Raw genomic sequence first — 237520 nt, 5'->3', positions numbered from 1 at the left:
CTTCGATTCAATCAGGCGAGAATGAGAAAGAGATCGATTTGACATGTTAAGAGGTTATTATAGCTGAAGACACGTCATGAGTCACGAGGTGATAACTTTGTTATTCGATTCTCGGTCAAGCGCGAGTGATTTTCCACTAGTGCTTTCAGCACTGCCTCTGGCGGTCTGGAGCGAAAGGAAATAGAACTTGATAATTTTCCCAGTACCTGTATACAATGCAACCCATAGCAACTTAAAAGCTACATGACATTCCTCACTAGTGAGGTAATAATGCTGCTGTTCTTGAAACAGATAAATAGTTTCGTTATTAGAAGAGACCCTGCTGCCGAACACTGTTGAGAGATACACAGACTCAGGTCATTTACACACGCTTAATCTTAATCTCTCTCTCTCTCTCTCTCTCTCTCTCTCTCTCTCTCTCAGCTTTATATATAAAGTTGAACATATATAAGTATAGCAAAGCTTTATAAAGTTGTATATATGTGTGTGTGTGTATATGTTCAACTTTATTTATAGAGCTGAGCGATATATATAACTTTATATAAAGAGCTGGAATCAAGTATTCAGACAGACCATGGTAGAACAAACAATATTGATAATAATAATAAAAGATCAATTGAGTAGTATTCAGAATGTCATTTGATCTCAACATAGCAGCCCCCATGAGGTGACCCGCTCCACAAGAAAGTCAAGCTGGATAACATGATCATCAGGTTGTTGTTGTTTTTACAAACCTGTGGAGCTTATGCAGCTCAAGTGCTGCTGCTATTAAAGTGTAAGGGAGATAAACTAAAAGTGCATTTCAGATTAAATTAGAAAGGAATGCTAAATAATATAAGCTATTTCAGACTTTTGGACTCCATTAAACACTTATAGAAGAAAATATTCTATATAGAACCTTATAGGGTTTCTGTCAGGTCTCTGTCAGGGTTTCTGTGCATCACTGAACATTTTAGGGGTTCCCATCATGAGTTAATTTTATGAATTTAGTTTTAATTAGAACAACCTCATTGGTTCTTGTGGAAGCTCACACGTGCTGCAAAACACACGAAAATGAACCTCATTGGTTCTTGCAGAAGCTCAAACGCGCTGCATAACACAAGAATGAACCTCATTGGTTCTTGCAGAAGCTCAAACGTGCTGCATAACACGAGAATGAACCTCCTTGGTTTTTGCTGAAGATCAAACGCGCTGCATAACACAAGAATGAACCTCATTGGTTCTTGCAGAAGCTCAAACGTGCTGCATAACACACGAGAATGAACCTCATTGGTTCTTGCTGAAGATCAAACGCGCTGCATAACACAAGAATGAACCTCATTGGTTTTTGCTGAAGATCAAACGCGCTGCATAACACAAGAATGAACCTCATTGGTTCTTGCAGAAGCTCAAACGCGCTGCATAACACAAGAATGAACCTCATTGGTTCTTGCTGAAGATCAAACGTGCTGCGTAACACGAGAATAAACCTCATTGGTTCTTGCTGAAGATCAAACGCGCTGCATAACACAAGAATGAACCTCATTGGTTCTTGCAGAAGCTCAAACGCGCTGCATAACACAAGAATGAACCTCATTGGTTCTTGCTGAAGATCAAACGTGCTGCGTAACATGAGAATGAACCTCATTGGTTCTTGCTGAAGATCAAACGTGCTGCATAACACGAGAATAAACCTCATTGGTTCTTGCTGAAGATCAAACGTGCTGCGTAACACGAGAATAAACCTCATTGGTTCTTGCTGAAGATCGAACGTGCTGTGTAACACGAGAATAAACGTCATTGGTTCTTGCTGAAGATCGAACGTGCTGTGTAACACGAGAATAAACGTCATTGGTTCTTGCTGAAGATCAAACGCGCTGCATAACACAAGAATGAACCTCATTGGTTCTTGCAGAAGCTCAAACGCGCTGCATAACACAAGAATGAACCTCATTGGTTCTTGCTGAAGATCAAACGTGCTGCATAACACGAGAATAAACCTCATTGGTTCTTGCTGAAGATCAAACGTGCTGCGTAACACGAGAATAAACCTAATTGGTTCTTGCTGAAGATCGAACGTGCTGCGTAACACAAGAATGAACCTTATTGGTTCTCGCACGTCAAGTGAACAAGCTTGAGCTTCCATTTTTGTGAATAAGAGCCTAAATTCAGTCTGTTTCAGCATATAAAGCGATCGTCTCTTTAGAAAATTTGGACTAAACAACTCAATTCATATGGATTAGTTTTACGTTCTCTTTATGAACTTTTTGAAGCGTCCAAGTGGTAGTTGTAGCTGTCAATGGAGGGTCCATATTAAAAAATATCTTCATTTGTGTTCCAAAGATGAACGAAAGCCTTACAGGTTTGTAATGACATGAGGGTGAGTAAATGATCTTTTTGCCAAGGGTTCTTTAAAGAACACTAGTCAAGAACATTAGAGTTCTATATTGAACCCAACTGAACCTTTTTTTCTAAGGGTGTAAACTATAAACCATACTTCAGATTCAACTACTTTATAAGCCACTTTCTGTGCAGTTTGAGTGTCCTTTTTTCTTTGTCTGAATATATAAATCCTTCCTCACCCCCTTTCCTGCCATCCTCTCTTTTGGATAAGCCACCATATGTCTCAGAGGATCAACTTTGAAAGTTTTCTGAGAGCGCGGTGTATGATTACATGAGAATTTCTCACAGACAGGGATCTCCACAGAAGAAGGAAAATGCTAAATACTATTTTAGAAATGAAATCCTCTTTCATGCATCTGCACCTGTCTCCCTCCGAGAACCCAGAGAGCAGATGCCTGATGGGGGAGTTTCGCCCGTGCGCACACCTCATTCTGAAATATTTATACGCTTTTGACACTCTCCGATAGGGGGTGAGACAAAGGGTGCTCTGTGCCCCGTGCATTTGGTCTTGTATACTAATCTCTCATTTGACGTGGAGCTGTTTCAGCTGTTTATCTCTTCACTGAATCATTAGCCACATTCAGAGTTTTGTCCAATCAAACTCCCATCGAGCTCCCAATGTAATAATTCATAACACACTTCAATCAAATAATATTATGCACCCTTAAATTAATTAAATGCAAACTTCATTTATTTACTGCTAATATTACTGTATAAAGGAAGTACCAAGATTAGACAGACATGGCTCTGATCCGTTTCCTGATGGAAGGGGGCTAGCAAAACACATTGAGTGCACTAGCAACTCCAAGGTCATGGGTTCATTTTCCAGGAAACACATGCACTGATAAAATGTATAGGTTGAATGCACTAGATAAACACATCTGCCTAAATGCATAAATGATCATAGATTTTTCACAAGCTATAGTTGTGTGCTCACAGCTTTACATACCCCATGTTTACCCTATGTAAAAAAAAAACTTTAAACTGCACAAATGTCTACGTACCCTTGATTCTTAATATCCTGTGTTGCTTCCTTGGATCTTAGTATCATTGAGCCACTTTGAGGTGAAAAGCATGCTGGGAACCAAAGATCTGACAGGACTTGGAAACTCAAGAGCAGCTCATGACAAACCAGGGACTGCAAAACTAAAAGGCAATACTAAAATGAAATTAATGCTTGAGGATGCAGCACACACACACACACACACTTTATATGTAAACTTATAAGCAGAACTGTATCCTTATGACAAAGTTTCCTGGAATTGCTTGCAGGTTGTGTAAATGTATCATGTGGAGTGTAGTTGCTCAAGTTCATGCCAGTCATTCAGGGTAAGTTATGAAAGCTCAGTGGGTCTGACCGTAGCATACCGAGTCATTACGGGCAGAATGGGAGGCATCTGAATAATTAATCAAAATAATGTAAAATAATCCAACAACCTTCCCCCTCTCGCTCACCTGTTTGCTGTCCTCAGACTGCTGTGAGGGGTAAAGGAGGTGCCCTTCAGGTTAAATATATAAAACAAAAAATCCCTGTGTACTTGGGACAAGCCCTTTGACACCTCTTTACTGTCTGCAGGGGTTACCGCTACCCAGCTTTTGTCACTTTGTTAATACAATGACAGATGAGGTACTACACTCAAAAAAGCAACTTGAAAACTGCTCTATTGGAAATATTGAGCGTTTACTTGCTGCGTAAAATGGAAAAATGTAATCAGAATGCAGAGAAATCATGTGCTTTGAGCGTACACCGCATAAAAGCATATGTGCCTGTTCTGCAAATGATGCAAACATCATAATGTGGTCCGTGGTGAGCTTTAAAGGAGCTGCTCGTATAGCACTTACTGTCCATCTGCCATGGGCATTAGACTCCTATTGAACAGTCCACGAGTCTGTTAAGAGAAAAGGCAATCATTTTCCTCTAGTCCGTAGATGGGAATGTATATGAGTGCTCGTATGGGAGGAGGCTTGCATTTCGTCATGGAACATATGGTTTAAGCGCAAGTGTGTATCCGCTACAAGAGAAGGTCTTCACTGATCCCAGAGCTTTTCTCTGGCAGAATCTGCAAATTCTGTTTATTAATCACGGCTACGGTTGCTGCATTCGATACCGTGTCCAACTTTAATGGGCCGATTAGAAGCGTGATGTGCGAGTAAGAAGAAGCAAGGGCAAGCGTGTTTTGTGTAAAACAAACTAAGGCCAGGAGTCATGCACCGCTTTGGAAGGTAATAGTCAGTGGTTGATGAAGGTCTCTATTTTAGATAGCAGTAAATCCCCACTCTTCTGCTCCCAACCCCCTCTTTTCAGATATCAGCCCTTGAAAGTGTTCAGTTTTAGGACACAGGGAGGTCACACCTGTTGTGGAACTTGATAGAAGGCTTATTTATAAACTTTCAGCCCTCCAGATTCTTCCTACAGAGAAAATGCTGACATACACAGGGGAGGCCAGAGGGGGTGTGTGGGGTGAAAAGCGTGTTTATGAAAAGTGCACCAACTGGAAAATCCATAAAACTTTGAAATGATGAAATTAACGAGCAATCTGATCGGGTTTCCTCAGGACTGGCGAGGGAAAATGTGGCTTTTTAGTCTCCCGTTGAAAGGAGAATGACGGAGAGAATACTGGAAGTTCCTCTTCGTTTTAATTTAGTTAAGACATCGGATTACTATTAACCTTTTTAAAAGAACACACAGAGTTATACAAGGGACGCCTCATAACCGTCGGTCGAATAAAGCCAGTCAGTAAAAACTTTCTGAGACAAATTCACTATTCAGTCACTATAAAGAAGAACTTCAATAGAATCAGCTAATTTGCCCATTTCTTTGCCAGTGTTAAATGTCCCAGCAAACAAAAAAGCAATGCCAGTTGGGGCCAGTTAAAGGTTCTCTTAATATATTGCCTAAATTTAGGCTCTGAGTTATGTCCTATGGGGCATTTGGGTGGGATCGTTTGACGTATGAAAAGTTCTGCAAATGCTGAGTGGATTTGCAGTATAAGGGGTAATATTATGGTGGTGGAGAAGACCTCCAACCCGTGACAGATAGCCTGACAGGTGGTAGAGGAGGCAACACAGTGTCAAATGAACCTCTCATTTAGAAATGTGAAAGTTGCTGACTTTTTTAATCCTCAAGTAACATGTTTTCTATATGAGCAAGATCCAATAGTGACTAAAAACTTTCATGGCTTCCTTTTTCCGTGATCTGTTACCCCCAAAGAAAGACAGATGGAAACACTTCCAGACATGCAATCACAAAGTTTTCCTTTTCCTTCCCATATGAGACAGAAAAAGAGGCATAGATGTCTGACATTGATACATCCAACTGCGTAATCAAGCTCGGTCGGAGCTGATCTGATTGCACCTGTGCAGCCATTTTTAACCAGCTTGATCGACTTTGGTGGATTAGTGTCTGATTGACTTGCAATATGTTGCGATCACATTCATGGAAAAGAGCAGACTCTGGGAATTTTAAATGGAAAATATGCAGCATTTTTGTGCATCTGAAAGTGTGAAGGATTGATAAACGCAATGCAACTTTCACATTTCGCAATAAGACAAAAAGCATCTCGGATATGTTCTCTTTTCTGCTATGCTATGCAAACATTAAAAAACTTCCAATCGGTTAAACTGAGCACAACATAAAGCACTAGTAAGAAGACACCCCGACTTTATTATGGACATCTGGATATAAAATTACTCACCTGTGCCAATACCACTCAATAAAATAGTTATTCCACACGACAGGACATGATACTACACAAATTGATGGCAAAAAACCCAGACTGCATTGCAAAGATTTCTCTGCTGACAGCATGCAGGATAGTCATGGGTTTTAAAAAATGGTGACACCATTTAAGGTGACCCCCCAGAATGCATCTTATGAAATTACAACAGACAGAAATCCATTTGCAACTGTGCTCTAACACCAAGATTACATTGTTACCATAGAGTCTTCCTGCAAATTAATTTGGAGGTTCATTTCATATATTATTCGAATGGAGAGTGGTAGGAAAATTAAATCTCTGCATCAAACATTGCTGTGTATGTTATGTTATTTCTGCAGGGGCTTCTGGGAAGAAAACCATCGTCGCTCACTTATACTGCAAACCTGCGGCAGTTATGACTACTTTTGAATCGCAGTTGCCTGGGATTCAAGAACAGTGATTGCAGTACGATTCAAAATTATTTCTCACAAGATCCTAATGTTTCATTCCAGTGGATGTGCAATCTCACTGCCGGGGATCACTCAAATGATGTGATGACATTACATGATTTAGGTGAGCGTGAACTAGTACACACTGCACGTGAAGAAAACAGCTCATTTGCCTCAAGGGCTATTTGACCTTGGATAAAAGTGCTATCATTTTTACATGAACCTTAATTACTCTTTCATCGACCAGCATCTCCTTTTCATCACCAGATTTGAATGTCAAAGTGAAAAGTTAAATGCTTTTAAAGAACAACATGGTGAAAAGATTTTACACATTTACAAAAAGAAGAGAGCGAGCATGTTAACACATTAATGGTCATCTGACATGTATATACTGTAGATTCCGTGCATATTTTTGGAATATCATAAAGGTACGCTGTAAAAAAAAAAGATTGTTGGTTGAACTTAAAACAAGTAACCTGGTTGCCTTAAAATTTTAAGTTAATTGAAATGTAAAAAAATTAGGTAATACAATGGAGATTGGTTTAATCAACAGAAACTCGAAATATGTTATCTGAACCACATAAATTAAGTTGATTTGACAAAAGAAAAAAAGATATAATGATATAATGATAACAATTCATGAAAATAATTTTGTAAAGTGTAGAAATATGAAATCTCCAGTATCAGAATTTGGTCCTGCTTCACAAAAGTTAATAGATAGACAGATATGTTGTTTTACCATTAGCCCAGATTGTAAAGTCTGGCTAATTTGAACATAAAAAAGTACATCATTTATGTGTCAAATTATAATTAGTTTGAGATCATTGGCAACACTAAACTGATGTTCAATTCAATAACTTCTAGGTTACTGTTAATTTATAAATATTCTATTGTTTATGGCTAATTCATATTCTAAATACATATTTACATCTTTAAATGTTAAAAATATATTAGTAACGTTTTTTTATGAATACTTGAAAAAATTGATACTTTTATTCAGCAAGGATGCATTAAATTGATCATTAGTGACAGTAAAGACATTTAAAAACAATAGATTTCTGTTTGAAATAAAATGCTCTTCTTTTGAACCTTCTATTCATCAAAGAATCCTGAAAAATACGTTTTCCCACTAAAATATTTAGCAGTTTTCAAAATTTATCATATTAAAAAAAAACTTTCTTGAGCAGCAAATCAGCATATTAGAATGATTTCTGAAGAATCATATGACCCTGGAGACGGGAGTAATTCAGCTTTGCATCACATGAATAAATTACATGTTAAAATATATTAACAGTTCATTTAAATTACAATATTACTGTTTTTACAGTATATTTGATCAAATAAACAGCCTTGGTGAACGTAAGAGACTTTTTTCAAAAACATATCTAACAAATCTCACTGACCCCAAACGTTTGAACAATAGTGCATGTAAAATTAGCATTATGATACCTATTTCATTAACTAATATTAACAAATTGATCCTTAGCGGAAAGTGTTAACCATTCATTAAAGAACTGAGTTAGTTTAATAAGCTACAACCAAAGAAAATATCTCTATATAATCAAACTTCTTGAGCCCCCCCGCCCCTTGACACAGACTGTGTGAGAGAGTTTGGATGCGGAGGCACTCTGTACCCTGTGGGGGGACTTGGGAGCCATGTGTCGACATGCACCATACTGTTCACTACATTGCCTGGTCTTACCGGGAACAGGAAAAAAGGGGCGGAACAGAGGCTCTCCAGATGTTCTCCATCACAGGGCCACGGGGGAGAACTGCACCGAGCTGTAACACCTGCTTCTGCGAGAACCACCGCAACCGGGCCAAACACATGCAGCGGTGCTGCGGATGACAGGAAAACACACACTAATGTCAGAACGGCTTTCCTGGCAGCAATTCTACTGTCCTAAGCTTCAGAAAACATATCTGCCGTTTACATGATCACACAACCGGTGCCAGACACTAAAACTTGCTCACGAACAGCTTCCAGCTGAGATCTGAGTAGGTGATGAGGGGGAAAGGCGAAGGGCATTTTTGGGGACTGAGGGGCTGCTGTTGGATAGTATAATCTTTAATTTCCTAAAATAGTACGTTCACTTGTGGGCAATGCAGCACTGTGTCCTATGTACCCATAAAAGGATTCTTTGCAGACTGACTGCCTGAAAGATTTTTGGTTTATGCATACAATGAAAAATGGATAAATGACACCAGGATTATGATTTAAATACAATATGTGTGCATTATGAGGGGATAAAAAAATGCTTGAAAAGAGGCACGTGAGAGGAAAGTGATAAATAATATCATAGTTTCCGACTAAAAACACTGGCTTGAAAAGTCCTCAAGAGGTGTAGGCTAAGTCCATGATTACTTAGAGTCTCAAATCGCATTCCGGTAATCTGTTCGTCGTGCACGCACACAAAATGCAAATGAGCAGAAACAAAAGGGAGCACAAGAACCGCGGCAGGTGAGAGCGCGCAACGCTCAATAACACCAATGTTAAATTCTCCTTGACCTGAGGGTCACCAAACACCGACCCCAAATCGTTTAATATTTTCCCTTCGAGATCAATGGCGGCATAAATTTGGATTCAATGACAAGAATAATTTAAAACAGATCTATAAATGATAAGATGCAATTCCCAGAAGTGCTGCATGCATACTATTAAACTGACAGTATTGTTTTGGAAGCTTTAAACAGAAAGCAAGTTTGTGTAACGGATAAAAGTGTTTTCACAGGTATGAAAACAGTTAAACGAGCCTTAGGACGGCATTCAAATATTAAACAGAACAATTTAGTTGATTTGATTTACAGTATTCATTACAGGTAAAAGCTGAAAAAAGAGCAATCCCAGAATGCAATAAACACACTTTCATGTGTAATTTACTCATTTTGCGTGGGTAAGGAGGCATATTGTAATAGACATCTTTTGTATTCTCCAGTTGCGTGCATCCACCACATGTGGTCTCGGGGATACAGGTTAAAAATATCCTTTCATCTGAAGGTAATCTACAATAACTGCGATCTCACCACGTGTTTAATTTGAGTTCAGTGCTAATACTGTTTTGCAAATCAAAAAAAAGGCTCTCGCTGATAAATATTAATTTGAGCCTTCATGATGTATTTGAAAATTCCAGCTAAAATGTCACCACATGGAACATTAATGTAATATTTCAAGGCCTGAGAGCAATGCTCATATTGATTGCATTTATTTGACTCAAGGGATGAGGAATAATTCTTCAGCCTGGGACACATCTGGCAGCCAAAGATGCGAGGCAGGGAATGAGAAAATGCAAAATAACAATAAAAATAATAGGGCTCGGATTTAAATATATCACCTCGACATTGTTTTAATGTGAATGGCTTAATACAGAGGAGATGCACCTCCTGCAGTTATACATCTATTTCTGAAAGGCTTATTTCTGCATAGTACATGATAGGCTACAGATTAGAAACTAAGAAGCGTTTTCATCTCCTCGCGGGGAAAAGCAATTGCACCCTTCTAGATGACACAGGTAAACGGTGCGAGTCCTTGAAACCTCACCTTTTCCTTATATTGACAGTGCTCTTCAGTTGCAAATCAGGAGACTGTTCTTGAAAATAAAGCCTGTCTCCTTCTGGCAAGTTTAAGCAGAGACAGACGAGTTTGAGTATGCCTACGTCCTAAAAGTCATTCATACTATTGACTATCATTAGGGGAAGGGCGTCTCTCTGTCCTAGTGCAAATGAAACGAAATTTGAGACACAACTTGACCCACAACTGAACCACTAGGAAATTTATCAAGTATATCTGAGAACACAACAACAGAATGTTGTAAACATCCATTCAGTGAAGCATTAGGAAATATTGAAATCGACAAGAAGTTTGTGTACTCGCATTCAAATCAATATTTGATTTTATTCAACAATACTTAATACTTTATTTAAATAGTAAACTAGAAAGTATTTGCAATTGTATAGTAGAATTATAAATGATGTGTAAATTAAAATATATATATTTTTTTTTAAATCTTCTGAAATAATTTGATGCAAGTACACTGAACACTAGTCAATGAGCTTAAACATGCTATTTCTATATTGAAAGAAAAATACATCTTTTTGAAATTTCATCCATTTATGTTCTAATGAAAAAAAAAGGTTAAACACTTTCTCTCCTATCCAGTTTTGCATAGTATAGACTTGCCAAAGTATTGTGATGACTCGGACAAGATCTGTTTGGTACAAGTTTCCTTTCTGGAATTAGAGGACATTCCTCTCTGCTGAATGGGATATCAATTATGTATAGCAAAAGCGCCACCTACTGGCAGGAATAATTCAGTCAGCACAGCATGTAGCAGTGTGATAACCTCACTGAACTGCTCCAGTCATTTTATCAGATACTAAACACTAAAGTATATATTTCATTATTGGACATTTTTGTGTAGTAACAGTAACATTATTGCATTGTATTATTACTGATGATAAATTTGTTTTGAAAAATGTATATAATTTAGCCAAAATAATCACCAAATATATCAAATATGCTATATATATATAAAATTATGAAATATAATTTTTTGAGAAATTCAAAAAGTAATAAAAATGTCCTTTTAAAAATGTGTTGATCATATGTGTATACACTGTCATATAAATATATAATTGGAATGAATGAAATATGAACTATGGAAGTTTAAAAAAAAATAGAAACGGCCGAGTGACATGAAATAGGCCTACTACAGTTTTTACATTTATCAGTCAGCATCTGTGACAAGTTTTTGGCTGGTGATCTTAGCACACAGTCTTGAGAGGCTAGGCGGACTTGACTGTCATAAACAATATACTTGAGGCTAACATAAAACAACAATAGGGTTTTTTTTTCCCCCACCACAATACGTTGCACACATGTGCACACAAACTCGCATGCAAAAATTCAAGACAAATAGCTACGGCATGATATTGATAATGTATATTATAAGATGAGCTAAAGAGATTTTAAAACAGTTTTCTCTTTTCTATTATAATCTTTCATGGCATTCAAAACGGCTCACTTTACTACACACAAATATTTAAGATTATATTTAAAAAAGATAAAAAAATTCTCTCAGGCATTAGAAAGTGTAGAATTAAATGGATTGCGTTATTCTTCAAAGGTCACCCTTTATTTCTATGTTTCCCAACAAGCCACTCCAGTCTTCAAAACTTTGCGTGTCTGAATATTGAAGTTGAAGGCAAACGGAACGTTTTGAAACGTACTGCATCACTCAGCTCAAAAAATGGATATTGAGCTTATCATATTTCAGCTCTGATGCCATTGCTTGTTCACCACAGTGTCATTAAAATTGACGAACCACAAAAAAGAGAGTCAATGATTTCACAATTACTTAGTCTCTTGGCCATCCATCCACCCAAGCTTTGAAGTATCCTGTGAACTGGTGGAGGCCCTCTCCACTTCATTAGACAGCGTCAAGACCACATGATGTAACTCAATCCATTGAGCAGTCTCAATTACAATGTGGTCCATTACGTTGCTGGAAGCCGATTCAAAACCTATCAAAATCTGAAAGACTCATTTAGTCTGGGGGTCTCTCGCGGTCCTGGATGTCCGACTGCAACGTGCCCGACACGTACACCCCCTGTCTATATTGCTTGTTCAACTTGACACGTAATTACAGAGGAAATATTTGTGTATTTTGTACGGGTGCCACAAAACTGCAGTCGACTCACTGCCAAGGGTTCACAGCTCTCGAAGCTGCTGCTGCTGCTGCTCCAGCCAGAATCCCTGATTAAAACAAGATGCTTTCATTTGGGCCAGCTTTTCAAGGAATCACTCCCAGAGATCTGGTGCGCGCTGCCAAATCTACTACCGCGAGGAGCCTGAGACGCTGCAGTGAGAGCACCGCGTATTAAAACACTACAGGGTTCTGGCTTCACATTCGGTTCACTACACTTGCAAATACACACACGGCCACTGCCTGCCTGTGATATTCAATATCTAGATAAAAGCCTAGCATTGCTTCATTGAAATCCGACTATATTTCTAAGGTGAGGAGACACCTGAGCAAACATACAAATAATAATGAGATTATTAATAATAATAATCATCTTTTTTTTTTTTGCTGTATCAAAATCAAAGCTCAAATTCTTGCTAGGTTCATCCAAATTATATGATCAATAACATATGTTTTTACAGTGCTTTAACTCTAATTTTCTACTTTTTTTTATGTTAAAAGCAACTCATAATTTAAAGGCAGTTTAATGCAATTTAAGTTGAAATGACTTGTATTTAAAAATGTATGGCAGTAACAAGTTATAGAAAGAAGTCTAAAATAAACTTACTTAACCTGAAACTACCAGGATATTGTACAGAGGCTTTCATGAATATAAAGAGACCAGATGCATGTACGACGGCTCACCAAACCACAAAAGCATCTCCAAGGACTTCCCAAGACATGAATATTAACATAATGCAGAATAAAGAATCTACCCTGTTCCATTATATATGTTAAAATTAATTAATGTCTCAGATTATACTCAGGAAATCTGTGGAGGATAGATGTTAATAGCACTGTGCAACTTTGAAGTGCTCAGTGAGTTTTCATGCTTCAAACATTGCATTTATGATACGAATGTATATCTACAGAATACAATTATGCCCAGCAAAAAAAAAAAAAAAAAAAAGTATGTCCATATATATTTGTTATATCAAGTGTTAATTGTTTTGTGGAAAGAAAAAAATCCCAAGCTATATCAAAGAGTGTATTTCGCTGTGCACTAAAGATGACCAAAATCTATGTGCAGCAGTTCCCTAAAAGAGGCACAGTGTTTTTTTTAAATCATAATATTGATTGTGAAGGACTGTAGACAACCCTCTGTCAATAAACTGTGCCATAATGCTAGGCTCGCACATAAACGTAATAATGATAATAATTATGAAATTAAATCTCAATTACATCGATATGACCTAGTTTTCTATAAACTTCTTGGACACTGTCGAACTCATTAAGCTGTCAAGGTGAAGTTTATGAGATGAGGGAAGAACAATGTTAGCCAGTCCGGTCAAAATATTCCTAGAGGATTATTTCATGGTGTAAATATTAACTTCACCATTACCCTATATAAGCAAATAGACTGTAAATTCATAACATACCTCTTAAAATTAATAAGCATACAAATCATTAGACACACTTATCGGCTTCACACTGAATATTAAGCCGTGTGAGGATGCAAAACTATGAAGATGTTATTCTTGGAGTGCGCGGTGTTAAATACAGCACAGAGAAGACCCAATATCGAGATAAGCTGTCAGACGGCTCTGTGTGAAGGAAAGCGCCCTGTCTAATCTAACCACTCCGCTCCCAGCACTTAGGGTAACGTGCCATACTGGAAATCCTCAGACAAATAAAACAAAGTGGGGCCACATTGATGCTCTGTCTTGTTTTATATGATGGCTTGAAATAAATGAACTTTAAATGGAACCTTGGCAGCAACGTGCGCTATTGATCGATCTGGACAGAAGCTGAAGTTTAAGGGCATAGCTTTCCCCGAGCTGGGCTGTAACTGGAGTAATGAAATTGATTGGGCACAGAGAGGTGACAAGCCAGTAGAGTCAAGCCCTTGATGTAGGGAAACAAGAGTGGCATCTAATTGGGGTGTAATATAGGTCTTTAGAGGACATTAAGCACTCAAGTGGAGGGAACCAAAAGGCTCCTTAGCAAGCTTAAGAGTGAAGACTTTAAGCCCTTTCTATCACGCCGGCAGAACACCCACGAGATGTTTATTCAATAGAGAAAAACCCAAACCATCTCAACAACGCCACTGCATGGGGGAGCATTCCTTCAATTCAAAATCAAAAGGGATATTGACTTCCTTTTTCTTAAAAAAAAGCAAAAACCTGAGTCACAACGAAATGTGGCCATATAACTTAAAAGTTGAACATCAAAAATACTCACTGTTTCAATAGTACTGGCCTGGGTAAATAAAAAATGGCCCCATCTTCTTCCATTGTAAGTTTTTTTTTCTTCAGAAAACCAAATAATAAAATATTCCTTTATATTTTGGTTTGCACTGCTGTTTTGATCCTCCACTGCAATGGCGAACTAGAGAGAAAAAAGACATTTGTCACCTATGCAAAATGGCCTTAGTGGCCACACTGAGGAAAAAGTTACAGCACATTACAAGCACTTAGTGCAGTGATATCAAGGTTCACCTCTGATTTCCAATCTTAGGCCAGGAAGGGGGTGGGGAGAGGGTCATTAAAACGCCATTACAAGCCCATATTTCATATTCCAGCCTTGCGTATGTTTCAAGGTGTTAAAAGCTCAATGTATATTCCACTATATTTAAGCACCGGTACAGCAAAGCCGCACAGACACCTCACCGGCAGCCATTGACCTTGGCCTATCCAGCCTTCATTAGCTTTTAGACACTTATCACTCATAACTGGGTTTGTCCTCGTTGCCTCACTTCCTCCTTCACTTCACTTAGGCCAGCAAATAATGGCTGGAATCCATTTATCTGCCATTTCCAACAAGTGCGTGACATTAACGAATTATCTGCTTTTCTCTAAGTATGGCCAAGGTACCCTCCGAAGAATTCCCTCGCTCCTGGGTCAGCCTTTTAGAACTGCCTTTCTTCATTAGTGCCATTTTCTTTCCGCCGTCTTTAAATATTCATTCTGTTTTTTTTTTGCACACGCCGATTTCGGTTTATGAGCACTATTGGGCGCAAGCTCTTTTTTTTTTTTTCCCAAACACATATTTATTTAGTTATGAGTTTTTAATGCTCTCTTCTACTTTATAACCGTCATCCTCAGGAAAACATTGATCTGAGTTGCAAATGAATCTAATTATGGCTTTCCATTCTCTGTGTGAGATATTGACTTCTGGTTAACGGTGTTCCTCTTGCAGCGCAGTGATCTGCAAACTGTTGGCATAAAAAGTATGTAATCTTTATCAGATTAAATGCAAAGAGCTGCATCTCTAAAATGCTTAACAGATTTTTTAGCAGAACGTACAATTGTTTTGAGCACGCTTAACGCTGTTATGATCATACAACCACTGTATTCAGAGGGCAGGAACAAGAAATGTGCTTTTGTTCAGTCTTTATCTATTAAGGTTAAATATCACACTGACTACAAAGGACCAGACAGTGATGTACCATTAGGAAGATAACTCAAGCAAGAAAAAAAATCATTGCTTTTAACACGGAAAAAATCCCTGTTTCGTCTCCACTGGTGAGGATGCATATGTCGTTTTGCATTTGTTTAAAGCGTGCAGTACCGGCCTTTGGTGCAAAGCCTCGACTTTCAACCATTTCCAACGAAGCCGATTTTAAATATTCCATTGCATCGCATGTCGTCGATCTCTATGTAAAATGGTCATGATTATTTTATTTTGTAACATTAATGGAAGAACATGGGCGGGTGGGGGGGCGGCTCGTGCATTTGCAATTCATATTCCCTTGCATGATTACATTAAGAGAGTGTTCTGTCATATTTGATTAATGTATCTTGTTTTCCTTAAAACCAGATTAAAATATGAAAACTGACAGAAATGAGGCCATTACAAAGAATTATCAATTTTTAATAATCTACTCAAGAGAGGAAAAATGAAGTGCCGTACACAAAGGAGCTGCTCAGAAATTCAGTAATCAGGATTTTGCTACATTCGCAATCAGTGTTATGTGGCAGATGGGGACTAGGCGTCTGTGTTTTAAGGGCCTTAGCTGGAACACAGACACAATTAACATGAAAGGTTCCCGCGCTAAGTGTGTTCATGTGTCAGAGCGCGAATGAAAAGTGTTATTGACTGTGTAAAAGCACCAGAAGAGAATTTCATATTTCCATATGTACATAACAGAGGGTGACAAGAATGGACGTGAAAATATTAAAAGGACAGTTCACCTAAAAAATGAACATCTTCTGTCAATATTTACTCACACTCATGTGGTTTCAGACTTGTAAGCCTTGCTTTCTTCCAGAGAAAGAAAAACACAAAAAGAAGTGTACAGGTCACTCTTTTCCATGCATGAGGACTGAGGCTTTCAAGCTTCAAAAACATGCTTTAAAACTTTACACACATGCCAGCATGACAAAACTTAGTCTATTTACTAATTGCCATATCAACACTATATAGAGAAGAAAAAAAATGCACCAAAATTAAAACATCTTTGGAAGACATCTCTGAAAATGTATTTAATCATAGCAAAAGTTAATTTCTTACTGAAGGTAATTTTTCATCTCAGTGTTTTGGGTTTATTTAAAATTAGACAAATCTGATCTTATTTTAATCTTATATCTGTTCTTTAACAGGTGAGATAGTCCTTTAAAGGTAGGGTAGGTAGGATTTTTCTAAATAACTTTTTTTCAAATTTGTTTAAACTGTCTTTATATACCAAGACATAATTAAAATGTAAGTGCTCTGAAAAAGAGAGCATAAAAATCGAGTGACTGTAGACCTTTTAATCTGCAATAAACACAGCTCATTATTTCCATCCGGGACGAAACAATTGATTGGTTTGGGCGACTGTCACTCTCTCTCGCAACCATGGCTACCACCCCTGTTGCTACAAGATCTGCCCATATGCGCGCACTCCTCTGCTTCGCCCTCGACCCCGGACCTGTCCTCGAACCGACGATGCGGTACTTGTCTCCGGAGTGTAGTCCTCATCAGTGTCAACAATGTTTTCATCATGGAAACTCTTACATGCAAAACACCGTATATGTTATGAATCTTACACGAAATTCACCTTCATCACAGTGTAACTGATGGTAATGGAAAAAGGTGTATCAATGCAACCTGTTTTTAGCTTTGCCTTATAAATATAGCTTGTTACCTATAAATATAGCTTGTTACCGAATCAAACAAAATATATTTTAAACTTTACCAGTATCGATATGCTAGCTTATAGTGAGTACTAAAAGCCATCTTATTTGTTTATATTCATAGTGATAAAGTTAGGTATTTTATTACATGTGATTCTGACATGATGTCACTGCATGCACTCCTCTCCACTCGTCTCAGGTAAATAAATGCGTCTTCCAGCTGAGCCTGAGCGTTTGGCGTCGCGCGTTCATGTGTTTTGGGGGCGTGGCTTTGGAAGGAGCTCAGAAGGGAGGGGGTGGAGTGAATGGAAATAATTAGCTGTGTTTACAACAGTCGTGAGAGGTCTACAGACACTCGATTTTTATACTCTCTTTTTCAGAGTACTTACATTTTAATTATGTATTGGTATATAAAGACAGTTTAAACAAATTTGGAATGTTTTTTGTTTTGTTTTTTTCTTTAATGCTGATCTAACCAGCAGAAGACACTAGCCGGGTTTAAATCCCAGTTGCGCAGGTGGGGCATGTTGTCACACTGCGTTACAATGAGCCCCTATTAGAACTATGCTATTCTACTCTATACTTTTATGAAATCTATTGAGAAACCATAAGAAAAAGGTGAATTAAGACTGAGAGTCAATGTTCAGAAACTATTAATTATTATTATGTTTTGAACTATATGCTATATAGCTGTGTTTTGCGGTGTGTGTTGTCAAACTCAACAAAAATGCCATTATTTTATATGAAAAAGTTATATTTTAATTTGTCTTGTATATTATTTATATTAGATCAGATAACATTTTTAGCTGTCATATGGTGATGTTACAGTGTACTATGGGGCATATTGTCACATTTCACTTCCATTCTTTCGGGGTATATTGGGGAAAAAACACTGAATGAATGAAACAAAGCCACTTAACTGTACTACACATGTGGGAAATTAATGTGGGGAAAAAATAAATTCTCTGAACCCCAAGTGGATTTACACAAACTGAGAAGGTCAAAAAGTTTTAGGTTGTGCCCCGCTCTCCCCATACCATTAAAAAGTATCGTAAAATAAAAAATATAGTTCAATTGTTCTGAAATCAGATGATGGATACAATTTATATTTGAATTCACTTCTAATCTGACTTTCAAGTGAACTGAATCATTGAGTCAGTGAGTTACAGAAATTCATTTAAAGGGATAGTTCGCCCAAAAATGAAAATTCTGTCATCATTTACTCACCTTCAAGTTGTTCCAAACCTGTATGAGTTTCTTTCTTCTGTTGAACACAAAAATAGAAAAGTTTGAAGAATTTTTGTAACCAGACAGTTGACGGTAGCCATCAACTTCCACTGTATATATTTCCCTACTATGGACGTCAATGGCTCCCGTCAACCTTAAACTATACCTTTAAGAATGAATCATTCTAATGCATGATTCAAATGAACACATAAACGCACCAACAACCATGTTTATCGCACAGCTATCATATGACTTTAGAAAACATGGAATATAATGCATAGGACATATAAATAGCTTTCATGATACTTTTATGGTGTGTTTGAGTCCTTTTTTCCCTTGAAAGCCCCAGAACTCAGTTTAACTGCTGGAACACAAAAGGATGCATTTTAAAGCATTCCCATGCAATGCAAAGCAAATAATGACAGCTTTACATGTCACCATGATATACTAATTGTGTACACCATTTACACAATTGATATAAAAGTGGTATATTCATAAGGCACAGACTAGAGCCGACATAGAAAATGTTTAACCTTGTGAAACGAAGAGGGTAGAAAATGTGCCTCTTTTCAGCCATCAAAGTTAATGGCTATATTTGGAACAAAGAGTGTGTGTATGGGTATAAACTAGGATTTCAATTCCAGTATCAGCCATTTAGCATGACCGTGGGTGACTGTGAATTAAAAAGGTGGTCCTTTATGTGCGACCCCTCTGCTCAAAAGGGTACATCCATAACTTATGTAGACAGCCAGGCCATTAGCCACCAGAGCCGGGCCACCTTTACATAATACACTCTATACTAATCACTGACCACCCCAGTCACACAGCTAATACATCACACAGACCCCAGAACATATATTTTAGGATAAACGCAGTATATCATGCTCCTTTAAATAAAATCACCAGTTATATGATCCCAAATGTGAAAACTGTATGAAATCAAACGCACCAGAAATACTATACTGACATTTTCAATTCTGTTGTAGCAGAACTACAGCATTAAAGGGAAAGTTAGCATGAAACTTTTAATTCTATCATGATTTATTCACCCTTGAGTGTTATTATTATTATTATTATTATTAATATTACAAGACATTTTAAAAGTGGCAGAAATGCACAAGTTCATACTTTTGCAATACATGCGTGACAGTCATCGCAGTGGCATAAGATGATATGACCGCATGCTGAGAATATGACAGCTGTCATTCATTCCCGTTTGATGTCCTTATTTCACATTGACATTGAGAATGTAAATATGTTGGCAAAATGTCTCTCAGCAGTGCTGAGGCAGTCTCTTTTGTTATTAGACAACAAGCGAGAATGACAATGTGTGATTTTGTGAATTGAAACCATATGGGTTATAAATGTACACAAAGGCTTTTTCCAAAACTGAAGCAGAATCAGCTGTTTCAACCGAGATGGTGTAAAACACAGAGTCATTGAGGTCTGGATGGAGCCAGTGGTACGACTGCACATACTGAACTGTTTAAAATCCTGTAGTGTTTGGTGCACTAAAGAGCATTTGGTTCACATAAAGGCTGCATGTGCTTAAAGGATGCACTGATGCTATATACACATCAACATGTGGTGACATTACAGACAAGTGGACAAATGAGGATGCTTTCCTTAAGATGACCTTTTGAAAGTGTCATCTAAGATTGTTACTTGAGCAATTGTGTGAGCCGTTCCTTAGCCTCAATACTCACTGATGAAGCATTCAAACCACTCATTAGTTTCACCTCATCCCCATTCGTATCCACTAGACACCACAACATCTCTCAAGACACCCAGCTTGGCAATATTACAAACCATTTTAGAGACTATATGGGAGAGATTCTAATTAAGGACTAAATGGACATATTCTGACAACGAGGCAGCTTGTGAAAATTGAACATTTTTGGATGGATGGATGGATTCTCAACAAGATACTTGACAAGGGTTTAATATAAAATTCAAAATATAAAACAAAAATAAATTGAAATTTTAATGAATCCTTAAAACAAAACATTTACTTGAGAAATGTTAAATAAATAAATATTAATAAATCTGAGTCCATAAAATATCCTTAAACCAAGATACATTTACTTGAGAAATGTTAAATAAATAAATATGAATAAATCTGAGGTTTTATAAATGCGGTTTATGCTCAAACATGCTAAGGGATTTACAAAAATAAACATAAACTAACAGATACTCTCTGTTTTATTATTTTACTATTATTTTAGTAAAATACACTGATTAAGAAAACTATTTTTGCTTATGGAAATGCCATTTTCTCTCCAGAAATGCACACAGGCACAATATCCTCCCCCCTCAACTCCCTTGCCACCCCTTCCATTTTTTTAATACCAAACCATTGTGTTGTTTCTATAAGCTAAATGCTTTAAAAGGTATAGAAGTCCCTTGAAATGAGAGAAGGAGGATAATTGAGCAGCTTAAAAACAGGAATCTAATTGTGCGGGCCCCTCTGGGGGCCAATATTGAACTACCTTATAATAGGCCTGAGATATTCTCTTCATGATTTATTGCCAAATCCCTGTATTTTTCAATACATTATAGTTTCTAAATTGTGTTTAAATTGAGTGTGGAAGAGCTCAGGCCATTAGGAGATGCAGAAATGAAGATCATATTTAAATATTCATGCACCCTTTACCTTATTACTGAATCTGAACACTAACAAAATCAATATTAAGTGCAGTTTGACATAAATTTATTTATGAATTTCGACTTTCTAAGTAGTGTATTTTTTCGCTCAAAAATTGCCAGTATAATGTAGTAATAATATCAAAACAGAGTGTCAGGGTGCATTAGGCCACCAGACTCATGAAGAGCCACATAAAATCTCCAGAGCATCCACGTAAATTTGCTTACTGGGCACAACTGTCCCGTTCTACAAACATCACTCATTTTACTGCCCCGTATCGCACGCCGCTGCTTCGCTGGATGTGAAACTGAGGCAAAGATACAGTTGTCTTGTTTGTTCAAACGATAAGCTCGCGTTAGGCCCGGTTGTATTAGAGCCTTAATGCGATGCGGCGTAACAACCGATCAAAACGGATGCCCTTCCGTTGCTTCACCTGTCCTTATAACTCACCTTCCTTTGCTCTCAGCCAGCATTCTCATTTACATAGCAATACCATGAATTAAAATGAACCTGGAGAAAGAGGGGGGAGGAATGCTCACAAAAGCAAACTGCACAATTGCTTTTACATCTCACACTTGCTTACGTTCTAAGATTTCATTTGTGAGCGCTTCTCCTCGCACAAATAACACGTCAATGACGTATGGAAGACAACAAATGTTCTTTAACTAAAGCGAAATTGGATTTTTTATCGTTTTTCTTTTTGTCCTAAACATTGAGTATTGAACATTACACAGGCCTTTACTGGGCTGATGCCATGTCTCTGGATACAAGATGCTGTAAAAGCAAAAAGGGCCGGAAAAAGCTCAGCATCAATCCAGAGAAAGACAGCGAAGCCATAAATCTCAGAGTCGTAGCCTACCCTCTCCTTTTAAAATCATCTAAACGGATTCAAAGAGCTTGATTCTGTTTGAGGCTGTCTATGAGAATCTCTTATAAAATCTTTGAGCATTGGAAACACAAGGAGCAAAAGACAAAAATAACCTCAATCAAAGGTTTCAAAACTCTGTGTATGAAAAAAAAAGACTGTTCAAAGTCTTACGTGATTCAAGCGGGCATTTTAGAGTTTAATAGTTTTTCCTCACAGAATCTTTCGACTTCTTTTGGTAATTTCAAAGCCATCCTAAACAATTACTAAAAAAAAGTTAACTGCAAATTTGCTTATGTCTGGTAACAGACTGCCACTTCCGACAGCTTGTCAAGATTCACAGCTTTCACTGGGCCTGCTTCTGTCCTCTTGTGTACAGTAATGTTGAGGTCAGGACGGTGATGTGAACAGCCTTGTCAGCTGAGACAGTAACTCACAAGGTGAGGTGGACGAAGACCGAGACAGGTCACAGACACTCAAGATCCAACTGAAGACCAAGACGGACAACAAAAACAAACTGCAATTGTCCACTCAGTTCAGGTCCAAGTTGCTATTAGTTGACCATATAAAATGACCTGCCTTAATGAAAGACACATGATGTTAATATATGAAGAAAGGACTTAAAGCATTTGTAAATGTCTTATCAGGAAAAATATAGAAAAAAGCAATTTTATTATTAAGGTTTGTTTCGGTTACACTGTTTACACTGTTACAGTGTAATTACACATTTAAGTACTGAGTAATGTAAATGTACTTACTATAGGGTTTGGTTTAGGGTTAGTTGCATGTAATTATGCATAATTTATAGTTATCACTACAGTATACATGAACCGTGTAACAAGGACACTAACAGAAATTAACACATAAAAAAAAAAAACATTGCAATGTTGCATTTTATTGACTTGCTATCACATATTCCCCCTTTTTTAAATCTCATTTAAAATTTTTTTTTTTTTTTTTTTGAGTGATATTTTTGTGATATTCACCCTGTAGTACACATTTTTATAATACTGCGGTAACTGCTGTCATTTCCAATATACGAGAAAAAAACAACAGTATGGAGTTTTGCATCAGCATGTCTTGTGTGAAAAGTATTCATTTTTCATGCCAAACTCAAATGTATTTTTACCAACAACAAAAAATGAATTCTACAAAAATATTTTGCATAATATTGAGATTTTATCACATTTTCTCCCCTGTTAATTTTGATTCTTAGAAATCTTTTTTTATTACAATTTTTTTTTTTTTTTTTTTTTTAAAAAGTACAAATAATATATTCCAGATTCCAATACAGTAATTATGATTTTTTTTTTTTTTTTTTTTTTTTATATATTACCTGGACGTTTCTTATATATATATTTTAAAAATTCAACAGTATGGAGTCTGTTTTGAGATTTTTTTCCGCCCAGTTAGTTTGTCTTTGTATTTATTTTCTCATGAATACAAAAATTGCATAAAAGGTGTGCCAACCCGATGAAATAGTGACATCATAAAGCTAAAGCCATTATAGAAAGATTACCCACCCCATTCCGAAATATCAAGATAGAACTAGCTCCCTTTTCATCATGTTGCTGCCTCCCCCCCCCCCCCCCCCCTCATTGCTTTATACGCATTAGAGAGAGGAGCCATATGTCATTACTGTAATACAAGATAAAAGTCAAAAGTTGGACTCTTTAAAGCTGCTTGCTGGGATTAGCAATAAAGAACTGTATATAAGTCTCAGAAGAGCTTAGCGAGCAGAAACCAGCCCTCTAAACATCAGTCAATTTATATTAGAATTTCCATACATGCATTTGCTTGTTACTGTCAATATGCAAAAATGGTGCTTACCAACAAATAAAGCATAATGTACTCAAGCCGGCGCATCAATAACTGCATCTGAGCTTTAAAAGAAAATGCAAAAAGGGGAGAGAGCACAAAGATGGCTCACATGAAATATATATCGCATTAAACACGAAAACGTCAGAAAAATAAAGCTGGCTCTTCGCTCGCACGACAGTCCCTCCATTCATCTTAGTGGAGACTGTGGCTCAACAGGAAATAAATAGCATCCTGTCACCTCCCGTATTTCATTGAGTTACACAGTCAGGTTTTCGTGTTATGGACGACTCTCATAGCAGAGACCTCCAAGAAGACGCATAAGCACAAGAGGGCCTGTGAGAGAGACGGAGAGAGAGAGAGAGAGAGAGAGAGAGAGAGAGAGTGCGTTATGAAAAATGGAGTCGGAGACTACAAGAACAGAGCATTTCAAGCTTCGCGCAAGATCAATGAAATCAGACTGCAGGCAAACAGAAACTAGTGAAAAGCGACAGTCTCTGACTTTATCATGATTTCACATGGTCATATATAATGCATGAAATGAAAGTAGGCAAGGTAGACAGATGTGGCGTGTTAACCACAAGGGAGAGGCTAGAACTGAAAGATGATTGACCGCGGTCCTGGACATGAACTACTGGAAAACAGAGGTCAGCTGAGTTGAAGGAGTGATGCCAGAGGAACTGTCAGCCGTGTATATCGTGTTGTGACTGGCAAGAAAATGAGAAGAATGCTCCTCCCAGTCGTTCACTATTGCCAATGCTCATGTAAAAACGTAGAACTCCCTTTGAAATCTCATCCTAAAAGCAAACTGAAAAGGTATCACTTCCCATTTGAAATAAGGATACATTAAATTGATCAAAAAAGTTGAATCCACAAAAATATTAAGCAGTACAACAGTTTTAACACTGATGATAATAATAATAAGCACGGAAATATTAGAAAATATAAACAGAATATTAGAACAATTTCTGAAGGATCATGTGACACTGAAGCTTTGCCATCACAGGAATAGATTACATTTTAAAATACAGAAAACAGTTATTTTAAATTTTAATAATATTTCATATAACCGGTTTTACTGTATGTTTGTCTTGGTGAACCAGAATATATAAAAAAAATTTACTAACCCCAAACTTTTGAACAGTGTTTCAAAGACCATGGCTTTTCAAAATTTTATGGGGAAAATTTTTTAATAAAATATTATTAAATAGAATTTAATAAATAAATGTGGTAACACTTTACAATAAGGTTTTAGTTCATGTATTAATGTATTAACTAACATGAACTAACCATGAGCAATACATGTGTTACTGTATTTGTTAATATGTTAATAAAGCTGTTCAATAAAGTAAATACAGCGGTTCATTGTTTGTTCATGTTAGTTCACAGGGCATTAACTAATGTAAACAAATACAACTTTGGTTTTAATAATGTATTAGTAAATATTTAAATTAATATGAACTAAGATAAATAAATGCTGTAGAAGTTCATTATTAGTTCACGTTAACTAATGTAGTTAACTAATGTTAACTAATGAAACCTTATTGTAAAGTGTTACCATAAATGTAATTAAAAAATATAGTTTACTTTAGTAAATAAAATTTAAATGTTAACATGTAACAAATTTCACAATACTACCATTTCATTCTGTAACTGGTCGAAACTCATGACAATAATCAATCAGTCTTTATCTTGCTCACTTGCGCACAAAATTTCCTTTAAAGTTATGAAACAATCAAAACTTTTACTCGCACAGTAAATCGACAATGGATGGTAAAAGGGCATTTATACAGTAGTACAATGACTGCTAACAGTGTATTTATATAATCGATAGCTAAAAGCTATTTCAATTGAATCTTTGAGCAATAAAGTTTTCCTTTGGGTTTATAAGCAAAAGTATAAGGCAATAATGAACACACATCCCTTGTGATTTGAGCCACCATATAGTTCATCTATGACATATGTCCCTCCAGTACAGATATTCAGCGTGCAGCGGTTGCCATGCGCCTGATGTCTGTGAACTCCAGTGCTTTTTCCGGCATTTGCTCCCGCAGGTCTGACATTCAAGATCTCTCAATTATGTATGAACAGCAAGCAATATCCTTTACCGTCATGCCCACACAACATATTTCATCTTCCTGGGCACAGATGCCCAATCAAATCATCCACGTAATTATGATGACTTATTAAAAATGAGCCCAAACACATTATTAGTAAGACTGCAGTTAGTCTCAGTGGCCAAAATTATTTCATTCATTAAAACGGCCTCTATTTTTAAGCTGCGCACAATAGACGAGACCTCACTGGAAACCCACGGCAAACAGGTAGAATCCTGAGAGACTTAGGGCAACTTCTCTGGAAGGCCGGAAAACAAGGCGAAGTGACTAGATTACAGCAGATATTGGTTTCGGCGTCTTAAGCTTTGTTCCTGTGATATGAAGTGATACATTTCATGTCTTTTTTCAGACGTGACTTACAGAAACTGAAAAAGTCATTTTTTTATTGGTCGTATAAACGGCCTTTTTGTGGCTGAGGTTTACCGGTGTATAGAGCACAGCCACATCTTGGGAATACACAGCTCAGCGGAGAGAAAACATCTCAAACACCATGTTTATCTGCCACACAACATGCAGCCATTAAAAATACATGAGGCCACCATCCATTATTCCGTCTCCGAATGGCAAAATCTACATTAAGCTTGAAGAATCCTTCTGTTTTAGGATAAATAAATAAAACAGGCACTTAGAGATTCCTCTTGCTTTATTATAGAAAGAGGAAATGCGTGTGTTTGCAGAGGAGCAGGAAATGTGCTGCGCTTTCTAAATACGAATGAATAAATCAAAACGTTTGCAATTAGGGGCTCGCGTCTTTTCTGCTAATTCAAAAGATTTTGCCACTTTTCTGAGAAAGTGCATTTAATATTTAAATGACTTGTTACTTTTTCAATGCCCAGGTGATTTCTGCAGTAATGTGCCGACCAAGTCTTGTCAGTTGCGATTCGGGTGTAAATTCTGTAATCAGAAGTGGCATCAATCTGAGAAAAAAAACTGAAAAATTTAGCAACACGAGACAAATGGACAAATGCATGCCGAAACAACGAAAAGCAGTGCCACGTACACAGTTGTTAATTAAATAATTCATTTCTCTCACATCTAACAACTTCTGTCCTGTTTTCCAGCCTCTCTCGTGTAATTTATGTCTCTCAACATTGTTCGTCTTAAAGGGATAGTTCACTTTGAAATTAAATTTTGGTATGTTTTAGCTTACCTGAAGGGCATCCAAGATGTAGGTGTCTTTTTTTCCTCAGTAGTTTCAATTTTGATATTTTAGGTCAAACCGTTCTTGTCTGTCAGTCATATAATGCAGGTCTGCGGTCACTGTCTCAAAACAGCATGCACAAGTCCAAATTAAAACAATTCCCCATCGTCCAAATGAAACAATTCCCCATCGTAAGTACACTTTGATGGCCTAAGACACGAAACGAGCGGTTTGTGTGAGAAAACGAACCGTATTTATATAGTTTTTGCCTCTTGAACAAAGCCGCGTCCAACTGATCTGACGGCGCGGGCGGGTATAGATATATACACTGATGTCGCCTTGGCTAATGAACTGCAATAGCGAAGGCGACATCTAGTGTTTCTATATCTATATCCGCCCGCGTGCGGGTATAGAAACACTAGCACTAGATGTCGCCTTCGCTATTGCAGTTCATTAGCCAAGGCGACATCAGTGTATATATCTATACCCGCCCGCGCCGTCAGATCAGTTGGACGCGGCTTTGTTCAAGAGGCAAAAACTATATAAATACGGTTCGTTTTCTCACACAAACCACTCGTTTCGGGTCTTAGGCCATCAAAGTGTACTTACGATGGGGAATTGTTTCATTTGGACGATGGGGAATTGTTTTAATTTGGACTTGTGCATGCTCTTTGAGACAGTGACCATAGACCTGCATTATATGACTGACAGACAAGAACGGTTTGACCTAAAAATATCAAAATTGAAACTACTGCGGAAACAAAGACACCTACATCTTGGATGCCCTTCAGGTAAGCTAAAACATACCAAAATTTAATTTCAAAGTGAACTATCCCTTTAAAGGGATGGTTCAGAGTAAAATCAGCCTAGGGTCCTTTGCACCATGACCTCGAGCCAAACACCCCCCCCCCCCAGAAGCTTTTTTTCCCTTGGTTGAACATTATTAAAGTTAGAGCTTATTTAGAGATATCAACCAAAAGGCTTAGTGCAGGCGCTAATGGATCCAAGGTTATATCTCGTAAATTACCCCACTAAAAATGCCCGGAATGGTACCAAACTTCTACAGTAGTACAAGTAGGTTCTGCATCAGGAGTTTATTTAAATAACACTTGCCTGACGGCTCATGCTACCGCTAACCCGAACGTCGAGGTCACTTCCGTGATTTGGGAAAAGTCACCGCCTTGAAACCGTTGGATAAAAAGTTAAATTCATATCACCATTGTAAAATCTTAATTAAAGGGATACTCCACTTTTTTTGGAAATAGGCTCATTTTACAACTCCCCCAGAGTTAAACAGTTGAGTTTTACCGTTTTCGAATCCATTCAGCCGATCTCCGTGTCTGGCAGTACCACTTTTAGCATAGCTTAGCATAGATCATTGAATCGGACAGGACCATTAGCATCTCTCTCAAAAAAATGACCAAAGAGTTTCGATATTTTTCCTATTTAAAACTTGACTCTTCTGTAGTTACATCGTGTACTAAGACCGACGGAAAATGTAAAGTTGCGATTTTCTAGGCTGATATGGCTAGGAACTATACTCTCATTCCTGCGTAATAATCAAGAAACTTTGCTGCTGTACCATGAGTGCAGCAGGCGTAATGATATGATGCAGCACCTGAAAATAGTCCCCAGCTCGGTAACTTCCAACGTGACCGGGACTAAGTTTGTCTAACCTATTAGACCTATTTTTAGGTGCTGCGTCATATCATCACGCCTGCTGCACTCAAGGTACGGCAGCAAAGTTTCTTGATTATTATGCAGGAATGAGAGTATAGTTCCTAGCCATATCAGCCTAGAAAATCGCAACTTTACATTTTCCGTCGGTCTTAGTACACGATGTAACTACAGAAGAGTCAAGTTTTAAATAGGAAAAATATCGAAACTCTTTGGTCATTTTTTTGAGAGAGATGCTAATGGTCCTGTCCGATTCAATGATCTATGCTAAGCTATGCTAAAAGTGGTACTGCCAGACACGGAGATCGGCTGAATGGATTCGAAAACGGTAAAACTCAACTGTTTAACTCTGGGGGAGTTGTAAAATGAGCCTATTTCCAAAAAAAGTGGAGTATCCCTTTAAATATGATCAGTTAAATTGGGAAAACATGATTAAGTTTGCAGATATCTTACTTGTATATACAATTTTTCATGGTATGGCTCCCCCTCCGCTCAATAAATTCGTCCAACAATATCTAAACTCATCCACCAGAGCATCTACAAGAGGGGATTGTAAAATACCATGTAGAAAAAGTAGTTTTGGACAGTCAGCTTTCTCTTTTCGAGCAGCTCACACATGGAATTCCATACCCACAGAACTAAGGAACATCACATCTATCAAATCATTCTCCAAATCCATAAAACATTGGTTATTGACAAATCAAATATGCTGCCATAATACAGAATAATGTGTTTGTATTCATTGCTATAGTGGTGTCTCTGTGTGTGCTTATGTGTTGTTGATGCATTCAAATGTGTGTTTCTATACACTTTTACCTGTGTCTACTGTGTGTGATACTTGTGTTATGTTTTTTTTTTTTTCATGCCATCAACCTGCCAGTTGTCCTGATCGGGAATAGTGGTTGTGTTATTCTTACTTATCTATATCTAAGGCGTTTTTATTGATATGTATTTATTGTATTGTTGTAGTGTATTTATTGTTTTTTTAACCATCAACCTGCTAGGGACTGCAGATGAAAATTAGCCTGTATGGCTAAATCTGGCACATTTACATGTTGGACTTTGTACTCATGTTGATTAATGTGCATTGTCCCTTTTAAATAAAGAAATCAAAAAAAAAAAAAAAATTATATATATATATATATATTATTTTTTTCAGTGTTATATCCGATTTTGTAACTGTGCCATGACAGCAGTATCATAAAACCTAAAACCCTAAAAGGACTGTAAAAATTATGATTTAAACTGGCACACCAAAGACAAAAACTAAGTTTTAATAATCTTTCTAATTCTATGAGAATAGGGAAATCCATGGCACAACTTAACGATTACAATTACAGAAGAGCGATCCAGCTGGAATTACTTTCATAAAGTTTTTTTTTCTAGCTGATGAAAGATAAAAACATTGACAGCCAATCAGAATCCACCCAACTTTCAAAAGCAATTAAATGGCAGAAGACACAACTGTAGCGTGTGCTTATAACAAACATAACGTTATCGTGCGTTGGACGCTATATCACTACATTTATCGTTCTTTGCGTGAATGGGCCTTAAAGCTGAAAGTTTTAACATAAGAACTAATGTAAGACCTTTTAAAAATGCTCCATAAATTCCACTTCCACTGTAAGTGCCTCACCATTGCATTTTGGGAAACAAGATTCCAAAAAATGTTTGTGATAAATCAACATTAAGCCACAAATTCTGTCATTTGGTCCTGACTTGTATTGAACCCATCATTTTCCTTTAATGTTAATTTTACTATTAAAACTGCAAATCATTTCTAGACATCCCGCTCCTCATAAAACGCTTGTGATGAAAATTTCAGACAGACTCAACAAAGCTGTACAGGATGCAAAATACTGCATTAGTGAGATCAGAGGTGCTGCTTGAATTAATGGTGAAACTTTAAGCGTCCTAACAAGCATACTTCAAATGATTAGCTTGCCAAATCTGAATCAGGAATGGGGGTCTTCCTCTTTGACACGGCTGCCCTGCTCTTGTCATTACTGGGCACACTGTAACCCACAAACAACAACTTTCCATCCACTGTAATTGCTACATAATTCAACAGATGCAGTGGAATGACCTCCAGGTAAACTTAGATTTACTTTGCAGCTGTTAATGACTAAAGCTTTGATTAGCTCCTCTCTTAGAGGATGAGGATCCCAGACCTCACGCTTTGTTTTGTTCTCGAGTCAAAGGAGAGATACATACCCATTGATGCAAAAATGTAAAAAAAATAAAAATAAAATTGACGATCTTCTAATTAAGATGGCCCATTTAACCAAAGTGAAGCAATTTACTGAACTAGTGCCTTCAAAATCACAGTGTCTCTCTCTGTCCTCTAGCTTGTTTAAAATAATCTTTGACAAGGTTTCTGTATTAAGTGCATTAGCACAGAAATGTGAAGTAACATTGAAATGCATGTGAATAAACATAGAATGTAGTAAATTAATGGGCAGTTTTGCCTTAGGGCATAATGGAGGACGGACCCCCCATGAGTTAATTTTTCACGGCTTTGGTTATGCTTTCAACACTCTAATTGAATTTCAATGTACATTTAAAAAAAAAAAAAGTCTTATTAAAGTAACTTTTGATGTAAATTGTACATGATCTATTGGGGGACTTTCACCCATTAAGTACCTTCACGACATGCTCTTTCTGGTTTTATCTTGTCTGTGTCATTATAAATTTTGCTCATGACCAAAATGTTATCATGTGAATTAGGAACAGAGTAATTCTGAATTTAAATATATATATAAAAATAAATGTTCTAATATTTAAAACTGAATTAACAATTCATATGTTTATACATTTTAAAACTAAATCCAGTTCTTCTGAATTTAGTCGGTCTCAGTTTTTTCCTGTTTCTTCATGTAATCCCAGATGGACTCGATGATGGTGAGATCAGATCATACCGTCTGTTGTCAGACTCCTTGTGCATACAAAAATCTCACTGGATGATTTCAATTAATGGCAAAATTAATGTTTGAATATGTAAACTGATATTTCCTACTGACACTCTACAGCAAAATATAAAAATAACTGGCTTAAAAAAAAAAAGAGTGTGTGTGTGAAAATACTCACGTGCCCAAGACTTTTGCACAGTAGCCTATATATACACTGTGTTTTTTTTTTTTTACTGTATCTTTTATTATATTAAATTCAAATCAATTTTCAATAGTGGTCTCAGACCTATGAATCCTACAGTGTGTATATGTATTCGCACACAATGTGTGACACTAACAAGCAAGCAAATCCTATTTTCGAGACCTCACTAAGATTTAGACAGCAAATCACTCAGTATTTACAAGATCACCTAGTGCTTTCACTGGTATCCAAACTCTTCAGGCACTGATCTGTCTAAAGAAACAAAACAATTTTCCGTTTGCTCTGAATCTCTGCTCCTGAGGCTACGGGACCCTTTGGGTGGCTGTCAGACGTCCACGCGGCATCACACGGACTCATCTCATGTCAGAGAGGGGCATCTCCAGCCATTAGAATATATCAGCACATACTGTCCCCTGGAACATCATGCCCATCCCCCATAAGCCCACAAAACAACCAGCCTGCCTCTTGGTCACCATGCCACATCTATTCAAATCAGCCCTTCATACACAAGACTGCAGCGGAAATTGGTCTTTTGTCACTCAAGATTAACAATCTCTTCCCAAATCCCCATGGAAAATTCCATAGTCCCAATCACTGACAACTAACTGACTCACTGTGACGCAAATGTGCGCCTCATGTCCTGATTTGGATGCTGAGTGTACTTTTAAATAGAAGTGTTTTAGTAAAATCTATATTCACCGTTTCCACTAAACTCCAGAAGGTGGGCAAAACAGGATGGCTGCTCGGATAGGTTCAAGAGTTTCATCAGCTCGAGCTCAAAAATAGACCCTCAAATGCATCATTATCGGGATTTGTGTATAAACACTGAAAGTGACACAGAATCTGCAAGATGAAGTTAGCAGGGAGACGCCTGTACCGATATTTCCTTTGTTGTTTAGTCAGGAAAGGGAAGGTTATTGTAAACCGACTCGAGGGTAAATAATGCCTACGTTTCCATAGCAAAGTCACAAACACCCTGCAGAAACAAAGGATGAAAAGACAATAAATCTAATGATGGACAATTTTGTTTAGTTTCCAAAGTGTTTTGAGGGAAATTCTATTTCAAAACAAAGAGGCAACTATATTTTTCCATGGAGAAGGGGAAATCAGATTGCTTCTTTTCTTATTTCTTGAAGTGAATAGCCAGTATATCTTTCCTGGCAGACTCGCGCTGTGTTGTGACAGATATATACGAACACTGTTTTGTTATTCTTTCGAGAAACTTCCAGTATAGCAAAACCTGTTTTTAGGGCTCTGTAGCAAGGAAGTTTCAAAGTTCAAGATGTTTGGCCCATGCTCAAAATGTGAGAGCCATTCAGAGCATTTCATTTGTGATCTATAGGACAAGGGTTGAAGCATCATGTTGAAATCGTGAACTTCAAAACGCACTACATTTAAACAGTAACACTGTTAAAAAAGTAACTAATCCTAGACCCGATGGCCAACAAAAGTGTAAAGTGTGATAAATAAATGAAAGACATTTGACTTTACATGAAAACATTGCTGTGTTTGTTTGCGCCTGACACATGAAGCAAGTTAAACGAAATCAGATACAAAATTGGTTTTATGTTGACAAAACCAAACAAATCCAACCTCGTCTGGTGACCTGGTTCAGCGATCACGCAATGCTTGTAACAGTGAAAATGTTAGTTAAAAAGCTTATTTGTATTATATTTTATATTTTTATTATTTAAATCAAAAGTTTATTATCAATTGTCAAAATATACGTAATTGCAGGTTATGCATTAAAGTGAACTAACCAAGTTTTTTTTTAAATCACATTCAAAGCAAAAAAGTTCAAAATACAATCAGAAACTTATATTAACAGTAATACTTGAATAAATATATTTTTCAAAAATCTATCTTTTTTTTAATGTTTTCAAAAGTCTCTTGCATTTATTTGATCAAAAATATAGTAAAAACAGCAATATTGTAAAATATTATTACAATTTAAAATAACTGTTGTAAAAATGATGATCAATATGGCAACACATGTTTTCACATTACTTTAACTCATAAAAACAATTCTTTTTAATTTATACGAGATTCAACTTATCTTTTTTTTTTTTTTTTATATATATAATTTAAGATGAAATTACTTATACAGCCAAGTTGATTATACTTAAAAGCCCGGTTTCACAGACAGGGCTTAGATTAAGCCAGGATTAGGCCTTAGTTAAATTGAGACATTTAAGTAGCTTTTAAAAATGAGCCCTAGAAAAAAAAAAAAAAACATTGCTGATGTGCATCTAGAGACAGAACAGTGGCACTGACATATTTTAAGATATACCAGTGCAAGTTGTTTTGAGTTAAAACATGCATTTTAGTCTGGGACTAGCTTAAGCCTTGTCTGTGAAAACAGCCAAATGGGCAGCAACTGAACTTAAGTTTCTTTTTTTAATAAACATATTTATACACTTTAAAATGCAATTGATTCCTGTGATGACAAATCTGAATTTTCAGTAGCCTTTATAGTCTTCAGTGTCACACGATCCTTCAGAAATCATTCTAATATGATGATTTGCTGCTCAAGAAACATTTCTTATTATTATCATCAATGTTGAAAACAGTGGCTGTTTAATATTTTTGTGGAAACAGTAAGACATTTTTTTAGGAATCTATGATGAATAGAAAGATAAAAGCATTTTGAAACAGAAATATTTTGTACAATTATAAATGTCTTTACTGTCAATTTCTATGAGGTAATGTATCTTTGCTGAATAAAAGTATTCATTTCTTTCAAATAAAATCTGACCCACACTTTTGAACGGTAGTGTATATATAAAGTTCAGTTTGCTGATGCTAATGGCTCAGAAATCACACAGTCCACCTTTAACCTCTTTTCCAGGAAGAGATGGCTAGTAAAGCGCAGCAAGACCGTCATACCGCTCTAATACATGAGCAAACAGAGGAGTCTTTACCGGCGTGTCGTATGTGCGCCGCTGTACAGCTTACGTGGCTTTTGGTAGCTGAGAGACATGATTATTCAGAGGTAATATTTTATCTTAGCAGTTTGCAGAGCTTTGTTTGCCATTCTTTCAAGCAGGGGATAAAAGAGCAGCCTTGGCGTGCTGGCTCTGATTATGATCTAATTGTTAACATTCAGTGTGCCTTATTATCAATCTGGTGCCTTACAATGAGCAGTTAGAGCTTTGTTAGTGTTGGCAGAAGGCTCTGAGAGAGCGGTTCTGCTACCGGTGGTGCATTACAGAAGTATAGTTAGCACTAAGGTGGCATGAGAGGAGCCCCTGCCGCCAACGACAACAACAACAACAAACAAACAGGAATTGATGGCAAGCGTTTATTATCTGGTTTAATTGCTCATCATCTGGAGGATCTGACAGTTGTGGTTAATGAGAGAGAGAGGAGAGGCGCAGGCTGTTGGCAGAGGGCTTCACAGCAAAAGAGGATGCTGGGAGAAGGGGAGGGAGAGTGGGGGAGTTTGACACCGAGATCTGGAGCAACTCATTCCAGTCGAACAGAAGCAGTGGATGCAAGCGAAATCATTTTCTAATCAAAATATCAGTCAGAAAAAGCTTTCGCTTTATTTCCGCTGAGCTCTTTGCGAGTCTATTTAACCTGGATGTCATTAGCGCACACTCGAAAGGGGGAATTAGGCCTTGTGTGTAATCAGATGGTGAACACACACAGGATATCACAAAAACTCAACCCCTTCCTAAAGATCTCATCTGGGCTACAGGCCTGGACACGGTTCAAAAGGGGACCTCCCAGAGGCTGCGGCATCAGGCACGTACCAAACCAGTTCAAACTGACAATCGCCAGATCAAGGCCTAAAGAGATATAACGCTGCAGCAAATGCAAACATCAACTGCTTAATGGACTTTAGCTTACAAGATCAGGACAAGACAGTTTAATATGTTACAATCTCAATCTTCAAACTAAACCTGTCAGGTGGGCAAGTCTGTCTGTCCCGCTGTCATAGTTAGTGAAGATAATGAAAAACTGTGAATAGATGGAAAAACACGTTGCACAGGAAATTGAGAACTGTATTGTCATTGAATTACACCTGAACGAATATAACCTTTGACCTTTGATAAATCAACATAGCTGCATTTAAAAAAATATATATATATTTTGCAGTTGTGTTTGCTGTTCCTACACTGAGAAAAGCATCCTATGGATTGAAAAATTAAAAACGAGAGAAAAAAAAAAAGGTTATGTGACACTGAAAACTGGAGTAAAGATGCTGAAAATCCACAGGAATATATCGCATTTTTAAAATAATTTTTTCAAAATATGTTTTTACTGTAATTTTATCAAATAAATGCAGCCTTGATGAGCAGAAGATCAAAAAACATTCCAAAAATGTTACCAATCTGAAACCTTTGAGCGGTAATTCATACGGTAACTATTCATACGGAAAGCATTTTTCTATTTTTAATATTGTTTATTATAAATTATATCATAAATGTTCTTTGTTTTTCATCAAATCTGCTTTTAATTGTTAATAACCCTTTTTTTTCTGGGTTTAAATTAGATTTGTAATCGCAAATGTTCAATTTGGTCTCAGACTTTTAGGACCCCACAACGATGTGATAAAATAACATGTCATGAAGTACCCATTATATGTCTTGGACTATTTTTGGAATTGCTTTGATACACAAATGGGAAGTTTAAAATTAGGCCTAATGCACAATTGTAAACAGTTATCTTTATTATACAATGATAAAAGAAAAATATGTGATACCACTCACGAGGCACACTAAGAAAAAAAAAAAAAGAAAAAAAGGCTTTTCCATTCATTTCCAAACATTATAATCAATGGTAAATTGAAGACATGAAGAAAACTGCTTCATCAGCTTTAACTTACTAGGAGGGGCACGATGCCAATGGGAAACACACCTCCCAAAAACCACTGCTGCTAAACTCATTCACAAATCTCCCATTGAGAAACTCTGGCACGGCTGAAACACAGCGTATGCCTGCATTCTGCCCACTGCTGCAGATATGCACCCGCACACATGGGAATCATTAGGGCACGCAAGTTGGCGAGTGTCCCTAGCAACCAGCTGCATCTGTTTATGTTTACCTTCACGCTCCTACCAGCTAATGCCATGAGTACATCTGCTACTGTGCAACGAAGCTGTGGTTACATGCATGGTTGACCCATGATTCTGTAATTGCCCAGCAAGTAAGATAAAGAGTCAGAGCGTAACCACCAAAGCCTTGCCTTCCCTTCCAAGAGCCTCTTTCCTCTGCCAGCTTTTGTCCTGTTGTGGAAAGCCCATTGCTGAATCAGTTCAACAAATTGAGCCGCAATTGTAAGCCTGCTATTACAAACCCTGAGCAAGAAATACTAACACTAACGGATGACATATAGCAGGTTCCAAGTCATCTGAACCGCATTTAAAAAGATTATATATATAGTTTCATACATTTAATTTAAATGTGGTTCAAAAGTCTATTTTGCATTTTTCTATTTTAATAAGAGAATCTCGCATTTAAGTCAAGTCAATTGAGACATAATAAATGTTTGTTACTGTATTTGTTATTATACAAACATTTTTATCATTATAAGAATAAAGTAAAACATTTTCACTAGCAGACTGAGACTTTTGGATCCCACTGTACACTGTAAAATGTGAAAAAAATATATGATCAATAAGTTATTTCAACATGTGTTTTTACGTTGCTTTAACTTACCAAAATAAGTTAAGTCAACTAATTTAGTTTAATGTAATTTAAGTTGACTTAAACATCCAAGTTGATTGTACTTAAATTTTTTATTTTTTTACAGTGTATATACGTTTTAACACTGATGGTTTTTACACTGATGTGATTTTGATTATTATTATTTTATTTTTTAAATGAACAAATTGTGATATACGTTTCAACCAAAGGAGGGCTGTAATAAATCTTCAATAAAAAAAAAATAAATACGAGAACAAAGTTTTGGTAATGTGTGACTGTTTAACTCATATCGTTATCAATTATGACAATTAAAAACATCTCTGAAAGTAATGCAGAATTTAACCAGTGTGTGGTTTCAAACATCTCGCAGATGTGCAACTCATATGAAAAAGAAAAGGAGGAGGACATGAAAGGAATTTTTAAGCCTACACTAATAACATAATGGCTCAAAACAGCCACATGAAAGACTTGAGATGTTGGTGTACTTTGTGCTGTTATTGTGTTTCCTGTTCACAAGTTCATGCAACAGATGCCAAAGAAAACCCTGGCGGCGTGGCCCCCCTCTGACCCCCTGGGTGAGAACTGCACTGTGCCGGAGTGCAAAGATCTAGAGGACACATTATCCAACGCATACAAATGCGCTCTTGTTTTGTCATTTAACATAGAACACATTCTTTCAGACACAAACACAATTAGGATGAGAAAGGGTGTTCTTTGGTTTGCTCAAATATCAAGACTGTAATCACAATAAATTTTATGAGTCTCAGTGGTCTTTTTTTCTTTTTTTCTCCAGATGCTCAGAATTTAGAAGAATATCTTGCCTGGGTTACATTAAAATGGCCTGCCCTTTCAAAAGTCTAATTGAATTCATTCAAGCGTGGGAAATTGCGTAGTAAAGGCAAATTAACTAACCTCACATTTGAGGTTGTTTTTCCACTGGATCTGAGCATGTACATCAATGTTTTATGAGTAAAATAAATTACAGCCATAAAGCATCATTCATGCATATAAAGAATATATATATATATATTTATATATGTGTGTGCATTTTAGAGCAACTGACACTGACCTCAAAATTTAGCAAAGTTTTACACACAGTGATGATCATTGCCTTGAAGTGAGCTGGAATGTTTTGCACTGAACAACACTGACCTCTTCTGGCTGTTCAACATACTGCCACTGAGAGCTTGCTAGCCATCATCAAAGTGTTAACTAAAAGGACAAAATAGTACAGTAAAAATGACAGTTTTACAACAGAGATCACAACCTTGAAGGAAAACGCTGTTATGTTTACGCCAGACACCAGGCTTCAGCAAGAAAACATCTCTGGTGTGTGTCCAGGTCATAAACATCCAGACCACAAACACATCATCGGTTTTAGTAAAAAACACAACGTGTATTAATCCAGATCATGTGTCAGTCGTAAGATTATATGTTAATCGTTTTATATACTTTACGTAAGGTATAATGCACAGAAAATAGTTCATAACAATGTACTAGCAACAATTATCACAGTAATATTAATACAGAGGTCATTTTTACTAGAATCAATAACTGAGTTACGTTAGATAACACCAGTTGCGTTTGTAAGAAACAAGGGAGAGCGAGTCTGCGGTGTGATACGAGAGACATGAAAATAATGCCAGTACGTAAGTGTTAAATGAACAAATATTTCACTTATTAAAAGAACTAAGTAATTATGTTGAATTATTGTTTATTAAAAGTTCATCAAGTGAAAGAAATTACATTATGTCCATTTTATTACACAGCATATAGTATATCAACATACTGTACATATTTTAAATGAATGTGGCTTTTGTGTACATAGTGTAACTATTGATTGAAAACCGATTTCGAGGGAGGACCCGAGTTCTCATGACACTGGTATCAGTTACCCAGATAATCAGACCGATATGCAGCAATATATGGCCGACCGTGAGAATTAGGACATTTTAGACCGATGAATTAGAATGAAGTATTCCAGAGAGCCACGTTATAAATAAACAATCTATATAGATCTAAACACACCTAAATAATCATATAATACAAAAACTGTACTTAAGATACTACATTATGGCATTATGGCTACTTTCTGTCTTTCAGGGAAGCGACTGGGATAGTTTTTTTGCTATATAAAACGTATTACTGTTCCACATTTACTCCTGAGAGGAAACACACAGCTGAGAGAGTTCTAAGACAGTAGCTTGTTTTTAACTGGCATGACCAACACAGTCTTAGATGTAATCATTCCCCGCATGTGATTCCAATGGCACTTTGCTTGTCAACGGAAAAGATGCATGGGTCCACTTGACTGTTGTGTTGTAAATCCCAGTCTGAGTGAAAATGCCGCTTAAATGTGTAGCTGTATTTCAAATTGTGATTACATCTGCTGTGATTAATGGACTACCAATTGTAATAGTGTAGTATGGAAAATCACTGACACGTGCAGTTGGTACCTGCATTTCCATCCGTTGTGCATTACGGCCCCTCACAGTTAATGATGCGCAGGTGAACTTCTGGAGGGATCTCTGTTGTTCTTTAGGACGTAAAGTATAGCTGCAGTCACTTTTTTTTCCCATCATCTCCATTTATGGTGAAAGACGAGATGATGTTCTAAGAGCCTCGGTGGTTTGGATTTGTTGGGTTGGTACGGAGGTTAAGCTGGTTGCTGTCTGTGATGCTGTAGACGTAGTCTTTAGTGGCACGGAAGGAGTAAACTCCTTGTTGGAATCAACAGGAGCTTCTGGCTCACCTGTAATCCCCTCAGGAGCATGTGTTGTGAAATTGGCTTCTTTTGGTTCATCATGCATCAAATGTGATTTTAATATCTCTGAAATACATTTGTATCAATTTTTAGGATTCAATCAATTGAGGATTCAAACGGTCTAACCTGAACCGACACTAACCTGAACATGGTGAGGTGTTTTCCATGGTCCAGTGCATTTTGTGATTTGTCTCTTTAAAGGTGAGAACCGCGTCTATCTTGTAGAAATTTTGCTGAAGTGTCTCACCTTCCTGACCACTGCACTCCTAAAAAATACATAAAAAAATTACAGTACTCTCCCAATTACAAATGATAAATTAAAAATAATTTTCAAATAAATTAAATTAAAATTGTAGAGATCCTTATTTCAAATCTTCAAAACTCTTTAATTCATTTTTTTTTTATGTATTTTAAAATGTTATTTATTCTTGTGATGGCAAAGCTGAATTTTCAGCATCATTACTCCAGTCTTCAGTGTCACATGATCCTTCAGAAATCATAATAATATGCTGATTTGCTGCTCAAAAAACATTTATTATTATCAGAGTTGAAAACTGATGTTTTGCTTAATATGTAAACCATTTAATTAAAGGAACAATGTGTAACTTTTTAGGTATTTTATTATCTAAAATGAATATTTTTATTCATAAATATGTCCTCAATGGTGTACAAATACCTCTGCTAATTATATGACTTATCCTCGTAAACAAAGAATTTATTATCTTTATATACATGGGACAGGTAGGTCCACGGAGGCTTCCATGTAGTTCCGCCATCTTGAAAAACTATAATAGCAGAGAGGGACAAAAAGTACTAGGCCAACGCGTTTCCACTACGCGTTTTCGTTCAGAGCCAGCCGCGTTTTAAAAACTATGCGTTTTCGTTCATTTCAGTCACGTGACTGAAACCAGCAGAAGCAGAGGAGCAGAGCAGTGAGAGACGCTTGTCACTGCCCTGGCAAGTTTAAAAGGCTGCACTGTACAGTTATTTATAATGGAGGAGTCCATACATATATAGGAGTCCTCGTCGTCGAAAAAGTCCAAAATAGATCGTAAATGGAAACGTGAACGGAGATTACAAAAAACAAGGGTTAATGTCGGGATAGCTAATGCAGGAGAAAGCTTCCAAAAGAGACGCTGAAGTTGCCTGCTTTCTTCTCGACAGGCAAGTCAATGTTACGTTCTTAATTACAAGCTTTTTTTCATTGCTTGGTTGTGTACTTTATTATATACAAAAATATAACGAATAAAGAAGGCATCACTACTAATTACCATAGATCATGTTTTTCACAGTCAGTAATTCATACTGTAACATTGGTTTGTTCGTTGTGTCAAGTTGCAGTTTGTTTCAAATAACAAACCTGTTCACCCGAAGGAAAACTCAAAGTGCTATTAGAACATCCTGTCATAGCTTTTTGGTACATAATGGCTACCGTAGATGCAACACGCATTTGAAAAAGCGAGGCGCTTTGGAGAGCACTATTTTTTTAATGCAAAATACATTATCACCACTAGATGGGAGAAATTCTTACACAATGTCCCTTTAAGTTTAAAAGAACACAATTTATTTGAAATAGAAAACTTTTGTGACATTTAAGATATTTTAATATACAGTACTTTGTTGATCAATTTAATGTAACATTGCTGAAAAGAGGTATTCCTTTCTTTAAAAAAAAAAACTTTAATGGTAGTGTGTATGTATAGTTATTCACTACTGACCTTTTTCTGTTGAATGTGGGATGTGGGAATGACAAGCTGCACAAAGTCACTCGTCTCTGACCAGGTGAATGTGTCAGTCTGTTCCACAATCACATTGCTAACTGACAGGGTCTCATTTTGATATCCACCTCTCTTGGTCAAGCCCATGCGCCGTTTATAGACATGCAGCACCGTGTCCTCAGATGGCAACTGGTTCACTGAAAGAAACATGAAGAATGACTGTTCAATTATGACAGAAATATTGCAAAATAAAGAAGCTAAATGCTAAGATATGACCATAGTAACAAACCATTTGGGCAGGTCGCCTCCATGCTGTAGGCATAATGGCCACTGACCAGTTTGAGAGGTAAGAAATGTCCTTCAGATTTGAAAACCTAAAAGATTAGAATACTTTTAATGCAAAAAAAAAAAAAAACCCTGCCGTTGAATTGTTTGAAGCACGCGGTGGATTAAATAAGAGGTTTATAGTCAATTCTTTAGCCAGTTTGGCTACTTTTGACCAGTGGTTGAAATGCTGAAAATCACACTATATTTATGAATGAACTTTGCGTAGCATTTTTGCTTTTACGTGGATAATAGACATTTTGAACTTTGGAATTTAGTCCCCCTTGAAATTCACTCCCACTTTGATTTCCAGAATTCCAGCCCTGCTTTTGACTCAACTAAAGCACAAAGGATCAAAATAAGCATTCAAGTACCAAAAATATGCCATTCACTTACAAACCACTAGGCGGCACACTTTAGTAAATAACTAGTTCAAGCAAGGTCGGAAAGTTACAAGGGCTGGGGGCAACAACAAAAAAGAAAACGAAAGTGAGTTTTTGGAATGCCTGATATATATATATATATATATATATATATATATATATATATATATATATATATATATATATATATATAAATAGATAGATAGATAGATAGATAGATAGATATACACACAAAAAACTTTGTGATCTGTAATTTTTTTATTCAGTAAGAATGCAATGCATTGATCAAAATTGAGAGTAAAGACTTTTAAATTAAAATTAAATATATTTAAAATAGAATATATTAAGTAGCACAACAGTTTTCAACATTGATTTGAAAAGAAATGTTTATTGAGCAGCAAATCAGCATATTAAAATGATTTCTGAAGAATCATGTGACACTGAAGACTGGAGTAATGATGCTGAAAATTCAGCTTTGCATCACATGAATAAATTACATAAAAAGATATTCAAATAGAAAATAGTTATTTTAAACTGTAATAATATTTCACAAAGTTTTTACTGTATTTTGATCAAATAAATGCAGACATGTGAGCATAAAAGACTTCTTTCAACAAAAAACGTGTGCATGGTAGTGTATATTTTCCCTAATGTTTTATTGTAGGCCTAGTTATACATATTATGACATAAAATTGATAATACAGAATTTATTTAAATTTACAGGTAACAGCCTAATCAAATTTTATTTTAATGAATTGATTAAATTTACCATTTGTCAAAAACAGACACATTAGACACAGTATCAATTTATATTAGAATATGCACTCGTCTCACACTAAGATTTTTAAAAATCAACTTTTGAAGGGTATACGAATATTGTTACTTAAAGGAAAAAATATTTACAATAAATTGTATTCAAAAAAGATTGCTTCATTACTAAGCTCTTACAAATTCTCACAGCCACAATCTGTCAGCACAGTCTTACCTGCACAGGACTTAAGACGGTACCCCTCCTCCCTTGAACTGTTATGTTTGGTTTGTGCATTTCAACATTTACTTGAATAAGACTGGAATCCTCCAAAGCCACCACCAGACTCCCTCTCAAGGCCAGAGACCAGTCGAGCTGAGTGGAAAAATCACATCAGAAATATTTCACATTAGACCTGTTCATCTCTTCGTGACATCACATATCAACTTTTATTATAAATTACCTCATTATTCCAGTTATCCACAGGGATCTCTCTGGTAACCTTGAACACAAAAAAAAAAGAGCTTTGAAAAAATGAAGAGAGAGAGATCAAGAGAGGAAATTGAATTTTCTTACCTGAATGAAGTCTGAATCACACTGGATGTACTCTCTGTTAGGAGGCGCTAACACCGCTGGACACTTCATCATAAACTTTTGAGTCCTGCCTCCAAAACGACTTACTCTCTTCAGCAGATTCAGCACAATCACATAACTGCCATGCTAAAATATCACCACCAAATGTTATTCTGTGATGCAGTGATAAAAAAGGGACAGATTTTTATCTGCAACACAATATGTTTTAGTGACAGGGACATTTTCTGACCTCTAACTGGACAAAACATCCACTATACATGACTCTGAAGATATAGTTCTTGTCTAGATCTCGGTGTAGGGCAAAACCACATGAAGACAGCTGATGGTTTAGATATTCCATGGACACCAGACCCACTGGAAAGAGCAAGAGATTTATAAAACTAGTACACAGAACATATTTTGAAATACATTTAGAGCAATTAAATGCAATTGACATTTTTCATTAATTGTTTGTATTGCTGTTTCAAATGGTGGTCATACTCACACCTTACACTGTCTGTGTTACTGTGTGACATGGAACTCTTAAAGTAACTTTATATCATTATATTAAGTATACAAAGTAGTATATTTATGTAAAGTCTATAATATTTCTAAAGTTTTAGTTAACATATAAGCTTGTTTTTATATAATATTATTACTTTAATATATTTTTATATATCATATTATTAGATTAGATAAACTTCATTTATCCCCCAAGTGAGAAATTCACATTTCATTATATCAATTTTTTTTTTGTCATTATATATATTTGAGTGTCCTATCCAACATCAAGTATAAATGACAAAATAATTATATCAAAGTGTAAAATATGTAATGTGGATACCATAATGTTTTTTCCCGGAAACCTTTATATTACAGGAAAAAAAAATTCATTAATGATCAGTTTAACTTCTTCTCTTATGTTAAAGGGATTGTTCACCCAAAAATGTTAATTCTGTCATAATTTACTCACCCTCATGTTGTTCCAAACCTGTATGAGTTCTGTTGAACACAAAAGAAGATATTTGGTAACCGAACAGTTGACGGCACCCATTGACTTCCATAGTATTTTTTTCCTAATATGGAAGTCAATGGGTGCCGTCAACTGTTCGGTTCCCAAATATCTTCTTTTGTGTTCAACAGAAGAAATAAATGTATACAGGTTTGGAACAACTTGAGGGTGAGTTAAGTTATGACAAAAGGTTCATTTTTGGGTGAACTATCCCTCTAAATTCAGTAATTCAATGTCCATATATCTCACCTTGAATCCTTAATATTCTAGAAAGCCAAAGCCTCAATCCCTCAATTCTCATTCTATGGATCCAAAGTTCCATGTACTCAGAGAAACATTCCACATCACCCTCTAGGAAAATGAAAATCAGTCATTTCTACTTAATGATTTTACTTCAGTGCAAAGACTATAACATACTACAAATAATTACCTGTCATGCTTGCAGATGGACTGCCTACCCAGTCTCTCTTCTGAAGTCGCAAAACATTTCCCCATATGGGCAAAATGAAGAGTCTGTGTGAAGCAAAAAGGCAACAATAACAATTTTAGTAATATTACAGGAGAAAATACTTCAAGCATAAGCATACAGCTACTTACACTGTAATAAGTAAAACCCTTGTGAGCATCATGGTTCATTGTGTGTTGGTTCATGAGGACAGAGTATTTTATACTGCTTACAAGTCAGCTGTGTTTGGCTTTTTAGGTTACAAGTGAGTGAGAGCAAGGAAGGCTGATCCATTTCATCATAAAATTATACAACACGCACAAGAGTGAGAGAAGCCATGGAAGGAGGGAAACCTGCACCTGCACAGCAATAAAAATCTTTCTTCCTTCCTTTTATTCACATTATGCCTAACATGAGGCTTTATATTTTCCAAATAAAATGTCTTGGCCACTTCATGAGTTAAGAACTTTGCAAGATTGGGGCACAGTAATCACTGAGTAGCCTAATGGAGTATTTTGCTATAAAATTGCATGTTTGTCTGTAAACTGAATATTGATTATATCGTTGTTGGCAGTATAGCATAAATATGGTCCTGTCATTCTTAGCAATTACAGAACTATAAAAAACAATTGTAGCTCCTAAATACACCCATGAGAAGAAGGCTGACCAAACCATCACACATCCCTCAAGTGAAAGTACACATTGTGTGAGGAATCCTGTCCACTATGTGATAGTTTTACAATACAGACAAAATAACCACACATTATAATAACATTATAAATACAACATACATATATATGTCCCTAAACACATTAGTTGCACACTGTCCTGTTAATATTACAGGTCTTTGTCTTTAAATCTATTGTTTTACAGTGCTTTTGTCTGTTCTAGGTCTGATGTAACGAACCTGTAAGATAAGAAATGAGAAGCTTTCAACATTACAGTGGATTCTTGCATATTTTACATTATTTCTGTCATTTTAAATGGAAATTACAACCCCACCGGCCCATCATAATCATAAACAGACAAGACAGAATCACGCCGTCTGACACAGTATATCACAAATTATATTATGCGGTGAAAAAAGTTAACATCTTACATTTACAAACCCCTCCATGTGCTGTGATGAGACGGCCCAAACTGATGATGTCATTCCTTCAGTGACGCATCTTGGGTGGCCATTTTATCAGTTTTGGGGGTCGGAACAGCAACTGGATGCATTGATCCACTCGTTTTCTTTATTTTTATTACTTTAAATCGCTTGTTTTAATCGCAATCTGCAGATAAGCACGTACAGTCGATGAGTAGGTATTTGCAAATCGTTGAAGAAGGCGGAAACAGGGTGCGGCGCGCCATTCATTTCTAACGTGCGCGCGGTTAGCAAATAGCTTAGCTTAGCTAATGGCACCCCGCATTCATTGACTACAGTCGCACGCAAACAATAGACATAACACTTGTTGCCAACAAATTTGTGGTTGTGTTCACTTTTGAAGTCTTTCCGGTTTACTAGTTTCGGTTTCAGCTCGGATAACTTAGTTGCCTTATAGCTGAATTATTGATCTGGTCGGAAGCTCTTAGCCTAGCTCTAATCATGACTGAGTGTTATATTCGCGTCGCGGAGGATGAGAACGAGGAGCCGATGGAGATCCCGTCCGAGGAGGACGGCACCGTGCTGCTCTCAACCGTTGCCGCGCAGTTTCCCGGTGCTTGCGGCCTTAGATACCGTAGCCCCGTGTCTCAGTGCATGAGAGGGGTCCGACTAGTGGAGGGGATTCTTCATGCACCCGAATCAGACTGGGGCAATCTGGTGTACGTGGTTAATTATCCAAAAGGTATGATCAGATCTTGTTAATATTGTGCTTATTTGATTGCAAGGACATCATATAATTTTGGAATTGTTGATGCACAGAAAATATGGATTATGTCATCCATTGCATATCCCTGTCTTAATGCATTTTGATGTGCATGTTAATTCAATCTATTTGATTTTCATTAAACGAATGCACTTTTCAGATAACAAGAGGAAGATGGATGAAATGGATGCTGCATCGGCTGTGAAGATCAAGAGAGGTGTGCAGAAGACATCAGATTTGATTGTGCTTGGGTTGCCGTGGAAAACAACAGAGCAAGACCTGAAAGATTACTTCGGCACTTTTGGAGAGGTGATCATGGTGCAGGTTAGTATGAGCAAACCTAAAAGGATAGTTCACCCTAAACAAACAAACAAAAAAACTTACGTTTACCGTCATGTCGTTCCAAACCTTTATGATGGTTTTTCATCTGTGGAGCAGAAAGTAGAAGTTGGAGGATGGTGACTGCCAAGTTTTTAGGCAGTTTTACAAAAACATAATGAAAATAGGCAAAACTACTTGTGCACAATTTTGTCAACATAGTCCATTTCAACTGCTGAGGAATACCAGAGGGTTAAGAAGAATAGTTACCATTCACTTTCATTGTATGGAAAAAGCTGCTCAGAATTTGACGATAAATAACTCCTTGGAGTTCAATGAAAGGAAGAGAGACCATGAAAGTTTTGAAAGACATGAGAGTGAGCAATTAATGACATGTAGTCATGCATCATACATTCTGTATTGTTAGCTGTGACACTGAGCATTACCTTTTCCCTCAGGTGAAGAGAGATACAAAAACTGGAAATTCCAAAGGATTTGGCTTTGTGAGATTTACAGAATACGAAACACAAGTAAAAGCCATGTCCCAACGGCATATGATCGATGGAAGATGGTGCGACTGCAAACTCCCCAACTCAAAGGTATGTCTACAACACTTAAGTCACGTAATACCACACATAGTTCAAATTATTTGATTTTAAAAGTATTAATCTGTTTCAGATTTAAATTTGAACATACACATTTCATCTTTCAAATGTATTGTGATGCCCTTGTCGTTCTGAACACTGCATGAATATTCCCTGTTTTCTATTAAATGATTTAGTATTTCCTGGAACAGGCTGGCCCTGATGAGCCTATGAGAAGCAGGAAAGTGTTTGTGGGCCGCTGCACAGAGGACATGACAACCGATGAGCTTAGACAGTTTTTTATGCAGTATGGCGAAGTCACAGACGTGTTCATCCCCAAACCTTTCCGTGCTTTCGCCTTCGTCACCTTTGCAGATGATCAGGTCAGTCTCGTATCTGTTTCAGTCTCGTGATTTTGGCTTGCTCTCGTTCTCCGCTCATTTTAACGGATTCTCCCCTCCTCCAGGTTGCCCAGTCTCTGTGCGGTGAGGACCTGATCATCAAAGGAACCAGTGTGCACATCTCCAACGCTGAGCCTAAGCACAATAATAGTAGGCAAATGATGGATCGTGGGCGATTCGGGGGGTTTGGGGGGCAGGGCTTTGGCAGTAGTCGCAGTCCAAACAGCAATGTGAATTTTGGGGCCCTTAGCCTGAATCCAGCCATGATGGCAGCTGCTCAGGCAGCCCTGCAGAGTAGCTGGGGCATGATGGGAATGCTGGCCAATCAGCAGAATCAGACAGCCGCCTCCGGCACCACTCCTAGCGGGCAGAACAGTGCTAGTAGAGATCAGAATCAGAGTTACAACCCAAGCAGCAACTACAACACTGGCAGCTCAGCTAGTCTCGGGTGGGGGGCGGGTACCAATACAGGCACAGGCAGTGGGTTCAACTCCGGCTTTGGATCTAGCATGGAGACAAAGTCCAGCTGGGGAATGTAGAGGGATTTGAATTCAGTCATGAAGTATCCTAATATCTAGGTTGTATGGTAAGTATTTTGAGAGAAGAAAGTTTAGTCAGATATTACGTCCCTTACATATTTGCCTTTGATTTTGTAAAACTCTGAATGTTCTTCGTATACATATGATGATTGCTCTTTAAGATTCATTTAGTGGTTGGAATTGTTAGGAGTGAAATGAACACTATGAGATTTTTTTCCCTTATGGATAAAATGTATCTTATTTTCAGTAAGCCCACATATCTGAGCATCCAGTACATTTAAATATGCTCCATGTGGAAAGCAATTTGAGTTGTTCTCTGCAGTTTTTTTTCCCTCAACGTTTTTTATGGTCAAGCCTTCATAAATCTCTTCTACAGTTCATCACCTCTTTTCCAATTTCCCGGGAAGAAGCCCCTCGTTGGCCGCAATGTTCGAGAGATCTCAGTATCAGTTCCCTTCTTCCCATGTGTAAATGCTTTGCCATCAAAGAGCACAGCTTCACTCTGCATATACTGTGTTAGACGGTGGGTGTTGTCTTTTTTTCCCCCTTTTCATGGATGAAATCTGTCCGCTTTTTTGAGAGCTGAGAGTGAAATGGTGATGGATTGTTGGTGCGCCACGAGTGAGAGACTGAATGAGCGAACGCACTGAGAGAGAGAGAACTTGAACGCAAGTGTGCGATGCCGAAAAGGGACGTGATGGCTGTGAGAAGAACCTGTGTGAGCGAGTGTGAACAGAGGCAGCGAGTGTTTTTTTTTTTTTTTCTGTAGGACCATCAGAAGGACATTCATTTACATTCTTCCGTCCCTCTTGTTCTGTCTACCTTCCTCCCTTTCTTATATTGCAATCATATTTAAAGAGCTGCATTTAAAAAAAAAATAACCCCAAAAAAAGCTATATGTAGTGGAATGTTTAAGTGATCTACTAAGTATGTGTTCTTGCTTAATTTGATGTGAATGCTGTGTATGGTGTGTGTTCTATCTCGCTGTTACTGAACTCATATGTGTGAGCGTGATGTGATGCTGTCTGTGGGCGGGGCTTTGGGAGTGGGCGGTGAATGAGGGTGAGCGTGAGCTCTGAGTGGCTTAACTGGGGTGATGTATTGATGATGAAAGCGAAGAATGCTTCAAGAAGAGGTTTCTTTTGTTATGTGTTTTGAATGCTTTTTATATGTTTTGTGAATCTAAGGGAACTCAAATAAAAAAAAAGAATAATTTGACTAGTTATTTTGATAGTGGCTTATTTGTTTGAAGACATTAATTGAATTGCAAACACTTATTTAATTCGCATGTATAGGAACGTTGGACTCGGCGGGCCCAGGTTTACCTCAGAACCCTGAGTGAAGTCTATAATGGGAGATCTGAAGACTGAAGTTCACACAGTCCATCTGTGGAGACTGCTGCTGTATGCCTTTAACCTGAAAAGGGACTACGTCACTTCACTGTAACCATATTTCCCTGGAATCCTTATTGAAATTTCAATGGACAATTCCCAATTGGCTGGAGTGCATGACTAAAGACAGTACAAGGCAATCTAAAAGCAGAGTTAAACCAATGCGTTCAAGGATCAGTCCCATCACAAATGACTTGACATCCATGCTTGTGTATTTCCAGCGCTTGTACGCAAAGGCGTCAATGCAGTCATTGATCTTCGAGTCCTTCTGTTTGATTGCTTTCACGTGATCTGTCCCACTGTAAATATATTTTACTTAGTTGAAAAGGCCTATTTTCCATACAGTGACCTGTTGTGGTTGAACAGATAGAATTTTGTGAATGGGGTTTGTGTTATCAATGACTTGAATCACTGGCAGGATTTCCATTTTTTTCAAAATACATAATAAACATACACAGAGGAATTGTCTCTGTTTTTATTTTTTTTACCTGAAAAGTTGTGTAATTGTAAATATTCCATGTAAGTTTTGAAGTGTAAAACTACTTTAATTGAATCTACTGTTTTAGTACATTGCAAACATACTAAGTAGTTTTGCTGTTTGTGGATACATCACAGTGAGAAAAATTGCAGGTAGTTTCTCCTCAAAGTGAATAACTGCTGAATATATGTATATAAAAAACAATGCATTTGCTTACTATACATTTTAATTCATGATTTAAAGAAATACACTAAAGAAAGTGTCCTAATTGGTTTGACAGCTAATGTTGCGGCCATGTTTTTAAAGCTACAATGTAAACGTCTCTGTGTCAAACGACTTAAAATCTTAAGTTAACATGTATTTTTTAAGTTATAAAGTTGAAAACAAGCCATTTTTGATGGGACTACTGTCCTAGGCGGATGTTCATAGTCATGCAGCCTACAGGTGAGTCCTGTTTTGGGCTTTGTTTACTACTATTGTAAGTGTCTTTCTATTTTTAAACTGAGGCGACGATATTTGTGAATAATCGAGTGTTAATGCTGTCGATTGAACTTAACCTGTCCTGTCTAATATCACAGTTTGCTTTTTGATACCACATACCTGTCAGATGATGTCTTTGTCAGAGTGACTGGGTTACCAGATCAGTCGGCCACATCTCCTTACAAGAAGTTTCCTCAAGTTTACATTAGGTGGTGCCAAAACTACACTTGATTGTCGTAAGCTAAGCTATAATGGCGTAGCATAACAATGCTAGTCATGATTTTGAAGGTGTTAGTTATAGGATTGACATGAAGAGATTTGTAGAACTTTTATTACACGTTTCTTTGGACTTGGATGGAGTATAAAGTGTACATGCAAAAGACTACTGTATTATTTGAATATTGCTGTTAATTCATACAGCAGATTATACTGTAAATGTCTTCAGGCATAAAATACAATACAGGAACAGCAAGCCAAGGGATACATATTGATTTAAATACAATGTATGATTGTAAAGGCAGGACTGTAGATTTCAACAGACGTATCACATCAGTGTCTGTTCTGTTTTCCAGTTTTAACATGAGGAGAAGGTCTTCCAGAAAAAGAGCTTGCATGGAGATTTATCTTTAGGGATTGGCTGTTCAACAACAGAATTCTCTCCCAGAGTGCCATTGAGAAAATCAGGGCCAAGATCAGCTAGTTCTTTACTAGTGAGGTTCAGCTCTGCCATATCTGTCATCATCATCTTCAACAAGTCCTTTTGGTCTTTGGTAAGTATCTAGAAAATAAGAGACATTTCTGAGGGCTTGAGTATTAGACCACTGCTATATTGATTTTTACAGTATTAAAACACTGCAGTACAGTTATTTTTAGCTTATGATATAGATCTTAGGAAATACTAACAAATATGACCACATGAATTTGATTTACACCCCAAAATCACCACAGGTGAATAGGGTAAAATTGTAACTAATAGCTACCAACCTTATTTCTCCAGATGATTAATCACAGTATATATTTAAAGAGAATTGTTTCGTATTGCAGGTTTTCTGAAATGTTGTTTAAATACGCAAATGATGCATTATCTAATTAAATATGCACGGATTTGCATTAAATTATCATTGGATGACAGGATCAGAATTCATTTCATTTTGTTGACATATTAGAGTTAAATGTTTATACAGAGAGGATTTCAGATATCTCTTTTATCACTCCATGAATCAGAAAATACTGTCAGCAGCCAGAAAGAAAAAAAAGAAGGAAAAAAATCAAAATGTTTATATAAATCAGGTGAATGAAATATGAACAAACCTCTGTAAAAAACCCTCAAGATATAAAAATAGGCCTGGAAAGTTTGTAGTTTGCTTGAGAAAAAAAAAAAAGGCCTTTAAAAATAACATGCATTGTAATTGAAATCTACAGATACAAATGCAACAATAGTTCTGCCTGTAGTGTCTTGCTTAAAATTAGAGACTCACCTCATTGGTTTGTGATAGTTTGTCTGGTACAGGTAACGCCTCACCATTCCAGACCACAAGGACCAGAGGAAACAGGCTCAGCAGCATCCGCATAATGAACATGCTTCTCTCATCCGCTCCACGATTGTCCCATCCAGCTCCCATTGTCATGTTTTACAAAGGTACCCTCAAAAAAAGATACTGATACAGTACAGTATAGGAAAGCCATTAGGAAAAACTTAATTTAGTCTAAATGAGGTTATTGTTAATTTAGAGGGCAAATTAGCATGGTTTAAGTAAACTAATTACTGGACTATTTTGTTTACATTTTATTTATTTACATAATTCCTGTATGATATACAATCATCACATGCTCTAAAAGGCACCCTGAAGTCACCTTAACACAACCGTAATCATGCATAAAGATGAATCATGCTACATACATCAGCTCTTAAAGGAAGTGTTGATCTTTGGTATTTGTCAGTTCAAACTGCGGCATCTCGTGTTTGTGTCGGACTTAATGCGTAGTCGGACTCCTCCCCACTGCTGCTGATGCATAATTAATCAGCAGACGGGTCAAAAAATGGTGTCCACTTCCTGTCCCTGCTCTCCATGTGCTGAATCACCTCGTTCACCATGATGAGTCAGCATCATTTGCCTGCGATTTATTCGTTCTGCCGTTTTTGTAGCATTTTAAACAATACATTAAGATGTTGCACGTTTCTCCAGTACTTTGTAGAGTAGAGCTATATTACAAGCTTTCTCAAATAGCTGGACCATTGGAAAAACTTCATATAGGAGTGACGTCATTGGTCACACATATCTGATAGGAGCTGCTCTGTTCAGCTCTCTAATCTTTAAACAGGGTGGAGATGAATTAAGAACAAACAGCCTTTATAATCCCATGTATTAATCTTTCTTTGCTTCAACAATAAACATCTTACATATCAGAAAGCATATCAGAAATATTTGTGCTACATAACTGTTAGATTTCACAAGAACCAGACAATCTATAATTGTGTACTCACAACCAGTATAATATGCTGTAATGTAAATCTGAACAGTTTCAGTGTTGTTGTTATTATTATTATGAACAAAAACTAAATGATTTATTTTTTTTGAAATATAACTAAAAGATTTGAAACCTTTACAACCTGCCTGCAGTAAACATGAAAAGCAATAACACTAGACTGTGCTGAGAAATTTAACAGTGTTAAATGTTTTTAAATGATACCAGTTAGTGCATTAACTTTGGCAGCCCTAAAATATATATATATTTTTTTTTTGCATAATGGTCTAACTATCTTGGCTTTAATGTTAAATGTCATATTTAGTAGACAAGAAAAATATGAGATAAAATACGACGTGAGACCATTTTACACTTAGGAATTTATAAATATTAAAGGGGTGGTTGATTATGATTTCACTTTTCTAACTTTAGTTATTGTATAATGTTGCTGTTTGAGCATAAACAAGATCTGCAAAGTTACAATGCTCAAAGTTCAAAGCAAAGGGAGATGTTTGCTTTTAAAGAAATTGCTTACACGACATTCCTCCCGGGTTAGTGACATCCGCAACCCTAGAATTTACATAAACCCCGCCCCCTGAACACAATTTATAGATTATCATGACAGAATATGCTAATCAATGACTAGAAGATAACTACACATAAGCTACATAAGCCCCTAGAGATTCCGGAAAATACACGGATAAAGTGACCCGGGATTTGACCCGGGTTCATTTGATTTTGGTTCATTCACACTGCCAGTGATTTTCCGGAATCAGAGAGCGCGTTCACACACAACCCATGTATGTCCCGGAAAGACACGTGACATCGATGTGACTTGTAATGTCTCAGCAGTGTCTTCAGTTTGCTTATGAGCTGCGAAACCACGCTTGTGCATTTATTTCTCTGATTCGATCATAAAATTGCGCATTTCGTACCGTTTCACAGCTGGTGAACGATCCCGGCTTCAGCGTCATCACTACGACACGGCATTATTACGGCTTTTGTTCACACAGCGCGCGTTCCGGCAATTTGCCGGCAATTTCCCGGGTTCAATGCGCTGTGTGAAAGGGGCTATAAATTCATCAACTAAACATTCAGAAATGTCCTGTTGCATTCTACATGTTGTCACTTCTTCTGGAGTCTCTCCATCATTGTCTGAATCCGGTTTGAACATTAAAGGCTAAATGTTTTTGAAATTTTCAGTGCATGTCTGTGTGAGTGCAATCTGTTGAAGCTCCGCCCTCTGTGCCGGGAGCAGCAGCTCATTTGCATTTAAAGGAACAGACACAAAACGGTGTGTTTTTGCTCACCCTCAAAAAGTGACAATTTTAACATGCTAGATAAAAATATCTGTGGGGTATTTTGCGCTAAAACTTCACATACACACTTGGGGACATCAAATACTTATTTTACATCTTGTGAAAAGGGCATTATACCACCCCTTTAATTTCAACTGTCTGTTAGCAGGTAAAAACATTGTAGGTTGTGTATATTATATGTGGGCTGTTATCATAATCACTCATCTGAGCCCATTACTAACGTAAACAAGCTCACTACTGCAAAAGAAATCCCTGCCCTCTCCTGGTGACGAATTGAAAGTACATACAAATAAACAAGTTACAAATCTAGTATTTACAGTCACAAATAGCAAGAGTAAATCTTGTTTGCGGGAGACAGCATGTGAGTGAAGAAGAAGACAAAAGCTAATTAAAAAGGGATTGAAATCTTTATTTAGCCTAATGCAGTGCAATAGTTACCCATAATCCAGGGTTAACGCTGTGAACTCTGGGGGCGAAGCATGACTGGTCTACAGCAGGAAGAATCTCAGAAACGACAAACTGACTCAAATGTTGTGTTTGCGACAGTGGACATTAAAACTACAAGAAAAAAGCTTACAAATAGTGTATTCACTGATTTAATATAAATAGAAAATGTGTATTTGAACTCTACTGAGGGCTGAACGTCAGCTCTTAAGGAGGAATGTGATCAGCTGCTCTGGTCCTTCATCAAGAGGAGATGATGTTCTTTGCTGTTTAACCTATCACGACTCGTCATTAGGCGTTATAGGATGATGAGGACACTTTCCCTCCGTGGCCAGTCCAGTTAGTGTGGATGAACTTCCCAGGGTTTGATAGCAGCTCATACGTATGCGCACCGAAGTAGTCTCTCTGTGCCTGAATAGGGACACAATGTTGGAGGTGATATTAGCTCATCCAATGATAAATACTGAGAGAGAACAAATGCTTAAGCATTCAAATAAAAAAAAGAGACTCAGAAAGATTCAGAGTCTAATGCATTAAATACTTATTTAAAAAGAATAATAAATTAAAAAAATGTACCCCACCATATGAATACTAAGGGCTTCAAATGGCTATTACCATAAATGTCCATGAGTTATCCCTGTGATCTCCCATATGGCTAGTTAGAGAGTGGTTGTTTGTGTTGGAGAGAGGTTTACCTGCAGCAGGTTTGCTGGGAGCATGTTGTGCCTGTAACCGTCGTAGAAGGACAGGGCGGTGGTGAAACACGGCATTGGGATCCCCTGCTGCACACCTGTACTTACTACCCTACGCCATGAGTCCTGCAAAACACAGCCCACGTTTACACACTAAAAAAACACATTCTACATGGTTGAAGTACCAGCTAGTCTTTAGATTCGTTCTCAAGGTAAACCAGGATTTCTATACATTTACCATTTCAAATGGTTCTTTGTAGATTTTTAAGACCATATTTAACATGTATGTTACATGTTGACTATGTATGCTGTTATGTTGCCAAATAATAGTTGGAATATTGTAGCTGTAGCTCAAACAAATCAATTAGCACCAAACCCTGACAAGTTCAAGAGCAGCATTTTATTAAAGGGGTCATATAATGGTACATGCACTTTTACAAGTTGATTGTACTGAAATGTGTGTTGGCAGTGCCTGTACACAACCATCATAAAATGATAAAAATCCATCCAGTGGTTTTTTTTAAATCTCCTTATATGTTTTCCGTCTCAAATTGAGCCGTTCGATTTTGTGACGTCACAAGATCGGACGCCCCTCCCACGATTGTTGATTGACAGCAGCTTTCAACACAGACCCGCCCTCGCTCGTGAGCGAGCTGTCATCATAGTCCGCCATTGTTGTTAATACGCTGGAGCACTGTCTATGAGCAGAATGGCGTCTAAGTGATTGTGGTGTTCTGTTCTTGGGTGTAATAAGGAACACAGCAGTCATTTTGATGTTCCTAAATCCGAACCGCTGAAGACGCAGTGGCTGAGTTTGTTTTCGAAGGGAATATTCCCCACGATCAACGTCAATGCTTTCATGTTTGCGCGAATCATTTCACACACTAGACTGCTTTATAAACGAGGGTCAGTATAAAGCTGGTTTTGCTAAGAAGCTGCTCCTGAAAAAAGGATCGATACCAACTATACGTGTTCCTGCTGCACCTCCAGAAGAAGTGAGTAACGTTTTATTAACCTTTATATTAATATTTATATGAATCTTTGCAAATCGCTTGCACGCTTCACGATGAATGCGGCTAAGGTTTACACTCAGGGTACATTACGGCATGTTTTCTATGTACGACGTTCTCAATATAATTCATAATCCCACGTTTATAATGAACAACGCGTTATGATTATTGTGTTATTGTGTACGCACAGAACAGAGGGGCGGGGTGAGCAAAGCTCATTATCATTTAAAGACACATGCACTTAAACGGCGTGCTGAAAACAGAGCTGTTTTTGACCAGGTAAAATGAGTGTTTTCTTACAATACTAATGAGAATTTTTAATTAAAGTATATTACAAACTTATAATTTAGACCCTAAAGAATCATATTAGCTTGTACAAAAATGGCAGTATATGACCCCTTTAAAACTACGCTAAACTACAGGATTACGTTTGATTTGCTTTTACACTTTCGCTGACTGCATACATTTTAAATATTTTAAACTCATATTATAAGTTTTAAAATAATATTGTCACTGAATACATTCATTTAGAAAATTTGATTTTCAAAATAATTGCAGGATCTGCTATCTAGTATCCTAATGTTTGCTATACTTTAAATTTACTGATAAAATTCCATGCTGCATTGAAACCCTGGTAAACACACACACACACACACACACAAATGGTTTGTATTTGTCTTTCATGTAGTAATAGCATGCAGTATTAAAATAAATATGCTGTATGATTATAGCACGCATGTGCCCGTATGAATAAATGAATGAAATAATTTGTCAGTCCAGGTGGAGTAAAAGTGTCAGATCCATTTGGACTGTGTTCATGGTGTATATATTTGGAGGGCACTAAGTGGACATTAGTTTTTAGGGACACTTTTCATATATCCATTAATGCAAGCAGTCTGGCTAATTAAATGTCACTGATTTCTCTTCCACGCCTTTAACGACACTATTACAGGAAATGGAGTAATCTGTGGTCACTTTCTGTACCTGACAGTCCTGCACAGCCTTACTGAAGAAGTTATCCAGCAGCAAACTCTGCAGCTCTGAGTTCCGGTCAAACGCTTCCTTGATCTCTCCCAAGAAAACACTGCCAATGTAAGATTCATAACCGTTACTCATAGCTAATCTAACAGTTAAGATATTGTAAAATCAAACAGTTTCCTCAATTCTGTGCATGTGGGATTTTTTACATGAAACATTATCACCACTTCCTAGTATTTACAGAGTTGCAACATTCAATGGGTGAAGAAAAGATGAAGTTTCATAATGATTACATCGTTGAGTTTTTCAGCAGACACTGCCTTTCTTAAAGGAGAACTCCGGTCAATTTTAACATTGAGCTAATTTTTTTGTACATTTGGAGTGCTGTCAATACAGAGAACAACGACAAAAATCTGTGTTGCCTACACCGTGTTATCCTCTTTTTAAAATTTGCACCCTGTTGACTTCAATGGGGCAATGTTTAAACCTGCTTTTAGGCTCTTAATATCCTTGATGTGTCATTACAAGTGCACAGCCAATGTGAGTGATTCCTTCAGAGTGAACACGGGTGAATCTGACTGCAGTAGATGTGAAAGATATGAATAAAAATGATGTTATTTAAGCCAGCGCAAATACCTGTATTTACATCCTGTTTTCGGTCGAAGTCCAAAGTAGTCGATTGTCGAGTTCACACGCGTGATCATAGGTAACTAAACCTATGGGCGTGAACTCGGCAATCGACTACTTTGGACTTCATTTTTATTCTTCTACCGATTTATTCTTTATTCGACTACCGATTTTTGTCGTTGTTCTCTGTATTGACAGCACTCCAAATGTACAAAAAAAATGAGCTCAATGTTAAAATTGACCGGAGTTCTCCTTTAATAGGCAGTCTGAATATAGCATATAATCTTATGAATGTTTTTTTTTTAAATCATAGTGAGCAAAGCCTGCTGACCTGCGGATGATGCAACCGCCTCTCCACATCAGGGCAATAGCACCGTAGTTAAGAGACCAGCCAAACTCTAAAGCAGCCTGTCGTAGCAGCATGAAGCCTTGAGCGTACGAAATTATCTTTGAGGCGTACAAAGCCTGAAAAAGAAACAATAAATACCCAGCAAATTAAAACAACCCTCCACTAAAAACACATTATAATAACTATAATTACAAGAACAACAAAAAAATATCAACTTATTTACATTTAAAAAACTTGGATATAAATAATCTATATTTTAAGTCTATCCCACCTTTCTAATATCTTCCAGAAACTGTGTCTTGTTTCCAGTGAACTTGACACCCTGGGGGCCGTAGAGGCTCTTACTGGCCAGAACCCTCTCATCCTTCAGAGAGGACAGACATCTGGCAAAGACAGCTTCCCCTGTGAGTGAAAGACACATTCAAACAATCAGCTCCAGTGACACACTGCATCTCTGCTCACATCATTCAATTACAATCACCATTAGACCATGTCAGAGAACACATGAGGAAACTTAGCAATACATACATAGTATATCCATATACACAGAATTATCTCTCTCTATTTTACTGTCTATCGATAAAATGTATCAAAAACCTAATACAATTTTTTTATATAAATATAATCTTATTATGAATAAAATACAAATTTTGTATATAATAACTTTTTCTGTTTTAATATCGTGTTCTTGTCATGGCAAAGCTGAATTTTCAGCATCATTAATGTTCAGGGTCACATGATCCTGAAATCATTCCAATATGTTGATTTGCTGCTCAAGAAATATAAAAAATACTTATGTATATATATTTGTGTTGAGGCAGGATCTTTTTCATTACTCCGTTACAATAATGTGAATGCAAACATTTTTTTTAAAGGTCTTAAAAACGTTTTTATTTTTATTTTCAATATGCTAACTCCATATATTTATAAAAATATATTTCTTTGTCAGGTAAGGTTCACCTATGACTATATGGAGCAGGTATAATAAGCCATTATTTAGCATGCCTTCAGGAAACACCAGTCTTCATACAGTATCTGGTACCAGGCCCTGGCACTGTTGACACTGGTAATGCAATCCTCAATGGTGTACTGAGTAATAGGCAGATCTTACCACATCTACAAATACAAGAGACTGGAAGCAGCATGACTTTGCATTATATATCACCCAACCCAAGGCCAACAAGTGGGGGAAGAGGTGAGTGGAGGAAGAGAAAAAAATCAAGTGGAAAACAGCCAGTCATGGTGAACTCAGCACTGGAATGCAGCCTATTGAGACGAAAACCCTTCTCTACAAGCATACAAATCATATCTACTCTCTCACGCTTCAGTGCTGCACAAACAGCCTTTTGTTGGCCACACACACATCCATTTAACTGACACTAATGTCCTGATCTTACAAATACATGTCAAGTCAGGTCAAGTTTATTTAAATAGTTTATTACTTTTCAAAACAGCTTTATAAAAACATAATGCATCAATGTTGACAAGTATTGTTCAACTGTTATTGCTCAATCCTAAAGTAACATCATGTTTCAAATTTTTCAAACCATCAATCCACCACAGATCTCCATGATAAGAAAAAATCTGCTGGTCCAGGCCAATATTTCAAAATTTTAAATGGATTTGTAATGGTTTAGGATACTTTTTAGGAATGCATTTTTATATCTGCTGGAAATATATATATATTTTTAAATGTTACGTTTATTATTAAGAACGCATTTTTATATATGCTAATACACACACACATACATATATATATATATATATATTTTTTTTTTAATGTTAAATTTACTTTTTAAAGGCGCTATAGAAAACATTATTACTGATCTAAACCTGCTGACCTTTGTGTAAAGCTGCTTTGAAACAATGTGCACTATGAAATGTGCTACTACATAAATAAATGAGACTTGACTTGACTATTACAAATCATTCCTGCTAATTCAAAATATATTCACATGCTAGATAACCAAATGATTACGTTTGTAAGGCGTAAAAATGTATGGAAAAGAAATATTTATGAATGTTACATTTTCAGTGGCAATGCACACTGGCACACTTATTACTGAGTGAGCCCTACACCAAAAGCCACAGCACAGGAGAACAGAAAATCCCACTTATGTCACATCAGCTGAAGAGGTGAACAGCAAAGCTGCTTATAGAGACGCTTCATTCAACATGTTCTTATAAGGCCAACACTCTCTCCCTCTGTATGTAAATAACAGCAGCACACCCATACCTGTGGAAATTACGCAAGAGTTCATCTTACCGATCAATGTGACAGGCGTGCCGTATTCCAAAGCTGAGATGGCCGTCCATTTCCCTGTGCCTTTCTGCCCGGCGCTGTCTCTGATTTTGGGCAGCAGGTGAGTGCCATCTGCATCCTTAAATTTCAGGATGTTGGCAGTGATTTCAATGAGGAAAGAGTCAAGCTCTGTCTTATTCCACTGATCGAAGGCCTGATGGGCAAACCAGACACAAAACAATGTAATCTCAAGAGGAAGTAGGCAATAATAGCCTTTTAGAAGGAACAGGGTGAGGTGTATTTCAAAATACAAGCGAAACAAGGAAGGGGGAAATAGAAAAATGACAATAGAGAGGGGGATTAAAGAATTACAACATCAGGGACTGTTCTTCTACATTACAAAAAGTGTAGTAATTAAAGGAGGGTGATGACTAACCTGAGCCATTTCGTCATGGTCCATACACAGCACGTCCTTCATCAGATGATAAGCCTCACAGATCAGCTGCATATCACCGTATTCAATACCATTATGGACCATCTTAACGAAATGTCCCGCTCCTTCATCTCCAACCTACAGGAATATCAGAAGACAGAGAATTTGGAAAAAGTGCATTCACAGCTTATATAAATGCATGCACATCAACTGATAACTAATACTCACCCAGTCGCAGCACGGTTCTCCTGTGCCCACCTTGGCGGCAATGCTCTGAAAGATCTCTTTTATGTGTGGCCTGAAGGAATCAAATAAAAATTTGATTACATAAATGTCAACCAGCACATATACAATACTATTATGTATTTTTTGTATGTTTTATAGTTTGTATTAGGTACATTTTTTTATTTAAGAAATTATTTTATTCAGCAAGGATGCGTTAAATTGACCAAGTGACATGAACTGGATATTTTTTGTAAATATTTTTTTTATAATAAGAAGAAATGTGTCTTGAGCACCAGATGAGCATATTAGAATAATTTCTGAAGGATCATGTGACACTGAAGACTGGAGAAAATTCAGCTTTGCCATCACAGGAATAAATAATATGTCATTTTAAATTGTAACAATATTTCACAATATTACTGTTTTTATTGTATTTTTTGTCAGCATAATTCCCCAAACCGTAGAGTATATGTTATCATGATTATTAGTTATTTTTAGGAGAACTTATTTAATACATGCTTGTCCTCACCAGGCATCCTTATGTCCTCCAGGCATCAGTGAGGGTCCATAACGCGCCCCTTCTTCTCCCCCACTCACTCCACTACCCACAAACAGAAGATTCTTCTCCTTCAAGCTCTTACAACGTCTCTGTATGTGAGGAGCATGAACATTTCGATCAAATACTGCATCACCTCATACAATCACAAACACTAATCGGTCTCGTTTTGGATTGACAAACTCACCGTTGTATCTCTGTACTCTGAATTTCCACCATCAATAATGATGTCACCAGGTTCAAGAAGAGGAACCTACAATATAAAGAAAAAAAGTGGGTTACTTGATCACTTTGGCAGGGTGATAAAGCGAACTAGGACTGTCGATTCATGGTGACATTTACCAGTTTATCGATGAAGTCATCGACAGCCTGTCCTGCCTTGACGAGGAGGATGATGCGACGAGGTTTTTTGAGTTTAGACACCATGTCTTCAAGGGACTCGGCACCGATCACCTTAGTGCCTTTGGCTTCATTGTTTAAAAAGTCATGGACCTTGGAGACGGTCCTGTTGAACGCACAGACCTGAGGAACGACAATAGTTATAATACACAATGTATTAAACACGCTGTGGACCATAGGTTATGCAAGAAAATGGAGAAATGTAACTGCACTGGTGACTTACCACAAATCCATGGTCATTCATGTTCAGGACCAGATTCTGACCCATCACAGCCAGACCAATGAGAGCAATATCTGCTCTGTGGAGGCAATAATATAGGGATTATGAGAAGAAGAAAAAACAATAATATTTGATTACAGACTGCAAACTTCTTTAAATTAGTGATTATGACAAATGTCAGTCTGGTTGGATGACCATATAGGAGATTTCAACATTAAGTCTGTGTCTGAAAAAGTGCTAGATAGATTAGTATAGATCGAATGAATGCTGAAAACTTACACAAATCACATTATATCACATATAATTGTAATATAAACAGGCTAAGGTGCTACAGAAATGCAATATAATATTACTAATTGTTTTAAACGCAAAATTCATACTTACTGAGCCATGGTTGAAGGTTGGTTCTGTCTTAAAATTACACTTTCGATCTGGGTTTTCACGACTGCAGCTCGGTCTCTGATGAACTTCCTCATTCAGAAGCACTACACCAACTCCCAATGAACACGCCTGACAGATGACAGTGGCCGTGGCGTCATCCGTATGTCCATCTGTGATTGGCGGAGGCTCTCTGAGCAGAGATTAGAGGCTGTTCATTGGCTGTCTGGTTCTGTCCCTCCTCCCCGTCTGTGTCAAACGAAGCTGACAAGCTGTACGTGTACGAACCTTTTTTTTTTTTTACAGTCTATGGTACGATCAATTGGCATGAGAGTAAATGGAGAAATATATTATCTGTGATGAACTCTGAGGCTGACGTTTAACCTGCCCTACAAAAGTTGCATCACTATGATGTGTGTAACGTGTAGCAAATAAATTTCATCAAATTGATTAATTATTAAGTAGATTACTACACTTAAACATATCGACTTCTGAATTGCTAAACTTTAAATGCGTTTAATTGGTTTAAAAGTTTAATTGTGAATATACTGCATATTAAACCGCTAAATGACATAATTGTTCATTTTTATGGTTAATGACTAATATGCTAATAGCTATAATGAGTCACATTTTTGAGAAGCTTGTAGATAAACTTTATTAAATAGCTAAGATGTTTCGGTTATTTATTATTAATAAATAAAACAGTTAAATAGGCGTTTTTCTTCCTTTTATAAAAATTGCCATATTAAACATTTTCCAATGTTACTTTATTTATGCAAATAAATGCATGATTTTGCATTTTATGTATGATACAATCAGACTTCACAGAACGTGTCACATTTTTTTGTTTTGATGTGCTCAACTCCTGGGTTAGTATTTGTTAGATGCTTTTGTCAATTATTGAATAAAACAAGCTTTTTTGCATCTTAAAGGAATATTTCACTCAAAAATGAAAATTCTGTCATCAGTTACTCACTTTCATGTTGTTCCAAACCCGTAAGACATTCGTTCATCTTCGGAACGCAAATGAAGATATTTTTAACGAAATCTTGAGTGATTTCTGTCCCTCCATTGACAGCTACGCAACTACCACTTTAACAGTTCAAAAAGTTCACAATTGTAAAACTATTTCATACAAATTGAGTGGTTTAGTCAACATTTTCTGAAGAGACACAATCGCTTTAAATGGTGAACAGATTTAATTTAGGATTTTATTCATATATAAACATTCATCAACTCATAGTTGTGGTAAATGGAAGGTCAAGCATGTTTGTTTGTTTGATGTGCGAGAACCAATGAGGTTCATTCTCATGTTACGCAGCACATTTGAGTTTCTGCAAGAACCAATGAGGTTCATTCTCATGTTACGCAGCACGTTTGATCTTCCGCAAGAACCAATGAGGTTCATTCTCGTGTTACGCAGCACGTTTGATCTTCCGCAAGAACCAATGAGGTTCATTCTCGTGTTACGCAGCACGTTTGAGCTTCCGCAAGAACCAATGAAGTTTGTTCTCGCATGTCAAGCAGGATCAGTTGAGCTTCTGTTTATGTTCGCTGATCAGTGTTTATATGTGAATAAAAGCCTAAATTCAATCTGTTCATCATATAAAGTGATCAAGTCTCTTCAGAAAATTACAGAACTAAACTGCTCAATTCATATGGATTATTTTTATGATCTCTTTATGAACTTTATGAAGCGGGAAAGTTTCAGTTGCTCTCAGATCTCATTAAAAACATCTTAATTTGAGTAGAAATCTAATGTTAAATATTGTGAAACATGTGAAATGTTACTTTAACTAAACAATGGCCTTTGAAATTAAGACACTAATGTAGACAAGATAATATTTAATGCATAGTATTCATGCTAAGTATTGTGGATAGACACAAAACAAGATCCATTCTTCGTCTAATGCACTGGTTGTAATTTTATTTTTCTATCTCATTCACTAAACAGGTCAATGGTGCAAGATTACCATACACAGAATTAAGATATATGCATTACACGTCTAGGCTATACAGCGAATGGATTATAATTATTACAAATACAGAAGACATATTTACATTTTAATCCAAGTTCCATACAACATTAAATATTTACAAAATAAGTATGAAAATGAAGCCAATCTGACAAATAATGTACAGTGTTAATGAAAATGGCTGAACTGTTTTCTGTCGTTTCATCACAATGAGAGGGAATGATGTTCATCTGGAAACATTAGGCTTCTGATAAGGGTGATACAGTAAAGCCAGGGTTGCTTCAAAGGCAGCATGGGAAAAATGCATGAGTGAATGCATCAGGAAAAGCCAAACATAATGTTATATTTCTAGAAAATATATTCCCTGATGTTAGAAATGAAAATGAACAGGCCTCGTCACAACTCTGCCCTCCGTGTCTAAACTAAACGTGAAAAAGTGCCCTTATAACATGGTCAAATTCCTATTTCAAGAACTAAGAAGCACAGCAACATGTCAGTCCCTAATTAAGATATTTTTCTTCTTTCATCAGATAATTCATGCATTTTCTTGTGAAACTCGTACATTCAAAGTCCACTTCAATGAGTAAAACACCACAACCTAAAATCATTTGGTTTCCATTTGAGAAAACAACAACATAGTTCAAGCTTTATTTGTTCTGTTGTTAGTTGTATAAACACATTATGTGCAAAGAGCTGCAAACTAATATATACATTGCAAAACAATAAATACAGTTAATGAAATTCATTATGAATATCAACATTAGTCAACCAAGCCACTCAACAAAGATGGTAAAAAAAAAAAAAAAAAAACCTTTGCCCTGGCAAATATCACCTCATGTAATTATATAAAAGCTATCCTTCAGTGCTCATTATGCACTATGTGCCAGATCTGAATATTCAATTTCGATATTTTCACAGATGCCGTAACAATCCAACAGCTCGGATGAGGCCAACGGGCTGGCTGACCCAAGGACTTGACTTTCCGAGCAATTTTCATGCGTTTCCTGTGAAAATATGAGCAGCAAGAATATTGACTTCCTAAGGAATGACAGTGATCAGTCTTCCTGTGACAAGAATTCCTGCTGGTTGTCTGACCAGAGGACTGTCGTGTCGCCTGAAACTTCCATCAAACTGAATCACTGGTAACTTCAGCACTTGTGCTTTGACCGCAAGTCTTCAAACATACAGAGCAAAGATTTTCGAAACAAAAACAGTTAAGCAGAACACATACCATCCCTTTTCTCTCACTGCAACTGCACACTGCACTGCAGTGAACTGCATAAATGGCCCACTTTCTACTGACAGTGATGAAACTGTTTTAGTGTCAAACTTGGTCTGTTTCACTGCAAGTAAATGAGAACAGCTGAATAAAAATGAGGAAAAGTGCCTTTCTTGCCTTTCATTGTATAATGTAAAACACTGATCACATGTTAATAAAAAATAAGTTAAGATAATCAGTAGAGATACATGGTAAATGTTCAATAATATTAAAAAGTGATGCTTAATTCTCAAGAAGAAAAAAGACTGGTTTAACGATCCTGCTGACTTGAGATTTCTCTAGAAACAGCGAAAAATAATTGAATCCATCATCTGGAAACCGTAACCAATTAAATCAGTACCTCACTCAACCGTTTGGTCTTTAGAAGAGGCCAAACCATCAGATCTTTCATGCTAAAACAGCCCTGAAAATGGTGTTTTAGTAATACAGTAAGGAGAGAAACCCATGAATAGCGTTATGCACAGTAATCCTGAACGTTATGTACAAATGGATTCATTCGGTCAGGTGTTCTGTGTCTAAGGTAATTCTTTTGCACCATTTTTTTTTAGCCTAATCTACTGAAGAAATCGTTTAAATCGAGCAGAATACTCCTGTAGGCTACCGATATGTGAGAGATCATCTTTCCTTGGTATTATATGTCTTATGATTACATACTGTACTTCATTAATGGTATGTTTTACGTCCTTGACGTGTGGAATTAAATGTCAAGCAAATACATTACAACAGGCTGGGCGAGTAAACGGCTGTATGTACATGGTCAACATCTCGACTATCACGGCTTGCTTTGATTCAGCAAAATCCAATAAGCCAATACTGCAATAACATTCAGTTTAGGGGTCCGTTTTGAAAATTAAGCGTCTTCAAGAAGTGCGTTGGTCCATCTAAAAATCTTTTCTTTTTTTCAGCAATATCTGGAGCGAAGCTATTTGTTTTTGTTTTGTATATCTTCTATCAGAGAAAGTTGATCATTAAATATGGAATATTTTATATTATAATACATTATAATATTATATTTTATCATTGTTTTTTTAAGCAAGCCAACTTTCTCCTGAGGGTTGTGGCTGTTGCCACATGGGTACGATTTTCCTGGCAGACAACACTGTAAGAATGATCTTCACAGACGAGAGTAACTCAAGTGAAAGCAGAACCTGCCCTGAAGATTCGTGCACACACAAATAGACTATTACAACATGCTACTTGAAGGAGGTTCAGTTATGACAAAGAACAAAAACTGAAGACAGAATTAATCCAATCAATAACACAATAGAGAGGGGGGAGGAGAGGGAGTTGGTGTTCAGGAACTCAAAGTTCATTTGCTGGAGAGGAGAACAGAGCCACAGGTCTACATACAAGAGGAAACCGTCAAGAACCACAAAGATTTAGAAGTGTTAACACACTTGGTACGCTGTAAAGGTAGACAGAGAGGAAAAGAGCACTATCTCTGCACGTATGCGCGCTCGTTCAGTTCTTCATCAGGCCGGACCGTCTCCTCGCCAGCTTTGACCTGTAGGAGAACATGGAAAGAGTCAGGTGGACGACTAACGTTTTGAGCTTGTCCACTTGCGACCACATTTCTAGAGGTAGTCGAAAACGCATTAGACCGGATTGCTCTCGTAATGTAGACGCTCATGTGGTCGAATATGCTCAAACAAACACCAAAGGACCACCTACTCTCCTCCTCCTGACCTAATGCGTAAACATTATGGGAAGCGCGCTAGCCAGACAGGACTTAAAGAAGAGCCAAGTTTGGTTTGAAGACACAAAAAGAAAACGTACCAAGCACAATTTTCTTCACACCATTCCTGATTTCACAGCGTTTGGCCTGGCCTTGCTGCTTTCAGAGCAGAAACAAAAGCTTCTGCTCTCTGTATGTTTTTCCATCATCTACGGTCACATTCATATAAATTGCGTGAGCAAATTTCATCCATTAGATCGTAAGATCTGGAAAAGCCCAGACATTTACCCGCCCATAGACCCTCCCCTTAAAGAAATCAGGACAGAAGTGGTCGAAAGTGGACAAAAGAGACTTGGAAATGGAAATGTGTCTCCCTCGATTACTTGTGATCTAATTGACCAAAACACATCTTAATACCAGGTGTAAACAGGGCCTTAGTTTGATATTGATATTTTGTTACCCAATGCAAAGAATGTTTGCTAAATAAAGGTGGAGAGGACACGCTAGACTGGGTTAACTATAGGTAATCGTACCAAAAATATTGTATAAAACCTTTTTTTTTTTCTGGCAAAGGTTGGGATGTGTACCTTATCGTTCCTGCTAGGAGTGGGTTAAAGGCGTATAGCCAGTCATTCATGTCTTTGTCATTGTTGGCCTGGAGGAGGATCCCTCTGTGCTTGGTGCACACGGCGAATGTATTGGGTGTCTGCAAGCCATCAAAAAGCAATAATTAAGCATTCAGATGACATATATCACATGACAACAGTTGGTTTCCAAATAGTGAATGAGGCTTTACCTTGAGCATGGCTTGCTGGTCTTCGCTGTACTCCACCTGGGCAGTGGATAAATTCAGCACTCCTCTCTCCACCGGGTCCTTGTCGTTGTTGTAGATGAACACGTATGGCCGACGTACCACCACAAAGTGCTTCACCCAAGAGTTGGAGCGGGGCTCCATGAAACTGAGGAATCCCTTCTTTGATACCACAGACCTTAGTGAACACAGAAGGGCACGTCAGACCAGCATATTTATTTACAGCAACGTCTCTGCATAACACAGCCTGAATGATTTAAGTGCACAAATTCACCTTGATCCTTGCGGGAATGGACTAAACGCAAAAATAAATGTGTCAGGTATGTCAAAACTCTCACCCAGGTCTCATTTCCTCAATATCAGGCAGGAGGTTGAGGAATTCGTGTTTGCCGGCACGGGCCAGGTAGGATGTTTCCAGAATGGGCACCATGGGGAAGTTCTCATAGTCTGAGCATGAGGGGCTGGTGGCACGAGAATTAGCTTCAGGGGTCCTGGACAAGACAGATGTTTTTTAGGATACTTCACTTTTAGACTGTATTTGGAATGTATCGTTTGTGCTTTAACATCTGAACTGTACCGAGAGTCTGACAGAGAGGGGCAGGTGGAGGAGGGTGTGAGGGTAGCACTGCTGAAACTAGTGACGGATGGATCACGGCCCATAGGAGAGATATCTGACAACTGAAAGAGACAGAAAACAGTGAAAAACAACCAGTTTTGTATGAACTGGAACAAATCAAATTGAATGAGCTGTCTAAGTCCAGGTTACCTTGCAGTCACTGATGCTGTTGCACATCTGGTATTCACTATTGAAAGTGTGTGTCAGGAGACGGAGGCACTGCAAATGAAATCAAAAGACATAAACACACCTTCCTTTTTTTTTTTATTACCAACCCCACATTTTTGAATGGTTGAATTGTAGGTCTATATAAGTGCCAAAGATTAAGTTGGAATTTCCAAGCTTCTACTTGGAAAAGTGCAATAGAAAGTCACATGAAGTGGGAACTCTAATGGCAGCTATATGATGTCACATAAGCATGGCGCAATCCAGACAGCACACACGTAGGGAACACATATACCTATAAAATGCACCTAAAATGCAACAGATTTGAATGAAAATAGTCATATAATGTATGGTAAACCAGACACATCTCTTATATCTGACTTCAAATGGAACACAGTATTTAAGGATTTAATAAAGAGAATCATATATTAAAATCACAACAAATATTATTCAAGTAGTACTTGTAGGGTCTTTTACCTTAGTGGCCAGCTCCTTCTCACGGTCTACCAAGCTCTCGATGTCTGTAGAGTCGTATCCGCTGCTCTCACTGGGTGTGATGGCGCTCTCATAGGTGGTGGAGGAGATCTGGGAGGAGATGCTGGTGGACGTGCTGAGGGTGCCGCTGCTCAGACTGGGAGACAGAGACTCGCTCAGGGATTTAGGAGGAGGCGTCTCACTCAGTTTCTCACGGAGCAGCAGCAGGTGACGGGTCTTCTCCACCTGACAAAGACAGAAATGGACATCAGGGTCTGGAGATCACGACTGCCTGTGGGATATTACAGATAAACACAGGCAGCATAGAGTGTGAAAGTCTTCTATTCTCACCTCATGCAACTGCTCGAGTTTCTCCAGCTCCCACTGGTGCTCCAGGATCAGACTGTCTCCTCTGGGTCTCCAGCCTGCCAGGTTTTCCTCTCCACGCACATACGCCACAGATGTGTCCAGAACCTTCCGCCTCCGCCGCTGCATACCTGAAAAACAACAATGAAATTGATTAATACAGCAGGCCTATTATATCAATATGCAGAATCATTAATGCTAAATAGAAAAAATATTCTTGCAAAATCTTTTTACAAAACTGTGGAAGTTGAAATCATATTTGTAATATCCATTTTATTAATATTCTTTATAAATTTACAATACCATTCAAAGGTTTGGGGTCAGTAAGATTTTTCTAATTCTTTCGAAAGAACTCTCTTCATCTCACCAAGTCTGCATTTAAAATACAGTAAAAACTACTATTGTGAAATATTATCACAATTAAAAACAACTGTTTTCTATTTCAATATATTTTTAAATGGCATTTATTCCAGTGATGCAAAGCTGAATATTCAGCATCATTACTCCAGTCTTCAGTTCGGTTCAAAAGAACAGCATTTATTTTAAATAGAAATCTTTAGTAACATTATAAATGGCTTTCTTGTCACTTTTGATTAATTTAATGCAAATGTTTTTTTGTTTTTTTATGTTTTTTTTGTAAAAAAAATAAAATAATAATTTAGGAAAATCTTACCTGGGCTTCCTGTGTCAGCTATTTTGCACAAGCTAAGCTCATAGATTCCTGTCACCTTATTACTGTAATGGAAACACATCAGAAAACAGTGTTAGCAAAGTTTCTAAACACATAGCAAATGTACGGACACACATTTCAAGACTTTAATGATAGTTGATGTTTAAGATGTCCATCAATATTTTCTTTGATCAAAAATCACGATTCCCGTTTAACGTTTATATGAATGTGTAAGGGAGTGTTGTCTATTAACATTCCTTGTAGTCTTTCAGAAATTAGGTAAAATTTGACAATTTACAGTACAGCATGTCGCAATGCAGAATATCTCCTAAATGTATTTTAAGCCAACTAACCATCAGAAACATTTGAGTTTTTTTGTGGTTAAAGAAATAGAATAAACATTTTTTTATACCAGTCGGGGGTTTTGGAGTAACCACTGCCGAACAGGTTCCTCAGGGAGCGTGGAGGAGAGATCTTAGCATCTCTGGAGTAGAAGACCATGCAGATGTCCTTGGTAATGATGGCAGGCTGGATGCAGTGATCAAGCTGCAGGGAAGTGGTTAGCACACGTTAATGCTGTAAAACCTGCTTCTAAAGAACTAGTCCTTTAAAAAGAGTCAAGGCTGACCTCCAGATAGGCTGACAGGGTCATGTAAATCTTCTCTCCGTAGGGAGTGACACGGTTCAGCAGGAGAGAGTTGTGCAGGGAACTGTCCCAGACAGCCTCGAACCGGTAGAACGTCCTGAGAAAGGAGAAATGCATTCGATTTAAGGATATAGACACAATATGAATCCATGGAAGGATGTCTACTGGTGCTTAAGTGATTAATTATGCGATTCACTATTTTTTTGGAGAGTGTGGATGTGCTTAAAGACAACATGAAATGTCATTCACAACCCATTTTACACGTGAAACAAAAAATTGAATTGACAGGATCATGAAAAGTTATTACATTTACTCTACCATACAAAACGTTTGAGGCCAGTATTTTTTTTAGAATAGAAAATTATACTTTTATTCAGCAAGGATAAAAAAGAATCAAAAGTGACATTTAGGACTTTGTTACAAACTATTTCTATTTTAAATAAATGTTGTTCTTTCGATCTTTCTATTCATCGAAGAATCATGGGGAAAAAATGTATCATTTTACACAAAAATATTAATAAGCTGTTTTCAACATTGATGATAATAATAATAATAATAATAATAAATGTTAAGCACCAAATCAGCATATTAGCAGATTTCTTGACTTGAGTAATGATAATAAGAAGTTATAATTTAAAATATATTACAATAGAAAAAAGTTATTTTAAATTGTAATAATATTTCACAATATTTTAGTTTTTACTGTATTTTTGATCAAATAAATGCAGCCTTGGTGAACATAGACTTCTTTGAAAAAAAAAAAAAAATCTTACTGACCCCAAACTTTTGAAGAGTATCGTACCTGAATGATTATCAAAATAAAAATGTGTCTCTCTTTATTTAACATGCACTAATGAATTATTCCCAATAAGGCCAAAAATGTGTATTAACAGTAAAATGTCCATTTTGATTTCATGTTGACTTTTAACTGTGCATATGACAGTGAAGCATCAGGCTTCTACAATAAATATATTAGCTATGCTGCCTGCAAACTTTCAGCTCACAGATGGTGCTAAAAGACAGACAATCTCACTGTGAAAAACATGAGGTGTAATGACAGCTGTATCACGCGCTGTTGGGAGATCTCTGTGCCCAAATACTTTGTTGATGCGTTCGAGTCGCATAGTGATCAACACAACACAGTCAACAGTGTTGACAGGTGCTACATTAATAGTGATCTGGTGTGAGCTTGAAGTAGACTGTAAGGAAGCAGTGTGCGTGTGTGTGACTCAGAGCTACAGCGCCGTGAAGACTATAAGCAAAGGCACACCATTTATATGAACGGACACATGGAGACAGAGAATGAGATTCACACAGGTGACTCATCCTCAAATATCCATGTGTCTTTTTCTCCCCTCCCCTCCCCTTCTCGTTCTTATTTCATTGTTTAAATGGCACATAGATGCACAAAGGCTTGCCTGCGTCTGTATCTAGACTCATCATTTCAGATTCAGCTGCTAACAAGCCAAATGTAATTATACAGTGAATGTAGAGTATAATCAAATGAAATGTCAGATCTACATTCATTCAGATGTTTGTTTGTTTTTTTAAAGACATGTGGTGGCAAAAGCTCATCTATTTAATAGTTTTAAGGTGAGATACTACATGCAAAAGCAATGAAAAAAAAAAACATATATACACATTTTATATTATATTTAAATATATATATATATAATACGTTTTATTAAATAAAGGTTTATTTTCTTAGAATGACAAAGAAAACATAATACATCTCATATTATATTATATTATATATAAATTGCCAATTTAATGAGCCATTTTATCTTAAAAAAGGGGAAATGTATGTTCATTTACAGTACATGCACATATAAGCAAATATTACATTAAATAACCATATGACAAAAGGGTTTGAGTTTTGGTCTGTTGTTGATTACATTTAAACAGATGTGGAGTCTAAATCACTTAATATGCAAATGTGTTTACATTTAATAATGTGATGTCTAATTTCCATATTTCAAATTGAAATGGGGAAGGCGCAATAAAATAAAATTTTGATTCGATTTTTCATTAAATATAGCACATTTTTAGAATAGTTTTTTTTTTTCTTTGCCCATTCAACAATAATACTTCACCTTAATTCATACTATTATGTAGAATGAGTTAAGAGAGAAACACTGACACAGATGCAGTACATAGGTCTGCTACTGTTACGCCTACAGATCACAAACATCTCATAAAGCACTTTGATGGTAAAAATGCTTTATGATCAGGTGGTTCTGATACCTAGCAATATCGCTATCAATACAAAGGCTGAGCAAAACCAAGAATCCAACCGCAGCAGGAAAAGGACGAGAACAAAAAGAGAGACAAAACAAGCAGAAACAGTCAAATCAAAAGACAAAAAGCAGCATTCAGATTAAACAGGCAAAGGAAATAAATGAGCAAACGAGAGAATAAAGCAAACTGGCATCATTAAAAGAACACAACATGCAGATGTTCTAAATAAATAGAGCTGTACAGGGCACTGTGCTTATTGGATAAATTGCTGTTTTTCTTTTGGTCCACTAGATGGCTCTCTTGATCCCTGCAGGATTTTTCCCAGCGATGACTCATGTTCAACATGCTCTCCTGAATTCTAAGCAGTTAGGTAGATGCATTTTCATTAGGTGAGTAGAGCATTTGCAGACCTTTTGCACACCTGCCACTGACTGCAGACAGATAAATGAGCTTAATACTTGATTTAATAGGCCCTTTACTGGGAAAAGGTCCTTAGGTTGTCAAATGTGGAGAGCGAACATGGCATACCTGCTGGAGTTGTGGGAAGATTTCAAGTTTTTAGCTGAGATAATGTTGAGAGACAGGACTGCGTCTGCAGCTGAATCATCCACTTCTGGCTTATTCCTGATTCGACCTGCAAACAGGCACAATGATCCGATGTCAGATGGCTGTAGCCTTTACAATACACTTCATAAAACTGATGTTTTACAGTCCTGGCTGCTGATTGGTCAATACAGCATTACAGCTGTGCAAATAACAATTATATGTTCTATTTAAGATTTCAGAAACAAAATTTGTACTGACCAACAACCAGCTCTCTGACGTCCTTCCAGTGCAGCTCACTGCCCTTCTCATGGATCAGAGTGACTGTTATTCTACGTTGGATGCCCTGAAAACACAAGCAACACAGGTTACTAAAAGCAATCTCAATTTGAATCATTTATATGTCCTTGGCTAAGGACAATGAACATGATCCTTAGGCTAAACTGCAGATTTCCTGACTGCAAATGCAGAAAGAATTTAATATTAATAGAGCGTAGAGACAGAAGAACACAAGAACAGAGTGCATTGCAATGCAGACATCTATGAAAATGTAATTCATTGATAACAGTATTTAAAGTTCAATCATAATTGATATAATAATATTCAATATTCAGTTGTTGTTGTTTTTCTGGCCTATTTTTTGTCATTATTCCAGTACAACATTGTCCATCCAGTTGCATATTTGTATGTATAACAAATGTTTTGAATTATCTTACTTATATAATATATAGGGCCCAAAACTAACTTTTGACTTAAGAACATTTACCGAGCATAAATATTTTTTACCAGCCATGAAACTATTTTTGCAAAAACAGACAGTTATGACACCATAATTTTAGATACCAGTGAAAATGTACATTTCAGATAGAGATATTGTCAAGTTTACTTTTCTGGGAGCACGCTTTCACAGAAATCTTCCTACACGGCATGCGAGTAATGCGCTTAAATATTTATATTGGAAAGGCTTAAACTTTCGTGACGATGCAGCACTGGCCCGGTAACTGTCGTGATTCATGTTCTTTGAATATTGCTGTTAGAATTCTAAAAAATGTTTCCAGCTAACTGGCGATTGACACCGTTTCATATACTCGCCAATGACAATTTTTACAACCACTTGGTGAGTGTTCATTTTTGGCCCTGTATATATATACATGTATAAAACTAATCAAACTAAAGCAAACTGCCACCAAAAGAAGAATTGTGAACCGAATCATTGTAAGAGCAAATATTTACACTCATATTAGTGAAAGCCAGAATAAATACCTGGTGCAAAAGGTACGTGCCATGACAGGGAAGACCTCCTGAGTGATCAACTACTGCTGGGATATACCTACAATAAACAACACATCAGTTATATGTGCAAACAGCCTTTAGAGCAACATTTTTAATTATACAAATTCTCTATAAATGCTGCTTATTGAGACAACCCAGTAAAACCATTTTAACCAGAAAGTTTGGGCCTGTATGTAAATGTCAGAAGTGTTCACTTACTCTCCAGTGGGCTCCAGTTCACTGATCTCGAACCAAGCCACAAGGTCATACTTGCTCACACACTGACCCAGGTTGGACTTAGTAATGGTGTTCAGTTTGGTGGCTGGCACTGCAAGGTGAGTGAAATATTAATAGGGCAGGAATATGGTGCACCATATGGCTGATGTATTTAAACTTCACTAAAAAGGCCAAGTTCTATAAAAAAAAAAAAAAAAAATGCTGAACATGACAGATAAACAATATGAGCATGAGTCACGTAATGTGAGAAAACACAAAGCATCCACAAGAAACTCTATACTACATCGAGAAAATCAATACAGCTGATGTGCTCCTAAAACTTCAACTAAGGGGTGGTACTCCATTTCCTTCAGCGCTCTGTATTTTTTGGTGGGAGTCAATCGCGCTGGGGAAAAGCTACAGGAAATCTTATGCACAGAGATGGAGGAAAAACACTTGTGTAACTTGATGTGAGCTTTTCGTCATTTGTGAAAAAAAAAAAAAATTCTTGAGGGAAGCTAGCAAGAGAATATGGAAAACACCTAACAAGATTTAATTAGCACTACAGCTTTAAAGTAACACAAGAGGAAACACGAAGCAGCTGTCACTGGAGTCTAGATCAACCAGGGAGAAAAATAAGAGAGAGTGACACTTAAAAACACAGCAGCTCAAGGAAAAGCCTTTATAGCTTATCTTCGGCATTAGGAATATCTACATTTAAAAGAACATCTACTGGGATTCTGTCATTGGGTAGGGATGATGGGCTACACTAGGGTCACAGTACATTAAAGCACAGCACAGACCCAAACTCTATCGATCTAAACTACTCTGCGCCTCTGAGGCTCTGTACCAACCGTCGTGTTTGGGCACTCTGAGAATGGGGCTGTTGGGTGTAGGGAGGAAGGGGAAGTGGGACAGCTCATCTACCCCTTCCTCTAGACTGGCGACGGCCGTGGAAGCCAATGCGTTTGCATGCTCCGAGATTGTGTCCAACACTTGGCCGTGCACGTACCCGCTCATCAGGTACCTGATCAACTCAATCTTACGTGCATGGTCTGGGCGGACAGCCCAGGAGAGAGTGGTGAGGATGTGGATTGAAATGACAAAGATAAAGATGGAGTTACATGTGAGAAATGGACATTCTAGAGAATGTAGGGGCCTCAAAAACTATTTGGACAATTAAGCCACATTTAAATTCATGAATATCTTTGCATCAAACTTAATTCTAAATAAAGAAAAAAAAAATCATTTTAAATATTCAAAAATATTCTTGTGTAATATCAAAAATATTCGAGTGAGAAGCAGAATCCCTCCTTCAAACATCTTATGAAGCAATCGACAAATGTCATGATATTCAAAAGTTGTATGAATCAATTCTAAGAAGGTTGGAAGCTTTTTTTTAAAGGCAGATGCTGATGAAATATCACCCATTTCCCAGGTGTTCATATTTGTTTTGTCCAATCCCTATATGTACCTTGTATCTGTATAAGAACTGTAGAAGGTATTTAAAAATGCCTGAATGGCACCTGGAGATTTGAAACAATCTTAACAGTTCTTTGAACGAGATTGTATATGTATGACTTATTTTTTACATATCGGTTTACATACATTTAGGTTTTTAAACACACTACATCTACAATCTATAAATCACAAAGGGCAACACAGCTTTTCCAATTATCTCCAGCTGAGCTGTAGTACCTCTAGATTCATATTGCGATATAAAAGACTGACAGCTCGAGGTGAAGATAAAAACGCCGCCAGGATGGATGACACTTCAAGGCTGCAGCCTTTGTTTTATTTTAGGTCGCAGAGGGAGATTTGCTATTTATCAAAAAAATGTAATAAATAACATCAGTCTGGACAGGAACGGCTGACAGCTTCGTCTTTCAAACTGACTTGCCGCATAAATGGGATCCAGAGCCCTTTTGAGAGGAGATAACCGTATCAAACGAAAGAGCCAGAGATTACAGCATCATTGTGAACTGAGGTAGCTCCTTGTTTAATGAATCTTGTAATGAATTACACTAATAATTAGAGGGGAGATAGAGGAGCATACACGCTCTGGGCGAGGATTATTTAAGGAATTGCTTTATTGTTACTTATGCAAATTTAAGACCCTTCAAGCTGACTTAATGAATAATGTAATGTTCATCATGAAGACAAATGAAGATGTCATTTTTGAGTTATATAGCAGTTGCCGTCATACCTGGTTTAGACAGAGGCATAGGTGGAGGGTAGTACTTTCTGGAAGGCTGAGAAGGGCTACAAGAGAAGCAGAAAATTAAATCAGACATGCAAAAGAAAAACTATAATAAATCTGAATGCTTTAATCAATGCACCAAGGGCATAACCACACAGTTAGGATTGCAGGAACATTTATTTCCTGCTACTATATGCTGTATAAACAAATATACAATATTTGTAATTATTACAATGAACATGCGGATAAAATAAGTAAAGGAATATTCTAGGTTAAACAAAAATCAAACTCCATCAACAGCATGCTGTCAATGACAAAGGGAAATAATATCGACTTGAGGCAAAATTTGTTAGATTAAAAATAAATGTGTTACAATACAGAAATATTATGAATAAAAAAAATGCTAATAAAAAAACGTAAACAACTACTAAAATGTAAACTAAAAATAAGATAAAAATAAAAGTGAATTCAACATATTAATAAATACAATAATTTTATATAACTAATGTTAATATAACACTAATATGACACTCTTACAGCACTGAAAAAACTATAGAAGATAAAATAATTTTTTTATTTAATATTTAACAATTCTAAAATGTCATTCCTTTAAAAATCAGACAAATGTGAAGTCACCATCAATGTGTTTACGTCCCTGAAATGGACTCAAATATTTATCAAATATGTAAAACTGGACAACAGGTTGTTACCTGACAAGTTCCTGTCCATGAATGTGCAGTGGGTGCTGTTGGTAATGGCCAAACACTTCAAACACAACTGGCTTGGTCTTTATGTACTCAATAAAGGACTCCGTCACCTCCACTGAGATCTGGATGTGAAAACCGCATAAATAAGTTGGCAACACATTCATATTTGCCTAAAGATAGTAGGCAAATAGATAATATGCTTAAATAATGAAGCATAATTCATTATACGCATCTAGCCTGATGGAATATTTGAATGAGTACTCTCTATTAACAAGTAACTCTGGGGTGTTTATACCATCACAATTTTCATTTTCCTCCTTAAAACCTCATCTCTCTCGCTGCATTCAACACTTACATTCTGTACGTGGTAAAAGCCCAGCGGGGCACCTTTGCCTGTGTTCTTCAGTGGCTCTGTGCTGAAAGCCTCATCGTGACGATGGAGGAAGCTGTTGGCAGCATGAGACAGGATTACTGTGAGAAGCGTGACTGTGTGTTTGCGTGATTTATGTGAAGGTGTGCGCTCTGTCTGAATAAAGACCAATGAGACGGGAAAGAAGGGTTGCTATGGAGACAGGCTGACTCACTTGAACTGGCAGAAGATGTCTGCGTACTCGGGCGGGATGCTGCTCGCCTGCAGAACGGTGACGCGGAAAGTGAAAATACTACCCACTTCCAGATGCTCTGCCAAACCATCACCCAGTTTTGTGTCCACGTTCCCAAGCTTCAGGTCTTTTAGACACAAAACACATGTGTAAATATACATAATATTAGACTGTTTTATGTAAATGGATCTATACACAGTTAATGTGAAATTGTAGATGTTGGCTGATTTTCTTGGGTATTCCCTGTAATTATATTTTACTGTGTAGAACCATCTACCGTAATTCTATTTAAGAAATATATCTACAAATCTTAGATGTTGAATTAAATTGTAGATTTAGTTTTTCTTGGTCAACAACTGTATGTTTTTTTACTACTACTATTTCTACAGTGCAGAATCATCTAATTCTATCAAAATAAATATATACACTGCAAAAAATGCAGGTTGATAGTTATTTGATATTATGTGATGTTTTAAAGGGTTAGTTCACCCAAAAATGAAAATTAGCCCATGATTTACTCACCCTGAAGCCATCCTAGGTGTATATGACATTCTTCTTTCAGAAGAAATACAATTGGAGTTATATTAAAAAAAATGTCCTGGCTCTTCCAAGTTTTATTATGGGAGTGAATGGCTGGAGAAAATTTGAAGGCCAAAAAAGTGCTTCCATCCATTATAAAAGTAATCCATTTGGCTCCAGGGGGTTAATAAAGGCCTTCTGAAGTGAAGCCATGGGTTTGTGTAAGGTAAATACCCATATTTAAAAATGTATAAACTATAATCACTATAACTCCCGATTTAATAAACAACATCTGTAAATCTTTTTCCATGGTCTTTGTATCACTTATATTGACCTGTTAAAACCTGCTAGAAGAATCTATTTGGTCCAAATGCTTTCTGAACACTGATGCAGTGTAAATCAAATGTGACATACCAGAAAACAACAGCATCGTCTGGATGTGTAAGCATTTCTTTTCACTCAGACTGAACGGTTTTGTTTAGAGCTCAGGGGTTGCCAGCTGGCCTGTGCATCCACACTCACCCATGTCATTTATTCTGTTCATCTCTTCTGAAGGGGTGATGACCTCTGAACTTTGACCTTGACCTTCCACAATACGCAGCTCTTCCAAAGAGAGGCCAGAGCGGGTCATCACCACAGGGGAGAAATCACTCTGGATGGTGGAATGAGAGAGAGAGAGAGAGAGAGAGAGAGAGAGAGAGAGAGAGAGAGAGAGAGAGAGAGAGGGAGAGAGAGAGAGAGGAAATTTAAAAAAAGGCAGCAATCATCAAAATGTCTCTCAGTATAAGCATAAGCAACTCAAACCTTATACAAACTAGTACAAATGTCAATCTAGAGACAAGATCAAAACTGGGTATCTGTTTGAAATTCAATCTCTTAGTATCAATCTTTACATGAAGTCTTTTTGTGAAAAACAGGCCTTAAAATATCCGTATCACTTCGCCAAATGATTTTGTCATTTCAAAAGGTCCTTACAGCCTACAACAGCAAAAGAACCAAAACCCACAACGACACTGACCAAGCAAATAAATTTAGTAAACAGTAAGATAAAAATTACAAAATATGCCACGTTTTATTATGCATGGAAAGCACATACTCCCTTTCTCCCACTCTCTCCAACTCAAATGCACACATGCAGTATGGACACACACTCGCACAGAAATGCGGTGCTGCTTTGACGATTTTATCATTAAAATATTTTAGCAACTTAAAAGCTACATGACATTTATCACTAGCAATTTCATAACGGCGCTGTTCTTGAAGCAGATAAACGTACAGTTTCGCTATTAGAGACGGTGCTGCTGAATACTGTTGAGAGACGCACAGACTGAGGTAATTCACACACGCTTAATCTCTCTATCTCTATAATAACTGCATTAATAACTGCATTAGTCTGCTATCAATGGCTCAAGCCACCGTTAAGAGCTCTAAAATTATGTTTTGGAATTAGCCATGGAGGCTTGGGATGAGATGTGTAAGAGATTAGTACCACACACAAGAGTGTTTTAAGGTAAGTGTTACATTCTAGAATAAACAGACCAGATGATTGATTTGTCAATATAGTGACTTTCTTTCCTGCAGCCACCATATTGGGTCTATATCCTCCTCTGTATGGGTATTTGACATTTGTGGGGAGATATTTAGACAAATAATTGATATTTTCTTGTATACATCCAGTCATGTTAAAATAACAGGAAAGCTTAACTGCTGGATTAAGTTTTTAATCCTTGTACCTTTTTAAAATGTGGTTGTACCTTTTTAAAATACTCGTTGTCAAAGGAAATTTTAGCAGTCCCCGACTGACGCACACCGGATCCATAATCAGGAGCCTCTTCGTCTGCTACAAAAACACAAATACCAAAGAACAAGGACACACACGTGTCATAAATCTGTTGAAAAACTTACCGTAATCAAGTAAATGAATGTTTATAAAGCACATCAGATTGATATCAACTGTGCTTAATTCAATCTGAGCAGAATCTTAATTAATTCATTAATATAGAGCAGTGCTCACCAGCGATGGCTTGGACCCCCACTCGCAGGAATCCTCGCACATCTCCCTTCTCTGTTACTATAGCAACACGATGCACCAGAGGAACAGGGTACAGCAGGTTGCTCAGGTACACGAAGGCTCTGGAGGAAAAAGAACAGCAATTATAGTACCGCCCTGAGAGCTGTCGTTGCCTGACTGTCTTATTCACACACACGTTCAGATCCTTAAAAAACAAATGTATTAGTATGGAGGGTACAGGAGATGCACAGCTTAGCAGTGTTACGCACAGTGATTTCCTTTCACTGCAGGGCCACAGGTTCATCTCCATTACCCTGATTAACACCATTGAAGAACAATGGATATGATGTGTCAGACACTTTTACTAAGAGCTGACACTGAATATGACACTAAATAACATAAGACAGAAAACAAACCATGAAATTAAATGCCAAAAAAAAAAAAAGGGCAAACAAATAATTCATACATTATGTACATAAAACAAAAAATATGCATTGGCTTATTGCAAGAGAGATTGTTTCAGAATATTTTATATTTTCAGAGGCTAGGGGGCACACATAGTCTGAATTTCAGGAGTTGTTTGCAGTCAGAGAGCTCCTCCTCCCCCCGTGGGCAGCCTCAAGGCCAAGATGGAGGAGAGCTATCGCTGTAGCGCATCAGTGAAGTCACGATGACGCAGGTCCATTGGCGCCTCTGCATCCATCCAGACTATGTTGCCATCCTCCTCTATCCTTCTCTCTTGTACAGTTCTTACTTCAGTACACTGAATGAATTTTAAAATTAAAGAAAAAAATAATACAGATAAAAATGAAATAAAAAAGGTATATATATATATATATATATATATAAACATTATATATAAGTTACAAAAAATGAAGAAATTAGGGCTGTAAATCAAAAAGGTTAATGTGTTAAAGGGTGTGATTAATAAAAATGTGTTTTAATGTAGTTATTTTTAAAGCCATTAGCACATTTCTTTAATTTGACATGATAACGTTTTACAGTTTTTGTGTGACTTCTAAAAACTGATCTGAACATTCAGTGTTCAAGTGTCTCACAGTCAATGGAGAAAGACATTCTTTACGGATAATTTATTTATAAACCCAGACGGGATGTTTAACAATGTTCATTTGCATTCTTGTAGGGTGAAATTTAAGAGCAATATTAACCACAAGTAAAACACGTCATTCATAAAAATGTTAATGTGAACCCCAACAAAATACAAATGCAGCAGGAAGAAACTGCATATGTAGGATTATTAAAGTGCTGGGAAAGTGGCTGTATTATTGAATTATCGTACATTTGCGTTTCGTCGCTTGTATTAGCAGTGCATTTTGAAGCAGTTTGATCAGTTTTCTTGCCTTAAAAAAGAAACTGAATACTTTAACACATAATTTAATTCGATTGACAGCCCGATAAAAATAAATACAATGGATGAAAACAAACAAATGTGTGCTAATGTTTAGAGCACTAATGTTAAACCAAACCAGACAGATGGAGGTTAAATGTAGGCTGTGGAGAACTGGAGGAGGTATCTGGTATAGCCGTGTGAGCCGTTTCTCAGATCAGATCTGCTCTCGCACAACTAGATAATTCGGTTTATTTCATTTTAAATGTTTATAAATTATCTTTAGATCATGGACCCCAATTAACAGCTGCACACTGAGCCACACAACTCTCTCCGTCTCTGTCACTCATTCATTCACTCCAGCTCTCATTTGTCAGACTTTCCCCGAGCAGTGGTCACCACCAACCTGCCCACCAGGATGAACCATGGGGAACGGTCATAGAAGGGGTCCTGCCCATCACTGAAGATGTCAGAGCCCTCCTCGGTCCCAGCATCTGAGCTGGTGTCATCCACGAAAGCCTCATCATCCATTAAGTCCTCCATCTCGCTCTGCCGTTCATCAGCCAGCTCGGTAATCTCAGAATCGCTGGTGGAGAAGGTGGGAGAGGGCGTGCGGTCGGCCAGATGCTCGTTCACACAGCCGTGGAAAATAGGTGAGCTAAAAAAAGGTGCGTGGGTAGGATGCAGGCACAACAACAGTTTATGACCTACATTTAAGGGCCGTGACTTTAGACAGGAAATAGAAAACAATACACATTGCAGGTACATGGATAATTAATTGCACGAATAAGCATTTAAATCTTAAAAAGAGATCATAGAAACTGTTCTAATCTTAATTATGGAAATAAAACATGGAAAAATGAAAAACAAAATCACAAATGAATTTCTACAATGGTGCAAAAAAACAATCTGCATATGAAATGAAGGTGTTGAACAATAATAATAAATGGATGAAAACAGTACATTTAGAAAATAAAACACTACACCAGCACACAGCAAAACAAGCACATAATGATTAGGAAAATAAATGCAAATAAAAAGGATGATTTAAATATGAAGAGAAAATTAACAGTGTAAATGACTAAACAAAGATGTCAAATGATTTATGGGCTCCTTATTTCACCAAGAGAACAGCTCTTTACAAACAAACACATTCCTAGAAGAATTCAACTAGGCACATTCTGTAGGCACATTTGCAGGACATAATATACAAAGAATTAGGGGTGCAACGGATCACAAAACTCAGGGTTCGGATCATATGGTTTTTGAATCATGGATCAGATCATTTTTCGGATCAGCAAAAAAAAAAAAAAAAAGTGTGTATCAATTGTAACCTTGCTATAAATCAAATATAGATTAATCTTTGAGTTGAAGTTTTATTTGCCATTTGTACCAGTACAGCTAGTACAAGTACATAGGAATTTTTGTAGCAAAGCTCATTGATTTAACATTAAAAAGTCAACATAAAAGAAGAACTAACAAAACTACACACAAGAAATAGACATTGAGAAGGTACAGTAAACGAAGAACAGTATAAGCCTACAACAAACAAACACAATAAAGACAATTACCTCCATATAGGAGTATTGCACTGTTCTGAGATAATACATAATATAAATATTTTTTTTAAAATACGGTAATAAAACATTCTCTGTTTAACAGAGACAGACACATAAACGTCACAGGCATAAACTACCCTTTCCAAGAACACTTGTCATCTTACAAAAATGACCGTGGCTGAAAAAAACTGTTATAAAACCGTACCCTTTGTGAAACAATACTGTCCGGTCTGAACCGTAGGGCCAGGTCCGTACGGATCACGGATCAACTAAGATCCGTTACACCCCTACAAAGAATTGATCTCTGTTAACATGCTCTATCATATCTCAAGTCACAGGAACAAGGTTAAGTGATTAGCATACCTCCCAACCAGCTTGAACCAATGGAAGCGGTCATAGAACGGGTCACTGCCGGTCAAAGCACCCTCCCCATCCTCTCCCTGATTGGATGAGGCCATCTCGCCCGCACGGTCATACATCTCTCGCATCTGGTCCAGCCTCTGCCTGGAAGATCATGACAAATCAACACCAAATACAAGCGAATCGTGTTCACACAACTATACTACACTTTCTACATTGAAGCCTTTTTGACTGGATAATTGGTTTACATTGGAACATTAGGTAATGTCAACATGTAGAGGTGCTAGTGTCATCTACAAAGAAAATGTGTTTTTGTCCGACTACCTAAGAGAATTTTTCTCTCAAACAGAATCATCATCTTGACATGAGGGAATTGGCCCAAAAGTCATTTGGGATCCTCTTATTTGATGTATGGCACAGTAATGAGAATTTGGCACAATAGAGACTAATTTCAGAGAATTAAACTTAAAATAAACTACATAAATAAAAAAAAGGCCATTATGCAAATAACATTGGATGTCATGATGCAATATGGTCATGTGACTGGCCACATGAGAAGCAAACAGAGTTCTTTGAATGACAGAACTCCTTTGTTCCCAGTGAATTAATTTCTATTCGAACATACATTTTGTGAGGAGCCATGCAAATGTTCTGTTATAAATATCATGCTGAGAAGCAATTACAGTCTAAATATAAAAAAAATATATATATATAAAAAAATAAGTTCTAAAAACAGAGCTTTGGGATTTCTAAATGGATTGGTTCCAAATAATAATTGCACAAGAAATAAAAGACTTCTATTAGCAAAACTTTGCATTTCACAGGCTGGTTGGCAGCCTGAAGCTTACTTGAGCTTCTCCAGGGACCAGTAGTGAGTGGCTCCATTCTTCAAGTCCTGAACCTCCACAGCCACCACCGTTCGAGGGAAAGGCCTAGTGTCGTGCTCTTTCTCCGGTTCAGGAGGCAGCAGCTCCGGGGGCAGCGGAGAGTAGAGGGTGTCCGTGAGCAAGACAAACTGGAACTGGACCTACAAATAGATAGAAGAAAGGTCATCAACAAGGATGAAAGATGTGAGTTGATGACTGTAAGATTGAAGGTTCAGACTTCATTTTTGACATCTGCTAAGTGGAGAGTGAAGTAATGCAAGAAAGATTTACAATCGCTAATTTAAAAAAAATAAAAAAAATACCCCTGTCCCCACTGAAGCTATAAATACAAAGAGCGCATGATAAACCAGTAGAGAAATGTTTCTACACAGCAGGGGTCTTTATGAGGTTATACATATAAAAAAAAAAAAAGAGACATAAACAAACAAAAGTAGAGCAGGCGACAGAAAAAGAACAGATGAAACTAAGTGTGTGCTCTTTTTAGAATTAATGAGCCAATTGTTGAACGCTGGCACATGGGTAATAAGTAAAGCAACAGAGATCTGTCTGCAAATATGTAAATATAGCAGAATGGACTGGTAAACTGCCACCACAATGACAAGATAATTTTTATGAACAGTTTTATGTCATGTTGTGTGTCAGGAGCGTTAGTCTGGTCTGTTTTAGGGGCCATTCACACAGGAAGCAGTAATATATACACATGCAATAACCCAGTGTTTCTCAACCTTTTTGCATCTGAACTCTTCATATATATAAATATATATAATCATTAAAAAAATCATAAAAATTATTATTTTCCATGACTTTTCCACATCTAGGAATCACACTTTTAAAATTACCCTTAAACAGTATATTACCAGGTTGTCCAAGATCATAAGAACCCTGGTTTTAAAAAAAATGACAGTTATTATTATTGAACAAAATAAAATAACAAATATATGATTTCAGCTTAATTTTTTAACCGTTTAGCTAAAAATCGTATCTTGCGGAAGTGTGGTAAGACCCGCTGGCTGAGAAACACTGCAATAGACAGACCTTTTAGCTGCTACGCCGAGTCTTGCTGTTTTTTCATTGTTTCACGCCATGCCAAGTTAAAAATAGTTCAATGTTTTAAAGATTGGCACGTTTTCACATGACACCTGTCATCTATGTGCTGTACCTTTTTCTTGAGCTCCACACTGATAGCATTGGCTTCTTTGAGGTATACAGCATTGCCCCACAGCTGGTCTCTGAGGGAGGTGAATTGGTGGTATCTCCACTTCCTGAAAGCCCACTGGGCCAGTTCGTACTCATGCTGGGTCCAGGGCACTGCAATACAGGAACAATAGTCAAACATGGCACAGCATACAGTAGGTGGATGTGATTTTGCCAAGCAGGATATCCTTATTGTTCCTGGAACAACATTCAATACATCAGACAATAGGGATTGGGAAGGGTGTAGCCTATGCAACCTATCATATATTTTCCTCTGATTGTAGTGGTACTTTTGGTTGGGTTGAGGTTATAGATAGAGTTAGGACTCTGACAGAAATGTGATACAAATGGTGTTGATCTAGGAACTTATCCTACACACACAGCGTCCTAGTACACTGCAGATTAACATCTTTTGACAATGGGGTGCATGTCATGCCATAAAGTAGCTGAACACTAATATTAAAATAGTCAAAATTCTGATTTCTCAAAATACACTACCTTCATCCTCTTCCTCCTCCTCTTCCTCCTCATCAGGTGTCTCCGCAGCCAATGAGCGGGTCTCCACTTGTTTCTGCAGCTCTTGCAATTTACTCTCATATACCTTTGAGAAAATGTGATGAAGAGAGAGGACAGCAGACACGATCGTATCAGCACTACAGACACTTACTGAACCTTGGAGAGATAAAAGTTACACAGTTACGCTGTTGATTTAACAACTCTGTGCCATTTGGCTTGTTCATGACAGTGGAATAGTTAAAAAAACGTAACATTTTAATGGCTTAAGCCGAAGTTAAACTAAACAGCACTAATATTGCACACAGAAATAGACAATGAAGACCCATCCATTTATATTTAAATGGATATAGCATGTTCTGAAAATATAAGTGATGCTTCCCTGTGCAAAAGTCGCCACCATTGTGAGGTGGCTCAAGTAGAAAAAGCCTTAATATATGCAAACTGTATATGTAACTAAAAACTGAAAGCAATTTTAATGTCTAGACGTTTTACTACTGAAATGCAACTAACATTATAATATATTTAATTAGTAATGAAAAAGGCATCAGGTAGAACCAACTAAAGGGAGGTATTGTATATGCGGTTTCACTAAAATGTGATTATATGTAACATTTTCCTGACATTTAAGCAGGATTTAGTTATCCAACATAGTTTTATAACAAATGAGAATGTTCTATCTGAAAAGGCAGTGTCAAACAGCTGAAAATGTATTTACACCAGGTGGATAAAATAATTGATCAGGAGATTAAGTCAAACTCTTTTTATATTTCACTTTAGACACAGGACTGACTAAAATTTACTAGGGCTGGGTATCGTAAAAAAAAAAAAATTGATACCGATACCTTGACTTCGATACCAGTTCCTGAACGATACTTTTTTCGATACCAATTTTATGAAATCAGTTTTAACATGACCAACAAAAAACATTGGTTTTATTTTTTTCGTTTTTTTACACTAATATTTTGAGTCTGTAAAAAAGCACCAGTTCTGAAGTTTTCTATGTATCCTAATCATTTAGCAACATGTATTCTAATGAGCTTGTTGTTTCTGCCTTAACTTAATGCATTGTTTAACAATAAAACTGAATGAAAATTGTATTGAAATGCATTCCTTGCACACAGTCACCTCTGATAACAGATCACTCTAAATCGTAATTTAGACGCATGCATTTTCTGTAAAGCTGCTTTGAAACGATATGTATTGTGAAAAATGCTACACAAATAAATCTGAATTGAATTAAATATAGGCTACTGGGGGGGCGGGATAGGCTATATGCCTCATGCTCAGCACACACAAAGCTTGGCGCAAAGCACTGGCAAAAATAGCCCAATGGTTATGAAGGTGTCGGGAAAATATAGCCAGGAGACATTTTAATTGTTTAATTGTCTGCTCTCATGTTTATTCTGTGCGCTGTTAAGTAAGTGCTTCATCATATTTGTCATGTTGCCGGGGTAGTGGCGAATTTCGACTCAGAATTCGGCACAACTTCGGTCTTGGCAGCAATCATCTTGACGCAAATATTGCATCGCGAGCGGCTAGCACTGAGTCTGGTGAAACGTAACTACACTTTTGATCTTTTCCACATATTTTCCATATATGTGGGTTGGGACGCTTACACACTACAGCCTAGTGTGCGAGCCACGTCTCTTTGGGCAAACGCGTAAACTAGTGTTTTTCCGCCACAGCCAATCATGCTGCATGCTTATTGGCTCAATGACATTGACGAGATTAACCCCTTAGGTATTAAAATTTGGTATCGAAAGACAAGACATGTTTCGATACTCAATAGTATCGAGGCAATTCGGTCAGAACATAAAAAGTAAATTGTAAATAAAGTAACTGATCAGGACATTAAGTCAAACTCATTTTATATTTTACTTTAGACCCAGGACTGACTAATGGCTGACTGCTGTCATATCTCCTAAGAGCTGTAATATAATGAGATGATCATGATAAATACACATCTAAATGTGATTGCTATATAAAGCATATGCTGTAATGTTTGTATAGATGAAAACATTTAGGTCAGAGCAACAGTCACTGAATTTCAAACTTGTTCGCTTTATTTCAGTCATTGTTTGAAATCTTGATATTCAGCACAGTTCAAAGTAATAGCAATATTAGTAAACCATCAACACATCTTAGAGTACACCCCCCCCCCCCCCCCCATACATATTAGTAAACCCCCCTCCAAAAAAGAACACATTACAATACACATTTATAGGCACTCCCCATTGTATATAGATAAACACTGAACAGACAAGTGACATACCTTTAAAAAGGGTCAAATACATTGTCCGTTTGAATGTATACTTTTTCTTAGCTCCTCTTGTGGTAGTTAAGAGTAGCTGGCAGCACCGTACATTAATGTAAGCCTAACATTCTTTACTGGAGCAAGGAATTGGCATGTCTTGATAGTCATTCAAATAGAAGATTTTCGAGAAGTGACTTATACTTTCATTGCTGTGCTACACTGAGAGGTGAAGTGTGTCATTTCTGCTGCACTATACAGATAAAATAAAATTAAAATTAAAAAAAATATTATGACGGTTTTCAAACACCTATCTGTCACTGGACAGCAAAACAGATATCCCCACCCCAAGCTGACAACATTAGTTGTGCCAATGTCAACAGTGTCTGGATACTCAAACAGCAGAGAGCACCACACTTTTCAGAATAAAAATGACATTTTACCTTTAAACTAGAGTCTTGCTTCTTTAATTAACCAGTTGCATGATTTGAGAAACCAGTTGTGTTTTATACAATATGCATTACTTACTATACCAAAACCAAGGGGTTTCAATAGAAATAAGGCAGTAATTCTGGCAACAAAAGCATTCAAGTCCTTCATTCTTATGAAGCAATGCTGAAGCATGGACTTCTGAGCTAGTTGGCTAACTCTTTGCTCTGGCCAGAGGAGATGACATGAAGAGGATTTCAGAACATGTGCTTTGGTAATACGCAGCTGGTAATGGGATGCACTTGGGTGCTGAGGCACACCAGTGCATAATTATATCAAGGCTTAAGCAGGGAAATCGCAGTGGCTTAAGTGCAAGGGTGTACAACTACATTAACCCTACGTGAAAGTAATTACTATTTAGTTAGAAAGAAAAAAAAATCAGTGGTAAATTTAATAAAAGTGAGAAGTGTTCAGTGGCATTACATATATAAGCTGTAAAATTAAGCGAGAACATTTTACAAAAAGCAGTGCATTATACACCTGTCCGGCTAATTTTATTTGGCTTTTAATGGTTTCCCCATCGCTAAAAACATGCTACTAGTTTCAAAATGAGCCTCGGAAACCATGGAAACCGTCCTGTTAGAGGTCCTTTCCATGGCATGTCTCTGGTGCTTTCTGTGGGCTCGCTTACCACACAGCAGACACCCGAAAATAAATGTGATTCTAATTATGTTGAGATTGAGGAGAAAAGCTGAGTGTTCTACACTGACTCTATCCCGTGGGAACAGACTGTCCCCCCTATTGAGGATCAGAGTGCAGCAGACAGTTAGAGGAACAATAGATGCAAAGCACGCTCTTACACAAAAACATTACCTCTGTGGATATGGATGTTTAGCGCAGAGTGGTTTGTACTCAAAATAAGGCAGAACCAAACTTTATAAAATCAGAGTGGCAGTGGTTTTTTTATGTACGGGGCAGCGGCTTTATCTTTCACAATAAGAGTGATAGGAAATTCAGTCAAAATGATTCAGTTCTCTTCATATATTGCTATTACAGTACTTACTTTCAGGTGCCAAGTACAAGGAGATAAATGCAATCTGTTAATGATGCATCAGTGAGTTAATAAGGCACTTAAAAACTTTAAAAGCACTCCTTCTTAATCTTTTACTCATGCATAAGGCAGCTAGAGAATGGCCTTTGTTGCCTCCTTTCATATTTAAACTATTTAATGGGGAATATCAACCCAGGGACCCGAAACTTCATGAAATAAAACAACTTGCATAATATGCAACAGTAAAAACATAATCTCCAACGTGTTTATAAACATTCAAGAGGATTAAAAAGTTGGCTATTAACCTTCCAGCATTTACTGAACATGTTACCTATGCACCTTCAATGCACAAATATGACTGAATTGTAAATTCAAAAACTCAAAATTCAAGTATTGGTTCAAGGTTCTCATTGGACAGTATGAAATGTTGCAGTGTAGTGGTTGTGTGTTCATGTGTTCAATGCTAAGATCTATTCAGACGGTCACCAGCAGCAAAACAGAGGTAAACTGAGGCAAATCAGTGTTAAAGTACTTCTCAAAAAGATGATGACATCTCCAAAATATACTTAAAAAAAAGTTAATACTAAAGCCAAGAACTAAAGAACTAAAGGGTGACTCTCCTAAAACTTTTTTTTCTTTTTCTTTTGTTGTTGCAATAATCGAGGCTCAAGAACATTGTTCTGAGATCTTTTTGTGACTTGGACACTTTTAACCAGCACTCTTATTGCTAGACTTTTAACATCTATATGCATAGTTAACATAGATGGGGGATCAAATTGTTGATGCAAGGTGTTCATGTGGTTTTCTCCAGGGAGATCATTGCAATTTGGATCCACAAATGACAATAACATTCAATTCTTTAAAACAAGTGCCATAAAACAGTTTAGGGACAAGCTGTCCAATGCTTTGATGAGTCTGTGATGTGTGGTTTGTAGTGTCAACTAGTTCTGTACATGAACCTATGCCCTGCTCCCAATATCACACTGTGGTTTCTCGACTGCCCTTCAAATTGGGGGCAGACATTTGCCTACGCATACGGGGTGGGGTGCAAAAATTGTTGTGGTGGCTCGGCTGCTGATTGGGTGGGTACTGCTGGTAGTTGTTGCTGGCATCAGTATTGTAATGACAGAACTGTGGATGCTGATGTTGTGGATAATTATGCTGGTTTTGGTTGTAGCGTGGCTGGTAAAAGGCCAGTTGGGGGTGAGGCGGCTTCCTGTTACCAGAATTGAGGGCCTCCGTAGAGTCCGAGGCTCGCTGGCTGCTGTTGAAGGAATTACTACGGCCTCGTTCATAGAGTTTGTGGCTTTGATTATGTCTATGACTCAGGCCCTGCTCTAGATCTTTGTTTCTACGTTGACCCATGGGACTAGGAAGAGTAGGATACGTCTGGATGGTTGGTCCGACTTGTTCTCTGGGCTCTGCGACCTCCTGGGAGTCGTCCTCCTCCTGGACCACTTCTTTGGGTACTTTCATCTCAATCACCTGTTCATCTGTTATAATGATATGAGTGCCAGGGGTCCAGGAGTTGCGATGCTTGGGGTTACTCTTGAAGGGGAAGCGCAGCTTGCGGTCTTCGGGTGGGATGAAGCGGTGGGGTCCATTCTGCCGTCGGAGCTGCTTGGAAATCTCCTGTTGCTGGAGGTTCTTGAGGCGTACCTGCTCTTGTCGCATCCACCTCATACGTCCACGTCGGAATGAAGAATCATCATCCGTCATCCTAGGCACCTGCTCGTCTGACTGTTCACAGTTGGGCCTCTCCTCAGGAGATTTACCCTCGCTGGAACTGCGGGCCCTCATGGGTCCAAGGCGAGAGGTTTTCTCCGGTGACTCATTGGAAATCAGCGGGATCACTTGCTCCATCTTCAACATCTTATTCCGGAGAGCTTGAATCTCTTCATCCTTCATGTTGTTCTGCTTTTTTACCTCTTGCAAGATGTCTTCGAGTTTGTCAATGTGCACCTTTAGGTCATCCATGTCAGTCACGCCTCGTCCATTGGTTATGACATCTTCAATTCGTTCATCCCCAACCCCTACAGTGTCCCAAACATCTCGAGCTACTGCTCTCCAAGAATCTCGTTCGTTCGGGTCTTTCTTGTTGTAGGTGGCACAAAGCTCCTTCATTTTTACTATGGCTAGAGCCTCAATCTCTTGACGGGTGTGACGGAAATCATTCAGCGCCACCTCGTAGCAAATTTCTTTGACTGCCTGGATCTTCAGGTCAGAGATGGTCACCCATTTGGAGTCCTTTGTAAGACGACGACGCTGAGGGATCTGGTACATTTTGATAGGCTCTCGTCTTTTACCGCTGCTGGGTAAGCCACACTTTTTGACTATGGTTTGGAGCTTGCTGGGAGGAAGTTTCTCCCGTAGAGAAGTGATGAGTCTCCAGCTCTCCTCGCATGACCTCTTATCAGAGTCATCACCACTATCAGAGTCTCCATCCTTAAGAGAACAAAACAGGAAACAAACCAAAGAGTGCGAAAAACAAAATGGGAAAATTAAAATGGGGTATCGAAAATAAAAGGAATGTTTTCTGTAAAGAATGGACAGTGTTGTGATATGCAAAAGGGGAACAGCTAAATGGGTGCAGAGAAATTTACAACTTAAGTCATTAAGCTGAGAAAACTTATCAACCTACTTGACGATTTCTAACTAACACAATCATTAAACTGCAAGACAAAGCATCTTTTTGTAGACTGCAAGTTGACAACAGATATGAATATTTTAGAGGGCATTTTGTGTACTTGCAGAGGCATTTGACTCAAGCTTTCTGAGAATGGTGTGCCACTGTTATTTTTTAGAAGTACAGTGTGTAGATACAAATTCAAGTCACAGTTATTCCCAAGTTGCATATCACTATATAAAAATCAAATGCAAGTCATGACTGTCATGATTATGAGAAAAATGTCAACAAAAAGGAATAGATGTTGTGTGATCTGTTTTTTTGTTTTTGTTTTTTTTTGCGCTGGTTTCTTTCTTTTTGTCAAGTTAGAATTTATGTAATCCTCTTCAATTAGAGCTCTTGATAGTTGCACCCCAAACATGCTTCAGTGGCATGCAGCAAAGCCAGATGAGTTTTGTTTCATTCCCTCATATGAAGTCCTTGATAGAGAAGATTTGGTTTTAGAGTTTTTCTAGCTCTAGCGGTTGGTTAGACTCTTGCGTGTTTATTACAGGTCAGTACAGAGAAGGAAAAAGAGAAAGGACAGGCTCGGAGGAAGTTAAAAGCATAGATTTCATCCACTACAGTTAAGAGGTTAGTTGAGAGAAAATGCAGTTTCTCATTTTTACAGGTCAAGTAAAACAAAGACAATACAAAAATCACAGTCAAATAACAGAGGAGGCAGCTGGCGACCATGTAATCGTGATTGTGTAATCAGTGCAGTGTGGGATATCTGTGTCATTCTGTATATAAGATTATATGGATGAGACCATCAGAGCATTGGAGAGCTTGTCATCATTAAGACCCCCAACATGGATAGCGGTGTTATAGCATGCCCTCTGTGTCTGGCCAGACACAGACGTGTAGAACTCAAGGCTACAGATGTAATGAGAAACCACATTGTCACTAGCCTTCATCAACTACAGCAGAAATCTTGGGTTATGGCAACAATGCATTGGAAACATCAGCAATTGCATTGAGAAAACCAACAAACTCAGACAAAACTAAATCTATTTTGGTAAATCAAATGCTGACTCAAGCTCGAACAGCTTAAAAACACTGCCCAGCAAACAAATACTAAATGAGGTACTAAGTACCCTGTAAATTAATCTGTTAAACATGCTACAAAAAAAAAAAAAAAACATGCAAAAGCAGCATATTTACAATAAACCAAAGAAAGGGATTTTTTTTTTTTTATACACCAATTTAACTTAAAGACCCCATGAAAAGGCTCGAAATACATAGTTTGATGTCAACTCTATGGTGGCAAGGACTTTAGACAAATCATTTATTTTCTCTTTGATTTCATGGGGTCTTTAACTGGTGCATGGCAAACCAATGCCTTATATAACAAATTAAACTAATAAAATACTAAATACTAATTAAAAGCCAAATTGGTATTCTTCTGTTGATGACGTTTTGCAAAGTTACATCTCAAATCTATGAGAGAGAAGTGAATTTTTGAATAAGAAATTCTTGCTGTATCAAACTGAATATGTAAATCAGTCCATATCAGCAATGGGCCATCTGCTATTTCAATCCAGACAGAGTGGATTCAGTTACCATGCAAAGAGGTTCAGCCATGCACTGGGAAAAGTGTTTCTCTCTCACACACATACACACAAAAGTCTCAAGTTGTCAGAGCTAAGAGTGCAGAATTAGTGCTGTTTGGACTTCAGCAGAGCAAGTAGAAATGTAGGGGCCCGTTTTACTCGGTTCATCAAATAGCACATCTCTCCCCACAGTCTAAAGAAAGTTCCTGACAAAATTTGGAAGGAAAATAAAGGTCTAATTGGAATGAAAGTAAGGGTTCTCTGATAAACAACAGAAGAAACAAGAATTATCAAAGAGATTCAGCCTTACCAGTCTCTGTTGCTCAAGTAGCTGGTCCGCTTCCTCCTTCTCTTTTTTGTACAGGATCTCCATTTCTGTAAGCCTGATATAATACAGTGCAAGACCACTGCATCAAAAAGCTGCTCTTTCTTACGCTCAGTGCATTTCCTTTCCGCAACATAATCCTAAAAATCCTTCTTACAATAATCCAATTCATATGTGCTCACATTCCATGCCAAGAGCTTAAACTTCACAAAATGTAGATTTTGTCTTCTGTAGCTGCTGGGTGGCCCCCGGCTTTGGTTGGCTAGATCCAACCCTAAACTATGCATAAGCTGGAATCCACATTTCCCTCAAAGGAATTTTGCGAGCTTGAATACAAGTTCAATCGACAGCAAATTATTTCAACTCATCTTTAACATCTTTAACTCAAACTTCATTTAATATACTAATATATATATATATATATATATATATATATTACAGTAAGGCACTTACAATGGAAGTACAAGGGCAAGGCAATAAACATTCAAAATGTGTTTCCACACATGTGTTAACTAGAAACTAGAATGAATGTTTAGTATTTGCTATTACTTAAACTTTTTATCTGTGTATTTTCATTGTAAGTGCCTGAAGGGTTGAGTCAAAATTATTTCATATAACCAATATAATTCTTAATTCTCAACTTGGAGTTGTCTTTAATAACATCCCATGATTATTATTGCTTACGTACCTCTTCTCCATCTCTTGCTTCATGTCAATACCCTGTTTCTCCAGCAGTTCTCTTTGGGCAAAGGTCCAGTCCACTGGCTCTACGGGGGTCTCCGCTGTCGGGGTTTTCTCACGCTCAGCGCGGGCCTGCTCAGGGTGGTTAAACCGGAAAACGTGGTTCTTTCCCATGATAATGCGGTTACCTGAGGAATGAGCAAGTATGTGCACATTGAAACAATATAATGGCCTATAAACTAATTTTGTGCATGTATTAGCCTCAGCCACCTTTTTCAAATTGAATGTGCAAGGCTTTCGGTGTTAGCCACTTCTAGTTATTTGAGCAGCATAAAAACAGTTCGTTCTGCTGCTTGATGTTGCAAATTGGTATTTGCTATCAGATTATTTTAATGTATTATCATAATCATAAACACACTAGTTTCAACGTTTTCACTGCATTTTGTTATTATTCTAGTTATTTACTTACAGTGGCTAATAAACTCGCACATTCACAAATAATTAAAAAACATTTTCACATTAGTTTTCATATGACTACAAACAATCAGATTAAACCAGAACTTAAGAACTGTACTGTGCAGGGCTGCAGGCAACTGTCAGTGGCTCACCTGAGCGCAGCTGGACTGCAGAATTCACACGTTTTCCGTTCACATACGTTTCAGAACCCTCACATGGCTCCAAAGTGACAATCACTGTAAGAACAGAAGACAATTCACTACCTCCAGCAGCAATTTCAGATTTCTATTGAGTAAAAGCGTAATAAACAAAGTGCTCAGATATACAGGAGAGGAAATATCTTTGACAAAAGTTAATTTGCACTGAGCTGATCAAGTCCGATGTAAAAGTGTTTTACTGTTGGCATGTGAATTGAACACAGATAAATGGATCTAAAGATGTAAGTGAACACTTACCATTTCCGTTGCCATTCCTCTCACTGCGGAAGATACAGTGCTCCTCCTTGATGTGCGCTCCGCTCAGAACGATATCCTGTCTTCTTTCTGCGTCTGCCTGGCCCACCCTGTCAAAACAAAGACATTCATTTTAATTACCACAGGGATACTCCAACATTACATTACAGCATTGTAACAAGGTGCGATGCAACAAGTTTTTAGCGACAAGCAAATAGTCTCACAGTAAACATGAAACTGCTGCAAGATGTGACACATTTCTAGTCAATTAAAACATTGCATGTTTAATGTACAGGATTTTGGAACAATGAGATTCCCTCTCAAAAAATTATTCTATATAAATGTAAAATATTGTTTGTCACTGAGTAGCCTGCCCACTGTGAGATAGATAGATTTTGCATGTATAAGAACGTGATCATATAATGTAACGCTAGCCAAAGGATTGCGGAAATAACGGATGCTGAGATAATTGCGTAAAATATTTTTGAAGCGGTGATCTGAAAAAAAATGTAATCGCATGCATCAACGTTGACAGCACTTATTTATATATACTGTGTGTGTGTGTGTGTACGTACATGTGTGTTTATACAACTGGAGAAGTACACGAACTCATGAGAAAATCCTAACATCAAAGCAGTAAACAACATTGTGTCCTCTGTAGGACCCTCGACTGGTTGGATATGTAGCAATCATAAGATGCCTCAGTGCAACATCCAGACAGCTAAGAAACTTCTGACAGTTATGGAAGTGATTTCATACCTTGTTATTCCATCTTTGATATAATAGAGCAGACATTCTGACATCAAAGGATCCTCATTCAGGTTCACTAGGTGAGGGGTCTGTAGGGAAACGGGGTCAATGAGAATGGCAGACAGGTCAAACAGACAGGAGTGCCTGATGTCACTACAGCTACAGTTACATTCACAGGCCAATTAAACAGTGAAATAATGAGATTAAATGCCATCTCAATAATTATAATGAATCAGAAAGTCATACAATTTGGCTTCTTCAAAGGCTGATAATATACTACATTAGCCTCTATGAACTAAATAACTAAAAACTACTGCACAACATTATCTACTGCTATACAACCAACCTTTTGGGGTGAAAACACCCCATTAAAGTCAGTATAGAGTTCACATGGCCTTTCAACGAAAAGCTATTGGATAGCCAAAATGACAGAGAGATGTCATAGAGGGAGAAAAGGAGAGAAATTGAATGAAAACATGAATAAGTAGACAAATAAAAAAATGACAGAGGCATTGTTCTAGAGGCAGGCTAACTGTGTTGATGTGTTTCAGGCAGGAACACTAAAAAGACAATGAGATTGTGGTAAACGGTGCTTTCTGGAAGTACTTTTTGCAAGTGAAAACATCCGGTCTAACTTTAAATCAATAACAGCTCTTAAGTATTCGACTACCAAATCCGAAAACCAAAAACTTATTGTCCTATTTATGAAAAGAACTGATTTGATTAGACTCATGAGAGTCATTTGTTCTTGAAAACACTACAGCATGCTGATGGATGTACATCCATTTCTATTTCCTACGGTCACTAAAATTAAGTGTGATGTGGGAAAATATAAACTATTCAGTGATCCACAATTATGGCTTGCTACAGGAACTCAGTAGGCTACAGTAGGGATTTCACAGATATAAAATGGGGGTAAAAAGTTAACATAAAAAAACTTGAATTCTACAAACCTGATTAGAAGAATAAACACTAAAGTCTTCAATAGACAGTGACGTTGGTCTATCAGGACCAAACTAATAGGATTCCATTGCAAGAGGCAAGCAAACCAAAAGATAAAAGAAAAAAAAAGAATGGAAGGAGAACGATGGATGATGAAATACGAAGAAAGAAAAGCCCAGACATGAGGACATGAGAAGGAGCTGACTGGTGCAGACAGTAATGGTGATTAATGAAAAGGAGTTCATGTGTTGTACCTTTTTAGGAGAGAAGACACCCAGGGTTCCCCCATCCTCCCGTATGGCCACTCCCATCTCTGCCAGCAGCGCCTCTCTGAGGGGAGGGCAGGAAAACATCATAGACATTACAAATCAACACATTTTTATAACCTTTTAGTTTTTAGCAACAAAGACATCTGGAACATGTATCGTTAATACTTGAATGCATATGTTAGTGTTGAGGTCAGTGTGCGATTTGACAGCTACTTGAGTCTGGTACAGACTTGCACCAGCTGAGCACGCGGGCACATAGCAGACACTCCTCACGGGCTTAAAGGGTATGGGCACAGGGACAATAGGAAGGGAGCCAGATGGCACCCAAGCCCTCACTGACCTCTCCATACGGATGGCCTCAGTCTTCCTCAGCTTCTCCTCCCAGGTCTCATTCAGCTCGGCTATGATCTTCTCCGACTCCTACAGGACAGCAGACAAAGAAGGTCAGCGTATTTTAAAGGATCATTTGGAAGTTTATGCTGGGAAGTAAATGACAGGGTCTGAAATGGCTAAATATTGCTGGCATGAAAATATCTTTTTACTGTTTTTGAAAGAAGTATTTTATGACCACCAAGGCAACCAAAATAGCAATATTGGAAATATTAGTACACTTTTAAATAATAGCTTTCTATTTAAAAAATCTATTTATTTCTGCGATGTCAAAGCTGAATTTTCAGCAGCGATTACTCCAGTCTTCAGCGTCACATGATCCTTCAGAAATCATTCTAATACTAAACTGATTTGGTGTTCAAGAAACATTTGTTTTTATTATATTTAAATATTGCATAATACTTTTATTTATTAATCATAGTTAATATTAATCTCAACATATACTAAAACTTTATTAAAATCTAAAGTTGTATCTATTAACATTAGGTAATGCACTGTGAACTAACATGAACATTATTATTAACTGACATTAACAAAGGTTAATAAATGCTGCACAAATATATTGATCATTATTAGTTTATGTTAGCTAATGCATTAACTAATATTAACAAATGAGACCTTATTGTAAAGTGTTACTGTTTTTTCTTTTTTCTTTCTATGTATATAATTTATATCATCTATAATTATTTAATATATAATCTATAATTAGCACCAGGTCACCATTTCCACACATTTGCCATTATGACCTGTCTGACCTGTGCATCATACTAAGAAGCTTAAAGCTTATTCTGCTATTCAGCGCAGTGAGCACATCTTGTTGTATGTTAAATCAGAGATAAGATGTGGGAAGTCCATCAAATTCAGGGTCCTATGGCTAAAAGGGGAAATCTAGGCAATAAGTCTGTGTACAAAGGGTCAAGAGCAGTAAAGACAGTTAAATACGGGAAGCCCAACTACACACATTTTTGTTCTATTGTGTCTGTCCCTTATTGTCCTTGGCTGGAGGGAAGACAAGAACCATCTGGCCTGAGGTACAGGAAGCTCCCCTAGATCCTTCCTAAAGGGTTAACACCCCTGCCATCTGTTCAGAAAGTAACACTGTGGCTTCTTCAAACCTGTGATCTGACGCTTCTTCAAACCCAGATCACTACAGAGGACTAGGAAAACTGGACTATCATTATATTAGATTATATTAGTTTGGAATAATTACGATTTTTTGTTTTTGAAAGAAGTCTCACAAAGGCTGCATTACTTAATCAGAAATGAAGTAAAACAGTAATATTGTGAAATATATAATTTATTCCAATAAAAAAGTGATTTTAAATTGTAACATTTTAAAACGTATTCCTGTGTTGAAAAAGCTACATTTTCAGCAGTCATTGTCTCAGAAATCATTTTCAGAAGTCATTCTAATATTTCACAACATAAAAAAAAATCATAAATATTCCAAAATTATGTACATTTCAAGTAATGGGTTGTATGCAGGGCACATCACAGACATCATGAAGTGATGAGCTCCAAACTGACTTCTATCTGATTGTGTTAATGATTGAGGGCAAGGATGCTCTCACTTTTTATTATAGATCAATATTTTTGGCTAATACAAAAGAACAGGTCTATTTCTGTCTGATTTCCTGACGAACTGCGTCGGAGGTTGACGTCACTATTGCGAGCCACTTGCCGTAACCATGGAAACTATTGCCTGGAAGCTGTAGCCACGTATACTTTCCCTCTCTTTTCCTCCCTTACTGTCTCGCACATTCACAGAGTCTCAGTGAATGGTTTCAAACCACTTGTGGGTGGGAAAGTATGACAAGACAATCTTTTCATTCCCTCAAATAATATAATATAATATAATATAAAGTAGTAATAATAATATACTAATAATAATAATAATAATAATAATAATAATAATAATAATAGAGTAGTTTTGTTTTAGATGTAATCTTAATCTACATCTCATCTTTTTTTATATATTTAATATTGATATTAATATTTATCTTTTTTATATATTTAATATTTATATTAATATTTCACTTTTTAAATAAAATTTGAAAGGGGACATATTATGCAAAATTCACTTTTACATGGTGTTTGAACATAAATGTGTGTCGGCAGTGTGTGTTCACAACCACCCCTTAATGATAAAAAAAATCCATTTAAAATTTTTTTCTTTTTTTTTCACCATTATAAATCATAATTAGTGTCTTAGAACAAGCGAATTCTGTTCACAGAATCTGGGCAAAGTGACGTCACTTAGTACAGGCCCCGCCCACGACTGCTGACGGACTCTTCCGTATTAGCATAGTTTCCGCCCTGAGCGAGTTGTACACTGTCCGCCATTTTCTCCAGGCCGGAGCAGCTGTAGCGACAAGAATGTACTCCCGACATCAGAGCCGCTAAAGACACAGTGAATTAGTTTTATTTTTGAAGGGAATACCCTTATACCTAAATTGATTTATGTCTGTGCGAATCATTTTAAACCAGACAGCTTTGTGAACAAGGGTCAATACAAAGAACATATAAGGCTAAACACCGCTACTGACAGTTTCTGACATTTTCGGTGCGTAAGCTTGTCCCGTTTAGTTTTTTTGCCAGTATGCAACTGAAACAACCCACATGTCATAGCTGTTTACAGACAGCTGGCATGTCAGATATCATTCATTAAGACACAATCTGTCAGAATGAAAGCAGGACAACACAAATAAAGTCCTTGAAATACCTCTCAGGTTACCATGGTGATCCAGAGTAGAGTATGCATATGTATGAGAATCATCATGAGTAGAGCATTTTGAATATAAAAGGTCACCAGGTGCCTGAAGCACCCCCATTATCCTATTACACATTGTTACCTAATTAGTTGTGATTAATTTAAGAGGAAACCTCTTTGACGCCAGGAAATGGTTATAACTTAAGCCCTTGACCCTTCTTTTGTTTCGAAAATGCTTGTCTGTGTACCTTCAGCCTCTCGATGGCCTCTTCTCCGCCCGGCGTGGACATGATGCGCTCCTGGATGCTTGAAACGGACTGCAACCCTGCCTGGCTGCACAGAGAGCCTGAGGACGGAGAGGCTGTCAGGCAGCCCATAGGTGCTGTGGAGAAATGGCCAGGCCGTTGGTTCTCTGAGGCAAGCAAGTATCTATGCTTATTGTTGTGTATATCTTTCAGGTCTGAGCCACAGAGGAGAGACAGACGACGCAAAGAGGAAGAAGCAAAAGTGGTGGAGACAGAAATGTACGAGAGAGTACAAGAGACAGACAGACAAAGAAAGGAAGAAAAAGGACAAAGAGGAGGAAAGACCAATGTGAGACACACAGTTCACATCAAAGGATTACAACAAACACGCCCGTCAGATGCACAGTTTTCACCTCAGGTTGTTCAATAGAAAGTATAACACAATAACACATTTAGATACCCAATACTTCCAATTCCAAAAAATCCAATATATGTCCAGCAATAACGTCCTTAAAACAAGATATTAAAACCTGTTTTAGAGAATGTATCTTGAATTTAACTGTATTTTGTCTTGTTCCATTGGCAATTTTTTTCTTCACTTGTTTTAAGCGCAAACCTCACTAAATTTAGCTTAAAAAGAAATGAAACACATTTTAACACAATGGAACAAGACAAAATACACTTCAATCCAACATTCATCATTCATGATTTCCTTTTATACATTTTCTTTTATATACTTTTATTATATTTTATTTGAAAAGCATCAGATTACAGAGAAAATTGTGATGCAGTTTCAGGCTGATTTTCAATTCAAGATACATTCTTGGGAAATAAGTCTTAATTTTATATACAATTTTGCTAAGGTAAATTTGTCCTGTTTTAAGAATATTAATTTTGACTACAGTATATAATATTTGTATATTTTGAAGTATAAACTAAAAATCTAAAATTTGTATCAGTATATAATATTTTAATATGAGTATATTAATATTTTATAAAAATTTGCTTCTTAAGTTAAAGAAACAACTTAAATTTAAATTATAAATTTACAATGAGACAATCATTTCAAAAATAAATTTAACAATAAGAATAATTTCATTTTTAATAATAATAATAATAATAATACATTTAAACAATAATTTAAATAATAATAAAGATTTCATAATAATAAAGTTTTATAATTAAAAGGAAGGTACTGATTATAAAAATGTTGTTAAAATTCTGTCATCATTTACTCACCCTCAAGTTGTTCCCAAACAGTTGATGGGCCCAACTGACTATGGTATGGAAAATAAATACAGGTTTGGAACAACTTGAGGGTGAATAAATTATGACAATTTTGAATATTTATTTATTTATTTATTATTTTTTGCACTGTATGCACTTATTTTAAGTGTTAATATGATTAATGTTAATATGACTTCCTTTGAGGAGTAACATGCAATATATGTATAATATAAAAAACAAACAACAACAACAACATGTGACTTTAGAACAGTGCAGCCGATCTTACAAGCACATTTAATGTGATAAATCTCTCTCTCTTTTTTTTAATTTGACTTGATTTTGACCTGGGTGAAAACTGACACTTCTCAGATAGGAGAGAAGAGTTATGGGGTGGGGTGGGGGGGTTGCATAAAGGTCACAAACCAGGAGAGGGGGGGGCTTGGGGTGGTAGAAGAGTTTTATCATCACATGCAGCTATACAAGCTATACAATTTTCCACGCGGCACATCATTCTTAAAGTCATGATGCTGTCAATGTTTGGCAGCCACAAAGCTCTTCAAAACTAAATTTTGGTACATCTACTGTGACTGGGAGGGGAGTGTGCATTTTAAAAACCTCAGTCGAGCTTTCTGCTGTATATTCACGCTATTGGATTTTTTTCCCCACTTCATTTATCTGAAAAGACTCTCCTGAAGCAACTAGGCCAACATGGCGGAGTAGCAGCACTGCATTACATTACATTACCGTTCATGCGTTCAGATGATGCGATTGAGGCCGCTAGCACACAGACCACGGCAAGCATTTCAGTCAAGTTAAAATGTTCACTTTCCCAACACCATATGGTTGTAGAGGTAGAAAGCACAGTGTGCGTTCATCTCTCTGCGTATATCAAGAACTCCCAGACAGATAGAAAAGCAAATAGCCACCGGAGCTCTGATTCGGTTCTGCAGCTTTTTAAAAGGTATGCAGAGCTTGCGTAAGAGGATACAGAGAACAGGGATGGGAGAGGGCACAGACGCACTTGAACTAAAGCGATACGGGAGTACTGAGGCTACATAATGCTATGGTATTCTTACACTACCACTGCAACTGCTATTCTGCAAATGTAAAATGATCAAACATGCACCTTTTCTCTGATACATCATTGCTTCAGCTTGTGAACTTAGTAGTATTCTAACATCGTCAATATTGTGACCTGCAATGAAAAGTTAAATCACAATAAAACCTCACTAGGGAAAAAACAAAAGACATAAAAAAGGACACGATTCCAATGAAAACCAATGATCAGATTAAAGGATTGACATTAAAGAGATATTTCACCTAAAAATAAATTCTGTATCTTCTCATTTATTCACCCATATCATTTAAAACCGTATGATTTTCAGCTTTAACGTCAAGCAGAATGCCATACAATAGATTTTTTCAGGAAGTCCAAAAAAAGTCTCTTTAAACGAGAATAACCATTAATCTGTTTATCACACAAAGCTATTGACTTTAAAGCTGTATTTTGTCTTATTTCATTGGCAAATTTTGCTATAAGCCTAAACCTCAATAAGTTAAAATTAAAACCGGTGGAAAACCGCAATGGAACAAAACAAAATTAATTTTATTTCAACATTCATCATTCATTTATTACTTGTTGATTACTTCATTAGAAAATTTGTCAGATTATGGAAATATAAAGAGTTGAGAAGCAGTTTCATGTTGATTTTCAATTGAAGATATACCCTGAAAGCATCCAAATATTATATACAATTCTACTTCTTAGTTAAATTTGTCTATTAATTTAACAATATATACTGTATATAATATTTCATTATGTGGATATTCACTTTATATACAATTTTGCTTATGTAAATTTAAATGCAAAAAAAACTACTGGTCGGTTTATCACACAAAGTATAGTTGTATGGCCCATATAGACTACTTTTATGATTCGTTATGCTGCCTTTTGATATTATAATTAGCATAAATAAGTATAATTCACCTTTCCTTATATGGAAACGAAATCTAGGACATTCTTGTGTTTCACAAAAGAAAATAGAGATTTTATGATAACAAAATGTTCATTTTGGGGTGAACTATCCCTTTAAGTGCTTCCAGATGCAGTCTATCAGATCTATCGTGCTGTGGGTGGGGTTTGGGCTTATTTGGAGGAAAGCCTGCCATTAAGACTGCATCATGCCAGACAGTCTATCAAATTAGGCTAAGAGCAAGCATAAAGCCTGCTAGTGGAACGTTAACCCATCCATCCCATATTTATCTCGTTTGTCTGGGATTCCTTGTGGTAAAAAAAAAAAACGGAGGCATGCAAAGCCGATAGGTTTGTATTCCAGAAGCGATGAATAAGCTATTAGTAGCGAGAGGGGAGAGCGAAAGGATGTGGCCCCGTCACGTGTATACACACATTTGATTCCACTTCCAAGGCAATCATCCCCCATTGGCTCGACTGAAGGGAAGCAGGAAGAACAGGAGAAGGTTGAGAAGTCAGAGTTGAGAGGACTAGTAGAGGAATGACTGACGGAGGCAGTTAGATTTGACAAGACAAAATATTGTGGAGACAAACATGAGAGGGAAACACTTGACTTTACATAATTGGCATGTTGTGTGTGGTTAAACTGGAAAACAGTATTGTCTGTTTCTAACCATCATATGTCCATACTAATGCTAATCTCCATCGTATGTTGATGAATGGTTAAATGAAGACATAGAAGGAACAACAAGAAGACAATGCAAGCTTGTCAAGACTGCGGCATTAGATCAGAGCTAAAGAATTTGCCACTTGTGAGTACAGTAAGTGACCTCCCATTTGTCTGGCAATTGGGCATGTATGTCAGTGGCCATTGGGGTGCGCTGTGCCTCGACTTACTGTCCAGGATGTCCCCGAGGCCCTGAGCACGGAGCAGGTCCTTCAGCCGTGTCACCTCGTCCTTAAGCTCCCGCACCAGTTTCGCGTTGGGGTCCTCATTGATGACGGCGTTGCACTTGATTTGCTTGGCTCTGTCCGCATATCTTTGAATGAGCAAACAAAGACAATGATCCAAACAGCCATTGATATCACAAGAGTGTTTTTATCTAGAGCAAAAAAGCCCTCTTATAACAATCAGGATCTAAGGGTGGAAGTCACATTGTTTGATGGTAAGTATGAGTGAATTCTTACCGGAGTGTGCTGAGAGTTTCATCATAGTTAATGTCAGCAGGGCTCAGGGCGGCCACCATAGCAGTCCTTGAGTTCCCTCCTGGTAAATGAGCACAATTATGCAAACAATTAGAAACATTAAGTAATGCAATTTTGACTTTGAGCTAAGATGGGCTAACGAGTTCCACAGACTATACAAAAATATATAAAAAAAGAGCCTAAGAAAAGACGTGATTGTAAATAGTAAGCGTTTTCTTTTTCTGTTAAATTATTAATTAGTTAGATTTAAAAATGGTTATAACACTGCATTACATTTGACCTTGGAGAGAAACTCTATAGAGTGGGTTAAAATCTCTGCAATAATTTTAATACAACGTAACAGCAAAACACCTGGAGTTGAAAGGGTTTTATTTGATAGCTATTGGTTGGCAACATGGCATCTTATGAGAAAACTTTAGTTCAATCAGTTGAATATAGATAACAATATTTAGTGGAATAAAAAACAAAACAAAAAAACAAATAAAATAAACACATATCTATTTTTTTTAAATGCCTGTTACCAGTGTTACGCCTACTCTGAAATAGGAGTCCCCACAAAGGGCCTTCCTAGAACTAAATTTTTCCCAGTTTCCTGTGGCGCGAACATGCCAAAAAGTGGGTACTTCTGCCATTAGTTACAGGAAATATGAAAAGATTCCTCCGGTGTGAAATCCCCAATACATACCTAAATTCTCTCTTAGCAGCCAAGTCAACACTGAGTCTCGGTAAGGAATGAAGTCGGTCTTCTTTTTTTTCTTGCTCTGTTTCAAAACAGCCAGTAAAACGTGTTGGAATGTAGCCCATATATACAGTAACTGCTATAATAATAAAGGGCTTCAGGAAATTACTTGATGTATGAGACATCAAGACAGGACACTATTAAGACAAAAGGTTACATGGATAAAGGTGGATAGGTTTAGATAGAAATGGTTCAGTGGTTAGTGACCACAGGGAAAGATTACCTTGCTGGTACAGTTATCCTGAGAAGGGAAGCATTGCCAGGAGAGAGACATACACAGCAAACAGAGTTACAGCACTGAAAACAGGCAGGCAAACAGGCAGAGAGAGAGACAAGAATTTATGAATACTACTCACCACCTCAGCCAGGGCCGAAATAACCTTTCCTAGTGTAGTTAGAGATTTATTGATGTTTGCTCCCTCCTAAGAAAGCACAAACAGGTATTTTAATAATAATAATAATAATAATAATAAACAACTATGATTAAATCAAATTTAATACATTGCCCTTAAAACAAACAAGACCTTAAATGCACTGTGACCTTAGCCTTTGTTAATTAAAATCATAAAAATAGCTGATGCATAAGTGTTTTGTGTTCAGTAACGCATGTTACATTCCTGGAATATTTGAGGAGTGTGGAGGAGAGCACAGTCATTTTTCATATGGCAGGTGGTGGTGGAACTCTATAGAGGCTGTAAAATGAGTCTGTACCTTCAGTCTGGTTCCTTTGGCCCCTGTTGAGTCAGCACGCTCACTTCCTGCCAGATCCACCAGGCTGATTTTGCTGACCTGAAACAAGACAAAACAGATACTTTCAGACTGATCAACACACACTAAAATAAAACACAAAGGAAATTTCTTCAGTCTGGCATACTACTGTATGTGGGAGTCTTTTTTTTAATGCTGTCCAAAGATTTTTGTCTATTGGGAATAGAATTATATACATATTTCTGATATAGCGACGTCCAAATGAATCAATCTAATGATTCAAATCAAACTGATTCAGAAAGCATTTGTAAATCATGTGTTCCATTAATCATTGCTAAACAGTTCAATCATCCAATCGTGTTAGGGTACTGTAGTAAAAACATTGGTGCATGCATGCAAAACTAATTGTACTAATGAATGCTTGGGTCATCTTTTCATTTTGTCGTGCTTGAGTTTGGGCCAGCAGTGCCACTGCCAAACTGGATGAGTAATATTAGGGTGAGGGCTAGGGTGAGACCTGTGTAGTGAATCTAATGTAGTAGCTCTGTACAATAGCTATTGTGTCCGTGGACCTCATAGAGCTGTCTTTGTGTCTGCAGCAATTACACAATGAGCCCCACAAATAGGACGAGTGGGAGGGGTCTCTTTCTCTTAGTTTTCCTTTCTGCTTGGTTCAGGATTTGCTGACTTTGTGTTGCAGGACTATTCTGAGCTCTGTGAAATGTCACAATGGCTGTGAATGGGTGTAAAGTATCCAACCTTCTCTGTGGACAGGTCGGTCTCGCTGTCGTACTTCCTCTGGGTGAAAACGATAGTGAAGACGGCGTGAGACCGGCTGCTCGTCTCGTTCATGTTTGTGGCGGCAACAGTTCTGAGGACACAGAGGGTCAAAATTAGTGCCGTAAGTGTCACATACTAAATATGTATATAAATAGAAGTATAAAATAGATATACATATGAATATTAGAGTGAAACAAATAGTAAAGCTACATCAGAAATGTGTATTAATGGATATTAAATAATGTTATGGTATTTTCCCAATCAATTTATTAGTAAGTGACTTTTCCAAGGTGAATTTAAGTATTTAAGGTGATGGTCTATTGAATCGTACATTTCTTTACCTTAATTTTAACAACTGTGTCAAGCTGCATTTCACATCAAAACTAGAGTAAATCCTGAACTCAAAGTAATTTTGTGGGAAAAAAAATGTAAATTCAATTAATAAAAGTAAAGTATAACAAATAATAAAGAATAATTATTTTTTTAATTGGATCCCTCAATTCATTTTTTTTTATTCATTATTATTATTTAGCAATGTATTATTATTTTACATTTATTACAAAAATACAATAATAAAGTTTGAACCCTGATCTTAAAGAAAACAAACAAAATATGCACTACACAAAAATACAATAAAAATCATTATAAAAGTTAATAGGCTATTTTCCATTGTCTCTCCCACTGTAAAAGTACAATTGAAATATAGTATATTAATATGGCACTAACCACATTAGGTGTTGCACAGACTTTTTGACTTTAATTTTCTGCCATGATGCTTTAAGCTTGATGTCGACTATTCGCTGATCATGGCCTATAGAGGGCGCAACAGGATAATAAATCTTTGAAGTCCACTTTAGGCTCCATTTCCAACAGTTAAAATGTCAAATAAATGCATACTCCGAGAGCGCTCCACAAGATATGTTTATACCATCTAGATGCTCAAAATTGATCGGGTGAATGCACGTTTTAAACAGCCATTGTAAACTAATGCGCAGCTACATTGTAACGCACACACATACAGGCAGTAGCTCGCACATCTGTGCGCACACAGAATCATTCAATAGCACAGAAATGTATTGCCAACACTGTTCTTTGATTTATCAATAAAATAACTTAGAATCTGAAAAGGTCTAACTTCTAGCATATATTTCTTAGTAACTAAAACCCACAGCTTCACTATTAGTAAAGAATTAATTCCCATGCAATCTCTCTCTCAATCATGCATTCATATGTAATCTTTACTGTGCAACTTCATCTGTATCTGATTTAGAACAAGCAGAAATCTGTGAGAAATATAACACCACAAAAGAACTGATAAAAAGCTGTTATGTAGGAGCAATAGCCTTGTGGGCAGCGCTGTGTCATATGCCATAGCTGTGCACAAGGCAACCTGCATCTGTTCATTAATGACATCATCAGCAATTAGTCGACGTCATCTCAACTTTAATCACATAAATGTTGATACTTGATATCAGAAAATCTGAAATCGTTCAACCCCTAATCCGCATTGTATTATAGGCAAGGCTTTGTCTCTTTATCTCTTTATCTTTGGCCTGAAGAAGGTGGAAGTTCATATACAGCTCTGTATGCTTATCACCAGAGTGTGAGAGCATAATCCTGGAAAGTGCTAGTAAGTGCAGGAATTAGACATCAGCACATCTAATGTGCCGAATATGGCGCAGGGTGGGGATGCTCTCGTGAGAAACAGGCTTTACATGTCACTTTATCCACAAATAAACCTTGGTAATCAGCATGGGAGGATTAGAAGCGTGTTACTCCTTCCCAAGAGTCACATTTTACACATGACTGTCAGTCAGAGTATCACTGGAGGAAACATTACAACAACAGTTTTCCCATTTCCCCCTGGACAAAAAGGTCCAACCTCTATCCTTCAAATCATCCAAAATAAAAAATAACCTTATAAGTACCTGATTTGAAATGTTCTACATTGTCTACACAAAATCGTGATTTATATGAGTTAACAACATATAGGATACACTTTATTTTAAGGTGTCGTTGTTACAATGTAATTTTATATTTAAGTACTGAGTAATATTAAGCAACTACATGTACTTACTATAGGGTTAGGGTAGGATTAGGATTTGGTTGAGGGTTAGTTGCATGTAATACTACAGTTAATACTATGGTAAGTACATATTACATATATAACAAGGACACTGTAAAATGAAGTGTTACCGGATTTTTCTCTCACCTAGCTTTGTTACCAGCATCCATGAGGTCAGCTATGTCTGTATAAGAGGTCACGGCCAGTTTCGAGAGGTCTTCCACATAAGGCCCAAGTAGAGGATGTTCCCGGACACGTAGGTTCCCTTTGTTCTTGGGGTTTAGCAGGTCCCTCACTCGCTCACAGTATATTTCCATATAAGCCACCTACAATGAGCATATAACAATTAGATAAAATATATAACCTGAGATAAAAGAACATATATATTTCTGTATTAATCTACTCTGTAAAATTCCACACATTACCTTAAAAATAATAATTGTCTTCAGTATATTTTTTTGGCAAACAATTATGAATCATACCAAAATTAAAAAGCTTCAGAGCAAATATTTTACAGCATATTTAATACCACTGCCAATTTGTTTGTAGCTGAACATGTTTTATTCTTAGTTACTGAATACTTGAGTGGGCTCTCTCTCAACCCATCACCCCCAAGCATTTCAACAGATTAAGGAGAGCATGTGAAGTGAGTCCCAGGAATGGACTAAGGAGTCATGGTGTGTCTGCTGCTCACCTCCACCGAGTACGAGATCTCCTCATTGTTATTGTCATTGATTTTCTCAAAGAGATCTTCACAGAGCTGGGAGGGGGACAAAAGAGCACATTAGGGAGGAAAGAGAGAGCGATCGATACAGAGCACAAATAACTGCTGGACGTGCTAGACGGAGAGCTAATGCCTTAATGTCTTCTGGCAATGTCTGCTTTGAGATAAGAAACATCTCAGTTGCTGCTGAGCTCTTAAGCATGTCTTTTACTCTGGATCCATTAAGGTGATACATATGCTGTGATATTACATACGTACCAGAGGAATAATGCCTTCCTGTCCTTCCTCTTGCTTTCCCATCATGGTGTAGGACTTGCCAGCTCCGGTCTGGCCATAGGCGAAAATGCAGACGTTATATCCCTCAAAAGCATGCTGCAACATCTCTTTTCCGATGTCATTGTACACAAGGTTCTGTGACGCAAAGCTGGGGTCGTCCGGCTAACACAGAAATGCAGAAAAGGGAACAAAAGACATTAATACAGACTTTTTTGGAGGATGATTAATTACAGCAGTAAATCTGACCACATGCACATTTTACTGTCCACTGAGCCAGCTCAGCAGAAAAAGCAGAAAGAGCAGGAAAAGGACAGAAGGAGAAAGAGGGAGAAAATGAGACTTACCGAGGTGTGAGACCAGTACGAGTAGTCGAAGCTGAAAGATTTGGGTGCTTCCTTTGGGTTCTTGGGGTTCAAAATAGCTGGAAAAGACAGGGAAATTCAGTATATATATATCAGTATTCAGTTTTTCACACAAAACACCTAGTGGTTGACCAATATGGGTTGTTTCAATACCCAATGATGACACCAATATCTAGAGTGAAAGGTGACAAGATGGCTGTTTGATATACTTTTCATTTATTTTAATAGTTATGGCGATAATATCATTTGTAATGTAAAAATTTAAATAAATGTATAACTCATTAAAATAAAAATGTTGAATTGAATAATTTTTGCATGATAGAAATGTATTGACAATATAAAAACGTCTACTAATTCACAGAAAACAGCCTGTGAACTGTAAACATTAAAATATGCCATGGACAAATTAACACAGTTAACTACAGTTAACACAACTGTAACAGACTGCACAATAACAGACCATTAAATAAAAAAAATAATTCAAATAAATTGATAAAAATATCAATTATAAAAATATATAAATATTAGATTAAAAACTTAAAATAAAAAATTAAACAAAATTTTGAAATATTGCAATACAAGTAAATTAAATAAGTTTTATTACTAAAACTGAACCAAAATTAAAATGTAACCTGAACATAAAGTCATTTATGGTTTACAGTGGTTGTGGAGTAGTAGATAGATATAGAGATGTGTTTGGGAGGAATTTTTGTTTTCTACAATTGAGAGAGGACACATTCAATCCAGTGGGGCCTGTGTAAAAAAACTGATGACTCAAAAATGTCTTTGTGTGGGATCAGCAGGTCCACCTGTTGCATGTGACTACCCACAATTCTTCTCATTTCTCACAGTTGAAATACAATTGAACTTTTCCTGTTTTCTTTGACAGATCTCTCACATACTATCCATTCGCTCTCAGCAGGTTGCTACATATCCTTGCAGTCTTAATAAACAGGAATCCACAGGCTCGTTTGGTATTTGGCGTGTCCCAAATATTCAGCCAGACCCTCATCTCAACAACTCCACACCATCAGAACGCTAAGCCTGGGAGTGAGCAGCTCAAAAGTCTGCAGGGCCACAGGAATCTACTGTAGGATATTTATAGGTATCAGAGAGCCAGCTGCTGCAGTCCCCTCGACTGACTCGAAGAACCCGGCATGGCCCCCCCGAGCGAGTTCAAGCCTTGATTCGATCCAGACAAACACATTCCACCAGCAGAGCGCAGGGTGGCGAGGTCAGTTGGCTAGGTGGGCGGAAAAAAAAGGGTGACTGACGAATGGGATGCATATGCTGCTGTCATAGCAACAATCCAAACAACAACATTACAACAACCTTTCCTGCTCCTGCTGTAACAAAAGTGACGGATCAGCCCAGAAATAGAGAAATGTGGTGTTTTTTCCACTTCAAAGTGCGCATGGATAGAAGAGAGAAGGGAAAGAGGTGCGGATTATACATAAATAGTCAATGGTTTAATTAAGCACAAGGTTCTCTGCAGATGAGGACGTTTGAGCCCCCTGCAATGAGTAAATCACCAGAAGCACCTATGGGACACTGGCTAATCTCACAGTCTTCATCTATTATTCAGTGGAAATGAGAGGGGAGGGCTGAGTACTGAGTCTCTTCTCTCTGCAAGATATCAGTTGAAAACTAGACTAGAAAGTGTATAATGAATATTCAATATACAGCACTATCTGTAAGGATTTTGCTGGTGAGTATCTGAAAAATCACCATAATTACGTGTCATTCCTTAGCTGTGTCCGAAATCACATACTGCCAGAGTAGGTAGTTCATCTGATTAAAGTGCCCGCTCTCTAAACCCCTCCTTTCCGAGAGCTTCCTCTGCTCTGATTGGTCAGATGGCCCATCTGTTGTGATTGGTCTACCACTTACAGCGTGTGTTGGAAACGAAACGGCAATTACCATAGCTGAATTTCAGCTCCGGAGGTTTCTTCCAAAGCCACTTCAATCAGACCATCTCGGCTTCCTCAGCACTCAGTGATACGAACACTTTTGACATATTATATTTCTTGCAATAAACTATTTGAATTTAATTCAAACGCAACCATGCTGCGTGTCGAAGTGCTGCCCACAATCAGCTTCAACAAAACTCTAATTCAAATTTAATCTTTAATCCATTTTAGAAAAAAATATATAAATCTTGGTATATGAAATATTGTCAAAAAGCTAATAACAAATCTATTTTAATTTTAGCTTTACTAGTAAAAGGGGAGGACAAATCCACAGGACCATCCTGGTCTCAAGAGTTTTCATGAAGGCATCTTTCTCAGAAAGCTAGTTACTTATGTGCCTCTTCGGAAAGATAACTGATACGTTCCCAGGTTGCTCCTTTTCTCGTGCCCTGCATCCTCGCATGGTCAAAGTGTCGAGGACAGGCCTGTGTCATTCAGAAGAAAGAGAGGCTAAATAAAGAGTGATTACACTTCTGACCTAAGGCCAACTGGAAACTGGAGCAGTGGACACACAGGGATTTACATTACCACAGTCTTTCTGCGCCTCTTTCCTGGAACAAAACACACAGAGGGACTATAAATGCCTCTCCCATCATACACTGTGCTGTTCACCCATCATATCAGAACACTGATGAGATAGGAAGATCAGCACAGGGGCCGAAAGACCGGCAAGCCGGGCCTTGCTCACATCCGCACATGTGTGGGTCACTCACAGTCACACCTGTTTGTATCATTCTTAGAGCCTCTACTATGTTTTGTGAGACATATTCATTCTGATATTTTCAATTGAAAGCATACAGTGCTATGCATAAGTTTAGACACCCATGCTAAAGTTGACTAAAAAGAGGAATAAAAAATCATCTTTTGGAAATTGAACTTAATGCCTTAATTTAAAAAATTAGGAAAAATCCAACCTTTAAGGACACCAATTTTCTTTGTGAATGAATAATGTATCGTAAATAAATAAATGTTCTTCCTTAAAATACAGGGTGCATAAGTTTGGACACCCCTATGTTAAATTCCCATAGAGGCAGGCAGATTTTTATTTTTAAGTATAAAAAAAAAAAAATTTTTTAGGATACTATGCATCCTGATAAAGTTCCCTTGGCCTTTGGAATTAAAATAGCCCCACATCATCACATAGCCTTCACCATACCTAGAGATTGGCATGGGGTACTTTCCATGAGATCATCTCTCAATGCAAATCAAACTAGCTATTAGGCTAACTGAAATAAAACCATGCCAATCTCTAGGTATGGTGAAGGCTATGTGATGATGTGGGGCTATTTTAATTCCAAAGGCCAAGGGAACTTTATCAGGATGCATAGTATCCTAAAAAAATACTTAAAAAAATACTTAAAAATAAAAATCTGCCTGCCTCTATGGGAATTTAACATAGGGGTGTCCAAACTTATGCACCCTGTATTTTAAGGAAGAACATTTATGTATTTACGATACATTATTCATTCACAAAGAAAATTGGTGTCCTTAAAGGTTGGATTTTTCCTAATTTTTTAAATTAAGGCATTAAGTTCAATTTCCAAAAGATGATTTTTTTATTTTTATATACTAAACTTATGCATAGCACTGTAAATGCCCATTTTCAAAGCCCATATAAACACTTCCTGTTACGTATTAAAGTCCCTAAAATTTAATTGGGAAATGAAAACACAAAGAGTTCAAATTATCTCTTGCCATTCATGTCTCCTACGTCAAAACTGCTCACGCAAGCCATAGCAAAAGTTAAGGCCTGTTACCATGACGACCACCACACTGATCAGTGGGATACAGAATCATCATCTGCGTTATACAATTTAATTTTGTACCTCCCCCTCAAAGACGTGTGCTGTTTTCAATTTTCAAGCTTGAAACATCAAACCCAAATTAAGTGACAATTGTAATGCCATTAGACTGTTAAAAATTCACATATTCATGTTTGAAAATCCCTTAAATCTGGCTGAACATGTAAAAAGCTTCAAATGAAAGCATTAGGATTTGTAAATTAGACATTAAGCCACACATTAGGCCTGAGAAGATTCAATACATATGAACAGTGAACTGAGCAAGCTGTTGGCATTGGCATTCCACCACTGACGACTTGGAAAAAACAGCCCTCTATTTAATAGTTTCAATCTGTAAAAGTAAAGTCGGTCGCAACTTCTGGTTTATGCGGCCATATTTAAAATGTGTATGTTTAAGTTTTAAAGTCAAGACTGGAGAAAAACATGATCATTGACTAAATAATTATCTAAAAGGGAGAAACACTTCGCTGTGGGAATTACCTCCCTGTAAGTGTGCCCTGGGATAGAGCTGTCAGAGTGAATATTTTATTACATTACTGAAAGCAGCTGACAATCTTCTTGTTTGTATCAGGGATTCAGTATACTATATTCAAAATGTATCCTACTGTTGAATAGGGTATACCATACTACCTTAAAAGTTATAATTATTTTTAACCCAAAATAGCCAATTTTTTGTTCGAATATGAAAATGAACAGCATTCACTGGCCAAGGGTAGTGTAGCTAGCCAGGCCCATCTCCTCAAAGCTGTCTGTGAATGACAGTTTGAAGCTAACATGAGGCTAATTGCTACTGAGGTGGCTGAACTGAGTGAATAACCTCTCAAAACAGCCTCTCAACTCACACAATTATGTTTAGATAAAACGCTTGAGCAGACCACAAACCATCAGCCAACGGAGAGCCGGTCATTATGCAAATACAAAACTAAACGTGCTATTCACTCCTCCCAAACAATGTCCTGACCCCAATCCCCAGTCCTCTTCAGCTGAGACCAGCTTAATGTCATGTGATCATCAAAAACGAAGTCTGATTGGACGTTTAACTCACTTGCACACACAAATACAACAGTGGTTCGGCAAGATATTCCAGAGAGAAACAATTATGCAAATGCTCACTTTCTGCAGCCAATTGACAAACCAACTCAGGGGTGAATTGGCACAATGACACAAAAACACACACACACACGTTTGTCTTCCTGCTAGGAAGCCTGGGTACAGATGCACGAAGAAGGCTAATGGCTTTCATCACTGTAGGAAACTCAAGCAGGAGGGATTTTAAATGAGTTAGCAGACTACACCAGCTGACCTGCATGTGCACAGGAAAAGCTTAGAGGAAAGAATGAAAAACCCATCTGTCTGCTCAAAGCGCATCAACTTTCAGACTGTGATGATAAACCTGGGCTTATTTCAGATAGTGTGAGATGACCTGAGAATCGCAGGCATGCCCGGCCTAATGCGGTGGAATATGTGTCTCCTGCTCCGGACCCCATGAGACTTTGCTCTTTAGTCCAGAGGCAAATCAATATCCACTGCTAACAGCCTGCAGTGGTTTTAAGGCATTATTATACGACAAACAAAAAAACAGGCATTAAACATCTGAAATATATCCTCAGGAGTACCTTAAGTTGCAGAGGAAAGTACATTTTAGCTGCTTACAGAAAACTTTTGGTTCCAGAAAAAGTTTCTGTACTATTGATTAACCATTGGATTTAAAATCCACTGCCAGGATTTTACAATTAGCCACTTTTTGTTATACAGTGCACAACAGAAAATACCCAAGAAGACCAACATATAGCAAAACAAATATCCACCTGCCAAGATTTACACCCAGAATGGCATCTGCGAACACAGATCTACTGTATACTGCCGTTTCCTTAAGAGGAAAGCTTAAACTGGACAGAGTGTGTTCCCATCTGGAATGATCTGTGGACTGAACACCCATCTGCCTGTTGAGGCAGTAGAGAGCAACACACAGGCTCCACTTTCTTCTCACAGGTGCTGAAGATCAAAAGCAACCACAAATCATCATGAAACTAGCAAATGCCAAGGGTGTATAGCAGCTTGAACCACACGGGCTGTGCCCACAAACCCTTGAGGAGTTTGTCACTCTTCTCTTTTCACCATTACTAGCAAAGTGATACTGTTATTATGTACTACAACATGTGGATTAGAAGGTTAAACCAATGACTCTTTCGAAACAGCAAGAGAACAGAGTATTAATATATCAATGCAATATTGCACTGAGCAATGGAAAACACCAGTGCAGAGATGTTGTGGTGCACAAAAAGAAGTGCGACTTCCTCCCATCACTGCAAGTTCCTCATAAACATCGTACTGCTGTTTGACATCATAACAATATCTGATTGTTTATGGAAGGGCATTTCAGGATACAGACAGAGCTTTAAGCTCATCCACTTGCTTCTGAGCAGTGTTGGGCTCAGTTACTGCTTTTGAGAAGTCTCAGTGAAGCCTCAGCATGCCGTCCACGCAGATTTCATGTCGGCTACTGAAAGAGAATGAAAACAGGAAGGCTGAAGAACAATACTGAGCTCAAGCACCGCCGCCAGAGAATGCCAGGCCCTGTACAAAACATGAGGTCATCTGTTATGACTTTATAGAGGCCTATGAAGTTATTCAGAGACCTACCACAATGAAACTCTTGAAAAAGACATTTTATATTTTTTTAGGTAGAGAAGGTGAGTATAGGGCTGGATGGTATGACTCTACATACACCATGCTACAGATTTGTACAACTGTCAGATTTAACAGGACTGCTTTTCTTGACTCGAAAAGTTTGATTTATGAGATTCGATCATGTTTGATTAAAGCAGACAGGAGAGAGGTGGTTCGGTGGGGACTGAATGAGAGCACTGAATGATTGAATGATTATCTCCAGCACTGGATATAAGTGAAATAAGGGAGATGCGAGATAGAAATCACTAGAAAAGCGAAGCTCTACCCAGCTGTCAAGATGTCATCCGGAGTGCCCTGTCTATTTCTGTAGCACCAGATGGCAAGTGCTGCCTCACATACTGACAGCACCTCAGCGAAAGGAAGGAATGGGCAGATTTCTGAACTCAGACCTTCCTGACACACTACACTCTGCAAATTGTCATGGGACACGTGCTAGCCTACAGTATATACACAAACACAAACGTATATACGTACGTGTATGTGTCAAGAACATGCCAGCAATAAAGAAGGTAAATTGAAAGTTGAAAATGCTGAATTTCTTGCATCCAGTAGATTGTGTATGGTGGATACTTCTGTGATTTGCAAACTATTCTTATTCTGAATTCCTGAAGCACAGCCAAGTTCATGTCAGCACCGTACATACAGTGTGACGATAATGTGCCTACATACATACACAAACATACTGTACACCAGAGAAAACAGCATCAGGTTCAGAGCAGCATATTATTTGTCAGTGCCAGAGAGAGAGTATGACACCTCTTCAGTTTCAGTCAAGACCAGCAGACACGTTCCACTCCTTATAAAACCACCACGCCAGTGGAAACGGGAAAGTCCAGGAAGCTGAACTCGTTTTACAGATCACCCAGCTAAACATAGGCTGACGAATAAAGACTGCAGAGTTTGATAGTACCTCATCTTATTGAATGACTCAACAATATTGTTATATAAACATTAAATTAAATAAATAAATAACAATTTAATTAATAATTTAAAAATTGTTATTATCACTACTGCTAATAGGAAGAACATTAACTTCACATTCTTGAATGGCCCAAAACATTTTTTAAATAATAGTTAAAATTATTAAATAAATAAAAATTAACCTATTAATAATTTTATATTTTCAATAAATTATTATTGGTACATTATTATTATAAGTTACATTATTGAAAAATGTATGTATTTTGTTGCTGCCTCTTCATAAAAGCAATAGGCTAATACCCTGGTAATCCAGAGTTCTCGCGAGAGCACAAGTTGAATTTGCTCAGCGAGTTACTCTGGTGTCGAGTAATGATGCTCATTAAATATGCCCCTCGATCTGAGCTGCACCAATCACATCGGGTTATCTGATATAGGCGGGCCAGAGGCGAGCTAAACAGATGATGACAGCGCTGTGACGTCGAAGTCATTAGTAAACATTGCAAGATGGCTATGGATGAACACCAGTTGTTTGAAACGGCTTTGGCCGCTACAATGAACGAGTTAGACTTGGCTTTTTATCTAAGACAGGAACAGAAGACGCCGCTCGAATCGTTCCTTTGCAAGAAGGACGTTTTTGCTGTTTTGCCGACCGGATACGGTAAGAGTATAATCTACCAGTTAGCTCCGCTGGTAGCTGGGGTTTATTGTTGTGATTGGTCGTAGTGTTATCCAATTGCGTGCAGTGAGATTTTCAAATGCACGCTCGGTGCCGCCCCTTGAGCTGGGCGATTTTCATTAGTCGACGCCAGACCATTAATCTTTTAGATTTAGGTCTGGATTTCCAAGCTAATAGGCTAACTAAGTTACAGAAGGATGTGCACTACTATAAACTGTTATAACCACTCACATTGTAGTTAACAAGACCCTGACTATGGTAAAATCATTGCCATGCACAGCCTCTTGATTGCTTCATTTCAGAACATGAATTCCACTCACAATAATGATCAATATTTAGGCCAAGAGAAAGACAAGGAGCAAAGACAGAGAAACAGAATAACTCTGAGCCCACATGTTTTTGTTCATTGGGCTTTGGGTTTGCTCGTCTCTTTGTGTCTACACCAACACCATGATGACTTCGGCCTGATGTGAACTGAGAGATCCTTAAACTCCTCCCACCACAAAAATGAAGTGAACTTTAAAAGAGCTGTTCATCATCCTGCCCACTATACAGCTTCAGCATTTGGACGACAACACTGTTAGATGCATTGGTCTTTGGTCTGTGGGATTCAATGGACGGCGAGTTTGAGTCAGCACTCTTCGCACCATGAGTTAACGCTACCAAGAGACCTGATGCCTAATCCTAGATGACTAATAACACCATTCTAACATCTAAGGAACAGCAGAAGTGATTAATTAAACTCCTTTCTTTGTAAACTCAAGGTTAGCTGAAGGGCATTGAAAGCATGTGATACCGCAATTTTCGACGCGAGTGCAGATCAGGCGTCCATCTCCAGACAGAGTCCAGACTACAGGTACACCATGCCAAATGACTGGCGGCCAGGACAGACTCAATGTTTTTCTACTACATTCTGCTTTTCATTGCCATGAATAATACAGAATGAATAAAAGTAGTGGCCACGATTAGCCGTGCCTGGACTACAAAGCTCTATCTGCTGCCACTCTCACATTCAGTTCCCAGTTCACTAGGATTCTAAGACAGAAACCAGCATTGGAGAGAGAGACAGAGAGAGATGGTAGTGAACGATAGTTGGAAAGTGAGAGAATCAATGGGTAAAGCAAAGGAGACAAAGAAAGGTATTAGAGCAGGGACTCACAAATGTTTTGTCAGTCGAACCCCTTTGACCTAAAATATTTACTAGAATTACGCCCCGAGATTTTAAAATGAATATTTAAAAAAGAAAAATGAACAAAACATTTGCATGTTCACGGTTCTCTGATGACGGTTAAGGTTATTGGTCATTTTATTAATGACCAATAATGATTAATTATTATGATTAATTATTACATTACAAAGCAGAGGGTTCCAACTATGAATAGTTTTTATAATTTATTTTAAAAAAAACAAATGTTATGAGTCACTGTTGTTTTGTATTTTGTTGTGCTTTGTAATAAACCTTTCAAAAATCTGAGGTCAGAAAGATTTTTTTATGTTTTTGAAAGAAGCATTTTATGCTCATCAAGACTGCATTTATTTAATCAAAAACACAGTAAAAAAAAACAGCAATATTATTAAATACTATTAATTTACAACTAAAATACTTTTATCTGTTTTGATATTTTAAAATGTAATTTATCCTGTGATGTCAAAGCTGAACTTCCAGCATCATTACTCCAGTCTTCAGTGTCACATGATCTGAAATCATGAAATCATTCTAATATGCTGCTTTGGTGCTCAAGAAACGTTTCTTACTATTCAATGTGGTGAAAAGAGTGATATTTTTTATAAGTATAAAGTTGAAAAAAACAGCATTTATTTGAAATATAATTTTTTTGTAACAGTGTAAAAGTCTATTATTGATAGTTTTAATCAATTTAATGCATCCCTCCCTGTTGCATAAAACAATATGAATTTCTTTCACACACAAAAATAACAAATAACTGACCCCAATTTTCTAAACGGTAGTGTACAATAATTTAAGTAGCACTTTTCACAATCTAATCAATCCTTTTCTCACTGAATATCACATTTCATTCAGAAATGTGTCACATTAAATAAGTAAAAAGGAGTAGTGATTGTAGTTTCATGATGACTTTAAGATTCACTGGAGCAGAATAACAAGTAATAACTGCTGTTTTTCTAACTCACTGCAGACAGTCCAGGAAGTGGAATGTCATTTTACATCAATAAGATTAATTGTGAACATGAGGTGATATAACCGCTTGTCCTTAACTTCCACAAGGAGGAGGTGAAAACATGACTCTCAGTCTGACGTGGATGGAGAACTGTTGTGGCCTAATTTCATCCGCTTTGCAGTTGCTGTCTATGCATCCATGTCTTTATAGCAGAAAGAAAATACCACCATTCCAAGCACGACCCTGTGATGCTCTCTCACATTCTCGTGCACGTGACGAAGGCCGGACCTCCCACCCGCCCTCCGGCTCATCTCATCCTGCACCACTCCAGTAGATCAACCCCGCTATATGGGTAATTACAGACCAGACTGGCACAGCAAACAGCCGGCTTCCCTGTACAAGGAAATGTCCTGTGTAAATAGATTATCTTTGGATGATAAGAAAACTGCATTTACATAGAAATTCATCTGCAAGATTTATGAAATCTATCAAATTTACCATAATAACCATGGTTTCTGGATACTAAAGCTGCCCCCAACCCTAACCCTAAAGCTGACCCTGTTAAAAATCAGCATTTTAAACCCATGACACACCAACAGACACAGCGACAGTCGGGCAATGTCTGGCCTTCTTTGAACGTCGGTTGCCTCTAGTTGGACGCCATCTGGGTTTTTTGGCCCGATTCAGCATGTTGAATCGGCGGCGGTGAGAGAGAGAACTCTGATTGGCTGTTCAGCTTAGCGTCAGTGCACAAGAATAAAAGTGAAAGCGATGAAAGCGAGCAAAGAAGCCCAGACAGCACAGGCTGTTATAATTTCACGTCATCTTGCCTGAGCATTCCAATGCGTAAATATTTTCATAAAATTCCAACTGGAATTAAGAAAGTGATCAGCATGACTGACATTCAAAATGGTCACCAAGCCCTGACTTGTTCACAGTTTGTATATCTGTAGTTCTAGTTTCAGTTTCCCTTTTTGAATGACGAAAATACCTATTGATATCTGCTGATGTAGACACTGATATTCTTAAACGCAGGCAGAGAACACACGTGCTAGTTGACAGTGGCAAGTAGTCCTTTTGGTGTGTTTAAGCGCAGATTTTTGGCCGACTCACAGCCGACGAGAGGCAACACGGTCAGCTTTCGCCACCGCTAGTTCTTTGACATCAGCTTGGCATGTCCCAGGCTTTAGAGCAAAAACATCAAGGACAGACTGAAGTTCTGCAGGAAGTACAAGAATTGGACAGGAGAAAATGGTGCAAAGTTATTTTCTCTGATGAAGGCCCCTTCTGACTGTTTGGGACATCTGGAAAATCAATTGTCCAGAGAAGAAAAGGTGAACGCTACCAAGAGTCCTGTGTCGTGCCAGCAGTGAAGCATCCTGAGACAATACATGTGTGGGGTTGCTTTTCAGTCCCATGCATAAACAATGGTATCAAAACATCCTGCAAGAGCAACTTCTCCCAATGATCCAGGAGCAATTCTGTGATGATCTGTGCATTTTCTAGCATGATGGAGCACCTTGTCATAAGGCAAGAATCAAGTGGCTCTGAGATCATTTCATTAAAAATTTGGATCCATGGTCCAGGCAACCTCCTGGATCTTAATCCTGTAGAGAACCTGTGGTCAATCCTCAAGAGGCGAGTGGACAAACAAAAGTCCACAACTCTGAGCACTAATAAGGAAAGAATGGATCGACATCAGTCAGGATTTGGCCCAGATGCTGATGCATGCCAGAGCGAATTGCAGAGGTTATGAAGGACATATTGTTTACCAGTATACCATAGAAATAGCCTGGGTGCCAGCCCGAACCCCGCCCACAACATTTTTTGGTCGGGAAGTTCGGTCTGGACTCGATCCGTTGAGGAGTAATTATGCTCGGCTCCCAGAAGGCCGAGCCAATCAAATTGCCAGGGCGGGCTTTAATCGATGATGGACAGATGATCTGCGGTTTCGTAATCACCCACGTCACCAAAGAGCGCTTGGGTTGAATTGGTTTTCAACAAAGACGACTGCAGCAGGAGAATTGAGATGTTTAGATTCCGCTATGTTTAGGAGAATTGAGGTGTTTAGATCGCGTCTGTTATAAAAGAAATCGACAGCGCATTAATTTTAAAAGACGAACAACAGAGAACCGCAATCAAGGCATTTGTCGATCGGAAAGATGTGTTTGCCGTCCTTCCTACGGGATTCGGCAAAAGTTTCATTTATCAGCTGACTCCGATGGTCGCTAAGAAGATGGGACGAAATGAAGAATGAAAACCCTGTGGTCATTGTGGTTTCTCCTTTGGTCGCACTCATGGAGTGCTTTATTATTACTTTACTCATTACTTTACTACTTCTTCCTGCGTGTGTGCAGTTGAGCTCGGTCCACAACGGTGTTGCTTCGCTCTACATACGTCACTTACTGCGTTGCTCTGATTGGTTGTAGGTCTATCCAATTGAGTGCAGAGTTTTGTTTTTTTCCTGGTTCGGTTAAGACACGCCTCAAAGCCCTATGGAGCAGTATCAGACTCACATTCTGCCTAGAATATAAGTATGACGAAGTCAGGCTACCATAGAAACGTGAAAAAAGCAAACTTTGCGAAGCTCAAAATTTATGTCACTGTTAAAACTTTTGGCCACGGCTATACACTGCAACAAGCTCAGGGAAGGGAAATGATTATAAATAATTATACTTCATTCACTGAAAAGTATAGATTAATAGTTAGTGTAATCTAAAATACCCAATATTTACGTGTGCTATTTTTATGCTTATCAGAGTTTTGCAGCATTAGTATAGCAACATGATAATGTCAAACTCTTTGTAAATATATTGCAAACCAGTGTACTTTAGAAATACAAGAGTTCATGAGAAACTGCAAATCTGTGATGACAATTATATGTGTGTTTTAAATGAATATGAATGTAGGGCGACTTCGGATCATCACTCATATTTCATATATTCACAAGCTGCTGTGGTCTTTAAGTGTTTATGAGCCTGTTCGTTTCTACAGCTGGTCAGAGAGCCCCAACTTATGCTATTAGCGAGGTTTTATTTTTGGCCTGCAGTAAATCAGAAACACAGTTCATCACAGTACATCAGTTGAAAAAATAACTTGAGAGTATTTCTCACACACACACACACTGCATCCCAAGCCAGTTTCTTCAGATGTTCAATTTTAATTCTTTGTACATGGACAAGCTGCTCAGATAAGACACAGAGAGCAAGACAACGCACTAGGTTTGAGACGCAGCCGGTGTTTAAGAGTTACAGATGGGGAGTGATAAAGGGAACAAATGTAATAAGACATTGCCAGCAACTTGACTGCTGGTCAAAGATTGAGGTATACCGGTGATGGTCTGCAACAGCTGTTCTACATCGAACCTTTTTTTGTTTTTTTTCAAGCATCACAGTGTGAGGAACCAAAAAAGGAAGCTAAATGGAAAACAGCTGACAAGAAGGGCAGAAATGAGGCATCACAGAAAAAGCAGAACTGCCAAGTACTAAGAGAGAAAAACTGAAGCCACATTCCTGGGTTAAACTACTTATTACAAAATCAAACCTCAGATTAGAGCATAGAGCTGTCATGATCATGACATATTGGCTGACAAAAGGGGGCAGATTGACATGTAGGCTATAAAATATTTTAAATATTAATAAAATATTCACACATTTTAGAATCAACTACATGTTAGAAAACCTATATAATAATTATTATAATAATTATTATTATTATTATTATTATTATTATTAATAGTAGTAGTAGCAGTAGAATGAAAATTAGAATATCCGACCATAATACATTTATGTCTTGACTTGTAATGGCAAAAAAAATTTTTTTAAACTTAAGTGCTAATACGTTAATTAGGAGCACAAATAAAGGCATAAAATGCACATTAAATGTGTTTATATTTTCATCATTTCAATATTTGCTTAAAATTCCCTTATTTTGGAAGGCATTCAAGGCAATATATGATTGTAATTTAAAGTGCATATAATAATCATGGTAATTTCAAATCATGGTGATTAGAAGGGTTGAGAAGGGCAATTATGTAATAATGGCAACAGGCCTACCTTACATCATCACACAGTCCTAAAGGAAAGATGATATACTTAGATGATTTAAAGATGAAAAAAAAAAACCTTAAAACCAATTCTTAATATAGACAATATCTTAAAATGAAATGTAAGTAGATCATCTTGAATTGGGATTTTAATTAGAGTCACCAAATTTCTCCAAACTGAGAAGTCCATCTACCGGGTTGAGTGGCAGGTGCAGCTGTAATCTGCAAGGTGAGAAGTGGCATTTTGAGTTTACACCCATGCACCTGCAATGGTCACTGGGATTAATGCAGGAGTCTGGTGACCTCAGGTACGCTCACGGGATTACATCCGTAATCAGGTCAATCGTTTCTGTCTGCACTTAAAGCCCAAGAGCAAGATGACCTTCCAAGTGTCCGAACCACATCAATCTATGAATTCCTTTCACCTTTTTCTCTCTCTCTCTCTCTCTCTCAATCAATAAAAGCTTTTCTGTCTCTCAATTTCAGTGTGCAAAGCTTTTACAGACAACTCTTCCCCTCCTGTGTCTGTGATGGCGGTCCCCAAGGGCCTGCTGTCAGGATGACTCCATCCACCATCTCATTAGCAGAGATGAAACAGTCTAAAATAAGAGGTCAGAGTAGTATTAGCTACAGGAACACCATTTTATATACTAACAGAATTTCCAAAGTATGCAGCTAGTACTGTTGCTAATGTGGTTGCTAGACCATTATGGTTGGTTACTTATTGGTCAAATGATCCCATCCACAAGCCTCTAAGGCTACGTTCACACTGTCAGATTTTGGGATTGACATCCGCATTTACTTACAGGTGTGAATCTCGAAATGCTCACAGCAACTCACAGTAGCGTCTCGAATAACTGTCTGTATGAACGTGCAATGGGAGTCAAGCCTGTATTCTCGATCAGTCAGCATAGCGCCAGAGACCAAAGTAATATCAAAGATGGCAACGTCCATAAAACTGAAGTGTCTTATCACTTTTGACACGAAAAGATTCCAATCTAGCAGCGAGTTCATACATCAAACCTTCATGAACCGACAGCAGTTTTTATATCTGGCTGGAGAGTGGAGCATTTGAGTCGCAAATAGAACACAAGACTGACGGGAGCAGCTCCGGTGGAGAACAGTGACTGTAAGTTACCGAAAGCGAAACCACAAACGAAAACCTGCAACACACGATGTTGAAACGAGAAACGAGTTTGTGCAGTGCAGAGCATCTCTCTCAGACTGCATTACGTGACGTGACAGACAACTAATTGTCCAGTCCGGTTCCGTTCACACAGCACAGGTTTTCTGAGAAAGCGGTTGTGAGTCCTGAAAATGTGAGTTTGGTTATAGAATGCATTTTTCACAACTTGCAGATATGAGTTGTAATGTTTTTTCGATAGACATATAGACCCCTTTTCAGTTGGTAAACATGGTGATGTTTTTTTGTGGGCGGAGCTTAGGCGGAGGCAGAACGATCCCTCTGGCCGCTTCACTAACGTTAGTGTGCAAGTTTTGTTAGCTTGTTTTTTAACAATGACTGGAGAAAATCCGATTTTATCTTTATGTGCAAGGTCACTCACTGTCCAGGACCGCGATTGTTATTTGCAAAAGTTAATTTTAACGGACATCCCAGATTGGCGGACCCGGCATACACGCTCAGTCAACGGATGGACGATCTGACAGGATTAATGTTAACGCTACCTCCGGTTGAGTGGCCTGACTTCTACACCTACCCAATAGAGAAACTGAGGGCATATACATATTTAGATGCCTATAACTGTACTAAATGGTCACGTACACGACTTGTGTTGTAGCCTACGATCCGCAGTTCTGCCTAGCCAGCGCCACGGCCAGACAGAAGACGACAATGTAAAGAGTGACATTACAGTGCAATTTTAATGATGTGAATATTTTCTAGAAATAAAAATTCCAGATACTATGTGATTTGATTACACTTTCTTACTAGGTTCTTCAAAAAGTCTATTCACAATCAATCAAAACAATGTATACAATCATAGATGATTCACAAATAATCACAATAATTTAGAAATTTCAAATTGGAGCCTGTACTACGTCGATTCTTGCACCCAACAACACAACAAGATGACATTTAATAACAATAATAATAATTTAAGCTCCTTATTATGTAGCCGAATCTGTGCTGGTTTGTATTGGCGGCCTCCAGTTTTCCGTTTGTTTTGCCTCCAGCTAACGCCGTGAAGTAATTGTGACGTCGGCGCAAAAGGGGTCTATTCATGTCATATTTATTTTTATTTGTCAACATTTTCATAACAGTGTTTTAATTAAAGTATTTTCATTATCGCCATGATGGACACGCCCTCCCCCCCACTTATTTTTGATACCAAACAATACTCGAAAGTCGAAATGATATATTGACAAAAATGTCCATGATCCCTATTGTGAACCAAACAACACTGGAGCCCATTGACTTCCATTGTATGAACAAAAAAATATTTCTCAAAATATAATTTATGTTCCACAGTACAAAAAAGTATTTTATTTAAATAATAAAAAATAAAAAAAGTTGAAAGATATTTTAAAGAATGTTGGTAACGGTAGCCTTTGATTTCCATAGTAGGAAAAAAAGTCAATGGTTACTCTCAACTGTCTGGTTACCAGTACCAAAATTCTTTAAAATATCTTATTTTGTGTTCAACAGAAGAATTAAACTCATACAGGTTTGGAACAACTTGAGAGTGAGTAAGTTATGACAAAATGTACATTTTTGGGTGAACTAGGCTATCCCTTTAAATCCCCCACTCAATAATCTTTGCTGATATTTGTTCACGACACCACTGCTGAAGATGAAAAGAGAGATGAGTTTTCATTCCCTCAACAGTTTTCCCTTCATAAAGGAAAAGGTCACAATAACAATAGATTCAGTGCAAGAGGCCAAGATCTCTCAAGAGAGATGTGAGAGAGAAAGTTTTACAGGTTTAATCTCCATACAACCCAATGCTTATTAATATCTCTTCTTTCAGATACACCACACAAAAAACACACACGCATGAATAGCAACATTCAACTTCCAAAGACGATATTTATACTTCACTCAAGCAAAAGCCCACATATTCCTCTAGAAACAGACATTTTGCAGCAGATACAGTGATAAGAAGAAGAATATCTGCTTTAATCTGAATGGAGAGAGCATCTTCACAGGAACACACCATAGTACAAGGTAAACAAACGGTCCAGACAAACATTTATCTCAAAGATGCAGTCTAAGCAGTGGACATCACCATGGTTACCACATCTCAGAGCTAACGAATCACTAGAGACCAAACATTAAGGTCGTTCTGCTTTTTGCTGTGTGTATCTGCCACGAGCATCCTTGACCCTGACGGCTCAGCACTGTATAAGACAACATTCCCAGCATACCATCTGCAGTAGTGTCCTAATGAAGAGGGTGGGCCGAAAGCTAACCTCACGCTCCGGTTTCAGTACGCAGTCTGCGCATATGTGCTAGAGTGCACTGTGACTGCAGTCTCTGAGCTCTACTTCCTGTGCAACTCAGCCTTTCTCTCAAGTGACCTTGTACCTCCTATGGACCCCTTTGTTTATGGGGTTTAGGCCAATAATAATTATGTAAATGAAGAAAATGTTTGATATGACAAAAGCGTCTCTCTCACAGCCTAACTATTAAGGATGACAAAAATGTGGCTGAATAATTAAAGCCAATAGATGACTAGTGTACAGTCAAGCTCGATTGTGATTGTTGAGTTAAATAAGCCTCTAGCAAAGGTCTTCAGTTTACCAGTGTTTATTCAGCTCTTCAGCTTCAGCACACGCAGCTCAAACAGCAATGCACAACATTAATCACTATGATTGGGTCTGTCATATAGGCTACATAACATTATAAAGAGAACACTATTGTAATAAAACATTATGAACTCTTTGGGTTTAGTTGCCGTGTTTCAGCGCGTTTACGGGAAGAGCGATCCACAACAGGAGTTACATATTCTGACTAGCACATAACTTAGCTTAAAGTGTAAGTTGCAGGTAAAATTTTTCACGAAGTAATGCAATGTGTTTATTAAACATAAAGATAAGAACCGCCCACCATTGTTTTTTATACCAAAATGCTGATATAATATGAAAAGTTGGCACTTTTAACAGTGGTTTTAACCGCTCCCGCTCCCTTCCACTAGATGGGGCATGACGTCATAAGAGGAACTCACTAGTAGAGTCACCGTACGCTAGCAGCTATATTTGCCTTACATAACTTCAGAAAAGTTGGTTGTATGTTTTATTTGATAAAAAAAATTATTATTATTATAACTCCATTGTAAACATGCTCGTGTGTGCTGACTTAAAGGGGAACGTGATCCAGCCTGAAATGAGAGTAAGCTAATCGCAAAACAAACGGGTTCAAGCACGTCAGATCAGCCGGTCGCAGGTCAAGCTGTTCGCGTTCACCTCACGGCAGCACATACTCTCCACTGCTGATTCGCCCACACAAACACAATGATGGGGACATCGATCTCTCTTTTTCTTTTCTGACAATAAACATCGCTAATTAAATCGTGAGAAATTGATAACGCGTGGATTGAGGAAGGGTATTAATAAAGTTAACTTACATGACATTTGAGGCGTCGATGAGACTCGCGATTGATGCCTGTGCAGTGTGTGCATCTCTACAGCTCTGATTTTGACTGACACCATGTACTGTAAGTAAATAATGTCTTCAGTCGTTGTCCCTCCTTGCTATTCTACATGACGGCAATATTTTGAAAAGTAGATAGCTCTAACGTAGCTAACGTTACTCACCTGGACACCAAGCCAACCCACTAATTAATTCTCCTCACACCAAGCATTAATAACTCTTTGAGTGCCATGGCTCCCCTCTCTCACGCCTGACCGGTTAAAAATTGTAGGGCTGTGGTCCATAACGAATTTGATGGTTTCCCACATCCTCAGTCGTTCTCCAAACAGCCATAATATAGTAAGAATCTAGCAGAGTATGGGTTGCGAGTTCCTCTTATGACGTCATCACCCAGTAACTGAAAAAACACGCTACCTTTGAAGAAACCCCAAAAAATGTTATTTTAACGCATTTTAAGACCGAAATAATTAAATATATACATATAGAGCACTTTAATTTACACATTTATTGGCTGTGGTGGTTAACCTGCAACTTACACTTTAAGTTCACTTGTGCATTTGTGTCATTTTGTGCATAAGTTGTAATATTGTTTATGTATATTCAAAAACATTGATGCATCATTAATAATAATTAGCACTTTTATTTTTCATTTTCATCCACAATATGGTTTAATTAAAATGGTGAGACTTTTGTTTTTGTAATCAGGATCTCAAAATTTATATAAATTTAGATTTAGATTTATCGGCCAATATATCGGTTATCGGCTTTCAAATATAAAGTAGTATCGGCTATCTATCGGTATCATCCAAAATTAAACAATTTCATAACGGTTTGTCTGTAAATTAGGGTTTTATGTGGATAATGTTTTCAAAACACTCACTTGCAATAGAATAATACTTTTTCTGCATACACATCTTTGTTTTTTTGTGCAAAAAACTTAACATTATAAGTGAACCTCAGGGAACGTAGCAAAATATTAATAAAAAAATCCATGACATGACCCCTTTAACTTAGTCCAATGCATCCTCCTTCATGAGATTTGAAGCCTCATGAAGTTAAAACTATGGCTGGGTAAATATTGATTTTCCAATTAATCTCAATCTTATTTTGAACACATTTAATTGATTCTACAAAACCCAAGAGCCAGTGTTTATTACACCTCGATGACCAAATGACTCATGAACCAGTTCATTTGTATGAATATAAAGTGCAGGCTATATAAACTTGAATATACACAAAGTGTAGACCTGGATTATTTATTACTGACCTTAATTATTACTGAAATAGACAAATTAATCATAATCAAATCAAATCGAAATCAGAACCAAAAGCTAGTGAATTGAATTGAAAAACGTGTAAGGATATCCATCCATCCATCCTATAAAACCAATACAAGTGTCAATTTACATCTTGCTTTCGCTGGGTAATTTATCACTGACATGCTGTCATTGCAATTGAAAAGGTTACATACAGTAGGTCCATATTTTCTTTCTTAATGCATCTTAAGAATTAGCACACCACCATTTCTGTGTTCAATGTTACCTTGTTCAAAGCAGCTCGATGAATCACATCTCAGTGAGCACAATGACTCACTGCACGCAAATGGACGTTAACAACCCATACGTTGTCCAAAAAACAGCTAATACAGTATGCCGAGTTACACTCACAATGCACAAGGACTGATTTCTTTTGCCGAGTTACACTCACAATGCACAAGGACTGATTTTTTTTTCATCTTCTACAAATGAGTCAGTCAAATAGTATTATCATAATGGTATATAAAACTCTTAAGTTCAAAAATTTGACTGAAACTATTTTTATATCAAAGGGTCCATAAATTCTTAATGTGTGGTCAGGCGTTCTTCTTCATTAGGGTGTAATAACGATAACACCCGAAACACGGACGATAACATCAACTCATTTCCTTTCACTGGCTCTCTCTTCCTCTAACACTAAACTAATGCAAAACTGATGAACAAGAGACCCGAGCGGCAGGTTCAAGCCACACAGTATCTTCACACTCAGCACCTCAACACACTAAAGTCCCTCAGGCAGAAATTCTTTGAGTCCTCTCATTTTTCCAAAGGAAGGGGATTTCACACAGAGAGGCTCTTCTTCCCTTCAAGATCAAACAGAATATCATTTCCACTTCTATTCTTTCTTTTCAGTCACTCAAGTTGCAGATTTCCAATAAAACTTGAACGCTATCTAACTCTGAACATCTCATAGGCTAAAGCCAAAAGCATATACTAGAGCCACCTTGTCTGGAGGCATGTGACCAAAAACGAGAAGCTTACAATACAAACAAAGCCATAGAGACAAGTATATACTTACTGGTGGAGTTCCCTTGCATTTGTATAATGCATTTTGATTCCTTGTTGGTCTCCCTTGAATTGAAGGGTCGCACTCTGACAGCCACTTTCACTGAGCCAGACATGGTTGAAGTTGTTGTGATTCAATCCCACAAAATGTTCTCCTACAAAAAGAAACAAAATAATGTTGTTTCTTCCATTGCCACAGATATTAGGCTAAAGGTAAAAGAACACATTTCACAGACTTTATCCAGAATTATCTCATCAGATTGCATTGAGTAAACAAAACTTCCAAATAGATCAGAAGGCACCATAACATAATTTATGCAATGAAAGAAAAAGATGATAAATGGTTCCACAGATTCTGACTAGTGATTTTCCATGACTTTTTAATTAACTTCTGTTTACTTGATATTAGATTAGGGATTATTTTTATTTTCACAATAAGCAGTATAAAATATAAATGTCAATGACTTTAACTCTATAACTCCATTGACCTTTTAGTATAATTCTAAAAATGTCTACATTTAGGCTGTGGTACACATATTTTTGAGTTTTATATTTTATAAAGTAAACTTAAGCGTAACTTTTATATTCATATTTTAAAATTTTGTACTTGCAAATTATCTCGCAATCATTATTGTATTGCATTGCATTATGTTTTTCCCCACATATTACCTTATTAAGAGATATATTTGGGAGATATAGAGTGACGACTGATAGATACCTTTATGCAGTTTATGCAAGTAGTCTGCTATACTGTTTTCACTGAAAATTTGACTGATTTACATTACAAGCAATCAGAATTTCATCGTACTTTTTTGCCATATAAATAAATAAACACATTCTGCACCAAAAAGCATATTTTTGCTCGGTATGGACTGGTATGGAAATGAAAAATTGAGGTGTGTTTCTCCTCTCAGTGTGAGCTTGATATTCTCATTATATCATACTATATATGGGCCATAAAAGGCCAAAAAAGAAAATATACAAAACGGTTTTAGATTTTCTTTTGTATAATGTCAAAAAGGTTCAAGAAACTGTTCTGTTTAAAAAAATGTCAGGCTTTAAGGGGTAAACCATGGAATTAACTTTTTAAAAATTCCTAATATTTTTAGAATTTTTTCATGGCTGTGGGAATGCTTATGATAATTCCAATGATGAAAAAGTACCAAGACATAAACTTTCCCTTATGTAAATTTTTACCTAAAATCTTAAATCTGAATATAAAAATGTGCATAGAGCTGCCTGTTATATGTCAACAACCCATTTATCCTATTAAACATCCGGTGGGCAAAGGTGATACCATAGTATGCAGGAAGATATCCAGCACACACACACACAGAGAGAGAGAGAGAGAGAGAGAGAGATGTAGTTTATCAGGAATATTAGATGGTTCCTTCACGGACTCATAAACATGGCGCCCGCTCGCCTGCAGCAGCAGCAGGGCTGGGCCTGTGTGTTCACACGCTCACTACACAAGTAAACACATCTGAATACCGTCATGACATATCGAAACAACATGCACCGACACATAACAACGCCAGTCTATTTCCTTTCAAAATGCATGTATCACTTATGGGCGTGACATTTGTTATTTAGTACTGGTTTTATCGACCGGCTGTGGATTACGACGAATCTGACAATGCAGCAATTATTTTTGAAGTTCAAATCTCTTGAGTGTGACTGAAAAAATGAACAGTCCGCTGTTCAAGCACATGACACCAAAAAGAGGATGTTTTCATCCTTGCCCTTGTAGTCATCCACTGAATTAAAGGCATACGCCCATGAAAATCAATCTGCCGGAGAAAACACAAGTGTGTCTAACAGTTACATCAGGGACGAATAATAAGACAAACTAATTCTCTTTCGATCCACTCTTATAGAATTGTGTGGTACTAAAACAACACATTAAAAACGTTATCGTTCAAGGATAAAGCGACTTCACTCTGTGATTGATAACGGAGACTAGATATTGATGGGCGACTAGCAACAACATATCCGGCGATGGCATAGTTGCACTAAGTCAGAACGATCCACCACAGATATAAATTTGATCAAACCGTTAAATTATTCTAAAAAGCACTAAATCGAGTATGACATTGTAACATTATGAATTGGCTTCCTTGAGGATCGCACGGTAACAAATTTGAGAACAAATCGTTCTTTTGATTCGGATCCTTGCTGGGAACCGGTTCCCCAGCCGGAATGAACTGCTGTCACGAATACAATAGGTCCGAGAGGTTCTGGAGTCAACAACTCACGGACTGACTTATTCAACGGAGAATCGTTTTTTACCCACCTAATCCGCGATGCTGATAACCGACGATTGAGGTGACAGTACGAGATTTTGGAGAGAAACAATGATACGGATCACTGAATCAGTTTTGAGCCGGTACTGTTCGAAAGAACCGATTCGTGGAAATGTGCCGAACTTCCCATCACTAATCGGACTTCTTCTCTATGAACTCGGTGACTTTCTTTGCATAACCCTCAGATGGGTTTGTCATTTGAACATTTATTTTCATGTATAAATATAAATAAACAGTAAGAGTATAATACCACTATTAAGTTGCGCTAAAGCAATCAACTGCAACAAAAAAAAGCAAAACACTCATTCGCATTCCTAAACGCAACTCGGGCAATGTATACTCAAACTCAAATGTATAAGTATTATAATCATCTTAGAGAAAAGACGAGACTTACCGCTTTATATCCACACGTAGAGACGACTAGAACACCATAGAAATCCTGCACGGTGCCAATTCTCCAATGACGTCTACAACCAGCAGCAAAAATCAAAAAAGACTGACGGTTAAGTTCTTAATACCTCCTTTATTGTTATATACACCCATTATAGCTCCGTTTCATTCTCCAGCACCGCGCAAGATGATGTTTTTATTATGCTGATGCTGGTGTCGTTGGACCGTTCCTCTAGCAGGCTTAGGATATGGATGAATGCCTTGATTTACTGAAATGATTACGTCAACTGCCGCGTCAACATCGTGAATGACAGACAGTCTGGCCAATAAGAACTGAGTATTGTGTGAGCAATGCGTCGTGTAGCCAATGACAACGCAGGAAAAACTAAGGTGGGCTGGGCAGCTGTGACGCAATACTGCAGGGTCGCTTACGATCCGCTGTGGCGTGGCATCATACTACACAAAAGTGAAGGGCGCCGCCTAGCAGAAACACGGATAAAACAGGGATAGCTATACATTAGAAATTAATTAAAAGAGCAGTTTAGAATCCTATATTGCTCCCCTATTTTGTGATGGAGCCAATGTTCTTCCAAAAAATAATAACACCCATTATTTTTATAAAATAGTCATGAGACTTGAATCCTCTCAAAACAATACATAAAGGTGAGCAATTAATCAAAATTGAAGCTGCTTCCTCATATACCACGCTTAAAATGTTTTCTCCCACTGATTGACAATCATGTATTTTTTTATTTTATAATGTGGCCAGACTAAATTGTGCCCCGGGTTATTCCTGTTAACTAAAACTACCATAAAACACATTTTTCTACTTGAAATAAATATTAACTGAAATAAAATGTAAAAAATATAAACTTTTAGTTGGTTTTCTTTATTTCAAGCAACAAAAATTTAGTTTTTCAGCATTTCTCATTTAAATTTGATGTACTAAAATAACTGAAGATTGCAGGGAGAACAAAAACTATAACAGTATCTCAATTATACTAAATCAACGGCCAGTGTCATCCATGAAACAATTTAATATTTAATAACTTAATTTCAAATGTTTTGTAAAAAAAGAAGAAAAAAGTGGATGATGAATTTAAGAGGACAAGTAAAAAAAAAACGTGCAATGGCTATCATTGTGTGTGCATTACCATTTATTACAGTTCAAAAGAATTTTGTAACAAAGGAAGCAAATTCCTGTACAGATAAACCCTTTTAAGTCACTGGAAAAACTCTTTAATTTATGCTGAAATCCAACAACTGGGGTTAACATTAATAACAAGAGATGATGACCCTTTATGATCCAAAACAAATGTTGTTGAACAGAACAAAACAAAAAAAACATGATATACTGGCATTTTTATGATGATCATGCTACAACACAGCTTCACATTCTCTTATTTGATCCAGGGTTTCAGCTCTGCTTCAGCTTTGAGTCAAATTGTTGTACACATGAGATTTGTGTGCAAACCAACCAACAAAATTCAAATACAGAGTCAGTCACCATCTGATGCTTAATCAATTTACACCAACATCTATTGTATTTTCTACAAGACAGTCTAGAGCTTGTTAATTTATTTAAAATATGCTGTACTTCTCCAACCATATCAAATAAACGGCAGGTTAGGGACCGAACTGTAAACTGTATGTCTACAGCCAATGTTTATTGAGTGTAAAAATGGAAATACTGGTGTTACTTGACAACATTCTTCCAAATATCTCATAAACATGAACCCTCAGTGTTTACTGTCAGAACCATTAAAATGTCTTATATATCCATAAGAATATATATAAGAATGTCTTTATATATCCGGTTTTGAGTGAGAATGTGTGCCCTTTCAGCTTGGTATGTATGCAGACATACAAATTCGAAATCAAAATGTTTCAAAAGTCTAAACTTTATTATGTTTCAATTTAGAATCATGAGCCTTTCAGACAGTGGCTCCATAAAGCGGATAAAGGGAGGCAAAAACAATTTGGGTACTGTCATCTTTTTTTTTTTTTTCTGTTTCTCTTCAGTTTACTTCCAGCGTGATTAAAAACATTTAAACTGAGGGGCAAGCTTGGCTCACTGAGAAAACTCAAAAGCGACCACTCTGCTTCTCTCTCATCCAGGCCTGGATACGCTCCTTCAGCTCTGGGACTGTGGAGAGAGGGGGAAAATACAGAGTCAGCATTATAAAGTCTAACAAATAAAAAAAAAAGTCAAGCCACAGAGTTCACTCTGGGCTGAAAGAAGCAATCTTTGAAAAGCGGTGTGTGGTTAGTACCTGGTTCCAGCATGCTCTCTGTGAGAGGCTGTCTGTTAAAGGGGTCGGTGGGAGAGTTCAGGAGGTGTCGCAGAATGATGGATCGGTCCATGATGTTGCCAGAGGGAAGTTGCACGGGATCAGTCATAAGAGTGTCCATCAGCGGGTCTGTTCAGGTAGGAGCACACTGTTATTTACTAACTCCAATCGACTAGTAAATCTGTTGCTATTCAAATGTTTGGGGTCAGTATCTATTAAGCAAGGATTCATTGCAATTGATCAAGAGTGACAGTAAATACATTTATAATGTAGAAGGTAACACTTTACTATAAGGTTGCATTACATTAGTTATCATGAACTAATAATGAATTGCACTTCTTCAGCATTTATTAATCTTAGTTAATGTTAATTAGTTAATGCAGTGTGAACTAACATGAACAGCGTTTTTTTTATTAACTAACATTAACAAATATATTGCTCATGGTTATTTCATGTTAGTTAATACATTAACTAATGAACCTTATTGTAAAGTGTTACCAAAGAAACACTTTAAATCAGAATGATTTCTGAAGGATCATGTGACACTGAAGACTGAAGAGTAATGATGCTGAAAAGGTGCATTTCAAAACATTTAAATAGAAAATATAATGTAATATTTCATAATATTACCGTTTTACTGTATTTTGATCAAATAAATGCAGTCTGGTGAGCCTAAGATACTTCTTTCAAAAACATTTACAACTGACCCCAAACTTTTAAACAGTAGTGAATGATTCAAAGTATGACGTAGCTAAAGACTCGATGACCCTTCACCTTTAAACTCATCTGGGGCGTCGCTGTAATCCATCTCAGACTGAGAATTGCGAGCTACTATCTCCTCCACCTTCTCCAACAGAAGTTTGAATTTCTCAATAGCAATGGTGGATTTTATGCCCGCCTTTCTCATTTTGGAAATGACCTCCTCAAAGAGCTCTCTGCTGTATGAACGCTGAAAATGAGCAAAAAATAAATACATTTGAGTTAAACACTATTTGTCTCGCAATACAGTTAAAATCATTTTGGTGAGTAAATACAGACCTGGTCATCTGCAATGGCTTTAGCAAATCGAGCACAGTCCAGCTGCAGGTAGATATCAGTGAGCTGATCCAAGAGCTTCTTTGGCTCAAAACCGTATTTCTCTGGGTTTTCCACTTTTAGGTCTCGACATTTAGGTCCACATAGCTGCTGCAGGTTATAATTCAACATGGCAGCCAGACGAGGACCCAGTTCCTGTTCAATACAATATAATATACATCAGTCATCCCAACAAGAAATGTTATCATTTTTGTGCATTGTAAACAGAACCTATGATGCAGTATTTATTTATTAGCGTCATTAGAAGTGCCCTTTCTCAAATCTCCTGAATAAACTCAATGTTTTGACCCTGGCAGCAGCTCAATTTTCCCTGAAGACTATAAATACCTGCAGAGAGCAGAGCGCAGGAGATTCATTTACAGGCAAGCAGCAGATTACAATCCTCATGCTTTTTCCTAACAAGCAAACCTAAATAGATTTTGTTATGCTCTACTACCATTTTTTAGGAGCTTCCAAATGCAAATCTGTTTGTTGTCTGCTTAAACATGTTTCTTCAACTGTCCTGCTTAGATGCGTTTATTAAACTGCTTCTACTCATTTAATAAGCTGTTTAGCTGTTCATATACTTCCATTTAAAAGTTTGGGGTAAGAAAGTTTTTTGTTTTTTTTTCTGAAAGAAATTAATACTTTTACTCAGCAAAAACACATTAAATTGATCAAAAGGTGAAATTAAAGACATTTAAAATGTTACAAAGATCTCAATTTTAAATAATTACTGTTCTTTTAAACTTTCTATTAATCAAACATGTATCAAAGTTTCCATAAAAACATAAAGCAGCACAACTGTTTTGGTCATTTGGTGATTTTGCCATGACAGACATGTTTCTGGGTCATTTTTGTAGATCCTGCAACAACATTCCTGTCCGAAAATTAAGTCCAACCCATAAGTTATCACTATATTCAGAGGGAAATGATGGGTAAATAATACCAGAGCCCGTCTACGGAGAGCCTGTCCACTCCCTATTAAGCCCTATTGTACCGAATTTTGGTTGTAGTACCACCAGAGTTCCACTGGGGGGCGCTCGCCATGAGTGCAAAATGAATGGGAGTCAATGGGGCTAGACGGCTAAATTTGTCTCCCTCACCCGATTGCCATTGAGAAATCTCAGATTTGATTGTAGGTTTTGCAAGTTCAACATGGGTTTTAGGTCGAAAGTTGAATGAACGAGTACTTATGTCCTTTCGATTTCTTACAGGTTGAGTTGTTGTTGCCCATAACACGCTAGCATTCTGCTAATGACGTCAGCATTCTGACGTCATTGACATTTTGAAAGACTTTTTTAAAGCAAATAAGTGACTCTAAAAAATCTAACACCCAGCAATGTGTCATTTCTTTGCATCGCCTTTCGAATACAACATTCAAATTACTAGACAAAAAATTATATCCTGAGAAAAGTGGATTTTGAGGGGTATACCGCCATTGACCTCCATTCATTCTGCACTCGTCCTGTGAGCGCCCTCATATGGAATCAGAGTGGAACTGCAACCAGTTCAGAAGCCGGAAGTGTAGTGAGAGTGAAACTTCTCGCCATATTAGACATTCTCTGATAATACTGATGTAGAAGCACCTAACCCTGGTTGTAAGCCTAAACGACATAAACTGTCAAATTGTCCCTCAAATCTGATTGGTTGATTGGAATGTTGTTCCAGAATCAACAAAGATTTTGATGTACTTGGTGAAATCCCGTTCACCCAAATTGTTTTCCACATTGATAATAATACGAAATCTTTAAAGGAGCCGTATGTAAGATTGTGGCCAAAACTGGTACTGCAATCACTTTTAAATTACTGTAGAGCGGTGTATCCCCTCCCCCTTCCCCCCTGACTCGAGGTTGCCAGATAGGCTGCAGGATCCAGCGTGAACGTTTGTAGCTGCAGCTGTGGTAACTAGAGCTGAGCTGGCAACCCGGATGCTGAAACACTACTGACTTCCTGATTGGTAGATAGGTGGAGGGTGGCGCTTCAGGCCAAAACACAACATGACAACATCAACATCAGTTGAGGGCTGCAACTTCACTTTTTAAATGACAATATCCTGGCCGGACTATCGTTGTCAGTGATATAAGTATTTGAAATGGACATGATTTCTTAATGTCTAGTGACATATCAGGGCCATTTTATGATTAATTGAAATACATTTCTTACATACAGCTCCTTTAAGCACAAAATCGGCATATTAGAAGAATGTTTTCTGAAGGATCATGTGACACTGAAGACTGGAGTAATGATGCTGAAAATTCAGCTTTGACATCACAGGAATAAACTGCATTCTAAAATTTAAATAGTAATAATATTATATAAATATATTGATCAAATAAATATACAAATTGATCAAATAAACCATGAAGAGCATAAAAATCTTACCGACCCCAAACATTTTAATGTTTAGTGTATATGCCATGATAATAACAATGTCACAGAGTGTGTTTTTACAGCGCTACATATTTCTTTACTTACAGGCCTGAGGAAGGGCTTTTGGACCTGTTTGGTGAGGATATGGAACATATCCACAGTCTCTGTGGCTAAAGCCAGGTAGGATCGTGATACTCTCTCATCCTGAGTCAGCTGGGACTGACGGCTCTGCTGCTGCTCCTGAGGATCAGAACATTTCACATTCAATTAGACCTGATTGGAACTGCAGAACAAAACATGTTAATGAAAGCAGAAACACTTCAGAACATCCATTCACTTTAAAACCCACTCCTCATCCTTTTATCCTTAAAGCTAATGTTTGTTTGTTTTTCCGTGACACAATAGTGCATTATATCCACTACGCATAATGCATTCAAAAGGGTGGGTAACTGAATTATTGGTCAAGTTGTGATATGTGCTGACCCTGGGCAGCTGGTCCCATTGCTCTTTATTCTTCATCTCCTCCTGAATCTCATGGATGCGTTTCAAAGACTCCAAACTCTCGTCCAGCAGAAAAGTTGTATCGTTAATTAGCATGTTGATGTAGCGTACAAACTGTTTACCAGAGCTGTAGAATGAATGAGAGAGGAAAAATGTATAAAATAATAAATATTTACCAAAAATAATTGTAATGCAACAAATTTGAAAAATAATAATTACATAAATAATTTGATATCTGGATAGATAGATCTAATTTTACACTATTTTTTATTTTTATTTTACAAAATATGAACTTTTTTTCCCCATTACCAAATTTCTCAATCAGCCTGGGGTGCGTTTCCCGAAAGCATCGTTGGCCAACTATGGTCGCAAGTTCATCGCAATGTCCATTGAACTCTATTGGTAACGACGGAACTTGCGACCATAGTTGGCCAACGATGCTTTCGGGAAACGCACCCCTGGATGATATATCGGTTTATTACCATTTCAAATTTCACTCAAAACTAAACACTGAACTCACTTGAACTCCTCCAGGAAGGTGCCTTGGTGGTTAATGTTTTGCCACAGGCTTTTGAATATGGTGCTGATGTGGTAACGGATGGTGAACTTGTCATAGAACTCGCTTGTGGCTCCAGTGTGTTCCACATCTGGGGAGAAACAATCAATTAGCACAAAATCAAAATGCTCAGAATAGACCTGAAGACGAATTTCAGACACCCTTTCACCTGTGTAGAACTTCATGAGGGCGGGCACAAGCTGATTGACAGACAGTGGGTGGCTCTCCATCATCTCAAAGAAACGCTGAGTGCGCGGCTGCACCGCTGGGTTGGTAACGAACAGCACCTCCACCAGTTTGGCAATCAAGTATGGGTTCTTTATGTAATTCTGACTGCAAAGGAAGACCACCAGGAAGGTCACAATGTCTTCAGTGCACGGCTCATAGAGAACCTGTGGAAAGTACCTGAGAAACAAAAGGAGAGAAAAGTTAAATTTCACTAAAATAATAAATGTAACTAAATTTGGGATTCTAATACTATGATGTGCACATTGCATTGCACTCGCATAAGACTTACTGCACAATAAAAAGCAAGAACTCAGCCACATCTTCAATGTAAAACTCTGGCAGTGCTGCAAAGTTTTTGGGGATATCTGGGTTCAGAGGCAGGGTTACGCTGTAAGGTTATAAAACAACGAGAAGATCAGAACACAACATCTCGACTACAACTTTGATGAAAGAATGCAAGCGGTCAACTGACTGTGGGTAGGCAGGCTCCACCATACGCAAGATGAGCTGGATGACCATACTGAAGAACTGAAGACATCTGCGCAGCAGGTTCTCGTCCAGCAGCCCTGCGTCTGCGCAGGCTTTAGAGCGCACCAGTTTCTGTCAACAAAGACAATGAGACAACCGATTCAAACATTTACGCTTCAAGCTATCTACTTACTACTCTAGTACATATTTCAAGTCTGTACAAGTTATATTAAGTATTCACAGTTTAACTTGCTTGTTTCCTTTTAGAACATGCCAACATTTGCTAAATGGAAATGTTTGAATTCTGAGAATGTAACAGTAAAAGTTCAAAATTGAGGTTTTGAAGATTGTTTTAATGTTTTTGGACACCAAGGCTGCATTTATTTGATCAAAAATGCAGTAAAACAGCAATATTGTGAAATATGATAACAACTTAAGATAAATTGTCTATTTTAAAATGTTATTCATTCCTGTGTTGGCAAAGCTGAAATTTCAGCAGCCATTACTTCAGTCTTCAGTGTCACATGATCCTTCAGAAATCATTCTGATATGCTGATTTGGTGTTTACGAAACATTGCTTATTATTATCAATGTTAAAAACTACTGCTTAAAATTTTTGTGGAAACAGTGATCATTTTTTTCCAGGATTCTTTGATGAATAGAAAGTTCAAAAGAACGTTTTCATTTACTTGAAAAAGAGACGTTTTGTAACAATAGAAAAGTCTTTACTGTCACTTTTGATCAGTTTAATGTGACCTTGCTGAAGAAAGATATTCATTTCTTTGGGGGGAAAAACATACTGACCCAAAACTTGTGAAAGGTAGAGTAGGTAAATGTTTTATTATAACATTATTTATCCTGTTCATAATATGCCACAGGACAGAGATCTTACTAATAAGCAATAATGGAATCGTAAATTATTTTCATCATCAATTATAATCCGTTTAATCAATTAGCTGTTGATGCCCTAACCTCATTAATACTACAAAAGCTTTCTCAAGATGGGTTTTCCACCGGGAATCAGAGATTGGACACTTTCTGCACCAATGAATTTATGACCTTTTGCTCCCAAGCGTTTTAAAAAACTATTTTATAAATGTATTTTTTTGTTGTTAATAAAGACAACAGACCTTCAGTTGTGTTTTACATCTCTTCAGCATCTCCCGATGACGACTAGCCAATGGGGAATCCTTCCACTGGTTCTCACTGTTCTTCAGCTCTTCCACAGTTCTTTAAAACACACACACACATATTCAGCCTTGTGTAAATTACCTTGTCTGACAGCTTAAAGAAAAAAAGAAAAACTCCACAGAGAGTATTATTGGCCATCTAAGTGTTGTACCTGCTGCTGACAGCAGGGGTCACCGTGGTTCTGATCTGCCAGGCATCATGAGGCCAATACACACTGTGAGCAGCCTACTCCAGAGAGCTTTATATCTAAAATGTGAAGGACTTGAAACACTGCCACTGCTGCAGCACTAGCACAGGAGCTGATATTTTTGACATTGTGGGCATAAGATGACTTTAGATCTGCTCTACAATAGGACTGCAAGAACACACCTTCTGCAAGAGGCATCGGGACAGGACAGGATTAGCCCGTCTCATCAGAGAGAGATTAAGGGCTTTTTCACAAAGTATGACAACAAAGAGTCACATACATGACAGGCTATCTGACATAAGCAACATGTTCCACTTAGAGAATCACCTTATTCACATCAATCTTTTAGATTAAAACTTAAAGAGGCCATAATATGCCCTTTAACAAAGTCTTGGTTTTATTTTATTTTTATCTACTATAATAGGTTTTAATGCTTCAAAGTTAAGCAATGTTCATGCATACACTGTTGCAGCACTTCTCTTCCTATTTTGTCAGTAACTCCGTTTAGTCGCTGTCCTTTTTAAGCCCCTCCTTCCGAAAAGCACAGTGAGCTCTGATTGGTCAGACTGGTCAACCGCTTCAAGCGCGTTTCAGAAATGTTACAATAACCACGAGTTTTGACACACTACTAGCGGAAACTCAACCAGGCCTTACCCCATTTTTTGCATATGCCTTGGGCGTTAATTATTTAAATGAGGAATATTATGACGTGTACGTTCCTGGAAGAAAACTCAAGACTACAGATGGAGTCGTTTCAGGGAGTTCAGAAATAGTGCGCACTGCTATAGAGAATAAGTCCCTTTGGAGTAGACTTTGTGCTTTGTAACTTTGCAGACCTCAAACAGCAACATTACACACTTGAAAATGAAAAAAGCACTAATAAGACCAAAGTGATGCAATATAACAAAACTTGTGGTCTCTTGGCCGCGAAGTTTACGAGGCTGAGGCCCATCCGCCCTTTTATAATTAAGAGCTCATAAATACCCATTCCGCAGCCTTAATGTGCCCTTCACGTACCCTTTTGCACTAGTGCGCACTTCACAGTGGACTATTAACCTAAATGATTTTAGTAACAAATAGTTTGTTTTTAGGACTGAATCTGTGCAAAGCACCTGTTCAGATCCCTGATGGCCCTCAGTCTCCGTATGTAGCGCCGGCAGCACGGGAGGATGGACAGATGATGTGCGTGTAGCGTTAAGAAGAAGCACTCTGTAGGGAACTTGGGCTCTGAAAACTTGGATTGGTCTTCATCTGTGGAGGAATTGGAGGAACGGTAAATGGGTTGTCTGAATTCAAACTGAGCGTCTAAAGCGATTTGTCAGTTCCAGAAGAGAGCCCACACTCACGCAGCTCGGTGAGCCAGCTCTTCAGGTCCTCCATCGTGGCATTGAGCCGGGTCTCTTCACGGCCGAGGTTCAGCCGACACTTGGGGTGGAAGATGTAGAGAGAATCCACTGTGTCCAGCTTGATCTTCATACTGAGCTGCTGCAGCACCCACAGGAAGTTCATCATGAAGCCGTCTGTGGACACCAGTTTGTCATCGGTCTAAAGAAAGAAAGGGGGAGAGAATAAACATATAATGTGGTATTAATGTGTTAAAGATGAATGTTTTGAAAGAAAGACATTTGAGCAGACATACCTGCATCTGAGCCTTTTTCACATTACGATTCACCAGAGCTGCCATGTAGCTCAAAGCCGCTTCCCTTGTCTCTCCATTCAATAAGATGTTGTGCAGGATTTTAAACAGATCTCCCTGGAAAACCAACATCAGCGCACAGAATTACAAAATATATCTTTTTTCTTCCCTTTCAAAGATGTCACTAAATATAATTTCAGCTTCACATTTGAACATTTCATCTGGACGTCAAATTTAAGAAGTGTATTACATCAGAAGTTTAAAATAAATGATAACAGTGATCAACAGTGATTTATGTTCAATGTGCATTTATGTTGAATGTTCAAATGTTTAATGTCAATGTAATATTATTATTATTTGGAGGGAATAATTACTGAACAATTTAATATTTAATTACAAAATTATCCCATGAATTAGATACATGACTCACCACTCAATAAGTGGATTTTTGTTTTATACTTATATTTTTCATTCCTGTTCTGTTTTGAACACCGTTAAATTGCTGTGGAAAGAAAGGACCTAAAATACACGTTTATAATGTTTGTAAATGTTTTGTTTTATTTACCGGTATTTTACATTATTTGCTGAAAGAAACAAGTTGCAATTTATACAACAATGCAACTTTTCTGGGGTTTCTTTTCTTTCAACGATCCAATTTTTAACCTGGTGCACATTATTGTCTGGCGAAAACAGTATGTAATATTGTAATGGAAATATTCCAAACGAATTCTAAATATTTCATTATAAATTCTGTGAAAATCTAATTGAAGGGAGTGGATTGGAATCCACTGCTGCTTCAATGTATATGTAATGAGTGATTATAATCAAGGTATTAATCAATATTTTTCCTTCTAAATATCAAATGAGTTGAATGACTTCTCTGGAGATTTTACTTTGTTATAGAAGTTACCAGTGTGATTACTGAAATGTTCTTTTCATGTATTCACTAATGTCAGTATTTGATATTTGAATGCAGTAACAGTGCTTGCCTATTTATCCCGGCTTCCAGAAATTAAATAGGGACTTGTTTTGTGTTTGAGAAAGGTCTTCAACATGTTAAAACACATAGGGGTCATTTAAGTCTATAGTTTAAGGTACCCTTTGTCAGTTAAAGCCTATAGTTTCCATTTAGAATAAAGTGTCCTATCCTGAGAGAAAGAACTTGTTATCTTGATGTTTTGAGCACGACTCCTGTTTATAGTTAGAGCCTGGCCAAATCCAACCTTGGAAAAGCTGTGTGTCGGGTGTGTGTGTTAGTCTTCTTGCTTACAGGTTAAGGAACCACTGGCATTGTTGGAGATTGACTGAGTTGTTGTTCGAGACATGCTGGCACCCAGCAACCCAAATTTGCAGGGTCCGAGTGTCAGCGGCATAATCTATGGAGATATGCTTCTGTCTATCTGTATATGTGTGGAAAATTACTATGTTTATCAATTTCTTGGCCAATAAGAATCATTCAGCCTGTAAGCAATGACGTAGCTTAGACCTTGGAAATGGTATAACTGCTGTGATCTTTGTAACTGTAAGGGGGGCGGCCTACGAACTCCTGTGTGAGTCTTGAAGCTGACTTCTGCTGATGAAACTGCAAACTATCTTCATTAAAACTTTTCTTCAATTTTTTATAATTCTGACTCCGGGTCTTCTTTCAAACATCTGGTCCTTGGGTCCTAAACTGTTAACCCCTAACATAATGTCAGCTGGGGAAAGTTTCCTTGGAGCGGGCTTCTTGCTCCAGATATGAGGGTCATGTTACCCCATGCTAACAATTACAACTTAACAATAAATGCACATTCTTAATCTCACCTCATTCATATGAAATTATACTTTTTATAATTCTATAATAAAGACCAAAAACTGAAGCTTCCACTTTCACCTCTGCTCTATAAAAAGAATATCCCCCCAATATTATAGCAGCTCATTAAAATTCCATGAGTATGTGATATGATGGTCATTCACCCTGGCAGACTCCAGATAATGCTGCAGTGACTGGCTGACCACACGGGTGTTCTCTACAGTGATGGCAGGGCCAGAGAAGAACTTGTCTCCCACTTTAGTCTAAAGAACAGCAAAACAGACATAAAAAATAAACAACTTTCCTCCCATCATTATTCATCAACGCTGCACATTGTATTCTTATTTGTTTTAAATAACTGAGTGAAACGACTTACGTCATCCTCAGCAAACACAGAAAGACTGAAGAACGCTCCGAGGAAGGATAGTCTTTGAATTTCTCTTCCTGTCCCAGGACTGAGAGGGTCAGGACACCACAATGGCAGAGAGGTGATCTAAAAATACACACAGACAGACAATATTAAGAGTGAACTGCATAACCTGACTGACTTGAGTTCATAAGCTCCTACAAAACCTACCAAATTGCATATAGGGTGAGTCTTCCCGAACTTGATTTCACAGAGCTCAGCCAAAGCCTGTAAAACAATATAATATCATAATAACGTCATAGACAAGAAGCACAGATTCAGCAGAGGAGTTTACTGTGTGAAGAGATATCTAACAGTGTTAATATATAAATCAAGGGAGCTTGTTTGGCCCTCATATGCCTGATAATACAGTCTTATTATGCTTTTAAAAGAACAAGTACTCTCTTACCATCAGAGGAAACTTGAAGTTGTCACTGTCAAAAGAACACTCTTTTAAAGCTAAAGCAAGCCCTTGAAGAATGGGAACAAAGATCTGAAAGAACAACAACATTGATCATTCAAGACAAAAGTGCCATATCTTTTCTTTGAGCTAAATTGACTTCCTAGCCATTTAAGAAAAACTTTCAACCAGCTGAAAACAAGGTGATTTTTAGGCGATGCATGAAGTCAGCTCCCCTCAAGTTCAGGTGCCCTTGCATTTGACAAGCACAAAGAATTCATTTAGAAAGTATACACTACTTTTTTCTTTTAATGTTTTTGAAGGAAAGTCTCTTATGCTTACCAAGGCTGCATTAATTTGACCGTTTATTGTGAAATATTACCACAATTTCAAATAACCGGTTTCTATTTTTATATATTTTAAAATGTGATTTATTCCTGTGATGTCAAAGCTGAATTTTTAGCAGTCTTAAAGCAACACTAAATAACTTTTCCTCTTCGGTCGCCCTACAGGTTGGAAGCAGAATTGTCCATTACCACTGTCGTAAATAATTTAGCCTACTGTCGCACGCACAGCACCGGCTTTGGAATGAATGATGTCCACAGACAAGGTAGAGTATGTTGCATGATTTTATGAAAGTATGATGTACTGCGACATCAGAAACAAAGAAAAACAAAATAATGACTATTGTAACGCTTGCCGTAAAGCAAGTCAAATTTGTAGTTTCTTATGTCTCATTCGAACTACAGAAACACTACCCAACCTGGCAAACTTGCATAGTGTGGTTATAGCAGATATAGGGCTGCAAAGCGAATGCAGAAGTGCCTTTCACCCAGTTACGACTTGATGAACCACTGAAATGATTTTGGAAACATTATTTTAAGGTAAAAAAAGTTCTTTAGAAAAAAAGTTCCTTTGGAAATCAATCTAATATGCCGATTTAGTGCTCGTGAAACATTTATTTTTCAAAAGAACAGCATTTATTTAAAATAAAAATCTTTTTTTATTTTTGTATAATAAATGTATTGTCTTTACTGTCACTTTTGTCAAATGTAATGAATCCTAGCTGCATTAAAGGACAATTCCGGTATTTAACACTTTGAGTCTGTTTTGTAGTTTGTTTTGGATGAACAAGAGTGGTGGACAAAGAAATTTTGACAATGGTTCCTGTCTCGACTTTTTGACTATTTTAGAATTGCCCATGACCGCTTTAGAATGGGAGTCTATGGCCATGCACAAACATGTCCTTAAAACAACCCTTAACGTTCGTTTTCAAAACTGTTCAACTCACCGAGTGGTTAGTGGTGTTCGTTGATGATTAAAAACAAATATATCGGCGCAATGTATGATTTCAATCTGTTTATTTTTCTATAGTGGAACTATTTTTTCAGATACCTCACAACCGCGTATAAACTTCCGCTCTTCCGCAACTTCCGTTGCTCTGCTCACACTAGCCTTCTGAGAGACAGAGAACCGAGCGAAAAGACCTAAAAGACTAGCCTGGTAATACCAAACTCTGCTACTGCGCTTTGCTTCGTAGACAGAGTCTGGCATGGCATAATTGAAAAGCGTTTTCTTTCTCGTGGGGAGGCGCTTGTCTGAAGTTTAAAATCATTGGTTCCCGTAAGCCAATCACATAACGTTTGGTTATGGCGTGTGATGCGCATGCTCAGCCGCATCTAACTTCCACTGTAAACACATGTAGTATGATGCGAAAACAAAACCATCGAGCGAAATACCGGAGTGAACATGGCTGTGAACGATTTTTGCAGATTATGTGAAGTAAATCTACGCATCCACGGTACAATCAGCGTCTACGTCACGGCTCTCAGCCCGCCCTCTGTTCGTTGATTGGCCGGCTGTTTTCAGGCCGGAGGAAAACGGAAAGCTATTACGCTGTCTCAGACTGAGTACAGAAGCGAAATGAAATTGAGCGGAAGTAAGAAGTCTGACGTAGTCAGGCTACTAAAAGACTACAACCAAATGTAAACAGTCCCCTTTCCGTTCCCGGTAGCGCAGTAATATCAACGAGCAATGAGTCCTCCAACGGAAATCAATGGGATTTTACAAAATGCCAAATAAAACACGACAGAAACTGTATTTCGCTACGCTACTTGTTTTGGAACATCAACGAACACCACTAACCACTCGGTGAGTTGCACAGTTTTGAAAACGAACGTTAAGGGTTGTTTTAAGGGCATGTTTGTGCATGGCCATAGACTCCCATTCTAAAGCGGTCAAGGGCAATTCTAAAATAGTCAAAAAGTCGAGACAGGAACCATTGTCAAAATGTCTTTGTCCACCACTCTTGTTCATCCAAAAACTACAAAATAGACTCAAAGTGTTAAATACCAGAATTGTCCTTTAAAAAAGAAAATTGTTAAAATAAATTATTACTGGCCCCAAACTTTTGAATAGTAGTGAGACAATATTCTATCATTCAAAAACGAAACCGTGCATTTTCATTAATTAAAATAAATGCAAGTTGGTTTGATGTTTTTTAATCTAATGCAGTGTCTAAAGTGTGCACACAGGAATCACTAAACCTAATGTGAATTAAAAAAACATTATATTTTTAAATACTTAGCTGTTTTCACTAAAAACAAACAGATGAAACATTTGAAAATATGTTTAATATCACTAAGAGTTTGCCATCAATAATAAAGGCCTCTTAAGCTTCAAAAGTAAAATGATGCAGCATGCGGCCTGTCTCCATAATCTGCTGCAACACCCACCTGTTTGAACACCTCCTCCTCCTGGTGAGTCATGCGCACCAACTCCTGGATGAAGCCGTACGGAAGGTTCCGGCACAGCATGTAGGGAACCAGTAGGGAGGGCTGTAGAGGGGCCCTATTTGAGAGCAAAGAGATGGGAGGAGACGGCAATCTCATTTAAAATGTATTATGCTTGTGTGAATTAAAACTGACAGACCACATCATGCAACAAACTCATTTTCACACTTGGTTTAAACTGGAATATAATTCTGCTCTCCTACTCCCCAGGTCTCTTTTCACACTATGTTTGCTTCATCAGCATTGTAATAGCAGCAGTTGACATTTACTACAGCAGTTAAACAATGAATTTGGAGGAGAAAGCACCAGAAATCAGTCTTACTTCCAAAGGTTAACACATACAAAATGAAACCGTGCATAGACAGGAAGCTATTAAAAACGTTTTATGAGCCAAATTATGTCATTGGTAGAGGTTCACGGTTCAAGTCCATGACACATTTTTTTTAAAGAGGTGAGCTACAACAAACTGAATTCCAAAGGTCAAATCCACACCAACAGCTCTAGTGTGAAAACACCATCAAGAAACAAGAGTGCATTGAAAAAGGCTGCTGTTACTGACCTGGGCTGTGTCAGGGCACCTTGAAGCACAAGTGCAGCATGGGAAATGCACTGGGAACGAATGTTGCTAAGCAGCTGACTGACAGCTGGTTGGCTGCAGATCTGAAACAGAAGAGCATATGAAACACACTGTGTCTACACAGGAAATGACCCATGATGTGTTTGTGATTCAACGACGCGAGTCTGTCGCTGATGCACATCATCTCAGAATGTTTACTAGTAGAAACTAATCACCTGAGCTTCCTGAAATTTTTTTTACTTGCTATAAAATTATTCTTATTTTGTTACAAAACTGTAAATATATATACGATTAGAAACAAAAGATTAATAAATTAGTAGGGGTGAAACAATATATCATGTATTGCAATACAAAAATGCAACAATATGGATAGTTCACCCAAAATGTGAAGAAAAAAAAAATCTAGTTTTCAGAGTTTTAATGTCAGTACTACATTAAACAACTACATATAATGTTGAATATAATGTATAATGATGCAATGGGGGAATATTTGTGTCAAAAGTGGCCTACATTATTTTAAATATATCAGGTCAGTGACAGACTGCAAGCATATTCGTCTAAAATAATATGTTTTTTCAGCTTCAGAATCATGAATATTTTTATTCTGGTGTCACCATTGTCCTGTACATTGGGTTATCAGCACCAAGTCCAAGCCTATTCATTTACATTTTAATCAACAGTTTAATCAACCTTTTATCATATGGTTTCTTTTTATTTTCAAATGTGCCTACTTCGAATGTCCTCCATATCTGAGAGAACTCTTGGTCCCACGTAGTTCTTTGTATCCTCTTAGAGATATGCAATCTCTCGTCTTTACTGTACCGGGAATCTTTTCAGCCACTGGTCGTAAAACTTTTCATTACAAAGCTACTAGTGATTGGAATAATCTTCCTCTTTCCTTGAGGTCCACCTTATCTTTTCGTAGATTCAAGTTAATTTTATTCCAATATCTAAATAATGTGTGTGCATGCTATTGATGTTGGACTGAATAGTAATGCTTGTAATTGTCTCTTGTTTCATGTAACTGTTTAATTGATTTACCTCCTGTGGATTTAACCTCGGTCCTTCTTATGTGACACCCTTTTGTTCACTGAATTTCTTGCATTATGGTTCCAATTGTATAATGAGGTAAATGTGATGTGCTTTTTGAGACAGTTATAACATGTCAGAGCTGTGATGTGCCTTTTACTTGTGTCTAAGCTGCCTAGTAGCTCAATGGTTTTGAGCATTTGTTTTTTGCTTGTTTGTGTGTTTTTTTGTTGTTTTGTTTTGTTGTTTTATGTCTATGTGTACTTGGACCCTCTTGAAAATGAGATGTTGCATCTCAAGGGGCTATCCATTAATAAATCGAAATATGTCTTGGAGTATCGCAATAATATCGTATCGTGAGTTCAGTATAGTGATATTTATCGAATCGTGACATGAGGGTATCGTTACACCCCTAAAAATTAGTGGAGCATAGATGAGACACCTCACTCAAGCACGTTTTGATATAAAAGTCTTAAATAAAATAAAAATATTCGTCAGTACATTTAATTTCAGACAGACGGATAGTGAGACGGATAGAAACTGAAACAGCTGGTTTGTGAAGCAAAGTGCTGCAACGCTTTTAGTGAAGACAGTTAAATTGATCAAAATAGGAGCAAATTACTTTTGACACGCATGTCTAGTGTAGACGGTGATACAACGACAGAACACAACATGAAAGACTCACGCCAAAGAGGGAATTACCCTAGGCTTGACAAGACATGTTTTGCCTTTCGCTTTCACATTTTCAACACCTCCACCTCTCCTCTGACCTAATGACAAATGTGTTCTGATGAGGCACTAAATGCTGGCGTATTTCCTTGTAACACTTGTTATACCAGAAAATAATTCTGATGTCTGATGCCTGATGCCTGTGTCCTGATGCGACACCTGGGAACTGAATTTAGAAATAATGCTGTAAAAATGTGTGCATAACATTTATCAGCAGCAGCTACCTTTGGGGCCTTCCTCTCTTCCATTCCCACACTGTCAAAACGCTCGATGAGGTAGTTGAGCATCTCCGTCTCTTTACAGGACTCTATGGTAAAGCGGTCACTACCTGAGTCACTAGTCATCCCCCCTCCGGATGCACCCAGGCTAGAGAGAGAAAGAGAACGTTATGAGAAATAAACACTCCCTTCAATAAAAGAGCTGTAGATGAACCTTCTGGGAAAAACCCAAACTGAGTAAATAACCAAAACCACATTGCTTTAGCCACCCAGAGAGATGTCTTTCATAATTAAATGTTTCCCTTTTTCTCTAGCCACCAACCTTTCAAAATGAGTATCTTATAACAGCTATGACATCAGATATAAATGAAGGTTTATTTCTATTTCAAGCAATGGTTAGAACAAACTTTACCCCACAAAGCAAGCAGTGTTTGGTCATCAGAGCCTGATAAATCATATCTTACCCCGGTTTACCCTACAATTCAATAGTTTCAATACATTTATTCAGCAATGACACCTTAAATTGATCAAAAGTGATAGTAAAGACTTTCACATTGTGACTAACGCTTTCGATTTCAAATAAATGCTATTATTTTAAACTTTCTAATTATCAAAGAGTCATTAAAAAAATGTGTCACCTTTCCTCAAAAATATTAAGCAGCTAAACTGTTTCCACATTGATAATAAGAAATTGAGGACCAAATCAGCATATCAGAATGATTTTTGAAGTACCATGTGACACTGAAGACAAAAAAGATGCTGAAAATTCAGCTTTGCATCACAGGAATAAATTAAAATTTAAAGTACATTAAAATAGAAAACATTTACAATACAATTTTTTTTTTATGTACATTATTTTTGATCCAATAAATGATGCCTCCGTGAGAATAAGAGAAAAAAAAATTGACCCCAAAATTTTCACCAGTAGTTTATGTAGTACTACATGTACAAAAGTCTCCATAAGGACAAGAAAAAATTGTCTACAATTTAAATGCAAACCTACATGTATTTTAAATTTACTATAGCTATTTCCAAAAAAACAAACCAAAAACTACTTTTCCTGGTTTAAGAGGGAAAAAAAGAAAGAAAAAACCCTGATATTTCAAGGTTTCCCATGAATGTAGAAATGTACAAATATTATGTGGTCACATGCATTTCGAACTACCTACCAATGTGATTTGAGTAATTGGAGCAAAATGTTTTGGACTCAGTTTACACCTATATTTAGCGCTGATCATTTGTCATTGGATCCCTTCAGATGGATGTTAATACCATGTGTAAATGACACTAAAAACGAATGACATGAGATCAACAAAAGCAGGCCTCTGATATCTGTGCTCCCCCCGCAGGTCTTTGGTCATGAGACGGCATGCTTTAGTGAACGCTAGGGTGAGACAACACTCCACAGCAGGCATTTGGCTCTCATTAGTTCTGTTATACAGTCAGCTAGCATAATCTGAATGCCCGACAATCAGTCCTCCAGCACCACCGTTATTCAGCACACACGTCCTGTGTGGAAATTTAAAGGTCTTCTGGCATTCTTTAAAGGTATTCTCACATTTCTGCTGTGAGCTGAATGGGCCTAAAAAATTCTTGTGCAATGGACACAATTTGAGCTGACAGCAAAGAAAAGCGAGAGAAATGCTGATTTTGTCAACCTGATGACATCAATCATCACATGTTTCAACTCCACTATTTGGTGTGTCTCTCTTTTTGCCCTTGCAGTGCCAACATTGGGCACAGCGGGCTGTTGTTAGTGGCCAGGCAGCACGCTGAAGCATGCAACACACTTTGGCACTGATACCTGGACCCAAACTGAACCCCTGAAAAATCCTCCTCTTCCTCTGGCTCTTCATCACTGCTGTCCTGAGGCAAGTCGGACAGGGGGAAGAAGAGGAGGGAGAAAGGGCTGGTGCGGCCACAGAGTGTGAATGAAAGCAGACAGATAGACTGTATGAAAACACAAAGTCGATGCAACTTCACATCTAATAGGGTGCCATAATAGCGTGGATATTTACATGCTAATTTTCTCTACATGTAGATTACCTGTTAAACAAGTTATAAAGTACATTTTATGAAATACCTGTAATTTAATAAAACTGTTAAATGTCATTTTTAGCAAGTCTTTAAATCTCGATTTTCATATTAAACATTAAAATGTGATGCATTTTTTTACTATTCATTTATTTTGACAAACGTTTTAATATCTGCCACTTATCTGTTATTGCTCATAAAATGAAAATAATTATCGACTTATTGGTGCTTTGGTTACCTGGTGTGTGAAAAAGCAGACAGAATGTTTCCAAAATGTTTAATTTATTGCTATCAGCCGATATTGGATATTTAATTGTGCATGCTCATTTTCTCTATTTTTACACATAGATTACCTGTTATACAAGCTTATAAAGTACATTTTAAAAAACACCTATAATTTAATTACACCGTTAAAAGTAATTTTTAGCAAATCTTAAAATGAATATTGATTTTTCATATTGTATAAAAAAAATATATAATAATTGTGATGCCTTCATTCACTTATGGCATTTAAAATGATGATTTTACTTTAGTTTTTATTATTAGTTTATTTTAGCAAAATAGTATAACATTTTAATATCTGCCACTTGGTTACCTGGTGTCTGAAAAAGCAGACTAATAGGCTAAATCAAAACAAAGACTACAAAGTCAATGTAACTTCACATCTAACAGGGTGAAAAAGGTACCTAGAGGGCATCCGGGCGGCAAGTGCAGTCCGTCTGGCCACAGTGTTGGGGGAGCCAGGGGGGAAGGGTAAAGGCATGGAGCTTTGGGTGTTATGGTGTCTGGGAGAAGGGCTGGAGGGGATACCTGAAGTTGAAGGGGGCGTAAGTGTTCCAGATGGAGTAGATCTGGGGCTTGGGCTTATGGGGATGGATGAGCTAAGGGAGTAGGGCCTGTATCTCAGGGAGGTGGGCAGAGGGACGGATGGAGAGGGAGACGGAAGGCTGGCAGGAGGGCGAGAGACCGGAGGACTGGGGGGAACTGAGAGGGCGGTTGCAGAAGCCAGTGGGACAGATGGAGCACCCAATCTGGCAGAGCTCAGAGCTAGTGGGTTTGGGCTACAACCGTAAAGACTGAAAACAACAAAGACATGGATGAAAATGAAGGAGGAAACACAGAAAATAGTAGGAAATTTAAAGAGAAATCAAGGATGCGAGACAAAGGGGTGTAGGTGGATATGTAGGGGGGTATATTATTCATTTTAAAAGAGATGTTGCCAGCTATCACACTTGCCTGGAAAGAGAGCTGGCACCAAATGAACCAGCACAGGGCATCATGGGACTGCCGCTCTGGCTGGAGGGTGGGATGAGAGTCAGGTGACGGTCTGGGGATCTGGCAGTGGTAATTGGCTGAGATGTGGCGGTCAAGCTGGCGAATGGGTTACAGTCACGTGAACGGGTGGACATCATGAGAGCTTCCATTAAAATCTGTCCGATCAGGTCTTTGAAGTCAGAGTAAACTAGAAGAAAGCACGGAAATGCAATTCAATTAGGGGAAAAGAAGCAGAACTCTCTGTCTTACACCCTCCGTCAATCTCGGCTCATACCATCCATAGGGTTCTTCTGGAATTCAGCAGCAAGTGAAGGGAGGAAGATGACATCACGGTCCTGGTCCTTCCAGGAAACGCGCAAGATCTTACAGATGAGCTGCAAAGCCTGCTCTTCAGAGACATCAGGATTGGATGAGGAATCCTGCAAGTATTAATTCAGCACAACATGTTAGTTACAAACACATCAGATCAGTGGTTCTCAACCCTTTTGACTTGGGGCATTGTCCAACACGATATTTGAATATTTCCTGTATTTCCAGAAACTTGAAGTACTGGTATATTAAATTAACCATGATTCATTTTGTGATTCATGAAGTATCAAGAACTGTATGTTCTTCAATAAAAACACCTTATAAAAATAAGGTGTAGTAATAAGGGGGTAATAAAAATATAGTAATATTTTTACTCATTTAAATACTTTTAAGTCATCGTGCAACCCCCTTGAAAGTTTGTCCTCTAGTTGAGGCATGCACTGGTATCATATAATTTGTCATACAATATTACAGAATTTTAAATTAAATGGTAACAGCCAATATTGGATATTCAATTATATTTTACTCACAATTTGCTGTCAACTATCATTGAATTGAAGTACATTTTAAAAAACACCGTTAATGTAACTTTTAGCAAATCTCAAAATGAGATAAATATCCATAATGAGAAAATATAAATTTGTCCTATTGTACATTAAAATAAATGTTGTGATGACTTAATTCACTTATGGCATTTAAAATTATGCTTTTAGATTTTAACTAGGGATGGGACTTTTTCTCGACAAAACGACCGACATTCGACACATGCTCCACTCGACAAAAAAAATAGAGTGTCGACCAAGGGGCAACATTCTGATCTGAAAAATGAAGCCTACCCGGAAGTGCGAAAAACTGCAATACATCGAAAATCCGCTAGGGGAAGGTCCCAAAAGGGAGCAAATGTCCATAGCCCCCATGTTAAAATGTCCGTTTTCACAGCATAAATTCATGTTTTTACAGGTTGGTCCCATGGACTTTTATTGGATTTTTCGATAGGTTCCGAGTGCCTGACAACGGCGAGGGTAGTGAATTTTTTTCTAACTCGTTAGTTTAGATAGTATTTAGATATAAAATGTATGACAATAAGGGCGTGGTTAACTTTGATTGACAGCTTGATTGACAGCTGAAAGGCAGCGCCACGGAGAATGACAACATAAGAAGCGCCATTTTTTAATACAGTTGACATATAATACTACTGTTTCTGTATCATGAAATGTAGTTTTAAGAGTTTTTCAGGCGAGAATGTAGTTGTTTAAAGCTCAAATCTGTGGTTTGTTTATAAAGATTTATGAAAATTGTATCCAGTTGTGAGATCCAGCGATGACCGGGCGCTCGGCGCTCATGTACCCCGCCTGCAACAGCTTTTCATCGGCTAGACGTTCTGAGGTTTGGCGCGGACTCTGGCGTCTCTGTAGTGGTTAAACATGAGATATAATTCGTCTTGTCTATATCTAACGGGCGATTTTTGGTCTCGTCACTCTCGTGAATCTATAATTTGTTCCCTGGGCAATCGTTTTGGCTGAGGGGAAGTTTCATAACTTTATAAGCTATATTTAACTTGTACCGTTGTATGGTTAGACTAGATCGCGCGCATGACTTTTTATGTTTGACTGAATTGTTTGCTTTATTTGTATAGCTTCTTGTAACTTAACCTTTTACTTATACTTTTATAATAGCTAATATTGATAAAACTGAAATTTAACAAAAAGAGACTGGGTTGAGTTTTGTCATTTTAAATTTTAATACAACGAATATGATCTGTAATGTTGATTACTGCAACATCTGTTGTTTAGTACAAATGCACATATTGCCTGGACCATATTAAAATGTTTAATATTTTTATATTATATTTTAAACGAAAAGAGGCAGGTTTGTGTTTTATATTTCGTTTTGTTATAAATAGGCAAACGTTATGTGCAGTGAATATAATCAATACGCGTTGCCTGAACCACATTTGTGTGGCTATAATGTTTAAGATTTCTTTAAATGAAAACGAAAAGAGTTAGTATGGTGTTTTATAACATATTTCGTTGCCTAAAATATACACAGAGATAACCGGAGTAGCACAGCGAGCTGAGTGACGCGCGCTGCGTCAGAAGGTGGGCGGGGTTAGGGTTTCCCAAGATGGCGCCGCCCATACCCCCCATAAACGGCTTCAAACCCGTTCTTCAGAAAGTCTATGGGTGACGTCACAGACGCTTTGTCCATATTTTTTACAGTCTATGGCAGGGATAGGCAACTCCGGTCCTGGAGGGCCACTGTCCTGCAGAGTTTAGCTTCAGCCCTGATAAAAACTCACCTGCCTGTATCTATCTAGTAATCCTGAAAACACTGATTGCCTTGTTCAGGTGTGTTTAATTAGGGTTGGAGCTAAACTCTGCAGGACAGTGGCCCTCCAGGACCGGAGTTGCCTTTCCATGGTCTATGGTGTCGACATGTCGAGGGGGCGGGGCTTGTGGGATTTCCAAATTGCTTTTTTTTTTTTTTTTGGCTTTTAATTTATTACATTTCCTCGGTTACTTTAACCTCGGTTCCCTGAGAGATAAGGGAACGAGTATTGCGTTGCAAACGCTATGAGAAAACTCCTTTTCTCGAGAAAAGAACGACCATGGTGTGTAAACAGAAGCAGCAGCGGAAATATGCACGATCCGCGAGTGCTGAAGACGTTCTGCACGGCTTTGATGGGTGCGCAGGAGGACACAAATGGGCGGCGACAGCTTCTTACAGTGGCGGGAGCTTTTTCCTCAGCGCCGTCAACAGAAAGAGCGTTAACTGTAGGTACGTACACACCGCCGCCGACTTGAGCTGCAAAGAAGCTCTGGCCGCCCTGTCAAGGACGCTTGTCAAAAAGTACGGGGAAGCTTGACCGCTCTGAATGGTGAGTGCGCGCGCGCGCGGCCGGGACTCGCTCTCTCTCTCTCTGCTCGTGCGTGCGCGCTTAAAATTTCATATTTTGTTATGAACATTCACCCGCCAGTGTGGCGGATAGCCTTTTGAGATTTACTCGCCAAACAGAAAATCTACCCGCATTTGGCGCTTGGCGGGTGTTAATTTCGGACCCTGATGTAGAATATTTTCCACCCTCCGCATTGCTGCTGCTCTTTAAAAAGAAAAAGAAAAAAAAGGCCGACAATCCGACAAAAAGTCGACACATGGGCCTCGACAGTCGATTTCCCAAATCCCGTGTCGTTCCCATCCCTAATTTTAACTACTAATTTATTTAGACGAAATAGTTTAACATTTTAATATCTGCCACTTATCAGTTATTGGCCATTGCATGCTAGTAAGTAATGGCTTACTGGTTACCTTTTCAGCCAGGTTCCTTTTCTCTCTGCGATCACTGTCTTCCACCTCCATATTCTCAATTCCTGAGTCCACATCTACTTGGGACATGCTGAAGACCACAAAGATTAAATCTAGCTCAAGTAGCAGTTCAAATCCTCAAATGCCAAACAATATTAACTTAAGCACTGCATGTTACAAAATGGAAGACACAAAAACTATGCAACTAATGATATCAAAAGGGTTTACTTAATGGGTAAATTTCCAGCTGTATGTATTCATCTTTATATGCACTTGAGGGATTATGTGGCTGAAGTACAAAAGAGAAACAGAGCATTTGCAATCCAACAGTAGAGAGATTCTGCAGTTTGAAAAGGTCTCGGGCATTCAGCAAGTGAGATACAATACTTCATCTCCAGTACAATCTCTGTTTGAGCTCTTACGTCATGCTCCATCTTTGATTAGGAGTTCAGAGAGGACAAAGGTTTAAGACTGTCTCTCACCTCTTCTCACAGGAGGTTGTGTCAATGTCCATGCTCTGAGAGCGGGACAGGGATTGGGACTGCGTCTCCAGGCTGTTAGATGGAGAGCTGGAGAGAGAGCTGACGCCTTCGCTGCTCTGGCTGCGGTAAGCAACCCCTATAGTAATGGAGAGCACAAAAGGAAGCACTGTGTTTGAGTACAAACCTGCTGATTGTGTCATGAAAAAAAAAAAAAAATTGCTAAGCTGCAATCAAGCTCAAAAACTTTCTAAAACTTTCATGGCTGGAATACAAACCGCATAGTTGAAGTTCAACCAAGAAGCATTATCTTGAACAGTTAAATTTTATACAATGAAAATGGCTCTCCACAAATCACTAGGCCTATATCTTCCATGCTTTTGAAACACTGTTTTGGACCTCTTTTACCCAGAAAACAAGTATAGAGTCAGAGAACAAAGACAAGAACTATATTTGCAATTCTTGAAGCATATACCAGTGCAGCACAGTGTATCAATGTACATTTTAAAACAATGGACCAATTAAATGAATCTGGGGGTGTGGTTAGGATCTCAAGAGTATTATGTGAGTAACCATGTGATCAGATTTGCAATTTTTTGGTGAATTTTCACTGGCAAAATCCAGTCATTTCACAGGAATTTCAAAAAGATCTCCTCACAAAGACTTTGCATCAGGTTCAAGTTGGTCAAGCGAATTTGCCGCGTTAACCAACAGAAAGCTGCTTGGTTTGAAAGTGACTTCTGTGTGAGCTTTGCTTCCTACATTGCTAAACTGACTGATTGCTATAAATGTGCCTTCTGTTTAATCAAGCTTTAAGGCAAGAACTCTACCTTGTGTAAATGGACTAACACCACTTTGTGATGTCTCTGTGGTTTTAATGAGAGTAAAAATGCATAAAGAGATGCAGGAAGGCACAATCAGTCATATTTGAATATGTGAATAAATGTTTTTTTAAAAAAGAAATAAAAAAGAACCAGTTACAATTAAAGGGACACTTCACCGATTAGCATTAGCATTAAGTATTTTCGAATGACCGTGCTTCCCTCCCTCATGTCCCCCTGAGACGAGAGATTTCTGTATTGTGTGTCTGGAAAAAAAACTCAGATGATGCAAAAATCGTCATTTTGCGTCATCGGAGGCTTTTTTGGCCAGAGGCGAGAGACTACAGCCAGTAGTAGGAGCTCGTTCCGCATGTTTTCAACCCGCCCATAGGGGGTGGGATCTCACGATAAAACGGCGTCTTTTCAGTTTCGAGTCAACTAGTAGCCTAGTTGTATCATTTCTTCCGATACTGCCCTCTGTAACCGGTAGGCGTGGCTTGGGAGTGGCCTCGTAGGGCAGCGAAGCAAGTGCATTCTGGGAGTTGTTGTCTTTCATCCACATGAGCCAAAATTACATTTTATGGCTTTTCTCAGTCTTGAAGGCACCAACTTCTAAAATAATGTCACATTTCTACTACATAAATGACCCAATTTACATGCACATTCATCTTTCCAGCGGTGAAATATCCCTTTAAAAATGCTATTATTACAATGGAATCATTCATGTTGGTTACATTTTGAATGCTGGACATTGTCAGAAATATAATATTTACAAAACACCAAATAATGAAATAATTACCAAAAACAAATTAAAATGGAGTCTGTACATCAACCGATTTGGTATGAATTAACTGCAGTCATTTAATATTTGTGGTTAGAGGTAAACGACAAACCTAACCAGAATGTTTAAAGTATATTAATGGAGCAGCAGATGCAATGGACCTGGTTTCTGTCTTATGATTGATTACATCTCTATGCTGTACATTCCAAAAAGAAGCTGCAACAGAGAGCCGGCTTGTGCTAGAACAGCTTTTCATGCAACTCTGAATAACGTGTGGTAGTGGACACAAGACAGCTGTTTCCAATGACAACACACACCAGCACAAAACACATTCACTTTCCTATTTCTGTCCAGCGAGGCTCCATGTTAATTAAACATGAAAACATAAAGGCTTTAACTAAAATACATTTTAATTGAACAGTAGATCAATGAACAGTGAAAAAACACAATCACGTTTTGATCTGCTGTGTGATAAACAAAAATGAATCTATGGAAAAATGAGAAACAAATTAGCATAATCCAATACCTGTACAGCTCAATTTGCATGTGACATTGACGTTTTGTGTCTAAATACAGAAATATAACCCAGACTGAATTTACAGAAGTCCGTGCTAGCAGCGTAGACACTAAGGGTGTGTTCACACTTGAAGTTTGGTTCTCTTGGTTCTTTTAGTCCGGACCAAAAAAGAAAATTATACATTTAGTCCTGGATCGCTTAGCGTTCACGCTGTCATTTTTAACACCAAACCTAAAGATATTTAAAAAAAAACTGCTTTTATGACAAATATTTTGCAAGGGAACTTGTCGAACATCCAAAACAATGATGTGTGCTGGGCTAAATGCACTCGCTGTATGTGCATACATATGATGGAACTGACAACTTGTGAAGAGCTTATAAAATATGTATAGGAGTCAAAACCGCGTCAGGAATCCCTCCGTCACACACAAATGAAGATCTGCTGCGGTTCTGATGCCTGTACCAAACTGTGATGAGCAACATTCGTGACTATGGCGAGAAAAAACAGGTATGCTTGAGCATTCTGTCCTTTATAGGGTCTCATCTTGTGACATCGTGTCCTGTTTTCGGTTCGTTTACATGTCTACATGGTGCTTTCATATTTCAGTATAACCGCACTGGAAGCAGACTGAGATCGCTTGTTTGGTGCGCACCAGGGTTCGAATGGCAGCGTTCACACTTATTCAAATTAACCACACTAACAGAGAAATCGCACCAGAGTTTGTTTTAATCTAACCAAACCTGCCAGATGTGAACACACCCTAACAGACCAAAGGTCTTTACTCTGTAAAAAATGAAACTAAAGAGGAACATAACCACTGGTAACATGGTACGCTGACACTTAAAAAAATGTATCATGGCACCATGAGAACTAAAAGCCACCATCAGCCTTGCCTGATGTGCCCTCAGTTAAACCCTGGCCAAGGCTGTGCCCACCTCCATGACTGTGCAATTTCTCCACAGCAAGACACAGTAGGCAGAAATCACTGACCTTGATATTATCAACAGTGATCAAAAAAATCTTTTAAAAAAGGCCATTGATTAAATCACTAGTGTACGAACAACTAATGCTATATAACTTGAGCATTAAAGCTTAATCCACACAGGATTACAAATAGGCCACTTAGATCCTCTATACTATTACATTGGTCATTTTACACTAAGACAAGATTACAGTCTCAGTAAAATTTAAGTACAATGAATCTGCACAGGGGCTTCAGATACAACTCATGTCAGCTCAAAAGCACTGTGTCCATAAAACACCCAAAATGTACCATTAATAATATTGAGAAGAATGACATTAGATGCTGCAGAGCTGAAACCTAGTTTTGTGGATAATTCTGTATAAAATTGCATTTACTGATCCATTTATTGTAAGATGCACCACAAAATTGTAATTTATGCCTTGAAAATTCCTCTTAACTGAAAAGCTGTATCTGAAAGTAAACAATCTGCTTTGCCTTTTTTTAAATGAAAATAATGGAAATATAGCAAGTCTATAAACTTTTTGTTTCCCTCAAATATACACTACTATTCAAAAGTTTGGTGTCTGTCTTTTAAAGAAGTCTTGTATGCTCACCAAGGTTGCATTTATTTAAACAAAAATACAGGTTTCACTTTTGATCAATATTTAATGCAACCTTGCTGAATAAGTTTTCATTTCTTTAAAAAAGAATTACTATTTTGGATGGATCTTTATCCACAGTCCTCTTCAAATGATAAAGTCTCCATAGCACTTACCAGAGGCCCCCATAGGAGAAGTGGCAGGGGTGACCATTTGGGCATTTAAGCCGAGAGAGTGAGATGGAGCTGGTGGGACAGGCTGCGATGAAGCCCCAGATGGCCCTGGCAAGGGTCCTGGAGGAGTTTCTCTCTGTGGGGATGTCAAGGGGGTGCTCAGGGGGGTGCTGGGCTGTGATGTCGGTCCTCCGGCTAACCGAGCCAGCCGCCTTCTACGGATCTAAACAAGACAGCGTAATTACAATTTAATGTAATTACAGATCAATAATGAGCAAACGTTTGAAATCTGACCTCAACTGCTTTTAGTTTGTAAACAACACAAGGGCATATCTTTAAAAGCAAAGAGGGAATTTCGATATCTTACACACATGCTTTTGAGGCAAACAGCAGTATGTTTTTAACGTGCTAAAGCATCGCTAGTATTTTCAGCAGTGAGGAATCATCACTACACCGTGGAGTGAGTCATACGAGCTGGAGAAGGCAAACTGAAGGCCTCGGCTTCTACAGCAAATAGTCAGTGAAATGGCAAAGACATATACATAACTGAATGGATCAAGATTGAAAAAAGGTAAGACCCAGCCAAAGATGATGCATCTCAGTTCACAGACATACTGCTTTTGCAAATTACATTGAATTGTCTACCATTTCATATTTATGTGAGCTAAAATACAGAATAAATGCAATTATTAATCAATATAGCAACTTATTTTGAAAATGAAAAGTTCCAAGGTAAATGGTTGACATCTATTAATTAAATTCAGTTCACACATATAGGCTTACTGTTTTTGCAAATTACATTGAATTGTATACTATTTCATATTTATGTGAGCTAAAATACAGAATAAATGCAATTATTAATCAATACAGCAACTTATTTTGAAAATTAATGGTAAATGGTCGACATCTATTTTAGTATGATTTTAACAATTATTACTTAAGCTAACTCCAAGCTACTCCCAGCATGACCAGTTCAAAAGTGCCTAAAACCCTTGAAAACCAGTCTGACCTGACTGGGAGACCAGCAAACCTGCTTTCAGGTCATAGCTGGGCAGAGTTTGGTCTTAATTTACAGCAGAACAACAAAACACAAAGCACTGACTGAAATGCACACCAGTGTCATACAGTAACAACAACCAATGCAAAATGGCAATATCCAAACCCTGAAACAAAGAGCTCTATTGGTTAAAATGCACTTAAAATACCAAATTATCCTAAAATACTAGGTTTTTCTTCAAGTTAAACCAAAGGTTTTATGCTTCAATAGTTCCCCCCATTATAAATATACCGACCTGACGCCTGACAATAGCTTGTTGCGCATGATTTCAGTTTCTAAACCAGATACCATTTAACCAAATGCATACCTTTGGCAAAGTTAACCTCTATAATTACATATTTTATCACGACTTTAAATTTAAAAACTTAAATTGATCAAATATCTGGTACAAAATGATTTTATTTCTTCACACGACATTCTTTCAGCCATTTTGGATTCCCAGTGAAGAAAAGCTTCACAAAAGAAATCTTAACTTGTCAACTGGTTACAAGCTCCCCAGCGACTAAAAACGATAAGGATGATATTTTAATTGTCAAATAAAAAAATAAGAAGAAAAAAGCAGATTGTCTAAGCTTGTGTCAGATCTAGTTTATTACATTTATCACCAGCTAGCGAGCTGACTGGAAATAACCTTATTCTCGTTTAATTCCACGTCTATACCGGCACTTAAGTGGCTAGAAATTACGATTTAACATCTAGCCTTATATTTCTGTGCGAAATACGTTTGATCTGGATATACTGAGCTGTTGATTAGCCTGTATCCTGTTAGCTTATCCCATCATTACTGCGATTGAAAAGGTGACAATGACAAGTCAATAAGCCTTTAATAAAACACAAAAACATAACAGTCCTGACATCACATGAGCGGTTTCGACTGGAATTACACTAAACTGTGTGAAAAATAACCTTACCTCTTCAGGACTGAGCTGCTCCATTGCCTTTCTTTTAATTTTCACCTTAATTATGTTGCTAGCCAGTCAGCTAGCTTCCTTATAAACACCAAAAGTGCATAGTCTGAACCATAAAACAAATATCAATAAGCTGTGATTGTCTTATTCAGATCTTTATATTAAAAATTCAAGCGCGCGTGGCTGATTTTTTATGATCGGGAAGCGTTATCTTCGGTTTCTTTTAAGAATGAAACAAACACAAAAGTATTATTCGTCAAAACACCGACGCGGCCATTTTGGATCTGGAATCACGTGACGTGAGATCGACACATTCCAGGCTGCGGCAGTTCAGGAAACTGATTTCACTGCTAAGGCGACCTCAAGAGACTGGTTTTCTTCAAAACCAATCTCAAGAGACTTGTTTTCTTCAATATCAAGTCTAATTGGTTTAAAATGGATGGAAACGCACATAGTAATTAAATATCTTAAAATGATTAATCATGACAGCTTCTATTCACATTTGAACAAATAATAAATAAATAATATATATATATATATATATATATATATATATATATATATATATATATATATATATATATATATATATTGCATCATTTGGACTTACGAGATGTAGCCTAATTATTATTCTCTATTATCTGTTTCTTTACAAACTTACAAAGTTTATCATCATTCTGATTAGTTTGTTGACTGATCATCCCCAAGATGAGACGCCATAAACCAGAAAGGTTACAAATCAGCATTGTGTACACAAAGTACCTATTATAATCTGTTACTGAATAATAATATTTTCCGTTGATTGAATTGATGATGATTATTATTATTAGTTGTTGTTGATTGCAATTTTTCATGATAGATACATTACAACCTATAGTGGAAAATAACACACAAAGTATATTATAACTTGTTTCAATTTTTATTGCACAATAAGTGACTTTCAAGTAACAGAATTGAACAAGGTGTTACATTTAAGTAATTTAATTAACAAAAGTGTGTATATTTAGGTGTCATAAAATATACATGAACAAAAAATAAAGCTTAACAAGCTTTTATAATAAAAAAAAAAATCAGTTTTACAAAACGTTTTTCAAAATGTTTTCAAAATGAAGCATGGCCCTTGATTAGTCATATTCTTGTGAAACAATGATTCTGGCTTGCAAGAAAAACAGAAGTGCATTACACATTGCTAAATGTTTGTGAATGTGTCTCTTGTATTACATGTAAACATGATTAGGCAATGACAACATGCAGCGAGTGTCTCCAGTGCCTAAACTACTGTTGACCCGAGTTCGTTCTGTTCGTGGTCTTATTGCGCCCTCTAGTGACACTATACATAATGCTCCTAGACATCCTGCCTCAGTCTGCAAGCCTCTCGCTGCTTGTAATTGATCAGTCAGGTTTTGAGGCACAAGTTGAAACTCTTGGTTCTTGTTCTCGCCTCATACTCCTCTGACTTAGAAGGGGTGGTGTGGCGCAATGGATAAGACACATGCCTTTGGTGTGAGAGACCCGGGTTCGAATCCACTGTGTGACACCAATGTGTCCCTGAGCAAGACACTTAACCCCTAGTTGCTCCAGAGGCGTGCGACCTCTGACATATATATAGCAATTGTAAGTCGCTTTGGATAAAAGCGTCAGCTAAATGAATAAATGTAAATGTAAATGTAGAAGCGTGAACAACTTTGTGTACAGCATTGCGCCTTTTCAAGTAGTAAACAAACGTCACAGCAGGGCCTCAGATAACCCGTTTGAAAACTTGCTTGCAGATTTGATCTTCACAGTGCAACTCCTGTAAAAGGTTGAGAGGTCTGATTATTAATGGGTTACTAAATGAAATCAGCTCATAAATGTTTATTGCAGAAGTTTATAATGTAAGATGCTTAATTTCACACTTACCAAATGGAGTTTGTCATCCTCGATCCAGTGTCTCCAACCTCTGTTCTTCTTCTCACCCTTTTGAATGCACACCAACTTGTTCCCCTCCCAGTCCACCAGAGACTAGACAAACAGATGTTTCATTTTTAAACAGTGCATTAAGTGTTTCCCCCATATTGTGTGCTGACTCTGAGCAAATATTTGTGTTCAAACAGACTAAAAATAATGATGAAAGTGGGATGTCGGTGTTAGTGCTGTAAGAATGTACATTTTCTTCTACAATGAAATGTCATAAAAATAAAAATAAAGACAATAAATAAACTACTACGCTACTTACTAGTAAAAAAAAAAGTGAAACCAGTAAATTATGCATAATTCCAAGCAACTATCCCTAAACCAAACCCTAATCCTAAACATGACCCTAAGTACATGTTAAAGTACTTATTTGTGTAATTACACTGTGACAAGGACACCTTAAAATAAAGTGTGATAGATAGATAGATAGATAGATAGATAGATAGATAGATAGATAGATAGATAGATAGATAGATATTCGTTTTAATATAATAATACAACTTTGTAATACCTTGCAGTGTCTGTCATCCAACCCCTTGGTGAACTCTTGAAACTCCTCATTGACTCTGAATGAGAAAGTGTAGTTTCTGAAAGTGCTGATAGTCTTCACAACATATCGATCCCCCACCTGCTCGATTACTTTGCGAAGTTTTAGCTTAAGGGCGATCTTACGGGTGTACAGGCCGATCCCTGTGAGAGGACAAAGTTTAGGATCTATTACTCCTTACATACATTAAATACAAATGGGAATGCTTTACACACTGTATAATAAATATAATATAATATAATATAATATAATATAATATAATATAATATAATATAATATAATATAATATAATATAATATAATTGTTGGGGGAAAAAATGATATTAGCTATGTCAATTTAAGGAATAGACATAAGAGCAATCATCAATTTTAACAGGAAAAAGAATCCAATCTTACCTAAAGCAATCATGAATCCCTCAAAGTTGACATTGCTGACCATGTCCCATGTACCACAGAGGCTTACAGGCATTTTGTTAACCGTCTGCAAACTATCCCAGTAGAAATCAAGGTGCAAGGTATAAGATTCACAAAGTTATTTATGTGTTGTGAGCTGAGTGGGCAGTCCTTCTTTCTAATTTGCATGTCTTTGTTTCTTCACAGTTCAGGCTGTACCTCATCATGCCTTACATAAAGAAAAACGTGTCTGGCCGGTGTTTGTGTGCTAATAGTTTGCCCAAAAAAAAAAAAAAAAACATGATCACAATAATACCTGTTCAGACGCTTATATAAAAATGCAACTCTTGACATAGCCATGTTTGAAAAATTTTCATTTTTTAACATTACAAATATTAATGTTAACAATGCAATCAACTTTACTCTCGTTAAGGTCACTTGCATTGTCTTCCTTGTATCTTGCGGAAAATATTTCTTAGCACATTTGTTTTTTTTTCCATTTCTGATGACTTCATAATCACATGAGCGCCAGAAAACAAAACATCAAGTACGCACGTCAAGTTACTGTGAATTTCGATAAATAGGCTTTAGAGACAGAAACTTTTTTGAGCATGTGATGATGAATAGGTGTTAATTAAAATTGAATCAAGCGACATTGTGGATGAGATGCATTTAAAAAGTAGCCTATTATTTATTATTGTTCACAATCATTTTAGACCTCATTTAAAAACCACGACTGATTGAACAAATCTGATCACAATAAACAAAACTACAAGGTATCAAATGTGACTTGAAAGGGAATGGTACATAGCCTATGCTAAGCTGTTTTGATTATATGCAAATGTCCCTAATCAATCAACGTGAGAGACACAATCAGTGAAAGAACCAGAGAAACTCAAGTCTTTTTAGTGTTTACTATTTTTAAATCTTACCGGGTCACGAGGACAAGACAAGTGCCTGAGGGCGAATGTAGATGCGGGTATGATCTTATTCTTAACAGAAAACAAACAACTTCACTATGCATGACCGAAAATCAACTCAAAGGAATTTCTGTAGTAATCACGTTATTCCTGGCTGGGAATTCCCACATTTCTGCAGTATATGTGTGGTATAAGATAGGGTTTACATATATTAGCACTGACGTAAAAAAGGTCTAAGAAAGGTCATACTTGTTCAGTAACTAAAAAAAAAAAAAAAACACCTTGCAAGAACAACAAGGTTCAATTTGACACTGTCAAATTGCTGTACTCTACATGTCAAGATCTCAACACAAATACTCTCAAAAAAAAAAAAAAAAAAAAAAAAACCTTGCAAGAACAACAAGGTTCAATTTGACACTGTCAAATTGCTGTACTCTACATGTCAAGATCTCAACACAAATACTCTCAGAAAAAAAGAAAAAAAAGAAAAAAGAAAAAAAGAGTCTGATGTTTAAACGCTTCGGGAAATGTTCTCACTTGTCAAATAAATGTCACTAAGCAAATGTGGCATTGCTTGAATTCTAGAGCAACCTTCTCTAATGACCCTCAACACTTGTTATGCAATCATTTTTTCCCCCTTTTTTAATTATAGATATGTATTATTAAAAAAAAAAAAGAGCAAATGACAATTATAAACAGGTTTTACATTTATTAGCACCCATATGGCAGAGCATTTATTGTTCTAAATATTGAAATCATTTTTTGGATACTCTATATAACTGGTCAAAACCTACACAGTTCCTGTTCTAAAAAAAAAAAAAAAAATCTCTTTATTTAAAAAAAAATCTAAACATATTCAAATCAAACAATATTTCACAAAATTCATCAAACATTATTGACCATACTGAATAATTCCCGATCAAATGCAAATTGCTCATTAGCCAAATGTGTTCAAGAAAGCAAAAACCACTATGAATCAAGTGTCCATCACGCCTGTTATGGGTAACAGACCAGCCTTCCATCAAAGACCAAGAGTCTTGCTCAAAAGCAGCAGAACATCAGTCTAGTTAGTGCTGGTGTATCTCTGAAGAGGGGCGAGGATGACATCAGCATTCTTCTGCTCGCTCTCAGCGCTATACAGACTGTGATCCTGAATATAGCGCACCACAGGGTCGGGCAGCAAGTAGCGCACGCTCTGTCCTCTGCGCAGGGCACGGCGCACATGTGTAGCTGAGATCTCGTTCGTCACCCATTCTCGCACAATATGGATGTTCTTTCGGTGTTCGTACAGCACATCAGACTGATTGATAAACTTCTCAGCGTCACTGCCACATCTTGTGATGCACACCACACCGTACTTTCCCACAATCTCCTCAATGTCCTCTGGCTTCCAAAGTTTGGGGACACCAAAGGACTCCAGCACATCAGCACCACATAGCAGCTTCAGATGAGGGGTGTCTAAAATATACATTTATGAGAATAATACACATCATTAGTGATTTTGACAGCTGTAATTATAACAGATCTTAAAAGTCATGATTCATTTGAAATATGTGCTCCTTTCAGCCAGCATTTTAGCCAATGCTATAATATGGTTTCTGCAAGTATCTTCAAATTAAATGTAATGCTTTTTAATGCCATTTTTTTTATTTGTAATGCCATACATGACACTAACCACAATTAAAAACACTTACATTTTTGTAGGTTTATATCTAGTTTATATATTTTGTAATGTAATAAAAAAAAAAATTGTGGCTACTGTCCCTTTAAGACCAGCCGCTACTGACAGAGACGCGGATCTCACACGCGCCTCATCAACTCTTCACGTTCATTTAAGACTTTATTTAACTCAAGACTGGGTACTATCAGAGCCCGTCTACGGAGAGCCTTGGCACTTCCTATTAGCCCCATTGTATAGATCTTGGTTGCAGTTCCATTAGAATTCCACTGGAGGTGATCGCGGGCGAGTGCAGACTGAATGGGAGTCTATGGGGCTAGACGGCTAAATGTATCTCTTTCACCCGATTGCCGTTGAGAAATCTCAGATTTGAGTGTAGATTTTGTAAGTTCAACATGGGTTATAGGTCGAAAGTTGAATGAACGAGTACTTATGTCCTTTCGATTTCTTACAGGTTGAGTTGTTGTTGCCCATAACATGCTAGCATTCTGCTAATGAACGCTGATTGGTCAGTGAAGGACTGATTACGACCAGAGATACCGCTTGATGGCATTGTGGCATCCGAAGCGGGACCAGAAACAAACAAAACAAAAACTCTTCTAGCACGTGTATTTACCTGTGTCAGCTGTGTTGTCGATGCCTCGAGAGAAAAGAAAGTGCAGAGCGCGAAAGCACCAAAGTGACTGAAGGATTGCCGTAAAGCAGTATCTCTGGTCGTACGATGTGTATGACGTCATTGACACTTTAAAAGACTTTTTAAAGCAAATAAGTGACTCTAAAAAATCTAACACCCAGCAATGCCTAATTTCTTTGCATCTCCTTTCGAATACAACATTCAAATTACTAGAAAAATATTTATATCCTGAGAAGAGTGGATTTTGATGGGTATAGCGTCATAGACCTCCATTCATTCTGCACTCGCCTGCGAGCGCCCCCGCATGGACAGAGACGTGTTACTGCAGCCAATCCAGAAACCGGAAGTAACCAGGAGTGCCAATTCTCTTCCTATTAGACTGGTCTTATGTTATGAAGATACTCGACAAAACGGACATTTTGACATAATTGTGCGTGTTACTGTTTGTTCAAGCCAAGTTCAGGTTCAAAGCATTTGCACGAATAAGAGCGGGATCATATAATGTAAAGCTAGCCAAAGGGTGACAAAAATTAACGGATGCTGCGTTAATTGCGTTAAATATCCACTTCTATTGGAATTTGGGGGGGGGGGGTCTAGTTTTATTCCTGTTATTCCTGCTGTACAGAAGTACAGGTCATCTCCGCATCACGGCAATTTTGCTCCGGCCGGAAGCAATTACCAAACTGGTTCCGCGTGTTTATTACACTAGCGTCAGAGCCAGAGCCCGTCTACTGCTAGCGTTAACACACAACCCGTAAAGACACGTGACATCGATGTGACTTGAAATGTCTCAGCAGCGTCTTAAGTTTGCTTATGAGCTGCGATTTCTCTCTCGAGAAACCACGCTTGTGCATTTTTTTCTCTGATTCGATCAAACTTGCGCATTACATACCGTTTCACTAGCTGGCGAACAATACCGGCTTCAGCGTCACTACGACACGGCATTATTAATAATATATAATATCAAATAAACTGATAGTATACATTTTTATTCAAAACTATATCTAAATTTTTAATGCATGTAGGATTAAAATCCATTTAATGACTTTTAATGCTTTTTAATGCCCCGCGGAAACCCTGAATAAGTTAAATATGGTACGGTTAGGCTGTTGATCTGCAACTAAATATAAAGACAAGACAAGAATTCTGAAAAAAATGTGCCATGGTTTCCACAAAAATATTTCAATGATAATAATTAAGGTGAAAATTCAGATTTGCCATATTAAAATAGAATAAACAATTAAAATGAAATTGTAATAATACAGTTTTACTGTATTTTATTATCAAAAAAGAGAAAACATGGATTTTCATACGTTTACTTATGTCTATAGTATATCTCTATAAATATACTATAGACATAAGATTTATGATAAATAAATCTTATCTCATTCATAAATGTCTCATTTATAAGACATCTCTATGAATGTCTATAGTATAGAGAGTTTTATTTTTCATATTTTTACCCTAAATAGGGTGTTGTGAGCATTATTGTAATGTCTGTTTCATTCATACTCGTAGCCAGAGGGCGCCCTCACGCAGAATGCCAACAAGTGAGACCCATAGAAGTCATAAAACTTATGATGTTTCAGGAAATCCCTTAAATGGACAAAGTCATAAAATCGCATACTTCCCTACTATATAGTAGGTGAAAAACAGTATGTGACAAAAGAAGTATGTCCGAATTCACAGTACTCATAAAAGAGTATACAAAAGTACCCCGATGACCTACTACTTCCGACGAGATTCTGAAGTGTGCATATGATGGACACTTTACAATCCCATGAGGCCACGGGAGAGGATTTATGAATGCCAGTGAAGCGAACATAACTGACGCTGATAGGTCACACGATAATGACAACGTGGCGAATATAGTACGCCTGGATTACATTCATACTACAAAAACTTGTACTATATAGAACATACTTTTTTAGTGGTCGTGAAGTAATTACTTATTCAAAATAAGTACCTACTCAAGAGAGTATGCGATTTCAGACACAGCCATCCAGATATCTCTGCAGCAGAATAAAAAAATGCAGATAAAGATGTATCGACTGATGAAACATAAAGACAACAAACATGTGACAGCGACAATATATGGTTTATCTGTGTTCTTCACGCCACCTGGGTTATTTTCATAATAAGTATATTTATAAAGCAATGCTAATCGACATTGCCTTTTTTCACTATATAGAATACTAAAAAAGTATATATTTTATGAAGCCATGTCAGATCACAAAAGGAAGTTATTTCAGTTACTAAAGTTTGGAGTAAAAACATGTCATTAAATGTTTTCTTTTGTTGGACAACAGGTTTGGAAACAAAGTTTGGATAGATGTTCGGCGCATGTTCCTTTTGCAAAAAATTCGGTGCCCACTTCAAAACTAAAATCTAGAAGGAAACACGGGGCTGCCCTCAACAAGCATTTCACCTGTTTCTCTTCACAAGTTGCTTCAATTCTCACTTATTACACCTTTACATTTGTTCACAGTGTTCCACTTGGAGAGGAATGCTTTGGGATAGGGTGACCAGACGTCCCGAAAAATTCGGGACAGTCCCGAAAACTAAACTGTTGTCCCGAATCCCGAATCTGGCCCTAATTTGCCGAAAATTATACTAAAGCAAAATTTTGAGTAGCCTAGTTATTGTCTGATAAACATTAAAAACTGTCTGCGGAGGTTGAGTCGTTCTGCAACCAGCCCCCGCCGGCTTTTTTTGTGGCAGACTAAAGACTAATGACAGACTGTTGATCTTTGAATAAAAATATGTTTGGTTCAGGTTTGAAATTCATTATCTTTTATTATAGGCTACGCAGTCTAATATCATAGAAGCCCCCCATCCCGTCACCCCAGACCGCAGACCCCCCCCCGTCCCGTCCCGTCCCGTCCCGTCCCGAATTTCAGCCAATCTCATCTGGTCACCCTACTTTGGGACAGTGCTGAGAGATGCAGATTGTGTTCAATAGTGTAAACACTATTATATAACTTGCTGTACCCTTTTCTCTACTGTCCTGAGGGTACATCAGCAATTCAATGTATTGCCGTTTGTCAAGTATAGTGACAGGGTGACATTCTAAGGTACACACCCTTTTAAGTGCACTGAGCAGTAGGAACATTTATCCTTTGAAAGATTTCTGTGGATTATTTTCCATACCTGCATTTGTGTTAATATAAGAACTCTGACAGATGCTTTTATTTTGCTCCAGCTTTCTCCTCTTCCCACACCTCACTGTGTCCACATCATCATTGCTGTTGTCCTCGCTAGAAATGAGTCCTGCATGATGGTGCCTAAAAAAAGATCAGAATGATCTGATTTAATGTCAACAGACTGCATAAAACGTTGATCATTTTGACGTAGCAGCACATCATATATGACGTCCAACCACACAAGATGACATTATCAGATGTGGCATGGAACTCACGCAAAGATAGACAGCACTACAGTAGGTGCAAAACAGAAAGGGTGTGACAGATTTATCTTTTACGTCAACCAAAATGAAATGTTCTCTAAAAGCACATGATCTTAAGATGTTCCCACCGAACTACTTTGGCTGTCTCCACCCACTCCGACTGCTGACTCTCCCAGTCACTCACTGTGATCCAATCAGAGTTCTCCGTGGCCAGTCTTGCCATCTCTAACCGATGACAGGCTCCAATCAAACCTTTCTTTTTATAGCTATCTCCAACTGGAGAGATTATGCCTTTCACCACTCTGTATCTTCCTGAGTCAACATAGAAATAGAAAAATAATAAGATGTATGCTAATTATGTATAATGTTTATCACAAAAAATGCGATGAGTGATAACAAAAACAGATGAATTTTAAAATAATATACATTCACATTAATACATTTTTTATTTAAAATGTACCAGTGTCTTCAAGGTGATCCCGAGCCAGTTCGAACATACGCAGGTGCATGTTTGTGATGGGGTTGAAGGACCCGCATGCCAGCAGCACCAGTTTGGTTTTCTCTTGTGATGCCATTGATTATTTGGAAGATGCTGTCTGCCGAAAAAGAAATCCACTGTAGATAGAAATATATTCTGAAATCAGACAATGCTCTATATCTCACAATTAATTATTTACACAAAATGATATTAATTCATATATCATTTTGTATATATAATCTTATATATTAATATAACTATAAATATATATATATATATATATATATATATATATATATAAATATATATATATATAATTCATTACAATTATTTACTAAAGTAATAAACGTTAAACGACTGCAGGACAACAAAACAACCAAATATTTCTCTAAAGGCAAATCACAACCAAATTTCCTGTTTCAAAAGTGTATGTAGTAAGAGGTAGTAGCATTATAGCTATAGTAATTTCTGCACCAGGGAACACGTAAAGAGGAAACATTAAAAAGGACCCTCGCCTTAGGATTTAAGAATGAAACCACCATTCCACAAATATGCGTAATAATATGCCACCATACTTGTGTTTAACGTTACTTCTTACCAATTCAACACACTAGTCTCGTGCTTCCTAGTTAGCTGAGTGCAGTGGTTGTGCTCCTGTACCGACAGATACAGCTCTAGACAAACAGCAAGACCTACAAACAGAACGTTGTTAAAAATAATCGAACATTCCCATTGTTTTGACAACTGAAACTGCAGTGTGGGACATTTTTTTTTACAGTCTACTATGGTGCAGACAGACATGCGCAATTGCTACGAGTTAGTAGTGTGTTCGTGATAATCAACTCTGCGCGGCGTTTACGCAGAAAAGATAATAGTGCTAGCAAACCACACCTTAGCAACTGAACTGGATTTAGGAACTTAAATCCTATTGTAATTTTGTCTTTATCAGTAGGACTTTTATTGGGGGAAAAAGCACGGGTGAGAATTACTACTTTATTAATGTAAAACCACGCCGTTTAGGACTCACAGGTCGTATTTTTTTTGTTTATATATATTTAAGTCCAAGCTAAGCTAACTGCGCAGAGAGAGAGAGAGAATAAAGCAGGGTGACAAAATAATGTGATATATTTCATGAATGGGATACTAGACCTGTCAAGATGGTAAACCAAGCTGAAATAACCATATTTACCTTGCTACAGCCAACACTGTATATACTAATACTGATCAGATCAGAACTATTTTGATAGCAGATCATAACAGGTGTGACATTCTCATATGTAGTAACAGAAGGACATTTGTTAATAGATGGTGCTGAAAATGTGATATTTGCCTGTTATTTATTTAAAAAGATAAAGAATGGCTTCTCGGGGGAAATCAGAAACAACCAAACTGAGACAAAACATGGAAGAACAGTTGGACCGGTTAATGCAACAGCTCCAGGATTTAGAGGAGTGCAGGTAATGACATCCCATCAGTTCTCTACAGCACATTCAGTTTCATGCAAAGAAAAAAAGGATTTTTTTTATTGCAGAGAAGAGCTGGAAGAAGAGGAATATGAAGAAACCAAAAAAGAGACACTAGAACAGTTGAGCGAGTTCAATGAGTCATTGAAGAAGTTGATGTCTGGGAATATGACACTAGTTGATGAATTGGGGGGAATGCAGCTGGTAAGAAATTAGATTTGATTGTATTAACATACTGTATATGTTAATATATTAAACTGCTCTGAACCATTAGGCAGAATTGAAAGGTATGAATATTTTACAGTTTTTATTACTGTAAAAAGACATTTAGACTGACTACTAGTATGATTATGTATGCTGAGATCATTTACGGCTGCAAATATTTATCAGGCGATCCAAGCTGCCATCAGTCAGGCATTCAAGACACCTGAAGTTATTCGGCTGTTTGCTAAAAAGCAGCCAGGGCAACTGAGAACGAGACTGGCTGAGGTGATTAACATTTTTAATGCTGACATTTTCAAATATATAAATACCTATACAAAGACTTGTGTTAATATGTTGACGTGACACTGTATGAATTCAGATGGACCGTGATGTGATGGTTGGAAAGCTCCCTCGAGATGTGTACACTCAGCAGAAAGTGGAGATCCTCACGGCTCTGAGAAAACTTGGCGAGAAGGTGAGAGGGTTATTATTGACACACAAATGCTTCCCTGCAGACATGCATCTATTTCAAGCCTCGCGTGTTAAACCGTTTCTTGTACCTGTAACTTGTTTGAATGTGCAGCTCACAACAGAGGATGAAGCATTTCTTGCTGCAAATGCTAGTGCCACTCTGAGCCACTTTGAGAAGGTGACTGCAAGCCTGGGTAAGATGAGAATCAACCAACTATTACTATTAAAGCAACTTATGCTTAAGAATGTCCTTTTTTTTTTTTTTTTTTTTACAAACAAATGCATCTTTCCTTTCCAGGATCCGAAGATAAGATAATGGCATTGGCCAGTTCTGGAGTTGGGAAGACCCATACATAAGTCTGGTTTACTAGGATTTTTTGTTTGTTTTGTGAGCGTGGCCTAAATGCTGTCTGTGAGTTTTACAGTTTTTGTGTGTTTTTATTTGTTTTTAAGACTGGTTGCAATTCTACACTTAGGAACAGAATTTGTGACATGACATCATCTGGTCACTCAACCTAAAGTATCCATGTTGGGAGTCATCACGAGAGTTATTTGTATTGTATACACCGTATACATTTTATGTTTGATCGTACATTGTTATTTGGGTAGCCTACAGTGAAAAAAGTGTTTACATTTTCAGTGAAATGTCTCAAACATTTACACATGAAAGCGCATTTTAGAATAGCTCTTATTTTCTGAACACCGAGAGGTAAGTTTGCCTTTATTCAAAATGGTCTTGATTCATTTTTAACCCTCTGTATTGTAATTTATTAACCTTATCAAATTGTCTGCCAATAAGCCTTTTGGTACTAGTATTTGATAGTAACACTGTAATTACTATGCATTTTAATTTTCGTTTGTCATTTACTTTTTTTAACCAGTGTGATATTTGTAAATATTTTGTATTTTGAATATATTTGGTGATCAAGATCTGAAAAGTTGTCAGTGTTTTCCCTTTTCTGTATTTACAATAAGTGTCTCACTCTTACCGTCTTATTTTATTGCACTGCATATTGTAGTGGGTTGGAAAACGAGTCAAAAAACGGCTTTGAATTCCATTACAGAATGGATTGCGATCTTTGGAAAATCATTTAATATGTAAATATTTATAGACTTTATATAAAATTCCACACTGCCCATTTAACATCAAATAAAAACACAGACTGTCAAACTTTTAATTTTTATTATTCAGCTATATTATTTAATTTTATAAACCCGCTTCTGTTCGGGTTTGGCAAAAGTGTGCATCAAGGGTGTGTATGAGCACCCTTCTGAAACCTATGATGACAATTAGGACACCCTATGGCAAGGTTCCTCAAATCCTGCCCTGAAGGGCTACTGCACTGCAGAGTTGAACTCAAACCATGTTTGAAACTCACTTACAATTTTCTAGTTACTCTGAAGACGGTGACTGCATACGAAATCACATAATCTCTTGAGTAGCGACTTATTTTGAAAGAGTGATCACTTAACGACAGCTAAATAAGCATGTTCTATATAGTATGAATGTAATATGGACGTACTACATTCGCCATGTTGTCATTATCATGCGACCTACCAGTGTCAGTTACATCGCTTCACTGGCATTCATAAATCCTCTCCCGTGGCCTCATGGGATTGTAAAGTGTCCATCGTATGCTCGCTTCAGAATCTCGCCGGAAGTAGTAGGTTATCGGGTACTTTTTGCCTACTCTTTTATGAGTACTGTGAATTCTTTTGTCTAATGCTGTTTTGCCTACTATATACTAGGGAAGCATGCGATTTTGGATGCGTCCCTTTACTAGCTTGTTCAGGTGTGTTTGATTAGGGTTGGAACTAAACTCTGCAGGGCAGTGGCCCTCCAGGACCGGATTTGAGGAACCCTGCCCTACGGTCTTATGGACTTCAGAGTCATTTACATTTACATTTATGCATTTGGCAGACGCTTTTATCCAAAGCGACTTACATTGCATTTCAAGGTACACATTTACATTCTTATCAGTTCTTGCTTTCCCTGGGAATTGAACCCATGACCCTTGGCACTGCAAGCGCCAACACTCTACTGCAGGGGTGCCCAATCCTGCTCCTGCCGATCGACTGTCCTGCACAGTTCATCTCCAACCCTAATCAAACACACCTGCCTTTCATTTTCAAGTGATCCTGAAGACGTTAATTGGTTGCTTCAGGTGTGTTTGATTAGGGTTGGAGATGAACTGTGGACAGTCGATCGGCAGGAGCAGGATTGGGCACCCCTGCTCTACTGTTTGAGCTACAGGAACGTGAACATGGCAGCCATTGTATGTCCAAAAGACTGTAAGTGCATATGAAGTGAGCTATTTGGGACTGGGCCTTCTGCTCTCGACCTTTATGCAGCATTGAAAAGTTTTATAAATGGTAGTAGATATGAATATTTTTCAGTTTTCAAGCACTAGGTGGCACCATTACTGTGGTCTGTAATTCACCTTCATCTTGAAAGATGAAATGCCTGAGGAAACATCATGGTGAATGATTAAACACCCTTTGGGTAAAGAAACATATTTATTTATATTTTCTTAAAACTTTAAAGTATGAAGATGGTAGAGGGTTAATATGATGTATTTTTTAATGCTGCTTTTAAACTCTGTAACACGGATGACTAAAAGTTACTGAATGCTATACTGTGTAAATAATATATAAAGATTACTTTATCAAATTAAATTGTATATTATATATATATATATATGATTTATTTTTGTGCTAAGGTAAAAGTGGGCATAGACAGAAATTGTGTGTAGCATATAATTATCGAATGAAATAATCTGAACTCCAACACAACTTTATTCCCATCTCATCCTTTATTTTGTTCATGAGCAAGCATCAACTTCACTATAATTATTCCTCTGAATAATAGAAAAGTGAATGAGCTGGAAGGCAGCATCCAACAGTTCTACAACATCCCCAATTTTTCATTTCTAGAGCAAAAAAATAAAAGTAATTCAAAATGTGAACAACGACCACTGAAGGCTGCAAATCTGTGACAGATAATCTTTGATTCAGTAGTATTACCAGTCTCCTGACCCCTCTAACACCAGTATCATGTGCCAGTTACAGGAAATGTTTATATCTGTGTTATACATGCAAAGACAATGCTTCTGTTACATACTCACCATCTGCAGCCATTCACACTCAGCACAGACTCAGGTTATTGATTATGGAAAGTTTCTGTCGCCAGTGTCTTAAAATCGTCAAAACCACATGACAAAAATCACATCGTTTGAAACACATTTCACATGATTTTTTCCCTTGAGAAACTGCGGATGAATATTTGCATCAGGGGAAAGGAGGGAAGATACAAACAATTGTGCGATTTTCAGTAAAAACATTGATTATACTAAATTTGGTCTCATGGAATGGTCTACATCGATCAAACATCTTCAAAATGATTGTATGTTGAGAATACACTGTGAGAGACTATTACATTGGTGTGAGAAATCATTATGTATCGGATTCTTGTGAATTTCATGCTGCCCTCATCAGGAGATCACCTTTCACTATACACACATTGTTAAACTTATACCCACATATGCTGCCTATAATAATGTACATCTTTTCGAAGTGGAAGTTCCTCAAACATTATTTAGTACAATATTCATTGATGATACAGTATGGACCTATTTTCTCTACACATCAACATGAACACAAGACATCTATGCTGGACAATTAAAACGCCCACTCTTGATAAAACTAGCTGTTGATCCCTATCATAACAGAAAATGAAATAAAACCAAGTTAAAATCACTTCCCCATACCTGTACGAAATCTAATATTAAATAATTATAAAATGAGAAAATTGCAACAACTAAAAATGGCATGGATGAGTGTTTGGTTAGTTGTGTTATTTATGCGCTGTGATAGGCAAAAGGCACTCCCAACTCCACCAGCTGAAATCTGGACCTCTCTTTAAAGGTCCTGTCAATTTTGAGGGGGACCTGATGACCAAAACATTTAACAAAAACTAAAAAAAAAAAAAAAATTCTCCCATCGCCCTTTCATGGGTCACAAAAATAGACCTTCTTGACAACTTCCCGCATTTGTACCTTTTCTGACATAACATAAAATTATATTCATACCACCAATCACAACAAAGCCTTGTAGCTTAGGCCTTAAACTGAGAATAGTCATGCATGTAAACGAAAAAAAAAAAAAAAAAAAAGAGGTCTGAATGAAGTACCCTAAAGCTTCACGTCCGTCTTTACTAAACAATATACAATCTCCTAAATAATTAACATTCTTTTTCAAGCCCGACGGGAACAGAATATTATTTCCCCCCCCCGATAACTGACCATTTTCGAAGGTGCATCCCGAAATGTCCAATCACAGTAAGAAAAGTAAGAAAACGAAACTATGAAATGGATCTGAGAGCAACTACGAGGAGAAATGACCTGCAAATCTGGAGTAGATTGATAGCGTCACCAAAAAGGAATAAAAGTTTACCAAATGTAAACAAATATCTTTACACAACTCTACAGTACAGTTCCATGTACAATAAAATCTACCGACCATACTGCAAAAATATTTTACGCTTCAAGAGTTGAAATGCGTCGTGATAGGCAAATTAGCCCTTTCAATGCTTTTAGGGGCCTCAAAATGACGAGAATAATGTAGGGTAACCCTGATTTTGCAACAAAAAGAAAATTACGCCAGTGTTTTAGCAACAGAGGTCTGTTAAAACAGTACGCAATAGACGTAGCAATGCTCACATTGTCGATAATCACCAGCGCACCCATTTTCCATGTCATTTCACTCATTAATGTTATTCAGACTGGGTCATTAGAGTGCATACTGTGATTCCAATTGGTCTCTATTTATTACAGAAAATACAAGCACTATCACTGAAGAATGGCTTAAATAACTGCAGCGTGCCTAAACTGTACAACATACAGTACCACGCGGAAAAAAAACAACTGTATCACCTGAATGTGATTATTAGTCCCCATTTAAAAACATTGAAGCCTTGGTGCAGCATTTGTACCATTGCAAGCCCAGCTAGAATTAGCATATGTAAAGCCGAAGCGCTGAACCAACTCCACGCCCAACCTACAGTACGAAACGAAACGAAACGGAACGGAACGAAACGAGAAGATGCACACCCACCTCCAAGAGAAAAGACAAAATGAACGACACTTTGCCACAGAAACCTCGGCCTCTGTCATGGGTTTCTCTCTATGAAGCGGACGTCTTTTGTACGAGCATGAGATTTACCAAAAGTTTCGGAAACATGCTAAGAGCATCTGACAAATATTCTACAGCGGGTACTGTGTCTGACCGTTGGTTAGGCTTTTCACTAACACATTGACTAATTACATGGTTTCATCTTATTTACAAAATATCAAAAAGCAGTTGTATTCTTCCATACCAATGATTGCAAATCTTGCCATGCAATATAAAGAGGAAGAAAAAGAAAAAGAAAAAGTGATTCGGAAAGCATCAAAGAGTTTTTCCTCTAAATTTCCCGAGCAAATACCCCTAAAACGTCAGGTGCGAGGAATATACATTAAATCATTCTCGGAGCTCAACTTGAAAGTAAAAGTGCAGGGATGTGTCCGAACACAAACGCAAACGTATGCCGGGATTCCCCTCGGAAAGGACAGAAAAAGATTCAATAAATTAGGAACTTGTGTCGAGATACCTGTGATACTATACTACACTGAATACCACCACGATAAGATGTCGGTAGGGAAGCCTCGGCGGGTGGAAATGAAGCGGACTGCAACACCTGTCACGACAGACACCGGATATATTTGCATCTATATTGTACATATATCGTATAATCGTTTAGTTTTCAGCGTTTTTACGCATGGCTCCTTAGGTAAGGGGAACATGGGCATCCCTATTGGCAGAGGGATGTGACTGTGCAGGGGTGGATTTGTCATTGTGTGTGAGTGTGTGTGATCTTAAAGTAGTGTGTACTGTGTGTTTGGGAGGATCAGTAGTTGAGGGTCGAGTCGTCCCACTCCAGCTGCTGCTGTCTGCTCGAACCCTGCTGGTCTTCCTGTTCGCCTCCCTCATCTTCACTGCTGTCTGACTCCGCGCTGGTGATGTCGTCTTCCTCCTCTCCGTCCTCGCTCTCTTCCTCTTCCTCATCTCCTTCCTCTTCGCTGCTGTGCTGGTCCTCGTAAGTCTACAAAAGACAACTGGAGGTTCTTTAAACTGTATAATAGATGTCTGTAGATTTATTCAAATTAATTGATTCATGAGGAATCAAATTCTTTTTTTTTTTTTTTTAGAGCATGGGTTGCCAAACGTTTATTGTCGGCGGAACCCCCTAGACATAAAATATTTACCCCCTGAGATTTTAATGTCATATTTTAATAATTTAACAACACATTTGCATGTTCACAGTTCTCTGATGTTGGCTGATGGTCACATGACATGCAAATAAACAGATAAAATATATAATCCTTTTTAGTGAGTGAAATAATATTATTTTAAAATATGAATTATGTGAATACAAATTAAGTAGATCTAGCACACGCTGCATTCCTGAACTGCATGTGTATGTCAAGTAATTCTATTTTTATATATTTGTGTGTGTGTGTGTGTGTGTGTGTGTGTGTGTGTGTGTGTGTGTGTGTGTATGTATGTATGTATGTATGCATGTATGTATGTATGCATGTATGTATGTATGCATGTATATGTATATGTATATATATATATATATATATATATATATATATATATATATATATATATACACATTATATATATATGATATATCCTATATATATATAGGAGTTTAATATCTATGAAATGGTCTGGTTTACCATACTGCAAATAGTTCAGTAAATAGAAAATCCATATTAGTGGACAAGTGTACAGGAGGAGGAGGAGGAGGAGGAGGAGGAGGGATGGTTATAACAGTGTATTTTTACAACAGTGCAATGAGTTTTTGATGGGTTCAGCCCTCTGCTGCATTAACTATGTATGAGTGCTCTAAGAGCGCTGAGCGAGCTCTGTTTTAAGAACTCACCTCCATTGGGTTGACGGTGATGGTGAGGGCCGAGTCATCCCAGTCCATCTCATTCTCTTTGCCATTTTCCTGGTCCCTCATTGTGCTCTGGTGGGCAGCACGGATACGGAACACTCCCAGGATGATCATAAACACCAGGAAGCTCACACATACAACAATAACGATGGTGGCAGCACTGGGGACAACTGTGAAGAGTGGAGGGACATTAGCATTAGGTATTTAGGGTAAAAAAAAAAAGGTTGTCTGAGGTGCACCTCGCCAGCTGTCCAGATGTTGTAGATGACCTCGTATATAATCCCTAAAAGCGCACCATTAAAACGGGCTAAGTACACAGCGCCCCATAACCGTCCTACTTTTTAAATTTACTTTAAGCTGAGGAAACACTCGCGGAAAGAAACTGAATTCAGTTTTGAGCTTGACATTAAACAGATTATTCGTTTGATTACCAAATCTGGATTATCTTTAATGAGAGATTAGTGCAGTAATCTAGGAGAGATACTGTGAGAGATGAGGCAGCCAATGAAACGTCTTTATCTCCGAGAGAAGCTGAACAGATGGATCAGAGGAGGGAAGGAGAAGGTATACCTGAGGCCTGATGCGTGTTCACCAGGTTGTGTCCAGACAGGTCCACTGAAGCGTGCTGTACTTGGTTGATGAACTGAGGTTGCACCATAGCATTGTTAGCATGATCCATTGGGTTTGCTGTATGGATCACGTTGACCTGATTACATAAAAGATTAAGACGGTCACATAACTGCCATCTGCACAGTACAGTACAGTACAATACAACTTGCTACAGAATAGGTCTTATATATATATAGGTCTTATATATTTGTATATATACATGTAATAAAAATGTGTATAGTGAAAACTATATATAAAATAAAAACTAAAAGCTCTCTTAAAAATGATATTAATTATATTTAATTCATTAAATATATACACTACCGTTCAAAAGTTTGGAGTTGGTAAGATTTTTAAAATGTTTTTTTTTTTTTAAAGAAGTCTCATTTATTTGATCAAAAAATACAGAAAAACAGAAATATTTTGCCGAGTTTTTGGCAACTTTTATTATTCCAGTCTTCAGTGTCACATGATCCTTCAGAAATCATTCTTAGATTTTGATATGGTGCTCAAGTAACATTTATTATTATTATTATCAATGTTGAAAAGCCTGTGCCTTTTTAATATTGTTGTGGAACCTGAATTTTTTTTTCAATATTCTTTGATGAATAGTATGTTTCATAAAAATGTTAATGTCTTTTTAAATTAAAATGTAAAAAATCTTACTCACCCCAAATTTCTATAAGGTTGTGTGTGTGTGTGTGTGTGTGTGTGTGTGTGTGTGTGTGTGTGTTTGTGGTTGTGTGTGTCTTAGATATAACTGTACGTACTGTAGTATTTTGGATGTAATAAATTATAACAGGAGGACAGTGTGCGGTCAGCCATACCTCGACTTTAAATTCATTGCTGATGTAGCGGCCATTGAGTTCAGAGCAGACAAGTTTAAACTTCCTGTCAAACAGAGCTTCTGTGTGCCAGTTCCTGTAGCGGATCAGGTGCAGGACCTGTTCATAGTTCGCCATGGTGTTAACCCCTGTGGACAGAGTCAAACTTTAACCATGTGTTGTTAAGATTACAGTATAGAAGCTTTCATTGCTGTAAGAATTGATAAATTAGGAGATTCCAGACAGTCTGTTTTGGGGGTGACCAGGCCCTGAGAGGACAAAAGGACCTCTCTGGAGATTAGCATTTGAACTGGCTCTCATGCACCATCGAGACGAAAGTCTCACCTCCGAGTCATCTAATCTACATCTCTTTCCCTCTCCCCTCACCCCCTCCCTCTCATGCTCAGATGATCACCTGAAGATCACCCAAGAAAATGTATAGTTTAATGTGAATGATTATCACAGAGTATTTTCATGTTTGGTATCATTTAAAATGTCACAGTGCGACTGGTACAAATGTCCTATTTCCAGAATAAGTAAAACACAAGGTAATAAGGTTTTTGAAGGTTTATGGATAACTAGCATACAAGGAGGGGTCGGTCTCTCAAGCAAATGGTCACACACCCCCATGAGGTGTTACAGTGTACCTCTGAATGCAAATTTCTATTGTTAGCACATGCTTCCAGGTGAAAGGTTTGTCTATTTAAGGAGGTGCAGCAGGGAGATCGGGGCCTTTTCTGTACTTCAGATCGGTCCGTTAGGCTGGGAGATATAGATCTCTCAGCCTAACGTATTTCTTAATGTTGGGTTTGCATCTTCTCTCTATTCCAGAGCATTTGATGTTTTGTATCGATTATCTTTGAATTGATTATGAAATTGGCATGATACATTTACCTGACATAATAAATTGTTACATTTGATTATTCTCACTGACTTTGATATTATTTTCATTGAAGAGTTAAACGGAATAGTCAAACACTCACTCACTTTTAGTGAGGCACAAATATTATTCAAACCTTTCATTTATGGAGTCAGATGAATTAACGAGTAAATACATATGATTAATATATTACAAATTTAACCACCAATACTTCGCATGAGGAAAGGACAGTAACATGTGATAACCTTCCGCGCTGGTCGGACGCCGGACTTTGGGCCGATTTAGCGGGTTTACATTGCCATTAGATCAGCCAGATACTGAATATAAACTACCGTGAACGAAACTCACAAATATAATCCATAGAATGCAACTAAATAGCAGTTGTTTGTTGATGTAGATGGATGAGTACCTGTGATGACCATGCCCACGTTAGAAGAGCTCATCTCCAGAGTTCTCTGCTGGATTTGGGCCAGATCCACCTCTAAACTCTCATGATCTCCATTCAGATCATCTCCCACTACAGTCACCTCACACGTGTCCAAGTTATGCATGATCTCCTCAGATACCACCGTCTCTTGCACTGCCAAAAATAAAAAGCCATCCGTCAGTAAGTTAGATCAGAGCCTCTCCATTTGATTGAATTTAATCTTGGAAAGACTTGAATGTTCAGAATAAGTCCACCATGCAATTCTATGGCAAATATTGATTAGGAGGAATAAAGTAACCAGTAAGAAATACTTACAATGCACTAAAATGTCAAATAAAAACGTGAGCCAAGAGAAAACCTCTTAGGGACTGTCTTTTCCTAAAGCATAAGCTATACAGTTCATCCGAGAATCAGAATTAGTTCTCCAAGAAACAGGTTAACCATTTGCATTTCCATTTAATATGTTATTCCGAGTTAGTATAGCATTCTTTCTTCCTTAGATCACAAATGTCATACAGGTTTGGAATATTATATGGGTGAACTGTCCCTGTAAGTAATTTCTCTTGCAGTCAATGGGGATTTTATTGTGCTTACTCAACAACTTTCTTTCTCTTTCATTATCCATTTCCCTTCTCTCCATACTTGCAATGCACTAAATCTTAAAATAAAAATCATGAGCTAAGAGGAAACATCTTAGACTTTCTTTTCCTAAAGCATAAGCTATACATTTTATCCCAGAATCCATTATATAGACTCCTACAGGTGACAACATCAGTATGCCTAGCACAAATTTAAGCATTAACTTCCAAAATGTTATTCCAAGAAACACTTTAATCACTTTTCCATGTCCATTTAATCATGTAATTGAAGCCCATTTTACTTTGACTTACATTTTAAGTTGAACTGTCCTTTCAAGTAATACCTCTTGCAATGAAGAAACTATTCCCGTTCAATCTGTTTTCTTATAGTTATCCTACAACCCTTTATGATCCATTTCCTCTCTCTCCAGCTTTCTCAGCAAAATATGTGAATCTCACATTCCCAGCATACCTGTGGGATCATCCTCGCCCTCGGCTTCGGTCTCAGCTTCCACCTCCACCTCGCGAGTGATGGTACTGACTATACGCAGCTCAGGGAAGAGCGTAACACCCTCCGTGCTCTCAAATTCGGCTGCTCCACGGGCAAAGTGATCAATCCCACTGAGGCTGATCTTTGGCTCCTCTGGCTGGAGAACCATCACGTAGCCTTCAGAGTCAGGCACGGAGATGCACGTCTCCTCATTGAAGCATCTAGAATGACGAAGTAAATCAATCATAATACATTCACCTTTATGACTGCACTAAAAGTATGACAAGATCACTTCTCCTTTATTATGAGCTTTTCTGTTTTGTTAGTTATTTTGGAACAATAATGTTTCAAAGTGGGTGGGGCTAGCTAGCATGATGCAGCTGAATTGAAATATCGGAAACTAACTTGACAGTGGTGGTGACACGCAGATGGCGGATTCCTGGTGTGGGGAACTGCCGGGAGTTCAGGTACGAGATGTGTTGCATGACCTTCTCAAAGCTCTCAATGTCATCTCCCTCCAGGCTCAGAGAGGACTGGTTGGGGTTAAACTCCACCTAGAGAGGGACAGAGAAACATATATCCATCAGAGCACCAGTGCTGTCATTGTTAACTAAAATTAAAGCTCTTAAAATTAATTTACAGTCATTGAAATTAAGTTGAAATAAAATTAAATATATAAGATGGAAAAGCGTAAACTTAAAAATCGTAAGTTTAAGTACTTTAATGACTAAATCTAAAATAAAAAGAAACACAAACACACACATATGTATACATACATACATACATACACACATATACACATATATATATATATATACACACATACATGTATATGTATATATGTGTGTGTGTATGTATGTATGTATGTAGGTGTGTGTGTGTGTGTGTGTGTGTGTGTGTGTGTGTGTGTGTGTGTGTGTGTGTGTGTGTGTGTGTGTGTATATATATATATAAATATGGGTTTATAACCATGTCCAACTTTATCCATATACATACAGTACACAACTATATAACGATATATATACTATATAGCACATCTTAACTGCTTGATTGCTTGTATTGCCACAAAATGTAAATTATATTATCGACAAGCTTTAATCTGCTAAATGCAAATATAAGGCATGAAGATATTAAGATAAAAAAAATGGACTTGACAAAAATTAAAATTAAAATCTATATAGCAATAAAAAAAACACACACACAAAAAAGACAAAAGCATATAAAATTACTAAAACTGAAAATAAGCTAATTCAAAACAGCAATAAATGCTATAATAGTATGTAAATAATATACTTGAATAACACTACAGAACACCCATGAGTCACTAGAGTAATTTCACAAAGATCATAAATGCACAAAGTGTCATAATCATCAGACCTTCATCTAAACAGCCTAAAAGAAGCAAACAATTCTTTGAATTGATGTTCAAAGTTCACATCCACTCACCTTCACAGCAGAGGCCACTTCCTCTGGAAGCTGCACATCAAGACCTTCCTTGCAGGTGTACAGGCAGTCAATAACCTTCTTGTTTTCCAGTTTGCCGGAGCGGATCATGAGTCCCGCCAGGTTGCCCCGGAAGTACTGAGTCATGCGGGCGCTGCCACCTATACAAACCCGGAGGGGGACAGAACCTGTTAGATACCAAACAAATGCTCTGCTAGACTCAAGCATGCTTGGTGTGCACAGGCCGTGTGACTGATGCTCATGCATGTTATGTGTTCTGTGCCGGTACCGCCCAGTGTGTCACACAGGATGATGGATGACCTAATTTAGGCCTGTGGCCTCATGCAACTCTTGGTGGGAGAAAAAAAGGCAAATGAATGGGAATGAGCACAAAGAGGCACATCAAAAATGAGGCACATGTTTGAATAAATCTACACATATTTGCATATTTCTAAATGGTTTCGGCAGGGAATGTGTGTTTTGAACTACCTTCTTGTTATCAACATTTAAGGAATAGGTGACCCAAAAGAACATTTAGTCATTGTGTTGTTCCAAATGCGGTATGCGATTATTATTTCCATGGAACATACAGGAAGAATTTATTGAAAAACCTTACGCTGCTACTTCTAGAGAATGACAGTTAATGGTGAGCACATCTGTTAAGCTCCAAAAAGACAAAAACTCAACATAAAAGTAACATTTCGTATTATCATCAATGTTGAAAAGTTGTTCAGCATCATTTTTAGTGGAAACAGTAAAAAAAAGAAGAAATTCAGGATTCTTTAATGAATAGAAAGTTCAAAAGAACAGCATTTATTTGGAATAGAGTTTTTTGGTTAAATTATGTCTTTGCTGTAAAGTATTAATATCATTAAAAAAAAATACTGACCTTTTTTTAACTATAGTGTATATTAATATTTTTTTATAATCAATTTTAAAATAAATTAATAAAATAAAATAAAAATTCATATTATAATATTATCTTCAAAGTTCACAATTAGCTCTCAATTCATATCCAAAATTAAAAATGCTGTGACGAGCTTAGTTACTACCCAACACAATAACTAATAATGAAAATGCATTGTTTTTTTTATTTAAATGAGCCACTTTTCCTAGTTAGAGCTTGACAGATGTTGTTGTATGCGTAAAAATTATTTAAAATGTTACTTTTGTGTTCTACAAAATAAATCTATATTTGTTTGATATACGTTTGAAACAACATTTTCAGTTTGAAATTTTTGGGTGAACTGTCCCTTTAAGATGAAAATGACACTAGTATGTTTCTAGCTGCACATAATGTCCTCTTATACTATGTCTGAAGGACACAGAGATGCGGGAGCAATAATATGACTGAGTAATGCTGTAAAGCAGAGGCAGCAAGGTCACGCAGTGAGAAATGAGACACTGTCTGCTGCACTGATACCACTGGCATAAATAACACTGCAAACCGCAGCAAGGAATGCAGCCAAACCCTCTGGTTTATCATAAAAACATGCAGATCCCTAAGGTCAGTCGGACTTGTTTTGCTTGTAATATATTGCGTGTCTGCTGCTGTGTGTACTTCTCCAGATCTGCAGGCAAACTGAAATGAGATGGAGCTGGGTTGATGAATTAAGAAAACAAAATGAAGAACAAGACAGAGGCAGGGTTTATGACATGGCGTCTCTCGACTCAGTCGCATCATGCTACATATGTTATGCCGTTGCAGACTGAAGCTGTGCACGTACGGTCCTCCCGCAGGCATATGTCACGCTGCAGAAGAACCGTATATGCACAGGCCGTTATTAGACGTGCGTATTGATATATTGGGGTGATCAGGAAAGACTTGGGCAACCTGTCAAAGGCTCTGAGAGTGTCTCAGTATCATTGTCATGTCCTGAGAGGTCTGTGGAGGCAAGACAGAAGAGCAGGGAAAGACCAGGGCTCAATATAGTCAAGGGAAAGAAAGTCACTTGATACATATTGTCATGCATTAAAGACCCCATGAAATGGTTCGTATTCTAGAGTGCATTTTATTGCAATTACAATTACAATTGTAAAGTATTTTAAAATAAATAAATTGTATGTTATAATTACATATTATACACACACACACACACACACACACACATACATACATATATCTGTTATAATGATTACTGTCCATTTTCCAGAAAGAGAAAATATTTATATAACTTAAGTATTATTATAATTATAATAAATATTTACTTAATTAAATTGATTAAATGTCATTTATTTAAAAAAAAAATCTATAATTTTACTACTACAAATTATTTTTATGATGATGATGATGATGATTGAATAACAGCAACGATAATACTAATCATGGTTTAATAATTATTATCTTTATTATTAAATCATGATGATGATGATTGTTGTTATTAAATCATGATAATAATAATAATAATGATTAATAATAATAATAATGATTATTATCATACCAATAAAAATTAAATTACTATTATTAATATCAATAATAATATTAGTAGTATATAATAATGGATTCATATAATTAGTAGTATATAATATTAATACTACAATTATTGTTGTTATTATCAACAATAATGATTATTATTATTATTTTATTTATTATTATTATTATTATTATTATTATTATTCAATAGAATTTGATTTTATTATACAGCATCAAAACTCAGTTTGATTTAATGAGGTCTTTAAGATCATCTAATTCAGGCATTTGTAAAAAGATTTAAAACTACATCTATGACTGAGATTATAAAATAGGCAACTCTACAAATTGCAAAACTACTTACTAATATAAAGTCTGCTTACATTTCAACTGCAGCTGGCGATAAAGAGGTGTCAAGTCTAAACCTAAGGTTACATCATTGTGTGTGGGGAGAATCAATAGATCATTAGCGAGTGTACCTTGCCAGCAGGCGCCGATGGTGAGCTGGGTTTCGATCTTGGAGGCATGCAGAGGATAATCCTCCGTGACCAGGAAGGGCTCAAAGGTGGCACCATCCACAAACAAAATCACTGCTGGGAACTCGATGTTCAACACGTAGTGATGCCATTCTTTATCACACACCTGGGAGGAGAGAGACTGGATCAGGGATTGATTCAACTACAGATTGCATCAGTGCAAAAGAATTCAGAAGAACTTGATATGGTTATTTAGATTGAGAGAAGAAACCCTAAGTTAACCTTGCTAAAGCCACAAACAGGATGTTTAGGCCTGGTTTCACAGACAGGGCTTAGATTAAGCCAGGATTAGGCCTTAGTTCAATTAGGGCATTTAAGTAGCTTTATTAATCATGCCTTAGAAAAAAAACATTACTGGTGTGCATCTTGAGACAAAACAATGACAATGACATATTTTAAGATATATCAGTGCAAGTTGCTTTCAGTTTCAACAGCTCAAACATGCATTTTAGTCTGGGACTAGGCTTAAGTCATTAAGGTTTTTAATGCTAAGGACCTTCAGTTATGATGATGCTCTAGCAAGGGACCCCCTTTGTAAAATATAACTGGCCAGGTATATTTTCAAGATGCACTTTTACCAAGTAAGAAAATGAAATATTACATTATACAATTATAATATATGTTATACCTCCCAAAAATAACTGAATTTGTCCTAACTCTTTGAAACAAATCCTAATCTAAAGTATTCAACATTAAGTAGACAATCCTGAAAGCTATGAAATGTTGACAATGGTTGATAAAAGCTAAATCTTTTGGTTTAAAATGCATGCTTCTACATCTATATCCTCTGAGGTCACTACGACCTCTATTCAAATACGGAGGTTTATATTTAATTCTGTGTAAGCCAGAAGTTTTACTATTTTTATGCCACATGGACCATTTGGATAGAGAATTTTATGGAGCAACAGTTTTATTTAAGTATGTTTATGCCCTAATTTAACACACGAGCTGATCTGAGCAGGCTAAACATAGCGTTTAGAAACACAAGGGCGTCTTTCAAAACTAAGTGCTTCTGAAAGGACTCAAGTTGACTCACTTGATCGAGTTTCCAGTGGAATTCAGCCGGTTTGTAGTTCTCAGACTCGGTGGGCTCCTGACGCAGCAGAAGCACAAGACGACAGTTGTGTACGTACAGCGAATAGTGGTGCCTATTCATTTCTGCAGAAGACACATATACAGGAATGAAAATCACACTTCTGTCAATGATAATTCATGTTAATATGCTTGTTTATCACATGACAGATTGCACGTTACAATATTTGTGAGTTTCACATACAGACGTAAATGAAAGGATTTAATTTGAACTGTGCTGCACTGTACACGGATTGCTGCAGCCTCACTCTCCCGGCAAACAATAAAGCAACTTCCCATAAACGGGGGCATAACTGTGATGTAATCAGCCTTACATAAGTCCCAGCAGATGAGCTTTTTCTAGCGCAGGCAATTTTGCTTCAATGACCAGAGAGAGAGATCATAGTGTGAGATTCCCAATTCACACACCTACTATAAGCAACCCTCAAAAATGTTATGAGATGCTACTCTGGTGATATTTTTCCAAGGACACTACCATAAAACCAGTTAATATAATTACATATTTCTAAATAAGATGTTTTTTTTTTGTACTTAATGCAATAAATTAATTTTAAAGGAAGGAAAACAAAATAATACATATGATTATTGTGTTCAGCAATTTGTGTGGATGATACTTGTGGATGATACTTGTGTGGATAATAATATGTGTGAACATAAATTACACCATATGGAGTGTCGAATACCACACATAAAATAAAATAAAATAAAATAAAATAAAATAAAATAAAATAAAATAAAATAAAATAAAATAAAATAAAATAAAATAAAATAAAATAAAATAAAATAAAATAAAATATTTTTTTAATAATAAATTATAACAACAACAATAAGCTACTACTGCTACTAATAATAATAAAGAATTTTTAAAACAATAATAATAAAAACTAAAAGCCGCAAATAGAGCAGACTGCATAATTCTATCAGTTATAATGTCCAAATAACTCTTTACCCGCCAGCATTTTTGAAAAAAGTTGCCAGCCACAGCCAGTATTTTTGATTATTTTCACAAAAGTTTCATGGCCCCCAGAATATTTTGTTGTATGAATATCTGAACATGCAATATGTCAAAAGAAAGAACAGACCCTCTGCTTTTAACCCTCATGTGGTGTTCAAAACCCTATAACACCTGTGGTGTTCCCGGTCAAAAATGACAGGCCCATAAAAAAAAGCTTATAAATCACTCATTATACCATATTTTCACCCAATCTTGGATTCAATCTTTTTGTCAACTTGTTCTCTTTCAATTAGGACTGGTTTTATATTTCTGTTTGCATCTGATTAATCATGGGCCTCATTTATCTGAGAGTAGGCATCTCATTTTTTGAGTAAAAACAAATAATTTATGAGTAAATTTGGAAATATGAAAAAAAAAAATGAAAAAAAATGGCTACTGTTGATCACACTAGTCTACTCTAATATTTCACCAGGAATTTTGTTTTGAAACTTTTGTTTTGTAAAAAATATGGCACATAGTCACACTTGTGGTGTTCCCGGTCAAAAATGACCGGCCTATAAAAAATAGCTTATAAATCACGCATTATACCATATTTTTCACCCAATCTTGGATTCAATCTTTTTGTCCACTTGTTCTCTTTCAATTAGGACTGGTTTTATATTTATATTTGCATCTGATTATTCATAGGCCTCATTTATTTGATAGTAGGCATTTTTCTCAATATTGCCAAAATTATTAACAAATAATGCTTTTTTCACTCAAAAACTGAGGTGCATAAGCTCGGATAAATGACTCCTACAATTAAACTATTTGAAAATTGAATACAAGTCCAGTCCTAATTGAAAGGAAACAAGTTGATAAAAAGATTGAATCCAATTTTTGGGGATAATATAGCATAACAAGGGATTTATAAGCTATTTTGTGTAGGCCTGTCATTTTTGACCGGGAACACCATAAGTGTAACAAGGTGAAAAAAACAACACAAAAAAAGTAAAAAAAAAAAAAAAAAAAAATTGGACAAGTTGTTATAGTCTCTGTGAACAAAGTCACTAAGTTTCAGTTCAATGCGATAACATTAACTAGTATTTTCAGGAAAAAGAAAATCTTCTCCAGTCAAAAATGACATGAACACCACATGAGGGTTAAAAAAAAAAAAAAATCTAGCTTTATGTATTCCTTTTTTTTTTTAGCAACATTTGAATATAGGCAAGCTTCATCAAAAAAGCAACATTTTGAGCAAAAAGCGTCTGGAACGGATTCAGAACGATGATCAAAACATAGCCTAGATGGAGTAGATCGAGTCCATCAACACCCCCAAAGCTTCACAGTCCTATAGCTCGTCCTGGGTCGACATTTCATTAAGTTTCATTAAGATTTATATGCTGTTTAATATTGATGATCGTGTTATTTTACATATGCATCTGCTTACATGTGATATCACATGTGTCTGCTTCTTTTTCTCCTGTGTTTTGATCAGAAGATTCAGTACTCTTTCAGAAGATGCGTAATAGCGCCTCCTATCGTATAACAGTGAAACACGGAAAGCTAGAAATTTCAGTCAATGACGGGGAAGCGTTTTCTCACAAATGGCAGGAAAAGAGTTAAATAAATGTGTTAACAGCTTTACTAACACAGTGAATTAATTGCATGTGTTAACATGATGATTTTGACAGGCCTACTGAAGATGATGAGGACACAAAAACATTAAAGCCATCATCACCCTCTCAGTCCTGTGAGGGTTTTTTTTCTGTGTGAATGTCATTACCGGTTTTGTCAGAGTTGCAGAGGATGGTCTCTTTCTCCCTGCTTCCAGGTCCATGTCTCATCCACACAGAGATGGTGAAGGGCTCCTTCAGGGTGGTGCTCACCACACCCTCCGGGACCTTGATGGCCTGGGTGCCGTTGAACTCAAACACCTGGTCGCTGTCGTGCCCGTTGTCAGTGGGCAAGCCTACGGTCCAGTTGGCAGAGGTGCTGGGAGCAGGAAGCAGCTCCACAGTGCCAGTGCTGGCACCTGGATAAACACATACAGTTACTCAGAGGATTCCAAATCATTGCTTGGCTATGGTTCAGCATGTGCCTATGGGATTATGCAGGGAATATGATTATGTAAATTAGTTTAAAACAGTTTACAATTGAGTTGCTTAATTCAAAATTCTATAAAGTAATAAGCACATTTAATGATCTTGATGTCAATGTAACTCTATTATAATAAGTATGTCTGGACTCACCGCAGAGCTTATGTAAAGATTTTTCGGAGTAAGTGTCCCGGTCGCAGCCCTTGCCGATGTGATTAGTCTCCAGCATGATGCTGGCCTGAATGGAGGTGATTGGCTCCTCACAGGTTTCCAGGTGCATGCTGGGGAACAGGGCTAGACTTCCTGTGCCGGGCTCATATTCAATCCTTTTATTAAATCCTATCAGAATCGGACAGACAGAAAATGTGCCATTCAAAAAACAGACTCAAAGAGTCTCAACGAATACAAAGACTCAATGAATACAAAGAGTATTCGGTAACCCTTTGCAATAAGGCTGTACATGCTAAAATTAGTTAACACAAAACTAAAAATGAAAATAATATTTTGTACATATATTAAACAGTTTTAACATTAAAAGGTGTATAAGTTTACATTAGTTAATGCATTAGTAAACATAAAACAACTTTAAACAGCAAAAAAAAAAACTTAATTATAGCATTTATTATTGTTAATTTATAACATTACATATACTAGGGCTGTCAATTTAGACACTAATTTAACGTGATTAATAGGACTATAAAACATAATAAATCCCATGGCCCATCCATAAGTTGACTTTTTAGCTTGACACACCATCTTTGAATCATTGTGGGCTTATCTCAGCAAATACTGATAAAATGCAATTATTTATATTTTTCATATCATTTATAATTAATTAAATAATTATTTTTTGTGATTGACAGCCCTAATATACACTTCTGTTCAAAAGTTTGAAGTGGTAGGATTATTTAATGTTTAGAAAGACGTTACGTTCATCAAAAGTACAGTAAAATGGTAAGATTATCAAATATCATTGCAATCTAAAATAACTTGTATATTTTAATATATTTTGTAAAATGTAATTTATTCCTGTGATGCAAGGCTGAATTTTCAGCAGTCTTCAGTGTCACATGATCCTTCAGAAATCATTCAAATATGCTAATTTGGTGCTCAAGAAACACAAAGCACAAAGTTGTGTACTTGCATCTGCTCCAAAATTGAACTTCATAGCCGAGTTTTCTAGCTTTAAACAACAAAATACAGCTGTGTTTGAGGGACAAAAGATCCCAGAGATCTTTGATACCTTGCCAGCTTGGTTTGCAGGTGGGCTTGATGTTGATTTTGACAAGGACGTCCTCAGATGCCCGGTTTTTACCACAGTCGTACGCAGTCACTGTGAGTTTGTACATGCGGTCCTTGCTGTAGTTCAGCTTCTCTGTGTTCTTGATGTTGCCTGTTTATAAGAAACAAAGTGCTAGGTAAGACAAACCGAAATGATCATGCTTTAGTTCTGGGTACATCTCAAGGTGACAGTTGGCTGACATCAGATACTAAAATGCCTGCTTTGCACAAATCAATTTTTATAGGCACATGAATAACAATGACTTAGAAGTCAATATCACTGTAGGGTCTATAAGCTGGAGTTTTGGCAGGAGATTTGGACTGGCAGCACTTACCATCCTTGTCAATGGAAAAGGGCACATCGGGGGTGACAATTTCATAGCTGCAGATCTGACTGAACTGGAAAGAGCAGTCAGCATCCACGGCCTCCACCTTCAGGATGCTGTCGTACTTCTTGCCCTCGATCACTGTGGTTTTGTAGGACTTCTCTTTGAACACTGGAGAGTACTCGTTTACGTCATTCACTCGGATGTGGACGGTAGCCCTGGGGGACATCAAAGCGTGATTAATAAACTAGAATCGGACAAGAGGGAACAGGCACGACAGTGATGCAGCCAGGTCTTGTTTGTAAGCAGATGGACGATTCATTTAGGAATGATCTGATGGGATGCAGTCATCCACAGTGCTGTTGTAATATCGCAAACATGATATCCTAAGAATGTGACATTTCAAATGGGGTCTCTGACTACTAAAAGCCGAAAGTAAAAAAATAAATAAAATGAAAAGCAAGATAAAATAAAACGCATGGGTCTAATTCATTCTAGGTAAGTGCTCGATCTAAAGACAAATAAATAAATAAACAGTTTCTAGCCTTTAATTAATTTGGATTTTTTTATTTTTTTATTTAATAATTTTGATTAATTGTTTCATTTTTCAGTGCTGAATTTTATTAATATTAAGTTGTTGTGTATGGCAAATTTTGTAGGCAACTTATGTAAAAATGTACTTATAGCTGACCACAGTGTTTTGATTTATGAAAATTCATTAATTATTTGTTCATTTTCATGTATAAAGCATACACTACCATTCAAAATTTAGAGTCGTTAATTCTATTTTATATTTATATATATATATATATATATATATATATATATATATACACTTTTATTTAGCAAGGATGCATTAAATTTATCAAAAGTGTCAGTAAAGACATTTATAATGTTACAAAATATTTCAGAAATGCTGTTCTTTTTATTTTTCCTCACAAAAATATTAAGCAGCACAACTGTTTTAAAGCACTAAATCATCATATTAAAAGATTTCTGAAGGATCATAAACTACACGTGAAAATATTCAAATAGAAAACAGTTATTTTAAATTATAATAATGTCACAATATTGCTGTTTTACAGTATTTTTCATCAAATAACGGCAGCCTTGGCGAGCAAAATAGAATCAAAAGCACTGAATAAATCTTACCCATTCATAACTTTGGAAAAGTAGTGTAAGCTTAGTGGTTAGAATACGTTTAGACACGTTGAAACGTTTAGACACGTTGAAAAGATGCTTATATGGAACATTCTGACTTAATTCTGGCTCATTCCCCCATCATTTTATTAATGAGCGTAACCAAACAATATACGCACTTGTGAGATTTCTTCATGTTGTCGCCCTCAGGTCCTTCTCCACAGTCGTAGGCCTGGATGGTGAAGGTGTGCTCCTTTTGTAGCTCACAATCCAGTTTATCCTTGGCCCGGATCACGCCCTCTCCGGTGGATTTATCCAACACCATCGCCTCGAACGGCACGTTCTGCCCGTGAATCCTGAAGCCACAGATCTCCCCTGCAAAGGGCACACGTGTGTTTAGTCAAGCCCACCCGTGAGCCGAAGCGCCAGCTGCCGTTCATGAGATAAAAGAAACCCACAACGAAACTAATAACACGCCACACTCAAATAAGAACAGCCAAAGTTGGTTTGGCAGCCAAAAGGATCTAAACACTGAGGGGAGGTGGGAGGTGAAGGTGTCTGTGGAGGAAGCCAGAAGCACTGTGGGATGGGGTGAGTTTTTAGGAGGTGGAAGGGAGAGTTAAAAGATGTCTGGTCCAAGCCATTTGATCACATTGCATCCAGTCATGCAGTAAGAAACCCAGAATGTGGACAGGCATTTCACAGGAATACTTAAATACAAGGACAGGAAGGAAATGATATGAACCAATAAACAGATATCGGTTGTATTTAATACATTCAAATAACATAACATATTTTAAAAAGTACTTAAAAGGTGTTTAACACTAATTTTTGGTTAAAAGTAACACATTTAAACAAGAAAACAAGGTTAAAATGTTAAGTTAATCATGGGGCGATGAGGAGGATTTATGACAGATCCAGCATTCGATCAGAAGTTCACAAATCAAAGCAAATATACAAACAAACAAACAAAAGAACCCTCGTTTGGAGTTTAAATTCCCCTTAAAACTAGATTTTGGTGAGAAGGAAGTCTTCCTGTGCAATGTTGTCTCTCTCAAACCTTAACTGAAAGAATGAAACAATAAAACAAAAGAGAGTAGCAGAGGCAGTGAAACTTAAAGGCTGGATGAGAGCTGGGGTTAGAAATATCCATTTGCTTGACATCCACATCAACCAGCAGTAGTTGCCATGCTGTGTATTTCAAATTAGAGGAGGAGAGGGTGAAGAGGCTCAGACTAGAGGTCAAACCACACCACAGACCGGACAGCAGAGAGTTTGCATCTTTTAACAATCTCAGCAGGAACTAACCTGTATAGCATCAGTCTCTTTGATTTATGATCTGTTGTGCTTAAAGTGAACCCTTAAAAGCTACTTTACAAACAGGATATCTAAAAAAAAAACACTTTTAAGATGTTCCCCCCCCCCGAGAATCTGGTGTGCGAGCATTATTTCCCTTTATTTATTCAGTTTTTTTTTAGCTGAAGCACTGTTAGGATCTGCAAACTTCAATGGATGTCTCATGCATAGATATTTCTAGATTTTGTTATCCCCGCATCACACTTGTCATCCAGTTGCTAAAATTTCATTTCCAACAAATTCAAAGGTGAGAGAAAACTGAAAAACAAAAATCAAAAGAAGAAGAACTGGGAAGAGATTAAAAGAGCATGACAGGAGTTTCCGTGTGAAGTGCCGATTTATTTTGTATTTGCGTTAGTGGGTTAATAAAACGGATTACAAGGCAGTAGAAAGAGCCCGTCATCACCTTCTTTGGTGAAGGTCACCTCAAAACTTTCTACAAGAAGGGAGAAAAGATAAACCCAGGTCAGTCAGAGAAAGAATGAGATGCACAGAAACACAGAGACAAGAAAAAGAATACAGATGTTACAGAAGCAGTCGAGGACTCAAAATACCTCATTTGACTTTTTGCGCTGGTACAGATTAGGGCATATATTGAATATTTATGATCATTTTGCTAGGATTTAAAATTAAGCAGCACTGGAATATATAAATGACTTTAATGTGCTTTTTACTTGGCTATTAAGTTTCCTGAAGAGCGTCGTAACCTCTATATGAGAGCATTAGGACAGATATGGTTTAATAACATCTCTGATTTTAAACTGAAATGGCATTAGAGTTGGTATTCATTTTCATGAATCAGTTTAAACTGTACATGAATTGATTCAAAACTCAGATTCATCAATACATCTGCATCATCATTAAAGTATTTTAAAAGATATATGCAAGTAAATAATACTGCTGATTATTTCCCCCCAGAGGAACCATAATACCAACCAAATAAATTACAAATTCTTGATCCAAGAGATCAAGTTTATTAAATCATTTAAAAATAAAATAAAAGGGGGGCAACATTTATACCAATTCTGATGGTATTCTGAGTCCTAGTAAGACTGTATACAGCACAAAACAATATACTTGGATGAGTCCACATTAACAGTCACAGAAACACAAAGAACAGCCTTGACCACAGGTGGAAATAGCCATAGAGTCCCTGTTAGGGTTAAAACCATGAATGATTCAACCGTATGAAAGAATAAGGGTTAGCCAAAAACTCTCCTTATAGTACTATCATTTATCATCACTTGACCAGCACTAAAATTAGCCAACTTCATTAAAAAAAAAAAGTGTATATATATATATATATTTTTTTTTTTTTTGCTTGGTTGACCGCTAAGGGTCCAGTTTGACCCTATCAGTGGCCTCTGCTGGTGGACCCGTCCACCTCATTTTACCCCTACAATTAGAGATAGATTTTCCATTAGGATCTGCTGTTCAGAGCAAGTCATGCGGTGGAAACTTTGTGCCTCATCAGTGCATTCTGGGGCTTTAATGACTGTACATCCCCACACTTCCCCTAAAACCCAGACTGGCGCTTCAGCCCGCATGACAAGTGCCAGCTTCAATAGTCCTCCATTTCCCAACAAGCAAAACACATGAATATTGATTCATTCAACTCGATGGAATCGATGAAGACGTAACAACAGCTGAGACGTGAGAAACAAGACTGGTGAAGGGGCGTAATTGTTTATTTGATTAGCTTCTGCTTCATTACTGTCTAAGCATTTCATTTTTAACAGTCTGAAAAAGTTAAACGATTCGCTTATAACAAGTCAGAGGAAATATTGAAATTGACAGCCAGCCGGCACTGAATATTCCTCCACTGATAGGAATGTAAGAGCTCTCGATAGAGTACGTCATGTCTGCAGTGGAATTCGATGCTGGTTTATAAAAAGCCAGCAGAACATCAATCATGATGCTGCATGGCTGCCCTTAATGGGATACTGTACCCTTTGAAGCAATTTTTTATTTAAACTAAATAAATCTAATTGTTCGACAAAAATTCCCCAGATATTTAAAATGTTGGGGGCAAAATGCTTCTGCTATGATTTCCGTTTTGTTAGGGAACACCCTTCTACATTAGTAGCCTATTTTGTTGCGCAGTGGGGTTTTGGCGATCGGCCCACCGGGAAAAGTTCAGGTGCTCCCGATGGCCAGTCAATCTACTCACAGCCAATCACGGGCCCCCTACTTGCTCGGGCCCTGGGGCTTCAGCCTCGCCTAGCCCTATTGTTAACGCAACCCTGGTCACAACAGTTCAGTACGGCTTTTGGCAAGCTTCCTGATCAGAGTAAAGTGAGTTAGTCAGCATGGCACCATGTCCTGAACGGGCCGGTATTGGCAGAGAAGCTAAGAAGAATGCAGCAGTCACCCACACAGCCATGTGACGGCTTCAAAGTGAATTTTAGAGAGCTTCTTAATATAATCAGTGTGCCAAATGTCTGCTCTCTCACGGCTGGCTCCTACAAACAAAGCTTGCTGAAATGATTCCTTATGAACTATCAGAGGAATTATATATTTATGAGGTGCTGCGGCATGAGGGGGTGATTATCAGTGAATAATGACCTAAACGCATTGACATATACAAATAACTCAAGGTAAACCACATTAGTGGATCAATCTTTCTCCCAAATGTTTGCTGCCGTGTCCCATATTCACAGGGGGCACCAGGAGACTACCAAGGACTGGTGCTAAAACTGTGAGAAAGGAGGGAGTGCGTTTACAATGGAACACTGCATAATGAGATTTGAAATGAGGTCAAAGTAAATCTCTAAGTGATTAAAAATGGCCAGAGCCAACGCTGCACATTCCCTCTCACAGGAAAAGAGCAGAGTATGAAGAAATTTCATTGATCTTGATATCAGAAGAGCTCTAGAAGTCTGGCAACCATCTGCCCGGCAAACGAGAGAAGCAATTTAAAAAGTGATGGGTTTATGGACTGCCTATCTTCTTCTGTACTGATTAAATATGAGTGTATTAATCCAACATGCTTAAAAACACCTCAATTGGCTCTCCAAACTGACTATCTGCAATAGGTGGAAAGATTATAAGGGAAAAGCGCACCACCAACATCTATCTTAACTCGCTTCTGGATTCCGTAGAGATCAACAGAACCCGATGTTTTAGATCTTTAGCTTTGCTCTACTATATCCACTGCTAAATGTCTAGAGACATGAGCAAATATAAAGGCAAGAAGCACAGAGCAGTAAAGTATGGAGAAACGAACAGCCCCATTAACCTAGAGCTTTAGAGTCTGCAAGAATCTACAAACCTAATTACCAACAAGACCTGACTTCACCAATCACATCAGTACAGCTCAACAGCAGGCTGATGATATTAGGTCTTTTATTCAAAATGTAATTATGGTTTGTTATAGAGCTATTTTAAGGTTTAACACATTTTAGTCAAGATAATTGACAATAAGGGAGTAGGAAAGCTTATACATTACCAAACCCCAAAAAACATGGTTCCTAGCTGACTAAATATTCTAAAGGATAAAGGTATTAGGATAAAGTATTTCATTATAATGCACCATACAAATCAGGTGCATGGTCATCACTGCAACAAAATACTTATGATAAAAATAAAAATTCTGTCAATATTAGTCACGCTCACGTTGTTCCAAACTTGCATGACTTGTTTCTTCTGTGCAAAAGGTGAATTTGAGTGGTTATAAAAGTGGTGGCATCACATAAGGTTTAATGTCAATGATGATGTTTGGTCACATGACACACAAGAACCAATGGTGTTTCAAATCAATGGTCAAAAATCTACAAGAGCTCATTTTAGTTGAGTGTTTCTGTCATTTTTTTAAATTTTTATTTATAGAACTTTATTAGTGGTAAAATTGTTGGTCATGATGGAAATGACGCCACAACTGTCACATTGCAATGCTATTTTAGTGTCATTGATATACTATTATTTATGCTATTTATACGTTTTTTTTTAAAATATGTCTATATAGTTTTTATTAAGTTTTGTTTTTAGCTTTAGTTTATGTAGTTTTAGTTATTTTAGTACTTCAACTTAAACATATTTTGTTTTAGATTTCATTTTATGTTTAAAAATAAATCCCTTTTTATGGAAGAAATGATGACAGAACTTAAATTTTTTTGTAGGTAAACTGTCCTTTGGAAAGCATGAGGAAGCAAAATGGCTGACAGCCTCATCTGAGACCAGAAGATGGAGGATCTTACCTGCATAGCGCAACGGGGCATCTTTATCCAAGGCTATCAGCGGAGGGTCCAGGAGAACCTTGTCGTCATTTTCCGTTACGATACCATGATACGTGGTCTCAATCCACGGCTTATGCTTATTTACTGTGTGGGGAAAAAAGAAACAGGACGTTAGAAGTTTATCTAGTTGCTGAATAAAACCAAACCCAGACAACAACCAATTATTTTAGTTTTCTGTGAGGATTGACTATGTGTCAGCACAACTGTATGCTAGCTTCAAGGCAGAGCGCAAAATCCCACAATGACATAGCGCAGCAGTGGTGAGCAGTGGCATTTGTCGCCTCTGTTTGTTCGGGCTGAGAGAACGCAGAAGCTCAGCCGCTCATTAGTGTTGACTGAAGTGCTTTGAGCTCTGAAAGCAGAGAGGACAGATGCGGTGTGTTTCAGCTTCAGACTGCAGAAGCACTGCAGCAGTGGCAGCGCTGTCTGGACGCAGAGGTTGATGTGAAGGGCAGATTGCTCACTTCAACGGCTAATCAGTGCCTGCATCCGAAATGTGAGTACATCAGCAGTTGCTGGGCGAAAGGGGATACTCCTGCAGTGCTGATCTCATTGTGTGTGGACCTGACAGCGAGGCCGCAGGGAAAGGAAATGAGCTCAGCAGACTGATGCCGTCAACACTAGGGTCCATCTCGCGGCGGTATGACTGAATCAGCTGTTAAGAAACACGCCTTTCAAAACGAAGCTAAAAGCCATAGCTCTTCAGTGAACCCCTAACTAACCCTTAATCATAATTATAAAATAGATAGTTATGGCACTGAATAATAACTAGACAATACAGACTCCCAGTACACATACAATTTAAAATTAACATTGCTTATTTTTCATGTCAGGGACTATATCTCCTTATGGAGGAATCGTTTTGCTTAAAGAAATAGGGATTCGCACCAAAAATATTAACGTTTTTGTAATTTCCTCATGTTGTTCTGAACCATTTTTTTTATAGATGCATTAAAATGATGACATTACAATGTTACACTATTTTTGTAATGCATCACAATATGAAATCAAATAATATAATAATCTAAAAATATATATAAAATCATTTAATTGAAAAATATATTTAAAAAGAAAACTCTATTAATTTATTATTATATATTTATATATATATATATATATATATATATATATATATATATATATATATATATATATATATATATATGTGTGTGTGTTATAATATGTACATGTATTATAATATATAATACATAGTGTGCATTTATAATATTTTTTTTTCTTTCTGGAAAACCAAAAAGGAGAAGTATGAAACAGGGAAGACTTTAAGAGGGTGGATATTATAAATGTTAATCTTTCTTGTAATCTAATTTTGTGTTTTTGAGTAAAAGATGTTCTTTAATACAGTAATGCATTCATGAAAATTGTGATTTTTAATATGTAATTTATAAATTCTGTACTATGGCACTGCTCATATTGTTAGCTCCTTCCTGAAAAAGTGTTTCTCTTCATTTGTAAATCATTTTGGATCAAAACCACCTGCTAAATGAATTTTAAAAAAGAAAAGTAAAATCTTCTACGTCACCTCATCGCTCAAGCCAACACATTAAAAAACAAAAAAGTCTGTGACTCTTGTGCATGTAAACTCTTCAACATCCACAGTGCTAACAGCTCCCATCCCTTACACTGTACACTGTACAGAAAAGTGCTGTCTGAAGAAAAGCTGTGCTCCTTGTGCTCCTTGTGCAGCTGCTGGAGCAAATACGGATGATTTATTGGCTTCACCGCGGTTTCTCAGCACCGGTGTCTTACGACTCACCCCGCAGGCAGAAGCCTGATCACTGACACTAATTGAAGGATATAACCTCCACAGCAATAACACCATAATGCTCACCTCCGTTCACATTACACGCCTCGTTCAATTTCACACCTTCAGGAAAATAGTATGCTTGACAGAACTGTCGCTTCATTTTCATGTTTCTTTACCCTGTTAATTTTCTGCTGCGATACATTTGTGATTTAAAACTGCATGGTTCAGCAACCAACGATTGTACACGTCTATCAACGCTCCGAACACATGATTCGAATGCTGTATGTATTCAGTGCAAAGAGAGCTGGGAGGAAGGCCAGGACTTGGTAAGGTCTGTGAAATTTGTGATCTGGTTCATAAATCGTCTTAGCAAAGTGGATTCACGTGACCCAGGAGTGCTGCCGCCGCTGCTTGTTGTCTCTGGACAGATTGTCAGACCAGACTACCCTGGTAATCTGCTTTAAAATCCCAGGTTTATAAAACCTTAAGAGCCGAGGTAAGTCACATGCTCAAAGGGCAAGCTGGGACATAATGCTACTAAGAACGGAAAAACAGGCTGAGAACATTTCATCAGCGGTACGACTACATTTTTTTTTAACTGAATTCTAACATTTATTTCAATTAATTAGCCTGTTGAGAGAGAGAGAAAGAAAGATCCTCTAGCAATGAAGCTGTGAGTTTAATTACGTTAAAAACAGCGACGTCACCACCTCCTTGCTGAGTAATATAATGTACCAATTCAGTAGCAAAGCTATATCATTAATAAAATTTGCAGGGCAGCGTTGACAACAAGTGTCTGTGCTCCTGTTTCTGTGTGTGAGCAGCGTGATCTCCGATCTCTGTGAGCAAGTGACGTGTGTGTGTGTGTGTGTGTGTGTGTGTGTGTGTTTCAATGAAAGCAGCACATTAATATAGAACAGTAATTAAACTGATTTGGAACTACCTGCGCATTAAACGGTTTTGCACATCAGAATATAATATTCAGACAGACTATGGTATAAAACTAAAAATCTGCATATTTTAATGACTTCTGAAGAATTGTGACACTGAAGAGTAATGGCTGCTGGAAATGCAGTGTTTGCCATTACAGGGCCAAACTACATTTTAAAATATATCACAATAGAAAACTTTGCAATTCACAATATTAATGTTTTTACTGTATTGTTTTTACAGCATTTTTGATCAAATAAATGCAGCCTTGGTGAGCATAACATATTTTTTCCAAAAAGAATAAAAAAAATGCAAATTTTGAAATTTTGAAACACCAAAATGTGAATACATTTACTAAAAATTATTAATATATATATATATATTTTTTTTTATGTATACACTCAGGCAAGTCACTCTATAAATTTGGACATTGGTCAAAAAAGCATTTTATTCTGGCCATTCTGAAATGCTGAAGGCAAACCTGTCATCTGCCGCAAGTACTTTATTACATTTAAGAAATGAGCCACGGGACCTTGTAAGTGGCAACAATTTCCATTTCTATTTTGCGCCAGTTTTCCTGGAAGTGATGATTTTGTTCTCTTGAACATATAGTCTTATTCACAAATCGTTTTCTCCAATAATTACATTTTTCTGGAAAAATTGTAATTTGCAAATTGGATAGAAACAGCTTATTATCTTGTGGTCCCTAGATATGGCTTGGGTTCCTCAGTACAACCGCTTAGGAAAGCTACACAATCTGAAAACGCCTTAAAAAGCCCCGCTAAGTAATAGAAAGTAAATCAAAGCAGCAGTGTGGGACATTTGTAGCTGAGTGAGGTTAAGCTGGGTTTACACTGACAAAGAACTGTTTGTACTCACAAACCCTTCTGCCCTGGAACAAACAATCTGATAACATGGTTAGCATCGCATATTAGCATAAAAAGAGATACTCCTCACTAAGAACCTGTTCACCAAACCAAGTGTGAATTATAAAGATGCTCTACGGACAACTAGACAATTTAATGAATGAGTCTTTATTTTGGAACATCTCAATAAGGGTCCTTGATACCTCTTGGAGAGCATTCAGTCATGGCAGAGATCCCAGCTAGAGAAAACCACTAAACACAGCAGCCAAACACCTGCTAAACACTGGCGACACTCCCACACACACACACTCAAACAACATATGGTACACATATCACTCCTTCTCTAACCAAAAACACATTTGCCAATCAAACTGCAATTATTTTCTTCTTTAAACTTCCTTGAAGCCCTTAATGAACCATTAAAAACAGCTTATGTTTGAAAAGCCCACACTGACGTCTGGTGTGCAATAAACTAAACTAAACGAGCGTCCATCAAAGAGGAAGGGCTGGTTACCAGGCTGGCGGAGAATGAATCTGATTACTGAACGATCTCTGATGTGGTTGATATCATTTCCAAGCGCCCTGCAGCTCTGGCACAAGGCAACCGTTTGGGACGGCAGGAAGCCAGTTGGCGGTTTTTTTTTAACATCCATTTTGCATAGAAACACTTTAGATCCTTGCGCAGCAACAACACAAAGCAACTGTGACAACCAACGCCTCATATAACGGGGAGAATTGTTAGATAAATAGGCCACAAATGATGACAACACACCCAAGATATGATTTCGTAATGACAACAGTCAGAGAGTAGAGAAGTAGAGTGTCGAGACAAGTGGTTAAAGGCTACAGATGGCTATAGATGGAAACACACTCAGTTTTGTCGATGTTTGAAGAGGATGTTCACTCAGGCAGCATGGAGTTTTATACATGAAAGCCATGCAAATCAATGTTATGTAACTGGTGCATTAGAGCAGCACTGACACTTCAGCACAGTGGAGTAAATATGTGCGCAGAGATCACAGGTCAATACATTTTCATTCAGGCTGATACATCAGAGAGTAATATGTTTATTTGAAGTCTGAAGCCCATAGCAGACTGGAACAGAAAGGAAAGAACAATAATATAATGTAATATAATAATTGTCAAAGTTATATTATATTATACATCATTCCATTGGGTGACAGTGGAATTGTATCAGAGAAATTCCACCCTTCACCTTTAACAGAAAATGTCATTAGAGAAAGAGTCCCTACTTTTCACAATTGCAGACAGCAATATTTGTATTTGACATGCACAAACCGTTTGCCACCATCCATTCTCCAGATTACAGTCATTTGGATAATATCCGCAAATTAAGCCATTTAGCCGTAATCAAAGCTTTTGAATGCTAGCAGGCACAAATTAGTGGCTAATGATGCAGCCCGAATGAGGAGGAAACACAGTCGGCCTGAAGCTGCCTCCATCCTAGCAGCACCCAAGATTAGGAGATCACAGACTAATAATGAAGACCTTCAGACTAACCAGTTCCTGAGAGTATTTTTTGCATGTATGTCAAAGGGGCTAAATAAACCCTGTCTGTCTCAGTGAAGCGGAGGCATCCGGAACAAGCCGGCGGCTTTACATCCAAACACATTCCAAGCTACATATTGGAGTTGGCAAGCATAGAATCGCCTAGTCACAGCCTTTTACATGCTTTATGCAGCACAGCCATCCAGTCAGATTGCGTCACCGTGACCGACTGGGACGCAGACCATGTGCAGCTTTCGCTATGTTATATGATCGATGAAAAATATTATTGCAGTGGCTCTGTCCAGACAGCACGCGCCGAGCGCAGATGGGGGGGGGGGGGGGGGGGGGGGGGGGGGGTGGCGGGGGGGTCCGGGTCAGGCACTATTGTGCTATGCCTGGCATGCAATCCTGTTAGCCATCATGTAAACCCACCGAAACCTAATCCCATAATGAGATGCTCCTGTTTCATTCACCTACAAGGTCACAGACTTAACAATGTGTCATACGCTCAAGTCAAAAGTTTACAGCAAGACGGCTATGAGAACACACCGCTACAGTGGATCATTTCTGATTTCCATTTCTCTGTTTTGGAGCAAGAAAAAGGAAATCTGAATTTTTGTAAACATTATGATGAAGTGAAAGCTGAATATTGTTTTTTAATAACTAATTTATAAATGAAACTACAGAAATTTCCATTTTAAATAAATAAACTAGAATGAATGAACTTTCTATTCATCAAATAATCCTGAAAACAAAAAATGTATCATGGTTTCCACAAAAGAATGTTCTGCAGCACAACTGTTTTCAACATTGATGATAATAAGAAAGCACACAATCAGAATATTAGATTGATTTTTGAAGAAACATTACCTTTTAAATGGTAGTTCACATAAAGAAGATAATTAAAATAATTGTAATTAACAATAAAAAATGTATTCGGTTAATAACTAAACTGACCAACTAATTTATCACAATAAATCACATTTATCAATTTTTGTCAATAAAAGCCTTCAAATATAGATCATTCAAAAGACATTACATTATTGTGACTGACGAAAGCATGGAAAAGATTACAAACAGTGGCTTTAGTAGTAAATATGTTGTTTACTTCCATATCATTGAACACAAGCCTATCAATCTTCTTTTGCAGTCATATAAGTTTTATCTTAAATTTAATTATATCATACCGATGTTGTGGCAGATTTGCAAATATCCCTTGTTGGATGGTGGCACTCCAAAGGAAGTGAACAAGACTTTTTCCTGTAATTATTGACGCATGCATTACTCTACAGAGCTAGCAGTCTTCAGCAATGGCAAACGGAAGCAATTAATTTGCTGATAGCTCAGTAACCCACAAGCAATTACGCGACATACTTTGTACAGCCTAATTTTGGCCATAATTTGACATGGGGGGGTTTGGGACGCACTGATGAATGGGCTTCTTAAAATGGTGAGCGAGTCCAAATTATATTCTTGGAAATCTGAATTAAACCTGCAGACCTCCAAAACAATAGCAGTGTGAGAATGTGTGTTTCTCGCATTATGATTTGATTGATGAGGGGAGGCCAAAGGTTACGGTGTCAGCCGTGCTTGTTCATCCATCTGCTAGAATCCCTCAAGATCTGTTAAAGACAGAACGGCTTGAATGCTCATGTATATGGCAACAAAACCACATTGTCTGAAAGAAAACTTCAATACGGGCTTTCCTCCTGTGTCCTGCTGCATACGGCACATTTAAACGGTTTAACAAGGGATGGCTATTTCCGGTAGCCTAGAAATCTAAACGCTCCCTAGCGGCAGCAAATTTTATTTTGCAGCCAGTGTCGTCTAGCAACTCCCCGTTGGCTTGCGAGCTGTAAAAAGCAAACTCTAGTCAGGCCAATCACATCGTGTATAGAGTCGGTGGGCGGGCTTAACATAATGATGGCAGAGTTGCACGGTTCTGCGTGAATTCCCTGCTACTTGAAAACAAAGAAGATGGCGGCTGCTGCTGGCGAACAGCGGTCTTTCGAAACGACTCTTGAGGACTTGGAGTTTGGAGTTAACAAAGAACGACACTGAAGTCATTCTTAAAAAAGGAAGATGTGTTCGGAGTTTTGCCAAAAGTTTAATCTATCAACTAGCTCCGCTGGTGGGAAAACGCTCTGGTTGATTGTAGCGCTATCCTATTGCGTGCAGAGGGAATTGAAAGACAACCGTTTATCCCGCCCATCGGATAGAGCCCTGCCAATGGTGTGTTCCCAGACCCAACATCTTGATGTGGGTCTGGCTTGTCAGGCTATATTTCCGGTCAGTGTGGCCCAAAAACCTTTCGTGACAGTGATCCCTCCTAGATTGCGATCTACCGCAGCCTTTGTCAATTATCACCACAGACGCCTCCGTTCTCACCTCGAGTGCGAATGCGAGCTGCGAGTTCTCACAGAGCACACAGCTGCTTCACAATTCAAGGTCTATCAGTGGTAGTAAAAGATAACTACTGATCTACACCTTGGCAGACTTGAAAATGGTTAGGCTTTCACACTTGATGGATTTGCAGTTACTCCTGAAAGAGACTTATAAACGGCTTCTTTTTGAAGAATCGTTCCAAATTTGTAGCCGTGGTTTGACGTCTTTGCTGAGCAGACCCCATTCTCATGTGAAGAATGCAGGACAATGGGCCATCCTAAGATGTCAATACACAATGGCCTGCTAGGAAATCACTGAACGACTGATTCGACGTCTCCAGAACAAATGAGATGGCTTTCAAACCAAACCACTTTTTAGTTAAAAGATTAGAACATTATTGAATTTTATAATAAATTGTATAAATTCTACAAAGTATACAAATTTATTTATATTAAATGTAATTACATAATATTATTATGTTCACACCAGAGTGAAACACGTGTTTTCTTTCCCCAAACCAGTTCAGTGCAAACTCAGCCCTGCAGCCGATTCTATAGATTTCATTGGTCATGACAATCACAAGGCTGATTGCCAACACAATCCTACAACTAAAGGTCCCTATATACTCACGGCAAAGTTCTTTTTCATTCTTCGCTTAGGGGTAAAACTATGTTCGAAATATGTGACCTGGGGTATTTTGTTAGCGAACATCCGACACCGGCCACTCTGCTGAGAGCAGAGTTTATATGAATATGTAAATATGTGCCCTCAATAACAAAATAAACACAACGAAATTGAGAAAACAGCAAGCATTTTTTAAATAAAGCATAAAAAAGCATCTGATTATAGCAAGGTGGATATGTTTGCATGAGCTCTGCAATTCGGCACCGTAGCAAAGCCACATCAAGTTTATTTATATAGCACTTTATACAATAGATTGCTTAAAATCAAGCAGCTTTACTTTGTCAGTGTCATTTCATCAGAGGTACAACTTAATTTTCTACTATAAAGCAGCTTATGAAGGTAAAAGAGTACACTGTAAACCCAGATTTTGTTTCGAATTAAACTTACGAGTGATAATTACTTATTATTTTATGTTTAGTAAAAACCTGCTATCATTACTAAACAACATTAGTTGTTTGTACTATTTAACTGAAAGATTCATTGGACTAATCAGGTTTAGCAGAGATAACTTGGTATGTTTAGTTTCATAAGGAAGGGGAGGGGCCAAATCAAAAATCAAATCATCGTCTAACGTGCGTCCAAGGGGCTCTACACCTGGCGGGACGAGTATTGAGAATTGTATTGAGTATTGAGAAGCAGACGGTATTGAGAATTAACAGAAGTTTAGATGTTGATGAATTATTGTTTAATTTGTAGTCACCATAATGGTGATGAGTGTTGGCTTTAGTTGGGCTCTTGCCCTTGACTCTGGCTGCTTTACCTGTGTGTTTAAAAGGCACAATTGTTATAGTAAAAAAGCCAAGAGTATAGTGATCCAGTGACTATGACTGCATATTGATGTAGTCATCTATAAAGATTATAAGTCATCAGCACCTCATTTCATCTGTTTAATCTCTTATTGTCTGGGTTTTTCCATATGATTTATATGAATGTTAATACCACTCAACATGTTTAGTTTCAGCTTGTGTAAAAACTAAACTAAAACTAAAGTGGTGCTCAAACTCGAGAGCATGTAGATGTGAATTTGAGAACTTGTACAATAAATATCCGTACTTGTACGCTAACATTTACAGTCACAGCTCCAATGTGAAAACCTGTAAAATAAAGTTGAATTTTGAGATTTGCCCTCGCGGATAATAGCCACAAACCCGTATTCTGAATTTGAAGTTGCAGACAAGTAGTCACAAATGTGAAAAATGCCATTCACAAAAATACAGTGACAGTTACAGACAAACTTAAGTGCATATTTGCACTTATTCATTCATTCACATTCGCAGTACAACCTCAATTAGACACTTGCAACTTCTCAAATCTGTCACTGCAGTTTCAAATCTTCACGCCTTGACTTTTGCAACTATTTTCGAGATATTTTAGATGCAAAACTATCTTGTGCAAACTCAGTGGCAGCGAGAGAGAAAGGAGAGCAGGGGGAGGGCGCAAATGAGTCGTTTTATTGGTTGCTGCCTAGCCAATGAAAAGGGACTTCTTTTGTGCGCAATAATGTCACGACACCCGCAGCCTCGGGGACGTTCTGAAATGCTAACGTGGCTTAATAATGTTCTAAAACAGTGATATTAAAAGACCAAACTCAGTATACACACACTACTAATAAAGCATACTATGTACAGAAAAGCAGATGAAGCCAAAATATGAACGCAACGCGTTTACAGTAATTACACGTTAAATCTTTTCCTCCCATAGAAAACACTTAATAAAGCTTAATGGACCAACAGTTATAAAAAGCTGTTAATAAAACACAGGCAGGTTTAGTGATTTGCAAAAACTAAATCTGTACTCACACTTAGTTTGTCATAAACACAGAGGAAGAACTATTCCAACAAGCTATCTCTCGCAACCTTAATTGACACCCTGAACACAAATTAGCTCTCTTTCGTCGTATTCTGGACTCAACTGCTTTTCTGTACATAGTATGCGTTATGTGTTTACACAAACTTTGTTTTGGCCTGATTTTGTTCGAAATTACGTGATGTCACATCTGGTCATTCTTCAAATTCGCTTGAAGTATGTCGGGCCTTAATATGACCCATAACCCTTCCCTACACCCTAACCTTGTCCAATGAAATACAGGGTAGAATTTTTTAACCAGTTTGGGATTCTCATCAAAAGAACTGGTTCATAAGAGCCATATGTTCTTGAATCGGATATCACGGCTTAATCATTGCGTACTAAAACGTCTCGAACAAGACAATATCTGACAAATCCGCTTATGGATTTTTCCCTACTGTCAGACTAAATTAAGTCAATGTAACACTTTTTTTTTTATATCACATTTACAGTCATTTTAGTCTCAGTCTGGAGCCCTGCAGTGAAAATATTCACCAATGAAAATGTTACAAATTACCTGACCAAGAGAGATAATGCTCAGATCTATCATAATGATTCAGCCAGGAAATATTTATAATGATAATCATTGTTATTTTCCGCAGGGAGAACGAGCAGCTAATTGTCTTAACATCTTGAAATGTATTAATACATAGACTTAAACAAGTTTCCAGTTGGTCAAGTTGGTTGACAGCAACACTTTAATGTTTGCAAACTGAAAAAAGGGCATAAACAGTTAGGGAATTGATTGTTCATTGAGGTTTAAGACCCTGTAGACAAATGTAGAGAAAATCTCTGGGCTCTACTGACCAAAATATCTCACAGTAGGGTTCATAGTCAAGCCAAAGCAGAAGGTCACAGTGTGTACTCCAGGAAGTATCTGTTAGTCCACCAGAGCAGTCGCTACAGCACAACAAGGCCCAGGCGTTTTCAATGAGGTTGGGGGCAGGGCGGTGTGAACGGTGCTTAATCACAGCTCAGTATGGAGAACACAAAGGCCCAGTGAGAGTGAAAACGAGCCGTAGCCATAGAAGACAGGGCTGCTTTTCATGTCTCCGGAGGCTGAGCTGCACAGACCTCTATACACAGGTAACACCTACTCTCTGGTTACCTGTTCCCATGGAGCACTGGTGCTGACGCGACGAGGCACTGAATAGGAGAGGGCCACATTTATCAGGCTAAACAAAAAGCACAAACCCTGCCAGACACTGAATGGATGGGCTCTCTTCAGAGAATTTAGCGTGTAGACTGAGTCGACCTGAAATGTAAGCGTAATGATGTTATGGGTAGGGTTACCGACCAAATGGCTTTCAATTGGGCACTGAAGAATGTTCTTTATGAGTGACCAAGAAAAAGATTTCTCTTTAAACACTGAATAGTATCTACACTGTAAAAAATGATATGATCAATAAGTTGTGACAACATATGTTTTTACATTGTTTTAACTCATCGAAATAAGTTAAGTTATACAAGAGTCAACTAATTTTTTTAAGTCAGTTTAATGTAATTTAAGTTGAAATGACTTAAACATCCAAGTTGATGGAACTTTATTTTTTTTTACAGTGACACTGGTCATATTGAGCATCAGTAACAAACGTTTCATCCAATTACAATGGTTGACTAGTTTTCAAAGAACCAGTTTTTAATTTTTCTCTTTTTTTCTTATATAAAATAAATGACAATGATATATATAAGCCTATAATATTATATCATGTCATCACAGAGTGTATATAATAATAATAATAATCATAATCAGTCAGTAGGAGCAGGGTCAGTAAGCTCTTTTTGATAGAAACTATTACTTTTATTTAGCAAGGACACATTACATTGATTAAAAGTAACAGTAAAAGACATTTGATACAAAACATTTCTATTGTAACTTTCTATTCATCAAAGAATCCTGAAAACATGCATCATGGTTTACAGAAAAATATTAGGCAACACAACTGTTTTCAACCTTGATAATTAGAAATGCTTATTGAACACGAAAGCATGTTAGAATGATTTCTGAAGGATCATGTGACACTAAAGACTGGAATAATGGCTGCTGAAAATTCAGCTTAATTTTTTACCACAGTATTTTCTTAAAACCCTTACTGACCCCACACTTTTGAATGGTGGTGTGCTCATTAGAAGTTTAACAATTTAAATATGTATTTTAGCGCATGCGTAAAAAAAAAAAGTACTCTTTTTTTAAGCAATCAATCTTTCCATTTTGAAAATGTTTTGAACATCCCTCAGTAGAGCACAAATATACAAACACAGACACATGATTTGGTCTGTTCACTTGAAAAGCAGCATGTTGTTTTAGGAAGATCAACAATAGCAGTCAACCAGCTATCATGCCAGTCAAGGAGACAGACCTTATATTTAGTACGTAATGACCTATTCTTGACAGATCACTGACTCAATTCAGCTCACAAAGGGGCCAATGAAATTACCACCGACTGCCCAGCCGCCAAGACGACTAAGAGCTGATTGTCCAAGTGAATTTCTACCACACTGGCTGAACCAAAACTGAAAATGCAGCATTAAAAAAAAAAAAAAAAAAAAACAGATGAGCGATGCTTTGTTAACTGTTATGCTTAGAAAGTACTTGGAATTCAAGATTGGTACATAAGTCACATAATTCGGAGTTGCGTCAAACAGTGGGCGCATTGTGACGCGTTTATTGCGGCGCGCGGCTCTGAGCTCTCGGCCAAGGGACTCTTTGTTTCCCGGAGTACAAATTCCATGAATAAATAGCAAAACATATGAAACCTTGGGTTCTTAGCCATTAAACAACTGCATTCAGAGGGTGGAAAACACGAACGAGAAACTAAAAAAGGGCAAAAAAAACAACAACTCAGAATGTCTGTAACAGATATGATAAAGTAAAATAACAATTTAATCAGCCAAATGCTTTCAAAACACTTCAAATAAACTCTAAAAGCAAAAAATGAATTAAGTTCTAACAGCATGCAACAATAACAGTCCCTGTGTGTTCCCTGCTTCACAGGAACAATTAGTCCACCACCTCCTCCTGAGAGAAAGTCTGCTCAGCTTATTTTATCCATCCTCTTATGCTGTGTGAATTCTCTTCCCACAGTTCCTAGAATTAATGGGCCCTTCAAAGCTTACATCGAAGCAGAGAGCTGCTAATGGACGTCTAGCTATCTGCAAAACCAACACTTCAGAAGAAGAATCCTGAGAGATTATCCATCAAGCCACCTGTAAAGGCCCTTGCACACTGAGTCCGAAATTATCGCATGGGTTTTTTTCGCATTCGTGATTCGGTGGCTCTGAATTGTCAAAACACCATTCAAAATGCTTGCTACGGATGCGAAAAACGCCGAAAATTGAACCGGATTCGATTTTTTTTTTTTACGGACGAAAGTTTCGGAGGCAGTGTGCAAGCGTGACTGACATAACGTGAGGTCGTATTTATTTTTTAACGTGCGAAAATTTCGGACTCAGTGTGCAAGGGCCTTAAGTTAAGACATTCTGCTATTCACATTGAAACAAGGAAAACATTTGACCAAGGGGCACAAGGGTCGAACAAGCAGCTGTTTATTTAAGATCTCCATCAATCTGAAATGTTGTGAACTGCTAAAGGGATCTATTAGTAGCTATGGATATGGATATTCTTCTCTGACAATTGTTTCTTAAAATTTGTACCAATCAAATCACCAACTGTCACTATAGACCTTATGCGCCAGAGAAACAAGGGCGCCGCCATCTTTAGAATATTGTCTTTGAACTTCCGTTTTTGCAGTCGCTCTGTATATTCCTATGGCAGTGCTGTCCAGGAGTAATTCGCTTTTGAAGTGGATTTACTTAATATAAAGTTAACAAAAGTTAACGAAAGTTATCATGAGGATTGTAATGTTTAAACCAGTTGTCTTAACAAATGTCAGTAGACCGGGAAGATTTTAAAACGAGCCGTTCATTCATAAATACGCAAGATCGCTGTTAAAATAAAACCGGAAGTCAAAAGACAACGAGTGCAGCACTGAAAAGGGGCGGGGCTACATAAGGTCTATAGGAGTCACAATGTAGAAATAATTCACCCTTATAAGATGCGATAGAGATTGAGTTTCTCTGATATACTCCAGTAACTTTCCAAAGATCTCAACCTTCATTATTGCATCAATGAAATAAAAAAATCCTTCACACAAAATCTAATTTTCATATTGTTTGGCAAACACATGGTTATATAGGCTACATATAAAACATATCAACTTGACATAAGATCAGAAGGCGGAACTTGGCCTATCAATAGAAACCCGTGTTTAAGTCTTGAGTGACTCAGTCGGCACCTTGTGAAGACGACTTAGTCATATCTTGATTTGAATTACTTTATTGAAGAAACTTCTTTTTTAACTAGGGTTTATTTCTTTCTGCCACTTGTTAATGATGTATAAGCTAATTAATGACAGTCAGATATTTCCTCCCTGGTTAATTAATGTGTTAATTCATCTCTCGCCATCCTTCAGAAAAATAAATATATGGCAGCCACTAAAAGAACACGATATTACTTCTTAGACGTCTCATGGCCGTTTGCAGGGGTGTGTAATCCAGTGAGAAGGTGGGGTTTTCATTAAACTGATAACAGCAGGGAAGTGAGCAGGTGTTTAAACAAAGCTTAAAGAGAGCCTGTCAAATGCATCAAGGGTAATAAAGGTATTTAAGGCTAATAAACTACTGTGAGTGAGACATGGGCTGCGTCAGAAATTGCATACTCTCTTGAGTAGGTACTTCTTTTGAATGCATACTTACTTTGCGAGTACTAAAAAAGTATGTTCTTTATGAATGTCTTAAGTTTAAATTTAATTCGGATGTACTAAATTCACCATGTTGTCATCATCCTCAGTTGAATTGCTTCACTGACATTCACAAATCCTCTCCCAAGGCCTCGGAGGATATAGTAAAGTATCCATTTTATGCACACTTCAGCATCTCGCCGGTAGTAGTAGGCCCTAGGTCATCCTGGTACTTTTTGCCTACTCTTTTATGAGTACTGTGAATTCGGTCACACTATATAGCAGGAAAGTATATATGCGATTTCGGACGAAGCCATCATCTGTGGAGGTGGACATTTAAATAATGTGAATACAGAGACTAATAAGAGAAAAATGCTTGCCTCTGAATGTGCTACTCTGAATAGTGACACATTTTTTGGCTGTCAAGTAATCACAATTTCCCAGTGATAAAAAACTAGCAAAATTCACAGATATCCAAGGAGTCCTTTAATATAGTAATCATCATATGTGCTTTAGGCATATATTTTTAGGAACTACAAATTGATTTTAATCTTGACTCCAAAGCAACTTAAACACATAAGCCTGAAAACATTTTTGATAAAGCATGGAAACACTAACGGCAAGGAAAGATGTTCTGACAGGGTTGTGGATGATTAAAAGCTTATCAATTTTTAGAAAAAAAATGAGAAAATGGCTAAGATATGAATTTTTGTTGACATCAATGCCCTTGCGTCCAATCAAGCCCAACAGAATTTTAATTCAGTCTCACTAGCCACTGGTAATATGGATAATACTAATACAATATTGGTCCCAGTGTCTGGTAAACCACACTTCTGTTGTGTTTATGCATTCGCATAATTTTACTATTTTATTACTATTTTCCCTATTGTTGTGCTATGAAAGTCATGGTTATAATAATGGATTCAATGTTTGATTTCAAGGACATCTTTGTTTAGAAAAACTGAGGTAGTGTAGGGTCGCCACTTGATGGCCAACGTAAAACCAATTGAAAACCACTAATCAACTAGGCTAATCACTAATCAACACACACACTAGTAGCTATGTATAAACGTAACAGGTTCTTAGATGTTTTATCAATAGTAGGCTATTCATGTTGAGTTTATTATATATTTTTTACCATTTTGTACAAAAAAATGACCTAATGACTAAAATGTCAAGTGGTGTAACCATAAAATACTTCCAGTGCACCTTGAACACTCAAGTGTACACAACAGAAGGCCATTTTAAACATTGCCTCTCAAAAATAAAACGCCAAAAGGACTTTTAAATCAAGAAAATTAAACAATTTCTCATCATAAAAGCATTGTGTAAACTATTTTTGTATATCTTATTTGATCTGGACCAAAAATACTAGAGACGTCATTGACCCATACAGTCAAACAATAGCCTATCGCTCTTTTAAATGGTCAATTTCTTTAATAAAATCCGCATATTAAAGTTCAAATTCACAGCAAAGTCGCACTCGTATCTTTAAAAATAATGAACCAGGTAACTGCAAGACAGGATATTTCTGTAAGGGCAGCGTTTCACAAGTAAAGCAAATGTTTCGCACATCAAGCCGTGTCACTGCTGTAATGTCTGCTCGTGCACCTGCAGCGATGTCCTTCAGTCATATTTAGTGCGCGTGAGCCATTTGAAAGATGAATTTTTAAAATTAGACCACATAGTATTTCACAAAGGATCTGCAATGCGGACACACTATCTGATTGGTAACGTTATATATAACAGTAACGTTACAAATCACAAACAACTTGTTATCGGATAAAATGCCGCAAACCGCCTTAGGGAATGTGGTCAAAAACAAGCACACAGATTTGATTTGCAAGCAATATGCTCTGATTATGATGATATAACGTTACACAAATAGCTGTAGGCTGAAGTCTTCTTGGCCACGGGGTGTTGGCACACAATATCGTTGTTTTAAAGGATTGACACTCAAAAATAGCTGTCAAGTGAAGCGGAACCGTAAGGGAGAGTTTACATTTCACAGCTGACAGGCCACGGCAATTATTTCATGACATCTTTTCTTTTTCATGACGGAAAATTAGAGTAGAGATTGATTTTTAATAAGCAACGATGTACGGACGCAACATCCACACTGTGATATCGAGCGATTATTTCACATCATTGTCAAGAAACCTTGACCGAGGATCCTCACAGGAACACAAATAACCTTTAAAATTATTTGAATTATGGTAATATATCAAATAATATTTTTAAAGAGATAAGTTACACTTTAACATTTTTATTATGATTAGAATTAGGTCTTGAATCTTACCTTTGGCTGCCTCCACCGCGCATAATAGTCCTAAAAGCAGACCGACTGCCCCACGGATCCGCATCCCGTCTTCGTAATAAAACAGCGAACGATTTAAAAAATGTTATTCTATCTCCTCACGCTGGATAAAATCTGATTCAGCTCAGTGTTGCAAAAATATCCAGAAGATGTATATCTCGGATTAGTGCGGTAGTTTTAAGATGGCTGCCGCCACCGCCGTTCAGCTCTCTTCTCTTTCAATCACGGTTCGTAGAGCTCGCTCGCTCTCCCTCTCTCCCTCTCTCTCTCTCTCCGCTGCTGCATCCAACGGGAGCGGTGACGGGCTGACGTCACGACTGTTATTGTGGGAGTGCGGGCCGCCCGCTTTGCCCTTTGCATCAAGACAGGGAGAGGGTGTGGATTAGTCAAAAAGATGCGGTGTGTGTTTGTAAGTGTAAAACACAGTGTTCTCCAATACTGCTTAATCGACCGTGATTATTATGGTTTAGTGTCAATGATTGAGTTAGCTTGTATGAGGGTTGTCAACTTGATCAATTATATTATAATATCATAGTGTTTTCTGTAGGATAATTTTATACCAAGATGGGATGTTTTAGTGATAATGACATTTCACATGCTATTGGAATGATCATAAATAAGCCTACACGTTGTCAAATGTGAAGTTGTAGACCTATGTGAGATATTGTTAGCTAGTTTCTAGCTAATCTTGTACCAAAAAAAAGCTCATATGAAGGCAGCATTACTGTATTTGACCAAGCTTTTGCTAGTTTTTGTTAGTTAACAGCATGGTGAAGTTGGGGCACAGGATAAACCTATAAAATGATTGCCATTCACAAGTCTGCCAGGAAACATGTTTTGTTTGGGGGAAAAAATTGTTAGGGAATCAACATAGCACTGGGGAGATGACAAAAAAATGGTAATGTTCGCTCAAAATAAAGTGGTACAATTATTAATTATTCACACCCATGCTGATTTAATTGTGCTGTTGTGTTCCATCTTTAAAAATGGTGAGTATAACAGGAACGATCCAGCTACCCTGCTTATCTGAATTGATTTAGGTTGAATGTGTTATTCAGAAGACATTACAAGATTTTGAAGAATAGAACATGATGGATGGTAGACACAAAATATTTTAATAAAGCTATTTAGTCATTATTAAAAAAGCTTAAATCAGCTGACAGAGGCTGAATTTCTTCAGTTTGTTGAGATCTTTGATGGAACTTATTGTTATATCACAAGTACATTGATTGGAAACCTTGATTGTTTTTCCTCCCTACAACTGGTACAGCATTCTTTTTTAATCCAATCATTTCGGTATGAAAATTAGAAATGCGTTTTGAGTTCCTTTTTTTTTTTATTTTGAAGGATGTTTAAAAAGAACATTGAATCTCAGCACAGAGAAAAGGCAGACAGAAGGTGGGGGATGGAGAAGTCTGGGAATGGATTGTCTCAAATGAGAGGTAAGAGGTCAGATGTCTTTGAGGAGGAAGTTATGGTTATTGACGCTTCCACAGAAGCTGATGGCTATACATTTTATATTTATACTTATTAGTATAGTATACTTATTAGTTATTTTATGATATTATGTCAGTGTGGTTGCTTAAATGGCATTCTCACATTTTGAATTATGAGCATTTCAGGATGCAGCATCCCTCTATTATTATATACTGACTGCAACTCTTAAAGGTATAGTGGAGGATTTTCCCGAATTTTAGAAAAGAACCGCCCTCTCCACATTTTGAAAAAATGCACATGCGCAACACACTCTACCTGCTCCCAAGAGGGAACGCCTATTAAACGTGCGCACGAGAGAGCGTGCACGAGGAGAACTAGGCTCTGTTTACAAGTTGCTGTCGGTGCGTGACTTGTGCCAGGGCTAGCATCGCTAATCATAGCTTACATTAACTTTTACTAGCAGTGATTTTAAATGGATTTCTCCAAATAGCATGCCAAACTTTACCTGTCGAGTAGAAACTTGTTTCTTTCTTCTGAGGCCTTTCTCTTCTTGTCATACAATTCGTAGACACTTTTTCTCTTGCGACCCTCAGACATTTTGAAAAAACCCGGTGAGAAGGGCGAGCTTAAATGAATGGCTGAAACCGTAGCTCACCACACATATACACCTGAAAGTGCGCATGCGCAGAAAGCGAAAACTCCCTAGGGACGAGCATGTACGCCGGCCTTACGTAAACATATCACCAGAATGATTGACAACTAGGAGGACCAATAGTCTTGATGATCCACCCGAAAAAAGAAAATCCTCCACTATACCTTTAAGTTTACTTATTTAATTTCTAAATGGAATAAAACATGAATAATTTAAATTAAATAAAAGAATAACTCATATACTCTTAGACAACATAAAGCCTTTAGTTGGTCTCTTAAATAAATTCAACTACCCATATATATATATATATATATATATATATATATATATATAATATATATATATATATGCAAACAATGTAAATGTTTCTGCATTCAACACATCCTAAACATGTTAAGAATCAAGTGTTCATAAATGCAAAATAAGACAGGGAACAAAGGGCACAGGGCTTGCCACCTTTGTACTTCCTGAAACACATTCTGATGAAGGAAGAACATTGAAATCAAGAGAAAGTGAAAGACGTTGATTAGCATGAGTCATCGCCAGGCCTACAAAGAATCTGTTCAGTGTTCGTTCAATAGATATTTTGCTAACTTGATTGTGATTCACTCCCCAAATAAGCAAAAAAAATCAAACATTTTGCATCTCGAGAGACATACACACAAAATAACAGGTTTGCAAAATTAAAAGGAAAGAACAGTGTCTTTTTTGGGTAGTGGGATATATAATGAGACATTTCTTCCCGATGTTTGGAGCTCAAGAAATTAGCTGTTTGCTTGCCGAGCCCACCTGTGGCTGTGTTCATGGTGATCTGGGTTTTTTTCCCTTTTGTTTGTTTTTTTCCCATCTCTCTCTCTCTCTCTGCCATTTCATCAGTGAGTCATCCCACATGAGAGTACAAGGAAACACAGCACTTCTCATGCAACGTTTCAAGACTTCAAAAAACATCAAAGACACCATACTCAGACTGAAATCACTCAATTCTCCAAACTTGATTTAGCATCCCTGCCTTATAGTGAGCAAGAACTTGAAGTCTCCATCTCCTCAGGTTAAGCCTTCCCTTCAGAGAAAATGGGATTTAGAACTAGAGTTTATCACTTCAGTAGAGTGATGATATACAACTGCTCTTCTTTTATACCAAGCCTCAGCCTCTATCTTTATTTCCTTGTTTCCAATAGTAACAGACTGCAGAATAGGCAGTCATGGTCTGAGCTCTTTTGTGATTGAGGACGTTTGTGAAAAAAAACACATTGCTAACAGAATACAGGTTATACTATTTCACATTAAAACAATGTTAAAGCTGTCAAGATTCACCAGAAGACTGATTTAAAGTGCTTTGAAATGTACAAAGGCAGCTGTCTTACTTGAAGTGACCTTTGGATGTTGTCCAGTCTCACTGTAAGTGAGATAAATAAATCGAATAAAGAGAGTTGCTATCAGTTGACCTTTACATCAGGATGATAATTGACAGCACACCTTCTCTCTTTTTTTTTTTTTCTCAGGGAAAAAAAAACAACCCATAAAGATCATCTCTCACCTGGAACTGTACAAAAAATCTGAAGTCTTTGTAAATCTTAAATGGTATGGTACTTGTCATCTTGTTGGTTCAACCATGACCAGATTTCAGTCCTTGTATGTCCAGCCAATTCGTCACTCCCTCAAGTCTCTTTCAATCTTTATGAAAGGCCACACAGTTTCCACCTCCCCAGCCTGGAGAATGTCCTACAACACAAACTTACCTCCAATTACCTTTTTTTGTTTTTCTTGCAATACCAAATTCAGCTTAACAGTTGATGGTGAGGACATTTTTACCTATAAGCCTTAATATAACCACAATTGCAAGCCTTATGTTGCACGAGCCATTGGTGCACATTATTCCAAAGAAAAATAAATTGTCTTTACATTTCACAAAACTCACTTTCCTTTTCATCTCCAAGTTCTGTCTCATTGAAAATCCACTTTCAGCAATTCATGTTGGCTTATGAAATATGAATATAATGTGAAATACAGTTTATGTTTAAATGTTAATTCATATTAATGCACTGCCATTCAAAAGTTTGGGGTCAGTAAGATCTTTTTTAAGACTAGTAATTATATTCCGCAAAATATATCATAATATAACAAAAAAAATATGAAGCAGCACAACTGTTTTCAACATGAATAATAATATAAAAAATAATTATTGAGCATCAAATCACCATATTATGATTTCTAAAGGATCATTTGAAACTGAAGACTGGAGTAATGATGCTGAAAATGTTTTGCTTTGCATCACAGGAATAAATTACATTATCAAGTTTTCCACAAACCTATCACTTACATAAGTTGCAGTTATTATGAAAGTTCCATTGGTCTAATTGGAAGTAGTTATTCCCTCTCTTTTGCAAACAGGCTCTAAATGCATTATTGTCAGTGCTATCGTGTTTTCTCATTCTTTATACTGTTTCAAATTCTCTTTTGTGCAATAATTCTCTTTGGATTATTATAATAGAGGCACAATTTTCCTCCCTAACTCTAGACTTTCTTTGTTTTTGAAATCCAGTGTGAAAGTATATGTTTGTTCTTGAATCTGCCCTGATTTGGAATCCACAAAAGAGGAGAAAGACTCAGTTGTGGGTGTCTTTAAAACTAGCTTTGAGACATGAAAACAGATAACAGTACCCCGCAGAAAGTGTTCGTGGATAATAGGCTTTCAGCTCTCAGCCTCTTGTGTGTGGTCGCCAACAAAGGAGAGAGGAAGAACTGGAGTGAGACTTCTCAAATAACACATTAAAAAAGATTGATGCACTGGTTCAGTAGGGACAAACAAATGTTCACACCTCTGAAGTTTTGACAGTAACATTTCCCTCCTGAATATTTTAGCTGTAGTCTGTCATTTTGTTCTTTTCTAGTATTCTATAGTTTGACTGACCGTATGAATCGAAATGCGAAAAGATGTTGGTGCTTAAACCGAGCCCATATTGTGGTAGATTCATGTCATTAGCTTTGCCTCAATTCTATTTCATGCATATTAAACAAAGGGTATTCATGATTCGTTCATTCCAATCTTCACACTAAATGCTAATCAACTGTCTGTACTGCTGCACAAGGTCATTTACTCCTTAAAGGAACAGATCACTCAAAAATTGAAAATCGCATCAAAATAACTAATAGCAATGTCCAATTTGTGAATGATTGAATTGGTTGTTCCAGTTCACTAAACTGGTCTGAACGATCGATTCACAGTCCAGAATTGAGGTACTGTATAATGAATGATCTCAGTGACTCAAAGAACTCAACAACACAATGACTTGTTAGCACCAGTGAACAGCTCACTGGAGGTGAAGATTAACCTTAAATCTTGGTCTGTTTCTCCCATAAAACTCAAAAAAAAAAAAAAAAAATTAATATGGATCACTTTAATGAAGGTTATTTTGTGACCTTGTGTTCTTTTGTTTCTAAGCTTTGGCCCCTATTGCGATTGCATGGAATCATCTCCGTTTGTGCATGCAAGATAGAAAGTCATACGGTTTTGAAACGATATAAAAGTGTAAGTATATGATGATAGAATTTTAATTTTTTGGTGATCTATCCCTTTGAGAGCATAACCTTCAGCATCTTATTTTCCCATAAGCTTCCCTAGCTATGACAAATGATACAGCAGAGATTACAATATATATATATATATATATAAACTGCCGTTCACAATATTATTATTATTATTATTTTTTGGAGAGCATAAGAAAATCGTATTCTAGACTTTCGAACGGCAGTGTATAGGCTATATGTACACACATTAATTGATTGCTGATTTAAACCATCATGCTCAAATAGGCCTATATCATATTTTAGTTTAGCATTTCAAAGGTTTTGTTGCAGTTCTTGTATAAACATGTCACACACTCACAACCTGCGAGACAGAGCTGTCAGAGGCCTGTCAATTATTGAGATCTTCTCTTCTGAGGTGTTGCTACTCTGCTGTGAAGAACATTTTCATCTGTTGCCTGGCAGAGGTGTCCTCAGAGACAAGACAGAGTGTGTCAGAGTCAAACTGAACTGAAGTCAGGAGCTGTAGTCTTAAAACCACAAGGTCTTATTAGGACAAATCTCAATGTCTTGTGCTTAAATCTGGAAAAAAAAGAGATTGCTTTCCCTGGAGAAAAGTCTAACTGGAATATGACCTACATTAGACCTGCTCTAATATCTTGTAATGTGCTCTGACTTGTTTATTATGCGAAGAACATCCACCACTACTCAGTCAATTTAACGATGTGGTGAGGTCCAAAATGGCTGACATTAGGCTACTTTTAAACATATCTCTATTTTGCATTCTTTTCTTTCTTTTTTTCAATTGAAAATTATATCGCATCAGCGTAAGTGAAATTTTTAACTGACAAATTATAATATGAATTTCTTCACCGTATATGTAGACTATTAAAGGTAGCTAGCAGTTTGTCTTGAAATCTGAACGCTCCAAGTTTAATCTTATCTTATTTAGATTTCATTCCGTTCCGTTCCTTTAAAGCCCCACTAGGTAAGATTTCCGTTTTGGTCAAACAACGACCCCTAGAGTCGCTGTGGACTACTTGTATTTAACGTTACTGTCGTAAATACCACTCACGCAGAGCAGTCTCTTCACTCACGGCCTGATCCCCTCCCCCCTGTATACCGGTCCCTGTTCAGTCGGATGGAAGCTGTAACGAGTGGAAATAAGGTGTGGCCCCTTTAAGAGCTGCGCGCGCCCTGTTTAACTGTCGGCAGTCTGTATTGTATGTGTGCGTAAGCTGGTTGTTTCTATTTGATGCTCATTCTTTTCCTATTTTTGTCTATCAAGTAATGCTGTGGACGGTAGAACGTGTGACAGACAGTTACACCAGTTCGATTGGGGAATAAACACAACGCGTTACAAATCGTCGGACATCGAACAAGCACAGCTAGCCTCCGAAGATGTCTAAGTTACTAATCCATCAACAAGAACGACAGGTGCTTTTTAGCTCACACCAACGAGTGAAAGCTTGTCCGAGTGATATACAATATAAGCAATATACTTACAAGTCCAACAGCATGTGAGGACGTGTTGGGGGAAGTGAGGTAGCCTATGCCGTAAAGCAGTCGAATTTTGTAGTTCTTTGTGTGCGCGGGGGTTACTACCCGAACCCCGAAGTTTAAAAGTACGATTAAAAACGATACAGACCCCGTCAGGCTATGGCAGACATGTCATTCAACCTATTGTAAGTCGATGTACCACCACAAGAGTCTTGGAAATATATTATGAAGGTTGAAAAGTTACCTAGTGCTGCTTTAATGCAGTGTTTCCAAGTCTGCGGCTTTCCCACGGAATTGGACTACTTTTACACTGTTGCCGCGGGTTGTTTGTTTAGTCCACGTTTATTTTTAGTCCCCCGCCCCTGGAACGCGATAGGGCTATTTGGGCTGGTTTTGTTATAGAAACCTGGCATTTGTTCTTGCACGTGCATGTTCAGCATGTGCTGATAACACAGTGCTAAAATACAACACACACAGCGCAAACAGCGAAGTTACGATTCTCAAACAAACGAATAAATTTGCGATCAAATTTTCCATTGTTCCTTGAATCTGTCATTTCAATAGGAACCCACGCGATCGGCAATTTTGCGTCCGGGCGAAACATTCCACGAAGATTTTATAACAGGTTCAAGTTTGTCACGCAACTTTGCAGAAATTGACTTTTGCTTCATACTTTTCTACACTCTAGTCAATAGCAAATGGACCGTTTTTGCCGCCACAATTTGTGTCCGCACATTTAGGAGCCAGTTCTTTTTAGCTAAACAAAAATGTCTCTAAGGTGTTTACCTACCAGATAACTTTTCTGGAAAGCTGTTTTGAATTCCTGAAACGAACTCCTAACGAACTTCGTTTTGGCCTGATTTTGTACGAAATTGTCTCATCGGTTCGTTCTTCAATTTCGCTTAGATTTTTTAGCAAATCAAAATCAGTGAAGTATGATCGGTGATCTCACTAAAAAACAAAGTTGCTGCCTTACATTTTGTACAACCAACTTAGATGTTTAAGTAATTTCAACTTAAATTTCATTAAACTGACTTAAAAAAAATTTTTAACACTGATTAACTTATTTAGATGAGTTAAAGCAATGTAAAAACTTATGTTGTTGTAACTTATTTATCATATAATTTTTACAGTGTAATAACTCTCATGAGCTGGTTCTTTTTCTTATTGAATTGAATACAGCACAGTTAAACCTGATTGTCGACCGAATGACTGTTACGAACAGTTCTTTTTATTCAATAGAACCAAGAATGAACCAGAAACTAAGAGAATAGTCAAATTCCTTAAAATTCCCATCCCTAATTTTATTAGTTTTGTTCAGACTGCAGGTGGGAATTTCCTTATATGAGAAGCATTTGATGAGTGCAGACTGCTTATAAAGAGAACTGACTACTGAGTTTAAAGACAATGATCTCTGACCCCCACAAAAGTGATATGTTGACATGCCGTATCATGCCCTTGAAGTAAAAGCCCCCTTCATGCCCTTCTGTCTCACAACAGAGAGCAATCAGGGGCAATGTCTCCACCTTCACATACTCTCTCTCTCTCTCACACACACACACACACACAGACCCCCATCACTCACCTGCATACGACCGTCCCAAGAGACAGTGATGTTAAGCCCTTAACGGGTTGGAGCCCATTACTGCAACTGCAGCTCTGCAAGGGTCACGACAACTCTGGAATGAAACCAGCACAAACCAGAAACACACAGAATGGTACCAGAACATTTGCACAAAACTACAGTACACACTTACAGTCTTAAATTTTGCGCATTTCTGAGTTAAGTGAATTTTGAATGCAACTTCCAAAAATGTTTAAGCACTATTATTGTAGGTTAAAATAGCGTTTGTCTAAATGCCGTAGCAGAAACAATCAATTTAAAACATTTAAATTTGGTCATTTGCAGATTCTGTCACATAATATGCTGATCAAGAAACATTTCTTATTATTATACATTTTTATTCAGGATTCTTTGATGAATAGGAAGTTCAAAAAGATCTTCTATAAATCTTTTGCAACCACTTTTGATCAATTTAAAGTGTCCTTGCTGAATACAAGTATTCATTTCTTTTTTTAAAAACTCACAAGTCATACTGACCCCAAAACTTTGAACAGTTGCGTATATGAAATCTGTTCAGTGTCTCAGTTGCTACTTTTAGCAGTCAAATAAAATGAAGAGCAAATGCTTTTCAGATGAGTCTTATTTAGTGTTTCTTAAGAGATCTAAATATTATATTTAAACAATATCACAAAGTGTTTCAGCTGTGCCAAGTCTGAAATCAAAAGTCACCCCCATGTAACTTTTCCCCCTACCATGGAATACAAACGAATTGTCATCACAAAAATTCCAAAGCTTCTCTTTTTAATAGAACAAAAATAATAATGAAAAGTTCAGATGCAAATTTTTTTTTACTCTAAATAAAAACTGCACCGATAGACTTATATGACCAATATTTGCTCTTTTCTAAAAATCTACAGGAAATATATGAGAAAAGCTGCTGTCCAGACACAGGAAGCTGTGGATATACATCTCTGCATCTTTAGGGGTGACTGGATTTGTTACAGTTTCCTGTGGAAGCAATATGGGGCTTCTCCCTGATGGCTAGCAAACCGTAATATAACTGAAGTAAGATTTATCCAGGGTTTTATCAGTAAAGATGGTCACAGTATAATCGGGTGAGATACTCAGTTCAGCCTCTAGACATATCAGCTGCAAGCCTGAACACCCACTGAAAGATTTGGCTCTGTTAAAAAGCTTCACAGTGATACAAAGATACAGTTTCTTCTTCAAAGGCTTTCCTGCAGACTCTGGTTGCTTTGAAGAGGAAGAATAATATTAATATCTCTAATAACTATTGGGTGGAGAGGTGAAAACAGAGAGACTAAGAAGAGTTCTGCTAACCAGAAAGGGTTAGAAAATGTAAACAAAATAAAAATGTGCAAAAATCATATATTACCGTTTAAAATTTTGGGCTTGTTAATATGTGTTAAAGGGGTGGTTGATTATGATTTCACTTTTTTAACTTTAGTTATTGTGTAATGTTGCTGTTTGAGCATAAACAACATCTGAAAAGTAACGATGCTCAAAGTTCAAAGCAAAGGGAGATATTTGCTTTTAAAGAAATTGCTTTTTAAGGACTACAACAAACGGCTGCTAGGGACTACACGACATTCCTCCCGGGTTAGTGACATCACCAACCCTAAAATTTACATAAACCCCGCCCCCGGAACACAATTGATAGATTAACAAAAGACAGATTATGCTAATCAATGACAAGAAGATAACAAGAATTCATCAACTAAACATTCAGAAATGTCCTGTTGCATTCTACATGTTGTCACTTCTTCTGGAGTCTCTCCATCATTGTCTGAATCCGGTTTGAACATAAAAGGCTAAAAGTTTTTGAAAGTTTCAGTGCATGTCTGTGTGAGTGCAAGCTGTTGAAGCTCCGCCCTCTGTGCCGGGAGCAGCAGCTCATTTGCATTTAAAGGAACAGACACAAAACGGAGCGTTTTTGCTCACCCTCAAAAATGTACAGTATTAAGGGCCGTACACACCGGGACGAATATCGGCGCGCGTTATTCGCCAGCGTTTTTCAACGCGTTTTTTGTGTTCACACCCAAACGATTTTCGCTGAGGATGAGCCGAGTGAACATGCAAATTCATTCCCTGACATTAGATGGCGCTTAATGTAAAACAGAAATACTCCGCTGTCGCGTTTGTCATATAGTTCTTTATGTTCCGACACCAACGAGACCAGCAGCTCTACATTCATCTTGCCTTGCATCTTCCTCGTCTTATTTCTTCTCAGCAGTGTAGACGCTGCTTGGCGTATATCTTCTTCGCCGTTACGTATGTGTGCTCGCTGCTCGGCAAGACCGTTTTGTGTTTGAGCGCCCCCAAGTTGTGTTTTACTGTAACTTCAGAAGCTCCAGACACGTGAGCAAAAGCGCCAATCTCATTGGTCAGATAGTTTTTGACGCGGCGCGTCAAACCAAAAAAACGAACCCGAGGC

The 237520-nt window shown here is 37.5% G+C and overlaps 9 protein-coding genes across 26 annotated transcripts; 2 read left to right on the top strand and 7 right to left on the bottom strand.

The window, feature by feature from the left end:
- Nucleotides 1-39275: 39275 nt before the first annotated feature.
- On the bottom strand, nucleotides 39276-47285 carry ciroz (ciliated left-right organizer protein containing ZP-N domains). The gene is made up of 11 exons (XM_084427834.1): nucleotides 46643-47285; nucleotides 45529-45611; nucleotides 45348-45449; nucleotides 44337-44461; nucleotides 44090-44233; nucleotides 43977-44015; nucleotides 43751-43888; nucleotides 42348-42432; nucleotides 42059-42255; nucleotides 40483-40606; nucleotides 39276-40406 (listed from the first exon to the last, which is right to left on the bottom strand). The coding sequence occupies exons 2-11, from the start codon at nucleotides 45533-45535 to the stop codon at nucleotides 40165-40167; spliced, it is 1203 nt and encodes a 400-aa protein (XP_084283960.1). The 5' UTR covers nucleotides 45536-45611; nucleotides 46643-47285; the 3' UTR covers nucleotides 39276-40164.
- tardbpa (TAR DNA binding protein a) lies at nucleotides 46661-51096 on the top strand. 6 transcript variants are annotated; one of them, XM_084427830.1, is made up of 7 exons: nucleotides 46661-47375; nucleotides 47557-47720; nucleotides 48173-48313; nucleotides 48496-48681; nucleotides 48765-48849; nucleotides 49615-49761; nucleotides 50534-51096. In XM_084427830.1, the coding sequence occupies exons 1-6, from the start codon at nucleotides 47135-47137 to the stop codon at nucleotides 49707-49709; spliced, it is 912 nt and encodes a 303-aa protein (XP_084283956.1). In that variant the 5' UTR covers nucleotides 46661-47134; the 3' UTR covers nucleotides 49710-49761; nucleotides 50534-51096. The 6 variants fall into 6 exon arrangements, with proteins under 6 accessions (XP_084283956.1, XP_084283953.1, XP_084283957.1 ...); XM_084427832.1 differs by having other exon boundaries at nucleotides 46711-47375; nucleotides 48511-48681; XM_084427827.1 differs by having other exon boundaries at nucleotides 46665-47375; nucleotides 48765-49761.
- Nucleotides 51097-52032: 936 nt separating this feature from the next.
- Nucleotides 52033-53834, bottom strand: sst6.2 (somatostatin 6.2). The gene is made up of 3 exons (XM_084427835.1): nucleotides 53488-53834; nucleotides 53066-53245; nucleotides 52033-52365 (listed from the first exon to the last, which is right to left on the bottom strand). Exons 2-3 carry the CDS (start codon nucleotides 53213-53215, stop codon nucleotides 52162-52164), a joined length of 354 nt encoding a protein of 117 aa, XP_084283961.1. The 5' UTR covers nucleotides 53216-53245; nucleotides 53488-53834; the 3' UTR covers nucleotides 52033-52161.
- Nucleotides 53835-55760: 1926 nt separating this feature from the next.
- On the bottom strand, nucleotides 55761-64051 carry pgd (phosphogluconate dehydrogenase). The gene is made up of 13 exons (XM_084427513.1): nucleotides 63932-64051; nucleotides 63551-63626; nucleotides 63271-63450; nucleotides 63116-63181; nucleotides 62902-63020; nucleotides 62376-62445; nucleotides 62151-62285; nucleotides 61739-61928; nucleotides 59744-59874; nucleotides 59455-59588; nucleotides 58503-58602; nucleotides 56512-56634; nucleotides 55761-56227 (listed from the first exon to the last, which is right to left on the bottom strand). The coding sequence occupies exons 1-13, from the start codon at nucleotides 64021-64023 to the stop codon at nucleotides 56108-56110; spliced, it is 1536 nt and encodes a 511-aa protein (XP_084283639.1). The 5' UTR covers nucleotides 64024-64051; the 3' UTR covers nucleotides 55761-56107.
- A 4159-nt stretch (nucleotides 64052-68210) lies between these two features.
- kif1b (kinesin family member 1B) lies at nucleotides 68211-138178 on the bottom strand. 8 transcript variants are annotated; one of them, XM_084427281.1, is made up of 49 exons: nucleotides 137874-138178; nucleotides 135190-135331; nucleotides 113986-114062; nucleotides 113624-113803; nucleotides 113336-113401; nucleotides 112789-112967; nucleotides 110556-110667; nucleotides 109800-109877; nucleotides 109445-109510; nucleotides 109312-109329; nucleotides 109035-109110; nucleotides 108332-108410; nucleotides 108041-108183; nucleotides 107579-107620; nucleotides 103948-104159; nucleotides 100940-101019; nucleotides 100585-100660; nucleotides 99398-99477; nucleotides 98642-98748; nucleotides 98339-98422; nucleotides 97738-97918; nucleotides 97035-97107; nucleotides 88758-88860; nucleotides 88225-88373; nucleotides 87027-87205; nucleotides 86182-86322; nucleotides 84666-84917; nucleotides 82915-83033; nucleotides 82655-82740; nucleotides 81423-81552; nucleotides 80364-80508; nucleotides 80135-80225; nucleotides 79783-79901; nucleotides 79079-79134; nucleotides 76876-76984; nucleotides 76648-76714; nucleotides 75646-75730; nucleotides 75370-75475; nucleotides 72586-72700; nucleotides 72370-72503; nucleotides 71961-72022; nucleotides 71273-71418; nucleotides 70925-71167; nucleotides 70433-70501; nucleotides 70244-70344; nucleotides 70005-70157; nucleotides 69652-69844; nucleotides 69443-69561; nucleotides 68211-68684 (listed from the first exon to the last, which is right to left on the bottom strand). In XM_084427281.1, the coding sequence occupies exons 2-49, from the start codon at nucleotides 135290-135292 to the stop codon at nucleotides 68642-68644; spliced, it is 5427 nt and encodes a 1808-aa protein (XP_084283407.1). In that variant the 5' UTR covers nucleotides 135293-135331; nucleotides 137874-138178; the 3' UTR covers nucleotides 68211-68641. The 8 variants fall into 8 exon arrangements, with proteins under 8 accessions (XP_084283407.1, XP_084283408.1, XP_084283412.1 ...); XM_084427282.1 differs by having other exon boundaries at nucleotides 103948-104081; XM_084427286.1 differs by lacking the exon at nucleotides 84666-84917.
- An 830-nt stretch (nucleotides 138179-139008) lies between these two features.
- ube4b (ubiquitination factor E4B, UFD2 homolog) lies at nucleotides 139009-169887 on the bottom strand. 2 transcript variants are annotated; one of them, XM_084429267.1, is made up of 29 exons: nucleotides 169542-169839; nucleotides 167577-167796; nucleotides 163721-163856; nucleotides 163242-163329; nucleotides 159901-160045; nucleotides 159582-159813; nucleotides 159038-159427; nucleotides 158122-158226; nucleotides 156324-156465; nucleotides 154324-154424; nucleotides 153708-153822; nucleotides 150982-151065; nucleotides 150744-150800; nucleotides 150543-150659; nucleotides 150331-150429; nucleotides 148378-148491; nucleotides 148085-148283; nucleotides 147851-147989; nucleotides 146491-146590; nucleotides 145365-145492; nucleotides 145182-145280; nucleotides 144834-145069; nucleotides 144629-144755; nucleotides 144091-144235; nucleotides 143713-143847; nucleotides 141199-141390; nucleotides 140935-141109; nucleotides 140143-140289; nucleotides 139009-140015 (listed from the first exon to the last, which is right to left on the bottom strand). In XM_084429267.1, exons 1-29 carry the CDS (start codon nucleotides 169563-169565, stop codon nucleotides 139954-139956), a joined length of 4053 nt encoding a protein of 1350 aa, XP_084285393.1. In that variant the 5' UTR covers nucleotides 169566-169839; the 3' UTR covers nucleotides 139009-139953. The 2 variants fall into 2 exon arrangements, with proteins under 2 accessions (XP_084285393.1, XP_084285392.1); XM_084429266.1 differs by lacking the exons at nucleotides 158122-158226; nucleotides 159038-159427 and having other exon boundaries at nucleotides 159588-159813; nucleotides 169542-169887.
- A 554-nt stretch (nucleotides 169888-170441) lies between these two features.
- On the bottom strand, nucleotides 170442-180335 carry LOC311302396 (nicotinamide/nicotinic acid mononucleotide adenylyltransferase 1-like). The gene is made up of 9 exons (XM_084428215.1): nucleotides 180145-180335; nucleotides 179529-179683; nucleotides 179197-179380; nucleotides 178813-178946; nucleotides 174425-174808; nucleotides 172434-172556; nucleotides 172003-172181; nucleotides 171438-171539; nucleotides 170442-171330 (listed from the first exon to the last, which is right to left on the bottom strand). Exons 2-9 carry the CDS (start codon nucleotides 179641-179643, stop codon nucleotides 171277-171279), a joined length of 1275 nt encoding a protein of 424 aa, XP_084284341.1. The 5' UTR covers nucleotides 179644-179683; nucleotides 180145-180335; the 3' UTR covers nucleotides 170442-171276.
- Nucleotides 180336-180360: 25 nt separating this feature from the next.
- lzic (leucine zipper and CTNNBIP1 domain containing) lies at nucleotides 180361-182852 on the top strand. Of its 2 annotated transcripts, none has more exons than XM_084427825.1 (7): nucleotides 180361-180524; nucleotides 180896-181003; nucleotides 181078-181213; nucleotides 181400-181498; nucleotides 181593-181688; nucleotides 181797-181878; nucleotides 181983-182852. In XM_084427825.1, exons 2-7 carry the CDS (start codon nucleotides 180903-180905, stop codon nucleotides 182039-182041), a joined length of 573 nt encoding a protein of 190 aa, XP_084283951.1. In that variant the 5' UTR covers nucleotides 180361-180524; nucleotides 180896-180902; the 3' UTR covers nucleotides 182042-182852. The 2 variants fall into 2 exon arrangements, with proteins under 2 accessions (XP_084283951.1, XP_084283952.1); XM_084427826.1 differs by having other exon boundaries at nucleotides 180408-180806.
- Nucleotides 182853-184478: 1626 nt separating this feature from the next.
- On the bottom strand, nucleotides 184479-226670 carry clstn1 (calsyntenin 1). 4 transcript variants are annotated; one of them, XM_084427432.1, is made up of 19 exons: nucleotides 226370-226651; nucleotides 209309-209431; nucleotides 205519-205548; nucleotides 203936-204131; nucleotides 202626-202834; nucleotides 202253-202402; nucleotides 201163-201348; nucleotides 200697-200945; nucleotides 197921-198042; nucleotides 196828-196990; nucleotides 195773-195823; nucleotides 193942-194099; nucleotides 192901-193049; nucleotides 192478-192716; nucleotides 191410-191580; nucleotides 190124-190269; nucleotides 189258-189393; nucleotides 188673-188857; nucleotides 184479-187823 (listed from the first exon to the last, which is right to left on the bottom strand). In XM_084427432.1, the coding sequence occupies exons 1-19, from the start codon at nucleotides 226431-226433 to the stop codon at nucleotides 187629-187631; spliced, it is 2922 nt and encodes a 973-aa protein (XP_084283558.1). In that variant the 5' UTR covers nucleotides 226434-226651; the 3' UTR covers nucleotides 184479-187628. The 4 variants fall into 4 exon arrangements, with proteins under 4 accessions (XP_084283558.1, XP_084283560.1, XP_084283559.1 ...); XM_084427434.1 differs by lacking the exon at nucleotides 195773-195823 and having other exon boundaries at nucleotides 226370-226670; XM_084427433.1 differs by lacking the exon at nucleotides 205519-205548 and having other exon boundaries at nucleotides 226370-226650.
- Between the last annotated feature and the right edge of the window lie 10850 nt (nucleotides 226671-237520).

Source organism: Rutilus rutilus (genome assembly GCF_951802725.1).
Source record: "Rutilus rutilus genome assembly, chromosome: 13".
Taxonomy (NCBI): domain Eukaryota; kingdom Metazoa; phylum Chordata; class Actinopteri; order Cypriniformes; family Leuciscidae; genus Rutilus; species Rutilus rutilus.
This window is presented reverse-complemented; position numbering and strand designations above follow the sequence as displayed.

Bases quoted from the DNA above. Each gene is read 5' to 3' on its own strand.
- ciroz (XM_084427834.1), bottom strand. The intron at 44,462-45,347 runs GTGAGATATATG...TGCTCTTTCCAG, and splicing joins TAGAATATTAAGGATTCAAG to TGGGTCTGGTGTCCATGGAA. The intron at 40,607-42,058 runs GTCAGTAGTGAA...TGTATTTTTTAG, and splicing joins CCCACATTCAACAGAAAAAG to GAGTGCAGTGGTCAGGAAGG.
- tardbpa (XM_084427827.1), top strand. From the start codon at position 47,135: ATGACTGAGTGTTATATTCGCGTCGCGGAGGATGAGAACGAGGAGCCG. The intron at 47,376-47,556 runs GTATGATCAGAT...TGCACTTTTCAG, and splicing joins CGTGGTTAATTATCCAAAAG to ATAACAAGAGGAAGATGGAT. The intron at 47,721-48,172 runs GTTAGTATGAGC...CTTTTCCCTCAG, and splicing joins GAGAGGTGATCATGGTGCAG to GTGAAGAGAGATACAAAAAC.
- sst6.2 (XM_084427835.1), bottom strand. From the start codon at position 53,215: ATGACAATGGGAGCTGGATGGGACAATCGTGGAGCGGATGAGAGAAGC. The intron at 52,366-53,065 runs GTGAGTCTCTAA...CTTATTTTCTAG, and splicing joins AACTATCACAAACCAATGAG to ATACTTACCAAAGACCAAAA.
- pgd (XM_084427513.1), bottom strand. From the start codon at position 64,023: ATGAGGAAGTTCATCAGAGACCGAGCTGCAGTCGTGAAAACCCAGATC. The intron at 62,446-62,901 runs GTGAGGACAAGC...TGATTCCTTCAG, and splicing joins GGAGGACATAAGGATGCCTG to GCCACACATAAAAGAGATCT. The intron at 56,228-56,511 runs GTAAACCTCTCT...GTCCCTATTCAG, and splicing joins TCCCAGCAAACCTGCTGCAG to GCACAGAGAGACTACTTCGG.
- kif1b (XM_084427281.1), bottom strand. From the start codon at position 135,292: ATGTCTGGCTCAGTGAAAGTGGCTGTCAGAGTGCGACCCTTCAATTCA. The intron at 82,741-82,914 runs GTGAGCACTGCT...GTGTTTTTGTAG, and splicing joins GGGGGTCCAAGCCATCGCTG to CAGACGAAGAGGCTCCTGAT. The intron at 79,902-80,134 runs GTAAGTGTTGAA...TTTCACATCCAG, and splicing joins GCTTTTACCACGTACAGAAT to ATCTCAGTGGAGGTGACGGA.
- ube4b (XM_084429267.1), bottom strand. From the start codon at position 169,565: ATGGAGCAGCTCAGTCCTGAAGAG. The intron at 150,430-150,542 runs GTAAGTCGTTTC...GCTGTTCTTTAG, and splicing joins CTGTGTTTGCTGAGGATGAC to ACTAAAGTGGGAGACAAGTT. The intron at 144,236-144,628 runs GTGAGTTCAGTG...TTCATTCTACAG, and splicing joins ACCTTCCTGGAGGAGTTCAA to CTCTGGTAAACAGTTTGTAC.
- LOC311302396 (XM_084428215.1), bottom strand. From the start codon at position 179,643: ATGGCATCACAAGAGAAAACCAAACTGGTGCTGCTGGCATGCGGGTCC. The intron at 172,557-174,424 runs GCACTAACTAGA...TTTGTGAATCTT, and splicing joins CCCTCTTCAGAGATACACCA to ATACCTTGCACCTTGATTTC. The intron at 172,182-172,433 runs GTAAGATTGGAT...GTCCTCTCACAG, and splicing joins GGGATTCATGATTGCTTTAG to GGATCGGCCTGTACACCCGT.
- lzic (XM_084427825.1), top strand. From the start codon at position 180,903: ATGGCTTCTCGGGGGAAATCAGAAACAACCAAACTGAGACAAAACATG. The intron at 181,499-181,592 runs GTGATTAACATT...GTATGAATTCAG, and splicing joins TGAGAACGAGACTGGCTGAG to ATGGACCGTGATGTGATGGT. The intron at 181,689-181,796 runs GTGAGAGGGTTA...TTGAATGTGCAG, and splicing joins TGAGAAAACTTGGCGAGAAG to CTCACAACAGAGGATGAAGC.
- clstn1 (XM_084427432.1), bottom strand. From the start codon at position 226,433: ATGCGGATCCGTGGGGCAGTCGGTCTGCTTTTAGGACTATTATGCGCG. The intron at 204,132-205,518 runs GTGATGACGGGC...TGCCCTTTGCAG, and splicing joins GGTGACCTTCACCAAAGAAG to GGGAGATCTGTGGCTTCAGG. The intron at 198,043-200,696 runs GTAATGACATTC...TGTCTTCTGCAG, and splicing joins CTGCAACTCTGACAAAACCG to AAATGAATAGGCACCACTAT.